At 39.0% G+C, this 284,383-nt stretch overlaps 1 protein-coding gene across 1 annotated transcript; it reads left to right on the top strand.

The window, feature by feature from the left end:
- The first annotated feature begins 51,531 nt into the window (after positions 1-51,531).
- On the top strand, positions 51,532-265,171 carry TRHDE (thyrotropin releasing hormone degrading enzyme). The gene is made up of 19 exons (XM_057429460.1): positions 51,532-52,799; positions 58,344-58,617; positions 89,629-89,755; positions 136,354-136,508; positions 141,500-141,613; positions 155,350-155,487; positions 173,245-173,310; positions 190,931-190,996; positions 192,840-193,027; positions 212,951-213,039; positions 222,097-222,230; positions 222,329-222,384; positions 240,556-240,703; positions 242,944-243,041; positions 243,546-243,653; positions 256,909-257,076; positions 257,631-257,771; positions 262,609-262,690; positions 264,559-265,171. The coding sequence occupies exons 1-19, from the start codon at positions 51,979-51,981 to the stop codon at positions 264,700-264,702; spliced, it is 3,117 nt and encodes a 1,038-aa protein (XP_057285443.1). The 5' UTR covers positions 51,532-51,978; the 3' UTR covers positions 264,703-265,171.
- The last annotated feature ends 19,212 nt before the right edge of the window (positions 265,172-284,383 follow it).

Below are 284,383 nucleotides of genomic sequence, written 5' to 3'. Positions count from 1 at the left end.
AGCTTCAGGGCCAAGCAGAGGGCATGTTGTCAAACCCCAGGTACTGTGGAGTTGTTTTTCACCCTTTAGAAGAGCTAGCCAAAAAGAGGAGCTTCCATGATATGTAATAACCTCCCCATCCTTCTCTTTCTGGGTTTGTTTTCTACATCAGTGTTATCTGAGCTAGAAACATTTTTCTGATTCTGAAATCTGTGCTGAGTGACAAACTCCCAGGACAGGGCATTTCAGCAGAGTGAGACTGATGTTCTTGTCACTTTTACTGCCACCTCCAGCATGAATGGGCAGCGGTGCCAATTTGCCTATGCAGCTGCTGGCGCTTGCTACCAAACAGGACTCTGGGAGGGATCACCAGCAGACTGGCTCCAGCTGAGGGACCACACAGCTTCCAGCATCTCCATCATGGGGCAGGTGTGCCAGCAGTCAGGACAACTGATCTTGGAGGGCTGCCTTGGATTAAGCATTGGTGCATTGACAGGCAGATTTTGGGCTGCAGAGGATGGTATTTTTTGACTAATCCTTGTTTTGACAGCATGTTCAAAGAATGTTCAAGCTCCTCTCAAGATTTCCCACACTCTTAGCTCTCACATTCCCTCTTGCTGGTGCTTCAGATAGGCTCTCCAGTTTCATTTAATATCCAGCCTGCATGTGACCAGAAAAGCTCTCAAAAATAGGTCCTAAAAGTGGACATGGAGAAAGAACAGTTGATTCTTTAATGAACTGACCAGCGCCGAGGCAGTTCCTATGTATTTCATGTTAAGTGGTAGTAGAATACTTCCACAAAGAAGCCCCTAAATCATTCCAAACTGTACTTTCTGTGAATGATTTCAAACATAAAGACTGCCTGCAGTCTGCAGGAGTTTGAACCCAAGATGTGTCAACACAAGTGCCGTGTCCAACTTGGTCATAATGACAGAGAGAGAGAGACCACTGCTAGTCCTGCTGCTAGGCGCTAAGTAATTCCTTGCCAAAAGAGGTATGTTCAGACCCAGCAGGGAAGAGGCAGCTCCACTGTAGAGGCTATCCAATTATGTGGATTTTTCAGGAAACGCTGTAAAAACATCTTCCTTCATGAGCCTGTGCTCAAGCGATGTATCTCTAGTGATAATGTTTTTGTTCTGTGTGGCTTTTAGTGGTGTTTAATGATGTGGCAAGTTTCAAAAACTTGGTGATTGATAGATTAAAATGTTTAGCATAAAGAAGATGTTTTTTGTTTGGTTGGTGTTTCTTTGCTTGATTTTCTTTAGTTTAAAAAGGAAGTATTCAACTAAACCAAAGCCAAGATTTTTTTTCTTTTTCAATATTGAAGAAATACAGACTTTCTTGTTTACACTGGGAATGCTCTTCAATGAAGATAACCCTTGAAGTAATGGTACATATGGAGGCTGGGGCTGGAGCTATTTCCCCTAAGGGAACTGTGAATTAATGTGTGTTCCTCTCTTTTCCTGTTATTTCCTTCTGTTGGTTGTAAAAAAGTATATCCATACCGTAGCTTCAGTCCATGTGGTTTAATATCCTAGGCTTGTTCCCCCTCGGGACATAGTGGAAGTGGGGCGAAGGAGTATATTTAGAAAACGAGGTAGTTTGTCAAGAACTAAAGAGTGTTTTGATCAAAACAAGACCCCTGAAATGCAACAGATTAGGTAGAGAGGATTTCAAATATGTTGTGTAGCAATTCTGCGCTGCTTGTGTTGAGCCCTGTGGTTTCTGGATTCAGAAGCAGAAAAAACAGTCTGCCTTAGCAAGCCACGGTGTTGTAAGAAATGAAGAGTGCCAAATATCCTGTCTCTGCTAATGGCTGCCAGAGGGTCCTAAGGGAGAGAGTAAGAGAAGCTGGGCTAACCCCAAGGGAGCCTTGCCAGTGCCCAGCAGTGCTGGCCCAGCTCCCAGAGGCTCTGTCTCCATGGTGGAGACCACCTCTCCTGCCTGGGGAGACACTGTAGTGGCTTTTGTGTCTCCCATCTCCCACCAGCCCCCTGGTCTCTGTTGTTGAGGAGACCCTGCCCACAAGCTTTTTGTGCCTCCACAAATGTGCTGCTGGGCTTCCTTCCCCCTTGAAGGGCAGCACTGGGGGAGAACCAAACCCCTTTTTTTTTGGCCTGAATTCTACTTTCGTTTATTTCAGAAGAAGTCTTTGCCTTCTTCTATGCTAAATGCCTGTTCCTAGAAAGCACACAGCCACAAAGCTGTTTAATAGACTTCTCTTATTGCTGGGGGGAAGCCATTTACTCATTTTATCTGCTTTTTCCCCTGGGGAAACAGTCCAAAGCCTGAAGCATCATCAGGAGAAGCTAGGGAAATACTGACAGTTCTTGTTTTGCAAACTGTCAAATGAACCCATTTGCCACTGTTGCCGGTAATGTCTTTCATTATGCCTTTAATGAAATTGTATTGACATATTTATTATCTAATAAAATAATAAAAAAAAAAGGCTGGAAAAGCAGTTTTCAGGAGCTGAAATGTTTTAATAATGGTTTTGAAAATTATTTTGATTTTTTTTTTTTTAGTCATAAACTTTGGCAAAAGGATCTGTGAATAATTAAAAACACCTAATGAAATGGTCTCTGGACTGTGCCATCCTCTAAGATGTATTTTCTGCTGCCTTTCCTTTAAATTTGATGCCCTTCATTTTTAACATCTATGGGGATCTGGCTGCAATGTTTTGTATCTTCTTCCCATACAGCCTATTTATCCACTACTATATTTTCCTACTTTCTCAGCACTGGGAAAACAGCACTTTTGACATAAACCATTTTATGATTTATACTTTAAAAGACCCACCTGATCTATTTTAATTATGTCCTCAGTTGTTGAATTCAGAATGAATTAAAGTAGGGACTTCAACATCTGTTTAGAAGTTTTTGGGGATTAGCCAGAAAATTTTGTAACAATTCTGATAAGCATCTGTCAGTTTTTTTGTGCGGCAGTGGGGAGAGCTTCCAGATAGGCTGTCATGTCTGGTGGATCTGGATCTGGACATTTCCTAAACCTGGGATCCAATCTGTTAATTGTGCTCATTTGCTTGAGTGCAGTTCTGGTTGTAGCAGTAGATGATGTGTAATTTTTTCTTCCTATTTTTTTTTCTTCTGTACACTCATAAAATGAGCCTGACTGAGAGCTGTGTGTTTTCACTTCACTTACATGAGTTGACAAATTGCTGTATCCAGCTCAATTAACATCTGAATTTACTTTCATGAGAAAAAAAGGCTTTTGGTTCTATCCCAGAGGTCACAGCAGACTAAGAAAATAAAGGTCATGTTGTATCTTGAATTCAGAATGTACAGATGTTGCATGAAGATAAAAACTGAAACCCAGAAGGGAAAGGAAGACATATTTGCAGCTATACTTACGTATATGTAAATGGTAACTGATGATTTACTATTTTTTTTTCTTTTAATAAAACAATGCCATAAAAATAGGCAAACCAGAAGAAATCAAAATGGACCAATGACTAACAGCACATACTCAATTACCTTTAAATATGAGAGTGGGGGAATATATACTGATTTCGTAAGATATGGCCAGTAAATATATAGACCCTTAGTGGAAAATCTGGCTTTTCAGAACATTAGTTCCTATATCACAGATAAAAATAAGGATAGAAACATCAAAAATAAAGATGAGAAACAATACATATATACCCATGAGGTCTCTGTATAATCCAAATCAGTTGTCTGCAACAGAGTTAAAAAATACTTTATGCATTCAGGGAATACAGCTTTCCATCAGAGAAATAAACTAGATATATCTATTATGTATCAGTGCTGGTCTCATATTTCCTTTCTTTGGGGTTTGCTTTGATTTGATTTCAAAGTAGCTGCGCTTTTCCTTTTGAAACTCACCATCCTTAGCTCAGACATAGGGGAAAGGAACATTTCAGAAGCAGAACTCTTGGCACAATTTTTGCCTGTGTTGTAATTTCATCCTGTTTCATTTTCAGTCTCCTCTGCCTGCTGTGGCTTCTGGCTTGAATTTGGGCTGAGTAACTGCAGAGCTCACTGTGTTCGAGACATGGTGAGTGCAAAGCCAATACATCATTTCATTCTCTGTGGGGTAGTGGGGGGACATTTTGGCAAGGAATACAAGGAATTTGGCCCAGTTTTTCAGCAGGCGTGTGACAGCTTTTGAAGTTTTATGAAGCAGTTGTCTTTTAAAGCTGTTTGTGGCTGTTACAAACATACTGTCTACCTGCCTTTTTGTATTTATTATTGACTAACTTCAGGAGTGTGGCTGCAATGGCTTATGTACTTAGATAAGTCCCATGTTCAGGTATGGGCAGCTTTTCTTTTAGTTTAATTTGATCTTCTGAGAAGCAGTCCCTCTGTGCACTGATGCCTTAGCAGAGCTGTGAACGGAGAGCTGGGTCACTTGTAACCTCATCTATGATCTACCTGCTGCAGACAGGCAAGCAGTGCACACAGTTTTACCTGAGAATTAAGGCTGCCCAAGTACATTTCTTGATAAAACCACAAACCCAAAGTGAAAAGCAGTCTAAATTGAGGCAGCATTCAGGACTCTTTCTAGAAGCACCACTAAACCCTAGCTAAGTGCTGCTGCAGCTCAGTTATACTATCTCACCTTTAGTGTAGCAATACTGTCACTGGGTAGTCAAGAAAGAAAAATGCTCCAATGCACAGATTTAAAACTTACAGTATTTGATAAGATACTGATGCATTGAAACTAACATCACACATTTTGGCATAAAAGAAGAAAACCAAACCAAACTGATAATTTCTGCATATCCTACTTTACCTAAACCTCACATTTCTAACAGGTTTTATTAAAATATGGCACTTTTTTAGAGCAATGGATGATTCAGTGTTAACTGAAACCACATACAAACTCGTAGTGAAATCTCCCCATTCCCTGTTTCTTGTTTATATTCATAATATACACAGCACTTAAGTGACTGTAGTCTCCAGGTATTAGTGGGGGATGTGCTGTTCAGTCGCACAGAGAACTGAAGCTCAAATGGAATAAATGAGTTCCCTAAGGTTACATGTGGTGTTTGCAATAGGAACAGAAATTCACTGAATTTTTTCTGGTAGATTATTAAGTGTGAGACATGTCTTTGCCAGGGCAGAATATGAAAATGTTTGTGGTTTAGCATGTGTGTGTTTGGAGACTGGTTTACAAAACAATAATCCGATCCACTTATGGAAACCATTAAGGATTTTCATAGGACCATTAGAGCACTGGAGCACACTTACAGTCATGTGTCTGCCTTCTGTTCCTCAAAAACAGGAGAAGCAATTCTGCAGCAAACAGGTGTAAGACTTGGCTCCCACATGGTATCTCATCTGAGTCTCAAATAGAGAGCTGCATGACCTTACAGCAACACTCTTACATACTCATTGAAGAATATGTTTTGAACTGTGATATATGCATAGCCTCCATTACAGGTTGAATTTATGTTTTATTTCATAACATGTCTTCTGGTTCTTGTGACACAGAAATACATAAACCAGAGCACAAATATAATTTAGCAGCATGGAGTAGAAGCCCATACAAACTAGAAGCAATTAAGTCAGTTGTCACCTCTGAAAGGTCTAGAATTGATTTGTCTGTCTGAATGCTAAAAGTGTTCTTAGAGCTATTCTAAGGATGATTTTAAATGATGGATATCTAAGCAGAGACCAAACACCAGGGAGACCTTAGAGGAGCCTTTCAATACCTAAAAGGAGTCAACAATAAATCTGTAGAGGGAAATCTGCATTCTATGACATTTTACAAGTGTTTGTAGTGACAGGACAAGGGGGAATGGCTTTAACCTGAAAGAGGGGAGATTTAGATTGAATATTAGGAAGAAGTTCTTTGCACTGAGGGTGGTGAGACATTGGAACAGGTTGGCCAGAGAAGCTGTGGCTGCCCCATCCATGACAGTGTTCAAGGCCAGGCTGGACGGGACTTGGAGCAACCCGCTCTAGTGGAAGGTGTCTCTGCCCACGGCAGGGGGTTGGAACTGGATGATCCTAAAGGTCCTCTCCAACCCAAACCATTCTGTGATTCTATGATATGATTCTGTGATTCATAAACTAGCAGACTTTGTAAAGTATGTGCACAAAATTTTACTCCATGTATAGTGTATTTCTTAGCAATTTGCAGAGGCTGCTCTGTGCCCTTCTCAGAAAACACAGAGGTTTAAACTTAGCTGTTAGCTAAAATTTTAGTGCAAATTTGGAACTGATCTATTCTGATGTCTACTAAATCCATTATTTTTTATTATTTTCTCTAAATAACTAGCGACCTGGTAGCATTACTAGTTCATTTTAATGTCTTAAATGTGTCCCAGGCTATATCAAAGGGCAGTACACTTTCTAATTAATGTGGAACTTCAATGATGACATTCTCCAGCTTTTCACAGAATTGATCATCATGTTGGAGCAAAAAATATCTTTCTCTTGCATGCTATTTAGTTTTTAAAGTTGATAATACACATGAAAATGAAGATTTTTTTTTTCTTGCATGAAAGTAAATAGCAACCATTTGATGAACCACTGAAGCATGTGTAGTAATTAAATCTCACTCTTCAGTCAGTTTGTTTTAAATGGAAATCTTGTGTAGCTCCTTACCAGTGTTTCCTATCTAGCTTTGGCTTTTTAGCAGGTACTAGAGAGTTAGCAACAGAAGCCTGTTTGTTATCTTGATCGTTAAAAGAAGAATTGTACTGCAACACAGTTTAGGAAAGATGGATAACAGTGCGAGGAAACCCAATTTGAATCCATGCCTGGCTGTATAAACTTCACCTTTATTCTTCATTATCCACCTCAGAAGGTGAAGTGTCTTTGTGTTTGTTAAATTGTGCCTCGGTCTTACAATTGCCATCCAGGTTCTGCAGCCATGACATTGCAGCTGTCTGTGAGGCTGAATTCAAAACACCCTCACTCTCACTCAGAAGGCAAATGAAGGGCTTGAGTTAACTGATGGCAATATTTGGAACACGAATTTAACTGGTTGCCTGAGGGTAGAGGGTTCTGTGTTTGCTTATTGATCCTCTGAGCCCCCAGGCTGGGCCACATCTCACTGTGAATGCTAAACTTTGCTATGGATCTCGATACAGCTAATGGAGCTAGACTTCACCACTTCTGACCTTGCCTGGTCCTCCTTGTCAGACTGGACTGGGCGTTCTCCTCTGAAGCGCACCCAGGCCTGTCTTTGTAGAAACCTGTGCTTATTACACAGCTCCTTTTTAACTACCCCTGCTTCAGAGCCCTCATCTTACATTCACAGCCCTAACATTGCAAGTGTGAATTCTCAAATAACAACCAGAAGTTTTCTTTCCTTGAGTACTTGGAATGCTGTGGCATCTGCAAATACTTTCTGCTCTCCCCTGTGAGCCCAGAATAATACTGTAGCATATACAGGTAGGCTCAGGGTAGGAATCACCAGAAGTTCCTATTCAAATTAAGAGCTCTCCACTGGTTTTATTGTTGTATGGAACCTGTAGTTTCTTCTAAAGGAATGCCTGCTCCTCAAGACACGTCTCAAAAATCTCCCTGAGATTTTCTATAATGTGATAAATTGTCTCTAAAATATCTTCACAAGTAAACTTAGTAGAGTATTTCAGTTATGTTCCTGCAGAGAGTGTAGGACCATTCCAGGAAGGGGGTTGCCTGCATCTCTGTCTAATAACTCTTTATCTGTGGTAGAACTTAGCATAGCTATGACAGGATGAATAAATTGCTCTCAGTCACCTACCAGTGGAAATTTCTCTTCACAGCATCACTTTGAAAAGAAAGCAGTTCCCCTAAAATGTTAAATTGATGCTCCAGCTGAGAAAAATAATGGTAACTTTTGGAAGAGAATTTGATTTTTATACTCTCCTGGTCTAATAGCCAGCAGCCATAGGCATCTGCAAATATATCCTGAATACATAATCAGCCTATGCTGAATCCAGCACAACTTTCAAATATCTCTTGTAAATACAACTCCTAAGAAAGGTACCTGCACTACAGCAATTCACAGAAATCACCACATGAACTTAAAGTGCTCTGAAACCCTTTAAAGAGTAGTGCTTTCAAGTAAATGACATGCTCCAGTTTTGTAATCTGTCATGTGGATAAATGCCTCATTTACCATCTGAGAGGGGAACACAGAGCTCTGTTGTTGTAAAAGTTTGATTTTCCATTTCTAGGGACTGGAAAATAGACCACAGATTTGTCCTAGCCTTATGGCAGAATTGACAAATCATTAATTCCATTTATTCTTATGGCAATGAAATTTATCAAACTGAAGTCCATAACCCTCTTCTCATGATCTTGCTTTAATACCTTAATTTTTTTTCCCTTTTTTTTTAAGCACTGATATCTGTAGAATCTAGAGTGGTAGATTATGAAGCCTTCTGCTTTTTCTCACCTGCTGAACTCAATGCACTTTATGTCAAAATTGCAAATACAGCAGGTGTTGTGGAAGGAAAATGTTCGCTAGCCTTCAGATGGATGTGGGAGGAGCAAAGGGCTGCATGCAGCAAAGTAAGCCGGTGAACCTCTCCCCCAGCCTGCAAGCTTCACTGATGCAAAGGCCTTTTGCAGAGTGTCAGCGTAGGAGCAAATTCTCTTTTCTCTTGATTTCAAGAAGAAAACACTCTGTTTCCTGCTTGGGTGAGCTTTCCCCACTCAAGCAGGTTCTGACCCTGGTTGGTGTAAATCAGCAGAGCTGCAGCTGGAGCAGTGATAGTTTATGCCACTGGTGATGCTGGTGGTGAGTGCTCTGTTCTGTGGGGAAGTGTTGTGCTTCCGCAGGATCTCAGCCTCTGAACCCCACAGGGGCGCATGAGAAGAGGAGGGTTGAGGAAGACCCTGATTAAAGTTCAATTTACTGATGCTTTTCACCAATTTATGTCCAAATGTTATTTTACTAATTAATGACTGCTCGTGAAATGCCATGTGTTAGCAATGAATCACTTATTTTTGTTGCACTTCAGTAGTACATGGCTAATGAGCAAGGACAACTCACGTAATTAAAGTCTAAAATAGCCCTGTCAGCAGGACAGAATCAAGTGTTTATATCTTCCTGTGGGGGGTGGACCAAACTATACCACCTTCTCGTGATTTTTTTTCTTTGCTTTTATTAGTATTACAAGAAAAAAAAAAAGAAGATTGAAAAAATATGGGGCAGGAAACACTTTTTCAACTGTGGTAGTGCGAGGAATTGGATTACACGTCAAAAGAACTAAAATCCCTCTAGTTACCTCTATCTGGAATAGAGTTAAAACAAGACTGTCTTAATTATTGCCTCTAATAGGCTTCATCGAGCTCAAAACTAGTTAAGAAATAAATAAAAGGGAGGAACATTCTGGGTGAAACAGTGCAGTTTAGTGCAAAGGTACAGCAAAATCAGTAGTTTGATGCTCCACAGCTGCACATAGCTAGAAAAACTGAGAAACAGAGTCAAGCCCTCTGTGGATGTGCATTCATGCTTCAACTGAAGTACAAATCTTCAACTGAACCAGTAAACCAGTAATTAGCATTTCTCCTGCTTGAGCTGGTCAGTGCTAGCACAACTGGGATCTCATATTTTCATTCACGAGGGGTGAGACTAAGTCTTTGTAGAACATTTTGTCCATCCGTGCATGCTGCATCTCTTTCCCCACAGTGTTATGTATCATGGTCTGAACCACTAACATAGTCTGCTAGTTTTCCTCACAGGAGAGGGAAAAAAAAAGCTGTTTCTGAGAGAGTAAGTAGCTACTATTAGCCAAAGTACCCGGTATTAGCAGTGAAATGCGCTAATAACAATAAGGCAAATTGTTTCCAAGATTCAGTGGGAGCAAAACTGAATCGTATCTCCTCATGATCCTCTCTCATCAGGGATGAATCTGTCTCTTGTGGTCCCGCTTATTCTGATGAGCATCAGAATAAGGGAAAAGAAGGGAAAGGATCTACGTAATCTATATTAAAAAGATAAGACAAAAAAGAAAGATACTATGGAAGGCATAGACAGAGGAACAGACTTTTAGTGCTTTGGATACAAAATGTGTCAATGTTTAGGAGTTTAAGTTTTTAATGAAAAACAGTTTTATGAAGATATTGGCACATTCCTCCCCACAGCAGCCCCCAACATCTCCCTCACAGTCCCTTTTACACACACCTATGTGGACACCAAGGTTTCTGTGAAGGAACAAAAGTTTGACCAACAGTTATAACCTCTCCTGCTGGAAAAGAGTAATAAAAGTGAGTATCCATTTTCCTTAGAACAGGTTCTGAACACTTGCTCAGTGTGAGCAGACCCAATCTTGCTGCTCAGCAGTAAGAACAGCAACAGCTCTCCCATTACTGCTAGCATGACAGATCAACGTTTGTCCACAGTATTGTCTGTAGCAAGCACCAGGTAGACCCTTTGTATTGACCTCATACAGAGGTTTAAAAAAAAATCCCTTGAAATGAGAATCTGTTCTGAAATGACTTCTACAAATTCTCAGAAAGCTTTGTGAGTGCCTGACAGAAACCCTCACGTTGGTGTATAAAACACAGCGGGATTGCCAGCTGTGTGTTTTCACAGGCTTGTTTAGGAAAAACACTCAACTCAGGTTGCATAAGGAAGACCAGAACCTCCTTATGCTTGAAAACACTGCAGCCCTCCCCACCTGGCCTTGCTTGAATGTTAAGCTACTAAGACAGATGTGCAGCCTGGATCTTATCCTCTTTGCTATCGCCCTGTGATCTCCAGTGAAGTCCTGGCAGTGGACAGTTCCCCAGTGATAAGTTAGGGAACAATTCCTCTTGTGCTCTTCCACATTTGTTTAGCTCTTTGGACTCTGTTTAGCTCTTTGGATGCTGTTTGTTAGCATTGACAGGACTGTGAATAATCACCCTCCGTATGAGCGGCGAGACTGTGAGAGAAGACCTTGATGGAATTAATTTAGATATTTTCGGTCTCTTGATGTCCCTTTTGGGTAAGTCAAGGTTCTCTATAACTGCAGAGTGGAGGCAGGGATAAGAGTATGAGTCTGTCGGAGCATCTGCAAAATGGGCACTTCATGTTTTTAAAAGACATGCACTGTTGTGGAACAGAAGTGTAATATATGCCATTAACATTAGTGTCATTGAGCATCCTCTAAATTGCAGATAGGTGGAAAAAATTGATATGAAAATGTAAACAAGAGAAAATGAAAACTGTAATAAGCTCTCTGCATAAGAAGGGTAATCTACAATTAAATATAAAGGCTAAACTGAAACAACGTGAAGGATGAGACATGTTTCCTATTTTTAAGCTAAGACCAGTGCTCTGTGTCTAACCCTCAAAGCTGTGACAAAAACTTAATGGTGTGAGGCATAGATACCATGTCAGACTTCACTCTGCATTCCTGGCTCTGGATGACTTATCAGTTGCAGTCATTCTGTTTGTTATTGATTAAGTTCAAAAGTTATTTTAGTAAGTTAGATTGGCTGTGCTGCATCCCCTTTTGAGCTTAGTTGAAAATGAAAACAAAAGGCCTTTATTGCAGCTGCTGTAAACTAGGGTTCCAGATGTATTCCTTTGCATTTGTGCACTCATAAAATGAAAAAAGGCCGCCTCGATTCTCTGCTGTAGGTGCTCCAACATTCGTTATAAATGTGGTTATAAAAACCGATTACTTCTTAACAAATAACCTGCATGTATTAAAACATAGCCATGGGGATGGGTATGTTCTGGATGGTATTATTACCAAAGAATTCTGCCGTTTTTTTTTTTTCCCCGGCAGTGGGCATATGGGTGGTCTTGGAGGACAACGAGCTATTGGCCACCAAATGATGGGAGAGTGATATATGATGCTGAGAAGGCCCTCTGGAAGTGCCTTCTGGGAGACGGTTCTCAGCAACACAGGTATTTCTTGGAACTGGAGCTGACTACCAGCCAGGCTCTGACTGCTTTGGAAATGTCAGTAACATCAGCCAAAATGAGAGGCCCATGAGAGAAGGAAACAGAACATCTTGCTGAGCTACAACAATAACAAATATGTGACTGAACGTGGCCTACTGCTACCTGCTAGTATAGCTCTCAGAGTTGAGTGGAAAATGCACCCCTTTACACAGCTTCCCTGGTGACACATCCCTACCCTGCTGGGAACTTGGATAGACACATATCTATGGAAAGAAGCTGTTGTGTTTTTTTTTTCCCCAGCTCTGCTGAGACAGATTTCCTGCTCCTCCTATTGTGCCAGAGGAGTGCTGGTCACCTTCTGGTTTATTCCTGTTTCCCTTCTACCCACAGAACATTAGAGTATCCCCTCATTTTATTTTTCTTAATGGCAGGTAGGATGAATGAAAAGTAAACCCAAATAAAGGCAGCCCCAGAGTGTCTGGGTAATTGGATGTCTTCCAATTCAAACTATGCTGGAACACAAAATGCAAACCTGATGTCTGACATGGCTTTTTGTTCTCCAGTCAGCTGATTATGAGGTAAATCCTCCCTCATTTCTTGTACAGAGATGATAAATTGAAGACAAGATGTATTTGGGTGTTGTAGGGGACCAGACATTATTCAAACGCAGGATGCAGAGGATTTTGTCCTTCCAGGTGTCTGGAATTCCCACTGAGCCCTCCTGTCAGAGAGCCCCTGCATGGGTGGGAGATGTGCAGTGTGGATGAGCTGAGAAGGGACGCCAGGAGCATGAGAGATGGTGGGAGTTAGATATCATGAGTGGCTTTCAGTCCTTTCGTCTGTGCTGCAGTGGTACACTTTGTTCTTTCCTCTCAGGATCTTGGGAGTTCTGCTGCAACCTGGCTCCAGCATTGCAATGCTGCACAAAGGAGAAATCTACTTTTTATTCAGGATAGAGATTTAAGCGTTTACATCTAATTCCATGCTGAATGGCTGTTTGGCAGCTCCTCATGCCAAACTTCTGAGTAGCCAGCCCGCAGCAGGCACTCAAGGTGCTTTAACTAAACACTCTGCTCCTGAAGTCATCCTTAACATTTAAGTAATCCAGACAATCCTTCAACTCCCAGTTCAGCTCATTAAGAGGTGTGGGTCCCCGGGAGCAGCGAATACACACAGGATATCTTGTATTGTAGTACTCTTTTTCGTATGCTGATTTTAACAGCTGTCTGAAAAGGAGGTTCAATTATGGTTTGCCTTGGGAGAGGATTTCTTCTGAGCTGCCTTAACCCTCCCAAACCCTGTTTACAGGTCAGCATCTGCCAGGCTTTGATGTTTGCTGGAGGAGGTACAGGCCAAGGGCAAGCCACCATCTCCAGCTTCTACCGGAGGGGCTATGCATCACACAAAGAAGAACCTGTGGGCCTAAGAACGAAAACATCCCACTCAAGAGGCACTCTTAATGCCTAACGGAGTTTTCCACAGCCAGAATTGCTTGCTTTTTTTAAAGTAGGAATTTTAGCTGGTTGAAATGAGGGTACATGATGGGAGAAATTTAGTCTCGATGGAATATTCTTATACACATTTTACTATTACTGTTCACACTGGAGTGTCTCATTGTGTCTCATGAGAACCATCTCTGGACACTTTGGCATACTTTATATTCAATTCAGAAATTAACAGAGTGGTTTTAATTAAGTTTAGATAAACCCAGTATGAATACTGGGATACAAGACAATTATTTTGTTCACAAATCAAGTAGAAAACCAAGCAAGCTGAAGATGACAAAGATAATGCCAAAGAAAATAAAAAGATAAGAGAATGAACACGGCTATCATTCCCTTGAATATAATGAAATGTGTTTTATGACATTTGGCTGTAATCACAATTAGCAATTCTCAGGGCTGCTTGCTTGGCTGTGTGTGCAAATCTGAATGTGTGTGTATGAGAGAGTAATAGCGGCTGTACAAATTAATTTTCTCGTGAAGAGCTGATTGCTCCACCTGTTATGGTCTGTCTACATCCTATATTCCAATCAAGTGTTGCCGATTAGTTCGCAGAATGTAATTGAAGAATGAAAATAGAAAACCAAAATGTCTGATTTATAGACTGAGTTGGTTATGCCCAGTGATTTTTTTTTTTAATGCTGGTTTAAATATTCTCTTATTAAATTGATTAAATAATTAAACGTTGATATAAACATGTCAGATGGTATTGCACATCAATTTTCTACCACTGAGCAGGACTCTCATTTACTTCCTAATGTAGTATTACTGAAGTAAAGTTGATGCTAGTCTTGCATAAGACTGCTAAAGAACACTAAGCAAAGAAGAAAGGGATGAAAATGCCCTCTGCAATCATGTGTCAGTGAAAACCATAGTTAGCAGGGACAGCTCGTGCTGTTTGCATGTACTTTATTCATGTTAAATAAAAAAGCTTTCTTTGCTGGGCTGAGCAGAGCTGAAAGAATAACTGGTTCCAAAGGGAAAAGATTATTTCAATGATTCCCTGTTTTCTTTAAAAGTAGTTTTGTGACAATACTATCACCAAACCACAAGCTGCACTCCTTGTATGTTTATTCAGTTGTAGAACTGAATCTATATTTGAGGAAGCATGAAAAGTTAATACTGCAAGAAATCCCAAGATCAAAACAAAGCTGCAAATCAAAATGTTAGTTATAGATAAAGTAAAAAATGGCTTTTTTTATTTCTTTTTTTATTTTTTTTTTAATACATAAGCTGATAAAATCCAGGTGTACCTGCTGGAAATTAGTACAACAAACTCTTACAAATATTGTTGGCTATAGCCACAGAGAAGGTGATCCAACCGCTGTGTACTGCTCTGCACTCAGGGCTAAAGCACTGCAGGAGCTGTGCTCCCTTTGGAACATCGTGTCTGAGCTCCTTTTCTTTGTATCTGATGACACCTGAACTCCTGCTGCCTAGTTTCTATCTGTATTTTTTATTTACCCTGACTTTCTCGGAGTCTATCTATGCTGTACTAATGGCTGTAGCCTGATTTAATGTTCTCCTGGAGAGTCACAGTCGTCATCTGCATTTAAAAGTTTTTTGAGGGAAGATAAAAATCTGTACTTGCCTTTTTAATGGTGTTCTTTGATGTGATATTTGGTCCACTCTTTATTCTCCATCTGTGTGCCCATAAGAGGGGGTAACAGTTTCTACATTGTGTGAAGATAGGGAGCCCATGAAACCCAGGAATTTCCTTCTGCAGCTCCACTGTCACACCCCACCTTGCACTTTTCTTCTGGCTCAGGAGACCTTACCTTACAATATCCAGAGTATCTTCATTTGCCCTTCAGAAATAGCTGGAGATTTGTCTGGGTAGTGGGCAACATCCCGGATGGATTTTGTTTAATGAATAAGTAACAGTTATGTGCTTTGGACTGGTTGCTGCTTTGTGCCCGGGTCCCTCCAGTGAAATCAATGGATTTCATGCTGTGGAGCAAAAAAAGTATTACTTCCTGCAGCTCCTCTCTGCAGAGGAATCATTCATTTCCACTGTCTACCCAATGTCTAAATACTAATCTGTGTATAAAAATGTTTCAGGAAGGTTGAGGAAGTTACATTCATTTGTACACTGTTATCAAGAATAAAGCTGGCTTGTCAAAGAGAATGGCTCCTTCACTGACACGGGACCCCTCTGAGGAGGAGCAGACATATTTGCACAGAAACAGATACCATGGTCGATGAGTTTTTTGAAACGACTTGAGAGGTTGTGTTGTTGTGCTTTTCTTTGATTTTGGGTTTTGTGTATATTTTATTTAATTTTTAAGAGCATTCTGGATGCAGTGTATGTATTTTGCCCCTAAGACTACTTCTTGTGCTTTTTTGCTTAATGTATTCCATTAATTTAAAAGAAAATCAAGGCAGAGGCTGAAGGTACATTCTCTGTATTTGTCAAACAGCAATTTCCATGAACAGGTTTGCCTTAAGCCTGTTGTATTTAAACATCTCGTTTTAAACATCCACAACTCCATGTTCCAGGAGTCCCAATCTACACCAATCCTCTGCCACAGTGCCCGCTTGCATTTCCTCATTCTTTTTCCTGTTCACCAAGTGTTTTGGGGACTTAACCGTTTAGCGATTTATAACTTGCATGTGAAGGTAGGCATTCCTGCTACTGCAGTGGCAGCTAGATGCCTGGACACCTCCCTCCTCACTTTCATCTTGCAGAGGCCTTTTTGCAACTAGCCATTAATCATGAACTGTCGGACTCATATATATATAAAGATTGGAAACTGCTTAATGTGCATGAGGTCCCCTTTTCAGTTCTGAGCTGAGTGCACACAGTCACTACTTTCTGAATACATATCAGAGAGGATTGCATTAAAGTCCTTTTTTCACTTGCTGGTGAAGAGATTCATTAAGAACTTAAGGTTCAATATGCCTCAAGAAACTTGGGAATTTGACTCACCGAGTCTGAAAGCATGTACTCCAGCTGAAAGGGTGATAAAGGAGATAAAATTGGCATTGCAATTTTGAGGCTAAGGTTCCTACAGATTTATTTAGAAGAATGAGTTAAATAATAGTGTGAACAAAAGCAGAAAGCTTATAAAAGGAACAGGATAAATACTGAAAAATAAAATTATTTTTCAACAGTAAAGAAACTGGAGAAGGCCAACAGATCTTGACGACAAGTCAGCAATGATCACAACAGAAGATGTATTTGGAATGGACATCACCACAATTCAAGTGACTGGCTTTACTCCAGGTCTGTATTTCTAAGTTTTAAAAATGATGTGTCTGAATAGTTCCAATGACTTTTGGGCTGGTGTTTTTTTGGGGGAGGGTTAAAATTGCTGTAACTAAGGACAGATATAATTGGAATTTGGAAGGCGACATTTATCGTTACTAAGCTTTGCTTATATTTACAGTTCTTGAAGAAGTATCAAGGGAGGAAGATTTCAATTTGAAACAAATCTGCAGTGTTGTTAGAGGACATGAGAGAGTAGCACTTCTGAGATGCTCTCTTTCTGTCTTGTGAATACACTTTGGCAATTTTATGTAGTGCATGGAGAGCCAGACAGAAGTGTGTGTACATCTCAGTTCATTCGGCATTATTTCGTCTGAGGATTGTACTTTGGTGTACATTCAATTAAATGCAAAACTGAAAAAGCTTCTAAACCTCATGTCAGTGAACCATAGAGCAAAAGTGCAATTATAAAACTGTAATAAATATTTATGCAGTTAGTACATATTGTAAACTGGGCATATGCATGGAATAACAAAACACTTAATGCCAAAGAATTTTCTGCTTTGCAGATTACTTTAGGCTACCACAGCTCACCTGCTTTGGAAGCAAGATTATTTTCTTTTGTTAAAAATGAACATTTAAAGATTTTCCTGTGCAAGAAGAAGCAGGCACCTCCTTGTATCTGACAACGAAATGTACAAGAAGTTGCATCTGGATGGTGTATCCAGAGTTAATACATTTATGCGCTGTATAATTGTCACTTTTTAGCAAGTGGAACCTCATCTCTTTATATGGACAAAACCTGAGGCTCTTTTGTACTGTTTACTAGGCTTGCCCTGATTCTTCTTCTGTCAAAATAAACTCTGAGATATAAACTCTATTCCCCTGTAGAAAATAAAAGCTCTACAACCTTTTATTTTAATCTCTTTCTTTTCTTTTTCTATTTTTTTGTGAATGGAAATAAAGGAGGTTGAGAGATAAGTCTGGGGGCTATAATTATAGAAATGTATAAATGAAACTGTCAAATAACTCTTTTGAAAACACTTTTTGCCATGTATTTCAGAAAAGGAGCAATTTGTGTGATGCCAACCGTCATTAATTGAAATTTCTGTGCCTTGGCTTTAATAAATTCACTTCAGTTACTTGTTCCTTTAAACTCCTCCATTAAATAGCCTGTGCTTGTTAAGGGAATGGCATGAAGAATATGGTCTGTGTTGAATTCTGCTTAAGTGCTACATCCATCGATGGAAAGAGAAGAGGTGCCTATCCACTTACAGTGCAAATATTTGACCTCCCTTCTGTGGAGAAATGGATGGAGAAAGAAGGCTGGAAAGGGTGACTTGGACATCTATTTCTGGAGGCCTTGGTCATGCCATTCTGTGAATAACCTGATCTCATCCACTTAAGAAACTGAGCATGTGAGTGATTCCCATGTGGCTAAACAAGGATTTTAAGGTAGAAATGTGCTTTTGACTGCAGGATCCAACCGATGAACATACACTGGGTACATGGTAAATGGCGGCTTGGAAGCAGCTGATAACACAATAAAAAAATTCATGAGGATACACATTACTGGCAGGAATCTTTCAGCTGGAGCAGGTTGGGTAAATTTTTCTGGGGGATTGCTCCAGCCCCTTGTCATCACAGGCCAGGATGTGTTTCCATCATGTAGACGGATTGGTGGTCATCTCCCCATGTGCCAAGAAAGTCCCTGATCCTCACCTGTGTACTCTCCTTATGTACGTGTTGCGTTTCCATCCAGATGAGAGAACACCACACAGTCCTGGCAATAGAGCGCAGCACGCAGCTGCCAGCCAGCCTTGGTGTTTTAGTTACATGGTGAAGGTACTTCCTTCTGGCGACATGAGGAACGTGGGGCCATGGTGAAAGAGGGCAGCAGGGCTGGCGAAACAATTCTATATCCCAAGAAAGGGGACAGGATCGGGTCTTGGGCCAGATTGAGCTGTCACAGTAGAAGAGGCCGTTCAAAGGGATTGAAGGTTGCTACCTCCAATGCACAGTGAGGTACCTGTCAGTGGCAGTTTGCCTTTTCAGGGATATTGTTCTGATACTTTAATGCACAGAGAGTGAGAGGGTGTACTGTGATTCTTCCTTGTTTTTCTCAGTATTATTTCAGGTATTATGCTGATACTGAGGTAAACATAGTATAAAAACATCACACATGGAGAACAATAGTGTGCATGTCTTCCAGATTTCTAGCAACATGGTAGTACCCAGGGACTGGTAACTGGGTATAAGTGGGTACAAAAGAATCCAACGACATTATTAATAACATCAAGAATATCTTACAGATCACATTTTTAGGCAGGCACAGGCTACAGTCAAAGAATGATTTGTGTAGAAACAGGTGTTGAAGTATGGTGATAAGTGAGGGTCACACAGGCCTGCAAACAACATATCTCTGCTTAACTAACCTGTTCTCCAGTGGCCTGTCTGAGATCCAGGCTGTTTGAGGAGGCAGCGATCTCCCAGGGGTCAGCACCATTCACCTTTTAGATGTCAGCTGAGTTCCTCAGGCATGCTGTGCTTGCAGAAGCCACAGCCAAGCTGCTGGCACACCCAGCGTGTGCCCATCAGAACAGCTTCTTTTGTGGGCATCTGTACAGTGAGGTCTTGGTGCCTAGTTGCTATCAATTGCTACCAAAATAAAAATGGCAGCAAGACTGTAGTCTAAGGGATCTGCCAAAACAGTGGGGGCCTAGGAGTTACTTCAGCCATACTATCTCCATGGATAACTTGAGGGAATCAGTTCACAGGGGTAGCAGGTCTTCTGATGGGGCTTATAATTGAATACCTGGAGAACATGATCTCTTCTACAAATGTGTAATGAATGTACAATTTTACACTATGTATTAATCGTATAATTTTATGTCACCTTTTTAAGTGCAGGGACAGGTAAACCTATTCATGTAATTTTTAATGCTGTTTCTTTGAAAACCACAACTACTGTTTCAATTCTGTGCCCCGTTATGAGACAGAGTACCTACAGTTTACAGTAGCACATGTCAGAGGGAGGCAAGAGAAGCATTAGTGTTTTATGCCAACCTGATTCAGTAAGTGAACTCAAGTTACCTAAATCACATGACATCCTAGGGTAGCTCATATGTGTTAAGCTAGGGTTACTTTAGGATAAGTATACCTTATTTAGGATAAGGATACCTTACTAGGCTGATAGGCTTAGTCTTAGAGAATTCCTAAAGGAATCTGAAATAATTTCTGTTCCATATAGTGACTGCTGATGTGAATTAGTTATATCTTTATCTTACACTGAAAAATAAAGTGTTTCAGCTTCAGATTTGTCCTCTGTAACTTAGAGAAGATGGCTTAAATGGCAACAGGGTATCTCCCTGAGACAAGGAGCTACCTCAAGAACAACCACTGGTTGATGGAGGCTTCTGATGTGCAGAAGAAATAGCAAATGGGCTCCATGAAGAGAAAAAAACCTACACCACCTATCAACATCTTGTCAAAATTAGGTAGATTAAGAATTCATTTTCTTCAGCTCAATTTTCACGTTTTAACCCTTTCTGTTTGCTTATCTATTAATTCATAAGCAAACACCTTTTCCCCATAGGGCCTTTTCACAGTATCACAGTATGCTAGAGACTGGAAGGGACCCCAAAAGATCATCTAGTCCAATCCCCCTGCCGGAGCAGGAGCACCTAGATAATGTTACACAGGAATGTGTCCAGGCGGGTTTTGAACGTCTCCAGGGAAGGAGACTCCACAACCTCCCTGGGCAGCCTGTTCCAGTGTTCCGTCACCCTCACTGAGAAGAAGTTTCTTCTCAAGTTTAAGTGGAACCTCTTGTGTTCCAGTTTGTACCCATTACCCCTTGTCCTATCATTGTTTGCCACTGCGTAGAGCCTGGCTCCATCCTCGTGACACTCCCCCTTTATATATTTATAGACACTTAACAGGTCACCCCTCAGTCTCCTCTTCTCTAAACTATAGAGACCCAGCTCCCTCAGTCTTTCCTCATAAGGGAGATGCTCCACTCCCTTAATCATCTTAGTTGCCCTGTGCTGGACTCTCTCCAGCAGGTCCCTGAACTCCCTGTCCCTCTTGATCTTCCTTTCTGGCTCCTCAAAAAGGAAAAAAAAAAAAAAAATAAAAATCACACTGTTCGAACTCTCATGTGCCAAATTCATAGGAACCAGTTCAGAGATACTCAAGAGGAACCCACTTAAAGCTCCGTTCTGGAGTTCCAGCGCTGAACTCAAGGTGATAGAAAGACACCACCGTTCTCAGCCTGAATTTGTCTCTTTGATAGTCTGCAAAACTTATTTGACCAAAGAATGGGATTGGCAGCTTTCTCTTTCCTTGAAATTTGGAATTAATGAGAGATTTTGTAAAAAAACCACAAAATATTCTAGGAGCAGGAGTCACACTACTGGCTTTGACTCTGTGCTGAAGGTCCTAAACATCATGAAGACCTCTGAGGCTGCCATGCTCTGCTGTTCTTCCCAGGGCTGCAAGGCACACCTCTGTGGGAAGGAGCAGCAGAACATCCATTCATGGCAACACCTGCTCTTCTGTTAGAGTGGCGCAGTTTCACTATTTCTTTGTCAGCCTTCCCTCAAAACTCTTGGTTTGGCTTTTGCAGCAGGTGTGGACTCAAGTTCCTTCTGGGTGAGGAGGTGCTAAGATGATAAGGATTTGGAGGATCATAACAAGTGGCTTTTTGTCTTTATGTTAGAAGTGAATTTCAGTAGAAGCACCATTTGGCATTTTATTAAGCAGGTGTTGGCGGGTGCCCTCTGTACTTGGCTGCTTCTCTGTGCAGAAATAACTTCGGTGGGAATTTTGCAGTCACAGTTGTCAGGGACAGAGTCTTATTCACCTACTCTTGTACACCTCTGCACTTCAACACTTCCATTTTCTTCTTTTAAACAAATAGAGAGCAGTATTTCAAAGGTTTCTTTCTGGCTGCATTTATCTACTGTACCTTTTGCATCATTTGAGGCTATTTGCAGAAAACACGCTTGCAGCACTTTGGGGAATTGAAGCATGGAAAGAAAGAAAATTGCATGTTTATCTTTATTTGATTTTTTAATTTGAGAAGCAAGGATAAGTTAATTAATTGACAAAGAGGTTTTAGATTTATCCCATTAGCAGTTTGGGCTGGGACTGCTGAGCAGTTAACTAGTTTTGACGTGTCCAGAATCTGAGAAGATTGGGTTTTGTTACATATTGTTTTTTCTCACTTCAGGCTAAGGTACTTTTATATTTGTTCTAATATTTTTGCTGAGTAGTGAGAATGCTAATAGTAGCTAACAGGAAAGGATCTCTGCTTCCAATATCTGATACTGAATGATTACTTTGCTGGGAGAGTAATGAGCTGATTTTATACTACAATTACATAGCTCTGATTCCATATCTTCTCAATAATGGAGGTGTTGCAATTCAGAGTTCTTGGTAGATTCTGGTAAGAGACAGCTAAAGATCAGCATATAAGAATTAATAGTGGTATTGCAGAATGACAATAATTTCAACAACTAATAATTAAATTTTGTCTGGTGATAATTCTTCAGAAATCTAATCAACAAGCACTGACTTTGTTGTGCTAAGTTATGTACCCGAAATTTACGGTCCAAATATCCAAGGCAGCCACATAAGACATTTATACCTAATTCAATGTCCTCTGTGTTTGGAGTAGACATTTAGTTATAGACGGATCACTAAGTGAAAGCATTCGTGAAATGCTGTGAGGGTCCTCCACAGCCAAACTCTTGCTCTAAAACAATTCTCTATATGTCCTTCAATTTCTAATCCCTTTCCACGCCAGCAGTGCATTAGGTATGTGGAAGGAAAACTCAGAAGTATTTTCACATTTCATTCAGATTTCAAGTAATTTAATCAAAACCCTGAAGAGTTACACCCAGACTTAGCTTGGCTTTTTATATTTAGCATAACCTAATACTAGAGCTTTATTTCCTCCTAAACTATCTGACTGAATGCTGCTGTAAATTATGCTGCTTTTAGTGAAGCATTATTTCATCTTGAGCTCATGTTTTATAACTTTCAGAATCAAAAAAGGAAGATATTTTTTCCAGCTCATTTCCAAGATTTACTTAGGTAAGCTTTATGACATGCCTGCAGGATCTGAAACAACAATACTTGTCTTGAGGGACAGATGGACATCAGTGACATTTCATCTTGCCCGGATTGCAAAGGGAATATATTGCATAGTTTAACTCCTCTCTGACACATACATGTTTATGGGGTAAGTCAGGCTGGAAGGGGCATTAAGAGGCCTCTGGCCCAACCCCATGCTCACAGCAGAGTCAACTACAAGGTCAGACGAGGTTGCCCCAGGCTGTACCCGCAGTGTGGGATTCAAAACATCCAGGGGCAGAGACTACACATCCCTTCTGAGCAACTTGGCTCCACTGCTTGGCTGTGCTTATGGGGAAGCATTTCTTCTGTCCAGTCTGAACCTCTGCAGATTCACTTTATGTCTGTTGTCTCTCAGCCTCCACCTCTGCTGGGAAAAGACTTGCTCCATCTCCTTGATAAGCTCCTTGTAGGTACGGGGGGCTTCTGTATGGTCTTCCCAAAGGCATTTCTTCTCCACCTAAACAAGCCACAGTCCCTCAGCCTGTCCTCACAGAGCACGTGCTCCATCCATCCTTGACTATTGTGATGTTCTTTCCCTGGACTCACTCCAGTTTATCAGTGCCTTTCCCATACAGGGGAGCCCTAAACTGGATGCAGTGCTCTAGATGTGGTCTAACAGCTGCTGCTTACAGGGAATAATCACTTTCCTTCATTCTGCTGGCTGTGCTGCTGACACAGCCCAGGACACTGTTGGCCTTCATGGCTGGTGGGATAACTGCTGGCCCACTCTCAGCTAGCTCCCAGGGTCCCCCAATAGACCTGCTCCCCAGCCTGCCTTGTTGCAAGGGTTTCTTCCCCCTGGGGTCACAGCATTGCATTTGTCCTTGTTGAATTTCATAAGGCTCCTGTTGGCTCATTATTGAAACTTGACCTCAGGCAGGCCTGGAAATATAGTGGGAAACAACTGAAAAGATACAATTAAATTGAAAGGTTGCTCTTGAATCATTCAGAACTGAAATTTAAATACATAAATACATTAAAAGGAGGAAGGTGTTCCAGTAAATCCTTGAGATACCTTGAAATATGGAGACAGAGTCTTTCATCAAGTTGTGTATGGTAAGTGTAGTGTAAAATCTGCATCTGTAGCAGCAGAGCCCACAGCCACATAACCAAGAGAAATTCATTAGTTATCACAGTATGGAGCCCCATATCTGCCAGCGGTCAGCTACATAAAGTGAACGTTAGGTGTCTGGCGTGACAGGAGGTGCTGTGTATGCTCTCACACATATATACATATACCCAGCATGTTAGAATAGGGCTGACAAGATGTTGATAGGATGGACCTGCGCATGGTGGGAACATATGCCTAGAAAACCCCCTACTTGTAACAGCAATTCATTAAAATACAGCAAAACAAATGGAGGCAGTTACTTTAGGTCCTGAATATTTACAAAGTTAAAACTTCATTGTTCTTCTCAGTCCCTCAATTAGGCTTTTTTGAGAGTTATTTAGGATTAAGGAAGTACATGAATTTAAGGTGAAATATCTATTCTATTTTTTTATGTAAACAAGCTCTTATTTGATTTTTTCTGTAATTATTCAGTAGTAAGAAAATTAAAGAATATACTCCCTGTCAAAACCCTTTATTAAGTATTTGGCCCAAATGACTTGCTTGTATCATTTTAATGAATACAGAAAAAATTAATGAGCACAAAAATTCATTAATTATAACATGGCAGAAAACCACTGAAATAGACAAGGTGCTTCTTTAACAGACAGCTAATTACACAGACAGCCTATTTCAAAGCCATCTTGCAAATTTATCCAATGTGTGGGCAACAGATTCACCAGTTCATAAAGCCCTCTCAGTGCTTTACATACACTCCTACGTATTTCAGTAGGAGTCACCCTGCTAAGGCTGGCTTATTCTAAAGTAATCTATGTACGCAAAAGACAGATGAATTTACTGCAAAATGTGGATCCTGATTTTAGGGGTCATCTTTTCATAAACACGACTTGATCAGAATTGAAGGCTTTGTGAAAGGAGATATTGCCCGTGAAATAAAGCCAAAAATACTCTGAAAATGGATAGAATTTAAAGCTGCATCGGTGCTACCAGCTACTGCAATCTTCACAAGTGAGGATTAAGTAGTATGTGTGTAGGGATGATGCATTTTAGATCTGCAGAACTTGGGGTTCTCTCTTTTTTCTTTTTTTTTTATTGGAATACAGTTCCTTTCTTCGTCCATTTGTTCCAATAAATAGGCAGCAATCAACTTCTGAACCAGAATCCCCCAAAACAGGCAATATCAAGTGCCTGAAATCTGAAATACTGTTCCCAGCTGCTTAGACAAGACAAATTCTGAAGAAGAAAACTGAGGCAGAGTGTCAGGAAAAAAATCCTGAAGAATGAAGTGATTCAAAGTGCATGTTGTCTTCTTCCAGAAAATGAGAAAGCTGCATTATATTTTTGTCTTTGAATCTTAACTGAGCCAAATACAGTAGTAGGACTGTGCATTGTCCGGAAAATCCGGAGATGTGGTTTAGAAATTAAGGGATTATAATTTTTGTTTAAAAATCCCAAACAGTTGAATTGTTTTATCATTTTGTTTACTTTTTTCCACATGGATGCTAAGATTCTCTGTCAGTGCTGGCACAGACTTGGCTAAACCTGAGAAAGGTTGGAACACTAAGACTGCAGTGGACACCCCTGGGCTGGTGTATGACTGGAACACCTACTGGTGATTTCCATGGGCCAGGTCTTCACATAGTCTAAAGAAGGTTAATTCTGAAGATGAAGTAATCAATGGAGCTATGGTGATTCATACCATCTGTGTATTCGGCTAAATAATCCCCAGGCAGTTACAGTGTGATAAAGGTGTCAGAGCTTTTCCACCATCACTCTCTGTGGGTTGATTTTATATTTGCTGGAAGAAAACAATAACTGAGACATTGATATTTGCTTGACAGATAATACTCATGGCAACAATCTCTCAGGCTTTTACTGTATATGCAGTTATTGAGAACACTGACAGTTTTCCTTCACTTGATGACATAGTAAAATACTACAATTAGTACAAAATGTACTCAGCATTCAATATTTAGTTGCCCAGCGATATTCATTGCTCTTGTGATCAGATTTTAGTGGAGAAGGATCAATTTACTTCTGGGATGTTTGCATATGTTTTTCAATTGATGCTGATTGATTTGAATTATCCAAATACAATGGGATTTCTAGATTTTTGCTTCCCTACAAGGACCACTTGCATATCTTTTGAGGTTTCCCATTAATATGTATAACTTATTGAATAAATTGCTATTTATTTCATCATGGATAGGTTCATTTCCCATGACAAACAAATGCTTGGTCTTTTGTTTCGGCAGTATCTTACTGAAAAGAAACAAAGACTTGTCTCTGCATATTTTGCTGGCTTTAAGATCACAGGAATAGGAAGTAAGGTCAGTTGTCTTGCAGAAGGAGGCTGTACTAGCACCATGACATTCACAGGAACAAGGTTGCCTTTCTAATTTTGTTATAGTCAAGTGCTGTGACAATGCAGTACTACCTAACGGAGTGAATAGCAGGAAGAGGACAATGTTTGTGCCATGGAGACAGAAATGGTAGAAAGAATCCCCAGAGGATCAGTGGGGGAGATAATGACACACAAGACCCTGGCAACTCTCCTCCATTACTGCCTAGCAGAATATTTGGCAGGTTTTGATTGCTTCATTTACTATCAGCCACTTGCCATAAAGCACTAAATTACCACATAAGTCTTTTGATAGATAGCTAGCTATAGAACAAATGCATACAAACCTTTATCAGCATAACCTCGGGGTGCTTGGTGAGGCGCATCCCCATCAGACATTAAACCTGCTGAGGACTCAGCTCTGAGGCTTGACATTTGTATAAATCGTTAAAGCTTCCCAGTATATGTAAGATCCACCCTTACTCAGTGCCCTTGGAGGTCAGAGTGCAATAGGGTGGTTAGGTTCACTTCTGAACTGAAATAGGGAAGGAAGTAAGAAACCTCTGTTTGCTGCAGCTAAATCACTGCTAATTCTGGAACTGCAGAATGACAGAGTGAGGAAGGAAGGGACTTCAGAGGTCATCTCGTCCAAGCCCTGGCTTGAAGCAGGTCCACTGAAATCAGATTGCTGAGGATCTTTTCCAGTCAAATGTCGAGCATCTCTGTTGACAAAGGTGCTATATTGTCTTTAGTTAACCTGGTCCAGTGTTTGACTGTCCTCAGAGTGATTTTTTTCCCCTCCTAATTTCTAATTGGAATTCCCTTTGTTGCAACTTGTCCCCTTTTCTCTCATCCTGTCTTTGGGAAGATTCTGTCTCTGCCTTGTCTGTACACTTGTATTAGGTAGCTGAAGACGGCGAGATTCACCTCTTCTTAAGCACTCTCTTAACATTACATAAATACAGGTCTCAGCCACTCCTTGTACACCACATGCTGCCAATCCATGGAAAAAGAGGGGAAGCACAAGGACTCTTCCTTCCTTCTTCTGTTCCTGGGTTCTCAAATCAGGTATTGGTGCTGGAGAACAGGGATCCCCAGGAAGAGAAGGATTACTTAGGCATCTGTGATCTAAGCAGGTTGCTGGGGCCCATGTTTGTGAACACAAGACATTCAATTACATGCCCAGGATTAATGGGAAACAACCAGTTACAGAGAATTATGTAAATTGAGGTCATTCTGATTTGTGCCAGAGCTTCAGTTGGGAGTCACACAACCTCTTGGAGAAAAGACCTGATTTCTTCAGTGTAAGACTTCTCTGCAGCTCAGCCGATACCTATAAAATGTTGAGCCTGTGACACATTACATGCAGATGCTGTTTATGTTCAGCACAGGTATTTTTAGAGTAGTTTAAAAACAGGTTTAAAAAATATTATCATGGAAGAATACTTCCTTATATTCTTCCACCTGAATGTCCATACTGAGAGGTACAAAGTGTGCACCAAGCAGAAAGAAGGAATGTGCACTGATGGTACAAGGGCTGATTCAATGCACCTCTGACAAGGCTGGATTCAGTGAAGCAGACTGTCTTCACAGATAAATTAGCTGTGCATGCCCATCCACCTGCACAGCAAACCTTTTTTCCAGTCACTGCATGACTGCATTGTCAAATACAGAATATCTGATGATGTAAGATGAGTTCAGCTTCAAAAGTGAGGTTTTGATTCTACCAGGCTCATTCCCATTCCTTAAACTGCCATGAGGTTGGATGGGGTAAGGAGGATGGAGAGGAAATGAAACAGTGGCTCAGTTCTTCTCTGCTTCTTCCCCGCTTCTTCCCCCATCCTGCATGGCTGGGTTTGCAGGATGGGAACTGCACACTCTGTCCCTTAAGATATGTTGGAGTGGCTCCATTCCCTTGGATCTTCCACAGCTGAGTATACACAGATTGGTTAACACTCCTTCCTGGTGCTTACAGGAGCTGGTCCAATGCAGCAGTACCCAGCAGCTTTCTGAGGGCTCATCTACTTGTTAAAATCCAATGAACATTTGAGGGGACATGGCAATTTCTTGTGCCTGTAAATCTGTTGCTCCGTTGCCAACGCGCAGTATGTCACAGAAGCATTTTCAATAGTAGGAAGTAAAGTCTGGTTAATCTCTGTAAAGCCCAGAAATTGTTCTCCAATCATCCCAATTTAATGGGTGATTCTCGTGCAAAGACAGCAATGTCTACAAATTTAAGGTAGCTGTAGATTCAACAGAATACTAACTGAGATATGGGGGCTTTCAAAGCACAATCTAGTGAATCATAAAGATATGCATGTATAAGCAGTTTTTAAATTTGGGTTTGAACATAAAATTTCTGTGCAACATCAACATAACTTTGTCACAATGTTTAGGGGGAGACACTGAGAGCAAAATATTACTCTCTCAGCCAAGTATGTGTCAGAGAGAAATATTAGTGTCTTTTGGTATGGCTGTAGATGCAAACTGGAGCTCAGGAAAAAAAAGCCCACAAAGCAAAACCCCAAACATTTCTAATGTAAGTATTTATTTTAGGCTGATTTTTAATGAAATATTTGACAATCCTGAAATACAAATATCATTATTTACTGCAGGATTTAATTAAAAGATGCCTATTTTTGGAAAAATAATAAAAAAAATCTTTCTTGAAATACCATTGCTACAGTATGGAAACAAATAAGGAAGCACAATTTTGAAGTTCCCATTTATTGTATGTATGCTTTGAAGTGCTATTTATAGGCCAAATTCTAAAACCTGTAAAGGAGATCTCTGCGGATGAGGAGTTTGTACTGTGTGGTAGGAGAAGCAAGTATGATCCACAGGAGACTCCTGTATCTCTTGTTACCCTTTTCTTTTCTCCCATGGGGAAAGGCTGGTTGCTCCACATAGTCCTAAGGGTTTATTTTAAAACCAGCAAGTTTTCCTCTTCTGCCTTACCCTATAACTTGCACTTCACTGTCCACTGAGTTGGAGTCATCCATATGAAGAAATTGGCAAGGTTTGGCCCAAAACAAATGCTGCAATAACCTGACAATATGTAAGTAGGTAAGTGTAACTTGCCCAGTTGTGGGCAGGGGATTTACTGGGGTTCATGGAGCTAAGGGTCAGGATTGAGGTGATCACAGGTCAGAGGATTCCATTAGTGGGATCCGGACCTCCTGGTGGACCCATGTGTTGTGAAGGCAGCCAGAGGAAGGGAGAGTTGTACACATGCTCCCGACACTGGGTGTCCTGAAAGAAGGAAATACATATTTCATTGAATATGGTGGAATTGTTTGCCATTCAGAACAGATGTGGCCCTCTCAGGGATCAAACCTGTTACAGCAATAGCCTGGATGAGTTGTACACTGATGTCCTTAAAGTGAACTGGTGGCCAGAAATGTTTGTTATGCAGAAAACCAGCCAGGGTAGAAAAGAACATGTGTGATATACACCTTCTTCCCTTGAAAATAATGCCACACTGCAGGTGTGCAAAAAGCCAGTGTTTTCAAACTTTCCTGACCAAAGTGCAGGCTGTACGCATGCATGTGGAAAATGTGCAACGCTCCATTGGCTACAGGAGAGTCGGGGCTCTCTGGAAGTCCTCTCCAAGTGAGCTTAATGGATGAATACTACAGGTTTAATCCTCTGCTTCTTCTTCCAGATGTTTTTTTCACAAGTGGCCTCAGTTTCCAGTCAATGCTCTTGCTGAAACCCTGAAGTGAATTTTGAAAGGAGGGTCCTAATCCTGTCTGTATTTGAGCCCAAGGTAATTTATCTGTCCTTGGCTTGCACATGTGCGGCTGTCTGCACCAGTTTAAAAGAGGGTGTAAAAATGCTGCTGACAACTCCCCTTAGGGTTTCCCTTGGAATTCTTAATGGAATAATTAGCAGGCCTCTGGGTAACCTGGGAGGGAACTCCCTGTTCCCTTAGGGGACCCCATTTAATAACTCATGGTCCTTTGGTATTTGCACAGCTCTCACTGTATGATCGACCAGGAGTTAAAATAAGCTGTTAGCTACAAACAGACAAAATCAAACAAAAACAACTTAGCTGGTGTCTAAACAGAGCATCCTGCAGCCAGACCTAGACAAGCAAATAGGGGGTGTTGTTAAGGGAATGTGCTCCCAGATGACCTCCTGGTGTGTTCAGTGGGAATCAGTACCTCCTCCGTGCAATGAAAACCAGGTCATTCATTGAGTGCCTGAAGGTGGATTCAACAACCTCACTGAGGATGAATGTGGTTTGCTTCTGAGGAACTCTTGGTCTTATGTTACGTGTTTCCAAAAGCACACGCTTCTCTCACCCATCCCTAAAAAAAAAAGTAAGAAAACACCTCAACTGCTGTAAATCAAGGAAAATTCATAACTTGCTTGAGGTATAACAGCTGCTGATTTAAGGATCAACATCTTTGGGAGAGCATTGCTGCTAGAAAGATAAAAACACTTCTGACAAAGTTGTGACCATAAAAATTGCAAGGCTTTAGTCAACATCTAGAGAAGATTTGCATCTTCCTAATAATAAATAACAATAATAATAGCTCACATTTATATGGTGCTTCCCAGATCCAAAGTGTTTCACAAACATCAGCTAATTAATCTTACTGAGATGCTTTCCTTTGCAACACAATGATATACAGTCCAATGTATCTCATAAAGAGGGCTGATGATTCATAAAATGCAACATTTTCCTCGCTGTGTGACTATCACTGGCTTTTAAAATGGCAAATATAAAAATCACACACCTTTATGCAGCCTATTCTTCAATTATTGCATCTGTGCAGTGGCCGCTATGGTTAATTTGGGCTGGGAACATGACAGGAATTTGGATCTCCAATTTGATTCTCTGTTGTCTCCATTCTGTTCTCTGGGATTTATGCACATTACAGGGGACTTGTGGTGGTCGTTGTCAAACTGACTGAGGCCCATGGACAAAATGGGCTTCTCCAAGGGGACAGGTCAGAGCAGGCACGAGTTTGGGAGTGAATGACACCAGAGGGGCTACCTTCCTCTCTATAATGTCTTCAGAGGCTATGGAGGAGGAGCAGCATTGGCAGCTATTGTACATACTCTCCAAAGTCCTTCTTACTCTGTTTGAGGAAGGTAAAGGAGACCTGAAAGGATATGAGCCAAGTTTGTGCTCCTCATGTATACTGCTCCTTGTAAGCCCCATCTCACACCAGTCTCTGAAGAAACATGAATCAAGCCCGTGGTGCTGAAAAGGGGTTTTTGCTAGCACAGTTTCTACAACATATGTCCTGACTGACAGTGGATTTGTTTTGTGTGGCAAGATTTTGGTAGCTTCTTCTGTGAGAAGCTGATGGAGCAGAGCTTCCCCTGCAGCCTGTGGTGCAGTCCATGGTGAGGCAGGCTGTGCCTCTGCAGCCCATGGAGGTCCGTGGTGGAGCAGATCTCCACCTGCAGCCCATGGAGGAAACCATGCTGGAGCAGGGGGAAGCCAACTTTGCACCAGACACATATATTAATGACTCTTTATGCTATTATACTGTATTTTATCTTTGAGTTGATAATTACTGCTACAACTATGATAGCACTTCTCATCGTAAGCGCTAAAGTAATTTTGTAGCTGTGGGATTATTTTGTGGGATGGGAACATTGTTTATTACTTTTACTTTCTCTCGAGAAATTCTGAAAACTGCATTTTAGGCCTTCACTCTTATTTATATGAATGCTGCTTTACTCCATATAAGTAATATCAGAAGCATTATAGTGAATGCAAAACTAGTTTACTAAGTCTACAAGGCCCTTTTAAGCTGACAGAGTAGTACAAAGTGTCCTTAAACATTTATGAGAATCGGACTGTTGGGGCTCTTGTTTAGCTCAGATCCGCACTTGGTTTAAATCAATTTGTTGGCTGAAGAAAATGACAGCAGAGGAAACTGAAACCTGTGGAGTTTGCTTTCTCCTCGCAGCCAGGTTTTTTGCATGACAACAAAAGCATGAGCCAAGTTCTCTCTGGTTTGTGCTTTGCCAGCAGGGAAACCACTTAAGTTCAGGCTGAGGTACACTTGTTGCTGGTGATGCATAAAGTCAGACACATGGAACCAGCTTTCCGCTCTGAGATCCATTTTGCAGGATTGCCCATTAGCAGAATATAACTTTTCTTTGGGACTGCAGCAGATTTGAGCAGACAGTTATCAACATGTGAGATGTGAATGTAGAGACTTTTTGGTAGAAGCTCTAAAAAGTTACTTTTTAGGCTAGAAATTGTATTTTAAATAGTGACACATGATGCTTCGGGGACAGGTATGTTTTCCTGATCATACCTTGCTTCTAATAAAATATCTTTTTATATGTCATCACATTGTGTGAAGGACATTTATATCATCACTGAAAGAGTATTGCCATGATCTCATTTACAGAGTAACCCCTGTGCTTTATTTACACATTTGAGAATGATTCTGTTTAGCTATAATTTCCATTTAAGCCTGAAAGTAAATGTTTGAGATATCTGAGCAGGAATTTGTTGTTCAGACTATTCTTTACGTTCAGTACTGACCACAGAGTTCTCTTTACATTATTAAGCTGCACCACATTGTCACCTGGGTGAGGGGAAGACTAATGAAAACTTTGCTAATGAACAGGGATCAGCACTTTTCACTAGCTTTTAATTCATGTAAATGCTAAGGAATTGACATAAATGCATGTGCAACTTCTAAATGATAAGTAGAAAACAGGTAAGGAAAAAGGTAATATATGAATTCAGATTGCCATGAAACTCGTATATAACAGTTAATAGTTCCCTCTTTGCAAATATCTAGGAACACGAATGCTCTGGGTAGATGCTCAGGCTAATCTAATATAAAAAGGATATTAGAATCTACAAAAGACCTTATTGAGAAATAGGTCAGAATGTGGAGTTCGTTAGTAAGGAATTGTGGGGGGCATGGGAGTCCAAATGGCGTTTGTGTTACTTCACAAGGCTCTTTCAGTCATTATTTTTCTTAAAACCATAAGGACTCCTCTGCATTTTACAGTCCAGTGGGTAGAGCCTTCAGTCAAGATGCGCGAAAGACAGGGTTAACCTTTCTCTCTTTTGGAGGTATTGAAAGCCATATCTCCATATGCATGGAGAGAGTATTGTGTTATAATTTATTTTGGGAGATATGGATAGGAATCTTTAGGAAAAAACTGCTTCAGTTAAGCTATCTGCATCACAGTTTTGGGTTTAAGCATGTAGGCTGCACCTAAATTCCCTTTCGGGTATCCAGGCCAGAGTCCCGTGAGCACAGGGATGACAACATTGCTAGGTTGACAGTGGGAGTGTATCTGCAAACCTGTAGTTTTGACTATAGTAGAGTTGGAATCAATGCCTCTTCTGAAAGAGCTGTTGAATAGAAGTAAACTTTGGTCCTGCCATATGGAAAGAAGAAATATAACTGTCTGTGCAAGAGCAGTTTTTGACAAGTAATCGTAATATCCCTCCGCAGCTTCCTCAGATCCTCTTCTCTATTAAAAGTTGTTTTCTATATTTCATACATTTTTCCTTTCATGACTTTCACATAATTTTGATTGAAATTGAGGAAATTACAGAGAAAATTCCAACACAATTCTTAAATATAAACGAAACAGTTTAGCTCCTTTTCATCACCTGTACGTATTTGAATAAATATGTATGTACATCTGTACAACTGAAGAAAATTGAGCAACCTCTCTGTTGGAAGCCCCGTAGAACACCCTTTTCTCTGCATCCACAATCTCAGAGATCTGTAAGGAAGAAGAATGTGTAGATTTAAGCCTTTTGTAAAAGTTTATTCTCCCCAGACATTACCATTATTTATTTGTATTTTGTTTAAATTTCAAATCAAAGGACTTTCTGTATAGCTCTATATAGTCAAGTATAGCTCTTCCAAGCTAAAGCAGACTAGTATTTTACAAGTAACATAGCACTGTGCGGAAAGAATAGAAATAAATAAATCAGCTGATGAACAATTTTCATTCACTTTATACAGTAAAAATCAAATATTGCTGCCATTTTCTAACTGGCATTGAAAACAAATTGAAAAAGTATATAATTTTTTAATCTAACAAAGAAGCAGAGAACTGCCTAATATTCCATAATGCACATTACTTGTGTAATATATGTTACAAAGGGGGAAGGGGGGGAAGAGAATGAAGTAGTGAGATAGTGTAAAGTTGTAAAAGTGGCTTCTCATACCCCAGAATCATGAAAGAGTCATTTGAGAGAATACAGAAGAAAAAAAAATCAGTTAAGATTAAGCAAAGTAAATAGTAGCTCTTTCTATCTTCCTACTCTGCTTTTCAGCCACTGTATCAAGCAAAGGGGGTAGGTGGGTGTGGGTGTTGTAGAAGTCCAATATTGGAACTGGCTCAAAACCTCAGATTTCTGAAATAGTTTATAACACTGAAGTACTATTTTTCAGGGATGTCTGCATAATTACGTACTTTTTTTCTGAAAAGTAAAAGAAACTTACTATCAATTTTCTTCTAGCTCAGGGGGTTGGAGTCACAAAAGCCAGATAAAGAGTAAGTCCCCATACTTTGTCAGTGTATTCAGAGGCACTTGAAGCTTTGTTAGCCCAGGCAAACGAGCAGGGTTGTGCTCCATGGGACTTAATCCCTTTTCCAAATATCTGACCTGGGAGTCAGTCTTGCTGAGGTCAGTTTTGATCTTCACTCCTCACCGACCAGACTAAGCACCAGACCCCGTGAACTACTTGTGTAGTTTGATGGGTTCAGCTGCATTATTCATGCTTGCCTTCCTACAGTCAGACCGAGCCTAAAAAATTAATTTCCAGGGCAACATGACAACTATCAGTTCACAGAAGTCCAATGTGCAAAGTTTTGGACCAACCAAGGCCTGTATCTAGTGGAGTGCCTCAAGGGTCAGTACTGGGACCAGTATTATTTAATATATTCATCAACGATTTAGATGAGGGAATTGAGTGTACTATCAGCAAGTTTGCTGATGACACTAAGCTGGGAGGAGTGGCTGACACGCCAGAAGGCTGTGCTGCCATCCAGAGAGACCTGGACAGGCTGGAGAGTTGGGCAGGGACTCACTTGATGAAATATAACAAGGGAAAGTGTAGAGTCCTGCATCTGGGCAGGAACAACCCCAGGTTCCAGTATAGGTTGGGGAACGACCTGTTAGAGAGCAGTGTAGGGGAGAGGGACCTGGGGGTCCTAGTGGACGACAGGATGACCATGAGCCAACACTGTGCCCTTGTGGCCAAGAAGGCCAATGGCATCCTGGGGTGTATTAGAAGGGCGGTGGTTAGTAGGTCGAGAGAGGTCCTCCTTCCCCTCTACTCTGCCCTGGTGAGACCCCATCTGGAATACTGTGTCCAGTTCTGGGCCCCTCAGTTCAAGAAGGACAGGGAGCTGCTGGAGAGAGTCCAGCACAGGGCAACTAAGATGATTAAGGGAGTGGAGCATCTCCCTTATGAGGAAAGACTGAGGGAGCTGGGTCTCTAGAGAAGAGGAGACTGAGGGGTGACCTTATTAGTGTATATAAATATATAAAGGGGGAGTGTCACGAGGATGGAGCCAGGCTCTACCCAGTGGCAAACAATGATAGGACAAGGGGTAATGGGTACAAACTGGAACACAAGAGGTTCCACTTAAACTTGAGAAGAAACTTCTTCTCAGTGAGGGTGACGGAACACTGGAACAGGCTGCCCAGGGAGGTTGTGGAGTCTGCTTCCCTGGAGACATTCAAAACTGGCCTGGACACATTCCTGTGTAACATTATCTAGGTGTTCCTGCTCCGGCAGGGGTATTGGACTAGATGATCTTTCGAGGTCCCTTCCAATCTCTAGCATACTGTGATACTGTGTAACTAGCTATGCAGAAAGACTTAATTGGTGTCACTTGTCCCTTCCACCATGCAAAGGTGGTTCAGCCCAGTTTCTAGAACTTTGTGCCTCGTTACTATTGAAATCTGTAAGAAGTGCATAATCACTATTCTGGCTTTCAAAACCAGCTCAGTTGAGAAGTTGTCCATCTTAAGGGCTTCAGATAGCCTGTGCCAGAGGATGACTGATGGGCAGCTGACACATCTGGGGTGCTGACAGCTAATGACACACACATTGATGAGAAACCTGCTCACAAAGATGGAGGGTATTTTACGCAAACTAGTTACACGTTAAAAACACTGTCCAGTTTCCTTGGAGTGGTTGATAATCACACATTAATTACCCTTTAGAAAAGACCATTACCAAAGGCTAGTAAGGTTTAACCTTTTTGAGGGGAAAATGCTTGTCCTGTAAAATGTTTTTTGATAGTAAGAATGTAACTGTTTCAGAGAAAAAAAGACATATGCCGTGTTTAGGGGAAAGTAGAGTAACACAGTGTTCAGCTCTTTCAGAGGACCTCAGGAGACACAGGACACAAATTATATTCTAATTCATAGTATCCTAATTGTGTCAGTTTACATGGACAAATAAACAAAGCCTTTTTCATATAGTATACCTGACAAGCATCTATTATAGCATCCTCAAGAAGCAATTTCCAGTGAGCTGTATTTTCATGCATAGTCTTATTAAAAAGATAAGGAAATTGGAGAGTATGCTTGACAGATAAAATTAGAAAATTAATGGAAATGGATAATCCACTCAGCTATTCAGAAAAAGTGTATGAAGGACCAAATACAAAGGCACAGAAGAGGAAATTCTCAATTTCATGAAAAGTGAATAGTTCTACTGGTTTGCTTTCTTTTTCCTTAGTATTATTAACTTACATACATGCATACAGTAGCTCCAAGAAGTCCTAACCAAGACTGGAGCCATTTTATATTAAAACCTTGATATATATTAAATCTGACACAGTCTGTTCTCCCTTCTATTCTACTATAGCTATACTTTCTACCCCAAGTAAGGAGCACACAAATTGTAACTCAATGGTAAATACAATTATCATTGCAAGAATTCTGATTCCTCCATAGAGACCTTCATGGTGTCACGCAATGTAAATCCTTTCCTGGTTTGTGGAAAGTGTGTTTTCACTTTAAACATTCTGCTTTTTCCTGCAGCGGTCTTGGGAAAATGTATGAAATAGTTCATACTTCTGCTCAATTCCTTTTAAATAAAAGATTTAAAGTATATATGAGATGGGTGCACCTGTGCTTAACTTTAAATGTCATTATATGAAGTTCTGTGCATGACTGCTCATTTTAGAGCCACTGGCAAAGCTCAGATTGATTTCGAACTTTTCATCCGCTGTAGGAATGCATATTAACACATGATGGGCAAATTTGAAACATAATATAGTGGTTACTGTGTAAGTGACAAGTCTTACATCAGTTGGAAATGGTGGCCTTCAGGATTATTGTCACAGAATCTGTCTAGAAGGATGCTTTGTTTTCATTGCTTTGAGCATATTCTGCCTGGGAAGATATTTTACAGAATTTCCTTGACTATTTTTTATTAAGCAATAAGCTATTTACAAGAAATTATTTTCAATATTTGGAACTGGGTAAAATACTCTTTTGATTATGATTGTTATATTCAGTTTGGGGAGGTAGTACAAGAAGAAAACAATAAAATAAACTGCAGCCTGTGGTATTCCTTAGATGTGTATTCCACTGTGCCCCTGCTCCTGACACCCAGGCAAGCTCCTGACAATAACGATTCAGGTTCTCATTGTTACTGAGCATCCCCTTCTATTTCTGTAAAAAGCCTTTTGGCTCAGCTGGCTTCTAAACAGGTGTATCCCTTTTTTTCTGTACCTCATTAGGCACCTTGCCAAGGAGAGAAAACCTGATTCAACTTTCCTGTCAAACTGTCCCTTTGAAAGTGAGATCCGGTATTTTGCTGGTGTGTCTGGGCTCAAGTCTAGGAGACAATGGAGCATTCCTGGTTATCCTAGATGTAAAATTCTTAAGCTTTAGTGATGATATTGGAACACAGACCTTTGTTCCTGCATATCTCAGTGAAAAATATGTATTGCATTTCAGATATTGCCAGTAATGGTTGCCAAGATATGACCACAGATCTTTTATGTTTTTTCTAAGGTGGAATTATTCATATGAAAAAAGCTTTTCGGGAGATCCATTCGGATAGTTTTTATTTGGGAAATGTTTCCTTTGCAGTAAAAGGGGTTCCAGCCCATGCAAAAACTGAAAAAAAAACAGGTTCTTCATGGAAATTATATTAATATATTAATTATCAAGATTATATCTGTTGTATTTAGCTGCTATGTGTTTGGACTGGAGCTTTCCCCAGAACTTGCTGGGATGTTCCTGCTCTGGAGAGCCACTGCAGTCCCGGTGTTTTTCTGTGTACACCCCTGGTAATTACATCCTGCAGTGGAATTCCCCACAGCCAACAAAGCTCCTTTTCTTGAGCAACAATGCTCTGTTTTGATTCTGTCAAGGTGGTTTCCCAAGATATTTTAGATTCCTTCTGATTCAATGACTTACCAGTGGACAAAAGGCCATCGCACACTATTTTCAGCCCTTCCAGTATACTTTTGATAGCAGGGGGCCTCGCAACGAATATTCTGAGTTGGAAGTCTCAGACGTCTGAACTAATTGCAAGTTGGTGTGTGGGGAACTTTTCCCCCACAGCTAAACATGCTGAATGTCGAGGCTGAGGCTTATGGAACCAGCTACAAGGTTTAGCTAGACCACCCCATGTGAAATGAATAGCGGTCATGTGGCTAATTCCCTAAGTGGTTTTAATTAGACAACATGGGAGCAAATGTGGACATGATGAGTAGATAATAATAATAATAGTAATAATTAATGATGATGATGATAATAATAATAATAACCACCAGTTTATTCTTGGTTCTTTAGATATTGTTAAATCTCCACTGTATCTGTCATAAGCCACAGATGTGCGTTCAGTACCTCACATAGGATTTCAATAATCACTTCCTAAACCAAAGCTCAGCCTACTTTGCACATTTGATCATAGTTTCAGCCTTTGTTTGTGCTCTCACTTGTCTGTTTTCCACCCAGCCAGCAACCTAACAGTTGGCTCCCCTCAGCCTGGACTCAAACCAGCTTGGTAAACAAGATCTCCAGTTTGTTTTTTTTTTTTTCCATGGGACTCGCATGCTACATGAATGGCAACCAGCTGCCTCCAGTAAAGCTGTGGGGCCTGGCTTGCCGTTCTATACCCCAACCATGTGGTTGTGGTCAACCCCTGGGGCACTGTGTTGGGAAGCAGCCCTTGGGCAGGTGGGGGGTCTCAGCTGGGAGGCAGGAGCTGGCTGTTGTCACTGCCTGGAAGTGGGGCCAAGGCTGGCCGGTCCCAGCTGCGAGGCCTGCCCACATCCACATCCAGGCTCAGCACGATGAATCAGGAAGCTTCCTGGGCCAAACAGGCGGTATGGATATACCCCACTCATCTGAATGCACATGCAGTTTGTGCACTGTAACACCTGCGCTCCTATAGCCTACCCCAGACTTCTGATATACAGACTTAAAACCTAATAATTTAAAGAAAACCAAGGAAAAAATTAATTTCAGGAGCTCTTGATGATGCCAGCTAATGTGACCATCTATCCAGAAAGAGAAGATTATATACACAAGTTACAAAGAATGTTTGCAAACATTATTGTTAATGTGCACACCTTATCAACATACATTGATTTTATACGCATCCTTTAATTTAAATAGCTTTGATTTTCTGTCTGGAAGACAAAAGAGAACATTAATAGCCATCGCTTACTGAATTTACAGAGCTGTACATTAGCTCTTCTAAAATCATCTTGTGTTTGTTATGCTTTAACTATTAATATTTAAAAGAATATTAAGAATGCTGGAAACCCAAGGCAGGTAGACACTATATAAATAAATTGCATATCTGATATTAATTTACCCTGTTACTTCCTATCATCCTGTATAAAATTATGTACTTCTTGCAAAGCTATGAACAACAATCTCTGTGTGCCAGTTTATTACCTGTATAGATATCATTATTCCCCTGTGACAGCAAAGTCAAATTCATGGCATTTTTCATAAACTAGGAAAAATTACCTTTCCAGTGACATATGACACAACCTTCAACTACTAAATGAATCCAAGAAAAATTCTCCTTTGGGAAAAGACCTTGCACATGATTTGTCAGCCTTAAAAATATTTCTTGAGAAGGTTAATTCTGAGAGACTTTACAACTGAGCAGTGTTTTCTGCTTATATTTAAACTGTCCTCTGCTGTGATGCATTTCAGAATCAAAACTACAGGAAAAAGATTTGCTTTGCTGTATTTTAGCTGTACAAAGACTGTTAAGCTCTCATTGTGGGATCTGAGATCTTATTGGGAATCTCATATAAAAATCGCATTTGTAAATGTCATGTCATGATTTTTGGCACTGAGGTGTTCTAGGAGATCGATGTTGCAATGAGGAGTCTGAGGAATGGAGACTAAAACTGAGGTGAAGTGTCTAGCGATTGACAGGGGAGTTAAAACAGGATGAAGTGGTTGAAGCAAAAAGCATCAGCTTTGGGCAAGAGGGGAGGACAAAGGGGTACTCATGAAAAGAGCCCTCCTTCCAAAAATTCTCCCAGGTTCAACCTTCCTTCTGCTGCTCATAAAGATGTGTCTAGAAAGCCCACTGGGACCTGAGTGCTGAGTGCTGGTCCATATGCAGACCAGATGCTACTCCTGCCTTCAGATACTGAGACGAAGTGAGTACACTGCATCAGCCCACAGCTCAGGGAAGGGTTAATGAATGGCTTAATTACCTCCCCTAGCTGAGATCAAGCTGTGGATCCGAAGCAGCTGCTGTAAGAAACGGCTACCTGGGCATTATGGGGCAGCCAGTGGCGAGGCTGCAGGCTACCTTGGAGGCGCTTCAGAGATACAGGCTGACAGGAGTGGTGGAAAAAGCAATATGGAGAGGAAAACTGCAGAACAGAGAGTGAGGAAGCTGCAAGGGAAGAGATAGGAAGGGATGATCTGTTATTGCTTTTTCTAGAGCTGTCAGGAAAAGCATCTCTGGACATTTAAGCTCCCACCTGAATGGGCTGTCCTAGAGTCTCTGAAGTTAGGATAGGGGCTCGTAACTGTGTTTCCAATCCCTTTCATCTATATGGTGTGACTTTGAGCTCTTCATTATCTGTGGTGGTTGGCTCCCTTATTGTTGTATAGGGTGGTAAAACGCGGAGGTGCTTGACTTCATTGCAAGCACGTGCAACAGGCTTCTGCTGCCTTGGTGGGATTCAGCTGTGCAGTACAGCTCAGTGCTGTGCAGAGACCCTGGGGCTACCCCTAGTTCCCTAATGTTAGCACTGCATGGCACCTGCGTGGCACTTGGTCTCACACAGGTGATTTTGCTGAAAAATGTGTTGGAACAGCCTGAACAGCATGGTGCTTAAAGCCACTAAATCCCTTCAGCCCCTCTGGATCACAGCTTTTCCAGGTGACGCTATGCTATATAGATATACAGATACTTACCAGTCAGTGTAACTAAAAATACTGCAAAAGCAAGGCTCTGGTGTTTACTAAAGCAGGGTGACACTGCTAGTCTTTTCTGTCTTGAGGTCTAGGAAAATTAAGTTTGCCATCTGCATGTGCATGGAGTGTTAAAATAGGAATTTCCTGGGATCTGGAAAACTTGCATCTCAAATAAAAGCATGTGAAATTATTTACGTACATAACATTGCAAAAGTAAATTGAGCAGCTTCTTCAGGAAGGGAGGTCCATGAGTAAATGTCTGTCTGAGGAGCAGGGCAGGCAAGATGGTCACAACCCTTCAAGACTGAGCTCTGGACATCCTTACACTTTGACTTGTGGGACCTGGCTAGTTGGGAGCATAGCTGCTGGTGAGATGGTCAGGCTGTTAACCATCTGGGGCTGAGGGGCATTACACTTGATGTGTCTGTTAGGCCTGGTAGAAGCATAGCTTGTGGTGCATATGGTGTCGTTTCTGATGCAGCAGAGGCTACAAACCTCTCATGGAAAATGGAACCTACTTCCCTCCAAAAAACATAAGGACATTCGCATGAGCAATAGTTGCAGTCCTGCGTATCCCATTTTTAATTCCTTCTTTAGAGCATTTCTTTTATGCCATTACACAAACTCTCCCCACTTACATTTCATGAGATGCTTTTGCAGCATTTCAGGATTTCAAGACTGTAAAAAAAAAAAAAAAAAGAAAGAAACAAACCCCCAGAACAACCTAAACAAACCAATATTCAAAAACCAAACCAATATTCAAAACCCAAACCAATATTCAAAGCCTGTTTTTAAGTGTGGCCATTCCTCAGTCCAGTAAGTGCAGTTTTCAAGGAGGCTGAGATGTAAGCACAGGGTGAAAGCTTTCTCACTTGCTGTGTGTCGTTCTTCACTCAACCTTATTGCAACTACTTTTCCCCCCTCCTGTCTTCTCAGTAGAGAAGCATTTGCCCATCAGCGTTTTCCAGTGGGTGGCTCTCCAGCTCACAAGTTTTTGAATGTGATTGTGATCGGTTATGCCAGCCATTGCTATATCAGTATCTCCATGGGGTGAAGCATCCAAACCCCATACAGTCATTACCAGCTCTTTCCCTCAAAAGCTTCTCCATTGTTTGGAGGGATAAAGCTAACAAAGGGGTACAGGAATACAGGGGTTATGGAAGAAGGCTGTGGGTGTACTGGGAAGTCAGCTGCTGAGTTTGTGCAGTCTGGGCTAGTGAGATGTCTGTTGGACCATCTTTCCTACTTTATTCTGTTTGCTTGAGCTCAACTGAGACTCAGAGTTGCTTACCTACTTGGTGTTAGGGCATATATGCAGGGGAATATACTGGGCATTTCATCCTTGGGAAATTTCACTGAACTTCAATGCCTGCTGTGGCATGTGCTTCTTTGCAGCTCCTTAGTCTCTTTCCATCTAAATAATTGCTATATCTGAGCATGGGAAATGGCATTTTCCACTATCAATATTCTCTGTCACTCATTCTGATCATATATCTTGAGGATGAAATCTAATTTCAGTAAAACCCAAGAGTTACCATTAGAAATTACCCCGCTCCTTACCAGCAAGATAACCTGATATAGGACTATCTGATTAAGTTTAAGAGATTTTCAGGGATGACTTTGTAGGTCTGTATTTAGTAAGAGAGAATGCAAAGATGCTGCCTAGCTAAAAACCAGAATTTGTAATCTTAGAATAATTTGTTGCTTTTAATGTGTATACAGAATAAAATGAAGAAGTTTTTTTGGGGGGTTTATAATGTATAAAAACTTCTTTGTCCTAGCTTCCAAAGTTGTAGGCATTAAGACAAATAACAAAAAGTGCTCTTTAAAAATTCGAAGCATTGGAAACATTTTCTCTGCTCCTTTCAAGAAGACAAACGGAACATAATTCCACTGTCCAAAGTTCCTCCCAGTAATGTATGAGGATGTGTTTGTGCAGTTATCTGAGGTTAGGGGACAGCTGAGTTATTAGCACTGTATTAGAGAACATGTACTGTGACTACACTCCAGCCTAGTCTCGATCTGAGTGTCTATTGCAGTACATATGTCCCCTGACACTTAATTTTTTATATACGTTTCTGAATGCTTGTGCTTGATCATCAGCAGAATCTGAAGCTGCTTTGTGCAAATCCACCCTGAATTTTGCAAGCAAGTAAGGTATGATGTTGATTCTGATCATGCATCTTTTCTGAAAGTGGGATTAATGGGAATTTACAATTATCTAGCTCTACTTCTCATGCAAAGCTGTTGCAAAACTAATGGCACTAAGATACAGTCATTTTCCTTGTGGCAAAAATCACATAAGTCAGAGCTTGCCACTTACATTTTCCAAGGTAAGTTTGATGATTATCCTGTAAATGAGCATTGATTTTTTTTCTGTAGATCCCATTACTTTCAACCCCAGAGAGATTGTTCTGTCGTCTTGCATAACTTTTATAAATGTATAGCAAATATTTTCTCTGTACATTTTTGCCTTTTTTTTTCTCTTAAAAAAAGACTCCCTAAAACCCCCAGACCACAAACCCCCCCTCCCCAGGATGCTCTGAACGCCAGATACCGACCATTTTTAGTGCAGCCAGATTTGCGTGCTTCTATAACTGGCTGACCCACAAGGTGGCACTAAAGAGAAAAGTGACAACTTGGCTAATAAGTGAAAACCAAGGGCGAAATACCATATGCTGAATCAATATTATTTTAATTAGGAGCACGCTTCCTTTATTGTCAGTTAAATTTTATTTTGTGAAAAGCCTTAAAGCTATATAGCAGCAAAGATGGTTCATTGCCCCCATCCCACATCAAAAGTTAAGTTTTAAAGACAATGAACAAGACTTAGGTCATCTACTTATCACAGTGCCAGAATCTCAAGGAGGATAATTGTGATCAAAATGTAGTTAATTAATTTTCTTCTCTAAGGAATAAGGAATTGAAATGAACTAAAAGCTGAAATCTTGTCAGTTATTAGTCATGCTGGTAAGAGAAATGACACAAGGAATTATTTACTGAATGAGTTTTCCACTAGAATGTTTTGACTGCTTAATTTTTATGCCTTTTCTATATTACTCTGGTTTTATTGTGTAAACAAATCGTATGAAATAATATGTTTCTGTGATAATGAGTTTTATATGAACAAGGGTTAAATCTTACCACTTAGATGAGTATGAATTCTCACCCAAACCATCTTAATCATGAAACTCCTTTTAAGAACCAACTTACAAGTGAGTGGTCAGATCAACAGCTTTCTAACAAGTAAGCAGCAGCCATGACTGTTATGTAGACTGCTGGCCTGAAGCTTATAACATAATGAAATAAATCGCATCAGAATAATTTCTAGACGTTTATAACCAGAATAACTGTAATATTTTTATTTCTTCTGAGATGTGTACCCATGGGATCAGTACTGTTAAGGGTGATAAGGTGCAGGAGTTTACTTGCAGAGACAAACTTAAACTAGTACCAAGGCATTAAGAAAAGAAAAACATAATCCTTAAAATGATTCTAAAATACTCTTATGGAGGTGAGCAGCATTACACAATACCTGGTAGTGTGCTCTTGGAGCCATGAAATGATCAGATGAATTGGTAATGTATTTTGACGCTAAATGAAATTGCAACCACCCTGGAAATCAAGAGTGACCCACACGTAGCTTGAATGACTGGAATCTAGAATTACTAGGAAGGATATTTTCATGTATTTTAAACATTGGTTAAAGTGCTGCTGATGCATTCAGAATTCCTTTTTTTAATCAATAACTGGTATTCTACAATCAAAGACCCTGTCTGATTGGTTCGCATTATTCAGTGTGTGAGGAAATAAAAGTGTCTATTCCTCAGGATGAGCACTGAGGCAAATGATCCTGCCCATTCAGCTGAACTCCTCTTCCCTTTCATAGTTTATTTCACCCTGCACCCCATTTAGGACTCCCCTTTGACATCTGCTCCATTTTAAAGGCTAGCCCAGAAAAAGCCATGTTTCATCATGTGCCAAAGTGCTTTGCTGGAGTCATTTATAAAACACACACTGACCTTCTTCCTTATCCAGGACATTTGGTTAGTTGGAGATGCCTAAGGTATTTTGATTGGGAAGGTGAAGATCAGTGCATATATCATTAGAATTACTCAGAGTCCACAGAAGGGTACAAGTCGTTGTGGTGGAGCTCACTAAATACATTCATGTACTCACATAGTGTCTACTGGACACAAAAATAAGCCTGAGTCAGGTGATAGTAGAGCATGACAAGTGCTCTTGCATAAGGAGTGACTGTCTAGTTTAGCTGAATTGGGAGACTCTTGATGGAACAGCTATATTTTTTTCCTTGTTAAAAGAAACAGAAGAGTGAAGGATGCTTATACTGCTTTACAAAACACATTAAACTCTGCCTGCAGTGACATCCAGTACCAGAAGTCTGAACACATATTGTAGGGTTAAATGGATGGAGAGATTATCCACAGATGTTTTTAAAAATGTGGTTTAATACAAAATTTAATGATAACAACCCCCTGCCCTGCCCACTACCATGTTCCTTGTATTTTTCAGTAAAAAGGCACAATCTAGGTGTGGAAATGTTGGTATGTAACACAATCTGGAGTTCCCACAAATTCTTCTTCTCCCCCTGAGACTAACTTCTTACTACTAATTGATTTCAATTAGCCAGTTTTAAGTGTAATTATTCACTGAAAGAAACAAACAGCATTATATCTATGCTATGCATCCCACTAATAACAACATGGCATTATTGAACCTGTGGAAGTGAAATGGCTCAAGCTTGGGAAAAAACACCTTCAAGAAGCTGTGTTTAAAAACACTGAGAAAAAAATACATTGTAAAGCAACTGAAACATACTTTAACTAAAACTTGCTAGTGGAGAATGAAGACACTTGTTTTCCTTCTTAAATTGCTGCTGAAATGAGGAAAAAGAAATGAAAGGAAGAAAAAGAAAAATCAGTTTCTGAGTAGACGTGGATCAATATGAAAATAGAAGATCTGGGGAAAACAGTACATCTCAGCTACCTAATTTGGAAATATAAAATATTTAATTCTCATATGAAAGCAGATATTTTTATCCTAAAACTTGAGATAGAAAATGTTGGCTTTTGAGTAAAAAAAGTGTTGATTTAGTATCATAATACTCAGTATTTTTAAAAGGATTGAAATAAAAAGGAAGACAATTCCACAGCAAAGGATGGCAACGGTACGATTTCAAAGTACAGGGTGAATGGTGGTACACAGGGTCCTGGTGGTACATAGGCGACATGCCATAGATGCCTCCTCAGATGTTCCTTCCAACTTGAAAGGTGACCAGAAAGCAAGAGGTGATGATAAGAGAGAAAGGAGAGAGAAGGAGAAGGATCCAGATTACTGGGGAGCCTGTGGCAAAATTCCAGCTTCTTATTAGATAGGACTTTACCCAGAGCATAGAGTGGCAGCATGGCCTTTCCTCTTGTGTCTGTTCCTTTGTAAAAGCAAAAATAAAATTTGTCCAAGCTGCGGCCATATGTAGTCATCTGGCCATCTCTAATTATAAACTAAACATAAATGATGCTTAATGCCACTGGACTCAAGTAGTAAGGCCATTTATACAGATGATGCAAGGCTGAAGAAGCAGAGAATGATGGAAGGAAAGTTCCTTTTTTTGGTATGTTTAAGCCAGCACAAATCACCATGTGTCAGCTTGTTTTACAATCCAGTGTTTTGGCTGTTTCGGCTTTTAATTAGAAAGTCTTTCCCTTAGCATTTTTCTTTGCAGCAATTTTTTAACTAAGCAGCAGGTGTATTCCCCAATGCCATATGTTCAACCTGACATGTTATTGAAAATGTCTTCTGGACAAAAAACAAAACCAAAACAAAACCAACCCCAAAACCACTAAAGGTAGGACTGCTGTCCCAGTCTGTTCCCCGTGGCACACTTGCAAGCCTCAAAAGGACACAATGGCCCCCTGTTAGGAGTGGCACTTCTTTGTGCAAACCTTGCAAAGCCAACAGACTATAGTCTGCTAATTTCCTCTGCTACTCTGGCAACCTGTGGCTTGGAAACAGTTATCTCCCACTTGATCTTTTAAGTAACAGCCACCTGGAAGCTGGATCTGTGAGTTCATAGTACTTTGAGTACCTTATTGATGTTCTTTGACCAACACGTTAGTAGGCTATGAAGTGTAGGTGATTTCAGCACTTAAACAGAAGGGATTAAGAGCCATGTGTATCCTTGACTTTGAACTATGCAAGGTGAACCTGACTATGATCACGGAAATACCTGACTGAGGCTGGAAGGGTCAGTGGAGCACTGACTGATGTGAGGTGATGTGGTCTTTCCTGCCTGTATTTCTGACCTGTATAAATATGTTTCTGGGCTTGGCATAGAAGGACATTTTCTGAGCCCTTTACTGTGTGGGGTTTTCTTGTGTGAGTGGGGTCAGTATGATAAAGTCTGTCTGTAAACCTTTGATATACTCAGATGAATGCAGGATGAATCACTCAGATTAAAAATGAGAAAAAGTTAGGACTTGGAAAGCTGCAATGTGCCTGCCCCCAGTTTGGATGAACTGTACCCAGCTGCATGATATACAATAAGGTTGCTCATTTATAGAGCTTTTCTTCCAAGACTGTAAACCACCAGTGTGAATACTGAGAAGTGTTTGTGTGCAATCTTAACGTAACATAAACCACAGCTTTATGGGGGTCTCTCATCAGCTCTGTGCTGGCCACAGTATAACCCAGTATAGAATTGGAAACTATGCTGTCTGAAGGTTATCCATGTTTTTTCTGATACTTGTCTAGGGAGGGCTATCTCCATAGCAATGCAGTTAAGGTGAGACATGCTCCGGTATTTTGTATGAGTAACTGAAATCCTACCCTATAAGATCATAAAATAAGATTGCATACAAGATGTTGATGGCCTGGGGGAAGTTTTGAACAACTGGGACTCATTACCACGATCTTGTTGAAAAGATAATCCATGATCTGGTGCATTTTCCAACAACCTTTGCAGAAAGACCAAAGGAGCTGCAAGCTTCAGAGGCAATACCCATGAAATACATGTCCACTCTTGTAACTGTGGACAAATGAAAAAAGCCAAGATTTTTTTCCCAGATGTACACAAATTGTTTCTTTGGAGTCTCATGCCTTTGAAATTTCTCATCCAAATGGTTATATATAGCATTCTGTACATAGAACTACTTGCAGAGTGTAGCATTTGAGAACAAATTAAGAAATTAATACCTCCCTTGACCTGTATCTGGTTAAGCTACATTTTAGAAACCCATCATTACTAATATGAAGAAGAGGTTAATCTAGTAATGTGCAGTTTTAGAATGATGGATGAGTCGAGGCACATGAGCTACTTAACACAGTACCTAGGAGCACCTTCTTATCATAAGTCTCCAGACTGACAAGAAGACCAAGGAGGGGTGGAGGGGGGCTGCAAACCTCTCAATGCTTTCTTTGAGTAATGGGACCAAAGTTGGAGGTGAATATAAACAGCCTTGGCTCCCGTCACTCATCCCTTCCTCCAGTATTTCAATGGTGCTATTTCAACTTGGCTTGAAAGGAATTAGCCTCGTGGCTTCTTACTAGCATAAGCCTTAAATCTTTTACATATCCTCTTTGATACTGGCCTTTCAATTTATAGACTAATATTGTCAAAGATGAGTTGTGTGACTGACTTCCTCAGCTGGTTTTGGAAGATCTCAGCCTGGAGAGTTATGTGTTTGTTATTTGTATATCAAGAAGGCTAGCACAATGCTCCTGTGCTGTCAACTCTCTCTTTAAAAGGGAGCCAGATAGCCCAACTGCCTGGCACCACTTTTCTGAGAAGGCTTCACAAAAACCTTAACCTGTGGAACTTCTAACTATTCAATTGCATTTAATTAAAAATGTGATTAAAAAAATAAAAATAATTATAAATGAAACCCAAAGCGTTCCACTGTATTGCAGGTTACTTCTGTTCTTTGCCTGAATACCTCCCTGTGCTGCTGATGGGAACAGACATGAGTTAAAAACCAGTGCAGAAAGTGATAGAGAGAGACACTGCCTATTTTACTAATGTCCATATATTGACAGCATGCATACAAAATCTTAAAATCACTCAGGCACTTCTTTTGTGCCCACTTTTAAAAGGTTTAATGAAACATATAGAAACTGGCATTTTAAACCTGTAGCCTTGGATGTTATTCTACTGTGTCAGTGTGTTTCCTTTTTTTTTTTTTCCAACTCACACAGCAACAGTTTTCTACCTTTCTGCCTCAAATTTCAGTCAACAAATAATGAAGGCTATTTTCAAGAAATAAAATGTTTCTGTTCTTTGGCCTGTTATAACAGGTGGGCAGCCACATAACACAGCAGTAAATATGTGGGAATGCTAGTCATGGAGCAAAATCTTAGTTCTCCTACGATGTGCAAACACAATTAGCAAGTGTATCACCATACTCATAATTAAGCACAGTTAAGGCTACAAGCCTTTGTTAGACTGGGCTGCAAGATAAAAGCAAAGACTCAGTTCCTTCCAGAGAGAGCAGACCTATATATAATCCTTATACGGGATACCTATAAGTAAGTATAAAGACTATACAAGGAAACTGGTAAATTCCTTATAAACTGGTGTTCCCTACACTTAAACTGGTTAGCGTGTCAGTAGATGATCATTCGTATTCTGCAACAGCATGCAAAGTCAGATAACATTTCTAGAAGATGTCGCAGATTCAGGAAGAAGAGAGATCAGACATTTCTTTGGGAAGTAAACCAGCTAATACATCACATTTCATGAAACTGCAGATTAGCTTTGCTTATAAAAGAAGCGTAGGACTCGAGTTGAAATTTTTTTTCTTTTTTCTTCACTGTGGAAAATAAGGCAGTTATTCTGCAAATTGTTATGTACGCATTTATCTTGATGTACAGCATATATTCCTGTAGATTCCATGGGACTGAATGCCATGGATAAACACATCTGTAACTGCTTACAAGATTGGAGCTAAAGAGCTTCAAAGAAGAAAATGAACAGAGATAGTTTTTGAAGTATGCAAGCAAAAGAAGGGGAACAGGGCTGCTTTCAGACACTGATCTAGATCCTCGCTGTGTATGTTAATTCTGTGTTTCTGCAGTCTTTGTGTGCAAAAGTTTGGGGGCAGGTGGAAGAAGTGGGCTCACTCCGCAACCCAGCTTCCCAGACCGGGGTTCGCTCCTACGACTACTCAAGCCACGTGTTGGTGTATTACCTCAGGCAGCATTTAACACGTCCTTAAATCTCTCCAACCGAGAAGCGGGGTCCAGCGTGGGCAGGAGGGAGAGGAGGAGTGAGAAGGCTGCCCTGGGGTCGCGGAGCAACGTCCGGGCCACTACTGAGAGTTTCAGCCAACACTCTAAAATGTTTATTTTTTCTCGGCATATTAATCCTACCGATTTAAGTAGGAGTATTTACCCATCTTCGGCTCCATCTCCACGTTAGTATGACAGCGCTATTGTCGTCCAAACGCGCAATCGGCGATTCTTTATTATAAAGTCTATGTTAATATGACACTGTACCAGCGTTCAGTATTTACGTGGAGAACACGCTCGCGTACCCAGGAACCGGGGGTTCCTGCGCTCGAAGGCTCCGGCCCCGGTCACCCGCCCGGTCCCCGGCTCTCGCCCTTTGCCCGCCCCAGCCGGGACTCCCGCCGCCGCTCAGCGACCTCACCCGGAGCAACCGCGTGTGACACACCGGAGCGGAGCCTCCCTCGCCCCCGCCTCCCGCCCCCGCTCCCCCGGGGCGCCACCGTCACCGCCGGCAGCCGGAGCAGCCGCTGAAGCCGAGGGGCGGCGGGGCTTGCCCGCCTCTCCCCCCTTCCCATCCCATCACTTCCCTTGCATCTCCCCGGTGCTTATATATAGCCGCCACTGCCCGAGCCAACCGGGAGACTGCTCTGTACCTGCAGGAGATAGGAAAGACTAAATAAGAGAGGAGCAGCGGGAAGCGACACTCCGGAGCCAGCCCCGCCAGAAGGAGGAGGACGGGCCCGGCTCAGCGCCGCTCTCCGGTGCCTCCTCTCCGGAGCCGGGCGAGACCCGCGGGGACAGCAGGACCTGCTCGGCGGCGCGGGGCGCGCATGGCTCGGGCGCTGCCGGGGCCGAGCGCGGAGCCCTACCCCGGCCCCAGCGTCTCGGGGCGCTGGGGGAGGAGAGCTCCCTGCGGGCGGCGGCGCTAGAGGGGGGGCCGGGGCGGCAGAGCCCTCCCCCTGGGCGCCGGGGTGCGCTCGGCGGCATGTGCTGAAGTGCCCCGCAGAAGCCACACAAGTTGCCAGCGCGGAGCGGCCCCAGCGGCCGGACAGCGGGGAGCTCCCGCCGGCGGCTCCCGCCCGATCCCGTCCCGTCTCCCCCGCCCGGGGGCCGTTCTCCGGCGGGGCTGCCGGCAGGCAGGCCATGCTGCTCTCCGGGAAGTAAGAGGCAGCGTAGCGGCACGTTCCCCAGCCCGGGCCGAGGGCCCCCTGCCTCGGAGCCTCCCATGCTTTCGGGGCCCCCTCGGGTGGCGGAGGTCCCGTGGGAGACGGGGGCGGCCCTGCCGTGATGGACCTGGAGGAGAAGCGGGAGAAGCGCCCGCCCGTCACCCCCATGATGATAGAGGAGGAAGCCGCCCTGCGGAACGGCAGCCGTGGGCTGCCGCCGGGCTCTTGGGCTGAGGCAGCGGGGCCGAGACCCCGCACTACGGAGCGGCACATCGCTGTGCATAAGCGCCTGGTGCTGGGCTTCGCCGTCTCCATCCTGGCGCTGCTGGCGGTGACCATGATCGCCGTGCTACTCAGCGTCCGCTTCGAGGAGTGCAGCGCCGCTGCCGACGGCCCGCCGCGGGCCAGCGGCAACGGGAGCCTCCCGGGGGCGGCCCGGCAGCCGCCCGGCGCAGGGCAACCCCCTGGCCGGCCGGAGCAGGAGGAGGAGGAGAAGGAAGCGCGGGGCGGGGAAGTGGTGGAGGAAGAGGAGGAGGAGGAGTGGCAGCGGCGGCGGGAGCTGCCGCCCTGGACCCGGCCGCGGCTCCCACGGCACCTGCGGCCGCTGCACTACAACCTGATGCTGAGCGCCTTCATGGAGAACTTCACCTTCAGCGGGGAGGTGAACGTGCAGCTGGAGGTGCTCAATGCCAGCCGGTACATCGTGCTGCACGCGCATCGCATGCACATCGAGGCGGTCCGCGTTGCCGAGGACAAGCTGGCCGGCGGTGTGCGGGTGGACCGTTCCTTCTTCTACCCCCAGACCCAGGTCTTTGTCGTCGTCCTCAACCGCAGCCTGGAGGTGCAGAAAAGTTACAACCTCAAGATCATCTACAACGCCCTCATCGAGAACGAGTTGCTGGGCTTCTTCCGCAGCTCCTACGTCCTCCACGGCGAGAGAAGGTAGCGAAGCGGCAGCGCTGCTTCACCTCAACTCGGGCTGAAGTTGGCGGCCCCCGCCCCTCCGCGGCAGCCCGCGCCGAACTTCGTGCGGGGCGGCGCTAGGACCTGGCGGGCCGCGGCTCCGCCAGGCGGGGGAGGCCGCGGGCTCCGCTCCGCCCGGCACCGGCGGCTCGCCGACCATGCTGAGGGGCGCAGGGCTCGGCCGGCTGCGGGCGGAGGGGGCTTTGGGGTGGGGGGGACGGCCGCCACGGCACTGGGAAGCCAGGCCGGCAGCTGACTGCAGGTCAACCCTCGCCACCATCCGCCGCCTGACTCGCCGGGGGTCCCCTCCGCTGTCCAGCCGCCGCTTGAGGGCTGACGCTGGGGGCGGAGCTGCGGAGGCGCTCGGGGGCCGACAGCCCTTCCCCGCTCTGCTCCACAGGCCGCTGTCGGAAGGGCAGTCAGAGGCGGCTGCCGACGCTCAGGGGCTATGTGGGAGTGGGCGCGGGCAGGCCGGGCCTCAGCGGAGCTCCCTCGGCGGCTTCGGGCTGGGGCTGGCCGTGCGGGCGGCCGCGCCGTGCCGCTCCGGTGTGAGCCGCGGCCGCCGCCAGGTGAGAGCTGAGCTCTCCGTCTGCGCGCCCGCCTCGGGCGGGGATGGCTGCGGTGGTTACCGGCGGTTCGAGAGCTGCCGCGGCGCGGCTTGGAAATGGGGGGTGGTAGCGGGTAAACTTCCCGGGGTGGTAGGAGTAAAGCACTGACCCTGTCAGGGCAACCCCGGAGCGGAGGCGCAGGGTCTGCTGAATAGACGCTGTGTCCTGCTGCCGTGTGTCCTCATGTGACAGAGCCGTGCCGGGCTACAGGTAGCAGCGTGTGGGGGAGCGGAACGTCTCCGCTGTTTTGTCTATTTCATTATTTGAAGAAGAGGTGTTGGGCTGTGATTTCACATCAGGGGAGCACTTGCACGGCACCTGCTGCAGCTGAGTCGCTGCGGATCTACGCCCCGCGACAGGGCAAACCTGGTCACTTTCCACTGTTTTCATGCAGAGCAAGATTCTGTCGTCAGCTATGTTTACTCTCGTGACTCTAGCCACTTGGTCCCTGTCGAGGCCCTTGTTACAGTAGGCAGGGTCACTGCGGAGGCTCCCTTTTAGGCAGTTACAGTCTTTTTTATTTCTGTTCTAACCATAGCCAGTCTTTGCAATGGAAAACAAATACCGGATGGGCTTCTCGGTATAATTTTAGAGTTAGTTTCTTTTTAAGCTGCCCTTTCTTGAAACATCTGTGCTGTGACAGGTTTTCTCTTCTGAATCTTACTGTTTCATACTGTGAATTGAAGCAAATCGTTTATACTTGAAAGAACTGGGCAAAAATAGTAAGAGAGAAAAAGAGCGCTCATCAACTCAATTAAATCAACAGCCCTTGCATTAAAACATATTTTCATTACTGTGATTACTGACAATTTTAAACAGCCAACTGCAAGCAGGATTAAAATGAAGTTTGTGTGATTTGTCATCACGTTGAAATAAAATGGAAATTCAAAAAAACATGGTTGTAGGAAAAGATGTGGATAAAAATCCTTTTATCGCGGAGGTGTAGATGACTGGGGTAGTCAGGAGTTCTTACAGACCTGTATGGAAAATGGGCAAAGCAGAGAATAAAATACGGTTAACAGCAGGAGATATAATTCACTTTACAAACCCAAGAAATTATTTAAGCAGTTATTATTCTTGTGTATTTAGAGTTTGCATAGGAATAATTGAACTGTCAAATAGATGTGGCAGTGACATTTTTCCAAAGTTACTATATTACACTTCAATACCAGTGCCCCAGTTACGATTTAAGAAACAACAGCAAAAGCCTGTTAACTTTTTGAATCATCAGGATAGTTCAAGACACAGGATGGAAGGTGATAATGTTAAAATGTTTTTCCCAGTACTTTTTGTATAACTTTTCGCATACAAGTTGCCTTGTGACACACTTGAATACAGTGATATTGGGAAGAACCTTACCTTGTGTAAGGTAACATTGTACAGGGATCAGAGGGATTTTTTTTTTCTTTACACCAGCTCACTTATATTTCTTTCAGTAAAATGTTTTAAAACTATAATCAATGCTTGGTTATAGTTTCAGGTGTTTGATTCAAGTACTGGTTTTCATTTTCAACTGTCACAGGCTTAACAACTCACTATAGTATAAAGGAAATAATACACATTCTAAACCAGGAACTTCTTTGTTCAGACTGTGCTCTTGCAGTGTAGCAATTTGCATTTTGATTAATAACCCATTTTTAAGGGAATACATATAACCATTTGTAGTTCTTAAGCATGAGCGGCTTCTACTGTAATAGGCAGGCTTCTCTCCTGCTCTGGGAGACCCTAATGTTCAAGCAAGGCTTTAGCTTTTTGACATGTTTATATTCGATTAAAATACAGTAACCTCATTGGAGTAGTGGTTGATATAAAAGGGTCTAAACCATCATTTATCACTTTTGTTATACATGAGGAGTCAATAACTCTGGCTAACTGTGAGGCTTCACAAACTTAGTAATACCTTCGCTTGATTTTTTTCTTTTTCCTAAAGTTGCTTCATTTTCTATGGTCTTCACTGCTGAAAGTCATAAATCAGCCTGAAATGTTGATAGCTGCAGAAAAGTGTTTATTTTCTTACTGAAATCTTTGCTACTTTCACTAAAATGTAAAATGCAAGTGATATGCTACAAATTTACTTTGCATTATGCGCCAGAATTTACTGGCAGTAATCAACAGACATTTAATACAGAGCTACTGTAGAGCACCGTAAGAATATTCACACATTATTTAAATGAACATCAAACTGTGGCATAAATGAAAAGAGAAAGTTTTTACATCACACAGACAAACCAAACAGACATATTCTTCTAACAACTAAGATGTCAAAACAGATAGGTTGTTGAGGAAACACATGTCTTCTGTTAATAGATGAGATGGAATTAAAACACCTGCAAATTACTGCTGTGGGTATACTGAGAAGACAGGCTGAAAGGCTGTCATTCTCAGAAGTACAACTTTTTGTGGTGAAACTTTTGGGAACTGAAGATCAGAATGTCAGTGCCCAGAGAGGTGTGTGGAGAGGTGAATGAAATGCTCATCCTGCTCTTCACTTTTGGCATGCTATAGAAGTTTTGCTTGTTTTTTCCTCCTAACGCAGAAAAATAGATAAACATAGACAGTGGTTGGGTTTTTTTTTTAAACACAGTCTTTGGGAAGCAGTTTCTAACTTTTTCTTTGTTTTGTTTTATGGCGCAACAAGCGAATCAATGTTTGATAGTAATGCACATGTTATAAATATCACCGTTATTGGTAGCTAATGTATTTTTAGTATGAAATATTGACAACCCAGTGTTTGCCCAGTTATGTGTATGTGGCTATATCTGTCTATCTGGGAAAATACAGAAGATGCAGAGTTTACCAGCTTTTATCAGCCTGGTGAAGGGATTGTTTCAATGGCCTAACATGTAACAAATATTAAAAGACTTCTGAGAAAATCTCCAAGAAGTGCGGTGAAAAAAAAGCTTCCTTATTTGGAGAGTGTCAGAATACATACCATATTCCCTAAGTATGCATTTACATGCGTGTTGGAGCTCATTAAAATTGTTAGTTGCAAAGGAAAGTTCATAATACTTACTTTATTAATAAAAGGGCAGTACAGTTTTCTCTCCTCACTTGAAGCTTCTGTTGATGTCTATGGCTGTTTAGAGTGTGCCTAGAATGCAGAATCAGGTCCACTTGAAATAGTTTCATACAAATTAAGTTGCTTTGCTTCATTTAATTGGCTGTTTTGGCTAAGTTGCACAGGTGAAAAATCCACTGATAATGTGAAATTCTGTTGGATTAACATTGGAATACCTGACACCGACTTTTGCCTTGCATTAAGCAACCCGATGCAGAATGAGGATTTTAGTAATCTGTGCTTTATAATGAGACAAGAAAAATGCAGTATGATGAATTCCTTCAGTAATTACTAGCCAAATAAGGCTTTTTACTTAGAGAAAAGACCAATGGTAGCTGTTTCAGTGGTTGAAAAATTTTACATATTAGCCTTATTGAAAGAGGTGATAATTTCACTGGAAAACATATATCTAGTTCTGTCAGGTGTGGATACACTGTAGCAAGATAGAAGTGTAACATTTCAAGAAGTTTCTCTGCTATTTTTATAAGATGAGGCTCCAAAATATGTATAAACCCTGAAAAGTTTTAGGAAAAGTTAATTAGATACTTTATTTTTCTTATGGGCTACCTATGTTTTTTTCTCCCTTGGCATTGGAGAGTATCATATTGCACAGTAGTGCTTATAGACTGATTAATAATAGGTGCCACCATCTTCATTATATTAAATCTATCCACTCATCCTCTTGCCTCGGAGGAATAACAGATAATTAGTCAACCTCTAAAATCCTGATAAATGTTTACCTGGTATCTAAAATTGCATGGTTATTTCCACTGATGGAACATTGGAAAGTGAGAGATGAATCAATACTACACAAAAAGCCTACATATGTGCTCCCTTTGCAGTTATGTACTTGGCTCATAGTCATTTTTTTATCCTGTATGCCTCCAGAAAATATTCTTATTGAACCCCATAATTCAGCCTTCTAAGTGTGGCTTCTTGTTTCTGTAAAAAAGATTATTGCACATGGGTTTTCTCCAAATGTGTATATATAAGTGTCTACCCAGAATGCTTCCTATTCTCTGTCTGGATTAAAATCTCTTTTGTTCTATGGAAAACAGTTAGAGATTTTATTGTCAAACTAAAGCCTTCCCATTCTTTACAGTGGTAAAATAAATGTATTTTCCTTCTTCAGAGGTCCTTTCCTAATTTGACCCATTAACTGAGAACATTGATTTGGTCTCTATAAAATACACGAGAGAAAAAACGCATGTGTAGAACTCTACATGCATTTCTTTTAAAATTCAGTACTTGTTTAATCACTTGCATATATCTGTAAATCTTTAAAGCTCACAGAATGGTTATTTGGACTTCCCCATTAACAGCAGTGTTGTATGGTACTGTGTCTCATTAGGGATGCCCCTATGCACAGCCAGTACATACTTAATCAGCAGTGGAAAACAGTAACCCCCCTGAGTGTATTATGTGACCCTAAGTTCTCGTGCCCAAAGAATGGTGAAGTGTCAGTGTCTTAGGGCAGAGGGAACTCCCCAGAGGCTGTTAAATCCTGGTTTGAACTGAGGACTGTGCTTGCCTTACATCATATCATCGATACTGGCTAACATTTTTTTCACATATCGATGAGCAAAACTGCTAGAACCTGGTTTAATGCAAGGTGAGGGTTTATTTATTTATTTAATGTCAGTGTGGTGTCTGCAAATTTGTAGACCATTACTTTGTATCAATTGTGTTTGCAGTATGGGGAGTAAGAAAGTGATAAAGCAGTGTTCAAGCACTGTATAGTTTGTACAGTTTGTGTTTTTTTTTTCCACAGTAGTCAAGCAGTGTCTTATTTGCTATGTCCATGAATCAAATGTTGTGCACAGTTAGTAATCTCTCTGTTGTTTGCTTCTTTTCTAGGTTTCTTGGTGTTACACAGTTTTCTCCTACTCATGCCAGAAAAGCCTTTCCTTGCTTTGACGAGCCTATCTACAAGGCCACTTTCAAGATCAGCATCAGGCATCAAGCAACTTACTTATCTTTGTCCAACATGCCAGTTGAAACTTCTGTTTTTGAAGAAGATGGATGGGTTACAGATCACTTTTCACAGACCCCTCTCATGTCCACGTATTACCTGGCTTGGGCAGTGTGCAATTTTACGTACCGGGAAACTGTCACCAAGAGTGGAGTAGTTGTAAGTATTTTTAATATTGTATCAAATACATGTCATTATTTTGAAACCCCTCACTTTTTGTAAGGGATCATAACATGAAGTTCTTAAAAGCATTTTCTTGATTAGCATTCCCAAAATTTTAATGATAGTGTGTATTGTTTGGCATCCTTTTGAAGGTGTTTCTAATATTTTTTGTTTGTCTAATGCTTTTTATAACTGATTAGCTTAGTAAGTGTGGTTGTCTGATGAAATGTTAAGCTTCTAAATATGCCATTTCACTTCACTTTAATTTACTTGGGAATTTTTCTCTTATTTTTCCTGCAGCCTTTTCAGTACCAGTGTTCATGAGACTACTTATTAAAAGAAAGCAGTAATACTGGCAGGGTTTCCAGTCCCTTCCTTCAGTATTGACATGTCCCTTAGTGTGCTGTGTGTTAGCTCGGGAAGCTGATAAAGTAATTTCTATCTTAGATCTCCTGCTCAGGAGCAGGACTCTACAACCTGTCAGCTTCCTGTGGAGTCCAGATGGATGGAAGCACTAACTTTCTGGAGCTGTTTTTTCCAAATATGGCATGGTTCCAGAAGTTATGCCATGGAATAAAAAGAGAGAAAGTCCTTTATTTGTGTCAGTCTGGTTTCATTTACAAGTATCAAACTCAGAACTGTATACAAGCCAAAACATACATGAGGAATGCTGTCAGCTTAATAGAATCTTTCACAGTGCTGTCATCTTGATTTTTCAGGTGAACATAGAGAGAAACCCTCCTTCTTAGTTATTGTGACTGACAAAACAGAGCTAGTTCTGGAACCAGAGGGCTAGGCAGCAGTTTAAGCTGTGTACTTCAGCAAAGGGAGTGTTTACTTTGTACTTCTGCAAATGTTCCGTGACTTTGTGCTGTAGTCTTGGGGCATGAGGAAGGACTGCAAACCTCCCTTCCATCAGGTCAGGAAACATCTCCATAACCACTTGTAGGTAGCCTAAGCATTGAGCTGCTGTGGAGGGAGCTGATTCCATGTTCTCTGAGCAAAAGGTATTTCTTGTCTTCCCTGTGCCAGCTTTCAGCTTTGTACAGCTGTATGATCTGGCTGAAAACTGAACTGAAAAAATAAATGAAAATTTGGGAAGGTTTTTGGAGTAATGCCATAGCCCTAGTATGGACTCAAGGCTGCACTGATGGAAGGTGGATGCACGACAGCCCTCTGCATTGGCATCCCTCATTTGTTCCATACTGAAGCGATCAGAAAATGTCTTGTTTTTGTCACTGAACAGCTGGGTAGGACACTGGTGGCCTTTCGCTCCTCTCCATTCACACCATGGCCAGCAGACTACGACACTGCTCTCTGGCTCCATGAAAGAGGAGGGAGGATGGCTAGGAAGTGGTTTTGTGAGGTGCTTTGATCTACTAATGTAAGGATGTGGGAAGTGCTGAGGCCGTGCTTGTGATCCTACTGGTTACCTGTGATGGCTGAAAGACTTAAGTTTCTGGTTTGCCATGGGCAGGGATACCTTTCACCAGACCAGGTTGCTCAAAGCCCCTTCCAACCTGGCCTTGAACACGGCCAGGGATGGGGCAGCCACAGCTTCTGTGGGCAACCTGTGCCATTGCCTCACCATCTTCATAGCAAAGCACTTCTTCCTAATATCTAATCTAAATCTACACTTTTTCAGTTTAAAACTGTTGTTTCTTGTCCTATGAATACACTCCCTGATAAAGAGGAATGTTCACTGGCCTAGTAGAACAGGGTGAGAAATCAAGCCATTTCTTACTTCCTAGCAACCAGTACTGAAACAGACTTCTATCCAGGTAGGATTCATTGAAGGAATTAGTCTTAAGACTGGCCAGGTATTTTTCAGCTTTTGAAAACACTGATTACTTGAGGTTCTCCTTTAACTGTAATAAGATGGAAGTTTTGGGTGTATACTCTATTAGGTAGGTCTCACGTTACTTGTGGTTTAATACTTGTGTAATGCTAACAAGTTTGTCCTACACAATACTAGCCTATTATCTAACTGCAGAATGTCCTAGATTCATCTAGGAACCATTGCAAGCAGTTCAGCTTCCAACAGTCACTGTAAGAAAATATGTGAAACATAGGAGGTGGACTTCAGGACTGTCAATTTGAAAGATACAACCTACTTCCTCTTTAACTCATTTTCTCAGTGTTATTCAGAACTCATATCCTGCAGGCTTTTGTTGCTTGGGTATGTTTGATACCCTGAAGACAGAGGCACAGTCATGTCATATAGAGAGTAAATAATAACTTTCTGATGTTCCCATGTTTGGCAAAACTGTTCTCAAGAGTTCAGATTTAAAAGGAATCTGAAGAGAAAATCCGAATGTTAATTTCTTAGGAATTTTGTGGCTACTAGAATCTGATAGTTATACTTGAATCATTGGTTCAGCATACATAGGACATACACATGTATACTCCTCCAGCTTGACGTTATCGCTACACAGAATTTTGCCAACAATTAAGCAAATTAGCAGGTAATCTTCACAAAGACTATAGACCTATATAGATTGAGATAGTCTCTTCTCCCATAGAATGGTTTGGTTAGTCTAGAGATTTAGCTCTTGGTTTTTGTAATGCCCCTATCACAGAGGTATATTAATGCCCCAAAATACCAAAATAGCTTACACTGAGTTATTGTTTAAGCATATCTTGCTGTTGTTCAGTCTGTTTGTGATCTGATCATCTTTAATCATTGTTCAGTTTTGTTGAAAGAGTATCTTTTAAGGCAAACACTTCGGTTCAGAGCTGTGTTCATTCAGATGAATTGCTGAGGTAATCCATCTTTTTGAGTCTTTTGTATTGCAATACCAGGAGTTCATGGACACTTCTGGGTGAATTTGAAATTATGTGAGTCCTGACACTTGCAATCTTAAACTTCTTGGTTTCCTCTAAAGCCACTTTTCCCCTGAAATCTAGTTGTTCCTATATCCATGGCAATGATAAAAGTAAGTTTGCTTCTAAAATGAATGAATGCTCAGGAAAATTAACCAAACATCCATATTGAAGCATTTTGATAGGCCATTTCTTGAACTGGGGAATCTTTCTTCAGTTAATGCAACCTATGTGGTATTTATTTTCTAGACATGTAGTAGACACCTAAAAGACCAGCTTGCATAGACTTTTATTTTAGTACTTTCATGAACCTGGTTTCGGTTCACAAAACATTTTGGGGTCAAGGGTCTATACTTTCAGATTTTGGCAGTGTGCTAATGATTAAAATCTCACTTCTCTTCCAGTTGGCCAGTCTTACTACAGTGCTATGGTCAAGGGTAGATAAACTCCCTGAAGAACAGAACAAACAGTGAGGTCAAAACCAGATTTGTTCTTCAGAAATGGTTAAGTGTTAGCTGTTCAGTTTATCTCAAAGAATGACATTGACCTCAAAATTAATTTTAACCAAAATGTGAGATTCAAATACAAATCAAGTTATAAATAGAAGCTGGCTTTTGGAAAGCTTAGGTAGCCAATCAAAATAGTAATTTTGATATATCCTATATAATTCTTGCAGACAGGAAGATGTTCTGTATTTCATACACTGAAATTAATTTGGAAAGGGGAATTAAGACAAGCAGTGCTTTTCTAGGACCACAGCTCAGTGGATATGAATCATTAGCATAACTCTTAAGTCCATATGGGTCTGATCAGAATTCCTTCCAAAGCAGGTAATTTAAAGGCGGAGTTGATTTTGTATGCATTGCAGATATATAATATGTTGTTCAGATTCATCTGGGATTACAGGAAATCACTGCCTTTGCCTTTGGGGAGGGGCTTGACATCTGTGGAAAGGACTGTGGTGTACGTAGTCACCTCTGCTGCTGTGGATTGGGAGCAGTGCAGTTCTGCCATGGTGTTGCCTGAGGTAATGGTGTGTTGGGGGAGGAGAGATGTCCTTGTGAGCAGCCTAGCTGATCTTTGTATGGCTCTAGCAGTTGTCAGCTATAGTTGGTGAAAATCATGGGATCTCTGTACTGTCATCTTTGCACAGTCAATAATCCAGAAAACACCACTTACCTTCACGTACTTCCTTGCTTGTACTCATATGCTGCGTTTCCTAATCATACCTCTTATGTATGTTGTCAGTACTTTTTAAAAGCAAAATATTGCTCATTGGATTGTAATGTTGGTCTCATCACCTCTGTGTCTCTTTTCTTCATTGTTTTTTTATCTGTGCTTTCAGTCCACCAGGCCTTTTCCTACTTTATTACTTTATTTTTCCCATCTGTATTTATTTTTTATTGTTCCTCATGTTTAGCTGTACTTCTGTTGTCTAAACCATGTTTTTTGTTCTTTTGTCTGGTGGACATGGAAACTGACTACATCTTGTATGCCTTTTCTCTGTCTCGTAAGTTATTGTAATTCCTTTTTTTCCCCTGCTGATTTATTCTTTTCAGTTAGTACAAGGAGCGAGTGCCTAGGGACAAAGCACAATATATTGCTGTAGATGAACATATTGCTGGAAAGAGGTGTTTCAGGGATATTAATCTTCTACCATTCTTCTCTTTTGCTGTGGACAGGGTGTGGAGATAGGTGTGGAAATAAAATGCCAACTGACGGGTTTAAAGTGTTTGGCTCTTGTCAGGGGGAGTATCTGCTAAAAAGAAAAAAAAAAGTGCATGGAAAGGAGTGGAGTCAGGAGGAATTGTGGGTGCAGGGGTTGGAAGAGCAAGTGCAGGCAGCATCAGAGCAGATGGGAGTGAGCAGCAGTGAAAGGAGGTGGCTATCTGGCTGGGTGGTGGTGAGTGGGAAGAGGAATGACAGCGGAAGGCAGTGCTGAAACAAGAATTTTGTGTGGTTTCACTTTTGCTACTCCTGCTCCTCTTCCAAAGTGATTGCAGCATGTGTTGCAGGACTGGCAGTATGTAGACCTGACCACAGCTTAGTCAGCTCCAAGCTAGGACCTCCACTGCCTGGCTGAATCCTTGTGTGTTACATTTTGAAGAGACCTCTACAACTGGGTATGTCTTGGTTTCAGTTATATTAAACATTACTGTGGAGTCATCAGTGCCAAGTAATTTGTCATGATACAGAAAAAGATCTTGAGGCTAACAAAGATTTTATGAGAAGAGTCATACCACAATAAGGCCAACCTTTATTGCACTGCTGTCGTTTTCTTATTACTTCATCTAAGATGTAATTAGGGATCACAAGCTCCTGGTTTAAGATCTTGATTCAATACTTTACAGTTAAGTCTTATCTTGGCCAATAAGGAGGAGCTGTAATAATCTGGTTAGAAGAAAATATGAGAATTACTGTTTCCGTAGTGTGCTCTGCCTTGCAGAGAGCCTGCATGAACATCCTAGCACTGAATTCCTTTAGGCATGTGTTTGGGAGGCTCACTCAGTTTGGCTCAGCATCACACAAAAAGATAGAGTGGTCTCAGAAATGGGATCTGTGCAGTAATATTCACTTGATTCTGCACAAATGAAAAACAGTTTTTGCCCAGAAAGGGTTAGTGAACAGAATCACATAAGTAGATTTGGGTCAGAATCAATGCATGTCCAAAGACTCATGCTAGTTTAGATCCAGCACCATGGGACCATGGTTTTATACTCATCTTTAAGACAAGATATCTGGAGGTAGTGTGCTTCTAGCAATCTATGAGACGCTTGAGAGCTGGGCTGGGCATTCCCTCATCTGCAGTGATGATCAGTCTGAGGAAATTGAAGAGCTGGCTTTTCATTAGTAGTCTAAAAATAAAATCAGGTTGAGCAACTATTCGGATTAACTTTTTCCCCAGTGGGTTCCATCATTGTTAGTTGCTAGAAAAAACCAAAACATCAGTTCTCTCTAAAATATCTCTGCAGTTATTGTGCAGTTCAGCCTGCAGGGCTTAGAATTTTTTTAACTAAATGTGAAAAATGTAGTCATATTTTTGTGTAATAACAGTAATGACCTCAACACCAGGAATTTTCTGCCAGTTGATGACTATGTGGGTTAAAGGCCTGAAGCTCTTCCTTAGGACCTCTCTTCAGCTGCTAGTTATTAACTGCCAGCAAAGTTTCTCCGTTGGTTATTATTTATTAATCAGTATTGGATCAGTTACACACCAGATAATTCTTTCTGGGTGAGCAAACTTGTTACAGAAGAATGATTTAGCTATCAAAAGTAGAATTAGTTCTCAAAATTAGGTTTTCTTTTTCTGTAGCCTGAATTTAGTCCAGCTCCAGAGTTGACCTTTATTTCATAAGCCCACCTAAACCTGAAAAGTAACTTTTGTTAGCCCATCACTTACCACTGGGAGGCCACATGTGTATCTGATAAACAGATAGCAGCTAATTCAAGCAGCACCTGGCATATTTCTGAAGCCTAGTGTGATGCAAGCTTGTAATGTTTAATCTTTATATGTCCTGGAATGCTGCTCTGATAGTGATGACACCCATTCATTTTTGGTCTTCATTACAAATGTCTCACTCTTGCCCTCCCCAGAATAGCTTTCATCAAACAGTTGAAAATAAAACTCATGTTACAAAGGATGTGTTGGGACATTATTGAGCTGGAAAAGCACACGCACATCTGAACATGTATAGGTGTGTTTGTGCTTTCTTTGGCCTGTATGACATTTTTTTCTGTAGTAACAACAGAAAGGCTGGTTTTACGAGTACCTTTTACTCAGTTTAGTGCTTACTGCTTGTGGTTTAATGCCAGCTGGCAAATAAGCACCATGCAGCCGCTTGGTTACTTCCCTCCCCTGTGGGATGGGGAGGAGAATTGGCAAAATGTAAACCCCATAGATTGAGATGAGAGAGTTTAATAATTGAGATAAAGTAAAATACAATAATAATAATAGGAAAAAGAGAGAGAGGAATAAGCCCCAAGAAAGACAAATGATGCACAATACAACTGCTGACCGCCTGCTGACCAATGCCCAGCCCGTCCCCGAGCAGCAATCGGTGGCTGTAATCCAACTTCCCCCAGTTTATATCTTGAGCATGATGTGCTGTGGTATGGATTATGGCTAGTTTGGGTCAGGTGTCCTGTCTCTGCTCCCTCCTGGCTTCTTGTGCCCCTCCTCAGTGGCAGAGCATGAGAGAGTGAAAAGTCCTTGACTTAGGGTAAGCATTACTTAGCAACAACTAAAACATCAGTGTATTATCAACCCTATTCTCATACTAAATCAAAACCACAGAAGTGTACCAGCTACTAAGGAGAAAATAAACTCTATCGCAGCATAAACCAGGACACTACTGTGGTTTAAGTGAGAAACTAATATGATACATTAGTAGTCCAAAGAAATCATTAGTTTTCCAGATTCATCGTATTAGAATTCGATTACCTATTCTGTTTCAGGTTTGCATATTGAAAATGACTTCTAGTTTATTAATTTTTAAAGACTATAGCTACAAAGTATTCTATGAACAAACAAGTTTATTCCATCTCATAGTGGTTGATGCGACTGCCTAACTACTGGAGCCCGGCATGTAGCCTCATCCCCCTGGCACCCCTCTCGTGCAGTGAGGTGGGTACAGGTGGCAGAGAACCATCTGCGTTGGCTTCTTTCCACTGAATGATAACCCTAGGAGATCCTGCACTGCTCCTGTCTGACAGCTTTCTGGCTGCTGCATGCTGTTGAGACATAGCAAGAGCAGCCAGAGATGAGAACTGAGCCTGTTATCTTCTTATTTGGAACAGCATAATTTGAAAGCAGATTATGTTTCTCTTTGAAGGGTAAATGACCTGAAGTGTATTAAAAGAAAGTTATCCCACAGTGGATTATCCTGAAAAATATTTAGCAGTGTGTTTTGTTTCACAGCATGCTCTGGAGCTGTGTGGCAGTGTGGGACAGAGTGAGAAGACTGATACTTTATTTGAAATTACTGCAGTGGAGGAGGGGAGAAGAAGCAAAAGATGTTTATTAGCATTCACTGGTGGCCCCTCTGGGGGTACCCACACTTCCTTCCCCCTCACCATTCCTTTCCCTGGTGCAGTGGATAGTTTAGTAGTCACAGCAGCTTGGAACCTCAATTAAGAGTTTGTATCCTCAGGACAGTAAGCAGTACCTTAGTTAATAAAGATAAAAGAAGAAGAGAATAAAAGGTGTAGGAGATAAAAGAAGGGAATAAAAGGTAGAGGATGAAGCAGGGAAGTGGATTCCTGTGGATTAATTTCAAAGAAAGAAGTATACCTACTGAATCATTCACATACCACGTATGTATTTCTTGTAGTTCTCCAGGCCTCTGGCTAATTAAATCACAGTCCATGGTTGAACAACAGTTCATCATGCTGTGTTTTGTTTTACTGAGAAGTGTTCCTTTATGTTTAAAATCTGATAATATTGTTTTGGAGTAAGTTCATTGTTACCCTTTAAATGCCATGAGAAAAAAGGGAGGCTGTTTTATACCTAGTGAGAGAGTTTGCTAGGTTTTTGTTGGACCTGAGTAATTCAGATAGAAACCCAGATCTGTATGTGGGAATGTGAATGAGTGATGCAGTGTACTGCTTCATTTAAAGTCACATGGATGAATGCATATGCATTCATAAAATAAATACTTACATTTTTGGCTACCACTGCATCAGAGAAGGCATAAGCTTCCCTCCCTCTTCCCCCACCCCCAGATTAAAGGATTGATTCTCATTTTACTGAAGTTCTGCTAACTGGATTCAGGTGGATTCAGACGGGGAGTGATAACCAAACTTGGTTTTCTTCTCTTCATTAACCTTTGGGTTTTATTCCTTAGCAACTCCATATGTTTTAAATGCATTGAATATGCAGTTCTAGAGTAAGTGAACAGAGCAATCACAAGGAATGTCTGATATATTTCAGTCCGCAATAGTTTTACTATATCAGCTTTCTGTGATAAGTACTGGAAAAGATAGTAGTAGCATTCTGCATGTATTTGGAAGCCTCCTGTCATCTCATGCAAATATTGGTCTATCTACTTGCACTGAAAGTATGCATCTATGATGCATATAAAGTGTATGTTTGCCTTTGTGCATGTATTTAAAAACTTGCTATTCTAGTTCCTATTGGGAAAGAAATGTATTTTTTTCTCTATTCCCATTGTTTCATTTGAAGGAGCGCATAGCATCACTTTGAGGTTTAGTTAGGATTCTTCATGGAACTGTGATTCTTAGTATGATTTATTGTGATCTATTGTTTTACCCACAAGAAGAGTTGTTTCTTTTTTGTGTTTGGTTTAAAAAACCTCTACCATGTTAGGCTTTACTTTCCTTGGAGATGTTTAATGTTTATACTTGAGCCAAACCCATTTGTTCTGAACTGGAAATTCAGGCAGTTAATATGAGCAGTTCTAAAAATTACATTAAAGTCACCCATTGACCCTGATGATCAATTCCTTAAAAAAGGTTTTAAGATGCAGAGGATTAAGAACTGGAGTAGAGTCTATTAAGTTTTTACTTAAAAGTATTGCATCTGTTGTGGACAGGGATAACAATAAGTGCATTAAAGTTAATAGGCCCCAAGACAGGAGAAAGATGAATTCACTGGGAGTATGATATGTTGGTGTAGAAAAAAGAAGTTTGAAACTTTTCTGTGTCTCAGTATCACTTGGCTTGTGATGACCCTCAATGGAACAGTCATTCAGAGTTGCCATTGAAAGTATTGTATAATTTGTCTGCCAATTCGAGTTGCATTACTTCCTGGCAACAGGAAACACATGAGGCAGGCAGAGGAGATACGGTGATAGCTTAGAGTTAAAAACCTAACACAAACCTTTTCTAACCAGTGATGTGGAAAGCATGATGAGGATTGAGAAAGGTAGAAAAGGGATGAAGAAGGCCACCTCTTAGAAAGCTTGGGACTCCATGCTATGAAACAATTTTGAAATGCCTAACTAGCTTGTGAGAGCTGCTTGAGCAGCAGAAAAAGTTCAGCAAAAGCATAATTTAGGTATGGAAATGAAGGTTTGTAATTTGCATGGTTACAATAGGCCATATTATAACATTTGTCTTGACTACAAAATACTTTGATGAATCACACATGACTAGGAATGATTATACTACCAAGAAGTATTGTGAGGATAAAAAGGATCAGTGAATCATAGTGCAGCTGGTAATGTAGAGTTGCCTGGTTTCATAGTTCCGTTATTCAGGGGTTGATGGCTAAGAAGTATCCTGAGTACTGTTTTGTATATACACATGTGCTTGAACAGCATTTAAAGTATTTAAATACATTTAATTATACAGTCTGTTTCCTTATTGAAGTCGCCAGTACAATGATACCTTGTAGTACCTACATGAGGAAATCCAGACAAGAGCAAAACTTATTTCCCTGCAGAATCTTATCTGCTCTAGAAAAGTGCTTCCTCTCAAATGCAGAGGAGATTTACTGATGCTGGTGTGTTTTCATGAAGTTGAACTACTGTAACAATTCCGATAAACATTTACCAGTTGAAGTGCTTTTCCATATTTATTGAGCTCTGTCACCTGAACTTGGACAAGCTCCCCTCTGCCTACCAGCCCTTGACCACAGAATTTCATATCCTTTCCTTTCTCCTTCAGTGGCTGCTTTGTGGAATCTGGTCACTTCACAGTGGCTGTCTTTTCAGGTCCAGAGACTTCTGTGTTTTTCATTCAGCAGACCAAATTCAAATGATGTTGCTGAACCATAGGTTGCAGTTTAGCGTTGAATGTAACACAGTGTAGCTGCTACTGGACAGAGTTGTTCCTCCTGCCCTTGCTTGCACACTTATGCTGTATCATTTCTGCCAAATCTAGTGATCCATGGCTAAACAGTGAGCCTGTTCACTGCAGTAATCCAAAGGGAAGCTAATGAAAAAAACTAATAACCGGTTGACTGAACCATCTTGCCCAGTGTGTGGGTAGTCCATGGATCTAATGGGAAAAGGAGGAAATATATGACTATCCTTTTTAGTGATATTCCATTGTAACTGTGGAGTATGAATAATACAAAATTGTCTGTAAAAGTATTTTGCCACACTCTGACTTGCAGAGGTGTCACTCTGTCACATCCAAGCCGCTCTCATTATTACTCAGGTGAAGATAATGCTAGGTGCTTGGTATGTGTGAATTACAAGTGAGACCCTTCAGAGGGGTGAGATGATTTTACCATTTCTCTATCTGTAATTCACCTTCCTGATTACAAAGAACTCATTATCAGCTATTTCCCAGAGTCAGCTGTGTTGGTCACTGTAGTTGGAGAAAATAAACCCACTAGGAAGAGGTACTGTGCAGGGGACCCACAGCCAGACCTAGCCTTCAAGTTGTATATTAAATTACATTGAAATATTCTTTTTTCAGTCTTGAAAAAAAACCCCAACAAACCAAACCCCCAAAATGCATATTGTAAGAACAGCCACAGCAGAAAATATTTTACTGTGTCCTGTATGGAGACCAGTTTAGAGATGACAACCAGTGGAGTATTACTCTTAGATTCCAGCTATCAGTGACCCTGACCAGGAGTTACACATATGCCACTGGTTTAATAGCCACTAAAGGACCTGCTCTCTGTGAATGTACATTATCCATGTTGGAAGCTGTTGTACTTTACTCTTGTGACAATTGGTGGCAACAGGATTTGTATTTTACTTATGTGTCTAGTTTACTTAAATACTTTTTTTTCCACAGTTTGATTGGCTGCCCTCTTCTTCTGTTGTGACAGTCAGTGACTGGTTGTTCTTCATTCACTTCTTGTGTACCAGTCCTGATTTTATAGATGGCTTAGCTGTCTTTTTTCAGAACTCAAAAGTACTTAATCTCTCCTTGTATGGGATTCGCTTCCCATCTCTTCTTATTCTTATCACTGTTCTCTGTGCCTTTTAAGTTCTACACTGTCTGTGTGAAACACTGAGCAAGAGAGGGGTGATGCCGCAGCTGCCCTCAGTGCTCAAAATTAATGTGCTTGAGTTTGTTTTGGTTTTGGTTCTTTCCTAAATCAGTTGCAACATTGTATTTGCTTATTGAATATCTGCTGAGCACTGAGCTGTTTCCAGAGAACTGTTCACAGTAACTCCAAGAATTCTTCCCTGAGCTATAGCTAATTTAGACTCAATTGCCATGTACATATAGTTATGATTATTTTTTCCTATTTTGTGTTCCTTTGCACTTACCAATGTTGAATTTCATCTGCTGTTTTACCAACTAGCCACTCAGTCTCATGAGATTCACCTGCGTCATTTTGTACATATGACTATTCTGAATAATTCTGTACAGATTGTACACTTTTCTGCTTGACAAGAAAAATAAAATTGTCCACATATTGTCCATGTCAGTTCTGGACACATTCATTATTGCTTGTCTCTGCTGGTGTGGCAGAACTGAGCATGACTAGCAAGAAACTGGCAGTTGCATGTTCTCTTTTGTGACAGGAAATTTTGATGGAACCTTACTGAAAAGTATTGCTGAAAAAGATTCTTTCAATGTGATAATAAATACACCTAAAGAGGTGAACGGAGAATATAAAGGCTATTGCTAGAAATCATAGGTAATTATGGTTCTGGTCACAGAACTTTTCACAGTATGAGAAGTCTAGTAACATTAGCAATTGCAATTCCTATGCTGAAGTTAAAGTTGACCAACATCTTCAATACTTTCAGTGTAGTTTGGTCAGTCAGCTGACCTGATGTAGGTGTATCTGTTATAGTATATTCTGAATCACTCATTATGTTCTGTTAGCTGTTGAATAGACCTCCTTCTTGACTTACAGCAGAGGTACAGATACGTATGCAGACATGTATATCATAGGAACCTTTAGGACCTGAAAGACATCTGAGATGTCTGCTTTGTGAAGCATTACTAATCATAAGCTGTAGTGTTTTGTCTGTAATTGTTACCTTTGTTTCTTGAACAAATCTTAGGAAATTCTGCTATGTTTCAAGAGGAATGTATTGTCTGTCATGGCATTAAATACGTTGGTTTTGTTTTGGTGGAAAACAGGGCTAAGGCAATTTTGATTCAGTACTAACAAAGTAAGAATGGCAAGTTCAGCTGGTAAATTGAAAAAGTCAGTGCTTTGTACATCCCTGGTGAGATGCTAACACACTTAAAAGGTAAGTACTACAACACTGGGAAGATTTTTTTTCTTCTTTATATTTCCATTTTTCCTGAATTTTATGGACTGTTGGTAGTCTACAAATGTAACAAATTGAATGTAAAGAAAAAAAAAGGCAACAAATGTGGTTCTCATATGTCTCATATGTGGAAAACTGTTTTTTGCATTGGTCATTTTATTTTTCATTAAAACTTCCAAGTGCAGTGACATGAAGATAATGTCTCTTCTTAATGGAGATCATATTAGAACCATGAAAGAAATATCATGTCACTGTTTGAAAGTCTGTGTATTCTAGAGAAGAACAGTTACTGAGGTATTTAATTGATCTTTATATAGCTGGACAATGCCCAATATACAGCTTCTTTGGACTCACCAAATGGAAAAAAGCTGGGCCTTCATACCTGAACTTTTTTAAACCTGAGTCTGTCTGTGGTTTTGTACCATTTTCTGCTCATCAGCATTCAGCAACACTGCAGAATAGAGAAAAAATACAGAAGCATAAGAAAAAGATAAAAGGAGACTGGGAGCTGAAAAAAGATAAATGACTTTGCCGTCAGTGCAATGAAAATCAAATCAGTGCTTGGCAATGCACTGTTGCCCAATATGGCTAACCTCAGACAGTATTTTAGGTAAAATACATGCCTTTTGTATTTTATTCGTGTATTCATATAAAGATAAATGACTTTGTTATTAGTTGATTGCAGGGGAAGTAGATGTCCTGATTCTGTAAAGTCATAAGAATGAGCATGACTTATATGTTTAGTGTCTGTTTGGTTATTGGCTTTGCCAGTAAAGGAATTTTGTTGTCATGGTATGGCCTGTTACAACCCCTCTTTGGCTTGTTTGGGCTGGGTATAAAAAGATTCTGCAAGCAGGATACACTCACCTTAAAAGTTTAGAACAATTATTTATTTCATAACACACAGAAGATTTGTAGGAGTGAGCTGCTAGGCTCAGTGTTAGTGTGCCCACCATTGCTCACAATCTTTGCTGTCCTGACAGGCATTGGCTGGGAAGGAGGATTGAGGAGGATTGTCCAGCGTGGTTCCTTTCAGTAGACCCTCAGTGTTGCTCAGCTGCCATTTGCCACCAGCTTTGATGACTCTGATAATGGTGATGACTGGAGGTGATGATTCCTACTGGGGTCAGCTAATCTCTCTCTGTGGTTTTATACCTTTGTGTTGGCATTTTTTTCTTGAATCCCTGAGCTAGCAATGCTGATGTCTCAAATTTCTTAACTTCATGTTTTTGTCTGCCTCCAGACTTCCTCATAGCTCTTAATCAGCAATTACACAGCTAGGCAATACCATAGCTGGGCCTTGGCACGCAGGCAGCCATGAAAAGGCAGCTTTTCACCCTGGGTAGTGAAAGCAGAGTTACCAGAGGGAGTTATAGACCATAGTGGTAGTGTTTCCATGACCAAGTTAATACTGTAATTGAAAGTAGTATAAAAAACAATTGTATCAAACTTACCAATTTCATTTTATCAAAAAGTAATAATAAAAGTACCTTTTCTGTGTTACTTTCAAATAATATTAATGACTCAAATTATTATGCATTGGCATAATGCTGCACTGTTTATGGGAAATGCACAATGGAAACATAATTCATTTTAGAATCTGCCTATACTGAAAGCAAAACACGAAAAGGAATCCACAGCAACTTTGAAAGACTTGTGCAAACTTGCATTTTGTTCCTGATTGGATCTGACAATGTATTTTTAATGAATGTAGTCTTGAACATCTGCAAACTGTTTGCAAGCTGGAATCTTCTTTTCAAATAGCTGACTGTGGAGTCACACACTGTAATCATGGATGCTGTGCCTCCACAGTACCTATTTGCAGTATAATAATATAATAATCATAATAATAGCAATAATGAAATCCCTTCCCTCACAGTTAAAATTCAGTGTTCTGGATAGCATTTCATACCAGTATAATGTGCTGTTTATTATGGCTCATAGATGACTGCAAATGGCCTCCAAACACTTTGTACAGCCGAAAATACACTCATTTTCTAGGTTGTTTCTCTTCAGCTTCTTCATTTTACTAAATCCCAGAATCCACAAATGTACAGGAAACTTCTGAACCAGAGCTCTTTTTGTTTTCCAGTTTAGATTACAATGTAGAAACCTGTTAGGAACCTTGTTTTTGTGTCCACAGAATGAACTCAGGTTGCTGCTAACTCTCTCCTTATGGGAGTTAAATGAGAGAGTTGTTCACAGGGCTATGTTGTTCCATCCATTTCTGTACTCTCTAAATATTTGTGTTGATTGTTGTAGATTTTAAGTCCTTGTATTACATCCATGTGAATGCAGTCCAGTGTACAGCTTACAATACAGTGTACAGTAAGAAAGCTACTGATGTATGAGCTAGCAGGGATAGGTAACAGATGCTAAAGTCAGGTGTAGAGATATCACTAATTTAAAAGAAACTGTATAGTTGTAATCATGCTGTATAATGTGGGAGTAAATGAATTGCAGATCAGCTCTTCAAACATTGCAGCATTCAGTGTAGACAAACCCTCAATCATGTATTTGCTTTCTTGGCTCAGTTTTCTTTTTAAGCTGCAGGACCAAAAGGAAGCAAAATGCTATTAGATCTTTCCCTTGCTGTGCTTAGTGACTTACTTATGTGAGTGAGCTAGTAACTTGATCTACTTCCATAATTCCTGAGCCCTTGGTCACATAGGATTTGGAGTTTGTTCCAAAGTACCAGCTCTTTCTAGTATGGGATGAAGATGTATCAGTTTTTATGGGCTCAAAGGCCACCACATATTAAACTGCCTTTTTTTTTGATTCAGTACTACCCTAGAGCTTTCAGAACACCTATTGCTCAAAAGTCTGAAAAATCCTTAGCCATCTCAGCAGTAATGACAAAGTAAAAATCAGCATTCAAAGAAGAGTTATTTGTCAGGATCTTATGTGGGTGTGCTTTGCAGAGTGTGCAAGTGCATCAGTGAAATGTGCAAGTGTGTCAGTGAAACTTGGGTCAGAGAAGACCGATGGATGCAAGCTTTGCTACTTAGAGGTCCCTGGCATGGTGTCCCAATACAGAAAATGGGAGAGAGGAATGTGGAGAATGATGGCTGTTCAGCTGATTTACAGCTACTGCACAGCTCATATTTGACCCTATTCCTGCGTTGGCTTAAAATGAATGATGCACATCTGTTCTTTTTAGGGAGAGATGAGTAATCCTCAGTGGAGTACAGAGCAAGTACAGCATGGTGATCCCTTAATGGGTGCTGATTTAGCTGCCTCTGGAATGGCGAGTGGGATAGAGCAATGTCAGCAGAGCATCGTGTCCCAGGTCATTTACTGTGCTTCAAGTCAAGGCTTATTAGCTCAGACACGGCTCTGCCTCTGCCATACACGTGTCTCTGAGTGATGCTGGACTGTAACACACAGCAGTGTCAGTGTGCCTGCTAGCTCCTCTGCACCATGCTCTGCTGCCCAGGGGAGCTTGCTCTCTCCTCCTCACAAGCATGGTCCATGCTGCTGAGGAGTGTTGCTCATGTCTTCATGTGCCCTCTCCTCTAGAAGCTTGCTGTTTCCTGAAACTGAGCTCACTGTCTACATGCTTGCACTGATCTTGTGGTTAGTTTGTGGTTTTTTTTTCAAGTAATGAGACCCTTTAATTTTTTTTAGAAAGAAGAACAGAGGGGAAGTACTCTGATATTTTTTTAACATAATCTGTGACTAAGTTTTTTATTTTTATTTTTATTTTTATTTTATGAACAAGCTGGGCAATGATCAAATGCAGCTGTAAAAGTCACAAGGCCTTTCTGTATTTGTCTTTGTAATGCACAGAGGCACTCCGGAACAGCAGCTGGCTGAGAAGTGTTTAAGAGTCCCTGAAGTACAGCAGCTGACTGGAGTACAGAGGCTTGCTGTCTCTCATAGGCTTAATCCTTTGGGCTGCCGATGATGGGATTGATTGGTCCTTGAACCAGGGAACATTTTGGGCTTTCGTTTAAGGAGTCAGTCAGCACTGTGAGGATGTGATCCAGCAGCTATGCTTCTCCCTGGGATTTCTTTCTTGTTCCTTCATCTTTTTTCCCCGCCTTTGCTCTGCTTAATAGGAAATGGCAGCTTGGAAGACCCTCATGGGGAAAGTGTAGTAGATATTTTACAGGTGGTAGCAACAAGCTACTTGAGAGCTTTAGGCAAAACTGGCAGCAGAGTATTAGTCAGTGATATTTATACAAATGTTTCTCTTAGAAGCTTCTGGCAGCAGTTTCCTTCATAGGCTGAAGGGTTTCAGCTTGTTACTAGTTTATACTTTCTCAGCCTAGCTCATTCAGTCCCCTTCTGCGTTTAATAGCCTTCCTTCATCCCCATGTCATTAGTGACAGTTTGCCTCTTAAAGAAATCAAAATTTGAAGCACAGGGATCCCACTCCTCATGGATATTTTGTTGCAAATAATTAGAGTATACAAACTGTACACCAACAGGATCAGACCATTTGTCCTCTTCCATTGTCCAGCCAAAGATAGTCAAACACCAGAAACTTGGGGAAGAAGGATACTTGAGGTTCTGTTCCGATCCGCTAAAGAAAGCTTCCTTACAAAGTCCCTGCTTGATTCTTTCCAGTGTTTATATCCCATGAAAGCTTCCTAAAGGTTTTGCATTTGTTCATGTCACTGCACAAATGCTCTTACTGCCCATACATCGTTGATATTGCCCCTAGTAATTGTTCTTAATGTTTGTTACTCTGCAAGTCCTCTGGTCATAGACACAGTTTATGCTGTGAATACAGGTACTGTGAGAGCTAATAAAGCCTGCCATTTTAAAGGTTTACCTTGCTCTCTGCAGTCGGGATGTGCCTCATGAGACAGAATGCTATCTTAGACTCTAAGAAAGTGTAAAAAAGACTGACTAATGAAGCTGTTATATTGACATGAATGTCAGCTGGAAGCTAAGCAGGGGAAAATTTTCATCAGCTACGAAAAAAGAAGGAAGGACTGTTCAAACAATGCAGTCTGCTCCACTGTCAGCAAAGGAACATATATCTGTGCAGTCGGTTCATTGTGCTAGGAAACAGAAGAAATGATTGTGGCAAAAAATGTTATTGTCTTCCTGTTTCTCTAATTGATAGGCTATTTAAGATGTAAACCTTTAGCTGGAGTTCAGCTTTGCCTTCAGTATGGCCATCATGCTTGCAGCATCTAAAAGTTTGGAAGCCAGGTTTCAGAGATACTTCTTTCCATTTTACCATAATCCGTTGGAGCCCGTTGTTGCTTTGTGCTAGTTAGCTTCTTGGGCGAGGAATTGCCTCGACATTTTTATAAAGACAAAATGCTTTGTAAGAAAACAGGTTTTAATCCTGTTTCTTCTTAGACACAATCCTGTTTTAAATCAACTATTTTAATCTAATGCTGACCAGCACATTGACATGAATGAAGAAGTCAGCTCTTACCAAATTCTTTTATTTTGTGAAACCCTTGTGATAGTCATACAGACCTAGTTTAATCTCAGGTGTTTAGCTGGCTAGCTAGCTGACCTGTCGTGATTTAAGCCCAGCTGGCAAATAAGAACCATGCAGATGCTTGCCCCTCTCCCCTCCATTTCTCTCTCTTGCCCCAGTGTGATGGGGAGGAGAATCAGAAAAACAGGTAAAAAAAACCCTTGGATTAAGATCAGAACAATTTAATAATTGAAATAAAAATAGCATCTTAGCAACAATTAAAACATTGATGTATTATCAACATTATTCTCAGACTAAATCCATAACACAGCACTGTACCAGATACTAGGAAGAAAATTAACTCTATTCAACCTTAAACCAGGACAGTCCAGCTGTGAACCAGATGCAGTGTTTGAGCTGTGGCTAATCAGAAGGTGTTAGCAGATTTGCCTTTTCCATAGGCATGCAGATGATGTTGCTGATTAATTCGCATCTTCCTAATAGGAAATATGTCCTGAGTAGTGGAATTTTAAAGATGAGGAATGTAGTTTGAATTATAATTGTGCAAAAATAGTTTTTCATAATCATAAACATCTGAGCATCTTATATATCGGAAGGGATTTGATTAATAACCCTGCATGTTAAACATTTTATAGTATTTTATTTCAACTTAAATGATTCACATGTTGTTATATTAATGTGTGTTAAAACCAGCATACCTCAGTCTGTTTATCACATTTGTCTAAATTTGTACATGTCAGTGTACTTGAATTTTGCAGCTTCTTCTGTCTTAGGGTGCAAAAAAGCCTCTGTTTGCCAGGTTGGCATTGTTCACATATATATGATCTGCCACTTCTCATCTGTGTCTCTGCTGGCTGCTGGTTAGGTGGTTAATCACTTTGATCCCTGGTTGTAGCCTTGATCTTTCTCAGATGGGAGTCCTGAGGTAGGAATAATGTTCTAATTGATTCAGCCCTTCTATTTTGCTTTCTCTATTTATAATTGTAATTTGTCTTTGGATTTTTTTTGGTTTTTTTTTTTTTTTTTCCCTAATTATCATATTTTACACTGAGATTGGTGTGCTCAGAAGAGGGATTCCTTGGAGCCATGTCTTGGAGATGCTATTGATAGACAACTGCTTCTTCACTAATTTATCTTCTCTGGCTGAAGGGCTCATGCTGCCCATGTTTTTATCAGAGGGTAGTTGTGCAAAACTGTTTGGATACTATTAGCACATTCAGCTTTTTTGTTTTATTTTTTTATTGTTCTGTGGATTTGGTGGGTTTTTAAAAGTATTTAAAATGCCAGTTGAAGGTTGGAAACAAAGCTTTTAATGAAGGTTTTTTTTAGTGGATTTTAGTGTGCATCTATACAAAAAGTTTGATTTCTTGTTTCCCTGTTTCATGGTTTATGGATTTTGCTTTTACTGGCCAAATTGTTTGTTTCTTTGCTCCAAGAAGTTTTTAGCCTGAAGGAACTCTTACTGTTAATATGGTTGCTGTTCTTATTGATTTAACCTGTTTTTGGTTTTGTTATGGATTTTATACCAGTCAGAGCACAAAATTTCCCATGTGCATGTTTTTCTCCCTCCTAAAGGCTAGGTACAGTTTTTCAAAAAGTATGCAGACTTGTCTACGGAATGCTTAGTTTCCTTAGTGCCAGCAAGTTTTAAAGAGTATTTACAAGTTAGCATCTTACACTACTAATCTGCTTACCTTTCAGTTTTTCTATTAAGTTTACATGTTGCTTACAAGATGATACTTTCCTGTGTTCCTTTTGCTAATCACTGCTATGATCATCTATGCATTGAGTAAATCCATCTGAGCTCACAGATAAGCAGTGCTTCCTGGTTTGCTTTTCTTGTGACTGTATTTTGTCATCAGTTCTCTTTATTTACAACCAAGTTTTTTTTTTTCTAATACTTATCAAGTATTTGATATTGCCAATATATGATGGATAAGGTTAAATGTGTATCTACCAGACTATGCTTTCCACTATGGTTATGCTGAATTTATGTGAAACAGGAAAAGTAATAACGTCCTCACAATCACCTTTGTTGGATTGTCATGTACAGTCTGTCTCTGTCTCCTCCCAGTTGTTTTGTTGCGCTCTGAACAAGTACATCACTTTACTTGCTAGCTATTTTGTAGAGGATCACTTTGTTGAAATCTCTCAAAGTAATTACTTTTAAGTGAATAGTAAAATAGCCTTTCCCTTTAAACAAAGCTAAATAGTCTCAGCATGTTAGCCACTGACAAAAGTGGCTGGACCAAGAGGAACCATCCCATTTATTGGAATGAGATGGTTGCTCTTAGACATGAGTGAACATGGGATACTTCAGTTTTCAGAATGTCTTCTGAAGTTGAACAATTTCAGGGATACAGGTCTACAGTTTGGGATATAGTTTAGGTCTAGTTTTTGAAAAATGTATTGCTACTAAGGAGCTTGAAAACAAGACGTATTTATTGAAAATTTGCAATGGAAAAGGTGCTGTTTTCCAGAAGATGTGTTTTAGGAATAGTAATTTGATGATTTGTAATGAAAAGATGATTTATCAATTTGGGGCAGTGAGGAAATTCAGGCTTCATTTCCAGCTCTTTTTCAGGTTTTCTCATTGACATTAAGCCCATATTTCCACATCCTTCATTTCCCCTGTATTTTGTTTTTCTTTGACAGAGAGACCTGACAATAAGTCAACTCTTGCTCCTATTTCTGTAGCCGGCTGAGCACAGGGGACCCTTGTTGTCATATTGACAGCCCCTAGACAATGCCAAAATATAAATCAGCAGTTATAATGGTTACAGGTTATAATTTCAAATTGGATCACTCTTAGGTAACAGCTGTGTGCATGTGACAGCAGTCTAGCTGGGTAAAATCAGTCATGCCATAGGGATGCTGAATATTATAGGTCACTTGTTAGCACTTTCTTAAAACAGAGTTACAGAAGTACAGAATTTTATTATCCAAGAATAGGTGAAATATTATTTATGAATGATGTGCAATGTGAATGCTTTGACTGTAAAATAGCCAATGATAAATACTCTGAATAGGATAATTCTTTTAAATGTCAATCCAATCCCAGCCCAACCAAAGGAAATAGAAACTGGTGTTAACACTTAGGGTACATCTACAGCAGATTTTTCCCGGAGTCAGAGTTTTTATGTGTAATAGGTAAATAATGTTAAATCTATGTGCTTTGTTTCTTAAAGCTATGCTGTTTTTTTCACCTACCACAAAGAACTCCAGTGGGCTTTAACCACTGGGTATCTCAACAATTTAGACACTGAATTCCCCTCGATAGCATAGTTCTTCCTCCTATGCTGAAGTTCTGTAATAACTTGATTTATCTGTATCCAGTCTGTCGTGGTCCTATCTTCCTTCCATAAATGCTTTCTCATGCTGGTACCAGCACCAACCTGATGGGTGTCCAGGCAGCCCAGGTGAGGAAGTTGGGCTGCCTGGACACTACCCACCTGGTTGTCATAGTTTGCCGATTCACCTGGGTGACAGCCTGCTGTGAGATGAGGTGAACTGTAGTGCTAATGTAATTGAAGAGTCAAAGCTGAATGACTGAGTGTGTGCTGGTTGGATCGTGGCTGTCTTAGCTGGCTGAAATGGCTAGGAAATGGTGTCCATAATTACATTTGCTATATATTAGTTGTTAACATGTTCACTTTCTGTCCCTGAGCCATTTCAACAAGATGACAGATTCTGAGTGCTCAAAATTAATCTTAATGGTACTGTGGTCAGTGACATAGCCAGTATTTTATTTAATGCCAGAAGAACATTGGTTGGATTTATATGTGAGTGCAGCTCATTAACTTTCCAAAGTATTTTATGATCTCTTCTCAAGTTAGAAATTAAGGCATGTCTGCATGACAGTTTTGCCTGTGGTGGAATATATTGCTGCACCTTTGGATGGAGCAGTCAACGAACGCTTGCATTTGTTTTTATTCAGATGAGAAATTGAGGAGGCAGCTAGAGACTTTTCCCACGTGGTCATGTTTATTTAGAGGGAAGATGTACAAAATTATTTCTACTCCCCCTCTCCCACCCCAAACTCTGAAAATAATGGCAATCTTTTTGCTTAATATTCCTCATTTCCTCACTGCCAGCTGGAACTCCTTAAGTTTCTTTCACCTCTTTCTCCTTCAGGGTCATGCTACAAGTTTTTATTCAGGAGCATCTGCTATGTCTGTCCGAAGCCTCTTTCAGCTTGTCCTGCCACAATATTCAGGCACCCCTGTGCTTACATTTAGTTTCCTGAGATACTGCTCTACCAGTGCAACTCATTCCGTGACCATGTCTTGCATATAAAACTTATATTTAGTGTCAACTTGTCCTTTTAAGTGGTTTATTAAACCAGTTAAAGCTGTCTTGAACGAGGATGCAAAGATGGTGTTTGTTTACTTTTTTAAAAAGTAACACCCAATCTCCATCAAAACAGTGTTTCCTCAGCAAGTATCAGGTCATTGAATTCTCAGTGTTTCCAGCTAGCTTTAGAAAAAAAATTCCTAAATTTATTAGAAGAGTTTTTATTATAATTATATCCAGAAGAGGCTCAGTGCAGTGCTGGGTGTGACTGCTTAGTTTGGAGAAAAGTTGTCTCCTCATAAAGATGAGCTGTCCCTTTGGTATTCAACAAGCATATTTCATTACCATACAGTCTCTTTTGGGTATTGTCCATGATGAATAATGAATAGGAGATTGAAACAAGGCATTTCTCTGTCATTTCTTTCCATTATCAAGTTTAACTATGTTCACTACAACAGAATTGATATTTCTGTACAGCTACCTCTCTCTTTCCTTCACTCATCAATGTTGTAAAATTTATTGTGTTTGAATGCATGAAACCTGGGGAGTTATCCACACATGAAACAACGCATACACATGCTTAGTGGAACTTGGTGTGTAGCTTGTTTGCATATGTACTGAAGCATTATTTCTTTTGAATTTATCACATTTAAAATTTCATTGCAATGCAGTGCCTTGTTTTCAGAAGTGACCCAGGGAGGTCACAGCCAAAACTGATGTCCCAACGTTTGCCTGCTATATTAAATGTGTAATGTGAAAATATATTTATCTCTGTAACAATAATAAAAGCAATACCTGTGCCTAAAATAGTCAGTGAGCAAAATAACCATAAAAGAGATCTCAGATTATCAAGTAATTTGAAGCTTTTAAGTAGAGAGGCAATGCATGTGTTTTTCAGCTGAGAGTGTCACTTGCTGCAGAAGTATCACAGATCTTGAAATAAAGAGCCTAAGACTTTTCTCCCCTTTAATAAAATTTCTAAGTGGCTGATCTGTTGAAATGTTAGGACCTTCTGAAACATGTAAACACATGTTTGAGGTTAAACACATATTTAAAATTAACCATATGCATAAGTGCTTTCTGAACTGAGGTTTTTAAATCATAATGAGTTTGAGATCCCAGATGTACCAGCGCTGGGCTGCGCCTGTGGGTATAATCACACAGAGGACTGGAGCTAGTTTGGAGGGGCCTCCCGAGAACAGTGCTGCATGTGGAGTCTGCTGACTCTGGGGAAGGGATTAAAGAACAAGCATTATTCCCAGGGTGGCACTGGTAACACCAGTTGATGTGCAGAAACATCTGTTTTGTAATGGAAAAACATTCTGAGCTGCTTTAAAGCATTGACAAAGTTACTTTTAATTCTTCTTGATGTAGGTGGGAGGGAAAACTATCCTTAATTGGGAAGTGGATTCCTGTGTTGATACAAGGTTACCTAATCCATACTTGCCTAGGAAAACAACAAGATTTAAGGTTGGCATCAGACTTTTGTCAATTTCCATACCCCCATTTGCTTCCAGTCTGTTTAAACCTAAGTATGTATAGCAAAATGGTCTAAAGACAGAAAAAAGGTAGAGGAAATCTAGGCAGTAGCAAGATACTTAGATGCTGTCCTTGGAACACTAGCTCCATTTGCTTGGGAAGATCCTGTAATAGTGCCAAAATAAAGAAGAAAGAGTTTCAGCTCTCTTGTGGTCCCACAGGCATGCGTGATGTGACAGCATTCAGGGCTGGGCAAAAGCTGTCCATGAATGGGGTCACCTTTGCAGGTGGTTTTGTGTAGTCACATGTTTGTGTAGTCACTGTCTACAGTATCAGATGGTGTGAACCAAGGGCTTGGATTATAGATGCATTTTCTCCCCTTGTCAGCAAAAAAGCTGGACTTCTTGTACCTGATGCTGTGGTGGAGATATAGCAATGGTTACTGCTGTGTGAACTCTGCATCAGGATGTTTTCAAGATGCAGAGAGCTGTTTTCCTTACAGCACATGAAATATAAATGTAAAATTCAGTCAGTGATCCTGCTTCTGATGATTGGAACTATCAGTGATCATGATGAGAGTATTGCCATTTAAAGGACTATTTTTTTTCCCCTTTTTTTCCTGTGCACCGCCTAACAGAGACTACATTAGTGATCTAAAAACATGGACTGTGGACATGGCAGATCCTGTTAGTGAAGGTTGCCTTGGCAAAAGTGTCCCTAGTGCAGGGGCTGAATTGGTCATGTCTCTTCTGAAAGCATAATTCAAAGCTTCTGTAGTTAACAGGAGTCATTCAATTGAAGTCAGAGGATGTTGTGTCAGGCTGTTAGAGCCCAGTAAGCCATCTGCTCTCACAAGCCTTGCCTTGCTAAAGCAGAGGTGCACTTTATTCCTTTGAGGCAGTATTTCTCATCCAGTTAGCTGTGATTCCCCCCAGGGCATCATGGAAGGTAGTGATGGCAATTGGTGTGGTCTTAAAACATGGAAAAGATGGCTAAACATTTAAAGAACTCAATTTTCTTGCAGAATGAATGCAGACTATTACATAGGACTCTCATGATCAATAAACTTTACTGTTACAATAAATAAAAGAATAAAAATATGTCTTGATATCAAGCAAGGTGATGTTCCCCTACAAAAATGACACCACTCTAAGAACAAAGGTTTCAAAGGGAGTGCGCACATAAAATAGAAGGTGGCATAGAGAATAATGTCTTCAAGAGCAGGCTTCAAATGTAAAAGTGCTTATTTAAATTCTATAGTAACAGGTGGGCTTTGGTGTATGGCACCCTTCAGGCTTGCAAGCCTCTTACTGCAACATCCTGATTTCTGCCAGGCTGTCAGCCTCCTCAGTTCCCTGGGGAAGCAGGATAGCTGGCTTGTGGCACTTCCAGCAAAGGTGATTCGTGTCTTCCTCTAGTGCCAGAGGGAGAACATACTGTGGTTCTCTCTGGTCTTCATCTTTGGTGAATTCCTGCAGAAGAAAAAGGTTTGACAACAGTCTTTTTGGAATAAGACATGTGTAAATAATGGATTTTTACTTTTTATTTCCATGGTAAAAATGATGAATATATTCCATATTCCTCCTACCTGCAAAGCAGAACTGATCAAAGCCTTCAGTTTGACCTGAAATATTTTACAGAATGTAAAAACATGACTGCAGGTTTTTCCTTGCCATTCTTCATCCTTCATATCTTCCCCCTCCCCCTTTCAATTTTAATGGGAAAAAGCCCAAATGAAACAAACAAACAAACAAAAAGAATAATTTTTTCAATATGTCAGAACAGTTCAACTTCTGAACCCATTCCTCTATTATGTGCTGAAATTATCACTAGTCTTTGGTACAGTGAAACATTTTCAGTGAACATACTATTCACCAGAAATTAAGATGTTCATTGTTATTTACAGTCTGTACTTGTCAGTATTCACCCATTGTACCTTGTATATAGTTACTAATTCACATTTTTTTGAAACACTCTGAAGTAATAAGAAAACCTCTTTTTTTCCCTTTTTAAGTGCTTTCTTTTTGATGGATAATTTTTACCTGCTGTAGACAAGAAAATTTTCCTCAGGCACAGCAGTTAATAACCTGACTTTAAATGTGATTTGTTCTAAATCTGTTGCGCATTTCTCAGTGTATATCACAACTGTCGCTCAGTACAGGAAGCAGCTCTTCATTTACTATTACACTCATCTGTTCTGGTGACCTGGTTTTACAAATATTTTTAAATTGCTTTTACTTATTTTATGTAACAAATACTGAAATATTGACAGACTACAGAAGATGCTGTAATATGTGCAAATTCCTTGTGAAAGTACACTTTTTGTGTAGCAAATGCTTTTCACTAACTATAAAGAAGTAAACTATTGGTCACTTACAACAGATAAAGACACGGAATTTACCCTACAACTTTCAGAAATGTTTTAGTATTTTACCTGATAATAGTGCTACAGTCATTCTAAGAACTACTTGAGTTAGGTTACTAATATTTTTAAATTGATCCTTCAGCATGATTTTTCTGTGTTGGTATCTGAGTGTGGCTATTGTATTATCTTGATTTAAAGTTCTAATGAAAACAGCCCAGGGCTTCTGGAAAGAAGTCAAAGGGAAGCTACTCATGTTTTTTCTCGCTTTAGAAAAGAATGAGAAAATATACATCGCAGCAATGTTATTTAGGATCTTTAATAACTTCTTGCTTCTTGTAAACAAAAGTGAAAATGGTTTTTAGCAAAGTGTGTCTGGCCTCCTCTATCAGCAGCTGTGAGGTATAGAATCAAAGAATCAGAATCATAGACTAGTTTGGGTTGGAAAGGACCTTAAGGTCATCTAGTTCCACCCCCCTGCCATGGTCAGGGACACCTTCCACTAGACCAGGTTGCTCAAAGCCTTGTCCAGCCTGGCCTTGAACACTGCCAGGAATGGACATTTACCACTTCTTTGGGCAGTCTCACAGTAAAGAATTTCCTCCTTATATCCAACCTCAATCTCCCCTGTTTAAGTTTGAATCCATTACCTCTTGTCCTGTCATGATGGTTGATAGGAAAACATCATCTTACAAACACTGAAAGGGAGCTCTGGGTTGTAGGGCCTCAGGTACAAACCTAGTTACTCAGACTTGTGGTAGGAAGGAGACCATCAGTCTCGTTCCATTTGAGAGAGAAATGAGAGATTTGGATTTTTTTTTTTTTTTGTCTTGTTAGTCAGAACGTTGCAAATGTGGGTGCAAAGGAATTAAGAAAAAAAAAACATAATTTAGGTTGACTGTGAAATTTTGTCACATAGTTGCTATGACAGTGTCATTACTAATATGGCCTCATAGCATTTTTTCTGGTATCTTTGTCATTTAGATGCAGGGACCTATGCTGAATCAGGTCAACATCAGTATGCTGTGGATATGCCTACTGTCTGAACAGCCCTTACCTTATTAATTCCCAAATGTGGAAGGTGCTTGGTGCAGGCTTTCAGGTGACCACGAGGCTGAATGCCATATTTGAATTTCCTCCTTGCCTCTGCCACCAGAGTTGCTATGAAGTCCTGAGCAAATCGGATAAACTGACAGTCTCATTTAATCATCAGTTGTGTGCTACTAATTTTCTTAATACTCAAACTAAGGCACCTGTGACCAGACTCAAAGCTGTACAAAATGTTCACCACTGCAGTAAGATCCAATGTGAGCAGTGCTTTAAGTGTGTGCAATAAAGCTCTTAAGTATACTTAACATTGAGAGATGTCAAGACAGATACCCAGAATTAGTCTCAGCCTCTCTTTGTTCTCCACTTTCTTACATGAAAATAATAGATTAACCTATTCTTGCAAAGATTATGGAAAAAGAGCTCCTCTAACATTGCAGGGCAGTAGGTGCCGCTGCAGTGAGTGATGAATTACCCACCTGAGCTAGAAACCTATTTATCGTTTGTAGGATAACACATACTGCTTTTATTTTTGTTGAGATCTGACCCCTTACTTAAATTAATACAAAATCAAATTCTTAGTATAGCAAGCAAACAACCCGTGGGAAAGCATATAGCAATTATGCATTATTGTTCAGTCCAACATTGTTATAAGCTACACAGCCTATCTGCCTTTTGAAATGAGAGCAATAAACGAACAGAAGAAAATGCTAAACAAATCTTATGTCTGAATCTTAATTCTGTTTTATTTACTTAAGATCCTCTTTGGAGCAGCATCTGAAAACTTTACAGTCTTTATTACTTAACAGTCAGAATCTTTGTATAAGCTAAGGAAATAATATAGTTCCCATTTTATGGATTTGGAGGTAAGACATGGTCAAGATGAGCCCATAGACATTAAAAGGCATTGGTGTGTGAAAGTTAAGGGCTTCAATTTCAAGCTTAGATAGGTGCCAGTCTTTCAACTTAACACTGGACCAAGTTCCTTACACTGTGAATGACACCTAAGAAGGTGTCATCCAAAACAGCCAGCCAGGTAGCAGGGTGTCACTGACCCCTGCGGTAGCCCTCTGCTATCTAAGAGGGAATTTTCTCAGACCAGTGGTAGGTCTGTGAAGGTGCCTCCATATACTGCATATTCAGTGGTTATTTGGCTCCAGACAGAAGCAGATCCAGCATTTGAGCATGGCTGGCATGCTTCAGCAATGCCAGTTGCCTCAAAACCCTTGAGAGACCTGGGCAAAGGCATGGGTAATTTCTGAACTGTGTTCCAGCTCAGGGGTGACCTTGATGTAAGCCATGGAGCCCTGGCATTCTGGAGCTGTTCTGGGTAGGCAGAAAGGCACCCAGAGAAACTTTACAGGCAAGGTAAAACTATATTCAGCCTTAGGCAGGTGGCAAATTAAACTTTGCAGCAATGCGGTTTTTGAGCTTTGGTGCCTGAGCTCCATCTCAGACACCATTAAATTCCTTTCTGCATTTGCCAGAAGACACACGTTGTAATGCAGCAAGTTGAACCCCTTGTTTTTTCTTATATGTGCCTGTTTTTTTTCTTCCCTTCTGTTGTCCTATTTCTTATTATGGACACATTTGGCCACTGTCAAATTGAATGATTTTTTGCATACTTGGTTGGCTGACTTGTTTTTCCTAATTTGCTGATACAGTCAACTGTGCCAGTAAAGCAATTATGCAAAATTGTGTATAAAGGTTTAATGATACAAAACAGTGTTCATCACAAATCTAATTGTGATTCTTACCATACTTTCATAAACTAAAGGTTTTGAAATGTTTGAATTAGGATCTCTGTGGTTAATATCTACCTTGTTAAAAATATATATTTAGTTTAGCAGGTAAGGGAACATTTAATGTACGTGTCACTGTTTACTTTGGGAGGAAGCAATAAACAAAGTTAGTGACTTGAAGATATTCAGACAATGGTTTATATGCTTTCAGGTGGTGATTATGAGAAGTCTGCTTTATTACATGTCTCATTAGGTTACACTGTTGTCTTTTTTACATTACAGATGATAACTGTGTGGTTGATTATGCACTGAGTCTAATATTACACAAAGATAAAAATATAAAGATGGACATAGTAACAAAGCAGAATAATGTGTCTGCATACTGAAAACAAAGTGCGTTAGAACAGAATTGACTGGTACAGTATGCTGAGATTTGATATCTGGTTTCCACTCGGATAACTGAACTGGTTCAGGAAAAGAGCAGTAAAGCAATACTTGGTAATGCTTCCACTGAAGCTGAAAATCCCATTGGCTTTTCTTGGTCCAGAATAGCGCATTTAGAAATATTTCAAAACTGTTATTTCTCCTTCATGTTTGCATTGATATTTTCTGATTTCTGCCCTGCTGCTTTCCTCAGGATCGTGGCTGGGATTTAATCCTACCACAGAAAGTATTAGCAAGTCAGATATTATTATAGGACTGACATTTAGTAGAGTCTCTTTTGTATCGGGTCATTATGTACTGCAGGGAGAGACCTTCTGCCACAGCCACTAGAGACAACGCACACACTGCTTTCATCAGACAGCTTATCAGGAGGGCTCATAAAAAAAGTGGCTTTCCTTTCTATTCCTTTCTTGGTTGACAGTTCTCAGCTTTATGTCATCCTTGCCCTACGAAAGCATCAAGGACTGTAAGGAGAGGGAATAGTGAATAACCTGGCAGTGCTTTCTGCTGCCTTCTTAATCAAGGTCACACTTGGGTGCTGAATTATGAAGGTGAGTTCTGTTCACTTGGGTGCTCCACGTAGTCAGACGTGTGAGCTGTTTTATACTGAACACAGCAGTCTGTGGGTTGTATAAACAGCTTTAATTTACTGCTTTCTGAAAACAGAGGCCTGAAGCAGTCATGGAGGTTGCAGGAATGTTAATTGTTTGTGTACATGAATGAGCTTATAAATGGTTGTTTTTGCAGTCTTCCATAGCTCATCAAGGGTAACCTTGTCACTGCCAGAGAAAAGAAAAGAGAATGATTTTGTTGTCTCTCCACAGTCTACTAGTACTTTCAGGGCTTGATATAATATGCCTTTAACAAACCGTGAACTTCTCCCCTACTGAGCCACCGCATCCTGCCTACATTCGGTGTAGGCAGAGAACCATTATAACTAATCCACTCTCCCGTCATATCTCTAGCAAACACATGTAAGTGTTTTCTTTGAATATTTATTTTGATGCAAGGAGTGTTAAGTCTTTTATTTGGCAACACAAACAAGTAGGAGACTGTGACTTCTCAACTTTATAACCTTAATTGTGGAAGTTCGGTTTCTCAGCTACGTGCTTTGACAAATGTACATCAATTACATTTGGCTTTAAGAGAATAATCCTGCCGCCTCACAAGAACCTTAGAATAGTTCAACTCTGTAGGTAGAAGAGCTTTAAAATTTAGATGCTGAAATGATCAGTTTTTTGCTTTGTTTTTTAACAGGTACGGTTATATGCAAGGCCTGATGCAATCCGAAGAGGATCAGGGGACTATGCTCTAAATATTACAAGGAGACTCATTGAATTTTATGAAGATTATTTTAAAGTGCCATATTCCCTGCCAAAATTAGGTAAGATTTCAATTAGAACATGTAGTTCACCCATAGGTGGGAGATTAAGTCAGCTTTTTTAAATGGAATTTAAGACCGGAACGTACTAGCTTTTGAGGTAAGGAATGTTTGGGTTAATTTAGAAGGATCAATAAGTCTGGAACTTTTCATCCCTTCCTTGCAGAGGAAGGGATGCCAAATTGTCCTGTCTGCAGCCTTGAACTGAAAGGAGCAGGAAACGGACAGTACTTAAATGTGTTAGGCAGTGGGAAGAGAGCTTGAGCGCTGTCACTGATAAGTGGGTTGTTTTTTTTGTTTGTTTGTTTAATGCAGTTTATTTTGGTCTGTACTTTCATTAGATAGCTATTAGGGAACGTTTGTTCTTTAGTATTTATATCTTGGTGTCTCAGCCTTTGATATGGAGCAGAATTGAAAATATTTGTGGAAACTGGAAACCTGTAACAGTGCAAGGCTGTATTTTTTGTTTTATGCTGGCTTATGGGGTCTTTTAATTCTGATTAATGCATATGCTGACTTCTATCGTTGCTTATTGAAAAAAATCGCTGTGAACTTGTTTTGCTGCTCAAGTGACCAGAATGTAAAAGCTGTCAATTTCTATTATTTTTTAAATAGTTTCTTCTCATCTTCTCTGTCACCACAATCGATTGCTCTCCTACACGCTTGAATACTTTATACTGTATTATTACACCCTCCCTCCTTTGGAACATGTTTGATCAAGATCCAGAAAATCCTATTGCTCAGCAGCAGGAAGAGAGCTTGTATTTGATCAGAAGTGCTAGAGTTGGAACCACAGGTGATCCTCCCAGGAACTCGGGGTCTATTTCATTAAATCCCTTGCCTGCCGAGTAGCTTTATTAGTCTTACAACTAACAGTGTAGGAGATAGACACCGTAATTGATACTGCTAGATCAGGGTGTCGCATGAATTTTTTATAAGTATGTTGTGGCATTTGTTTCTTGTTGTCTTTGAATGATGGTTTACAGGCAGTGTTCTGCTAGGGAAATATGCAGGTGGGTTAAACATGGCATGTGCATCAGGCTTTCTATGTATCCTTCCATGACTGGCTTCAGCTATGTAATGATGATTTCATAAAGGAAGTTAGAGACTTAAAGATGCCAAAAATTTAGAAGAAAAAAAATAATCAAAACCTTTCTGTTGAATATGAAGGATGAGCATCATCCTCAGGTAGTTTACTGAGGATGCCAGGTAGCAGCAGGCAGTAGGGACTTTATCTGCTTCAGAATTATCTTTCACAATTGCAAATTGTGTTATCATTATATCTTTTAAAAATATTGGAAATTAGTATGTTCCAGTTTAGATCTCCTTGTAACAGAACAAGTGGAATAGTCTCAAGTAAAATCGTGTATTTTCATCAAGTATTTGTAGCACAGTTGTTGAGCTAAAATGAAATACTGCTGTAAAACTTTAGCTATTCTGTAGTGATACTGTAGAAAACAGTTTGTGAGGTTTTGTATATACGATGGAAAGGTTAAATTCATTTGATGTAAGTATAACAAGGAAAAATTCATAGCTCTCAGTGATGTAAAGATTTTTGAAAATATTGCTTATGAACTTAAGTGTATTTGTTCCCAGCTCAGGCAGACATTAAGATTGCTACATTTAAGTGTGTTCTAGTGTCTTTAACCCGAAGGAGTTCTGTATTATTACTTTTTTTTTTGCTGGAAAATGGAAGGTTAGGGACCATAGTCTTATGGGTGAATAAAAGGACTAAAAATGAAAACACTGCAGTCTTTTTATGACAGTGATTTTGCACTAGTATTGAAGACTTTTCTAAAGGAGGAGACAAAACAGCATTAGCTACAGCAGGGGAAGGCGTGTGTATCGGGAGGATGTGTTGATACTGAGAACGCAACTGTGCTCTCTGAAGGCTTGTGACTGTCACTTGATACGCTGCTGTCACTGCTGCAAAGGATTGCATACTTCATTTAGGTTTTAAGAAAAGTCAGAATGATTCTGTGGGACATTTTAGGAATTTTTCATTTGATTTATAAATGAAATGTGAAGTATCTTCAGGTTGGAGTGAAAATTGAAGAATGCAGTTTAAAAAGCTTTTTAATGGCAGCTTCAGATTGTAGAAAATGTTCCATTTCAAAAGGAGATGTTTTAAAAAATGGAAAGTCTTGTTTCATGTATTGTCCAGCTCTAATAAGAGTGAACTTAAACAAATGTAATTTGATTGAAAACACAATTTATATTTTCCAAAGTAATTCTGTTATTGAATTACTGATCAGTTTACTATGCAGGTGCTACACAGTTACTATCAGCTACCTGAGCAATATGTTGTTAGTGTCAGTGCTGTATTCTGGGGTGTGTGTAGGGACCTGCAACCTTTGATGAAGCACTTCCATCATGTGTGGTCTTCCATTTGAACTCTATATGGTAGGAATATCTGAGGACAGTTAGGCTTTTTGGATGTATTGCTATATCAGAGGGACCTGTACTCATTTGTTCACTTCTTATGTCATTGAGGTCCCTTTCCAAAGATCCTTGGAATTTGAAACTGGTGCTCTTCATCTAAGTTTGTAATGACTCATCTACTGTTCTCTGTAGGAGCCACTTTCTCCTGATGCTCTTGACTACTAGGCTTTCCCTAGGCTTTTTTACTGTACTTCCATGCAGTCAGATGTCTATGGTTGCTGCTGCCAGCTGTGGGCTTCTCTGACTTCTTGGCAGCCTTTGTTACTATTGGGAGCCATGGACGAGTTGGAGGAACTTTTTTGTCACCCCATGACTAAAATTTTGTAGGTCTTATATGGCCTGTACTGACTTCTGAATGCACTGGAACAGGAGATTTGTTTGCCAGTTGATGTGAATTCTGATAATGAATGGGAATTGGGGATTTTTCTCATTTGAATAACCGGTTTCCACAGTTAAAAGTTCTACTAAGCTTGTAGAGAGGTTTTTTTCCTAATTGTACTCTGAATTAGAACATGCCTGTGTAGGTTTTTAAAGTAATAATTTTTGTATGAATTTCATTTCTGAAAAATAGGGTCTTAACACCCCCCCCCCCCCCCCCCCCCCCCGATTCTTTCCAAGACTATATCATTATAAACACTAGTTAAAATGAGGCTTGGATAAAGCATTGGGATTTATTTAATTCTAAAAAGATACGCAGTAGGTTTTTTAATTGTGTTTCTTTGGCTGTTGAATATAAAATATATTTCTGTATTTGTATCACATGTTTATTTTTAATCCATTTTGCAGCACACACAAAAGAATCCTTTGTATGCATTGAGCTTTTTTTTATGAGGATCTGAAATAATCTCCCTTTAGGGAATGATTAGCTAAGGAGGTACTCTCTACACATGGACAGTTGTGACTCTGAAGTTGTGAATAATTTGGGGTGGAGGATCTGACTGCGTTTTACAACCAAGACTCCAAGTCAGCCCAGTGAGGTTAGCAGGAGACAGGTACAGAGAAAAGAAAAAGATCAGTTACTGCAGCAGGTGGTGATTTGTGAAGTTCTGTGTTAAAAGAGGTTGTAGATGCAAAAAGATTCTAGAGGTCCAAAGAGAGGCGTGGACAAGTACGTGGAGAAAGGCTCTGTGGAAAGAAATGGTATGGTGTGAAAACAGAAGCTGGGAATTACTCAAGAGTGCTAGTCATACTTCCCTGGTCTTCCTCTTTCCTGAACATCTGCCTGTGGCTGTTGTTGGATAGGTTAATACTGAGCTAGGCAGTCTTTTTGTCTGAGCTGGCAGGGTTATCCATATGTTCACAATCTTCCAGTTTCTCAAGTGTTTCTACTAAAGCGCCACAAAGCCTCATTTCCAGACTACTTCAGCTACTGGAATAAGAAACTTTATAGGGCTCCAGTTATGAAAGACTGACAAAACTTCATGTGTGATGCATAAATAAGCCACTTGTGTGAAGAATTTTGGGCCTTGTTTCTTCCCCTTAACAGCATTGCAGTATCACGGCGTTAGCAGGATGTGTTTATTGCTTCTTGTAAAACTGTTTTTACAACTAAATTTGTTTTATACTGAGTACTGTATATACACATCCACATAATCAGCATAACCACTGTGGATTGTGTAAATGAACTTGGTTGTCTCAAGGGTTAGACACACAGTGCCTAACTCAAAGGCACTTCACTTGGATTCATTCAACTTTTGCACTTAACTGGCATATCTAAATTAGTGCTGATTGCCTTAGGTTCCTTATTCCTCAGTGGAGAGATCTTCCTGGAGATAGTTTGAGTCTTATATGGGCAGTCTTCCACTGGAGCTGCACAGGTAAGAGAAAAAAAATGTTTTATTAACCCCTGAGATTAATTTGTCATCTGTGCCATTAAACTTTAACCATATGCAGACCTGGGAAGGAGATGTTTAGTGATGAAAAGCTGTGAATAAGCTTGGAAAGAATTTGGGCTTCTTGGAAGGCTTTCAATTCCCCACTGAAAGTGTCCTGAAAGGTGGAAATATGAAGAGCTGGAGAATCCACTTTGGGACATAGTGTATGTTGCAGAAAGGCTGGGTGAAAGTAAATCTGCTTCTTGTTTTGTCTTGAGGTCAGTGGATATGAGTCAATATTTAATTTATAAATACTGCAATTTGTGTGAGCACTATGGTGTTAAATATATCTTGATGGAGTTACATCTGATATATTTTATGTAGGGCTTTTTTTTTATTCCAGGTATGTTCAGGGTACTAATTACCTGGTTCATGCAAAAATTGTATGGTCCAGTTTTCATTATGCAGCAAAACCACTTTAAAGTTATGAATGCAAAGGCTCAGAAGATGATTTTTGAAGGGATTTAGTGAACATGCTGCACAAAAGAAGACAAGGTTGGACCATTAACATTTGCTCTTTGAGTATTTCTGGAGAACGGGTTTCAGGCTTTAAAGTCACTGAAGAATTTAAACTCTCTTGTAATGTGAAAAATGGATCAGCCATTTAAAGTAAAAGTTCAACAGGGAACTGCTGTGATTTTCAAAGGAAACTGGTGTACCTCTGCTCTGTTCCCTGACTGTTGACAGTGAATATTTTGGTGAGAGATGCTGCTGCTGCCTGTTGCTGTGTGAGCCATTGAAGGCCCAGAATAAAAATGTTTGGATGCTGTTGTAAGGCTGGTCATGTGATTTGCTGTGAGTACTAGTGGTGAACTGTTAATTTTGATTTAATTGCTTTACTATTAGCTTGACTCTTTGACGTGTTCTTAACCTGTTCATTGCAATAGTGACTTCTGCCCTGCTTGATCCTCCATCATCTTCATCAGCATTCTTTTTACTGCTACTGCTTTATTGCTTCTCCTTCAATGTCCTTCCTCCTGTCTCTGCTTCTCCTTCTAGGATGAACCTCCATGTTGTTGGCTGCATTCTTTGCTTTACTTCTGCTGTAAGTTTCACAATTCCTGCCCTCATACTTTGTCTTTCTCCCTACCAAGGTGACCTCTTCCTTCAATAATTACTACTTTTCTGGTCTTGTTATTACAGTAGTTGAAAATGGCTGTCAGCTTGGTTGCCTCTTGATTAAGAGGTCCCCAACCTGAAAATTTCAGAAATGCCAACCTCATCTGACCTCCAGAATGGAAAGGCTTGCAGAATTTTGTAGTGTTCTGATGAACACTACATAGCTGTAGCATCTGTCTGAAGTGTACACGGTCTTTCTGAAAGATGTCCAGTCTCTTCCACTGAGAGAGAATCCATTACAACCCTGCAGAAGAGAAGGAACATTCAACTCTGTAAAGTCTGAAGGAGTTTTTAGTTGTATGGTCTTCTGAATCGAGAAAAAGGAGTGTAGGAAGGGAGATGCTCTGGGACTGGGATATATGACTTCTGGAACGAGGAAGAGTGGGAGAGGAGGCGCTAAGGACTTGATTCATGCTCCTAAACACAATTAACTGGTACTGTTTAAATGCCGTTGTGTATCATGAAAAGCCTTAGCTGCTGCTCCTGCTGGCCTCTGGATGAGATCCTGTTGGGCTAAGGCTGGTCCATACGTGACAGTTCCACATGTTTTTAACAATTCTGAGCATCTCAACTGAGGCTGTCACCCATGTTTACGCATCAGAACAGAAACCTACTGTTTTCTTTGGCCAGCTACTTGAAACAAGCATAATGCCTCTGCACAGGGGACTATTTGTTGATACAGAGCATTCCTGCACGGAATGAACTATGTCACTTTTACCCTGACCTTTGAAGCCTTTGTTTTGAGACTGTTTTTTTTGTTGTTGTTTTTTTTTTTTTTTGGTTTTGGGTTTTTTTTTTTTTGGTTTCTTTTTTCCCTTTTTAAACTTCTGAGTTGTGGGTATTTCAAAACAGCAACTGGTCAGGGCTCCAGGGGGAAAAATTCCAGCTCCAGCCATAGGAAAAAGCAGTGTTTTTTTCTTAGAACAATGCTTTGAAATATGAAAAGGAACTGTGAGTTACTAAACTGAAACAAACTGCATAGGAAATCAGTCCACACTATGATGTTAAGAAGAACACCAATTTGGTGGCCTTCTATGATGGGGCTACAGAACTGATGGACAGGAGCAGAGCAGCTGACATCATCTACCTGGACTTGTGCAAAGTGTTCGACACTGTCCCACATGACATCCTTGTCTCTAAATTGGAGAGACATCAATTTGATGGATGGACCACCCAGTGGATAAAGAACTGGCTGGCTGGCTGCATGCAAAGAGTTGTGGTCAATGGCTCAATGTCCAGCTGGAGACCAGTAGCAAGAGGTGTCCCACAAGGATCGGTGTTGGGACCGGTCTTGTTCAACATCTTTGTCGCTGACACAGACAGTGGGATTGAGTGCGCCCTCAGCAAGTTTGCCGATGACACCAAGCTGTGTGGTTCGGTTGATGCGCTGGAGGGAAGGAATGCCATCCAGAGGGACCTTGACACACTTGTGAGGTGGGCTGATGCCAACTTCATGAAGTTTAACTATGCCAAGTGCAAGGTCCTACACCTGGGTCGGAGCAATCCCAGGCACAGCTACAGGTTGGGCAGAGAAGAGATTCAGAGCAGCCCTGCAGAGAAGGACTTGGGGGTGCTGGTGGGTGAGAAAAAGAACATGAGCCGGCTTCAGTGTGCGCTTGCAGCCCGGAAAGCCAACCGTATCCTGGGCTGCATCAAAAGGAGCCGTGACCAGCAGGTTGAAGGAGGTGATCCTGCCCTTCTACACTGCTCTCCTGAGACCTCACCTGGAGTATTGTGTGCAGTTCTGGTGTCCTCAACATAAAAAGGACATGGAACTGTTAAAACAAGTCCAGAGGAGGACCACGAGGATGATCAGGAGACTGGAGCACCTCCCGTATGAAGATAGGCTGAGAAAGTTGGGGCTGTTCAGCCTGGAGTAGAGGAGGCTGCATCGAGACCTCATAGCAGCCTTCCAGTATCTGAAGGGGACCTATAGGGATGCTGGGGAGGGACTCTTCATTAGGGACTGTAGTGATAGGACAAGGGGTAATGGGTTTAAACGTAAACAGGGGAAGTTTAGGTTGGATATAAGGAGGAAATTCTTTCCTGTTAGGGTGGTGAGGCACTGGAATGGGAGGTTGTGAATGCTCCATCCCTGGCAGTGTTCAAGGCCAGGTTGGGCAGAACCTTGGGTGACATGGTTTAGTGTGAGATGTCCCTGCCCATGGCAGGGGAGCTGGAACTTGATGATCTTAAGGTCCTTTCCAACCCTAACTATTCTACGATATGGTCTAGTGTGTGGTGTCCCTGCCCATGGCAGCAGAGTTGTAGCTAGATATTCGTAAGGTCCTTTCCAACCCTCAGTATTCTATGATTCTGTGATCTTAATGTAATTTCTAACCATAACCATTCTATGATTCTGTGATTCTTGTTAACCAGCACCCCCAAGACCTTTTCCTCATGGCTGCTCTTAATCCAGTCTCTGGCCAGCCTGCATTTGTGCTTGGGATTGCCCCAGCCCAGGTGCAGGACCATAGAATGCATGGTTGGAGCGTAGCCTTAAATGCTGACAATGGTGCTCTGTTTTAAGTTCATAGGACATTTGAGTGAGCCCAGTGCGCAAATTAACTGCTAGTTAAGGCTACCCAGAGGCAGAAGGCTGATAGAGAGCAACCAGTCTTTGTTGGTTTTGTAAACAAGGTTTAAAGGTTCTCAACTTTATAAACACAACAGAAATGCATATTTCATCCTGTATGTGCTACATCTGGGCCGTCAGGAAGGCTGTGCTGCCTTGAACAATCTGAAGAACCTGGAGTTCTTCCAAGCTTCTGAGCCTGATTGCTCCAGCCACACATCAAACTTGTGTCTTGGTGAAACCTGAGCACAGAACAGCCTGTTCTCCCTAACTGCCCTGGTTGCCACAGGAAAGAAACCCACTGGTGTAGTCCAGAAGGGGGTTTTGGTTCAGGCCCCTGACACAGCTGGCCAGGGACCCTGAGAACCAGACCTGCTGCTGAGCCCGATGTCACATTGAGGTTCTTTACTGTGAGGGTGGTGAGGCACTGGAATGGGTTGCCCAGGGAGGTTGTGAATGCTCCACCCCTGGCAGTGTTCAAGGCCAGGTTGGACAGAGCCTTGGGTGACATGGTTTAGTATGAGGTGTCCTTGCCCATGGCAGGGGGGTTGGAACTTGATGATCTTAAGGTCCTTTCCAACCTGAAGTATTTATGATTCTATGAAAAAAGAATGTTTTCCTAGGAATTGCTCTTTCTGTGTTGCTCTAAACTGTTTTAAATGGTAAGCTAGTTAATTCCAGTCATTAATATTGCACAACTCATTATGAGTATTGTAATTGGTTTTGGAAGTTTTTTAAGGCAAACCTGATCTCCCTCTGTTGACTTGGTGCCACAAGTATAATATTGTTTGCAGGAGACAGGAGATGTTTCATACAGGAATAAAGCGTCTTTATGCAGAATAAAGATGAATAGGCCCTGGTGGAAATTATCCTCTTCTGGGTGAAGCGATTTCTTTTCGTTATGTAGTGATTTCCCTCCACTTCTGATTGTAACATGAATAGAATCCAAATCTCCCAAATAATGCAAGTCTTCAGATAGTAGCATTATTGCGAGTAGCAGTTCAGTCAGCCCAAAGGAGAAGGAAGTTGACCAAATCCGACATCATCCTAATGGCTATTAAGCTAAATCATCTTGGCTTTTAAATGAATAATGTAAATGGAATTTTTTCTAAACTGCTTTTCATTTGAGCAGATAGTACCAATGTAGAAGGGGGTGCACTGTTTTTTAGCAATATGTCTACTCAAAGTTATTTACCTTGTGAGATACATTCTTTAGAAATTGATGTATTTTATCACAAGTTAGGAGAAATAATTCTTGGCAGAGGTATCAGTAGAGGTGTCTCTGCTGACTAGAGAGAGAGGAAACTCATCTGGCTAGTTTAAATTTAATCTCTGATATTTAGATGGCTAAAAGATGAGGTGAATCTTTCTATAGGATTTATAAAATTGGGTAAGATCTTTGCCAGGCACAGAAACTCCACAGAAATTATGGAAATCGCTAGGAGACTGTATGAACTTTCACCTGGTACAAGATGGTTAAATACCTAAAAGTGTATGAATCCAAAATAGTTTTTATATAGCCGTGGCTAAAGCAGTTTTCATTATAGCTCCTTTCACTCAGCCTGAGCAGAGCTCTCATCCTTGATTGTCTTCTCCAGGGTTGCTAGTCTTTGTGTTAGCATAAGCATACTGTTCCTGACCAGAAATGTTCACTTATGAATATCAGATATTTGAAGGGTAGTACTGATTTCTGCTGCAAAATAGTATTGTTGGAGCCAGAGTCGTCTTGACCATGTCTGGTTTTTGAATTATATTTTTTAAGAGAGTCTACTGAAGATGTTTAATAACCTGTTAGATATGCCATTTGAGAGGGTTTATCAGAGACTTTGACCAGCAGCTGAAACTTTTTACACCAGCAAATGTAGCTTTGTCTTGAAGAAGCATATGTAGAGAAAAAGCTTTGGCCTTGCCCCCTTTGGGAACTGTGTTTTTTATTGAGGGATAGGGGCATTGTCATTAGAATACTGGGAGAATTACTTTCTGTGCATGGTATGGCACTATGAAGGTTAGCATATGTACATCAGAGCTGCATGGCGGAAAAATAAATATAGGAAGGTTTGGAAGGAAGAGAAATTATATCACTGAGGATACTGTGACAGATTTAGATGGTGTTCATGAAGAGGGGTGTGTGTGAATCCTTGGACAGTGTGTAGGAACATTGGCTTCTGGAAGGATGTGCTAAACTAGAAAATATTTCATTTTAAAACCTGTATCTATAGTGTTTAGTTTGAATTAAAGTAGGTAATGTGATTGGTCTATAGCAATTAACTAGAGTGCCAAAACGGAAGTAATGGCCTCTTATCTCAAAAATGAGGTAAAAACCTGATACTATTTACATCTGAAAGAGTACAGAAGTGTTATACAATCTGATCTAGTATATTGTCTTTTGATGGAAAAGGGAAATGACTGTTGTTGACCTACCAAAACATACAGACCACCTATGCAGTCTTCTACAGCGAGTAATGTGTAAACAGCACCTTCAAGATGGCTGCATATTCACAGACACAGCTAACAGAATAACAGTAACATGCTCCTAATAATGCCATTTGAGTAAACATGGAAGTTTACTAAGGACTTACTTGGCTTTCTGTAATTTTGGTTATGTCTGGTTCATATTCATAATCATATAACAAATTTTAAATAAAGATAATTTAAATTCAGTTCACTAAAGTTCCTGTTTCCATTTAACCCTACAGTTTAAGGTGTGGGAAAAACACAAGGATACTGTGGTGACTTCTGATTTTTCTGTCTTACATGTAAAGCAGAGGCTTTCCTGTTTGAAGAGTGAAGCTTGGTAATATCAAGGTATTGGGCTGATGGGGGAGGAGGGGAAAGAAGTGGCAGATTGGAGTACTGTCCACATCAAATACCAGAATAATTCACTCAGGCTTTTTATTTTTTTATACTTGGCTTTACTTTCAAAGCTAATCTGTAACTTCTGTGACTTCCTCTGAATGGTTGGAATGACAACTTCCATGCAGAAAGACTAAAAGATAAGACCGAGACACTGCTATCATTTTAATGCTGATTTGAACTTTTAAGAATGTATGATTTTAATTGTTTTTCATATTGGTATCATTGCTAAACTGAAATGAGAATGGAAAGCAAGGTTTTGTTTCCCCCTCCCTCTCCTCCCTCCCTGCCCCCCCCGACCCCCCTCATCACTGGAGAAGTGTTCCTGTTAACTTTCCATGTTTTCAGCTTTAGAAAGATTGTGCTTCTTCGGGGTAGTTTGTTATGCTCTCCAGATGGTATTGTGACAAAGTTTGTTTTCTATTGGATGCTGATTTGAGGGCACCAAATACATAACTTTGAGAAAGAGAAGTTTTGCTAGGCAAAACTGATGAGAAAGCATTTTATCCACTGACTCACTTAAACTGACTTGCATTTGCTTTTATTTTCTGACATTTATCCTGAAATACACACACAGACATATATAAATGTTGACCTTATTCATGCTTACTTTAACACCAAGGTCAGGGCAACTCTGTAGTTGTTCCTACCAAGAACAGTCTTCTTTACTGTGGATATTTTGTCCCAGAAAGAAGAAGATAAGGGAAGTACATCCTCTCCTTCCTCCTCCATTCCTTCAATAAATATCTGTACAATTAATCTTCTTATTTCGTAAAAAATCCAAAATATAATACTTGTGCATTACTGATGCAGTGAGAGTTACAAAAAAGTAACCACTTACTGATATTTAATAACCAATTACTGATAATGTCCTAAATATTAGAAATAGTTAAAAGTCTGTATTTAGCTACATAAAATGGGTTTTCCCATCTTACTTCTGTACTGTAAAAAACCCCCATAGATACGGAAGTAAAGAAGATACGTTTTCATATATCATCAAAGAACATGAGGAGTATCTTTCAAGAGATTATGACAGTGTCTTGAAAAAGATTATAGCACATTAAAGTGGGACTTAAATAGGCCAGGGATTTCTGTTCATACAAAATATGTGAAGAAATATAAAACTACAGAGCTGAATGAACCCATCGCTGCTGCCTTGATTCTTCTGGCTTAGTTTTAAACCTTCTACCTGTACTAGCTAGTTTCTGTAAGCTCCTGAAATTCAAAGGGATGTATGTATTCACCCTTTATTGCTTTTGCTAAGGATATTTTAGTTGAAAAGATATCCTAACACAATGAATTATGCTATGTTTGCAGCACCATGCCTGAAGCAACTTCGTTCTTGCATTAAGGAAAACAACGATTTTCAGTATAAAGATGAAAATACTAAGATAGCTGAACAACTTTCATTAAAAGAAGTGACTTGTCACTCTTCATGCTTCCCCACCCCTCCCCAATACTGTCAGTCTTCTTAAAGTAGTATAGGGCCATTAAAAGAATCAATAAAAATGCTGTGGAGAATTCTGTTAGATAGTGCTAAATTTGCTTTCCGTGTTCTCCCTTGCTGTGTATGAATTCTCCTTTTCTTTGCTTCTAATTTATTTAAATGCCATCTGCTTGTGTATTTTGAATGTAGCATTTCCAGATTCAGGATCAGTTCTGTGAAGACTGCTTTTTCCTTCGCTCTTTCTGATTCTTATCGGTAACACTTCTAACATAGCTGTCCTCATGAAGATATATATTTGTCATAGTGATAGCACACTTCCGAAAGTGTATTAAGGTAAACCAACTCCCACTGTTCAACTCAAAAATATGTTCCTTGTCATATGCTACTCCTCACTGAAATTAAACCCAGGCACTATTTTAGCCTAGAGAAGTCAAGTCACTTTGTCTCCTTGCATGCTCAGCTTTGGCATGTTCAGCTTTGGCATGGCTGAGTGTAGTTCTGCTGCTGTCCATTACTGAGCGCTTTAATCAGAGGGTGGGTGGGAAGGAGAGGCAAAGGGAACAATGCACAAGGATGAAAAGAACTTAGAAATGTATTCTGGAGACCCTTGTCCTAAGTTTCTGCAGGTGTTGCTGTCTTGGGTGGCTTAGATAAACCTTCAGAAATTGGTTTACAATAGCTCCCGAGTTTGTGGCTTTGTAACATCCCTCAGTTTTGCAGTGATAGGGGACCTGTCACTGAAGCTGATCATGGCAAGATTGTTCCATATGTATTTTATTTGGGAGGGAGTTTGGTCTGTTACCAACACTAGGACATTAACTACAGATAGATTTCCTTTTAAAGTTATGGTGTAAAAGCCCAGGTATTTTGACAGAACTTTAACTACACATGGCTACGTTTATGATGCGACCCTAAAAGAGTAACAGAACAAAACAGTGGCTGAATTCCTAAAATGAAATTATATGAGACATTTCCATATAAGACAGTTGTTATAATACCTAAACATTTTATAATCACTACTGGCTGTTTACACATAATGTGTTTTGCAAATGGAGAAGCACCACAGTTCTACTCTCCTATTTAGAGAAAAGAATGCTGAGAGGTGAAGACAGGTAGATGTTTTGCTGATCAGACCTATATAAAATGCTCACTTGTCAGAAAAAATTTGAATATATATTGGAACAGAAGTCAGTTGGAGCTTGCATTCTTTCATAATTAAGTATTGATTCAATTTCATGTGAGGGACATACAAGTGGCTTCAATATTTCCTGCTTCAAAATTGGTCTGACAGTTGTTCTTCTTAGGGTGCTAATTCTCATGTGTGGAAATACATAAAATTTCACAGGACTGTCAGCCGTAGCTTAGATATGTAGAAAAATGCATTATATGTCTTTTTGCCACTAATGTAATATGATTTCCTAGGCATCCTTTCTCTGTGTTCTTGAAATGTTTTAAGGTTTGGTTCTGTCCTAAGATAATGGTAGACAATTGAATTTATGACGAAGCATGGCTGTTATTCAGTAGCAAACAGATGCATTAGAAATGCGGTTCTATGCGGCATGCCATCTCTCCAGGTATTTCTGTAGAAACCATTTGAAACAGTTTCCAAGTGATTAAAAGGATCTGAATTGTACAAGCTGTGATTGATAACGGAACGATATAATGTAGCTCTTAATAAAACCTTTCAAAGATAAGAATGTTGTCAGATGACACCAAAGGGTATTCAAGAACCACTAGAAGTCATTCAGAGTAACAATGAACAGACAGCTTTCTGTAATGCTTATATTGCATTTGGGGACAGCTGGATGAAAGTCCAGCCCCAGAAGAATTCACTGTATTTTATCTTTAGCAGACTATTTCTTCTTCAAACAAAAAAGCTTGCTCTTTGTAATCAAAATGCCACTGCTGTGGCAACTCTGATATTTGTGGATATGGAGTATAAAATGGTCAAATCTAAGGACTGAGCTGAGGGATAATTTAATGTTGCAATACTGAAGTGGAAAACTAAAATAGTGCAGGTGAATATAAAGCAATTTTAAACAATAAAGACAAATCTTCCTACATATTGTTCTAGCCTTTCAAAACTTTACATATCTTTGTCTGTGAATGCTCATTTGACATAAATCTATCTTTCCAACTATATGTACATGCGCACGGACACATGCAAACATGTGTATGTATTATCCTGGCTGTATTTTATGTGCATACAACTCTGAGCTTATTAGTTAAGGTTGTAAAAATAGTTATCTGTAGATAAAATTCCAGTCAGCAGGTGCCACAGACTTTTATGGAGTCTCTCACAGGCCATCGTTCCCACCTTTCTACTGTCCTGTGTAATAGGGCCAAGTCTGATCGTGGAACCGAGAAGTGGTTGCAGCACAGGATACTGAGTCTGGGAGCAAGGAGTCTCTCTTCCAAGCATGAGATGAGTTTGGATCTGTGCATAGTTAGAGAACTGGGGCAGTTGCCTGCTTTCAGACCCTTATTTGAGGGTCTCATAGGGAAGGTGGGTCTTGTTTACTTCTTATGAGCTAGACATCCCTTATTTCACAAGTCTCATGACCTTTTTCTAGCTGCACCCTCCACTTGCAGATCCTCACTGCAGTACTCTCTCATCAGACCAAAGAAAGATGAGGCAAGCAGATTCTGTCCTACATGTGGTTTCATAAGACATTAATTTACGTGGTGTAAAGTCATAGAATCATCTCCTTCCTTTTGATTTTTGGGAGGTTGTTTTTAACCACCTCTTTCCAGAGATCTGTTTTTCGGTGTGGTCCCAAAGTTTAGCTGCACTGCTGAAAAGCAGTGAACTGTAATGTGGAGATAGGGTCTGGTGGCTGGGCTATGGGTGAAATCCAGATCTTCTTAAGACAGCTCTCTGTTGCGAGTATTCATGAAGCTATAACCCCGACAAGATAAGGCCAGGTTGGATGGGGCTTTGAGCAACCCAGTCTAGTGGAAGGTGTGGAAGGGGGCTTGGAACTAGATGATTTTTAAGGTTGCTTCCAACCCAAACCATTCTGTGAGTCTATGAGTCTAGTTACAACAAAGTAAAGTTAAGTCTAATTCCAAAGTAACTCTGAAGATTCATATGTAAAGAGTCTAATGTGCGTTGTATCTGTGTTATCAGAATCAGGGATCTTGGCATCAGAAAGCCCCTGGTTGCTGTCTGTTAGCAAAACAAAGGTGGCAGGGTGAACTCACTTTGAAAGAACTCTCATACTCTACCACCAGCGGCTCGTTTCCATTACTCAAGTTGCCTATAAGTAAAAGTTGACAGACACAGAAGCTGTAAAATTGTTTCACTTCAATATTCATATTTAGGAAGAGAACTCTTATAGAGTGGTAATAGGACTAGAGAAAATAGAAATGTCTTTATAGCGAAACTTCTGACTTGAGAAGCAAGCTATTTTATATTTTGGAAGGTAACTCCATGCAGAACCAATATTGTAACAGCATATTCTTTGATCTGTAAGACTGGTGAGCTTCACTGAAACATATTTTAATACTCCTAGCTAGGAATTTGCCTTCACTGCACATCTAAGGTCCAGGCTTTTTGACCTAAGGATTATGAAGAAGTCCAGGTGGTACAGTGTTACTCTTCCTTTGCATGAAGATGGGAAATTCATGATAATACTGGCATTGGTTCATGGTATTAAATACAGAACTGCTCACATGGGTATATTAAAAAGCTTTTTTTATGTCTTCATCTATCGTCATCTTGTCTTCAAATTGCTAAAACCTCATCTCTGATGTAGGCCTTTATAACACTGGATATAGATAGACATGCACATGTGGGCAGGTCTTTTCAGTAAGATGTCTTTTCTCTGCCCTAATACTTTACCATCTAGCTTAAACTGAGCATGCTAGTGAAAAGTATGTGCCAGAAAAAGGTGGTGAGTTTTAATGTGGTGGTGTTCCCTCCATAAGCAAGTTTCTAAGTTTTTGTCAGTGGCTCCTTGTCTCCTGCTCTGATGGAGATGATGCGTTGTGGGATTAATTTCCTTCTTGTCCCATGACTGATGCCTTTCTAGAGGTGTGTGTGGAGTACCCCAATAAAGAAAGGGCGTCTTCATCATCCTTTCACTGAGCTGTTTACAGGGGATACAATCTCAGATGAACAATGTGCTGCATTTCTTTCAGTGTGAATCGGTTGTGGTTTTGATATTATCTATATTGCAGAGTTGCACCTGTAAAGATTCTTTCCTTCTGTCCCTAGCAGAGGTAGTGAATATCAAAAGACACATGCATGCATTAGGTTTTATAATAAAGAAATATTAGAACTTCAGCTTACATTTTTCTTTATGCCGATCATTGAATTTTACTTCAAAATTAAATCTTTATATTTTCTTCTCTTTGCTCTCCTGGGGAGGATTGACTAAACAGACTTGTTGATCAGTGTCATAATTATAGGACTAATTGCCTCTGTCATCCTTTTCTGGTCTTCCTGAGTGTGCCATTTCAGGATGGTAATCAAGCTGTTTTCTCATTTGTACATGATACTTTTCTCTGGTGTATTATACTGAAAGAAAGGATTTATAAAAAGCATCAAGGAGAATTGATGGCACAAGGCCAAAACAAAGGGATCAAGAGCAACAGGAGGTGCAGGATAATCGAGCAAATGACCAACCAGCAGATAGGAAAGATGTATTGTAAAAAAAAAAAAAAAGAAAAAAATACTGATTTATACATGTGTGTTTCTCCTGAATTTTGCTGCTGGTAGGTTGGCTTTTCTGTCTCCAAGGTCACTTGGCTTAGAAAATTCAAGGATGCATTTAGGCAAGGAGTTCTCCCAGCCAGGACTAAGGAATGTAACATACTTCTTTCTATGGTTTGCAGACTCTGTTAACTGGAAGCTGAATCTGAATCCTGTACTTGATTGTTTAAAACTGTCATCTGAGACTCACTCAAAATGTAATAAAGTTTTGATGGATTTTAGCAGCATACAAATATTTGTATTTTTTAAATTTGTTTTCTTTAGCATTTAAAATAGAGAGGAAAAAGGATTTTCTTTTTTTCTTCCTTTATTTATCTCACCCAAAGTTCCACCGTACAAGGTTTGGGATTACGGACTGCTTTGGATTTTATCTTGAGTGTTTGGCTTGCCAGATAGATGGAACAGTTGACTTTGTGGATAATGCTACCTCCTCTATGTTTCTGTGTTAAATGCTGCATCCCTGCCAACATGATTGTGAAGGCAGTATAGTTGTAGAACTCAGCATCATATAAATAAGCCCTTGTTTAACTGGTCTGCTCTCGACTTTATTTTTACGTCCACTGAAGCTGTTTTGACATTGAACTCAGCTCTCCATCTTTAAACCTGAATGTGCAGCTCTTTTCTATTACAGCAATCTTTGCTTGACATCTTCCCTTCATGTTTTTATGCATTGTGATGAACAGTGAGATTGGGAATCCCAGGTGCAGTTAGACTAGAAATTCAGCACGTGGCTGGAGAGCTGCCAGGAACTGGGATGAGTTGCAGATTTGAGAATCAATATGAACTGCCTGACTTTACCTGTGGACTACCAGCTGGTTGCCTGTCTTCCTGCATACTTGATTTATGTTTTAGATGGGACTGCATAAAAATATACACTTTAAAAAGATGATTTCTGGCATGAAGATAGAGTTCTGTCTGCTTGATCTTAAGAAGTTAATGTTCCATTTAAGCCTTGGAATTATCATAAATCTGATTTAGAGAGTTTTCAGTTAAGAGATTTTATTCAATTGGATTAGACTTTATTCACTTCGTTTATGATTCTTTTAAATTTTGATGTAATTAAGAAAAGTTAATTTAGTTAAATTTTTCTTTTATTTGCCATCTAAAGCAAAAATATTACACTATTCTAGAAAATGAGATTGGGGAGCATTCATATTCTGTGTTTACGTAGACACAGCTTTTTAAAACAGAGTTTTGAACAGTTGCATTGCTGAATGTACAATTAAGGTATAGTGTATGATAAGTGCACATGGCTTTATGCTTAAATTTCCCATTACTGTATGCTAAAACTGAGCAAAACCATAACGTATTGAGATCAGAGTACTTTAGCTTTTTTTTTACACTTGTCACCATTGATTAATGTACCACGGTTACTAATAGCACATTTGTGTATTGTGGGTTGTGTCAACTAGGCTGTAATCCCATCAGCTATCATAAATCAAGCTGGGCTAGGCACAATCAGAATTTGTGTGGAGGCTGTCTTGTTGGTAAAATGGTCTTTTAATTCAGTTGGTGATGTTCTGCTTCCAACAAATTCAATTCTTCTTTCGCAATAGGATGAAATAAAGCCAAAGAAATCCTTCACCACATCATGCCTTTAAAATAGTTGTACATTTTGGGAGGTATAAATATGGATGCTTATATTTAATGAAATTCTAGTGTAGTGTAATTTGTGTTTGTATATAAAATCTTCAACATCTAACCCCCCACTAATGCAAAATCGCTTCAAAACAATAAGTGAAGTGATTAAGTCAGCATTGAAGTGCTGTAAAATCTGTCATCACTCACTGTTACCCAACCTAAATTGTATGTATCACATGGAATATAATTTATACTCTTGTATTTTTCTTTTTTTCCAATGAACTTGTGTTGTTGGATGCATAGAATTTATGCTGCATGTTGTCTGTTGGATATATATAGTACAGAATATGAAATGAAAATCTTATATTGCACTAAAAATGTCAGAATAAATTACGTCCCATATATATTTTCATATGGCAATGGGTAAGGCTGGAGAATATCTTTGTAACCAGAAATATTTGACTTTATGAAATATGATGACTATGAGGTTGTAGGTTTTATAAGTTTTTACAGCTTGCAAATTTGATTTATAAAATGATTAACAGCGTTGCTAAAGTGATTTTCTGGAATGGGTAACGTTAGAGTGTAGAGTGGTATCTAAATACATCAAAAACATTCCTGTTGAGTAACAACTGGAAATATAGTCTTGTATCTTATGGTTAAAAATAAGAATTTTTGTTTTTCAAATAGCAGTAGACATTGTTGGAAGAAACGAAGTTTTAAAATGTATTCAGTGGGTTTTGGTTTTTTTTTTTTTTTTTTTAGACCTGTTAACTGGCATACCCTCAATGGACATAGAAAATAGCTGTTTTTTTCAGAGAGAACATAATGGAAAAGAAAGCATTGTAAACTGTAAACATTCAAATGAATAATTTGCCAATGGAGATTCCAGTTCAGAGGCTATTTCAACAAGTCATGTCTTTGAGTTTAAGTACATGATTATTTTTACTCAAACCTAACGTGTTTAAGTACCTCATTGCCCTGAACTTGTAAATACATAGCTGGGAGATGCCAACAGGTGATTTCAACCTGCAGTGGTATTAAATGTACAGAATGTTTGGTAGATAACAGATGTCAATATCAGCGTGCTTACAGGAGAAATGTTTAAAATTCATGTAATAAAATATAAATGAAGAAGTTAAAATAGAGGCAACACATTTATTTACTTGCAAGAGACTTCAAATTTGAGCAAACTGGTGTGCTTACCTTTTTTGGCTTTGATGTGTTGAAGTTTATAATTCATAAGAATGGAAAAAAATGTAGTAATGGTTTGTAATCGGCTTTAGTATGCTTTTGTTGTAAAAATATGATCAGTATTTCCAAGAGATTTTCAAGCAGCTTTTTTCTGATACCTGATTGCAGAATGAACTATTTCTCAAATTTCCTTCAGTAGTTTTTGGAAGAAGAATTTTGTAGAATATTTCAGTTAATGGGAGGTGCTCCAGAGTTTACTTTCACCTGTGTTCAATGGAATTTTTGATACGAATTTTCAGCCCTAAGTAATCTTTTCTTTTCAAATTGTTAGCTGACTCCTGGTTTGCACGTCACGGCAAGTAAACTTTAAATTATTTTAAAGGTTCATGTGCCGTTCATAAAAAGATGATCTGCTAATTGGTGTGTCATACTGTTAGGGATCCAGGAGTAGTAATATTCTTGTTGGTGCATGGTGCAACTGGTTGGGGTCATCTTCTCAGCTAACACCTGCCTGAGGAATCTCTGGGTCTTTTGGACACCAGTTCAACTCAGCATGGCTCTGTACAATGCTCTCTCCATCAGGAATTTCTCATCCTGGAAATACAAATATTAGTAGCTAGAGTAACATAACAGTAAGCTGTGCCATCACCATTTGGGTTTCCTTGAAATTACCAAAGGAAGCCAAATCTGAGGTTACTTAAATGTAGATTCAAGTTAAATAAAAAAATCAGTTTGCTTTCTAGTCTCAGAACTTTTCAGTTATGTTTTTCAATCCATGGTCTCTTTTTGAGTCTGTGAGTCCAGGAAAGCTTCCCTGTTGGGTCCTCTTAGACATTTTCTGTGGGTGTGATTATATTGTACATTGGCTTCAGGAGAAAACTGGCTTACAAAGCAGTTCTGCCCATTACTGCTTGTTCCTGCTTCCCCCACATATGGGCTGTTAAAACTGTTCATTGGGTACTGCTGTAAATCAGCTTGTTGAAATGACACAGGTTAAAATGAGCTGGTAGGAAACATTCCCTGGACATTTTTTTTTTAATGTAAATTTAAATATTTACTTTTTTAAAGATACCTGAAGAAAAATACCCTTTCAGCAAGTAGTTAACCTTTCCCAATGAGTTGCATGTTGATATATTAATATGAGCCAACATCTCATAAAAAATTTTCCAGAATCCCTTATTCAAAATACAAAAGCCATGGACTGAAGTCAGCATTTCTCTAAACCAGATTTATAAACACTGTGTTGTTCTTTGTCAGCCCCTTTTCTAAGAATCAGATTTTTCCTGTGATTTCTTTTTCTTTCTGCCAACAAATGGACTTTTTATTAGCTTTCAAATGTTCTTCTATGCACACTTGCCATTTATATGGAAAAGAGTAAGTATTTGAAACTTCTGTTTCCCTTTGCAAATGAGCCTGAAAGGAGTCATTAGTTTTCAGTGTGTCTGGGACAATGTTAAGGTAGCTGGAGAAGTAAAGGGTCAGTTCGTTATTGTTGCTAGAAAGTTGTTAATCAGCTGAAAAATGTTCTTCCTTTATGTTTTTTCTCTCTTCCTGGGAAATCTTTCTTCAAGTTCATATTGAAAAGATTAGCAGTGAAAAATGTTATTGAGAAGGATAGGCTATAGTCCCTTGAAAAGCTGGTATAGTCCTCTGTACACTGACGGGAAAAATATTATATTCCAAGTAAATTATGTAAAAAGAGAGTCGCTTGCCATTGACTTCTCACTGTCTGAGAAAGCAAATGGTCTTTTCTGTTGTGTTGTGGAGAATTTACATTATTTTGTTAAATGATTTCTAGGATAGAATGAAAGCATCTGGAGGAAATAATCGCAGAGAAAAGCCCAAGGAATAATCTTCAGGTACAGCAAGATAATTAGAGCTTTAGCTATACAGGCTGTTTGAAGTGTGATTCCGTGCCCAGTGGAGTCAATGGGAAAAACCTGAAATGATTTCCACAGACATCGATTCAAAGCTTTGAGCTGGCAGAAGCAGCAAGCCAATTTCTTGCAACTGTGGAAAAAGCTACGCTCTGTATCCATCAAGTAATTTTATAAATTCAGAATTTCTTCACAAGCTCTAATCTATCTTTTAATGCTGGGCTTGGGGCCAAAGAATGTTTTCTGACCTTTGCTGCTTTCTTTCTAGAAAGAAGCTGTTTATATATAGTTACTGATTGTTTCTTTCTGTGTCAGATCAGGGAATAAGATTCTCAAGACAGCAGAGTCTCTGGGCAATAGCTTCATATGTCCTTCTGTGAGAGCGGATTCACCCTCTGGTAGGAAGCTCTGGTAGGTGGGCTTCTTAAACTGGTCAAGTTGTGCATGTGAAGTAGGTCTACTGTGCCTTTGTCCTTTAGGTGGGCTGCTGGGCATTTCAAAATTGAGGTGCCTGTTGGGCTACTCTTAGTGTGGTGAGGCACTGGAATAGGTTGCCCAGGGAGCCTGTGAATGCTCCATCCCTGACAGTGTTCAAGACCAGGCTGGACGAAGCCTTGGGTGAGATGGTTTAGTGTGAGGTGTCCCTGCCCATGGCAGGGGGGTTGGAACTTGATGATCTTAAGGTCCTTCCCAACCCTAACTATTCTGTGATTCTATGATTCTATGATTTTGCTTCTAAATGTTGTTGAAGGCAGAATTGTGGAATGCAGGGAGACCATGTGGAACCTGCAAAAAGCCTCTTCAGACTTCACTGAATCGCAGTTCACTGCAAATCTGACTCCAGATTTAAGTTTGTAGATGGTAGCCACGAGTTTGAATTCCCTTCTGGACTGGAGAAGTGGCTTAAGGGTTTCTGTGTGGGCTATGGAGTACTTATATAGAAATCTGCCTGCAGGACAGACCTTTTCCTTAGTGAGTGCCACTGTCAAATTGTTGTGTGCCAAACAGGCAACAATTTTCTCTCAGCTTTGAGGGAAAGGAACTTAATTTTGCAGTGTTTTTTTTTCTCTATGTTAATTGTGGGAAATGCCAAGTGATGGAAACATTTTTAAATAATATTTCTGTCTTGCTTTCTATGTGTGCTTCCACAGCATACATGTGGTTTATGTATGCTGGTTGATTTATGAATCAGACTCTTGAGAATCAAAGCTGTTACTTTTTGTACTGTATGTTAAATGAAATATGCAGAATGGTCTTTTTGGTGTCAAGTGTCTGAAATGGCTAAGAGTGTCTTCAGTTAACTCTTCTTGGCACACATGTGGTATTGTCATCCTTCAAATAAGTGAGCAAGAAACAAGCATGAGCAGACAGAAAATTATATATCCCTGAGTGCCACTAGGTCTTTTAATTTCCCAAAATTGAGATTTCTTCTAAAATGCTGTTGGGCTACAGCCCCAGAAAAATAACTTGTACACTTGCGATAAATAAATAGACTTATCTTAACAATGGTAAAAATTGGTTTGCTGTGGGACCACCCTGAATAGGAGAAAAAGCAGAGTTTGTTAGGGCCAGACTGAGAGAATGCATCACACAGCTGAGGGTGCAGCCTGGAAAGGGACCTTCTGTGTCATTGCACTCTGTCCTATTTTTGTGTTTGGAAGGTGTATCAGCAACTCATTAAACTCCAACTTAAATAGCCCTAGAGTCTTCTGCTTCTCATATTCCTACCAGAAAATGTTGTGGATTCATAATTTTTATACAAAAGTGGATCTTGTGAAGTCTGAATTCTAGTTGCAGTAACCAATAGGATTCCTCATATCTAGTTACTCAGAGTTCATTGTGGCCTTGAATTTTACACTGCTTTTGGAAGAAAATTAAAACATTAATTTTAAAGCATACCATATAAAACATTATATATAGAGTTTTGGTTTTAATTTCACAGTAAATGCATCCAGACTTGGTAAAGGAATGAGTGAGGTGGCTATGAACACATAGCTTTTTACTACTTCAAGTCATTGGTCTCTAAGGAGTGGGGCAGGAAAGAAAATGTGCAAATAGGAAAGACTGAACCTAGACCTTATGTGGTAGTTCATTGTTTTGAAGTAAAACCTTTTGAATTAGTGCCATACCTTAGGCCTGGAGCAGAAAGAAGAAGCAGAAGTCAGAGAAAAAGGGCTCTTGCTGATCAAGGGAAAGTCTGACAATCTAGGCATAATAACGTGGTAACCTATTTCCTCCTAGGACCAGTAATTACTTAAGAACCTTGAAGACAAAAAATCCAGACGTCCTATTTTTGGCACTTAAATTTAATGTTGCAACTCAGGTCCAGAAGTAACAGTAACTGTATCAGTCTTGCTGTTTCTATTTTGTGGGATGCTAGAATACTGATTTAGGCGTGTATTCTCTAGGTACTATATTATTTCTCCTTTTTAGACTCCATCAGTTCCACATCTTTCCCAAATCCTCTCAGTTTCTTCTTCATGTATTGATAGGGGTCATGTCAAGCTTTACTACAGGCAGTTCTTTCCCAGAACTGAGTCTTAAAAAATCCACACTGTAGCTGGGGAGGCAGATTCATTTGTAAAACCTGGTGCTTCCAGTTTTCATTGAGGCCAGAACCTCTCAGGTATTGTGAAAAAGAAGAGAGTTGGATGAATAAAAGCATTCATTTACAGTAGATTATATCTGAGACTTTGTAAGACATGTAAACCCTTTTGCTTCATCACATAATGCTACTACTGATTGACAGGGATGGAAGGGCAGAAGGGAAAAAGAGGCTAGCAAGTGAAAAAAAGGGGAAGCTTGTGCTGAGGGTGCTGCTCACCATAACGTTTGGGTAAAGTAAGATGCAAGAGTTACATGGTTACTGGAGGGGACGAGGGATTACATTTTTTAATTCTGGGTGGAAAGTCAGTTTAAGATATTCGTCAGGTTATCTGTCCTCCCTTAAAGAAAGGATTAAGATCAGTTCATCCCAAACTTGTTATCATTTCAGGGACTTGTTACCATCATAGCTGCTCTCACTAAAAAGTTGGTGTTGCCTTTTGCATAGGTCACACACATCCTTTGTGTATCTCTATAAAATAAGAGAGATTAATGTGTTTCAGTCAGTGTCAGGCTATGAGTATGGAATGGTTCAGGATCCAGTGGAAGAAGGCTTAAGCCTCATAGGAAATAACTTGTTGAGAGTTCACTCATTGTCAGTTCAGGCAGCTACTGTTTGGGTGTCACCTCACACATTAGCTCTTCCAAAGCAGGACATGGCAAGAAGGTGCGTGGAGATAATAGATTGCTTCCTGTGTGGCTTGAAGTATACAAAGAAAAGGTTTTCAGGCAGAAACTGGGGAAGTGAGAGAAGAAACTGAAATGTGAATAATTCCAATGATAGGTATGGGTTATAGGAGAAAGAATGCATTTTATCATTTGGACTCTTTTCTGGGGGAGGATGAAGGCTACCTGAAGAAATATGGCACATGTGAAAATCACAGTCCTCAGCCAGTACTGGCTTACTAAATAAACCGTGCAGTGTGGGAGAAACTTCTCAAGCTGTTTGAAGTGCAAAGTAGATGTGTGTCTGCTTCTTTCTTCTCTTCATCATTTTATTTATTTATTTTTTTTTTCAACTGTGCAAACTGTTTGGATTTAGAAAATGAGTATGTTTTTTTTCACTTTAACTTGATTAAAATGTGCTTTAAAAATAACTAGCTAACATCAATAATCTCCCTATTACTTGTAATGGTCCTTAAAAATGAGGTACCGGAGTACCCTATCAATTAAGGACCCAGCAAGATAAAGAAATATCCCCAGTTCTGGAACAGAAGCAGAAGTCTTAGGTTCTTGCGGGCTCTAGGGACTTGGTTGCATCAGTTTACATTTCCTAGGCCTGTTTTGCAGAGAAAACAACTTCCCCCTACTCTCCCCCCTAAACTATAAATGGAAGTCTTTTTTCTTTGGCTTACAGATCAACACTGTTGACAAAGTACTCAAGAATTGCCACCGGGTTGTTCGAAGTTGAAAGCTGCTGGCAATTTTGTTTGCTAGGGGATGAAACCGTTTAAGAAAAAAGAAAGAAGAAAGGAAGGGAGAGAGGAAAAAATGGAGGATTTCCTAGAGGTTTGTTGTAAAATGCTATCTCCACGCTTTGCACCTGCTGAGAAATTAGGACTTAAGCTATCCTCAGGTCCCTATCGCTACTTGCTGTCAGTACCTGTTCTGGCAATCTCTGAGCAAACAGAGTGAAACAGCTTTGATTCTTTTTCTTCTCTCCTCCTTCCCATCTGTTGCTTTGCTCTGGATCCTGAGGTGTGCCAGCCTCCTTGTGCTGGGAATGAGATCAAGCAGAGGCTCCTCAGCAAATGCTGCCAGAGTCCGAGGCCCCTATAACTGGCATTATCCACAATGTCCCAGTTAGTAGCCGAAGATCAATGCAAACAGAGCCAGTGACACTCAGAGCCTTTGCACAGGTATGAGTGGGTTGCTGAGAAAAGAAGCGGGGTCCTGCAAGTTTCCTGCAATCTCCTCGTAAGACAGTGAGAGCATTAATATTCTTTGAGGCTGGTACCATTCAGGAATCAGTTTTGGGCGTAAAGGTGTGTAGCTGGTGCTATATAATTTTTTCCAGCATATGCCATGCTAGAACTAATATCTGATAAAGGCACAAATGTATAGAAAAGGCTAGTGTGTGTACACTTCAAAGATAGAAAGAATATTTATTGTTTTTTAGGGTTTAACCCATTTTCCACCAAAGCTGAGAGCAGAACAACAGCCAGGTGTAAGCCAGTTCACGGATTCTGCCTTTCTCAGGATCAGAGCCAGGTATGGGTGACCAGAGAATATGGAGATGTGATGCTTCCTTCATTAGCTGCATGCTCATGATTTTGAAGTGTGATTATGAATACTTCTTGTAACACATGAATTTGAAGGTTTTGTTTCATTCTGAGTGCTGCTTTTGCAGAAATGAAGGTTCCTGTCCTGCTTATAGGAGTTCAGAAAGCTAGTTGGTATGCTAGCTATTTAACGTTTATAAATCTATATGTTACATAACCGCAGCTCTGTAAATTTAGGTGTAACTTTCAGCAGTGAAGACTGATTTTCTTTTGTTACAACATTTCATCCTGACCATTTTTTTATAAACTAGACAAAACCAGTAACATCGTTTTATATTCTCTTGATTCCAGGAGGAGGCTAGCAACACAGAACAGTATATTTCACAACATTGAAATATTTCAGATATGAATTATTCTGAGAGTTACAAATACTTTTCAATTTTAAATTCTAACTCTCCTTCTCCCTTCTTTCTAGTTTCCCCTATACTTATCCAAAACTGATCTGACTTCCAGAGTGCAAAGTATGTTATTGAGGGGGTTCTTCACAGAGAGTTTGTTAAAGGGAAGAGGGAAAAACTGTAAATGAATTCATGCAGAACTATAATTCATCGAATCCTGCAAGGGACATTGCTGTATGTGATGCTCATTGAAAGTGGTAGGAGATTGGTTTAAAACAGGTAAAAGAAAATACTTTTTTACAAAGTCTCTAGTGAAATACAGAAGAGAATTTTTGATTGATTTGCTCCAATAAGAGATCAGAAGGAAGTTGTCACCTTTCTATCAGTTTCTGAAACTAGTACTGTAGTTACTGAAAACTTAATTTTTAATACTTTCAGGGTATGCTAGTGTTTTTTAACAATGTCTTTGCTAGTTTCTGGAGGTTCAAATGGCACTTTTTATGTGTTTATCTCTGACTGTACCTCTGCTTGGTATACTTGTGAAACAAAAAGGAAATGAACAGCTCTTGTAGTTTCCAAAACTGTCATGCTAAAATAAATCATAAGCATAATTTGGGAAACTTGTCAAACTGTAATTAGGATTAGTTTTGTTGAAGACTGTGTTTCAGTGGTTACTAAGCAAAACATAGAACATAATTAATGACACCCACTTCAAGTCACCTTCTATTATATGCCTTTTAATTGTTGATTTATTGATGCAGAATTACAATGACGTGGCAATGCCTGCCAGTTCAGCATATTTGGGTGAGCCATTCAATCACCTCTAACATATTTCCTATGTGGGCTGGCAGCCACAGCGCTGCGTCAGGTGGCTTTGCTGCCAATAGAAGATAGATGTAGCTTGGAACCCTGTAGGAGAATGCCGCTTCTAGGATGTACTACGTTGGTGTTTTTCCTGAGCACTCTTGTTTCATCAACACTAGCTTTGTTTACATACCTATAGAGAACCTTTACATACAGAGTCAAGAAAAAGCACATTGCAAAAGTACAGCTCTTCTAGGCACACTGTATTGCAAGGAAGAATAAAGATCAATGATCCCACTTCAGCCAAGATAACATAAAAACTCCTGCAAATTCAGTAGCCCACTGAAAAAAAAGATGACCTCAACAGATCATTCCTAGGATGTGGCAGGTAATCATAGTCGTATTGTCAACATTGGTATGTAACCTTCAACCTCAAATCTGATCACAGGTATGTCTGTGGTTTTCTGATATCCTGTGCTGGAGGAAGAGGGAGGGATAGAAAATTATCAGACCTGCAAGAAACCAGTTGAAGAAATGAATCTGGTCACCTATTAAAGATGACTACATAATAGTCCTTCAGTTCAGAAGAAAACACAGCATACTTCCCAATTGCTTGTTGCAAAGAAAGCAGGGAAGACAGAGAGGTCTAAATCTTCATTGTACCTGGAAATGTGTTTTCCATAGGAGCCTGGTAAGCTGATCATAGCTCACTGAATAGGCTAGCTCAGAAAAAATACTACTGACCTGTGCCAGTGTGATCTAAGGGAAAGTTCCTGGCATGACAATTGCAATTGTTGTATAAGAAAGGCTGATAAAGCTGTTACATGGGAAAATTCTTTGTGTCTGTAATTATATGCACCCACAATAATTTCAAGGATTGGGGACAAAATTACTTTCTTGTGGAGTCACACAAGGTTTGGTGCTCTCTTCAGTTTTCTGTTTAGTCCCTTTGAGCATCCAAACACAGTAAATTGCAGATACACCAAGGGATGTGAAAGACAGTAATCTGATATAGCCAAAAAGGGAATAAAGGGTTTTGATCAAGTGTGAAGCAGCATTAAAGTACTAGAAGAGGAGAGGGGTTAACAAATGACATGAGCATGGAATAGATACACTGTAATTGACAATGACAATTATGGGAAGGCCAGAATGTCTGGAGGAGTTTGGATTTTCTTCAGGCCAAGTGGGAACATCATTACAGGGGTTCATGTGCCTGGAGATGTGGTCCCTTAAGTGTTATTTCAGCAGTACTATTGTGATCAGATTGAATCATGATATGAGTCAAGACATTCCTATGACTCTGAAAAAACACTTCAAGCAGTGTCTCTAGGAATGACAGCCTTTGTCACAGTGAGAGGGCCTTCTGTTGCATAGACTAATTAGTGAAATTTCATGATAACTTTTATTATCATGAAGGTTCCTTGCCTTTCTTCATTAGTTGTGATTTCTATAATCCATGCTTTTCTGTGTATTATAGATTACATGCAATTAGTTCATTGTGGTTGGACATTTGTTTTCAAATTAAGCTAACCTGTACATTTTTTACACAATTAATATGAAATTATGAGAGAATGTCTGTGAAAAACAGTGAGTATAGAGCACATTAAATACCAAATGGACGAATGTGCTCTTCTAGATCTTAAAGTAATGGTTGAGATTATTATTTTTTTGTCTGATGCTTCTAAAGTTTTACATTAGTTATTTCAGGTGCTGAAGTTTGAAAGGGCAGGTTATAGTATTGTTCTTCAACCCTCTGTCAAGCATATTACTCTATTCACTGATATTTGTGTTTTCACTGCAATGCTAAATATTTACTTGTAAATGAAATAGCAGCTCCTGCCTAGGATATAGCTGTGGCAAGAGACGAAAGTGTCTTTTGAGAAATACGTGTTTCATTTTTTCTTGCTGGCAGGGTAGCTGGTATTATTGAAGTCTGTAGTAATTTGTCTCTGTGGATGACTATCTGGTCATCACTGTTAGACCTGCAAGCTGACACCAAGCTGAACTCCCAGGCAGAGCAAACAGCTAGGAATGTAGTGAGATCATGTATGGTAATGCAAAGTGCAGTACCTTTCATGTCATCTTTGAAGAAGGATGCATTGTACTTCTTTCAAACAGCTATTGAAGCTTTGAAGAAGAAATTGCGGTTGGAATATCCATAACGAACTAGACATAACTTTGGATTTTTATTCCAGATAGCTGGAGGAGTTTCAGCACCTTTGAAGGTATTAAAACCAGCCTTGCTTGTTTAAGCTCTATTTGAAATGCAGACGGGGGAAAAAGAAATAAAAAATCAGTGTTTGCTAAATGAGAGAGGACTAAATTGTCTCTATGTGTAAAATATATTCTTAAGGAGTATCAAAATGATAGCATGAAAAAACAGAACAAACTGTCCTCTTATGGAAATATTATAATGTGTCTTTCATCAAGTAAAGCCTTGAGATAAGAAGAGGGTTCCTCTGCTGATATAATTGCCATTGTTAAAGGTAAATCAGTTGATTTTTAATGCTTGCACCAAGAAAGAATACCCCAGTTCTCTTTTGTTTTTCTTCATCCTCATATATCTCTCATTTGCATTCTCATATGTCAGTGAAGTGCTAGGCTTTGATCTTCCACGTACTTAATAATTTGCTTTAAGCAAGTCCTTAGTCCTTTTGAATCTGATTTACATTTGAACCAACACTGTTGCGCATTGTTCCGGCACTTAAAAAGGACCTGGAATCAGATGAGTTTCAGTCAGACTGAATATATAGTTTGACTTTTAGAGGAAGAAGGTGATGTCTTCAGTGTAAAGGAAAACTTGATTCATAGACTTCAGAGTGAATCCTGCTTACTTTCAGTGCAGATGATTCAATGAGTTGGGATGCTGCCTTACTAAGTTCACCACAGGACTGTGATGGTCCTCTACATGGAATTATCAAGATTTTTAAGAACACTTCCATGGTGCACATTGAATTATCTATGTAGTCTGAACTGTATTGATAGGAGCCAAACCAAGAAGACTTTCTACATTCAAAGACTGTTAGATGCTGATCCTGAAGTTTTTTATTAGTGCCTTTCATTATACTGAAGATCTGGCAGGTTATTCTCTTGCTTCTAATAGGCTTTGCAGTACTTTGTGCATGTTATTCTTACATTTTCCAAGAAAAAAAGCCTGTGTGCTCTTTCATGGTCTTCATCAAGCATTCCTGATGCAGCAAAATCTTTAATTGGGTTCTTTTTCTTTTAAGTGGAATGATCAGAAGTTGTTTTTCTGTAAATAATAATGAGGCAAGATGGTATGGAAAAATTATGATTCTAAAAGACAGAAGTCATCATAAAAAATGAAAACGATATTATTTTAACATGAATTATTCATAAGTTATCAAGTTTAGATGAGGCTTGTGAACCTCACTTTGGTTCTTTAATATAGGTTTAATATAACTTTAAATTTGTCATGCAGGGAATGGAATTCTACTCAGAGAAACTATTCTGATTTCTGTATAACTGAAAAAGTTTTTGTGTTCATTGGGCTAGTAGCACTAGGAGCAGACATTTATCTTCATGACTTTGTAATGCCGTGGTATAACATGGGGCATAGAGAAGATTGTATTTGGACAAGTAGTGCTCTTTTAGGAGAAGAGTGTACTACATCTATTTTGGTCTCTTTGCCAATAAAAGGGCTGGTCAGGAATGTTCTCATCTTCTGTTACCTGGTAGGTGCAATTGGTCATGTTAAATTTCTGTCTGCTTTACATTCAGTTTACTCAAATTTTTTTTTTCTGTGGATTCTTTTGCTACTTCACCTTATTTAACTGCTTTTTTTTTCCTTCAACATCTTTGAGGCTCATGTGGTCTTTGAAATCTCTTTTTGTCACTGCATTTTGTGTATATAGTTTGCAAAATTATATACACAAAGTATTTTAATTTGGGTGAAGTCAAAATCATCTTCACCATGTAAAGCTCTTCCTTCAGTAATGCTCCTGTTTGTATTCATAGTCCCTTTGGCAACACAGTCCCTCAGCTTTTAGGCCCACCCTTACTGGCTGTCTCAGTCAAATTTTTCATTTCTTTGACTTGTTTCTCAGTTTCTCTGTGTTCCTCATCTATTTCAACTGTGTCTCTCAAGCTTCTGGCAATACTTTTCAGCTTTTCCCACTGCATTTCTTGGTGCACTGAGGAAGTATCTTTCAGTTGCATCAGCACTGAATCTTTGCATCTTCAGAAATAATCCAGTCTTTTTTTTAGCTCAAGCTAGTGCTTTTCTGGTGTTCCAAGCTACCTTCTTACTTCTTTGGTCATCACCCTGAAATCTGTGAAATACAAGATATCCGGAGAAGAAGTAGGAATAGCCTCGTTGTTTTTCTGCAGTTCTTATGGTTGTTGATTACAGAAAATATTATATCATTTGGATGTGACAAGAGTTTTGTGTTTACTACAGAGTAGCATTCTAATGAAACATGCATACTAACAAGAAGATATTTTACGAGAAATATGTTACAAAATTCTATTATTTAAGATGTAATTGAAATCAGATTTTTCAAAGTTTAAGTCAGATTTTAAGCATAAAATATTCTCTTTTGAACCCAGATTGTAAGTAGTAGTGGATTTTTGGAGACCTGACTGGTTTGTGTTCTTTTGTGCTGATTTAAATTTGAGGTAATATTCAAACACTTTACTATTCTGCTGAAGTCTTAGTGACAGACTACTAAATTTGGGAAGGCAATTTGCTAAACCCCATAAAAAAAGACTGTTGAAGTGTTGTATCAGTTTTGGGTAGTTACAGCTTCTTGTGCTATTGGAAGAATGAAGTTTTGTTTATGTTGATTTATTTTGTTTAGTTTAGTTCCATGACTTGTTCAACACAGAGTTGAAAAAACAGAAAAGCTGACTCTCTTTTTCCCAATTTATGTTGAATAACTAAACATGAGTGGGTTATATTTACTACTTAAATTAAAAAAGGCAGACTGACTGAAGAAATTTATTTAATTCATAACCTTACAGGTAGCAGCGATATGCAATGCATCAACAGAATGGCTGTGTTACAACTATAAGTGTAGGTAATTTTACATTATAGATTATTAGATGTTGACGCTATTGCTTTATTCATTATAATAGCCTTATACATCTTTATTATCCTGCCTGGCTTGACCTCCCTTCAATCCTGTTTCTTTGTCAAGAGCTGGCCAATGCTGTCTTCAAGTGCCTGTCTTCAAGTGCTGTCTTCAAGTTCCCCAAATGGGAATGGTGGTTTGGGGGACTGTGCTAGAAGAGAGAGGTCATGAGAGGGATGACCATGCTCATAGACTACAGTGACAGCTTGCATTGAAGTTTCTGGCATAGGTGGAGTTCTAGTGGATCAGGTGTAAGCCCTAGGCAAATTAGATTGGAAAACAGTAAAGAGTAAAGAAGAGGGACCTTGGTGCTAACATAGCCATCAGCTGGGAGCACATAGCCTCCAGCATTTATTCATTGAAAAATGCCTTGTAAGCAGCACCTTGCCTGTAAGTTTAAATGTAGAGATATTGTTTTGCGCATCACATAAAATTGAGGAAGGCCTGTCTGCAGGGATATGTCAAGAACTTCCTCTTCTGGCCAGAACATGAATTTAGACTGAGTCCTACCTGTAAAAATCTTGCCTGGGAAGTAGAACCACTTACAGTTAAAATTCCCACTGTCTGGTTTTAATTCTTCAGCTAAAGCATAATGATTACGTAACAGGGGCATTCAGATGACATAAATTCACCAAAATGTTTAACCATGCTCACAGACCAAACTTAGGAAAAGTGTGTAAATAACCTCTGATCTGCTCAAATTTATGAGTTTACCATAAAATACTGGTATTCTGCCTGTGTGGATAAGGTTAATCCATTGTGGTGTCTCAGGAGTGATTGCTTAGGTTTTTTTGATTGCCTAATTACTTTCCTTATTTCTTCATTCTTTTAGGGAGCTGTAGAAAGTGCACTTTTTTTATCCTCAGTAAATACTTGTCTGGAGTGACAGCAATATGCTGCCTTGGCTATTCTAGTCTAAAAACATTGATTACTTCCTGAAAGGTTTCAGTTCTCTGGCAGTCACAGACCATGCTTTCTCTGATAATAACCTTTTTGTTATTGGCATAGACTGTATCTAGCTCTGGGTTTTGTTCCCTGCCTATCTGTCAGTTCATCCACTTGTCTGATTTGCTGAAACTACAGAGATTTGAACTAAGATTCAGACATTTGTAAACACATAAAAAATTCTCCGTTGCGTCTTCTGAATCTCATTGAAACAGGTTATCTGTATTATATTATGGAAATCCCTTCTCTGCTTGAATATTGGCTTCCAAATTTTTGTTTAGAGCCCATGACAATGCTGTCTGATTTTAACCATATAGACCCTAACAATATGCACCCATGAATGCTGAGGGAGCTGGCTGATGTCATTGTGAGGCCACTTCTGATTATCTTTGAAAGGCTAGGGTGATTGCAAGAGGTACCCCAGAACTTGAGGAAAGCAAATGTCACCCCCATTTTCAAGAGGTCAAGAAGGAGGGCCTAGGAAACTACATTTCCACACGCATGAAGGACAAGAAGGTGGCTGGGAGCAGTCAGCATGATTCAGCAAGGGGAAGTCATGCCTGACCAACCTGATGACCTTCTATGATAAAATAACTGGCTTGGTATATGAGGGGAGAGCAGTGGATATTTTCTACCTGGACTTCAGTGACGTCTTTGACCTTGTCTCCTATAAGATCCTCATAGAGAAGCTGATGAAGAACAAGCTAGATGAGCAGATATTAAGGTGGAATGAAAACTGGCTGAATAGCTGAGCTCAGATGGTGATGATTAGTGGTATGAAGTCGAGTTGGAGGCCAGTCACTAGGAGTGTACTTCAAGGGTCAGTGCGAGGTCCAGTCCTGTTCAACATCTTCGTTAATGATGTGGATGGTGGGGTCAGAGTGTACCCTCAGTATATTTGCAGATGATGCAAAACTGGGAGGAGTGGGTGATACACTGGGGTGTTGTGCTGCCATCCAGAGGGACCTCAGCAAGCTGGGGAAGGGGCTACAAGAACCTCATGAAGTCTAACAAAGGGAGGTGCCAAGTCCTGCACCGAGGGAAAAACAACCCCATGCACCAGTATATGCTGGGGGCTGACTAACTGGAAAGCAACTTGTCAGAAAGCAGATCGTGGACATGAAGTTGACCATGAGTCAGCACTGTGCCCTCACAGCAAAGAAGGTAAATGGTGTCCTGGACTTCTAGAAGGGTTGCTAGCAGGTCAAGGGAAGTGATCCTTCTCCTCTGCTCAGCACTGGTGAGGCCACATCTGGAGTGCTGTGTCCAGTTCTGGGCTCTACAGTACAAGAGAGACGTGGCATTCTGGGGAAACTCCAGTGAAGGGCCACGAGGATGACTGAGGGACTGGAGCATGTCTGCTATATGGAGAGGGTAGGAGAGCTGGGACCATTTAGCCTGGGCAACACAGCTCAGAGAGGATCTCATCAATATGTATAAATACCTGAAGGAAATGTGCAAGGAAGATGGCACCAGGCTCTTTTCAGTGGTGCCCAGTAACAGAACAAGAGGCAATGGGCACAAACTGAAACACAGGAGGCTCTTCCTGAACATTAGGAAACACAATTTTTTCAGTGGGCGTGATCAAGGAGTGGCACAGGTTGCAGAGAGATTGTGGAGTCTCCATCCTCGGAGACATTAAAAAGTCAGCTGGACATAGTCCTGAGCAACCAGCTCTGGGTGGCCCTGCTTGAGCAGGGGTGTTGGACAAGATGGCCTCCAGAGATCCCTTTCTACCTCAGTCATTCTGTGATTCTCCTATAGCACTGCACTAATACCACATTAAATGTGTTAAAGAATTTAGTCTTATATTTCCTGTAGTACTCTTTCTGAATTGGCTCTGGAATTACAGTGAGATCTCTTTATCCAGCTCTTTCAGTTGTTGCCTTTTCATGGACTTTTCTGATGTCTGTAAATGGGATTTCTCCATAGTGCTTACAGTCGTCGCTGATGAGAAATCCCTTCATATGGCACAGATTTAGTCACCTAATCTGTTATTCCCAGGAATCTCAGTAACTTTTCTGTTGGTTTGACATGGTGATGCCCTCGTGGTTTGCCTGTGTATCTTTGCACATTAACAGTTCATATTTCCAGTACATCACTTGTGTTGTATGCCCTTCTTTTTGGTGTATTTATTTTAACTTGGCATTTTTTTTAAATCTTTCCGAAGTTGCCCAAAGCTTCTTGCCACTCTCTCCTCCTGTTTTTACCTATGTGAAGTGTTAACGTGTAAAACTTGATATACTCTGTCTGCGCCATCGCAAGATGAACGCGTAACCTTTTCAAATTGCATCTGCCAGAATTTTGCATATTCATTTAACATAGAAATATTTGACATCAGTGGTCCCTCAAAATATCTACCCTCTTAGGCAATAAAAAAATGTTCCAATTTTATATTGGTTCTTCCTTGTCCAAAAGGAAGGGAAGATGTACTTTTTTTCTGTTGACTGACTTCTTATATCCTGCAGTTGTCTTACTCTGCTCTCTGACTTTGAGAGCAGTGTGGCTGCAATGGGGATCACTCACTGCAAGCCCACTGCTATCCCCAAATGGTTCATTACTAGTGTGTGAGTATTACTGGTCTCACTTAGCATTCAGTAATGTGCTGCATACATTTTATTCTATTTAGATCTTTGTATAATGCAGGTAAAGATTGATACAGAATGTAAACTTCAGTGGAAGTCACATCACACACTGAAAAATTCAAATGAATTACCAAAGGGACGAGGAAATATTTTTATCCTCTCATTGAATTCATTGAAGTAAGAAGCTGCTTACCAGCCAGTTTAGTATGGAAGATAACTTTTAGTCTAACAGACAGATATTTCTGTATCTCAGGAAGTGAACAAACACTAGTAAGAAAAATGGACAGACTGTGTCTCAAAAATGGGGGAACAGAATGAGTCAGGATGAAAGATTAAGTCTGTTTAGATCCCTGGAACATTTTGAAGGTGATATTGGTAAAAGCCGTTGTGGTTTAACAAAGGGATACGCAGAGGTGTGAAGATCTATGAGGGAGGGGAGGAGTGTACCTGAAAAGGCTCTGTGAGAAGTTCATCTCTTACAGATGAATTCTCAGACCAAAACTTCTGAGTTAGTTTTCAGGGATAGGGAAAATATGAAACAGAAAGTTTTTTGAGCCATGATTGCCTGCTTGTCAGCGCCAGCTCAATATGGATGAAAGTATGGATCAGTGTAAATACATGAAGCATAGATTTTGCCGGTTTGGTAGTAACTTTCTTAAGCATTTGTTACAGCATTATCTGTTTTGAAAGTTACTGATAAAATTTGTTACTGATTTTAAACCTTAATTTGGCTTAAATAGAATCATAGAATAGAATCATAGAATAGTTAGGGTTGGAAAGGACCTTAAGATCATCTAGTTCCAAACCCCCTGCCATGGGCAGGGACACCTCACACTAAACCATCTCAGCCAGGGCTTTGTCCAACCTGGCCTTGAACACTGCCAGGGATGGAGCAATGTGATTTAAGGGAACTAACAAGGCATTTCTTATACAAATGCATAGCAATACCATACGGTAGGGCATCAGAAAGGTACACAGGAAATACTATTTGGAGTCGGTGTGGCTGTATCATTCTCTGCCCCTCTACTCTGCTCTTGTGAGACCTCACCTGGAGTATTGTGTGCAGTTCTGGTGTCCTCAACATAAAAAGGACATGGAACTGTTAAAACAAGTCCAGAGAAGGGCCACGAGGATGATCAGGGGACTGGAGCATCTCCGATATGAAGACAGGCTGAGGAAGTTGGGGCTGTTCAGCCTGGAGAAGAGAAGGCTGCGTGGAGACCTCATAGCAGCCTTCCAGTATCTGAAGGGGACCTATAGGGATGCTGGGGAGGGACTCTTCATTAGAGACTGTAGTGATAGGACAAGGGGTAACGGGTTCAAACTTAAGCAGGGGAAGTTTAGATTGGATATAATGAGGAAATTCTGTCCTGTAAGGGTGGTGAGGCACTGGAATGGGTTGCCCAGGGAGGTTGTGAATGCTCCATCCTTGGCAGTGTTCAAGGCCAGGTTGGACAGAGCCTTGGGTGACATGGTTTAGTGTGAGGTGTCCCTGCCCATGGCAGGGGAGCTGGAACTTGATGATCTTAAGGTCCTTTCCAACCCTAACTATTCTATGATTCTTTGTCAATATAGCCACGCCATTGGTGGAGGGAGGAGATTTAATCCATTACCTTTCCTGTATTTCTTCCTTCACACTGAAGAGGACTTGTCCAGGCCATCACTGTATGTGCAGCTCCACATGTTCTCTGAGCTCTGCATGATTTTCTGTCCTGGGTTTCTTTACTGTTGGAATACTGGATTTTCAATCTTACTCACTGTGTCAGAGATCTGATTGATCTCTATAAACTTTGTTCTGAACTGGATGACTCCTGTTGTTTGTCAGACTCTGCTTTTAACTTCTTCCTGAAAGTCCCAGTAGTCTGTTATTGAAGTACTTGTCCCAGGTCTGTCAAAATGTTTTCTGTTCTCAGCTCTTGTTTGCCAAACTTCAGTAGTACCACTCAGTTTGTATCAGTTACCAACCTCTTTTTAGTATGGTGCTTATATGTTGCGACTTCAGATTAAAAAAAATAAAATCTTCCTGGAGTTTTTATTTTTATGTGGTTTGCAATATTCTTCTGTTTTTGTAGCACATTTTCATGTTTGGGTTCTACCCTCTGAGTTAATTAAAACTATTAAACACTTCACGTGCATCTGAAACTATAACTGTCAGAAATAAGGCTACTTTCTAATTATTGTCTTTCTCTTCACTGGTGCATACTGCTTCCAGGTGTAGAATGAAGCACCATTTTGGTCTCTTCGTGTCGTTTTCCAAGCTCAGATATTTTTCAGCTCTGATGGAGATTTCAGCTACTCTACTTTTCCATCCTGTTTGTTTCTTTAATTCCTTTTATTTTTTCCCTGCTGATAACCATGTTGGGTTCAGGAATAGCTTTGGGCCCAATGTGTTGAAAAACCACCCTGTTTATTCAGTTACATATTACTGCCTGCCTCTGCATAGCAGGATGTGGGCTGAGTGGAGCATATTGCTAAGCCTTCCTGCACCAGGAAAATGAAGCTTCTTAACAGCTCAGGTCCTGGTGCTTCATTTTACTGTGGGAAATCTGGAGTGCTTGTGTAGGAAAGGATGATATTTCTTCTGTCACAATATTGGACCCTTGCTTTTTAGCTATGATTTTTCACCTGTGATAGGTAACTGGAGAGCACATTGCTGGCAGCCTGTGCCCATGCTGACACAAAATAAAATGAAGGTGTAAATTCACTTAGTTAAGTCTCTCCAGGATACCTAAATGCACCCAGAAGTTCAGCTTTGACTTTCACATTTTGGTCCCTGGTCCATCAGGATGTTTCTGGGAGCCTTTGTAAGGGTGAATGTGGATTCTGTGAAAAGACATAGTTGAAATGGTTGCATCCTCAGGCATGAGTGGGGAGGAGAGAATGTGGGCATGCAAGAGAACAGAATGTGTTTCTCCAGAATTAAGGATGATGGAGTTTTTGTGGTATGTCACAGAAGGTTATTGATTCTTGGTATATTAAATAAACTGATTAATAGATTACTCTTTTTACTATTAACATAGTAAAACTTTATCCTGATCTAATATTACCTAAATTGTTTGCATAAGAACATCAGGTAAGTGTTAGTGCTTATGTTAAATAGTAAGACCTAAAAACAATAACTCAGAAGCTATCCGGGACAGTACATTTGCATTTCTTCATCTTACTCTGGAGGAGAAAAGATAAATGCATGCAGTCCCCACAAAAATATTGCCTTCAGATGTGATGTATATGATTAGCTATATTATAGTTTTATCTCCAGATGGAATATTGGGATACATATTTTTGAGGTACTGGTAATGTGATATAGCTGCCTCTATTCCCAAAATTCATGTTTCTACTTTCAGTACTAAACTGTGCCCATCACCTGTGAATATGATCTCACTTTAAAGCAAACATAAAAGAGGTAAATCTGGGCATATAGAGTTTGTAATAATGGGAACATTCATGTCTTTATTACTGTAATGTAAATCAGTTTTATGTATGCTGGATGAAAAGATTTATTTTGCCTCATTTTTATAACTCTCAAGTAGTACGGATTTCTGGAGTTTTCTGTGTACCTGCCCCTCGGTTTTGCAGTGAAGGGAAGGAATACAGCAGTGGCACTCAATCATTTTCTTTGCAGCAGTATTTATACTGGAAGTGCTCAGTAATCAGTGGCATGTTGTTTTCAGCTGTAGAATCCTCATGCTCTATTAACTGTGGTGGTAGGAAAATGGCTGTTGGCAATTTTCCATCATGTCAATGCTCTTAGTATTTGCGTTAGAAACAGTATTTATGAAGGCAACAAAAGTCTTTATTGTTTTTTGCTCTCTCTAGATCTTTCGGTGTTGAGAGTAGGAATATATTTTTTCTGTTCATCTGTTGCGTATATACTGTAAGGGATGTAACACTGCAAGTTGCAGTACTAGCCTTGTAACTTGGAATAACAAAACCTGAGCTGATTTCAGTCAGTGTCTCAGTTTGTTCCATGTAATCTGTGTTCCAATGTATGTCTAAGAGTTTAGAATACCCATGTTAGGCTGAAAGCTTGGAAAAAGGTTTATAATGATAAGAAAACTTTGTCAAAGATTTTTTTCCTCCTTGTTTATTGCTGTGCAGCATTTAATAATGATCTGTCCAGGTATTATTTAAAAGAAAGGCATTGTTCATGTAGAGATCAATACAACCAAGATGATACATAATTAACCCTCAATGGGCGATTGCATTAATTTTTCATCTTAACATTGATTTATTTGATATACTTTGAAATAACAAAGCAATGATCTATAGATTTGGGTTATGAAAATGGAAAGCGATTTCTTAATATGCATGTCAAATAATATCAACAGGATTCTATTTTATTTTCTTAAAGAGTAAACAGCCATCATCCAGTGTCAAGGCTCAGTTGCTTGGAAAAACAGCAAAGTTTTTCTTTCCACATTACTGCTTATTCTCCCCGTTTAGCCTCCACAGCTTTCTCTCCCACATTCCCCCCCCCCCCCCCCCCCGGATCCTTTAGTATTCACATTGCATTCAGTATCTGCTATTTGTATCAAACACTCTGGAAATCCATCCACTGTTTATGTCAGTTAATGTTAAGTAATACTTTGTACAGCAATAAGAAGCAATAAAAACCCCAGCAATAAACTGCTGTGTGTCAGTGATTTCTCCTCAGGGTCTGCAACAAGCCATTTGATTTGACTGAAATAATGGCAAACACTTCTAGACCTTTGCATTAACTCTGCAGGCTAATATCCATACGGGTTGGTAAGTGTCATGTTTACAGAAGGGTATTGGTGGTGTAGTCCCAGAGGTAAAAAGTGATGGGTGCCAGAGTAAGTATTTAGGTAAAAAGAAGTGTTAGTCAACGATTTCCTTTGGGGCTGTCATCCTGGTTGTTTGCAACTTTTGTGTGTTTCAATACTTTGCAAGTAGTGAGAGAAGAAAGAAGAATACAATTAAGTTGTAGTTTAAATAAAAGTAATAGTTAAAAGCTAATTTAGGGTACCTAGCTCCTCACTGCCAGAAATGAGAGACTGAAATGATTTAGTCTTCTGGAAACATGCGCTTAGTATTTTCTGAAAATCTGGTGTCTCGTAGTGTCTCAAGTTGAGCATTCATATCTATCAGTTATGTTTCTCTCTGTTGTTGCAGTCAGTTGGAGACCTTCCTTGTGGCTGCAGAATGTCCCTGTCTGGGATGTTTGTTTTTTCGTGTGTGTTGTGTTCTGTCCCTCCCCCAAATAACTTTTTAAGGGGATGAAAATCTATACATGGAAAACTTGGTTTTCTGGCATAAGCTTCTCTGTTGTATACTAAGAAAAACAGTGCAGAAAAGAAAGTTTTTCAGTAGTCATTGTAGACATTTCTTATAAGTTCTGTATTCAGTGGTTGTATGTCAGTAGAAATTTTGGCTATTTCTTACAGTAACTGCTGTTTGACTTAATGGTTTTTAACCAGAGCTGTCTCTTTCTGTAGCTGGCTTGTTAAAATCTGCGTAAATCTTTAAACGCTATTGTGTTACAGGAAAGCATCTACTTATTTGTAGTAAAAGAAATGGCTTTGATTAATGAATCTGTGTGGCAGAAATATAAAACCTTTTAGTAAATAATTCTTTTTCTTTGTACAGCAACATTCATTTAGGAAATCGCACAAGACATTTAGAGAGATTTAGTAAAGCTATTGATTGCATTATGCAGCATTAGGAAAGGGCAAAACCTTTTTTTTTTTTTTCATTTGTCAGGAATAAATTAAACTAAACTGATATTAGTTCATACTTTCTCTTAATTTGTAGAAATTATTGTCTGAAAAATAGCATACTTGGTAGCAAGAAATCTACACCTAAAATCTTGAAGAAAGCCTCTCTGAAGAAATGAATTAAAATAACATTGTTGAGAGGCACATAAGTAAATTCAAATAATTTTATAGTGTCATTTTTGTAATAAAACCAGAAATTGTAAGAGGAAAACATGGAGTTCAAGGAGTGAACAGTTTTATCTCTGTGTGCCTCCTGGTTTTATTAAGGAAAATATATGTGTAAAGATGCTTGACAGAAATTTCTTGTTTCTCGCTGTATGTTTTCTTATCAGATGCAGTATTTCAGGGCTCTCAGATTTATTTGGGAGACTTATCATGCACTACACAGAAAATTTGCAAAAATTGTTCACACAGTTAGTTATTCTTTTTTTTTTCCTTTTCTCTAGTAGGTGCTTTTTATCTTCCACCTTGAGCATTAGAAATTTAATACTGACATATGTTCTTCAGGATCTAGCCCTTGGTCACATTTCAACCAGCAGTTAAAACGAATAAAATTGCAGCATGTAATAGTAAATATGTTCATAGGGGTAGAAGTCTGTGTTTATGCACACACTCATATTTAAATGTATAGTAACGATGTGTGTCTGTTGCACCAATATCCCCATCAGACATCAGACTGAAATTGTTAAACGTAGTGGAATCGCAGTGGTAGAAAGAGATGCTTTGATGTTTGTAGAAAAATAGGATGATAAAGGAGGGGGAAGGACCTGAAATTCAGGGTACCCTGCATTAGAGAATTAAATCTTGTTTTGCATTTAATCCTATTCAGTTTTAACTCTGCTGTCATCTAAGGCAAGAGTGGTGTTCCCATTTGTGTGGATTGGGGGATTTAAAACAGTGGGTTTTAAGGGTGCCTAGAAAATACTGTAACTGAATAGTAGAAAATTAAAAACAGTATCATTTGTTCAAATTGCAAAGATACTAAGTGTAACTAACTAACTTAAAAGAGCATCAAATGATGACGTGCTTTGTGACCAACTTAAGTGTTAAATTGCTAATTTCTGTTTTGCACTATGATGATACTTGCTAATAATGTCATAATATTCTGATGTAAGCTTACATAGTTTTGATGTCGTAATTAAGTGTTTGGAAATGAAGCTCTTGAGCTTTGTATGTTTTTTGTAGCTTGAAATGTTTTTCATGAGATTCATGCAGAGATAGATTTAAAAACTTCCAAATGCTATCCTTATATTTGAATAATTGTGCCAGTATAGAATGCTAGTGTGAAGTTCCAACATGTTTTTGTCCTGATGGCTTTTCTGGTGATTTATTTTAGCTGTATAGTTTTTACTTCTTGGTCATGAATTTAGTCTCTGTGAAGGCCAAGAGGTGGAAATCCTCTATTATTCCGGCACTACACAGGACTCTCTGCACTGCTGTATCAGGAAATCTCAAGTAACAGTTTTATGATGTATGAGGATATTATTCTCTGCAAGCAATAACACGCATTTCTATTTCCCCAGCAATATCCACATAATCAAACATTCACAAGTGCTTTACAAAGAATTTAATTAAATAGTGTGCCGAGTAACTGGATGCAGCATGCACACAAGCTGTTATATATTCAGCAATTCACATTTCGCAGTTAGTGCTGAACACTTTTGAGCAGTAATATGTGTGAATGATTTGTCTATCAAAATGTGCATCATCACCCCTCCTTTTATACCTTGCTCCTTAAAAATTGCACTAAAGCCTTAACAGATGTCACCTCCAGGAGCACAGGGTACCTTCCTCAGTGCTCTAATGGTGTGAAATACAAATTCTCATGCTGAGACTTGAACATCAAAAATGTTCAGTGCTCCTCTGAAATCAAATGTTTATGGCTCCCCAGAGAAAGATATAGATTATTGTGTCTTTTACCACAAAACCAGGCATGTTTGGAATTTTATTTAAAGGTAGCAGAAATTTGTGGAGCAATCAAGACCAACCACTGAAGAATTTAAATTCTAAATGAAAAATGAACAGCAAGACTTGGACATTTGGAGTGTAGACGTGGGCAACGAGAAGCAAAAGATTTCTCATTTTGCGATTGTTAGTATGTTTAGAGTCCATTCTGTCAGTCACCGGAGATGAAGTCTCTTCTTTGGCACTGAAATGCAGTGCACCAGACCCTGCACTAGAAAAAGGTAGGAGTGTGTGCATATATTTTAGTACACCTCCTAATTCATTCAGCATGTCACTTGCAAGGATTAGCATTCAGGAAACCAATAGGGTTATCTATTACATTTTGTTTTGTCTGTTTGGAAAAGCCCTTTAAGCATTAGCTGGTACATGAGAGGAATTTCCAGGCTTGCAAAGCAATGGAGATGTATTGGGTGAAAGTGATTTAGAATATCCCACTGTGGTTGTCTACCTGCAAGGCAGTTAGCTGTCCATCAGATTGGCAGGTTTTATTGATATATCAATGCTATAAAGTCTAAACCAACAGGCCAATACCAGTCTATAATTAGCTTGTAAAGGTGTTTAGTGTGAGACCTCACCCTAGTTTCCCAGTTCCACAGAGTTATTCCAGTTTATTACTGGCTGACACAAAATCTGTCCATTATGACTGGTTAGAAAGACCAGAAACTACAAATGAGCACAAAGGACAGAAAAGAAATAAAAGCATTGGGAACTGGTTTTACTTTCATGCTGGTTACATTTCAGTGTCACTTTGCTTATTTGAGGGGAATTGCTGAAAACTTAATCATTGTAAAGAAGAGCAGAGATTCTCTGTATTCTTCTTCTGAAGATGCCTTTTGGATGAAAGTGTAATCACTTTGGGAGAAGTTATGGCTTTTTTTAGAGAGTTGAAAATAGAAGAGATCCCTGTTTAATGTAAGTGAAGATTTCCCATTAACTTCAGTGATGTCTCCCAGTAGCCTTTGTGTCCCTTTTTTCCATCCTTATCCCTTCTTTGTATAGCAGACAGGAGTTTTTATTTTTGCATGTCATTTATAACAAATTGCTGTTATTTTAAAAAAATAGTATATTTTGAGCTTCAGCTGGAGAAGAAAAGGAAAGCATGTAATTCTGAATTTACTGGCATGTTTAGTCTTGAACAATATATTTTGGATTTTTGCTTTATTTCTTTAATTAGGTTCTTGTTCTGGCGTCTGCCTTGATATAAAATATTTATTCTTTACCATTTGTAGTATGTCTCTGCAATTTGGATATTTTCAGTTTACTTGTGTTTGAAAGTAGCTGCTATCCTCTCTCTGTACTTCCACTAGAAGGCTGGTATTTTTATGTTTCTTGCAGCAGGCCCTTTTTAGGAGTGCTGGAATATGTCCAGGTTTTCCATTCCTGATACTTCAGTGGCAACTTCTTATGAATCCTGAAGTAGAGCTCCAGCTGTCAGGTTGCTTTCCAAGCCAATTCCACCACTCAATGTCAGCAAGCCAAAAAAGACAAACTAAATGCTGTGATATAATTTAGAGTATCATTTAGAATATGCTGGTCAGAGTTTTTCTTCTTCAGGTTGGGAAGTCAACCCAGAGGCCTTTCATCCCACCCAGTGAAGTACCACCTAGATGTAACTTGTGTTAACTGTGAATTAAATAGCTTTGGAAGCAGAGGTAGTACAGCCAAATGAGAGGAGTGTGGCAGCCAGGCTAATTAATTACAAAGCCTGACTAATTAGTTTGACTGGAGGGAGCACCATGCTGATGTGACAGCATGGCTTCCAAAATTCTGGCTAATTTGTGCACAGGTTGCACTGGGCTTCTTGTAGACATACAGGTTGTTTCTGGGCTCTTTCAGATATTTTTGCCATGAAGCAGCATTGTGCATTGGTTTATTCCCTATGTCATTTTACTGTAATTTTAGATTTATTTCCAGACTTAGAGTCAATTTTAGTTCTCTCTCACTTTTCTGCAGTAAGATTTTTCTAGCACATGGATAGACATTGTAATATGGTATTGTTCAGTCTCATGCCAATGAGAGACATTTCTCACTGTTTTGGTGTGGTATGGTGTTTTTTTTTACCTGATGGCAATTCTAAACAGTTCACCATCTTTCTGGTTAAGAAACAGTATTTCTTCAGTGTTCCCCTTAATTTCAGTCCTTACATGAAGTTTGATGTGTAAGGTGTTCATAAAGGAGTCACCTTAATGAAAAGATAAAGAATGCTTGTAGTAAGTCTGTATTGCTACAGATGTGATATAGTAAAGATGAGGAGCAGTAGGAAATGCAGAAGTAAATTAACAAGGTATTGTAAATAAGATGGATTCTGTATGGAAAACTTCAATTAGAAAGACTAAGTACTGTGTTACAGCAGTAACAGGGTAAACGTGTGAGCAGATAGTGGCATAAGATAAAAAGTGAATATTTTATTAATATTTCCTAAATAACATTACTTGAGGGCTGAAATCAAGGTTAGGTTTTTTACATGTATGTTATTTAAAATGCTTTTAGTGATCATTTATGGCCTTACTTACAATACTTCAGCATAGTAGTTCCCTCCAGGATTTAACATATATTTTTTTTTATTTGTAGATCTGTTAGCTGTGCCTAAGCATCCATATGCTGCTATGGAGAACTGGGGACTGAGTGTTTTTGTGGAGCAGAGGATACTTCTAGATCCAAGCATTTCTTCTATATCATACCTACTGGACGTCACCATGGTCATTGTACATGAGCTGTGTCATCAGGTATTAAATTGGATATTTGATATTAATGTGAGAAACCATGCATTCCTTTTCAAAACTGAAAATGAATTTGTGTTGTTCACATGGACAGTTGCAACTTTTATTGTAACTGGAGTCCGAATAATATGGAGATCCATAAGACATATCACTAGAGAGCGGAAACTGGGAACTCACAATGGGGATAGAAGAGAAAATTAGCAGCAATGAACAAGTTCCCTGTTTTCTGTATGATTATATTCTGTATGGCGGGGTGAGTTTGTGGTATTGGTATGGAGACTGAACGTGCTGATAACTGCAGACAATGATTTATTGCAGAATTGTAGCAGATTCATGTTGAGTTTCATGTTCATGTCAGAAAAAATTTTGACTGAAATCATCTTCTTTCGTCACATATACACATGCTTCCATGTTCTTTTTCTTTTTTTTTTTTTTCTCAATTTGGTATTGACCCTCTGTTCACTAATGATGGATAATCGAGTCTGTGTACAGAAACTTTTGTATCAATAAGAAAACTTTGTAATAAACATATATTACAATTTATTTTACATTTCTTCCGTCTTCTTATCTCAATCTAAACACATTATGAGTGTTTAGTAGTATTGAGTTAAATGCAAATGTTATTGAAGAAATTTGCTACAGGGACAGGAAACCCTTTGTTGCACTCATAAGAGGCATAATCATAGCCTTCAGGTTAAAATGAATGAAATCCTACTGTGTAATCAGCATGGCTTACATCTGTGACTTTACAGAGTATTCTTTAAAAGGCAATGCAAATTCTTAACACTTTCTGCAAATAAAAAGTACCATATAAAAAGGAGCCTTTGTAATGGAGTTCTGGTAGTTGAACCTGGAAATAATAACGTTTTGTTCATATTCATGTTTCACATAAAATCTGTCGATGAATATGAAGTCCTCAACTACAACATGAGATTTTTTATTGAAGGTTATTGCTGGTTTGTTCTCAGTAGGATCATCTGATTTTGTTATATGCTCTTTATTGTGCGGTACAATAGAGTAGCACACTGTTCAGCTAGAAAAATTATAGTGCCTTAGGAATGAGGTGTGGAAAACACATATTAGGTCATCAGATCTCAGCTCCTGTTGGTATTGGATTCTTCTGTGAGGTGTATTTTGTAGTGCTGGGTTCATTGCTCCTGATTACAGGGTTATGCTGCTTCTCTTAAAACCTTTTGATTAAATCTGATGATCAGTAACTTTTTTCAGCTTAAGTCTTCCTTTTTGTGAAGTCATTTCATTATTTCCAGTTATTCTTTGCACCACTTTAATAATTTACTCTCTTTCCAAAGTAATTTATGGAAGCAATTTTTACATCAGTAAGTTGTTCATTTATTTGATCTTCATTACAACCAACACCTATTTAAATTGTTCTGGGAATATCAGAGGATCATAAAATGGGTAAAAACTATATCTGAATTTATTTTAGGGTAGCAATGTGGTCACAGAGTGCTTTTAAGTGACTTTAAAATTGCAAGTGAGAATGTTTACTTAGTGTCTGTGTTGATATTACTTCCAGTGCTGTTTGCTTAGTTGAAATTATCTTCCTCCATTCATGTTGCTGTTGTTTCTGTTTTGATACCAGGTGAAGATTAAGAATTGTGATTGTTACTTTTAGGTATGACTGTTTAAAATCCGAATTCCCAAACTTGCTGAGTATTAATGCCTGACACAGTGTTCAGGACAGATAGAAAATGAGAGACAGCTTTGCAGAAGTACAAAGAAATTCTGTGGTTGTCAAAATACAGTTAAAAAGCATACAAGAAAGAATTTTATGCCTGATTTCATCACAGGTGACTTTGTCATGCTTGACCTGATATTTGTTTTAGGTACACGTTTTAGGAGGGATACATTAAAATTACATGAGTAGCATTAGTTTAGTCATTTTGTAGGTTGCTAGTCCTTGATCTTTCATTCTGAGTGTTCTTTTAGAACAGTTTATGTATTTAATTAAAAAAACTAATAATCAGAAGGAGGAGTGTTTTGGCATAAAAGCTTCTCCTCCAAGCCCCAACACACAAGTGAGATATTGGTCAAAGCGCACATGTTTCTAGTAGCTTAAGTTGATAGCTTGAAATAGTTGCCATAGTTTATTAAAATAATTCCATTAAGGTAGTAATCAGTTTTATTTGCATAGCATGGATCAGTCCCACCTACAGCCTTTGAAAAAACAAACATTTGAATTTATGCACCATGATTTTTTGTGATAGTTTTCCTACCTGAGAACAGAAGTTGGTGTGACAGATTGAGTTAAAGAGGCATGAAAGCAGAAGGAAAATTAAAAATTTCTAAATCTGTGTTATTTTAATAACTTGTAGAGAAAGCATATAGGAAGGAGTGTTCTTTCAGTGTGTCTGTAAAATAAATGCCTTCTGCAAGTCAAGCTAAGCATGATACCTGAGGGAGATGCAAAATTTGTCTAATTGATACATTTAAATTCATTTTTCTTTTCTAAAATAAAAGAAGTAACAATCTTCATTCCGGGCAAATAGTGTCTATAGCCAACTATACCAATAAATAAATAAACAATTACTTAAATAAATGAAGTGTGTTTTACTCAGTGTTTTCCCTTCAGATATATAACATCTAGAAAGATAATAGCACCTTTCTACTGGAAATTTTGGCTTCATTAATTGCAGAGTCTGGGACTGCTCTGTGTGACATTCATAACTAACTTTGATACTGTTCAATACTAGTTAAGCAAATTCCCTATGTTTTCATATTGGTATCACATGCTGTTATAATGCCTGTAAAACACTTCTTCCTTTTGGTGAATAATTAAATTAATACTTTTAATTGTCTCATTAATAAATATACCCGGAAAACTCATAAAAGACTATAAGAAATTCTCTTTTGTGACATGGTACTTAAAGTTATTAATTCTTTTGAGTTACTGGAAGATGTATTATGAACTTCACAACCTTATTTTCTTAAATCTCTCTCTGAATACTCACATCATACAATGACTATTGCTGGTTTCATATTTGTTCAGCAGTCCTCTTGTAATTCAAGAAATAAACTCTGCTGTGGTGTTCAGTCTGTCATTAGAAATCATTTAATCAACCTGTTATTGTATAAATATAACTGTCATAGTTCTCTGGTGGTATGCTACTCTAACATTTCAAATTGTGTTCATTATCTGTATGATAGTCATTTATAGTTTGTCTATCTGTATTGGTCCTGTAGAGGGTTAATTTATTAATATATTATCTAGTCCTCAACTGGATAATGCTCAGAGAGTGTCCATTAAGCTAGTTTCACTTAATGTATATTACTTTTGTCAACTTCATCTCTTCTCCCTAAATTCTTAACTTGTTTGTCATGCTTCGTTGTCATGCTTCACTTCATTTTGCTGTTCAAATCCTATTTACTGCATATTGTGTGGCAATCTGGTAATCTCAGTTTCTGTAGTCTGTTCTTTGGAGCCCACGCGTTTCCTTTACTATGAATCCTCATTTCAGCATTGATCCTTTCTTGGCCCTATTCTCACTCCACAAAGACATGCACAGGAGCGAGACCTTTCATTCAGGTCCCAGACAAAGCCTATAAGCCAGCCATCACGAAAGCAAACCTCTTACTGGCCAACTCCGCTTTTATTTGTTCCTCACTCTCATTATAGTGTCAGCAGCAGCTCCTGTCCTCTGACATGAGTCTCTCCCTCTGGAATACTTATTTGCTTCTTCTTTTCCATTATTTTCAGAGCTTACCAACTCCATGAAAACTCAAAATTATCTCTGTTGATTATGAATTAATCTAATTTTTAATCTCGTTAATTAAAAACTGGCAGACAATTTTACTGAAATAAAGTTTTGGTATTTGCTTGGCAGAAGGATGCTATAGAGAAGATGAAATATGTTTTCATAACAATATATGTGTTTCTGCTCTTACCACTGGTGTTACGATGACCCAGGTTACACAGAGCCATTAGAGTAATCTAATAGGGCCATCCGTCAGCAGAAAAATTGATAATTTGTGATTGCCTGATTTCCTTTGAATTCTTATCCTCATTCCTCTCCCACTGATCAACCTAGCTCTATCTAAAGTCCATCTTGACACTCATGTGTCCTGTGCCATGGCAGGTTTGTGGCTACTGAGCAGAGTATCTAATGTCCATGTTCTTGACTTGCCCCAGTTTAGGTCCTTCTCCTCTTTTCAGCTGCCTGATCTTCATTTACTGTTGTAAGAGTTTAATTATCCTTGCGATCTCTGTCCTTCTTTTGAAATTAGATGGAAGTCAGTAGGGAAATTCAAGAGTGACATGGGATAATGGGAAAGGCAGTCAGCTCGGGTAGGGTTCCCTTGCATAAACATAGGTGGCCTGTTTTAGATATTGTCTGCCTCTGGTTCCTGTTTGGGAAGGCTGCAGATCTCCTGCAAGTCCTGTATGAAATTTCCTAGGCCTGTGTGGGTATCTTGGGTGCCCTCATTTATGTAGCATCAACTACTTACTTTTATGCGTGTGAGTCCTACCCACAGGGAGATGGCATGGTTGTATAAAACTGTTTTCCTTAGGAAACTGACCAACAGATGGAGCATCATTAGTTTGGGAAATGTAAGAGAAGCTAATGCTAAAATTTAGATCTGGGGTATGGAGATTGTGTTCCCAGTTTTTTAAGATTTGCTCTATACATAGTGAAATTTCCAGGTAATGAATCCAATTACTTGAGTCAGAAGCCTTTTTCTGTCCTCTGTATATGTAAGATCCTTAAACCTAGGTGAGCTTCTACTAGTAGATCTGTGAGTACTCTCCTCAATGATTCTTTTTCCCTGCTTGTTCTTTTCTAATGTTTTACTCCAGTAATTTATGCATCCTGTAAAAGCTTAATTCATCAGTATATGAAATAACAGTTAATGAGTTTCAGTGGGTGATCTCTATTACTGTTTTTATTAAACAGATACATTTAATAGAATGTGTTGTGAGTTAAGGGTATATGCAAATGTGGTTTCCTAAAGGTTATTTATTTGTACTTTGTTTGCAGTGGTTTGGTGACCTTGTGACTCCAGTTTGGTGGGAGGATGTGTGGTTGAAAGAAGGATTTGCTCACTACTTTGAATTTGTTGGGACAGACTACCTCTACCCAGGGTGGAACATGGTAAATCAGTTTTATCTTATTAATTTAGAGACTCTACAGAGAAGTTGCTCTGCTATTATACTCCTGCTTTTATTATAAATGGAGACTGCTGAAAAATACCAGATGATGCATGCAAGTATCAGATGTCCAATGAAGGAAAATCACTAGGTGTGAAATAATTTGACAGCATTTCAGAAATGTAATCTGCAATTTATTACAAAAGAAATAAGGTCATGTCTATCATAACCCAACATTTAACTACTGTCTCTTTGCTCAGAAACATTTTGGATTAAAGCAGTCATGATTTAACATGGACTGTTTTATAAAATATTGAAAATATTGAATTTCATCTGTGAACATGATAAAATTTGATCCATGAAAAATTTGAAAGAAATGTTTGGCTAAAACATACTGAAAACTGAACATATTTTTTTTTGTACAGTATACTGTTCTCCTCTCCTTAAGTTTACTCTTTTTATCTTCCTGCAATATTTGGCCATCTAGCAGTGCATACTAAATTAACATGGGGTAAATAAATTGAGAATCTAGGTTTTGGTATGATTTTCAGCTGTACACAGCTGTGCATGCTTTGTCAACTGGTGTGCAAATACTGGAGCTTTCTGAGGGCAAACTGGTAAAGCCATGCTGAGGCATTCTTTTGGAGTCCTTCAGTTACATCTTACCTAGTCAGGTCCTAAATTATATCAACCACTGTAGTCTAGAAATATGCTTGTAAGAAAAATAAGATATAAAAGACCTCGGGACAAGGAAATTTTGTGTGAGACCATGTTGAAGGTTGCTATCTAGATTTTATTGTCCTTTGGAGAATTTTTTCTGTTTGCTGACGTTTTCTGTTTGCACATTTAATTATGTGGCAAAATATTTGTTATAAATACAGATTGCCTGTTTCGATTAAACTCTTGCATACTAACTTCTGAAATGTTTTTTTCCCATTTCTGGTTGATTTATTGAGTATTCTTGTCCTATTAACTTTTGTGTGCCATGAAATGAAGATGCTAGAATTATGAGTTAAAGCTAATTTTTAAAAACAGTTGCGTACTCTTGCTTTAGGTGTGCTTCTTGTGAAGTTTGAATTCTTTGTAGTATTATAATTTTTTCTTTCAGGTGTCAATATTGTTTATAATTGCATTATGAAAAGGAAAATAAATCTCTATCTGAACTGACATCTGTCTTGCATAGGTAGGCTTGTTGGGTTTATCTGGCTTTGGCAGTATTAAAACTCATTCTTTTCATCTCTATGAAAAACACATCCTGAATTACAATGTAATGATTCTAATTATGAATGCAATGAAATCTGGCAGGCCTTTATGATTTTAGCATAGTGAAATGTCATAGATGACAACGTTTATACACTAAATTTTATCTTCAAATCATCAGTCATTTTTTCTTCACATAATCAGTTTAACAAATCCAGAATAACTTTGCTTTAGAAGTCATTTGGAGATTTCTGTGGAATTAATATAATGTTCACTGTTATGTAAATGACATGCCCATCACATGAAATCCCCATGTCTTAGCAGAATACAGGCAAAACAAATGGGTTAAACAAGGTATGACAGTTAAATTGGGAAATCAGATGTGTGCTGCATAGATTAATATTAACTACACTAATATTGCTGTGCCTGAAAAAGTATTAATCTGTCAATTTTTTCCTTAAATTAAAAACAAGGTAGACATAAACTTTTCGTGTCTTTGGATATCATTGGCCTTTGATATACAAATAGCCATGCTGACATATTTAAATAATTACAAAATTGGTGGCAAGATGGAACACTTGATTAGTTAAACATTTAAACATGCTGCATCCTTTTGCACGCTAGAGAAGGAACCATTACTGTGATGTTTCTGCCATACAGAGATTGTAGGAAGAGGAAGTAAAAGTTGCAGTTACAGAAATTTGGCTTGCTGTATAATTTTGTTGCTGGTATAAAGCACATTTGTTGTTTAGATTATACTGACATTTGTAAGCCTGAAAAAATAAAAAGCATTTATAAAAAGAGAAACTCCTCCAAACAAATTCACCCCCCTCCCCAAAAAATGAAGGGTATAATATGAGCTTTGTAAGTCAGTTGCAAAACAAGACCTACAAACCTTATATTCTGTCATGATGGTTAAACAATATTCCAACATTTGAGATGGTGTTTTGTCAGTGGTAATTCTTACCTGTGTAATAAAAATAAAAGATGCTATGTTGTATGATGCCACAGCTCTCTGAATAAGGAAAACAGAGTAATATGCCAAATCCTCTTTCTAAAGAATTTAGAAAGTTAGGCAGTTAACTTGTTTCTCTTGTAGTTCTGAAATGTTACCCTTGAAAGTTTCCTTGGGAAGCCCATGGACTAAAATGTCAAATTCAGCTCATTGTAACCTTTTTAAGGCTTTTTTTGTCACATTTTATTTTGGATAAGTTTATAAATAGAAGACTGGTAGTCAGTTTCAGAAAAAGGACTTTTATCTGGAAATGTAGCTTGGGCAATATGGATGCATCTGAATCAAATAGATCTACCCACAGCTTCCTACCTAACTTGTTGGATGCCTATAGGCTGCAGGCAGATAAATTTTCAGCATTAAGGCTCTATAAACCCCTTAAATTTTAGCTACTATTTAGCTGATGATGCTTTTCTTTTAGCAGAGCTGAGCATTTTTTTCAGTGTCCATCTTATATAGCATTCACAGGCTTGGTATGGCTGAACTGAGACTCTTGAAGAGCTATCCATTAGGCATGTTCACACCATTATAACTTAAACCAAGAGCACTGAGTTCTGCACAATGATTTTGTCAGAAACCTGTTTTTCTGGCTTTTCTTTCTTCTCTACATTGTTTAGCTTGATTAAACATTTCTTCCTCTTCTGAGATTCTTGTTTTTTATCAGGTTTTCTTAAATTGTTTCATAGGCCTTTTTTTTTTACTCCAGGAAAGATGGATGAATAATAATATTGGCCAAACTGCTGTGGAACGTAACATTTTATTGAGCCTTCCAGCAGATCTAGAATTTCTTGTTTTGTCCAGAAGGTGTTTACATACTTCATCAGACTTGTATAATCTTAATACAAAAGGAAATACAGTCCTTATTAAACCCTTGCCATCATTATGCCCTGGATCCTCCTATTAAAATTTTTGGTGAAGGACCAAATGCAGAGTCATTCTGACGGAGGTGTCTTTTATCTGTTGCAGTATAATATAAGGTACATCAGAACTGTCCTTGAGGAAGGGGACAAAGTTTCGTGGATTTTAAAACAGGAAGGTGAGCTTTCTTTCTGTTTTGAGATCCTACAGGGTTCCACCAGAGGTCTTACTATCTTTTTTACAATTTAAATTACTTCGGATCTGTCATGGTTTAACTCCACTTGGCAACTTAATACCACGCAGCCACTTGCTTACTCCTACCCTCATTCCCTGCTCTGGGTCTGTTTGAGAGGAGACTTGCAAGAAGGTAAAACACATTGGTTGAAATAAGACCAGTTTAATAATGGAAATGAAGTAAAATATAATAATAACAGAAATAGTAATAGGGAAAAAAAGAGAGGAGGAATATATGAGCATGACATGCTGCGGTATGGAATACTTCTTTTGACAGTTTGGGTCAGCCGTCCTGGCTGTGCTCCCTCCCTGCAGCTTGTGCCCCTCTTCACTGGCAGAGCATGGAAAACCGAGAAGTCCTTGTCTTAGGGAAAGCACTACTGAGCAACAACTAAAAAAACATGGGTGCGTTATCAACAATATTCTCATACCAAAGCCAAACCACAGCACCGTACCATCTAGTGGGAAAAAAATCAACTCTATCCCATCTGAAACCAAGACAAGATCAAAGCTAGAAATTCTTATTTCCTGCCCTCAGCTAGAAAATAAGTCCATGAATGTTACTTCTTACCTTTTGAAAGTGAAGCTCCCTTTGATTTTATAGGAAATATATCCCTACTGTACAGTCATTAGACATTTGCCATGGAAATTAATTCACGATTCTTTCCATTCCAGCCTCTTGCCTTGCCTATCCCCCAGACTGATTTTTTTGGAAATTTTTATTCTGAAGTGTCTCAAATTCTTATTCTTAAATCTTTGGAGTTTCAACAGTTGTTTCTGTGTTGTCAGGATAGTTTTAGGAAGAAAGCTGGCTCTGCAAACTGTTCCTCCCATAGATCAGAGAATTTTGCTTGATCATGTGTATTCAGACTAGTCATCTGCATCTGAATTCCCTGGCTGTTGCTATTTTATGACTTAGAAAGAGATGAGGTTTCTGTATTAGAAGCTTACCATGTAACTTTTTGGTTGTCTTTCCATGCCATCAAAAAGCAACAGCAGCTGGATGTGAGTTCTTGAGCTGTAAGATCTTACAAGTGACACAACATAGTCTCATGTCTGTGGAAGCTGCCTCTGCTAGTTTTAGGAGCAGAGAAAAGAGAACGTTAGAGCAGAAAACTACATGCTGGTAGTTTCTACTTCACAGCCCTGTCTTTTCTCATCTACCCTGCTCAATTTCCTGTTTCAGAGGCCCGTTTGTAACTACATATTCCATCTTGCTCTCTGTTTCTTTCATTATCCTGAAGTCCTTTACAGGTGGCTTTGTAAAGGAAGGAATTCAACTGAGGCTGACAGATCCAGGAATTTGTTGACTGACCTTTTGCCTCCGTATATTGTGGTAGAAGAAACCATCATGTTTGTCCTTGAATGTCTCTGGAATTGGGGTAGGTTTTGAGGACTATGACAGCAGGAATTATGAGCATGTAATTTTCCCTTTCATCTATCAAACAAGCGTCAAATACTTTAGTGGTCAGTAGCTGGCTTGATGCTGAGAAAACATTTCACAGAGCCCAGCTGCCTTCTCACTTTTTTTTTATTATATAATAGTTAGCTTTGCTGACAACTTTATTGGCTGGGCCAAGGTGTAGTACACCAGTGATAGCTTTGAATCCTTTGCCTTCCCTATCCACTGGAGCTCTAGGATAAGATCTCCAATTTTCTTGTGTGCTTACTACTTTTATATTTTTCAGCTTACTACTTTTATAATTGCCAGACATTTTCTTAGTATTATACAATTGTGATTAAAGTATTTGGAGTAAAACTTTGTGTCTACATGGAAAAGCATCTTTCATCTTTCTTAAAGCAAACCATGCTTCCTTCACACTGTTAGGTTCCAAAGTCTAGGAGATCGTGCAGTTACTACAGGCAGCTGAAAATTATGATGAGATTGCACATAGTTTCTGTTTGAAAAATACATGCTGCAAGAAATTGCCTATGCCTAAAATTCTAAAGGAAAACCATTTAACTGAACTTCTGTACATTAAGTACTTCGAACATCATGCAATATACTGTCCAAACTCTTGATAAATTACCTCAATTGCCTATCTTTCTCATTGACTCAGTTGGAATAATAAAAGTATGGCTGTTAGATACGTATGTATCTTTAATGTGCTTAGACTCAGATTGCCCCCTAAAGTGATTGTCTGAAGGTGTAAAGTTTTTTTAGGCATTGTTTGACTCATAGAAAACACAGAATATTATTATAAGTTTTGAACTAGCCTTAAGACCTGGGCTTTTTTTGATTTATTTCATTATTATTTTGGCATTTCAGACCTGAGCTGAAGCCTGCTTGATCCTTCTAACCCAACATAAATATCACGCTGGCTCAGCATTGAGAGAGATTCAGCCTCTCATTTTTTAAAACTACTTTCATCTCTTCTTTTTTGGTTAAAAGCTCCCCATGCTGGAATAAAGTAAGCCTTTAATTAATACCACATGGAGTGTTTTTTGCCCCAGTAACTGCTCAGTGAAGTCAGTCCTTGTATGATTTTCTGTTTTAACTCAACTGTGGGGAAAGCTTTCAATGTAAAATTGACTAGAATCTCATGTATAATTGACTTTGGCAGGAAAAAAATAAAACGTAAAGGTAAGCTGCAAGATCTGGTTGCCAATTACTAGTCCTTTTAAAGTACACCAGTTTAGAAATGCTTATAATACATTTATCTTATAACTAGGAAAATAAATCTCCATTTCCGCATGGTCTTCCTTAACACTTTCTTTTTTTATGCTCTGGTAATGTATTTTAATATCCATTTAATAATGGAATTCTTTAAGTAAACTCTTAACACTTAGAGCTCAGACATAAAAGAATATCAATATTTAGGTGAAACATTTATTCAAGAGAGTAAGTTCAAGTTTGGAGAGTGTCAGCATCTCTTCATTCTTCATGTCATTATCTGCTCATCTTCATAGAACAGCTAATATGACACTATGATGAGAGCTTTTGGGTCATGTGAGTTCAAACCTCCTGAGTTTGGGGTTTAGATGAAGCTTTTGTTTCAGAAAGAAACTTCAGTAAACTGGCTGAATTTCAAATGATTGTAAATTAGTAACCACTTTGTCTTCAGTAAAAAAGAGAAGAAAACTTGATGGCAAGTTTAGCCTCAAGGCAAGGACTCAATGCAGGGTAATGCTACTGAAACAAGAACACACACTTCGTCAGGAAGTGTAGTTGGTATGGGATGTTCAACAGCAAAGCTGTAGCTATGTATTTGAGGGCATTCTTACTGAAGGTGTCTGCTTCTCACATTTTCAGCTGTCCTGAATGTGCTGCCACTGTTTATTTTAAAATCATGGTAGTGTGCAGTTACTTGGAACCCAAGCAATTTTTGGTTTGCCTGCAAAGTATCTTTGGTTCCATCAGGACTTAGGTCATTGAATCTCATCACTTTCAGGCTGAAACAGTCTAGGCATGCAAAACCCATCCAGCAAATGTGAGAGCACCCCAAAATTATTCTCATTGAGGGTGACTTCTGGCAGTTGTTGCTGGAAGTTGACTCAGTATACTAACCACATCTCAAAGCTGCTTTCATTTGAATATTATTTACTGTTACTTGAATTGAGATGAATTTCCTCTACAGATTCCCCCTGTGGATTTTGAAGTAGAGGGTAGACTTCATACTTTGCCTAATGTTTTAAAATGCTTTGGAGACAAATGCGTGAGGAGACAATGGATCTGTGTTCATCTGTTTTTTTAATGACTTTATTTCTGTAAAGGCAACTACACACAAAGTGACAAAATATGATCATGGAGAGTGAAACTGGCCTTTTTTTGTGAAGGGCTGGTGGTCAGTATGTGTTGTTTCCTTTTCTAACACTCCCTTTTCTCTACTGCATCCTCCTGTTTTGTAGGCCTACATTTGGCTTAGTGTTGTATAACCAAATTAAAGGTACACCTGGAAAGCAGAGTGGTGAGAAGAAACAGCAGTTGAAGTAGCTGGTGTAATTGCTTAAAAACTCAAAATCTAAGCTGCTTGGCCTCTTAAGCAGGTTGTCAGGAATATCTGATTTGGCACTTTATTAAAAAAAAAATACATATCCAATTCTCTTTCCTGATACTCAAAGCTTTTGGTGTTCCTTGGCTATGAATTCCTAGAGCACCCACATTGCTTTATAACAACAAAAATCATCAGTGAGAAAATTTCTCATACACAGCAACAGAAATTTTGCAAGGACTTTGAAAATACAGAAAAGAGGTTTATGAAGGTAGACACAGAACCATGACATACAGCTGATAATGTAGAATATTCTATGATTCTGTTATGGTGCAGGCCTCCTTCAACAAGCTGCACACATAACTGAAGCACACATACAGAGATATAAATTCAAAAAAAAAAAAAAGAAAAAAAGAAAGGTAATCTGTAAGCTACTTACCAAAAAAAAAAAAATACTGTTGGGAAGAAAGAGAAAGAAATGCTGCCTTCATTTGCAAGTACTCAAGAGACTTCCTGTGCTGTGACAACTTAGATTTTATTAGCATGTAGACAGAATTTGCTTTTGTCCCTCAGTGGATCTTTTGTACCCTTAAGGTATTGTATTGAACTTTAGGTTTCCTCATAGATGGTATTCCTTTGTAGTTTGTTAAGCTTCACCCTGAAATATATTGTAATAGAACTGAACCGGTAGTGTAGATTCTGGTGTTCTTTGATTGCTTTCAAAATTTGGCCCTGTTTTTTTTCCCCTAGAGTGCAGTTTCCCTATAAACCCAGGTACTACATCTTGCAAATGCTTGTTTTGTCAGGCATGAGAGATCACTTATCTCTGTATTCATGATAGTAAAGCTCTATATTTTGGAGAAGATATTTCTGGCAAATTTGTCAGAAAAATCATTTGCAGATTCATTCGCACACCAATATTAAGCTTTATTCATGTAGATTCCTCAGTCTGTAAGCTGTTTGAATAGCTTTCCCAGAACAAAGATGAGGCCTTTAATATTGAGGCCTTTGATCTCTTCTGCCTACTAATTATCAGTTTTGGCTTTCACTGTTCTATTCTTTTTTATTCCACTGTTGGATGTTTTCATTTTTTTTTTTTCTCCATTTTAATTCTTTTCCCTGGTATTTCATATTAATTTTTAGAAATTATGTTTATGTGACTGTGTATACGTTATTGTCATGCTAACTTGAACTCTTACACTGTGCCTTAATATGATATTGTAGAGTCACCAGCAGCAGTCCCTTTCCGTTACGTCATTGTTATCCTGTTATGCACAATACATTTTTAATGGCACCTGAAGGTACAGACTTTTCTGCCAAAAAATGTTATTTCAGGATTCCTTTCTTTACATTTAGAGGTAGAATAGTTAAACAGTGGGCATCCTATTGGAGATGAATGCACCTTTCCATAAACCTTCCTCCCTAGAACAAAGTGAAAATAAACCAGAACCAGAAAGCTTTTTTGTGGGTAGCCAGTTCCTTACTTCTGTTTCTTTTTGCTATGGAATGATTTGCAATATACATCACATTTAAAAATCTCTAGATTATTTCCATAATGTGGAAAAATTGCTGTAAGTGGAACTTTTTCTGACCCATAGTATTTGTGCTTCTCTTACCTGAAGCAGTGAAATTTGGATTTTCACAATGATTAAATGCTGTCTAAGGAGCTGACAGCACAGACAAGGGATAAGTCTTTCAGGACAACCTTGTACCAAATAGAGTAGGTCTTATTGCAAGGATTAAAAGAAGTCTTTCCTATAGAGAGACAAATACTTGAATCTAGTAACCACAGATCTTTGATAATGTAAATGTTTGAAAGGCATGGTTGTCTGATAACAGCTTTTCAGTCCCTGCACCTGAAAGCATTCTCAAGAATAAGAAAGATTATCACAGAAACATGGTGGGATGGCTCCTATGACTGGAGTGTTGGGATGGAAGGTTACAGTCTCTAGAAAAGACAGGCCTGGCAGACGGAGAGGGAGAGTTGCCCTTCATGTTAGGGATAGTCTGGAGAGTATGGAGCTCTGGGGACAGGTGAGCAGTCAACAGAGGTTAAAGGGAGAACAGTGATGGGAGACATTACTGTGGGCACTCAGACCGCCTGATCATATGACAGATAGGAAAAGCCTCACGCTCGCAGGCCCTTGTTCTCATGGGTGACTTCAACCACCCTGACATCTGTTGGAAGGATGGTACGGCCCAGCACAAGCAATCCAGGAGGTTCCTCCATTGTGTGGAAGACAACTTCCTTCTGCAAGTAATAGAGGAGCTGACAAGGAGAGGTGCCATGGTCACCAAGAGGGAAGGGCTCGTTGGAAATGTGATGCTCCAGGGCAGCCTTGGTTGCAGCGATCATGAGATGCTTGAATTTGAGATCCTCAGGACAGTGAGAAGAGCGTGCAGCAAGCTCAGTGCCCTGGACTTCAAAAGAGCAGACTTTGGCCTCTTCAGGTACCTGCTTAGGAAGGTTCCATGGGATATAGCCCTAGAGGGCAGGGGGGCCCAAGACTGTTGGTTGATATTCAAGCATCACCTGCTGCAAGCTCAGGCGTGTTGCATCCCAACCAGAAGGAAGTGCAGCAGGAGGGTCAGGAGACCTCCTTGGATGGATAAAGAGCTCCTGAGGAAAATTCAAATGAAAGAAGAGTCTTATAAAATGTGGAAGCAAGGACAGACGGCCTGGGAAGAGTACAGGGATGTTGTCTGGGAAGCTAGGGACCAGGTTAGGAAAGCTAAGGCCCAGTTAGAATTAAACGTGGCTAGGGATGTTAAGGATAACAGGAAGGGATTCTACAGGTACATAGCAAATAAAAAACAGACTAGGGAGAATGTAGGCCCCCTCAGGAAGCTCTCGGGAGAACTGGCTACACAGGATTTGGAGAAGGCTGGGGTTCTGAATGACTTCTTTGCCTAGGTCTTCACTGGCAAAGGCTCTGACCAAACCACCCAAGTCTTGGAAAGCAGATGCAGGGACTGTGAGAATGAAGACCTTGCGCCCACTGTAGGAGAGGATCTGGTTCGAGACCATCTTAAAAATCTGAACATGCACAAGTCCATGGACAAGGAGTTAAAACTTAAACAGGGGAAGTTTAGATTGGATGTAAGGAGGAAGGGTGCCTCACTGTAAGGGTGGTGAGGCACTGGAATGGGTTGCCCAGGGAAGCTGTCAATTCTCCATCCCAGGTGGTGTTCAAGGCCAGGTTGGACAGAGCCTTGAGTGACATGGTTTAGTGTGAGGTGTCCCTGCGCGTGGCAAGGGGGTTGAACTAGATGATCTTAAGATCCTTTCCAACCCTAATTATTCTATGATTCTAAAAGGGAAAGCAATAAGAAATAACTGGCATGTCTTTTCTTCTCAACGTGGGTCTGGTCCCCCAGACTTCACCTATCCACAGTTCAAGGAGAGTTTGAGGAGAGGAGATGAAGAGATGGAACTCCAAGTGGGCAGTAGGAAGATAAAGAGCATAGGGGCTTCCTGATTGCCTTTAGAGAAAGGCACACATTTGAGTGGAAGCACTTCTGTGCTTATTTCAGGCTAGGTTTCTGCTATTGTCACATCAGCTTCTGTTCAGAGCCCTGGCCCTGTGTTAGCACTGCACAGCATTGTACTTCCAAGCAAAGCCTCAGACTCATCTGAAGCTATCTTTTCCTTTCAGGTGGATCAGTCTTTGGCTTTTTTCTTGCAGTCATACTCCTTCAGAGGATGGTCATTGTTTCATATCTAGCTGCAAACCTGTCACCTACCTTGTTGGCAGCTCGGTGCCCTCATTAAATGCATCCCAAGACTGATTTTTTTTTACAATTTCTGTGCTACATGTTTCTTTAGTCCTGTAAGTATCATGTTAGATCAATTCCACTGTACTGTGTAGAGCAACCTAACAAGAGACTAGAAAGACCCTCCTCCATCAGTATAAGCAAGTTGTTCACGTGTTGGCCTTTCCCCCTTAATGTGTTGTTAGGACTTTAATAGCTTAGTGTTTCTTCAACATAATTACGGTGGTATTTTCTCAACATAAGTTTTAGTTTCTTTCTGCATTTCTGTTTCTTGTTGTCTCTTCAAGCTGCAGGTCCTTGTGTGTATCATAGAATAGTTAGGGTTGGAAAGGACCTTAAGTTCATCCAGTTCCAGTCCCCTGCCATGGGCAGGGACACCTTCCAATAGACCAGGTTGCTCAAGGCCCTGTCCAACCCGGCCTATATTTAAGTCTCCTTTTGAAATCTGCTCTCAGGGGGTTCATCCTAAAGGAAAAAACTGGGAATGTTTTGTTTGTTGTTTTGTTTGTTTTTTTTTGGGGGGGTGGGGTGGTGGTGGTGGTTTGTTTTTGGTTGTTTTTGGTTTTGGTGTGTTTTTTTTTTTTAATCCTTTTATTTCAATAAATGTAGCTCTATAGATTAAAAGACCTATTAATTCCCACTAAAATGCAGGTTTACATGTTTGGAGGTATACTAGCTATTCCAGTTGTATTCCAGTGTAATGGTGTGACATAAATTTTAAGGAAGACTTTTCAGCTATGGTAACTTGAATGAGTAATCATGAATCTAAAATGTTCCTTTTCAGGAGATAACCAAAGAAACAAACAGAAAACCCAAATGTAGCCTGTCCTTTTTATTTTTTTTGGTATTCTTCTTCTGTCTTTGCTTTATGTTTCATATGTGCTGATTTTCTTGATTCCAGGTTCTGTATTTAAAATATTAATTTGTGGTTAAAAATGATCCTTTTAATGAATTAATTCCGAACTAACAATCCAGTCCCACAAGTGTTTGTGAATTGTGATATTCAAACTTGAATTTGGACACAGATCCATAACTCTTGTGTGTTCACACCTGTATGAACAGTCCTTTACACCTGAGCAGTTTTACCCTGAGTAGGACTGTCATAATAATTGTTTCCCTACACCTTTTTTCCCCCCATAAAAAAGGGCAGTTGCTAGCTATATATGCCTGAGAAAATCTGTAAATGAACAATAATACAAACAAGACATTACTTCTCCCTTCACAAACCTTGCTTCATGCAGCCAGCTGAGAACACTAGGAGTGTGGTGGGTAATTGGCTTTTCTGCATCCTGTGTTTTTAATCGCCTGAATATACAATCAGCTCAAGGTACATTTCTTGTGCTCTGATGAATTTTAACATAAAGGTTTATTTCCAGATGGATCAGCACTGGAAGAGTTTTTCAGCTGTCTTCTAAATATAATTTAAATTAATACATTGATACCAAAACCTTGACACCCAAGAAATTAAACATAGAATTTATTATGTAATTGTGTGGTTATTTTATCTGAGGACATCAAGGTGGCTTTTTAAAAAAATGCAGCATTCTCTAGAGTTCCTTTATGTTATGGCATGAGGTTGACAATGATTGAGGAACATTTGGGTTTAGGTAATTTAGATACAGTTCAAGATACGTCATTTCAGGGTAAAAAACCGCATTGAAACCTTCCATAATTTTTAATTCACTCTTCGCATTTATTTCTGACTCAACCAAAACAAGTAAATGAAGCTCTTCTTTCCTGAAACAGTATTTTGGATTAGAGACATCTGTATGAATTCAATATGAGGGAGTATTAAGGCATGTAATTTCTCAGCTGCAGAAGTCCCATCTAGTTGCACTGTAAAATTGAGTGCAGCATAGTTCATAGGCTGTACATGCACATTTAATTAATGTTGCTGCCAGAGTAAATATGCAGCAGTCTTGGCATACCTCTGCAATCTGTGTTTATGGAAGGTATAGAAACAAATTAGTATGTTGGATGTTGTTTGGGTTTGCACCTGACTCTGATGTAGCTGTGACTTTGACTATGTCATTTAACTTCTACATGCAGCTATTGTCCCAGTTGTAAAGAGAGATAATAATGTTTTCCTTCAGGTGGAAGTTACAAAGCTTTTAGAGCACGCAAGCTCTTGAGGAGAAAGGATTTCTGTACCAGAATTATGAAAGACAATGTAGGCACCTGTAACACTGTTTTGGGCTCTGTTCATTGTCCTGTCCCATGCTGACCTGCTGTGTGAACTTGGCACAAAGAGCCAAGTGACTGAAACTTCACTAAATGAAGCAGTAGTAATTGTATTTACCTATCTCTGTCAGAAGTTTTCGTACCCTCAAACCTGCATACCAGCAAGTTTTCATATGCAATCATCTCGACAACTTGTTGCATCCATGTATTTTTGTGATTGAAGACTACACAATTTCACCTCTCTCACCACCCTTCTTAACTGTGAATTAATAGTCATAATCAGAATTGCAGTCTGCACCTACAGATATGCTTTGGTTCATTTAATAGTCTTTAATTTGATTTCAGTGAAGTTTTATTGCAACACCAGTTTTTAAGTCAGAGTCTGTTCCATATTCAAGATTGTAGGAGGTCATGGTGATTTACATTCCAACTAGGTCTGATTTTAGCCAACTGTCACATTAGTCAACTGCCTCTGATAACTGTGCATAATTTCTGTATTGTTGTAAATGTGTATTGGCCTGTGATACTACTACATGCGCTGTATTTCAGGAAAAACAGAGATTTCTGACAGATGTCCTACATGAAGTGATGTTGCTGGATGGTTTGGCCAGTTCACATCCAGTATCCCAGGAGGTGCAGCAAGCCACAGATATTGACAGGGTGTTTGACTGGATTGCCTATAAAAAGGTAAGGCTAATTAAACTTACCTTTCTCTGTGTACAGTTATGTCAGTAGTTATTAGAAGATCATGTTCTGTCTGTAGAACAAATACCAGTTCAAAAACCCCATACACTACAGTGGCTACTATTTGGGAAACTTTAATTTGTGTGGAATCTATTTGCAATATACAACAGTGATTTTTTCCAATTAAATTCAACATATCCAGTGCTACTGAATGTTATAAATAATAGATTTGGGGTTTTTTATTACTATTCGTTTTGTAGTGGTGTCTGAATTGTGTTAGATGCTTTAAAAAGCAGAACGATGTGTAGTCTTTGTCCTTTTGAAACTCTCTAGGAAAAGGATCCAGTGCTGAAGTTAAATGTAAAGTTTTTTCTTTTTTTTCTATGCATGAGAATTCTTCTGTCAGTCAGTGAAAAGTCTGAAGTCATTGTGGAGCAGTGAGAGTGGAGGAACTGCCTTCTGGTGTGGTAAAGGAATTTAAGGTATTAAACTCAGGCAGTTTCAAATTGTGCTTCAATGAACAGAAGGCCTTTTGGCCAACTTTGGGACTGAACAGCTTCTGGGTAGGAGTGAGAGGGCTGCACACTTTCACCTTCTCCATTTTTATGTCTTTGGGTTGTTAGTATATGGCCCAAAAGCTGGTGATTTCAATCTTAACACATGGTTGTTCTCTGCTACATGCTATATGTAATACTATGCCTTAATATCGTGACCAACGTTTGGAGTGTGATGCAGAAGCTGCTCTCTGCAACCTTCTGCTGTGAAGGCTGCACTGGACCTCTCTGCTGATGATTCAGTTACAGGAGTCTTTTGACTATCACCTTTGCATTTGATAATCTTTTCTTCTGCGCTATTAGCTGCCTAACATCATACTGACATACACATATGTAACAAGACAGCAGCAGCACAACACTGACTTGCCTACTGAGCCTCCAGTTTATCCAGTGCTCATTCTGGGCTAAAAAAGATGTGTATCCTCTCTTATAATCATCAGTTATTCCCAGTCAGCAATAACTTGAACTTGATCCTTTTCCATGAAAGGATCTCATTTGCCTTTAAGGATGGGCAAATGAGAGTGTGTGTGTGTGTCCATGTAATAGGTGTAGGATGTAATATGCAAACACAGAATACCTAGGGAAATATTTTAAAATGCTGGAATTGCTCAAAAGCCCAAGTAACATTTTCAAAAATCCCTTAGCTGGCTTTGTAAACATTAATCTTGGTCAATTAAGCTGTAATAGCCGGCAGCTTTTAGCATACTGAAGTATTCTCGTTGTTTAAATGTTTCGGTCATATGTTTGCTGGTGGTAGCTGAACCTCAGTTCAGCTTAGTATGTTTATAGGCTTATCTCACATCAGTATCTCAATATTTACAGCTAATTATGTTTTTATTAATATGATAATAGTAATATCACACAGTAAACTGATACTTTACATTTTTTAAATTATGAATACTTTTCAAACATAAGGAATTTTCATTTACATTGAAATGACAAATAGGGCACTAGCTATTTTAGCTATAGTATTAGCTATAGTATTAGTGATAGCTTTTTTATGCAGGGTATTAGGATCTCTGTTTTTGGTGCAGATTAAAGTACAATCTTAACCCTGTATCCTTCCATTTAAAGGTTTCTTTTTCATTGTAACAGTGGCCGTGGCCAATGGATATGGCAGGATCTCCATTCAGCTTCTCTGATAGCCAACTCTCCCGAAGCCTAGGTGACACTTGAATGTGCTCATAGCAGGGCCTGATTCTGTAAATTTTGAGTCTAGATAGGAGATTCCACCTTGAGGAATGGCAATGGAAGAATTTACTAAACACACCTTCATAGGTGAGGAGATTAAAAGACCCAGTCTTTCACCCATGGAGACTTCCTGTCTGATAATTTGTCTGTCTGCTATTTTCTGTAACCATTCATCCTTTTGTTTTAGATACAAGCAGTGTCTAATAGGAAGAAACTTTCCCAACTGACTTCATAACTGCTCTTTTCACTGTTTCTGTATCTTCCTCCAGACACCTGACACTGTTGTCTACTGAGCATAGATTAGAGCAGATTTAACACATTGTAGATCTTACATTGTTTCATTCCTATGTAGTCTTGTAGGCATGCATGCATGGCGTGCACTTAAAATCAGCTAGGGAAATAAGCTTATTTGTTAGATAGCTAAAACATTTGCCTATCCTTCTAGTTCTCCAGTGGCTGCAAGTATAAATACTGTTTTGAATGGTATTTCAATAAAATCCAAACTGTAAAATTATACTGAAGGCTTTTACCTGGTCAGGCATGTGCCTCAAAGTCCTCCTGACACAATGAGCCCTGCTAGAGGGATGTTGTTGCCAGTGTTTCTGGGATGGCTTTTTGTTTGCTGACTGATTTTGTAAATTGCTGTCAAGTATTAAGTTCTCAGGATATTTTTCTGTTGACTTTAGTATAAACTTTGGATCAGGACCATCATTGATGACTTTTCCACTGTCTTAAAAAAACAGCTTGTTTTCGAACAGTCTAGGACTATGTGCAGTATCTTTTGCCTACATTTTGGTAAGGTTTTATTTCATTCTCTTTTCTTTTCTTTTTCTTTTTTTTATATGTCCATCTTGTGCTCCCTGGGACCTTGGATTGTCGTTGTGATCTCTTTTCTCTCTTCACGGTTCTCTACACGATATTGAAATCATGAAACTTTCTCCCATCTAATTTTTGTTCAGTGAAATGACAGTCATAGAATGTCATTGTCATTTCATTGTCTTTACTGTCATCACTGTGGCATAAATCAATTAGACACCATTAAAGTGCCCATCTCTGCTAGGCACTCAGCTGTCATTTTCAAGATATGCCTTTTTCTATACACTTCAGAGATGATCATTGAAACTATGCTATTTAAATATCTTGGAGCTGAATATATTTTTCATTTCCACTTTCTTGTCCTCGGTGGTTGCACATGTTGAGAAATCTCATGACATAAGCCTCTGAAGAATGGCATTCAGGTAGTCCCACAAGCAGAGTGAAACAGATACTACAGCCCAGCAGCACACAATGTTTTTCCATGTAAGCTGTTGAGGGTAATGTTTGCCTCTTTCAAAAGCATCATACTAGGTAGACATTCTTTAGATAGGAATGTGTCATCCTTCACTAGGGTCACAAATATATAGAGAAAAATAAGAAGTTGTGATAATTTGTTAATAAACAGTAGTGGTAGAGTATTCAAGTCTCTCAATTTACATCAGAGGGGGTAGGTCTTCCTATTGCAGCTGAAAGTGAGAGAGTGTCCTCCCATGATGATGGGAAAAGTGGTTATATCCCAAGTGCAGTAGGAAATACAGCCAGCTGAATACATGAGTGGATCTGAGAATTGTTAAAGCAAAAAGCATGACAGCCTTTCCACACCAGAAATAACTGACAGCAGGAGTCATAGTCCTCAAGAGCTGCATCAACAGAGGAGGAGAGAGTACAGCAAGAATAACTTGAGAAGGAACAATCAGTGAGGAACAACTGGCATTAATAAAATGGAGAAACAAGACAGCTGCATCTCAAAGGGAGCAGCCAGATCCAGAACAGCATGAGAGAGAGAGAGATCCCAGACAGAACTAAAGGAGTCATGGCCCTAGATGAGCAGTCACAGCCAGGTAAGAGAAGGGATGAAAGGGCACCAAGGATACTGTAGAGAGCCAGATAATATCTGAAGTCATTTCAGTCAGCCTGCTGCATGCTTTGAAGTGTGCTGGTTGAAGATTCTGGCAGCAATCACAGCAAGCAAGACCAGCATGATGGAGTGTAACTATAAAAGTACCCCCAGTAGAATATGTCTTGGCAAGTGACAAACAATAATCAAAACAAGGAAGAGGATGACTGGAATAGTTTAGAATATCCCTTCTTTTCTTCCCTGAAGCAAAATTAACCTCAGTAGTGAGATCAGTTACTGGCCCTGGCTTTTTAATGCAGGCAATTCATTATTTCCTAAACATGTATGTGAAATTTCTTTTTCCTTCTTAACTATATGCCACTTCTTTGAAAATGCTTTTCCCTGCTTTCTGTGTTAAGTGATGGAAGGAAAATATATTTCTAATAACAATAATGAGAGACCATGCTTCCTGCGTCCCCTCAAAGGAATGTTCTGTGTTAGGAAATCTGTTCAACTAAAAATTTGCACAAAGAAAATGCTCAGCTTCCCTGTATGTTGCAGTAACAGTTCTGGCAAAGGAGAACACAAGAAATTGAAAGCAGTGGCTTGCTTACCCTTTTGAGTGTAATTCTCTGAAAATTTACAGCATAATATGTTCTGCAAGACTATGGAAGAACAGGAAGGATAACTGCACTCACTGGAAAGTCTCTCTAAGAACCTGGTTCTTTTTACTTCTGTTCTTCACACATTGGGAAGGATATTGGCACTGTAATAACAGAATAAAACAAAAACCCCAAGGCATGTATTCTTCCCAGTAAAACCAAGATTAGTATCAGAGTGAAAGCCACTCAGTTTGTGAGTGCAATTAATTTGTCACAGTGTGCTTCTATGAAGTGACCATAGGAAAAGTGAGAGCAGCTCATTAATAATGAAAGAAATTCTAGATAAATACCTGTAAATAGTAAACCATAGTAAAATAGGTTTTATTTTTAATTATTCAGTTAACTAAATCAATAACATAAGATGGTATCCAGCTACTTAAAAGTCTTACAATACAATACAGGTAGCTTTACAATCAACACCCGTACCATAGTGTAAAGGGAGAGCTCTGTTTTCCCTGACTAATTTAGCTGTGATGTTGCCCGTGAATGCCATCAAATCCTGGGTGAGCATTTTGTGATGCTGGTTTCTGTTCCATGACTTGCAAGTGCAGCAAGTCAGTGCCCAGATTGCAGAAGGTGCTTTCAGGAGCCATTTGTTTGTGATGCATTGTAACAGGGGAAGTATCTTGTAGTAAAAATAATTGCTTTTTATTTAGATAAAAAGATCATAAGTCACTACTGCTTCCAATATGAAAGATGTTGAAAGTCAAAGTTAGTGAAACCTTTAGGTACAAGTTCAGAGCAGCCCCAAGAGTTCTTGACTTGTATGGGAAAGTATGCAGGCTTTCCCACTCTTTCCAGTGGGTGCTATTATGTAAAATTAGGCAGGTGCTTCAAGATATTTAAAATCTTAAGGCATCTAAAGTACCATCCTGATTCAAGATAGTATTTTCTGAAGAAGAAACGTAGAAACCATTATGTGTAGCATATAGAATCATAGAATCATAGAGCAGTTAGGGTTGGAAAGGACCTTAGAGATCATCAAGTTCCAACCCCCCTGACATGGGCAGGGACACCTCACACTAAACCATATCACCCAAGGCTTCATCCAACCTGGCCTTGAACACTGCCAGGGATGGAGCATTCACAACTTCCCTGGGCAACCCATTCCAGTGCCTCACCACCCTAACAGAAAACAATTTCCTCCTTATATCCAATCTAAACTTTCCCTGTTTAAGTTTAAACCCTTTACCCCTTGTCCCATCACTATAGTCCTAATGAAGAGTCCCTCCCCAGCATCCCTATAGGCCCCCTTCAGATACTGGAAGGCTGCTATGAGGTCTCCACGCAGCCTTCTCTTCTCCAGGCTGAACAGCCCCAACTTCCTCAGCCTGTCTTCATACAGGAGGTGCTCCAGTCCCCTGATCATCCTCGTGGTCCTCCTCTGGACTTGTTCCAACAGTTCCATGTCCTTTTTATGTTGAGGACACCAGAACTGCACACAATACTCCAAGTGAGTCTCACGAGAGCACAGTAGAGGGACAGGATCACCTCCTTTGACCTGCTGGTCACGCTCCTTTTGATGCAGCCCAGGATACGGTTGGCTTTCTGGGCTTCAAGCGCACACTGAAGCCAGCTCATGTTCATTTTCTCATCAACCAACCCCAAGTCCTTCTCCGCAGGGCTGCTCTGAATCTCTTCTCTGCCCAACCTGTAGCTGTGCCTGGGATTGCTCCTACCCAGGTGTAGGACCTTGCACTTGGCATGGTTAAACTTCATGAGGTTGGCATCAGCCCACCTCACAAGCGTGTCAAGGTCCCTCTGGATGGCATTCCTTCCCTCCAGCATATCAACTGAACCATACAGTTTGGTGTCATCGGCAAACTTGCTGAGGGTGCACTCAATCCCACTGTCCATGTCAGCGATGAAGATGTTAAACAAGACCGGTCCCAACACCGATCCCTGAGGAACATCATTTGTTACTGGTCTCCTGCTCGACGTTTAGCCATTGACCACAGTTCTTTGTGTGCGGCCATCCAGCCAGTTCTTTATCCACCGAGTGGTCCATCCATCAAAATGATCTCTCCAATTTAGAGACAAGGATGTCATGTGGGACAGTGTCGAACGCTTTGCACAAGTCCAGGTAGATGACATCAACTGCTCTACCCCTGTCCATCAGTTCTGTAGCCCCATCATAGAAGGCCACCAAATTGGTCAGGCAGGATTCCCCTTAGTGAAGCCATGCTGGGTGCCACCAAGCACCTTGTTGTTTTTCATGTGCCTTAGCATGCCTTCCAGGAGAATCTGCTCCAAGATTTTGCCAGGCACAGAGGTGAGACTGACTGGTCTGTAATTCCCCGGGTCATCCATTTTCCCCTTCTTGACAATGGGGGTTATATTTCCCTTTTTCCAGTCTTTGGGAACTTCACCTGACTGCCATGATTTCTCAAATATGATGGCCAGCGGCTTCACAACTTCATTCCCCAGCTCCTTCAGGACCCACGGATGGATCTCATCAGGTCCGATGGACTTGTGTGCGTTCAGATTTTTAAGATGGTCTCGAACCAGATCCTCTCCTACAGTGGGCGCAAGGTCTTCATTCTCACAGTCCCTGCATCTGCCTTCCAAGACTTGGGTGGTTTGGTCAGAGCCTTTGCCAATGAAGACAGAGGCAAAGAAGTCATTCAGAACCTCAGCCTTCTCCAAATCCTGTGTAGCCAGTTCTCCCGAGAGCTTCCTGAGGGGGCCTACATTCTCCCTAGTCTGTTTTTTATTTGCTATGTACCTGTAGAATCCCTTCCTGTTATCCTTAACATCCCTAGCCAAGTTTAATTCTAACTGGGCCTTAGCTTTCCTAACCTGGTCCCTAGCTTCCTGGACAACATCCCTGTACTCTTCCCAGGCCGCCTGTCCTTGCTTCCACATTTTATAAGGCTCTTTTTTCATTTGAATTTTCCTTAGCAAAAAATCTTAAGGCATCTGAAGCACCATCCTGACTCAAGATAGTATTTTCTGAAGAAGAAACATAGAAACCATTATGTGTAATATATAAAGAGCTACACACCTAATGTACCTCAGGAGCATTCCCCACAGTGGGAAGAACTGTATGTGGGTTTGGTTGGAAATAATAAAAATGGAGTACAAATGTTAATTTTATTTTAAGGAAAAGCTTGTTAGACTAGATTGCTCAGTGAGGGTAGAGTAACTGGGAAGGTGCAACCTGTTGCAGTACAGGACTGTCTTCTGCCTGTTCCCTGTTGAAAGGCAGTGGCAAATGGGAGGTCCCAAGGACTCTAGCAAAACCAAAGCAGAAGTTGCAAAGGTGACTGAAGACACTCTCCTCTGCCATCATTTTGCATGCTTCTTTCCCCAACAGGGAGCAGCAAGAATAGAACAGTGCATCTGTGTCTTAGGTGTTTCCATGACTTAAAATAAAGTTTTAATAAAGGTGGATGTACATGGGAATACCAGCACCAGAGTTCCTGAAGTGCACTCACCTTTCTGCTTCTCTGGTTTTACTTTTTAATGATAATTTTTAGCAAAGGGCAAAGCAGAAAGTACCTTTGTAAGCCTTTACAGGCTGTTTTTTTCCCTGAAGGAGTCCAAAACCAAACAATGCCCAAATGAAGGCAAGGCATTTGCTGGCACACAGCCCAGTTCAAATCAGTAAAACAAGAACAAGAATTTTACGTGTTAAAGAAGTAAGTTGGAACAAGTTGCAAGAATTAGAAGTAGAAAATAAACTGGAGATAATGAAATCAAGTAAAAAGAAAAAAATTGACATAAAAACATGATCAATATTTGTATCAAAATATGATCCTGCAGGACTACTATTCAAGAGGGAACTCTCTGGAATAACCTCTGCATCCTGTTGTGTTGTTGTTTTATAAAGGTATGTTTAAGCAGTGGATAATTTCTGAAGCTTAAAAGAGGAAATAAAAGAGAGAAAGTAGAATGGCATTTTTAATTATAGTTAGCTGCAAATCAGACTTGGGAAAATGGATTGAGATTCTTATGTTGTATTTAGTGAACTAAAAAAAAAAGTAATATTAATATTAAACTTTTGTGGAAACAAAGTTGGTCAAACAGACCTGACTTCATTCTTTAATGAGATTGAATATGTGGTTGGTAAAGATAAATTGTGTTGAGACATAGGCTTTTAAAATCTGTGATTTATTATGGCATAATATTCTAGTTAAAAAAGCCCCTAGTGCTATACCATATCTTTAGAGAGCACAGTGGCTGGATTAACAGGTAGCTATCAGTCATACTGATCACCAAGGTAGTCATCAGTGGAGAATCTTCACAAATCCTGAGTTATATTTTACTTAATTTGCTTTTGGATTGCATGTGGAGCTGGTTGGTAAAATGGTGAAGTAACTGTGACTGTGTAAACACTTCTGTAAGTTCTCATCATAAAAGGGAAGATCTTTGTCCATCGCTCCTAATGGAAAACACAGATTTGTGGAGCCAGTTTTATTCTTAGAAGAGATTCTTAATATAACGGATTTTAGGATGTACTAATTTATAACTGTGAGGGTGGTGAGACACTGGAACAGGTTGCCAAAAGAAATGCTGAATGCTCCAACCCTGGCAGTGTTCAAGGCCAGGTTGGACAGAGCCTTGGGTGACATGGTCTAGTGTGAGATGTCCCTGCCCATGGGAGGGGGGTTGGAACTAGATGATCTTACGGTCCTTTCCAACCCTTGTTGGTCCTTTCCAACCCTTGTATGATTCTATGATTCAGTACTTGATGATGGCCTTTCTGTGTAAATAATGTCATCAAGTTCCTGTGTATGTCCATCTTTGAAGATTTCCTCATACAAATAGTTATGGAAAAAGTATTACATGCTTTTGTCCTTGTTAGTGCTGTCAAAACATGTAAAAAAGATTTTTGTGTTGAGGCTAAATAATACTCCTGTTGTTAATGGTGTTCTAATAGCATTTTGTCTGGGCAACTAATAACGTTTTATTATTCAAGGAAAATAATATGACAATATCCACCTGAAGAACATGATTAGTTATGGTCATTTACCCCCAGATTTTATTCTTTGTGTCATAGTCCTAAAATTTACAACAGAATTTCTGGCTAAGACAAATAATTTGCCAAAGCTCATTTTACCATCTGACCATTTTGGTATTATCCCGTCCTAGAACAGCTGTGTTTGTCAGAATAGAAAATGATTATGATTTCCCAGTGAAAATCTCTCCTTGAATATAATGTTGCTTTTTCAGTGGTGTTTTGCCATCAGATAAATGGCCTTACAATCTATAAAAACAACATAAGGTGCCTTTACACATCTTTGATGATTTAGCACAGTTCATTACAGGTTTATAGGCATAGATGCTGATTTTAAAAATACTAGCTCCTCTACACTGTAAGTAAAGTTTTAAAAATAGTGTAAGTTTAATTTGTTTATTAAAATATATCCCAGTTTTATTGCTGAGTATTAGCAACGGGTTAACCTGTGAGTGTGCACTGCTCGATAAGCAAATATCAACTGGAAATTCTGTATTACTTAGAAAGTAAGGAAGACGAATTAAAAGACTGATGTTTATTTTTTTTTAATAGTCTGTACTGTTAAAATCAAATAGGAATACTTACTTTGAGCTCATTTTAATGAATGCAGTCCCTTAGTTTTTAACAATTTATTATCAAGTTCAGGGAAACCACTGAGATCCAAATTCAGCCAAGTACATAGTTGTTTGATTTTATGTGTATAAGCTCTAGTATTTAAGTTGGGTTGCTTGCGTGCTTAAGGATAAGTCACATATTGTCACATTTTGTACTACTGTGCTGCATAGTCTGCATATACCTATCTCCTTCCTTACTTCTTCTTACAGCTTTTATGTGGGTTTTCCAAAGGGAAAGCCTCTAGGAATTCATCTGAACATTTTACATTTATGCCACAGGGAAGAAATCATAGGCACATGTTTACTCATTTAAACAAATGAGTTCTGTTAACCTAATCAAATAAGGAAACATTCACACTCATCAAATTCACATGAATTAAGCTTCATTTTTCTTGTAGTGTTTGGAGGTGCCATTGGAGAATACAGGAAATAGCTAAGCTGGTATATTATGGTGCTCAATTTCTGAAAATGAGAGGGGGATATAGTGCTGGTGACTCATGATACAGTCTAATTAATTCCCTGAAAATAATTTCTCAGTGAGTACTTCTGCAGTTCCCAGAGATGAAATATTCTGCATAGAGGCAGTGGAAGAATTCCAGAGAAGTCTTTGCAGTTATCTCTGCTCTTACAACTCAATAGAAGGACTTTAGCAGAGGTTTCTCAGGAGCCTGCCACAGTACTGTTATAACTGATGGTATGAACAGGGCACTCTTGTTCCGCAATTATCAGAATAAGGCTGCATATCAGGAAAGACAGTTCAGATGACAAAGGTGGGAAGGTAAAATACATCTCAGCATGATCTTCTGCGTGGGAACTTGAGTAATGGTTGGACTTCTTTTTAGGAAAAAAACAAGTGTATGGTCAATAAGTTTGCTTAAGGAAGCACAGTTTAAATGCAACCCCTGGATTTGAAAGTGGTTGTCCATTTTTCAGTTATTCTTGCAAGAGAACTGAAGGATGTCCTTCGTTTTGCTTAACGTCATTCCAGTCGCTCAACAGACATTACAGCCAGATTTCTCCCATTTCTTGTTCCTCTTCTTTAACGTGTGGAGGGTAACAGTACACTTAATTCAGTGCACTACTAGTGTACTGTGTAGTGTAACACAGCATCTCAGTTGACCAAGTTTTTAGATAATTCATTTACGTATCTATAGACTATTCTGTATCTACATTTGAGCAAATTCTGCAGATGTGACTTAGTCAAAACATTTTTTATATTACATTTCTCCAGTATTCAACAGATTTTATTTTAGTTTTAGAATTTTATGTAAGAGTTCTTTTTTAAATGCCACATTTTTTCTACATATTTGATGTACATTGTTCTTTCATTTTAATTCATGCTGTGTTTTTCCCAATAAGCTAAATTTCATGGGGCATCCAGCTGTGGTTGCTTAGTACCAACAAAGAATGATTGTGTTGGAAAACGTGACTTGGATATTATTTTTTGGCTAGTGGCATAATGCGTAAATGTGTATTCTTTGTATGAGTGCTTGGTAATATGCTCTTCTAATATTTGAAATGAACTTAAAATCACAGAATTATCTAAGATTTTGAGAAATAAAGAATAATGTATTAATTCAGAAACTTTGGGCTAAAATGAAATTATACTAAATTACTTAAGATCCCATTTGATTGTTGATACCCTTAGGTTTTTATTTGACAGAGTACTGTAAAATTATGTTCCAGTATTTTTAAGAAAAAAACCAACCTGTATGCTGCTTTTATTACACTTGCAGTTTTAAAAAAAAATCTTTCTTCAGCATGTTTCAAGAAGAAAAGATACATTTCAACCATTACTCAAAACATATTAGCCAAAATTTGGCAGTTTTTGTGTGATCTTAAGTGTTTCTGCTACGGTAGTTCGTGCCTGACTTGGGTGTGTATATACGGCAAGTATGGCTCTGGCTTACTTGATAATAAGTAAGGGGCTATGTCATTGCCAAAGTGTAAAAGGGAGACTCAGATTCTTAAAGATATATCAGAGAAGTGCAATGATTTATTTGTATCAGACTTTCCTGTTGAAGAATGTGTTGATTACCTTGCTCATGTTATTCTTTGTAACAGATAGCTTGCAGGAACGATCAGTTGGAGATAAGTATATGGAAAACACCAACTAAAAGAGCTGAATTAGTAGTTAGGAAGTCTGCAGATCTGAGTGGCATCCACCTGCACCTTTTGAAGGTGACCGTGTATAGAGCTGCACAACTTCTGGCAGTGGGATGTAGACCTTCCTCACAAATGACTACTGTGCCTGACAATTGCTGGGGTAATGTGCAGAAAGTCCTGGGAGCTATAGGCTGATGAGTTTGACGTCCTTCTCCATCAAGGTGGGAATCTCTATGGCAAATAAAGAGTAACATAACTGAGCACATGGATAAATATGTTGGTCTTGCCTGGACGTGCATGCTGCAAAGGGAGATTCTGACTCACTAACCAGCTGGAGTTCTTGCAGGGAGTCAGTACACACAGGATTTAAAAAAAGTCTTTTACAAGGCACCTTGCCTGTAGCTCAGGGTAAATAGTTTAAGGAGGGAATGTTTAATGTGTGGGCAATGTGACAGATACATTAAACAAAAAGAATACTGGTACGTATCAGGTATATATTAGTAGCCATCAACTTTTGTATATTGATTCTCATTTTAAATCGGGAGCTCTTTGTGAAAGAATGGTAACTTTGTGAGTGCCTGTTGTGGTCTGAGCCTTGTTTTAATCAATGAAGATGAAGGTGATTATAAGAAGTTATTATTGATAATAATAGCTCTAATTATAATGTGAATGAAATATAGTGTAATTGAAGTAAAGGATTAAGTAACTCACATTTCCTTTAGCTAAAGAGAAAGGAACCATAATCTTAAATAGCAGGGATACCAGCATACAGAAAAATAACTCTAGGCCTCCTGTCTGTGTCCTATTGTATTTGAAAACCAAACACTACTATTACATATTAATGAAGCCTGATTTTGACTGCTCTAACTGCTGCACAATAAAAGAATGTTAATAAATCATCTGTATCCAGTGTTGGTGGGGGTGTTTTTTATTTTTTTTATTGTTTTGTTTTTAAAGGAGTGAGGAGGCAGAAAAATGGATGGGTGGAGGTTTTGTGGAAAATGGACCTTCTAAATTATTATATTTCTTTTAGAAATTCACTTACATAGTTTTTGCTGATTATCCAATGCTCCTCTCCTAAGCACCTCACTCCTCATTTACACCTTAAATAGCATGGTGGTGTTTTTCCTATCAGGGTACTTCCTGATTTTATATTTTATGTCACAGAAGTGATCATTATGAACTAAATCAAAATAAACAGCTTTCATTGATAAGCAAGGATGGGAAGGTAGACATTCAGTGGAGATATATTGAGGTTTGTGTATATTATTATTACTAGTATTTGGCGTTACATGGGATAAATGGATAGGGGAGTCTGCACAATGCTGTCTCAGACTCTTCAAACTCAGGGAGGTGTTTTTGCACTGTTTGTGTTTTCCCATTTTCTAAGGTTGCTCTGTAAGTTGCAGGATAAAATATCTTCATGGGGATTCATGTCACCTCACTTGGGATATTCACTGTATTGACTGGTGCAATTGACTGGTCTTTTAACCTTCCTGCATCATCAATGAAGATAAACAGGCACTTTTAGGCCGAAATTCATGTGTTCTGTTTTAGATGCATGTCTTTGGATGAGATGAATCAGGATGAGCTGAAATGCTCACTTCTCTCTCCAGTGCCTTTAAAAGGAGTCTAGGCAGCTGGCTCAGCTGTATACAACTGAGTAAGCACCAGATAGATGCAGTGAAGGCATCTTCTCAGTCAGATGAATTTCAATCCTACAGTTAAAATCAACAAAACCCACAAACACAGAAATAAAAAGGAAAATTTCATGTTCTAGGAAAAAATGACAAGTTTTAAGTGTGAAGGAGGACAGAAGAGTTATGATAGGTCAATCTTTTATGGTCTCTTTTCTGTCCCCGACTCCAGTGCATTTACAAGGCACTAGATTATTTCACCTTTGCAAGAGTCATTTGTAGTTTATGGTTTCTGTTTTGTGTTGGTGACATTTTTCTCTCAAGAGCAATTTTTAGAGTCCCGACATAATTTTTGGTCCTTAAAAAATTAATGCTGAAAGAGTTCCCAGCTCATTTCTATCTTTTTATACATGGCTCCTTGCCTCCTAGCTTCTGTATAATTCTCTGTGCTGGCTTACTGATTTTTATATTGTCTCCTTCACTGCAATTGCTTTATCAGTTCATTATTTCAAGTACTTTGCTTTGCTGTTTGCTTGGCATGTGACATGTAGAGTAAACCAAGCTATGATGTATGTTGACATATAAAAAGAATGGTGTCACACCAGTTTTCTGACTCCACGATTCAGAAATTCTTGGGAACTACTTACTAGTACAGAACTTCTGTAGCAGAGTTGAGAATCAATCTTTGTGTGTCCTTTTTGGGCAATGCATTGAATTCTTCTCACCTCACTTTAGATGTCTGCAGTCCAGATATGTATGTATAAGCTAGTCACCCAAGGCTGCTTTTAGAATGAATTACAAGAGATGGGTGCTTTTAGGCTACGGTTCTCCTGATCTATTTGGAGGTCTACTTTAAGATGAGATTCAGTGCTCTCAGAAGTGACTGGTGCTGGCCATTGACTGTAAAGGAAGTCTAAGCAACTGAAGTAATTGTAGCCACAGATGCTACAGATAACTGCATTAAGTCAGATGTATCCCCTTCTGTGTGGCTATATCACAGTACTGTGTTGTACACAGTAGTAATATTTTTGGGGGTTCATATGTAAATCTTTTTATTTTTCCTGTTAAAGAAAATTCCATTTGGTACTTTCTTTTGTAGTAAGCCACTCTCCTTTTGCCAGTTACTGTGCATACCTCTTGCATTTTATCCTGCTGCTTGCAAACCTATTTCCCTTTATCTCCAATCAGAATGCCCAATGTTTGGTCCCTTTCCCATTCCTTCCCAGAGCTGGGAGTGTATTGATTGTTTTTCCTCTTCTTACTGTTTTTCCTGCTTTCAAAGTTCAAGAAAGGTGAAATGAGTGGTTTCTTCCTTTTTTTCCTCTCATCTCTTCTCCCTCCACACCAAGGGCTGCATTTGCTCCTGTTTCTCCTCCCTTCTCCCCCCAGCAGTTTTTTCCTCTTTCTGGTTTCCCCTTTATCTTTATAATCCCTTCCTCAAATAAATCAAGAAGGTGTGGAGAAGATGGCAGAACTGGGAGAAGCATGTTGTTCTGCAAGCTGTAAGTGGGACTTCTGAGTTTCCTGAAGGTCATTAATTGGTAGAAAGTACTTCTAAAGAAGCTGTGAAAAGGGATCAATCCTGAAAGATTTGTCCAGTTTGTGCCTTGGATCTCCTATTCAGTCTTTGCTTGCTTTTTTATTTGGTTGCTGTGTAAAGGCGAGTCATAGTTCCACCCAATGAGTGGTTAAATGTCACCAGTGAGAGGAATTTTATATATACATATATATATATGTATGTATATATATATATATATATATATGTATATATATATATGTATGTATATATATATATATATGAGGAGTATTTTTACATGTATCTAATGTTCTTGGTCTCTGGATAGAAAAAGACTCTATGGGCAAGAGTGTATGAAGGTATATCCTGCTTACTTCTCAAAGAAATCAGTAGAGTTAAGGTGCCTATACAAATATATGTCCATTGCTACTATGTGAAATCTAAACTGTGAGAAAAAAACAAGGGGACCCTGGAATACTAAAAAGTGAGCAGGAAAAGGGTTGTGTGATGAGTGGAAAAATTTTTTGTTGTTAAGGATTTAAGCTGATCCCTTTTATATTTTATATATTTTTTGTTCTGCTACAGATGTTTTGGGTTGTCCTGCCCAAGTTACTTAGAGGATAAATAGAATTTATCCATTTAATTGATGTTTTAATAATCCGTTTATCTTCTTAGACAGGATTATCTCCTCTTTATCTATTTAAGCATCTCAGTACTTTACTTACTCCGTTCCTCCAGTAAAAGCACAGTAATAATGCTTTCTTACCTATGGTCTTGTCTGTTCAGGTAATAATGTACTTTGGTAGTGATTATTTTCTATGCTGCTGTGAGTTCCAGGCATGATTGGTCTCCTGGTACCACCATACCGTATGTACCACCATAAAAACATAACATAATGTTAATAATGCAAACGCAATCTTTTGGTTTATTTACTGTTCACTTCTTATAAGCAACCACAGATATTTCCTCAATCAATGACTTTTTTTTCTGGTTTATTTCTTTTATTGTTTCTTCAGTTTCTTTCCTAACTCTGTATTACTTGCTACTGCCTATGTTAAGAACTTGTGGTGTTTTCTTACAATTTACTAGTAATTTATGAATCTTTTTGGCTTATGTCATTATTTCAAATGTTGGTTATTACAGGTAATCCCTTCGGTACTTCAGAAATAATCACTATACAAAAAAGGAGTGGAACATGTGTAAAATGGTCTAAAAATTGAACAGTGGTTAAATTTCAAAACTGCTCTGAACTTTAAGGGAGGAGGAAAAGGCATAAAATTCTGTTTTGAAAGCTGAAGCCAGACAAATTCAAATTAGTAAAAATGGGAACATTTTCACTGTGAGTAGATATTAGTTGTGACAAGTTATGTAGTGCTGTGAAAAATTTTCCTGTTCTTGAATCTTCCTAAAATAGATGCTATTGTGTAAAGAGAAAGCAATAGATTTTTTGCTGCCTAAATTACTGTTTGACCTTTATTAATGCAGGAAGTCCGATTACATTGTTGTAATAGCCCTTTTGGCTTTAGAACATGTGAGGGTTTCAGTCTGTGAAATGTTAATTTATTTGTTTATTTATTTTCTGATTATTTGCCTAATTGCTTAACTTATGTCTATAGATGAGGTTGTTGAGTTCTAGCATCATGTTTTCTTATGGCCTTTGATTTAATGACTTTAAATCAAAAGGGGCCTCCCTCTTGTGCAGTGATCAGTGCTAAGTATAACACTTGATTAATGGGATTGGAAGGGAGGTTGTCTGGAAATTGGATTGCAAAGTGGGATGTTCTAGCTAAATCATCAAATCAGATCTGCAAAGATATTTCTACTTGAAACAGAGCACTTGTGCAAGAGAAAAACAGACAGCAATTGTGATTCTGAGAGGGAATGAGAAAACACAAAGGGGGTGCCTTAAAAAAAGTTACTCTAGTGCGTACCTATTCATTTCTTGATGTAAGTAGTGGGAATCAGAATCACCTGTAAAACAAAAGAAATCTTTTAGATCTCTCAGCTTTGCCTGAAGGGGATAAGGGATAAATACTGGCATAGGTAGGTAAAGACAAGTTGTTAGACAAGTATTTAACCTCTTTGCATGGATTCTGGGAGATAAGCTGACTATTAATAAGTCAAATAGGTATATCTACATCTTCTTACAAAAATGATCCACTTCCCAATCATTAGATCTTGAAGGCTTTTACAAAGGAAAGTAGTATCACTAAGTCTTGATTTGCAAGAGCATAATGAAAGTAAAAATATTATGAGTAATCACTGTAATAGAATTCAGCATGGACATTATTTTCTGCCCTCATTTGAAACCGTGCAGTACTGCAGCGTGCACAGAAGGGCTGGGGGCAATCAGCTGTGGAGCTGACACATCCGTGCTCCAGCAGCGGAGAGTATGTCTTATGACCTGTGCCTTTTTCAGTATATGGGTCAGGATATTAACAAGATCAGTCTACTTGCTCACTTTTTCTTGTAAGTATTTGCATTTTCTTCTCTGTCTTTCATTCCAGCACAAATAAAGATCATATTACTGACAGTGTTCCAAGATGATAATGTTGGATGGAAATGCCTATTTCAGATTGTTACTGTTGTGTAATATTGACATGCAAAAACGGTAACTTTTTTTTTTTCCTTCTATTATTTCTCACAGGGTGCAGCTCTAATTCGAATGTTGGCTAACTTTATGGGTCACTCTGTGTTTCAAATGGGCTTACAAGTAAGTAAAGGCATTTCTGTCTTTGTGTAGGTGTGCATTTCTAGCAGTTTCTAGCTCTTCCTTTTTTCTTTTAAAACTCTATTTGCATCTATTTTTGGAAATATTTCTTTACTTCAGGACCATCTGAGGCACCAACATGTTCCTGAAGATGGAAGATGCTAAGTATATAACATGCATTTTAGTGCTCCTAGTTTCAGCTATATTTCTGGGTGTATCGAGTAATGGCGCTTTAAGTGGCACATGGTTTTCTGTAAACTGCCATGTGAAAGCCATTTTAGCCATGTAACACCTGCATGAAGGACTAGCTGAGGAAAGAGCTACTTCTCTTCAATTACATATGCGTGCTGCTCTAACAAATAATATCTAACATGATGTCAAGCCAGCTAGAAAATACACAACCCTAAAATTAATGATGCTTTTCAGATAAATATTTTTGCTTTCCCTTTCCCCATAGCAAAATCCTTGAGCTTTTTTTTTTGCCTTAGATAAGCATGGAGTGCTCTCTGCCTTAACGGTGCTTTGAAAACTCACTCTGCCTTTTAAAAAAAGTTTAAAGAGGTAGCATTTCTGTATGAAAAGAAATTCAACATGCTGATTACGAAGCAATAATTCAGCACAAATGAATGTTTTGTAAACTATTTAAAAACAAACAATCCAAAGGATAAAAAACAATGCAACTCCCTCTATTCCATTGAAATCTGCTTGAGTAAATCAAGTTACAGGCAGCTGTGATTGATGAATTATGTATGATGCAGCCTGCTACTTAGAAGTGTCCTTTAAAGTAAATTGATGTTCACCTGAAATACAATTATGCTAAGATGGAAAGAGCAATCAATCTTATCTGTTCTTAGTAAGCTTTTCATTCCGAAATTTAAATAAACTATGTCTAAGATCAGGTCATTTTTTAACAGAGTAATTCTACTTCTAACCAAAATAAATTGGAAGATAAAATATAAAACAAAAGTTAAATAAATGCATTGGTTATGTCAGAGAGATGTGTTCCATGCAGTATTCAATGAAAGGAAAACTTCTGGGAAAATACAGGAGAGTTTACAGGACATTCAGAGTTTGCAGCATAACTTATTCACAGGACCCAGTCGGATCATTTTCTTAGTTGTAACACCAGGTCAGAACATAAGTGAATAAGTTAGTTAATCTTCTTATCCAGATAAGAAATCTTGAGATCAAAAGTTTCCTTCATGAAATTTTGTATATGTCAACATATATCATAACCCTCATCTCATTTAAGCCAATAATACTTCTGTCCTTAGTCCAGCAAACTCCATATTCCAGCAAGAAACTTTTGCCTGCAAAGATCCATTAATGTGGAAATTCAGTAGCACTTTTTCCCCAAAAAAGCATTTCACTCAGAGTTTTAGAAAGGGGAAGTTTTAATGTGTAAATCTCAAACCCATTTTCCTATTTGCTTCTATATTTGCCTGAGAAATAACAGTGTGGAAGTAGTCTTGAAATAAATTGCTGAAAAAGTTCAGATCAAAGAATAAGCCTATGCAAGGGATGAAATAATCATAATTACTGTAAAGTTGTAATGGAGCTTTGTTTTTTTCATTTTAGTGGTTTCCTATTATTTCTGCTTTTCACCAGGTCTCCTCTAAGTAGAAACTCTTCTGTTTACTAATGGAAGTCTATGAAAAATCTAACTGAAAATCTGACTAATGGAGGTCTTGCATCAGTTCAGAAGGAAGATAAGTTTTATAAAAACTGAAATCCAGACAGAGATTTTCCATATGAATGTCTCCAAGTTGAACAAAACAAAAAATAAAGTAAATAAGCTACAAATTATACAATTGGAAATGTCTGTCAATCATTTAATTCTTTGTGGCTTATGGATCCAAGATAGTGCTCCTGCATTATGGAGTTAGGAGCCTAACTTTACTGATGGTAAGGGGAAATGAAGGACTATAATTTACCCTTTCTATCATGCATTGGTTTAGGCTTCTTAGCCCTTTAGCCTTGATACCATCACTTGGGATTTAGCATTATGGTGTCTTGAATCCAGTTTTATCATGAAATTCTAGTGTTCAGCTGAATGTCCTTTCTGAAGGATAGCTGCAAAATCAAGTATTACTACTACTTATAAATCTCTTCAAATAACACATACTCTGAAAGTGCACTTGATGGTTCATTTCTTCTGGATTATTCTGGTGACTTGCTGAGTAACTGAGTTCTTAAGGACCTTTGCTTTATCTTGTTTGCTTTATTTTTCATTAGCCTCCAGTACATAGAACACAACAGTTAATAGAATCATAGAATCCTTTAGGTTCAAAAAGGCCTTTAAGATCATAGAGTCCAACCATTAACCTAGCACTTCTAAGTCTACCTCTAAACCATGTCCCTCAATGCTTCATCTACACATCTTTAAAATATCCACAGGGATGGTGACTTGACCACTTCCTTGAACAGCCTGTTCCAGTGCTTTACAACCCTTTAGGGGACGACATTTTTTCTAATATCCAACCTAAACTTCCCCTGGAATAACTTCAGGCCATTTTCACTTGTTCTGTCACTTACCACTTGGGAGAAAAGACTGACCCCCACTTCATTGCACCCTCCTTTCAGGTAGTTTTAAAGAGTCTGTAGTTCCCTGTGTCCTCTGTCTTACTTGTAAATGGGTGTCACATTTGTTAACTTCCAGTCAGCTGGGACCTTCCTGGTTAGCCAGGACTGCTGATGAATGATTGAATGTGGCTTGGTGAACACTTCTGCCAGCTCACTCAGTACCCTTGGGTGCATCCCATCTAGCCCCACAGACTTGTGTATGTCGAAGTGGTGTAGCAGGTTGTTGACCATTTTCGCTAGGATTATGGGGGCTTTGTTCTGCTCCCCATCCCTGTCTTTCAGCTCAGGGTACCCTGAGAAAAATTGGTCTTACTATTAAAGTCTGAGGCAAAAAGGCATTAAGTACCTCAGCCTTTTCCTCATCATTTGTCATTATGTTTCTCCCTGCATCCAATAAAGGATGGAGATTCTCCTTAGCCCTCCTTTTTTGTTTCTAGACTGTTTCCTCTCTGCTGTGTGTGATTTCCAGTATTAATCTTATTCCAGTTCTTTTTAGTGTATTAGGGATGTCCTTAAGTGTTTCATAGATGATGAAAAAGAGTATTCTTGTAGTCTTATTATACTAGCATAAACCAAAATGAATAGCCCTTTATTTGTGTTTGTGTGTCCAGTGTTTGTGGTTTCATCAGAATCAAGGTATGATTCATCATCTAATTAAGAGCTACAGAATTAGAGCTTTTATATGAGAGAAGCTACAACAAATATACTGACCTGTAGGTTAAGGTATTGAAAAGGTAAGATTTAGAGCAAGAAGTAAATGGGATAGCCACCTTTTTCATTCTTTACCATTTTTTTCTTAATCTAATTACATGCTATCACCTGGCAGGTGGACTTATTTGAAAAGCAGATCAAGAAATCTTCTTATATGTCAAAGAAAACAAGCAATTTTATTAAAAAGAAGGAAAATGTTGATGAAGGAGAGTAGGCCTCTTTGTTAGATATTATTTAACAAGGAATACAAGCTGAAGCAAAGGTACAAAGGTGCACAGTTCATCAAACCATTCTGTTGAGGAGTCTGCAAGGAGCTAGTAGAGGTGGTCAGTTTTAAAGTGTAGATGGCTTTGGAGTGATTCATGTCAGTCAAGAATAACAGGCCTCTTTCGATCATGGCAAATAATACCATGAAAGACCATGTTATTAAAGTGTGGAAGTTCCACAATAAAACTGCAGCCAAGAGACTACCTAGTGAAGGTATGATTTTCTGGAAGCCCTTCAAGGACATATGACAATTTTCAAATAGAAAAGATAGTAACAAAGAGAGAACTTTATCATTGTTTTCACATAGCACTTCATAGACAAAACTAAAAGAGAACGTATTTATAGTAGCTGTAACGAATAATTGAATAATGACAGTAATAGCCACAGCTGGTAATACTTTGCATATGAGAAAGTCACATCTATTATTTTTGTAGAAAATGTCTAATAAAAACCCTTCCTTATCACAGTAGGTGATCTCTTTCTTTTTAAAAGTCCTGATATCTTTCATGATGTGCAAAGTTTCTTATGCTCCAGGGAAATTTGGGAGGTGAACATCACTGAATGCCAGTACTCTTACAAACTGGTGTTGCTTTTCAGTCAAAAAGCCATTAATCAGCTAGTACAGCAATTGCAGTTTGAAGAGGCTAGGTCATCACCACTTGCTCTGATTGTGTTTCTGACCTGCATAGACTAGTAGAGGAAGAAGCTGTAAGTTGGCCTTGTTGTTAAGTCATCACTCAGGGCAGTAATATGCAATATAATACCAGATGCGTGTGAGATATTCATCTGTAGGCTGTTGTTCCTAATATGTGTGCTTGAAATAGATGGTTGCTTACATGACTGGTGTCACTGTATTACATTTCCTGGAGGGTTTTACTGCTTTATGGCAAGGCACTTCTTCAAGTTAACAGTGGGTATTTTTCATATTAAATATGGAAAGGAAAATCAGTGATTTGAAGGTCTGGTACTTAGATGTGTGTAAAGAGTCACCTCTAGCTCTGTAATGAGACATTTCTGCACTGGTTTATTTAAACTTTTCTTATATTTGGTTTGATTATTTTGGAGCTTCATCTCTTGTTACTGTACGTTTGTCAACGTTGCATTTCATTTGCCATGTGGCAGCTCATTGATCACATAGATCTGTATCCTTTTGAACTTCACTTGCTGCTATGTATGTGTTCATCACTCACTCTGATTTAGTGTATCATCAGCAGTTTGAATTAGTTACTGTAGGAATCTCTGCTTGTGTGATAAATTAACTGCTTTTGTACTTTAGGCTTCACATTGTACATTTGGAGGAAGAATTTCCATAGTGCTTTGGATATCGCTGTCTTTTTTGGTGCTGTTGAGTGGCCACTATATTGAAACAAATTGGTCAACCTTTCAGAGGAGACATCTGGGGAAATGTGATGTGCTGGCTGTTAAATACAGCAAGGTTCAGATTTCAATCACTTTTTACTATCATAGAGCTGGCTAGTTAGACTTTCTTTCATCCACACTGCTTAGTATTTCCCGCTTTTCAGACACCTCAGTGCATGCCTGTGTTCTATTTGAATTGTGGCAGTCAATATGAAACCCAATCAGAAACTTTCTGGGTGTAAAATAGAGCTCTAATGTGCCATTTTCCATATTGTTTGTCACTTCTGTCCAAGAATCTAGTAGTACAAGAACTATGTTCATATATTTTGCTGTCTTATCAGTTTGTTTAGCAGTTAGCTCTATGGTATTTAAAATGAGATGTTATTAGAGACTTCTTCATAGAGTTTTCTATAAAAACAACAAAAAAACCCCTATAAAACCAGTAACCTCCCCCCCCCCAAAAAAAAACCCAAACAAACAAAACAAAAACAACCCCCCAAAAAGCCCCAGATACCTTAGGATCAGGCTCAGTGAAGCAGTGAGCTGTGATGCTCTCCCCGGATAAACAGTGCACATGGAACTACCTGAAGTCTTCCTTTGTTCAGTGAAAAGATGTAAATTTTACCACCAGGCAGGAGCATCATTACAGCTGGAGTACCTCTGGTATTACAGCTCGAGCATTTAGTAGATGTTGGGGAAAGTACTTTTCAGTTAATTCTGTACCCATCTCCTCTGGTTTAGAACACAGAGTGTATGACCTTGGTGAACATCAAAGTACCACCATGGGCGTACTGGCTATGACCTGTCCTTAAGTTAGTAGCTACTGATCCCTTTATTTTTTTTTAAACTGTCTTTTGTACTGACAGTTGTCAACAAGATAACTTGAGCATGTTAAAAGCAGGACATAGGAAGTCACAGGAAATCTCACAGGAGCTGACATCACTGTTTTCTACACTGCATGTCATATGAGATTGATAGTCTTTAACCTTTTCTGGCCCCTCAGCATTTCTCATGCTTCTAATTTAAATCACCCTGGATTTTAGATTCACATTTTTAGAACGCATTTAGTTTTATGGACTTTTTCTGTAGCTTTTTCCACTATGACTGAAGTAGGTCAGTAAAATTTTACATAATAAACTTCTAAACTTCTGTAAGTTGCAGTGTCACAATATTTTTTCATTTGAAAGTGTTAAAGATGTACAGCATAGTAAGGGCCAGAGTCGGATATCACTATCAAAAATGGAAGACTTCCCTGTAGATCTAACAGGATTTGAGTATACTATGTGTATAGCAAAATGCTGCTGTTTAAAGAAGAGCTCTTTGAAGATACGTAATTGAAATGTACAGTTGTTGAGAAATGCTAAAATTAATTTTATCTTTGCATTCTTTTCCTTTTTTTTGTATGCCCCTTAACCAGGATTTTCAGTTATGTATTTACCAATGTTTTCTATATAGGACAGTGTCTGATTCAGTTCACAAAGGACCACGCTAACTGAGTTGTCCTTCTGTTAAACAGTTTTGTATACTTTTCAGTTCCTTTGTAGACCCAGTTCCTAACTGCTACATAGAATTTTCTTAAATGCCACCCAGTATGGTATCAAAGTGCGTCAGCAACGGTCAGGAATAGAAGACATGAACCTTGTAGGGAGGGAAGGGTTGGTGCTAGCCTCATTTTATAAATGGAAATCTAGGTCCACAGAAATTTAAGTTAAAATTTACACGACTATGGAGCATGCAGTAGGAGATGCTTTGTGCAGCACATTTCCCTACTATGTGTCTTAGCACTTATGGCTCATAAAAGTTTATGTGTTCGAAGCACAGCTTCCACTGGCTTCTCCATCAGCTCTGAGTGCTCAGTGTGGCTGCAGCTCAGCTTCCAGTGGCACCAAGGTAGGCCTCCAGAAAATGTTGATCATATGCTTAGTGTTGCTTTAAATAAATCAGTGAGAATGGTGCATATTTGGGTGGAAATTAGACCAGTGTGATTAAAATGAAAAGATCCATGAAATTTTGTTATCTGTTTTGAAACCCAAGAAAATGTTCTGTCAAAGTATTTAGGATTATAAACTATTTCAGATATTCAGAACACACTTCAAATCAGGTTCAGTCACAAGAGTCTAGCTCTGCTACATGTCAGACCACAGGGCTGAATGTAATTCACCCGCACTTACAGCCACCACCTGTCATAACCACTGGGGGGTTTTGCCCAATTTGACATAGGTGCTGTGCAGAGAGAGCTTTTTCCTGAAGTGTTGTATTAGCAGAATATTCCTATTTGGTTATAGTAACTCCTTTCCCTCCCTTCTGCTTGGTTTTTTTGTCTCTGGAATGTTTGGATCAGACAGGCTTTTCCCCCAGTTGTTTGGAATTGCCAAGAGAAGGGAGGCACAGGCACTTTGCTTCCTGCTTCAGGGCTCTAACCTCCCTCAAAGCTTGAGCAGCCGTGAGCCCTTGGTACAGGGAGGCAGAGACTCTCTAGCTGCTAAGTCATCTAAAGTTGACCGGAACTAGGAAAAAGCATGTTCCTGAAACAAGATCACTTTCCTTCTGACCTTTAGACCTGTGCTTCAATTGTGTCGGACAGCAAAGCTTTTCAAAGAGTGAAAAGGTAAAATATAGTATTTTTTCATGTTTTCTGTCTGGTTTTGACTGACATTTTAGGTAGGAATTCAGTCTGAGATTGACTTTTTGAAGATAAGGATTTCAGCTCTAACAGTTACATTTTTGCCACATAGGGGGTCCCAGCAGGGAGAGTTACAAGGATTGATGATGGTAGGTGCTGCTGAACCTGGATAGCTGGTGATGTCCCTGGTGCCCACATTTCAGAGTCAGCATTGCCTCAACTAGGAGGAAGTCATGCTGTCCTTCAGCTAGGATCAAGTGTTGTTTTATTGCTTTGTTGCTAACGCTTCTTACAAAACCAAAAACAATTAGTAAGAAAAACACATGATTTACTTCACTTGTTAAGTTTGATTCATTAGAGCAGGATGCCATTTATGACGATGTTACATAATGTTACAATGTTACAGTGCTACGTCAGTCACATTACAGATATTGCGTACATGTTCACTTTCAGTGAGCTTCTTATTTAGTTGCATGTGAAATTCAGTTATGACTATTTTCTCCTACACTTTATTATAGAAATTATTAAAAGGAAGAATGATCGGTATGAATTCTCAGATAGCGTCAGTGGGCTGATTATCTACTTAAGAAAATGTTTTCTTTTGGAATAAAATTATACTGTTTTCCTGATCTCGGTGACAACTGTGCCTCTGTTGCTATGAGCTAGCACAATGGACTTTACAGAGCACTGGAAGTACACATTTTGTGTGCAATTCTACCATCCTCGTGCAATCAAAATTTCCATTAGCCCTTTAGAAGTCAGTGGGGATATTTCCAACACAAAGACTGCAAGATTGAACTTCTACTTAACACTTAATACATGTCAGAAATAAAATAAATCTACTTCTGTTCAGGCCAAGAGAGGACATTGGGAAAAAGCTGAGTCCCTACTGGATGAAGCAGGCTGTCATCAAAACTTTATTCTTCTTCTCTTTCTCCTACTCCTCCTCCCTCATCATCTGACTATTGCTTTCCCTTTCTCTACATACATTTATAGTTCACTTACTGTAGCTAGGTAGACACAATAGCATATAGCCAAATGTAAATGCTAATAGTTTTTAAGGTGCCTTCATTTTGCAAAATTAAATACAGCTTTAGTGACTGTGTTGTCTTTTACGCCATGAGAAAAATCTTCTCAATTGATATGAGCAATAAATAACTTGTAGGTGAAGTTGAAGCTCCACTGTGACTACTTTCATATCTGTTATTCATTGTTACTGTAGGAATGTTGCAGGTCATTATGGACTAGACACGGTGACATGCAATCATACTTAAGTTTTCTCAAGTGGTTTATGGTGACCTTTTCCATAGTAAGTAACATTAATTTCTTTCCAATTCTGAGGCTTCTACAGAAAAAAAGTATTACAAAAAAGTACAGCAGAGATTTTTTGCCTGGTTAGCAATCCCTGGGCATAGTTAAAATTAATGCAGAGGAATGAGCAGCCAACCTGTCACAATTAGCAGGTGCAATCCAAATATCTATAGAAAACATTCCATCATTTTTTGTGTGCATTAAAAATATATTGAGCAATATCTGGGTTTAGGTTCAAAAGTATTATAGAACCACACAAGGCAGAACTAAAATTAATGTACAAATTCAGTCAAATATATGCAGTTCAAAGAGTGCTTTATTTCTGTAAGATTTGTTCTTAGCTCAGTAGTTCACTACCACTACCAAGTAATATGTCAAATACATTTTTCTTTAAAGCTAAGCTTAATATACTAGCAGGTGTCTCACTGCAGAGCAGATATCTTCAGACTCTACTAGGCAATAACTTTGCAATCCCACTGTTTCCGTTAGACTTTGCATGCAAACTGTTTTGCCACCACACTGCAACTGCTGTTGTGTTTCAAAATGGAACTTCTGTCCTCTTCATGCTAATACCTAGTAGGTGAAGGTGAACTTTACATGGGAAATAAACCTCTCCATTTAATAATTCTGATCTTTTAATAAGAATTCCCAGCAAAACAGAATATATTTTAAAGTAGCTGGAAATTTGTCTGAGTACAAATTTTGAATCTTAGATGCCTCATTCACATTGGATTCATTGAGTTGCAATGCAGAAGATGTTTTAATTGCAAAAATTGTGTTTTTTATGGTGGTTTGAGGTTTCATTCTTTTCTCGTGTTGGAATGAAAATGACAGGGCCATATTGATTTCAGTTGGGTTATTTTTATTTTTGCAGCACTGCTCTTTTATCAACAAGAAGCAGGTAAAGCAAAGAAAGCAGACCCATTGACTTAGTGGCGGCTCTTGCCTCTTCCTTTCTCCTACTGGTTTCTCTTATGTCTCAGCATTCTGGATTGTACACTGGATGTTGTTTTGTTTGGGACAGGACACAGGTCCTATCTACATCCTCTAAATGAATGGTACACTTCCAACACCATGGATGACATACTCAACATTGTCCTAATTCTTCTCCCACTGAAATCAATGCTAACAATCCCATTAACCCATATAATGCCAGAAATGTTGGTTCTGCTGATCTGATTATTGAGCATATGGGACTATTATGAATTGCAAAGGAAAAAGGACAAAGTAAAATACTATAATTGTGTGGCTTATTCAGTGCCATTGGCTCTAGAGAAAATTTAGATTTATTTCCATGTATGGTTCCAGTGTCACTCTTCTTGATTAGTAGTTATAGCTTGCTGTTTGCATGTAATGATTTAATTGCAGATATGACATGATGACAGTGGATATTTTCTAGTTGCTCTTGATTGTGAGCATTGTATTTCTGTTGCGTGTAAAAAAATCTAAGTATACCTTTTGAAAATAAAAGGCTGGACTTTCATCTGGTATACGTTGGTGGGATTCCACTGATTTCCTTCCCTAGGATTTTAGGCATTGACTGAGACAGCAGCCCAAAGAAAAGGCGAAACACAGCTGAAGTGAGTACTTGCATGGTGCTTCTGAAATATGTTGCACACCACTCAGGCTTTTTTGTAACTTCTTATTACCTATTTGGGAGTTTGAATCTAGAATTTAGATAAGATGTTTCTGACAGTGAAAATTTTAGATACTGCTTTCCTGTGGTACCACAGTAGAATTATTTGGAACATTAAAAGTGTTACTTGCTCTCAAGAATTTTTAATTGCTTATTGCAGCTAATGGTTAAAATACAGGCTGGATAAATTAGAGATTGAGAAATTGTGATTATATGTGGAGCAGATAAAATAATTCTTATGGGTTATTATTTAAAGAAAAAGACAGAAAAGATTTTGAGAAGATTAAATAAATTAAAAAGCCCACAGTCCTGTTTGCCAGGCCTGAACATCTTACAGGGTCACCACTTTCAAAGAATGAAGAGGCAGATAGAATTACTAATCACTTAAAATATGGAAGCCAATAAATGTCTATCTGGAAGGGATTCAACAGGTAGCTCCTGTGTAGAATTATTAGAAATATGGAGGGAAAAAAAAATGTTATCCTTAGTAGCTATATTCTCTGATTGTTCGAAGTGATGTAAAATTCTAGTTCAGAATTTTATTTTTAATGCCAAGTAAACAAGATTTAAGCTGTGTTTATACAGGGACACACCAAAGTTCAAAGTAGCTGATGGTGTGAATTGTAATTGGATTAGTTAAACCTCATTATAGCCCCATGTGGGAATTTTAAAAGTGAAGTTAATTCTTATTTCATTTACTTAATTCATGCTAGCATTTTCATTGTGACTTGAAGTCACTGAGTTTAGTCTACTTCAGTTTTTAATGACAGTGTCCATACATAAAGTTTAATGAAGTTAACTAGTCTACTTAGCCTATTGTGGAGGAATGATACTCTCAACCATTAGTTGGAAAGAACATTTGGGTATCACTTTTAGAGAAATGGTCTACAAAATAAACTGTTTACCTTAAATGTAATACGTGGGTCATCTTTCTCTTAACTGTATTCTGACATCACCACTGTGTTTCTGTCTGGTCTCTTTTATAATACTTGTGGCATACTTGGACAGGACTTTGGCTTAGGAAATCACCCTTCTGTTTTCCTCAATGCTGCCTCCAGCTGCTTCTTCCCATCCATGCATTGCCACCCAGCACCACTTCATTTGTATCAGTGGAAGAGTTTGAGGTCCTTTTTGGTAACTTGATCAAGGAAGGCAGGGTGTCCTTGGTGCAGAATGAGAGATTTGCATCCCATACAGGTCACTTCAGAGATCTGGTTTGCCAGGTAGCCTCAGAAACAGGGGAATGGGGACAAAGAGGAGCAGAGATTGTGGAAGGTACTTTGGCTGTACTACCAAAATGATTAGCTAAAGGGAGATACAGGAATGCATTTGATGCTGTGTCTGTATATAAAACAGATGTGGTAATTTTAGTACTAGATGGGGATTATCTCTGCTGCAGGCATGGTCTTACACTCCTTATGCGTTTGCTGTTTCAACATAATTTTGATGCTGGTTTTTGTTATTGTAGGTTGAAATGCTTTGTTAGCTTAATTATTGGCTTGTTGACCAGAGAGCGACTTAATTTTTTGTTGGAGGAACACATTTTAATGCAATAGTAGATTAAGGGAAGGAAATCAACATTTTTGATCCTCTGGTAGAACTCACTCATGAAAGTTCGAGTATGTGTAATGACTTTAGAGTATTGTCTAGGTTGGCAGTTTCTGACAAGGCTGGCTGGAAGCAGATTTGGGCACTTTTAGTAAAACTGATGCAGAAGGGGAAGAAGTTGCTTGGCTTACCTCACATGGAAAAAATCTGTTCCCAAGTTTTTCCTTAGCTGGCTTAGCAGTACTGCTTTGATAAGTGGTCTGATCACAGCTGTTCTTTCAATTTGGAGGTAGCTCTGCAGCTTGACTTAGTGGTACAAATTGATTCTGACACAAATAGAGTTAACCTCCATCTAATTTGCCTTATACAATGTTTACCATGATCGCTAAGGTGAATTTACCTACTCCTGTTTTGTACTCTACTGCTTCTCTGACTGCCTGGCCAAGAGGATGGTCACTTCCTTAAGGCTCTTTCTTTCTCAAGGGTTGGCCTGTTTTACAGCTGACAAATACTGCAAACCTAGTTGGCTATTTTAGCTTTTCTATTCAGTAGTTTCACTCACTTAGGGGAATCTTCACTTCTTTGTAGCTTGCTGGTAATGCTTTATCAGTGTTCTCACTACATCTCGTTTGTCACTCACCGTTGCAAACATATGCAGTGCCTTCTTACCTCTGACCCTCACCCAAGATTTTTTCATTTGAATGTTAGGTAACGTCAAGATAATATGTGGTGGAAGCTTTGATGTTAGCAGTGTAAAGGAAAAGGGGAAAAAAGGTGGCATGTTGTAGTCAGTGCGTCTGGTGGCTGGTGCCTGGTTGCTTAAGATTAAGTATACAAATTTCTGGGAAAACAAGCATGCTCAATTTGATAGCCAGAGCCTTAGAGTCTGATTTCCACCTGAACTAAATGTTTTTATTAGTAGGTTTAAATCTTTGATGAGTTGCAACAGTCTTGTGTAAAACTGTTCGACAAGGACGTAGTGTAGGCTGAAGGGACAAGGATGTGAACCAGGAGTAGAAGTGAAATACAAATGAGAGAGGTAGGGCAAGGCTGCTGTTTCCTTATCGCTCAGAAATGAGGGCATTCAGAGCAATGTAGTCACAAGAATTTGATGCCATATTTTACTACTTTTTCCTCACTCATCTTATGTAGTGGGATTTCTCAGTTATCTTTAGGAGAAAAAGTTACTCAGATTAACTGGTTCAGATCTCAGCACCACTTGTATAAGTCGTGAGCTGCTCCTTCTGCCAAGTAATCAACTTCATACAGATGAACTGAGGAAGGAGTTTGGTCTTAGAATTGATGTTTCGGTTCCTGGTTATAGATCTGAAGTCTCTCCTGAAAATAAAATACATGTTTGGAGACTTATTTCCCCTTGTTTAACCTCTGTGCATTTATCAGCCACTACCTTTTATTAGTTGTGAGCGTTATCATGTTTGGACAGTGGGGATAGTTCATTTTTTTGAAACCAAGGGGCTCGGTCTCTAGCAGTACTGAGAGAACTAAGATTGCAAAGGGATAAAAGACTTTTTCCTTCTAAATAATCTCTTAAAAAAATCTAGTACAATAAAAGGCCTGCAAGCTTAATCAATACAGCATTACTAAAAACATCTTTCAAAAGCCTTTAGCACTTCCACTGTATTTCTGCTATTTCTACTATAGATAGTTCAAGCTATCTGCTTCAGTATTCAAGTAATAATATGAAAAGCATTAAGCCTTTTAATTTTTTAGGGGTGGTTAAGATTGCTATTTGACAAAACTTTATATTATAGTCTAAATCTGTTGTTTTTTTTTTCAAGATCTTAGTTTTTTGTTGTGCAGTAATTGGACTTTGCTTTCATGGCAATGACAGATTCTGGCTTTAAAAAAAAAATCTATGTTAAAAATTACTAAAACACATGTCAGAAAAACACACTCATTTTTTTATTATTGTTATTTATAGAGTGGAAGAGATCATACTCTGTTATTCCTTTTGCCAAAGAGTGGCTTCATTTTTTAATGCCAAGATGTTAAGAATATTATTATAAGAGAATTGCTGAAAATGTAAACCGAAATGATCACTTTTGTGTGTGTGTCTGATTATGAGTGACACTGTACCAGGGTCTGTGAACTCTCTTTCTACTTTCTCCATGACAAAGAAAAAATTTAAAGGTGGCATTACAGTGAAGAACAAAGGAAGAGTTGTAGACAGAAAAGCTGTCCTGAGTCTTGGGTTGTTAAAGAGGTTTTCCTGCCATATTTTCTCCTCACACATACTGTAGGGTTATAGCTGAAAGAAAAATGTCTGAAGCATATCTTCATGCTCCAGCATGCTCCAGCTGTTGGAAAAGCTTTTGTAGGTGATAGAATTTCGAGTTTATGATGGGAAGCAGCCCTGAAGCCAAATGATTCTGGGTATCTGTGTTTATGAGAAAGTGGCTTTAAGTCACTTTACCTCCTTTGGAGCTGTGCTCAGTGCAGCTTAGATTCAGGACACTGTGTTTTCAGTGTCATCCTCCTTTTTCGTTCTGTGTCTTGCATCTCTTCTGTTTGCTTTGGTTCTTTTCTATCCGATGTAAAAGCGAAGGGGTGCCTAATTCTCCTTCCCTGGAGAATTACAGTGAATAAGAACATGTCTTCTGCCCCTTTGCAAGCTATTTAAGACTTAGTTATGGGTCCTCAGGAGGAGAAATGGATTGTGTTCCTGCTTGTTCCATCCTTAGAACAGACAAGCAGGGTACGTTGTAGATGTTTGGCTTCTGTTTGAATACTTCATGTGACATATTTGATGCTGGTATGTACAAGCCTTTTCCTTTTTAAGCTGAATGCCTGTCCATGAAAGGTACATCAAGAGGGGCTGATAATTTGGTAAAGAAAGTTAAGGCTGGGTCATGGTAACCCTAGCTAGCTTTGAAGCTTGGATGTTGTTAAGAAAATGTAACTTTGCAGCATATCTGGGAGTGGTAGGGTCATTGGGTCTGGTGATGTTTTCAGTATAAACACAAGCTCTCATATGAAGACATAGACGATACAGATCTGTAGAAGCATGAATGGACTGGGGAGACTGAAGTAGGGAACAGTAATGCACTGTGTCTTTTAATGCCAGAATTAGGGAACAGCAGATGAAATCAGCAGATGAGCAGAGTTTGAAGCAGGTATCTTCACCCACAGATCACTGAAGTGGGAAATACTTTTTTTGAAAGGTGTGCAAATGCTAAGCATTTATTATATAGGTTCAGAAAACAACTGGCCAAACGCATGGAAGGTAACTATTAAATACAAAGATACTAATCTGCTCAGGATTCCTCATGCCATGAAGTGCTGGATAATGGGAGAGCATGCTGGGGAAGTTTCACTGTATGCTTGTCCTATTTTATACTCTTTCTAGGTATCTGCTACTGGTTATTGAAAACAGGATACTGATATATGAGGAAGTTTAATGGGACCTGGTTCAGTAACCTTTAGCTCTTGTAGAAAGTGCACTCAGATTTTGGATTGCCCTTTAGATTTATTATTAGAAACATATTTTGATGCAAACTCTCACTTAGGACTGCTTTTTGTGTAGTATGTGTTTAATAACACTCCTAGTTTGATGCTGTGTATATGCAACTTTCATGAATGATGAAAAAGTGGACAATCGAGTTGTATGGTACCAGGACTGTACTCATCTGTTGAGCATGTTATTGTGTTTTCTTATTTTGTGGTAAATGATAATGGTAAATGATAAAATGATTTTTTGTTTTCCTTTGTGTAATACATATGTAGATTGGAGGGTAATAAATTGTTTAACTGAGCAGTGAACCACATCTAAATTTCCCAGTCTGTGTCTTGAGAGAAAAAAAAAAACCAAAAGGACAGAAGCATTTCATCTCTTTGCAGTCCTTCTGAACACAAAATGTAAAAATAAAATCAGTAAAATTTGATGTCTAATGGTAGATTGGTAAACAGGATTATTGCCTGGATGGAGCAAATCCTCAAGTGTTCCACTCATTTTATTTTGCTGTGTTACAATTCTGAAAGTAGCTCTCAGAAGGACCAATTCGTGTAGCATTTTCTAGTGCTACTTAGAATGCACAAGTGTATTTGTTGTTATTTATTTACCTTGTCCCACTTTTGTTTATTCCTATTTTAGCTTTTTAATTTGCAATTCAACTTCTTCAGCTTTGAAAGCTATTGAATATTTCACTGTGCCTTAAATGATTCCGTATTTTTAGATAAAATGGAAGCACAGTGTGCTGTAGGTGCAGCCTGTATAATATTGTCTTTTTTTCCAAGTTAGTCTCATGACATTGTTAAGACTCTGCACTGCATTTACAGAGTCAGTGTTCTCATTTAGCCTTCCTAGCCTGTGATTAAATGGGAGTTGCTGCTTCTTGTACTATGAGTTGGCTGACAAAAGCTAAATCTGTCACAGGTGCTACAATTTGTGTATCAGAAAATTTGCTTTCCAAATACTAATTATTCCCAAAGTATCTTACTTCACACAAAGCAGAGATAACAGAGTCAGCAGATTTGTCCCACTTTTATCACTGTGCTGTAAATTAGGGTTTGTCTCCAGCCATTGTGTAAAGTGGAGATGGTAGAAATTCAAATGCAGGAGATCCCATTGATTTACAACCTCTGATGTGTTTTTTCACTTAATTCTTCCAATCAAAATGCTTGAAATGTATGTTATTCAAATAATCATTGCTGAATTTCATTTCTGTATTTGAATGAGCTGCTCTCTAGGGACACAGAATGGTGGGAAACTAACAGTGTTGTCTCTACAAAAACTGGAAGCCTTTTGTGCCTGATAGGCCCAGACCCAACCTGGTCATATGATTAAACTATTAATTTTGGAAGTTAATTTAATATGATGATAGCTTATCAGGGATCAACTTTCTGGCTGCTAAGGGATAAGAATGGACCCTCAGTCATAGTAACTGCAGCTGAATAAGTATTCAGTTTATAACCTCTTCAGTCTCTGAGTCACATATGTCATGAAAACACACATATGCACAAGCACAGAGTTGGGTACCTGTCACCCCTCTTCCACCACTCCCTGTTGTGGAGACCCTTTGTGATAACCTGTTACAACCCCAGTTGTCAGAAAGATGTATTTTGACATGGAAGCATCTGGATCTGCCTGCATAAAAGTTTGTAGTTCAATTAGGCTACTGCTCAGTTAAATATTTTGTAGCAAATATATTTGTCACCCGAGTGAGCAAATTTTCGACACTAGATGCAGAATGACCTGCTAAAATAGGAACTGCAACTGTGATTTGGCAGCTTCCCCTTTTATTGCTGAGAATTACCTAGGAAACCCTTCTGAGGTTAGACAAGTAATTTAAATGTATATTCAAAATATTTAGCTTATAGAGTGGCTTATGCAGAAAAGAAAGAGCATTGAATGCCATAAATGAAATTTTTAGCAACAGTCTTTGCATTGTAAACTAGGTTAAGAAACTGTTTATTTACTCTCTTAGGATGAACATAATGTATATTTCTAGATTTTTGACAAATGCAAACATTGATGTGCTTTAACTTCTAATAACAGTGATTCACAGCTCTAGTTGTTTGCCTTGTGTATAATAATACTGATTCGTATTTTTATTTTATTTCCATAGGACTATTTAACCATTCACAAGTATGGCAATGCAGCCAGAAATGATCTCTGGAACACACTGTCAAAGGTAAAAAGCTTTAATCTATTGCACTGAGGGAGAAGCAAGAATTTACCGTGATATTTTTCTTGGTGAGGTTAGGAGTGAATAGCGCATATTGAAATCTTCAGACCCCAAAGCAAATATAAAAATTGATGCAAAGAAATACCATTTGAGTTAACCTAGTGGCAACAATAAAATATGGTTTTTGCAGCATTTCTATTCTTTGTTATGTTAAAATATATTTCGTTGCTTGTGCTATGTCACTGGTGTTCAGTAAAAGATACTTCATGGAATCTGCTATCATTGACTTCAGTAGCAGCATGCTGAGGCTCATAAGCTGGAAAACACATTAAAGTGCTGAGCACTGGCATTTACATCAGGCATGTTTGTGATTTTGTATGGAGTAATGATTTGTGTGAATGACAAAACTGTTAAAGCTTTGAAGTCTGGTGTAAACAGATAACTACTTATTGTAACATTTGGCATGCTGTAGAGACTTACAGTTGTTATGTCCGTGCTCCCTTTGGTTGCTATGCCCGAAGGTCTACGGATCTATTAGGGCAGAGTTTAATTTTCATAAAGTGAGCCAAGCATGCCTAAAATTCTTTCGTACATTTGGGTGGATCTAATTGATTTGTCACAAGATCTGTGGAGAAATTTGTATGCTCTTTTGGAGCAGCAGGTCAAATGACATTAACCGCCTATGTGTGGGCAACTGAACTGAGTCTGTATTGACTCCTAATGAGAGTTGAGACATAAAACAGTCATGCTCTTAAATCTATGTCTTAATTTGAAGTTCAGTGCCACTGCAAAAATATTTCTTGCTTCTCACCTGGTGTCTTCTTCTGCTAAAGCCTTTAGGATAGCTCTGGGTGATGGAACGTCAGAGGGATGAGCATAATATTGAAAAAACAGCAGAAACCACAGCTGAGACTGTATTATGTATAACCACTACAGCTATACTGTATGCTTAAGTCCATTGTTAAGGCTAGTAATTCTGTTTGCCTCATCTGTAAGCACGTTTGTTGCCAGCTGCTTTTTTCCTAATGCACTGCAATTGCAGCTTCAGTTCCAAAGACTTCTTGCTGGGTTCATGTGTTCATGAGAGGTTGCTCAGTCTGTAATCTAGGACTGTTTGGCAGTTAGGGATATTTCCGTCACTGAAGAATAAATGATAGCTGTCAATCTCCTCATACCCAATCTCATCTCCCATGATGCCATAGTTTCTCTTTTTGTTTCAGATGAAAATCTACTTATAAACCAGCATTTTTATTGACATATGGTATCAAATATGAACATATTAATCCTCAATGTGTTGTGACAGGTGCAGTTTATGAAACAGCTGGGGTTACCTTGGTATTCATAGCCTCACTTTGGGCATGAGGGACAATATTTTCAAGTAACTAGTCATTTGATTCTCAGAACAGAAGCTCTGTACTTTAAAAAATCAGGCCCTTTGAATATGCATCATTGTAGGCACCCTGCATCAACTAACACTGAGTCTTTTTTAACTCTGGTTGGTCTAGAATATCCTTTGGAGACAGCCACCCAGTATTTCTGTGGCTCTTGTTAAAACTGTGCAAGGCAGGTTGTTTCTTCTGTTACTGCCTGAATGATGTGGGAAACATGACTTCCTGACTGTCCTCCTCCTGTCTGGCAAGATTGCTCAATGCTTACTCTGAAGATGGACAGAGACTTGGTTAAATCATGTAGAGTGTATGTGTACTGGGTGTAAATGTGTGTATATGTGATGTTCATTTAAAAAACTAATTATGGTCTCTGGGACAAAAAAAAAAAAAAAAAGAAAGAATTTTATATGTTGGATGATGTTATTGCTTCGACATATTGAAACTTTTCTTTTTTCTTGTAGGCTTTAAAAAGAGTTGGAAAATCTGTAAATATCCAACAAGTAATGGATCAGTGGACACTACAGATGGGTTATCCTGTCATCACTATCGTGGGAAATGAAACTACAGACAATGTCATAGTGATCTCTCAAGAGCGTTTTGTTTATGATATTGATGCTAAACCCAAGGATCCTGCTCTTGGAGACAGCAGGTACTTACATTCCTCAATTAATATCTTTCAAGAGGTTGGGGTTGTTTAAGTGCTTCATGCGTGTACTTTTATGAAGACGGCTCTTTAGACACCTCTGAGCTTTGCTTGGTATCAGTAGCATGTGGTGACCCTTCCATTTGAAATGCAGTAAAGATGAGGCTAGTTAGAAGAACTGAAAAAAAGATCATTAGATTAATAGAACAAGATGAGCTTTTAATGTGCCCATTTTCATCCTGACAGTTTCCTCTGTGACTGTCGTACATCTTACATCACACATCTGTTTCCTCTCCTGTTCTTTTGATTTTGTCCATGATGTAATTTGGAATGTGGTTGGAAGGTCTGATACTTCTTTTTAAGTAATTCTTTTAAGTGGACCTCTCCATGTTTATAGATTAAGTATGCAGATGTATCCATGTGTCAGACACGTACCTCACTTGACTACGGAAGCAGTCAAGAGCTGAACTGGACCTCTGAACAAGGCAGGGGATTCCAGCTGTTCCATTTTTGAAGCCAGCTGAACTGGTCCTGTGGGGACCATTGTATTGGCTGAAATCAGCAGACACTTAGGCATCTCTGCCCCTGACCTTTTTCCTGCCTGATGCTATCCTCATCTTACTGTTTAAAGCAGTTTTAGCATCATATTTTAAGGCCAAGAATATAGGACTAATGCTAGAGAATTACAAGATAGCCTTAGAAGTTTCTGTGTTCACCTATTCATGCTCAGCAGGAAAGAGGGCACACTGTCACCATTGAGTACTCTGTGTCTGTCCAGTAGATTTAAATCATCTAAAGGTAAAATTCAATACAAAATTTGATTGACATGTGTGGAGCTCATAGAATATTCCTGTTGAGGAAGGCCTAAGAATATAGTTACATTTATTGGGAAATGTTTAGAATTCATTATCCTTTTTCAGAACATAAATGTTATGGAACTCAAACATGTCACAGAGTAAATAGTTGTTTTTCTGGCTCTATTGGAACATGCTAGCAGGGTACTAAGCATCCGTTTACATTCTGGCCTGAAATGAATTCCTTTGCGAAAAGAGATAAAACAATTGAATGTGAACTGTTTGAAGATTTTGTGACTCACAGAGTCACACGAGAGCGGTTACTCAGAAAAACAGAGATTATTAGTTTTTTGATAGATTAAAACAGAGATGTTAATCCCTTTAATTACTTTAGAGACTTTCTTAAATAGATTTGCTAGGTAGGCAGTATTGATTGTAATACTGCTGCTGTAATTCATGAGTAAAGACTACTAGGTATGTAAATATTTTGTAAGGTGGAATATCAGGGGTGATATGACAAGTTGACTGACTGGATACCAGGTGCCCACCAAAGTCGTTCTATCACTCCCCTACTCAGTTGGACAGGGTAGAGAAAATATAATGAATGGCTGGTGGGTTGAGATAAGGACCGGGAGAGATCACTCACCCAGTTACTGTCACAAGCAGAACAGATTTGACTTGGGCAAACATTAATTTGATTTATTACCAATCAAATCAGAGTAGGGTAATGAGAAAATAAAAAGAAATCTTAAAACACCTTTTCAAACCCCTTCCTTCTTCCCAGGCTTCACTTCACTTCCAATTTTCTCTATCTCCTTCCCCCAGGTGGCACAGGGTGGGGAAGTGGGATTGCAGTCAGTTCATCGCGTTGTCTTTGCTGATCCTTCCCCTATCAGGGGAAGACTCCTCACACTCTTCCCCTGCTCCAGTGTGGGGTTCCTCCAATAGGAGACAGTTCTCCATGAACTTCTCCAGTGTGAGTCTTTCCCACAGGCTGCAGTTCTTCACACTCTGCTCCAGCGTGGGTCCCTTCCATGGGTGCACAGACTGCTCCAGCCTGGGTCCCCTGTGAGGTCACCAGTCCTGTAGCAAACCTGCTCCAGTGTGGGCTCCTATCTCCATGGGGCCACAGGTCCTGCCAGGAGACTGCTACAGTGTGGGCTTCCCTCAGGGTCACAGCCTCCTTTGGGCAACCCCCCACTTTGGCCTGGGGCCCTCCCTGGGCTTCAGGTGAAATCTGCTCCATCATGGACCTCTATGGGCTACAGAGGTGCAGCTGCCTCGCCATGGGCTGCACCACGGGCTGCAGGGGAATCTCTGCTCTGGTCCCTGGAGCATCTCCTGCCCTCATTCTGCACTGATCTGGGTGTCTGCAGAGCTTTTGCATTCACACATTCTCATTGCTCTCTCCAGCTGCAGTTATGCAGGTTTGGGTTTTTTCCCCTTCTTAAATATGTTATCCCAGAGGTGTTACCACCATCACTGATGGGCTCTGCCTTGCCCAGTGGTCTGTGTTGGAGCCAGCAGATATTAGTTCAGTTGGACATGAACGGAGCTTCTGGCAGCTTCTCACAGAAACCAGCTCTGTAGCTCCCCCTGCAACCTTTCCGCACAAACCCAGTACAGATGAGAATTAGACTGTTTTATTTTCACTTGCCATTAATTCAGAATTCAAACTGTATGTTGTGATATGTGGAAAGGTAGTGTTTTCTACACCAGCAGGGCAAGTTATACTGACTTTCATTTGTTTAGAGATTTTGTCACAATTATGATTTTTAAACATTGGAAGACAGATTTAATGCTATAGAAAAACACAGCAAAAGATACCAGCTTGAGCCCTGCCAGGAATTTACTGTTCCAACAAGCAGTAGAGGAGATACATATAATATACATATAATAATAATATAGGAAGGATATATATAATATTACAACATATAGATACATATTATATATATCTCCTTTGGCAAGTCTCTTTCCTGTTCTCTTCCCCCTTTGTTTTAGTCTGTGCTTTCATGTCCTGTTAACCACAAATGGGAAGGAAGCCCCTTGTCCAAGGAAGGCTTTACAGATGGGGTGTTTACTTCAGCCAGTTAGATGATGGAGCTAATTTGCCGCTTCACAGTTGAAGGTATTTGAAAGTCATGTTACATAATTATAAATACCAAAGAACAGGAACTGTATGTATTTAGCAAAGGGTGAAACTTATCTGTGCCATTCACCTTTCAAAAGTCATCTGTGAATTTATATTTAAGTCCTACGGTTTAGTTATAAATTAGTGAATAGAGTGTTATAACAATGACCATACAATTTGTTGGTGCAATGCCTGCAGTCGCATGTGGCCTGGTATGCACTATGGCTCTGTGACAGTAAATGTCCTTTCATACCGCCAAGTTAAGTAGAAGAAGATTGAAATACTGAAAATAATTTTAATCTTTGTGCAAGCAATGACTTAGATTTTTTTTTTCCTGGTGTTTACATATATATATATAAAATTTTTTGGCATTTCTGTTTTTTTATTATTTTTTGTTTTTTTTTTTAATTGGAAAAGTCACTATTACTTCAATTATGGTGAAAGCAGTAGATAGGGAAAAATCACAGTAATGTGAAGTCATTTGATAACTCATGATACATTACCTCGTTTTTTAACATTGCAAGAATTGAAGTTTTTATGACATATTACGAAGGGGACAGTTTTCCTACAAGTACACAAAGGAGGGTGATAACTGAAATGGAAACAGTGGGTTGATGGACATTCAACACTAATGCAGTATTCTGACTGATTCTGCAGGTAGGTCAGGAAGTTGGCAAGGGTTTACTGACAGTCAGTAAGGCCTGATAGCATGGGTAGATGTTGTGGGAGGCACAGAGGTATATGTATACACATATATAATCTCAGCCTGTAGGGTTTGGGAGTGTAACCTATCAGTGGCCTAATTCACAGTCCAGTGAAGTTGGTGCTCATCTCCCCTGTGAGACCCATGAATTAGGCCTTGGACGCATGGCTCCCTGGGGAGCCATAATAGGCACTGTAAATAACGGGGAGGAAATGGTATTTATGCCACATTTAAGGCCATGCTCTTGCAGGGCAAGCAACATTGGCTTCCTTAGGGTAGTTTATCTATGGATTAATCGTGATGATCATTTTAAACCCCGTGAAGAGTAAAGCTGCACAAAACACAGAAAAATGTACAGGTCCAGGCCTTTCCAGGTAGTTTATCATCTAAACAGACAACACAATATGCACTGGCAGGCTCTGGGGAAGGTTCTTAAAGCATCCATCTGCCATATAGTCTTTAGTTATCCAGAGGTGGGGCTGTAGTTTGGCATGGCACAGCAATAAACGTCAGTTCTATTGCCTTCAAAGTGATGAGAAGTTTAAACTTCTGCTTCAGTCCGTCTCTGGGGAAATTTAACTTTGCTTTACTTTAGAGTCATTTCAGGGTAAGTCTTTCAGATGTATCTGCTGTATAAGAAATGTAAATAAAGAGGCAAGTGAATATTTCAGAACAATTCTATGTCTGTGCTTTATGCTACATATTTATGTAGCAATTAACTGTTAAAAATGAAATGTGAACCATTCAGTGGTTTCTCTCTGAAAGCATATAGAGGGATATAGAAGCAGTAAGCAGATATTTCTATGTGATAAGTGGTAAAAGTGAAAACTGTTGATACCTTTGGCAGTGGTTTACTCCTAATCCTGTGTAGTCCATTTGATTGTGTCTTTAATTCTGCTGCAGAAGGGAATGATTACATATAGTTGATTTTCCCACCTTATGTACAGTCAGACTCATTTTCTCTAAAACTGCAGAAAAAAATGTGTTTCAAGGGCCATGCATGTATAAACTGCGATTTGTTTGCATAGAATCAACTGTACAGCATGCCAAGCTCTAACAATTGGCCTGAAATTATAGAGGGTACACAATTTCACTTCTTTGCAAACTGAATACAGATTTTACTTGACACTTGTGCTTCACATGATACATAGTTCTCATTTTATGAGAGAATAAAACTAACATTGACAGGCACTGTTTCTAGGAACTCCATTTCTCAGAAGGGCCAAAATCGTGGGCTTTGATTTTCATGTTGAAGACTGTGGCTCATACAATGTTTCAGTAGCAATTTCAGTTTATCCAAGCAAAATTTTAAAACTCCTGTAATTACTGTGTAATTCATAGTCTTCCCCTGAATAGCAATGCTTTAGTTATGTGTAGTTTCAATCCTGGACTCCCGTATACCCCTGTGAGAGCAGATTATGCCCCTACATTGTGAGGCTGCAGGAGAGGAGGTGATATTCCATCTGACAGGGTTCAGTGAGTTTCCCTGCTGACAGAGAAAATGATGATTTTAAGGCACTAGTCTCATCCATCATTACAGGAATGGCTCACAGATATGACAAGAAATCTTATGAAAAATAATCTGTGGTCTAGACAATAAACTAATCAGTTCTGATGAAATCCATAAACCTTTTATATACTGTATTGAAGAGCAGACCAAAGCTTTGTGGTTATAGGTTTAAGTTTTGCCTTTAAAAAATATGCAGAGCTTGTCTCTTCAAAGGTGGAAAAATAACCTTTCCAATATTATCAAAATAATTAAGTTCGTGTTGTTGAGGTAGTACTCACTTGTATAGTGTTCTTATCATGCATGCAGTTTCCATAACTAATCTTTGCTTATTTATTATAATCTCCTAAAGGGAAATGTCTTGCTAAGCATTGAACACAGCTATCTGTGAGGAAAGAGAAAAAAGGAAGAGGTACAAACCAGGATACGGACAGGGTATTCATACATGCTGTAATGTGGTGATCCTCTGTGCTTTCTTTGTGTGGCTGGACTAGGAAAACTTCAGTCTAATGGTGCAAACCAGGGACATGACCAGCAAAACCAGAGCTGTACAGACCCATGGGTCTAACACCATGTAGTAATTACGACAACTGAAAGGCTTTACAATGGGCAGCAGAGCTACCCAGCAGTCACTCCACTCCAAGATGAATGATTAACTGCAGAATTTATTTCCCTTTAAGTCTCTGAATGTCCTACACAAAGCTCATTTATTCAAGCTCTGTGGAAAAAGGGTTTTGCTTGTCCCTTTCCTGATAATTATTTGAATAGTAAAAGCATTGCTGTGTTTTAGTATTGCCATGTGTATCCTTACTTGTATGGCATTATCACTTGGGCAGTGGTGGGGAACATACTCTGCTTGTCAGCTGAGGGGCTGGTTAAACACAACACAAAATGTGAGGAGCACAAAGCGAATGCTCTTAAGTATCTTTAAGATCTTCTTAGAGCAATTGAGGAATAATGTAGCATATGTAGTATTAATTATGTAATAAAAAGAACCATAATATGGACAAATATTGTTCAATAAGCTGAGGAAAAAGGGCTAACAAAGTGTAAATAGAAGAAGAAGTGCTCATTTACTTCCCTTTCTCTGGGAAATAGCCTCTGATCTTCTATTTTCTCATGTCCTTTGAGTGTTTTCTTGTTATGCCTTTCATCTTTACTATACCTGAAACATTGAGCTTATATCAGCATTTCTACTAGAAACAACTTTTGTGTTGCTGCCTAGGGAGCAGATGTGGTACTCTGGTTCATCTTGACTGACCTGAGTGCCTCTATATCAGCTATAATAACGATGAAGGGAATGGGCTCCAGGAGAGGAAGATACCAGTGTATTAGGCACAGAGAAAATGGAATTATCAAGGAATGAGATTAAAAAGCCAAGAATCCTTAGTGGAGCACAGAACTGTGTGTGAACACAGCTGGATATTGATTTAACTAGTTTTTTTTTGCTGGTCAGGCATGGACTTAAAGTATTTGTTCTCGCAGAAGAGTGAAAAAGTGCAGGGAGCTCCTTCTCTTCGTGTGTACACAGGTTGTTAGTAGAGGACAGCTCTATGACACCAATAGATTTTGTCCTTAAATGTGTCTAGGGTCAGTCCTTAACTCCAGCAGCCTGAGAGAGGACAGTGCAGGGTGTTGATCCTCCAAACAAGCCGGCAAGAAGGGCTGCTTCTGTGAGTGACCTGGAGGAAGCCTGTCTGACCCAGGCACAAGTGGGGGAAGCGCTTTTGATCTGGGGTGCTGGTGTTTGCCAGCCCAATACTTGCACTGCACATTGCTTGCTGCAGTAGGATTTATTTTAGAGGCTGTCTGATTGTTGCATTATTATTAAATCAGAATAGGGAATGCTCTTAAAATTTGTTACTGCACATATCTATGCTGATGTCTCTTAAGCAAGGTTTTGCTGCTAGCAATGAGCTCAGAAATGGCAATTGGAATTTAGCACTTTATTTCCAAAACCATTTCATAGCTTCTATTTGTGAACAAAATCTGGTGCATGGGATATGGGCAGCTTTCCGTGTTAGAACTGTAGAATGCTAAAGCAGACAGAATAGGTGTGGCGGTTTAAACCCATCCATAGGTAACTTTGCCTCATTGCTTCCTGTGCAGTGGCAGCACTTGTATTGTGACAGAAGTTAAGCTGACAGGGAGAAGCTGCTGCTGTATTTTATTACCACTGTAGACTGTGTTACTTTCCTTATATTTGCTAGTACTAAGTCTAGGAACTTGCTAGATACCCAAACTAGTTAATTAACTCACATTAATTAAATCAATTTAATGGTAAGCAACGGAGCATGTACTAGAGGGCAGCACTAATTCAGAGTGGCACTAATTCAGAGTGAGGTGGGGGTTGAAGAATAGAAAGAATCATGGCAGCAGTGCTAGTGCTGGTAGGGAGCTACCTAACATGCAGGAAGAGGGAAAGGGAATGCAGTGTGGCAGGATGCAGACAGGAGCTGTAGTTGAGAGCGTTAAGGTTGTGTAGCTGGAATAGGCAAATACGGAAAAACAGGGGAATGGAGAAGGTGGTTAAGATGGGGATTTTAGTGAAGTAAAGAGCAGATTGTGGAAAGCACAAGCAACATTTGGCAGAGACAAGTATAATGGAAGGGAGGAAGGTGGATCAATGTAATATTTTGTTGGCTTTGTAAAAAACAGATGTAGATTGCTCATTGTAGACCAGAAGATGAAACTACTAACATGCTTCCTTTTTTATCACTTCTTTTTTTTTTTTTTCTTTCTTAAGTTGCCAATAATGGATGTTTTTGTCTTATCTCTCTGTGAGCCTTCATGCTCAGTAGTAGAATCTCAGATTTTATCGAGGAGATACACTGGTGGAGGACTTTTAGGGAAGTTTACTGAGGAAAGAGAAACTATAGTAGGAATTATATTTTCATCTCTCTTAAATTTGCAGTAGTAAAAATTAGAACTGAACATTGGAATATACTGAGAAATGCTTGGCAGTAAGTCTCTGAGAACAAGTTGGAGGAAGGTAGGCATAGCTAAGATGCTATTCATTCCTACTAGTGGGCCTACCTCTTCAGCCCATAAGGCATCCTTCCGCTCTAATGGTGAAATCTCAGATCTGCACTCTGTAGTCAAGCGCCTACGCTCATGGGTAAAGGACAGCACAGAGGTGGGGTTTGCATGATCAACTCCACCTGTGCTATTCTGTAAGGAAGTTTTGTACTGTTGCGAAACTGAGCAGAGGATGCCAGAGAGGTAAGAGCCTTTTTTGAAGGGTAAAGAGGCACTGTTAGAATAGACTTAACACTGCTGAAAACCATCATCTTTCTATCCATCTCCAACTCAGCACCCAAAATTGCTTGTCACTTTTGAAAATGAAGCATTTTGTGGTTTAGTGTGAAAAGGTGATGTTAGGCAGAGAGGAGAAAGCATGTACTGACGAAGAATTTGTAGTATTTGTTCTTTGCCTACACTATTTTTCTAAATTTAGTAAGGTACTCTGCTAGCACTGACACTGAAATGAGTCAGTTTTAGAGAGCCCCATAGTATTTATAGCAGCCTGATTTAGAACTTATTTTGGTATGAAATGTTCAGCTAAAACTACACAGAACTTTGCAGAAGGCTTAGTAATCTGATAATTATAATCAGATAATTATAGTCAGATAATATTTTATGATTATCAGATAATGCAATTTTTTTTTTCTTTACAAATTGGGTAATTTAATTCAAGTTAACCCTTTTAAATTATCTTGTGTCCACCCTTAAAAAAGCAATCAGTCTGAAAGAGAGTGGGGTTCATATAGGATGGCCAAAGGCACACATCTGTTTTCTCATGGAATATGCATGCTGTCAGCTTAAGGCAGTCTCACAGTGCAGAGCCACACATGGGTTTTTTCATGCTAGTGCTGCTGTTACACACTGAAACCTTATCTCTGGAATTTTGTGATTTCATTGCATTTGCATTGTGTTTGACATAAGACTCCTGGAGAATGTAATTTTTTTTTCCCTATTTCAGCTCTAGGACTTATTTATTGCTGAAAATTATTCCAAATATTCTTATAAAATCCATGAAGAATTAGAATTGTGACAGAGTAAAGGAAAACCATGAAGTACATTGCTGTTAAACATGTTAATCACTGTTCTGGTTACAGATGAATTCCAGTGTCAAAGACTGTACTAAAATACATGCCTCTAAAATACATTTCAGCAATCCTCTGTCGGCACTGAAAATGTTTTCCCCTCCATATCTTTGTATTTAGACACTTATACAGAAAAAACCCAAACAACCCGTGATCTATTCTAGAAATACTCTTAGAAGGACTATCAACAATTATTTTAGAATATACCAATATGATTGCTTTTTTTAAATGTGAGTTTCTGAATGAAAGCATACATAATAGACAAATCTGAAAAATTAGCAGCTGTATTGAGGCAGAACTGCAAAAAAGAGGCTTACTATCAGAAGCAAGTCATCTCAGAAGTGCTAGCATCTGTCAGGAGTAGAATATAAACTTCCTAGTCACCCTCTCATGCAATTCTAAGTATTTCTGCAAACTATAAATATTATCAATAGTTTCCTTCATGTATTCAGCTAAGCATGGTTTGTATTCAAAATTATAATAGGCCCACAATTCCAAATACCTTCCAAATCCCCAGGTTTTTCTTCCCTCTGAAATACATATTAGGTATTTTTAGGTATAACTACATGTCCAATCAGCAGCTTTGAAAACCTCAAAGTAGATAAGTATTAGTAATTAAAAAGCAAGACTGCTCTACAGATTGATTTCATCTGTGAAGCATCTATTAAGTTCACTTCTATTAGAAACTTGCAGTACTCCTCAAAAACTAACACATCTGCCGTGGAGCCTATTAAGATCTAACAGGTGGTCAAGCCATTCTCTGCCTGGCAGTACCTATTAGAGCTGACCCCTCTGGGCGGTTTTGGTTGATCAGTTGCTCTGACTGAAAACTTGAATTCTTCCATAGGTAAGGCATTAGTGAGAAAGAAGAAACCGATACAAAAAGCTCTGTTAGGTTTTGACCCTGTTAGATATAGAAGACATGAACATGAAGACCATTAATTTCTGACTCGTGTCTCAGTTACGGTTATCTGTTTAGGCAATTCCATATGTGTATTACATGACATTCTAATTCAGTTATCTCTGGAGTCTTGGATGAAAAAAATAGTCAGATAGAGCTTCCTAAGGACTATGCTGGAGCACTGTCTTTAATTCACAGAGTCCACCAAAAGTCCAAATTCTTACCTTTTGTTTGTAAAGGGACTGGAAATGCCTCTGCCCAGCATAGTCCAGAATGATCAGGGAGTAAATACTTCCACAGTCTTTTGCTTTCAGTCTTTGTCAGTCGTTTTATCACTGTTATTAACTTCTTTGTCCCCTTTTTCCCCTTAGCTTCCTTTTTTTCATTGACCAGTCTGTTAGACTTGGGTGAGGGTAGAACCCCTAAAACCCCAGAATCCCAACCTTAATACCATTTCCTTTCTTCATTTTGCTCAAGCCAGCAAGCACTTGATATGCATCCCACAAGTAATGTGGTGTGGTACACTTCTCCTGCTCTCTTCGTTTCCTCATGGCATAACGTGTTGTAGTCAGAAATTGTCTGTCTGCAGGATTTGTGGAAGTCCTGTCCAATTCAGGCACCAGCAATCTTATTCCAGCAAATAAAACCTAAGTGCTGTCCTTTTCGAATTCAAGTTGGCTAATTCTAACTTCTCACTTGATTAAAAAGTCTGCTGTTTACTTTTTTCATCCCACTTGCACATACGTTCACCAGTGATTATCACCCGTTTCTCGTTGCTTCCACTAAACTTCTTCCTTCTTGCACTAAACTTGTTCTCACTCTGAGAACAAGAATTAAGATCACACTGGGCATATGGAGACAATCAGTAAATGCCTCCGAGCTGTACTCAGTTGATCTCAGTTCCTTCAAATTGTTCTCCTTTATCAATTTTTCATTTTGTATTTATCTTTGCTGCAGAGTTTGTGAAATCTTCCTTTCCTGTCTGCCATCCTCCATGCTGACAGGGTACAAGGAATCCCTTGACACCCTGGCTCAATGTAGGAGGTGTGATACTTGTGAGAGGGGGAATAACATCTTCTGCTGTGTTATGCCTCTGGGTGCAGCCTACAATCACTTTACTGGCATGTATTAAATCTAATGAAATCTCTGTGCTCTTCAGTCTTGTGAGAATGATATTCACAACATGAATATATCATCAACTCCTTATCCATTAAACAGAAATAACACTGTAGAATCACACTTAATAAAACTATGTTATTTCCTGTGATAGTCACATGAGCTTCCCATGGAACCTGAAATATTCTTTTCTGAATGAGATACTATATGTATACTATATGTATAACCTGGGAAAATTTCTGTGATGCTTGTAAATTATTTTTCCAACACAATCTCTTTAGGAAGTGTGGCTTACAAAATTTTCTCTGGTACTGCTGAGTTACAGTTCATGTATAATCTCTTTCTGTAGTAGGGAGCTCTAAAGCTGTTGTGCTGTTCAATAGCTTTCACTTGTTTCCCACTGATCACCTTATGTCCCACTGATCACCTTATGTCTGTTGGTGCTCTCAGCCTAGGAATAAATGTTTCCAGGTATCACAGCAACAAGGCTTGTAATTTCATAGATTAGTTAAATACACTTTCAGGTTTTCTGTTAAGTTACTTTTAAACCTTACACTATGTTAATATTCAAAATTCACTGAAAACAAAGGCCTTCTTGTTGCGTTGTAGTTTAACCCTAGCCAGCAACTAAGCACCACAAAGCCGCTTACTCACCCACCCGTCTGGTGGGAGGGAGGAGAGAATCAGGAGAGTAAGACTGAGAAAACTCATGAGTAAAGACAGTTTTATAAGTAAAGCAAAAGCTGTGCACACAAGCAAAGCAAAACAAGGAATTCATTCACCACTTCCCATCAGCAAGCAGGTGTTCAGCCATCTCCAGGAAAGCAGGGCTCCATCATGACTAACAGTTACTTGCGAAGATAAATCCCATCTCTCCAAACATATCCCACTTCCTCCTCCTTCCCCCAGTTGTATATACTGAGCATGATGCCATATGGTATGGAATATCCCTTTGTTCAGTTGGGGTCAGCTTTCCCGGGTATGTCCCCTCACAACTTCTTATGCACCCCCAGCCTGCTCATGGGTAATGTGAGGAGCAGAAAAGGTCTTGACTTTGTGTGAGCACTGCTCAGCAATAAGTGATAATGCATCCCTCTGTTATCAGCACTGTTTCCCACACAAATCCAAAACACAGCCCCATACAAGCTACTATGAAGGAAACCCAGCCAAAACCAGTACACTTTGCTAACGGAAATTGCAGTTGTGTTGGCAAGGAGAACTGCTATACTGATTTAATGTCCAAACTCCAAACCTCACTATCCTTTAGTGTGTTATCCTTTAGCTCATGTTATCAACTTTCTGTGCCCTTTATTTTCTAATAGGCTTTAAGGTTATAAGCCAGAAACTCTAGTAGCCATGCAGCTAAATGCTTCTTTTACCAGCCAGTATTTGTATATGTCTCTGCAGATCAGCCAAGTATGCAACTGAAGTAAAAATACAAATCTTTAATTCTTAGTTTTCATTTTGTTCTGTAAAGCTTACTTGCTTTCCAAAAGGTCACATTTTCTCACTACTTTGCTTTTGTGTTCTTTTGTCTGTGAAATCCCAATAACATGAATTCATGAGGATGGTATTCCCTTGGTAAGAAATGCCTCTGTCAGCATCGTAACCTAATCAAGGAATCATCACTGTTTGCAAGGGCCACACCAGGAAGGTGTCTCCTCCTCAGACTCAGTGCTGCTCACCCGAGCATATGTCTCTGTGTACATGAAATTTCAGCATTCTCCTTCTGGAGAGCTGAGAATGAGAAACTAATGCCAAAGAGTCCTTGATCCCTGTTTCTCAGCTTCAAAAGCTCTGAATGTACCAGCCTTTTATCTTTAACTGAATAGACAGAGTTGGCATTTTGGATATTAAATTCTGGTGGTTAAAACAAGGAGGCAGGTGTCTTAAACAGTCAGTTTTACTCTTGCCTTTTTTTTTTTAATCCTTCTTGCTTTTAAATTATTTTTATGCCTCACTTTATCTCTGCATTAAGTAGCGTTAATCATATCTTTCAATGATATGAAGCCTTAGATTGTTATGTTCTCAGAACACTTTACAACGATTAGTAAGTGTTGCAGATGAGCAGGAAATGGATTCCCATCCCACAGAAATTTTCAACATATCAAAACATTTTCCTGTACTGAATCAGGACAAAAATCAAAGCAGAATTTTTTGGTAAAATTGGTTTAGTTCATTTAAATTCTGCGATTTCAGTACCTTACATTTCAGTTTCACTCATTTTAACTTCTTCTTTCAATTAACTTGTATTCCCAGCTGAAATTCATTTTGAATCAGCAAACTGGAAGTTTTTATGTAAAACAGTACTGTTTTAAATGCCTGTTTTAAACACTGTACTTGAAAATCTATGCCAGAGCCTTCTCTTTCTTGCAAGAAGCTTGGTTTGAAAGAATTCCCTTTTTCAGTTAGAAATGAACAAGTTTCCTCAGGAAATTGTTTAATTGTGGAAGAGAATGTTGTCAACATCGAGTAGATGGATAGCCCATTTAGTTGCTTGCACAGGTTACTGGTGCCATAGAGGCACCCTCATATAGCTTACTTGACCTTGTGCTGCCACTATATGGGCAGGAGCCCATGGCAGATACTTCAGGTACCCTACAGCAGCTCATTGGACACCGCCTTGCACAACTGAATTTAGCCTAGGAAACTGAGTCACAGAAGACTGATGCTTGAGATTTCACCATTACCAGCCGATGGGTATACAATTTCTGTTTTTTCCATTCTGGGATAATTTTAACAACTCACAATTTCATTTCTCAGCTTAGTAAGCTGTTTGAAGGTATACACAGCTTCTGGTGTTCAGCTTTTCTGAAAGTAGCTCTGTAGATACTTTGCAGTGGGAGGCATTAGGGAAAAAACCAAATCATTTGCCACATTTGACTTGATTGGCTTTGCGTGATGCCATATGGCCTGTGTATCCTCCTCTGTCTCATGTTCTACCTACAATGAAACTGTTCTGTGCTGTTAGCACATTTGAGCAGAGGGCTGTATCTTCTAAGGTCTCTTCCCACCTAAATCTCTCTATGATTTAAGTTCATGATTGCCACTACACTTTAAAATTTTATTATATTAATTATATTATTATGTTATGCTAAGAGGCAGATCACTTAATTTGCTTTTCTACATAGTATTTTAATGTTTCCCCTTATTCTCCTGTCATTAGATGTACTGAAAAAAATAGTATTATTTATCTAAAGTCTGTATGTTGTTCTGTTCTCCTACCTTGTCATGGTCCTTTGATTTCCTAGCTAAGTATATAATCAGACTATTAATAGACATCTTCCGTATCTATATGTATCCAGCCTCTTGTCATTTTAACTGTTCTGTATGTATTTTTGGAGGTCCAGCTTCTTCATTAAAGATTCCTAAAGAAAATAATCTGTACTTGAATAAGATCTCAGTTAAATACACAAAAAGTGAGAAATTAACTGTTGGAGTTCTCATTAGAGGGGGATAGCCCATTAAATTCTTGAGCAGCCTGTGCTCAAGTTTTTCCTATTCAGTCATGTGATAAAGGGCATGGAAGAGTGAGGTGACAGAGTTTTCTGGTAATGTGAGGCTTGTGAGGGAGTTAGAAGAGTAGAAACACATGTTAATTACCAAGATTACAGAAGTATTCCTCAGTTGATGCAGTGATAAAATGACCAATGAAGTTCAGTGCTGTTAATGAGGTGATAAACGTGGGGAAAACAGTCCTATTTTAGATGCCTAGTGGTGGGTTCTGAAGAAACTGTTCTGTCAGGGAAGAGATCATTGAGCTGTGGTAGGTAGTTTTCTGTAAGCATCAGCTCAGTGTTCAGACATAAGCAAGTAAATGAAACAGTAGGGATTAGCAGGAAAGTAACATTAGAAAAAGTATAAAGAGAGTAGAAGAGAAAAGAACTGTGATGCTCTTAATCTGTGGCAGACATGCCTTAAATGCACTGACGCCAAGCCTGGCTTTCTGGATTGGAAAAGAGTATAACAGATATAGAAAAAATACAGAGATGGGCAGTATGAAGGGTGAAGTATAGTTTCTGTATAAAGAACAGCAGGATATATTAGTAATCTTTAACCCAGAGATCTGTAAAAGAAGAAGGATATAGAGAGATGTGATTGTTCACTTCCTCTCCTATACAAAAAGAAGGTAAGCTAAATTCTGCTGTGGTGTTTTAGGTACAGCTGTTCTGTGACTTTATATGAAGCAATCACATTATTTGTATACTATTTATAATGCAACCAAGGATAATAAGCTTCTGAGTATTGAGCAGATACCTCCATTGTTCTGTGAGTAATGAACTAGGAATAGATTAACTTCTATGTTTAGTTTTGAATGCAGGGAAGAAAGGAGAAATGTACTGGAAGAGCATTGTATTCACTGCTGGCAGTGGGTGGAAGCTTGGTGCATCATGGGTACTGGGAAGATGAATCTTGAAAACATATGGGTTTACATCTCAGCAAAAACTTTCAATAATATGAAAAAATAGTTGAAAAGTTGTGCAAAATCTGAAGCTCCAGGAGCCTTGACTTTTCTTTTTTAATGACCATACATCTTTGTTTTTTTTCAGCAGAGGGAATAAAACTTCTACCCTTTTCTGGCTTTTCATAGCTCTTTACACAGAAGGCAATTTATTTTGCCACTGAAAATTCAATATTACTACAACATTACTGTCCATCAGAGGCAGAAGGGTGAGGCATCATGTTTACTTAATACTTTATGACCTCAGAATTCACTCAGGAAGGGATCTCAATTCTTATCTGTTGGAAGTCAAGGCATAAACAAGTACTCATCACAAATACTATCGCTTTCTGTGAGAAAGTATACTAATACGGGCTACATAATCAATACGTAATGCTCAACACAAAAAAAAACTATATAATCCAAGTAGAACATAATTAGCTAGCTTCTAACATTGCATGTACCTTGGCAGATGCAAGATTGTATTACTTCGTTGAACAAGTCCCTTTGACTATTCTTTAAAATGAATGGAGATGCTAACACACTTTGGTATTATGCATTGAGGTGGTGCTACCAAAAAAAAAGCAACAACAAAAAATCACCAATACATTAGGTTTACTTATGCATATTATCCAAATTTAACTATTTCCCATTAATGGTTTCTCACTTATACATCAACGATAAAATGCTTCTTTATACTACCTTAAACAACATCCCCCTTTCCTACCTCTCTTCAAGACTTTAATGACTAAACAATGTTATTTTCAGCACAGGTCATATTTACCATGTCTGTTCCAATTTTATATGTCTCTCCTCATCATCCTTAGAGTTTGTTTCTTAAAGTCCTGAAATAGCCCTTTGTTTCCCTGCAATTAATTGGTCTGCCTTTAGCTCCCTTTTGAGGTGATCATATTTGTATCCAGAGAGACATGTGTGGATCCCTCTGAAGCTCAGCAGCATCTCAAGCAGATTAAACACGCCATTCCATAGCTCCATTTCACCCAGGGGCTGAGTGTTCTACATAAGCAGGCATTCAATTCTGGCAGACATGTTCATGAGGGCAGGAGAACTAAATGGATTGTGTCAAGTCCTGTTGCCCTAGTCACTGGGTCCTCAAGTCTAGGTTATTATTTTCACTGGAACTGGTTTGTCACAGGAGGCAGCTGGAACAGGATGCATTTTTCCCTGCTCAAATGCATACACACTAGTGGTGCTCCTAATGTATAAAGAATAAATAAAGGATCTGCACTACTCCTAGACAGAGCAAGAGGAAAACAGGCAACTGGGTCTCTTTTTTCACCATTTCTCTGTAAAATAGAAGAGTGTGATAGAAAAGTGTAAAAAGAGCTTGCTTCTTCCTGGAGAACACAGTCCATACAGTTCACTCAGAGATGGTTTGTAGGAGAATTCATTTTAAAAAAATTCTTGAAAGGTCAGCCAGATTCGTCCCCCTCACACACAGTTAAAAGTTAGCCACGGATTCTTCTGCAACACTGGCAGAAGTTTCACCAAGAATGAAGAGGACTGGAAAGAGAAAACATATAACTATACAGAGAAAGCAGCAGTAAATTAGGAAAAAAGGGATTCTGGAGATGTCTATTAAAAAGAAATCTGTGACTCACCTGTTAAATCACTTGGCAAATCAATAACCAAGAGGATCATATTTGGTGGTTCTGGAGAGTGCCAAGAGCATCAGGAGATCTCTCACCCTGGGGAGATGAAAATTAAATCTACCAGTACTGATCTTCCACGTGTAAATCCACACATGTTTTCTGAGGATGAGTAGCTTATGTGGCTTCTGTTCCACAGCTACATCACCTTTCAGAGTAGGATCTGTCCTCATTTCAATAGGATTTACCTAGTTGGAGCTAATATAAAATAATACAAGGTAATATAAAATACTTTGCTGGATAGATATTGAATCTACAGATTATCTTCCTATGAAGTTCTTTCCCAAAATAACAGGTGTCCATGTGTATGTTCATACACAAATACTGCTGTATGTGTATATATATTTTTAAATCACAGGTACATGGGCAGCTCTCCATATCTTTTATTTTTCAGTTTAACTTTTTCAGTATGAGTTATCCCAAGAGTCATAAAAATACCATGCAAATGCAGGTTTTATTTTTTTTCAAATGCCAAAGTTCCTAATCTTTCAAATAACATACAATCCTTACTCTTAATTTAGCCTTATTTTTCTTCATAACAGTTTGCCAGCATCTTTTTCATTCTGGAGAATTCTTTAGAACTGGATGTATTTTTAAAGAGGATTCTATCTCCTAGAAGTTTTTTTTAACAGGCTCTAAAACACTGCTAGTTGTCTAGTAAGTGTGTTTGCTAGGATGCACTCTGGTACATCCTTTTGCAGCATCTCCTCAGTGCCCTTGCCTGTCAAACCCAGAAGTTACTGCAGGACACACGCAACACGTTTTCACCTCGTTACTCCAGTTCATACTCCAGAATATTAGTTGCGCCAACAATGAAGCAAACTGTTTTCCAATGACACACTGAAAACTGGAGAAGCTAATGCACCACTAGACTTCCTCTTCTGCTAGCTGTGTTCTGGAGGGGTGGTAATGTCCAGCACATGGAGTCGGCAGACTGATAAAGGCAGTAGCATTTTCAAATGCCATAGCTTAATTATCCAAAAATGTCTGTCAGACCATGTGCTCATGTGGAGTTTGTCTTCAGAACATGAGCAGATTTAGTAATTTTCCCAGTGTGTCATAATTACAACATTCAGAGAACCCAAAATCACATGGGACCTTTTTATTTTCTCCATATGGCAATAAATGTCATATATTCTTTCAGTGTCACTCGTAGCTCTTTCAGCTGTGTCGTTTTCCAAGTATCTCCCCCTCTCTACTGAATCACTGCTGTATAGATAAGTGTTTACTGACACACACAGTGCTGTTCCAAGTGCTGCAAACTTCTTTGTGTACAGGGGCTCTTTGCAAATGGGTGGGGAGCCAGGAGCCAAGTGTGGCAGCAGGGTTGGCAGGACAGGTTTTTTTTTAACCCTATCCCCCCCACCCCGAAGCGAGGCCTTGCAAGCCAGCACTGCAATTGTGGCACATTTGAGTGGTGTATGTAGTTCAGTGGAGAAAGCTTCTGAGTAAGCAGAAAGGAGCAAACTTATCTTTTTAGTACCATAGGCTAATTTTGGTTTTGTGTATTAGTGGGAGAGAAGCTGATGTCGACATCAAGAACTTGCCGACAATCATCCTTGCATTATCTTAACATGATCAATCTGAAATGATATACTTATTTGGCATCAAATTGGTAGCGTAAGGCGTTACCTAAGCTGGGGCTGTTCTCTTGCCATGCTGCCTTGCTTGAATGCACAGACTCCCTAGACAAAGGTACCACTGGTACCATTACTGAGTGCTTCCCCATGACTGGTGTACAAAATCACATGGCAGGCGTGTGAGGAAAATGGTGCTCTTTCACTGGTTGGTGAAATGATACTTTTGAGAGCTCAGGACTAAAGGTGATGATGAAGACACAGAAATTCATCCCTTCCATCTCTCCCCCAAAAGATTGACTTCATACAGTCAATTCCTGTTTCTTGAGATAAGAGTCTTAAGTAGATTATAACCTATAAATTATAAATGGCAAATAATTTGTGATACCCTGTGAGGAAGTTGGGGTCTGATTATACCAGCGTATCTCCAAATCCACATGGAATGTTTTGTCCAGCTTGATACACATAAGTGATAATATATGGTGCAAAGAAGTGGAGTGCCATCCCATTTGTTTTGTTTTTATAAACCAGGAGCTATAAAAGCCCATCATAGCTTTCTAAGAAGTTACTAGAAGAGTATGTTATTTCTAAACTTTGGGGTTCCTATAAATCAAGGCATATTTTACTTGAGTATTCTCTTTTTCTAAATAAATATAAAAGAGTGTTCTGTCTATGGGAAATCATTATTTCCTCCTTTGTGAATCACTTTGTTAAATTAGGAAAGTCTTGCAAAAGAGTCCTATTATGATGATAGTGTGTGAAAAATGTAAAATATAATTTAGGTTTTTTTTAAGATGAATGACTTTTTCATTGTTTTATTGCTAATAGCAAATGCATTTCAAAATCAAAGTAACTTGATAGAATCCACATCTTAACACTGCTACTGAAATTGTGTTTTGATTTCTTTGACATGATCCCTGATTGCTGTGAGAACAATCAGTACAGTATTTTTGTTCTTAGATTCCCCCTCCTTTGTCTTGCAGCTACTTGTGGCAGATTCCATTAACAATTGCAGTAGGAAATACGAGCCACATCTCATCAGAGGCAATTATATGGGTGTCTAACAAATCAGGTAAAAATAAACTTTCCTCCCAGTGGAATCTCATAAAGCATACTTGTGTTTTCCTCAACTGTTTCTTTGAAATTGATCCTAGATAATTGTTTAGTTTCTCTGCACCCAGTTTTAGCTACTTGAAACGAATTACAAAAAAAAGGAGACTTGGGAAGGGAGGGAGGAGGAATGAAGGATGAGTAACAAGGATTTATAATTATCACATAAGTTAGAGAGTATAATGAAAAGCATTTACATAGAAATGTGTACCTAAGTGCTAAGTATTTTGTATTTAGCAGCACATATCAAATCATTGATGAATGCAATTCACTTTATAGATTGGTGAAAGTTAAATGTAATATTTTTATAGCAAAGCATCTGATGAGTATGACCTAGTAAATGCAAAGTATTTAGAATTGTAGCATTTTTAGTGCTAATCCATAGTTGAAACCAGGGCTAAGAAATGTTTGCTGTCATTAAAAAAATTCCTTATTCATCTATCAAAGTATTTCTTCTCTCTATTAGATAACCAGATGCTGGACCTCGAAAGTGCATTACTACTTATTTTCTTCCTCCTCAGTTCCTACATCTCATAATAGTTATTGTCCTGAGGACAGCTAGGTATAGATACCAGTGTTTTTTTTTTCACCTAAAAAAGGAATCCTGTTATAGGTATTTTGTGAAATATTTATCTATTTCCTTGGGAGTTCATGCTACATCAGCTGACAATTTTGGACTAGAATTGAAGAGAGTGAGGAAAGGAATGTGGAAATTTGAATAAAATTATTATAGGGAAGGGAAAAGAAGGATCCATGCATCCCTTTGACACATGGGCTTTGCAAATGCTGCCTCACTTTGCAGACATATACCATGTTGGCCATACTTTTTAATATTAACACCTGCAGAATAGTTCAAAACCTGTGCACTTTCACAATCTGCTGTAATGACCTGCTCTACTTTTGTCCTATAGGTCTTGATTGAACACTCATTGAAGTTAATAGAAACATTCTCACTGACTTCAGAGAGAGTTGATCATCTCATTTCATCTTATCTCATTAGGTTGCACATGCATGCCTCCTTTCCTGTGCTCCCGCCTTGAACATTCAGTGTGTCATGATTATCTGCACAGTTGCATCCTCATTGCCTTTTACTTGCAGAGTGCTGTGGAGAAACAAGTCCATAAAACCGCTACCCACTCCTTTAAGATCTAATGCTCCTATTGGAATGCTTTCAAGAAGTCAACAAATTAATGATGGCCAGTCTGAGCAATGATTTTGGGGTGGCTGCTATACAGAAATTAAAGAGGAACCTTTTGAGTCATCAATTTCCTGTGTAGCGAATCAATGCCATTGTGACCTATTGTCATTATCCTTGTCCTTCCTCATTACTTACTCACTCATTCATTTGCTGTGCCTCATTGAAAATGAGACTGTAAACTTATGACTATAGCAAGGATGTCCTCTTGCTTTTACTTATTGTTTAGCTCAGCTGGAGAATTCTTCAACATAAAAACTCAGTAAGAACATCCCTGGATGTACTCAGTGTGTGATTCACTGTATGTACTGTTATGTGTTGGGGCTGGTATAGATGATTTTGTGATAGTCCTGGTGATTTTCTGCAGCTGGTATGTTTGTTTTATGGGGATGTGGGAGGGATTCTGAGACTGGAAAGGATGACTTCCAAGACTGGTTCTTGTGGATGTGAAGAATCCTGAAGACTTTCTGTTGTGCAGAGGACACAGTTTCACTGTTGTCCCAGTGAATAGTGTGGGAATCTCTGCAAGCTGGAGGTGAAACAAACTACTCCAGAGGATATTTATCAAAGTAGGAGTGGTCACATTGTTCTTATGTGAGTGCAATTGAATGCGGATACACAAATCGAATTTGGAGGAAATGCTGTTCATGAGGGTGGTTTCCATGCCCTCTTTAGGAAGGACCTGGCATTTCCTTCTTGTTGACTAAACTGCTGTACTAAAGAAGCTTCCAGTGTAACCTGAAGAGTGGATAGGAGATGATGTACAGCTGTCTGTTGTCTGTCATGTAGTTCCAGTCACATAACTCATTTAAGCTGCCAGTAATGAAGAGGATCCAAGTTAATAACTACTATTATGATACCGTGACATACCACTTATTTTTTTCAATAAAATTATCCTTATCTCTGTGTTACCTGAGAGAAATGAAACCACAGCAGCTTTGAAATAGCTACATTTATTGCCATGAAGAAATATTCTTCTTTTTGTAGTAGTTTAAATAACAAATTCCTAGGGGAGTACACCCGCTGCTTTGCACTAGAGTTCACCGGGTATAGTGATTTGCTGATGGAAAAGTCTCTTCGTCCATGTACATCCAGAAGGACAAGAGAGAGAATTACTGATTTTTGCATCCTCTTTGCTACTGTGTCTGTGACCTCATCAAAGTACTGTAGAATGCCAGTTGGAATTTTCATGAACAAGGGGTAAGAGGCTGTTGTTCAGTCTTGTAAGAGCCAATCAAATGGGATGCTTGGATTGCTGCTCTCTACTTGTGTTGGCTGTGTCTGGCTACATACTAGAGATAGTGAGACAAGCAACTCACTGATTGTTCAATATGCTGAGCAGGGTTAGCTCAGATGATTGCAGATCATCCCGATTGCTGGCAACAGAGCTTATTCTATCCATTCTTTACACCACCAAGGTGAAGGGATGCTGAAATTACAACTATGCAGTGTCTTTTTGAGGTTTAATTCATTGTCCTTTGCAACAAATCCTGTCGAGAGGACAGTGCCAGGCCTTGGCTACTGTCTGACAAAGTGCATTATCTCCAAGATGTTTCATATTCAGTGTAGCTCTGCACACCTGTTTGGGGAAAGTATGTAGTCATAGTGCTGGAAGGTTTTCATCTTCCAAGTGCTTCTGCGAGTCCCTCTTCTCCTTGCCCAGTGAGCCGTAGCATTCATGTAACCATTTTCCCACTTACCAGTTCATACACTGGCCATCAGATGACCCTTCTACTGGCTCAGTTTTTCAGGGCATGTGAAATGGAGCTGTCTCGTTTCCTGTCACAGTGTTGCACAGATATGTCACCACCACCTTTTTCCCTGTTCACTCCCTGTATCCATGAATGAGACCATTCTGCTTCAGGTGGGTGACATCTATTAAACCTCTGAAAATTAAACCAGTGATGAAGGAGACATCTCGTGATTAGTCTTCCTATCTGTGCTGAGGTCAGAGACATCACAGTAAGATGGCTGCAATGTTCTTCGTGCTACGGTCTTGTAGGTCTGCTGAAGGATAAATGATTTCACTAGCACTGGAAATCATCAGTGTTAACAAAACTTCTGCTCTGTCGTAGTCCATGGCTTGTTTCTGTTTCTTCTAGATAAGTTGCTTCTTTTTGTGGTCTCTGTAGTGATATATGAACACAATGTCCACAGTGTTTTGGGGTCAGCCCAAAATCAATAGTGGGTAAAAAGTCAAGGACCAGGTTTGAATTCAGCCCATCCCCACAAGACAACTGCTTAGCAGGACTTGAGGGAAGATGTTGGCAATTGATGCGGAAGGTGTACTAAGTGTGTAAGCATAGGCTCACCTGTCACATTTCTGCAAATCCAAGAGACGGACTTTAACCTCAAGTGAAGAAGTTTAGCTAGCATCCACATCAAAACAGGTGAGCAAGGCTTTGGACATAGGCATGCTTGCCATTCCCTGGGCGCGACTGTTCTGGCATTCAAGCTCCATGTGGGAAATATGTCCATGCAATTCAGCAAGTGCTGCTGAACAGACTGATGCAGCTTTCCAGTTTGCTTCCCTGCCGTTTCCATTCCCACCTCCTGTATCTTGACTGTCTTCTTGTGCCCCTGGGAAATATTCCTCTGATAGACCTTCCTGCCTCTGGTAAAGTTGCTCTCATTCAGACTCTTAGTGTCTCCGCAGGATTGCCATGAGGTGGGGGAAAGAAAGTTCAACAGGGCAATTGCCTTCCAAACAGCAAGTTCCAACTTACTGTATTACTCCACCTCCTGCTAGAAAATCTGTACTTCAGCTGTAAGCCCCTTGACAGTGGTTCTTCTCCACAAAGTGCTTTGTAGGATACAGCTGCTTCTGAGCTGGGGTTTGCTGGCTGCCACTGGGGAACAGAGAATTAGTGCAGGATTAGAAAAATACCCTTTCTTTTCTTTTTTGAGACAAAGCTGCTGAGCTTGACCTGTGTTGCTTCCAGACTCCACTCTTTTGGCTTTCAAAAGCAGGAGTAAGTAAAATAAATATATAGGTCCTGCTTTATAACTTTAGCCAGCTACAGTGAGGACCAGGGATACAAAATGTGCAATCTGATTTTGACAGAGTAAGGCAGAATCATTCCCATTATCCCAACAGCTGAGCAACGATCCTAAGAGAAGACTGCTCCTTACATTTTGTATCACCATAGACATCAGCAGTTCCATCATATAAGAATGTTAATGGGGGGAAAGGTAGCCTGGGCAAAAAGTATGTGAGACGTATTTACTGGTGTTCTCCATTTATTGTGTTATTCACTACACCAAAGCATTCTTTTTCCAACATGGAGATGTGGCAAGTGAGATAGAAAAAGCTTGGTGGACTTGATGATCTTGAAGGTCTTTTCCAATCTAGTTGATTGTACGAGTCAAACTTTTTCTCCTGGTTTGTCTTCCCCCTGTATGAAAAGCTCTTGCAGTAAGATTTGCAGAACTTAGTTAAAGCCGGTATTCTTTCACAAAATACAGTAACGAAATTCCTCATGGAACATATTTTTTTCATCAGAAGATTTTCACTTGCTGTTCTTGGCATGAAATTGTGCTACTCTTGCGCAATTGTTTTTGCAGGAAAATGGAGCCAGTTGTCCCAGTAGGAAGTCTACCAGCATAAACCAATTTCCTAGTATGCTAAGGGTTGTATAAAATGAAAAGATAAAATAACAGCCGAGAGTCTAACACTTGAAACTGTAGTAGGACTGTGTTTAGCCCACGCTTCTGTCAGCATTGGAGTAGTGTCTTGCAGAGGGATGCCCTTCACCCAGACCTGCCTCACAGGGTGCTCATGTTGCCATGCAGAGGAGCAGGCTTCAATCTTTCCTGCTGGTTTTGATGGAGTTGAAGTTGCTGGAGAGTTGGGAGTGCTCAGAACTTCAAGCCACCTGTTTTTAGCACCAGCTGGAGGGCTGTCTCACACTTCCAGAGCAGGGAAAATTAGAATCAGACCCTAACTGATTTTCTTAGTTCAAAATAAATGTCATAAAATTAACCATTTCCTCTTAAATGTCTCCTATATGTATATGGCAAAACTAGAAGTTTCAGAGCTATGTTCTTTTCTGAGGCAGCCAGACAAAACATGACCATGGAAAACTCTGATGGAAGAAAAGTAAAAAAAAAATCCCTTTAATCTGAAGTACAATTGTATATCTATTGTAGATTGAATTTTAAGAAGCAAACTAAAGCCTTTGAAGACAGATTTCTTCCCGAATGAAATCTTTGTTGTTATTTAGAAAGTCATGATTGGTTTAAGGTAGGGTTTAACATGGAATGACTACATTTTCCGTAACTGTAATACTTTTAACGGGAAACTAATAAATGTGTTTATGGTAAGTGGAGAAATTGCCCAGGTGTATAGAAATTTTCAGTGCTGTAATCACCAAAAGAAAGAATTTCTTTTACACAAGGGTGTGATACTCCACAGACTCAAACATCAAATTCCAGTAAATTATATAGAGCTATGTAAGGCACATGCATCAGGCAGTCCCTTAAAATAACCACCTCCTTGTATGAGCTGGAAAGGCATGAAAGATTCCGGTCGTGTATTTTAGGAGAAGATCAACATGAGTAGTCTTATTGAAAAATAATAGTAAGGGGGTATGGCTGTATTTAAACTGACCACAACAGCAATAATACCATCAAGATTTGAAAAGATACTTTTCTCCATTAAAGTGGTATATGTTGGAGGTGTTGCACAGCCATTACTTGTGAAATAGGTTATTTTGAACTTGTCATATTTGACTGGCAGGTATCATTCAGTATTTCATCATTTCAGAGATCAAAATTTAATAAAAATACTCAAAAAATTTATAACATCCAGTTTTGAAAATTTCCATTTAATGTATTTATTTATACAGCTATTGATTAATGTGAGCTCATAGCCCATTTGATACGCTTTTAGGTATCATAGAGGTACAGGGATTAAGCAGTTACAAGTAGCTGCTTTCAGGGATGGTGGCATTTAAGGTTAGTTTGCAACAGAAAAGCACGGGTGAAAAGCAGTACTACATTAAAGTGGTAGAAGTTTCTACCAGACATAAGCAGCCTGCTCCTGTCCCCACATGGCAGTATGCCCCTCAAGAGCCAGAGAAACTCTACAAGTTGTCATTTCCCCAGAAGTCTCTCCTAGATATAGAAATGGATATTTATGCTGTTGCTTTTAAGTAACCCACTGGGTTGGTAAGTGTCATGGTTTTAAGCCCCGCCAGCAACCCAGAACCATGCAGCCGCTCTCTCACTCCCCCACCTTTCCTCCCCCCACTCCCAGAGGGATGGGGAGGAGAATCAAAAGAATGTAACCCCCATGGGTTGAGGTAAGAACAGTCCAGTAACTAAGGTATAACACAAACCACTGCTGCTACCACCAGTAATAATAATGATAAGGGAAATAACAAGGGAAGAGAATACAACCACTCACCACCTGCCGACCGATACCCAGCCCGATCCCAGCAGTGACCCAGCCCTTCTGGGTAACTGCCCCCAGTTTATATAGTGGACATGACGTGTTGTGGTATGGAATACCTCTTTGGTCAGTTTGGGTCAGGTGTCCTGTCTCTGCTTCCTCTCAACTTCCCCTCCTCCCTGGCAGAGCATGAGACTCACAAAGTCCTTGGTCAGAGTAAACATTACTGAGCAACAACTAAAAACATTGATGTCATCAGCATTGTTCTCAGGCTGAAAGTCAAAAACACAGCACTGCACCAGCTACTAAGAAGGAGAAAAATGACTGCTACTGCTGAACCCAGGACAGTAAGGAACTGAGATAGCTGAGATTTAGGGGTGAGAGATTGTATTCACCTAATTAAATGTAAATTAAATAGGATTGTGTAGATCCAGATTCAGATTCCTTCTCTCCCTGTTTTATGACAGATATTTGATACAAATTGGTTCTAAGAAAGTGCCATTATCACTGTGCTGTAAATTGTTACGGTCTTTTACAGTATTTCTACAGTAATGTTTTTCTTTTATAAGGTTCAGTGATTTACACAGAAACCAGTTTTCAAGTCCATTATAAGTAGGCTGGAGAAACTGTGTGATTCTGACTTCAGATCCAGTGAAAAAAGGATTTAAACAGAGGAGCAATTTCAGTATAGCAGTCTAAGAGAATGTGCTCAAAACTGAGTTATATAGCCCAGTGTTTAACAGACCTCTGTGGCAGGAAGGACACCTGGTGTTAAAACCTTATTCCAAATTGATTGTGTGGCAAAAGTATCTTAAGTGCTTTGACAGTATGAATGCCTGGGAAGCTCACAGAGTTACAGGACTTAATTCTGGTTTACTCAGTCTCATTTCTACAGGATGCATTGGCTCCTAAAGAATGTGTTTGCTTGGCACTTTATCACAGATAACTATACGGATGTAGTCAATATTTTAACTAAAACCAGGGGTCTGTATTTCTTTTTCTTAGTCATTATATAGGATAATTGAATTGAACTGGTGTGAGTCAGTTAGACAAACACTAAAATAGCAATAACAATTGAATAGTCAACAACTGAGTTATTCTGGGGTTAATATTTCTAAGAAGTGTATTTTTTAAGAGAATTTAATGATGTCACAACTATGTAAATGAGGAGATTATTTTCTTTTTTAATCCTTCAGCTTTTTATTTGAATTCATGTGCATGAATCAAATCTATGAATTTAAATTTAAAATATAATTAAGTGTTTTTAGGATTGGGTTCTTGCTGTTCTTATTTTTTGCACTTAAAAATACAATTGTTTGTGGTTTTGCTAGAGGTATTTAGTCATAACAACTTTTATCTGCAGTCCTAGTCATCTATTATTTCCTCAGAAATTACTTTTATATAAGAAAGGCTGAAATAATTTTCTTCAGTAAGTCTAGGTACTAGATACTATGTATGAATTGTGAAGGCTCTATTGTTAACTTTTTTGCCATTAGTTACTTTCACGGAATTCATGCACACCAAACAATTCCTGATGGAATTACTTTTAAAAGAAATATTTTCATCTTTTTATTTTTAAAAATGGATAATACTGTTTCTTTTGTCAACCATATACAAACTACTTATAGTAGAAAATTGTTGCTGAATTTTAAATGAACTCTGGTTCATGATAGATTTTGTCAGAATAATTTATTAGATTGAAGGCTCCTTCCAGAGACAATGAAGCCTGAGGCACCATTCCATGATGATGCTTTCCATAGTGAAAAAATTGTGTGTTGTGAGTTCAGAGCATTTTTGTTGTTGAAATCCCTAGACCTTCAAATAGTTGTGGACTGCCTGGCTGTACAAATACTAAAATAAATTTAGACTTTCAGCCCTAAAGTGATCACTTAAAAAAGAGACGAAAGAGGAAGAACAGGATAGTTGATATAAGGTTAATTGGTCTAGCTCTAAAGGGGAGCATCTCACTGGTTAGTAGCTAGAAGCTGTACAGCTGGAAATACTTTAATTTGAAATCCAGTATAAAGTACATGAAGAAACACTTAAGAATTTATTTATTTTTTAATCACAGGTTTAGTTTTCTCTGTATAGCACATCCATTGAATTACTGGAGTTATGGTTGTAGAAAGCTATTTTAGCATGGTCAGGAACAGGGTACCAGACTTAAAATAGGCACCTCTCATATAAATACTGTTTGCCAGTAAAAAAAACCCTGGGAGTTTTGTGTGGTTGAAAGGCCCCCATAGGAATGTCAGCTGGTGACATCAGCAGTTCTCTACATCAAAACAGATAAATTAAATTAGTAATCCAACATAATGCTTTTGTTAGTCGTTAAATTAATTTTGCTGCCTTCGTGGATATTTACAGAAAGAGAGACTTTAACAAAGAAATTTAAAACCAACTTTCCTTCCCATCTTGTTCTTTGTTTCCAGAACACCACAGAATTCCTGCTTTGGAAGAGGCAAGTTGGTTGCTGGGGAACATCAATCAGACTGGCTACTTTAGAGTTAATTACGATATTAGGAATTGGAGGCTGATAATTAATCAGCTAACAAGGAACCATGAGGTAAGTTCCCCTTCTCATCCCTAAAATCTGTTTTTATAGGTGAGCTTTCACTGTTTCATCACCCTAAATGGTTCGATTTTTGTGCTTGCCCCTCACAGGTTATCTCTGTCAGTAATCGAGCAGGCTTGATCGATGATGCATTCAATCTAGCCAGGTATGTTTTTCTGAAGATAATCTATCCTCAAACACATTGCTGCAATAACTCATGCGATCATTAGCTCAGCACTTGAGTGTGCTTTGAAGTTAAATACGTTTTAAACACACTTTAGTTCTTTTTCCCTCTTGATTTTTTGGTTTCTTTCTTTTTTTTTTTTTTTTTTTTTTGTATGGCACATAAACATGCTCTGTAGCTCATTCACTGCTCTTGATCAATAATTGCTGTAGGGTATTTCCGAGTCTGGAGAGGTATGATCAATTTTGCAGCAAGTTCAATTTAACACTTTTGAGATAAATAATCTCTTTCCTCTTTCTCTAATGAGTGAGGTTTTTTTCTGCTGTTTCTCGCTACTGCCCTGCCTCTCCTCTTTTTTTCTTTATGTGACCCTGCTGGTGTATTTAATTTGTGATGGAAGGCACCTTTAAGCTTCAGTAATTTTTTTCACCCTGATTTGTACTGCTATATCATTTTTCCAGTGTCTTTTTTTTCTTTTTCTGCATGAGACTTTTCATGCAGAATGGTAAATCAGAGTTCCATTGAGCGTTTCTGGAATTTATACAACATTTGTGTTTTACTATGGTCAGAGTTAATGATAACACAGTGCTGGTTAGGTAATGCCTTCTTTATTAATTGAGGCAATGAAATTTTCCCCATTCTGAAATCAGGACATCTGACATGTTAGCAGTGAAAATGTAAAATGAGAGGAAAGTAGCGGAATATTTAAAACTTTTTGATTCTTGGTATCTGGGAACATTGCATCAGTAAAACACTGTGATGTCAAAGGCAGCATGAAGAGAATTCCTTATATTACTGCCTTTTCTGTTTCCTAGTGTATTTATAGCCATATTTGAGCAGGGGCTTTCAAGAATCAGCAGTGTTGAGGTACATTTCACTACAAATGGTCACCAGAGATGTTTGAGATTCAGGTACAGTTTCACACAGAAATTATGGGTCAGTGATGTTCCAGCATCACTGCAGTAAAACACAGTTGTGTGCCCTACCACTTTGTTCCTGCTGCCAGTGCTAGGTTGAATATATGGCATAAACTATTCATTAGCCCTTACTTAACAGTCCAGAGATGTAGTAGGGAAGGAGGCATCATGAGGAGAGAAGGAGTATCCATTTGCTTTTTGCATTGTCCTGCATTCTTGCCATGTGGCATTTTGCCATTGGCAGCAATGAAGGACTAGAAATAGGTCATCACTTAAGATGTCAGTAGACCGTGATTTGTGTACTTTTTGGGCACTAGCACGTTGCAGAGTATTTCAAAATTCTAGACTATTAGAAGAACTACTAATTGTTCAGTAATGTAATAGTCTGTTCCAAATTTGATTTTGGCACCTCAGAGAAGCAGTGTGCAGTTACACAGAATCACTGTGGCACTTCCCATGCACTGAACAGAGACTGATGTGGCTAGACTTCTCTGAAAATCTAGACACTAAAAAAAGCTGTTTCTCAAGTTGAAATTTTAGGTGTGAGTGTTTTTCTTCTGAGTCAGTACTGAGCCAGTGTTCTAGGATGTCTTATTTGTGAAGCACAAAGGCAAGGTCTTGATTAAAGGCCCAATCTGAATTGTCTGGCCAAGTTTTGTCCGCCTAAAAACCACCCACCGATTAGACCAACAATGCATTAGAATCATAGAAGTATAGAATGGCTTGGGTTGGAAGGTACCTTAAAGCTCATGCAGTTCCAACCCCACTGCCATGGGCAGGGACTCTTTTCACTAGCGTGAGTTACCTAAAGCCCCATCCGACCTGATCCAAAGCATTCCCCACTTGCTTTCCAAAGCACCTTTATGGTGACACTGGATCCTGCTGCTTTTTCAGAGATAACTACACCAGAGTGCTATGAAGTATTTCACAAGATTTAAAGTTCTAAAAAACTTGACTTTCTTTTGTTAATGATGGGCTGCAGCAGATTGCAGCTGCATTTGCTACTCATGCACCATAGAAAAAAGTATTTGAGCCATATAGTAACAGTGTACACACATGTGCATAAATATTCTTTGTGAGTAATATTCTTCCAACAGAGCTAAGTAGCTAGATTCCCACTTCTTTAAAATGTCTGCACAGACTGCAGTCAGTAGTATTACCTTGACTACGTGCCTTACAAGCCAGTCTCAGTGGAGGAAAGATCTGCATGTTTACGAACAGTAGTTTCATGCCCTTATTTCAAGAGCAGCAATAAAATATGTAGAACTGGCTAAGCTTGCCTGGTAGGGTATGCTTTTTGTTGATTTTCTTTTACTTTATTCATCTATCATTTTCACTATTAAAAAAAGCCCCAAACAATTATAGTGATGCTGGATAGCTTACTATATGGTACCTATTTAAAAAGAGTTTTTTTATTTCCCCTCTCCCAGACAAACAAAGATCAGGAATAGTCCTAGTCCATGCTCTGTTCCTCTATCATAAGTAGGACTAGAGAGACATTAAAAGACTGTTAGAAGAGGACTGTGTTGGGGTCAGGCTGTGATGGCAGAGCACCTGAACTTCTAGGAGTGTAAAAGCAGATGGAAAAGCTCTTGCTGGGACAACTGATGGAGAACTGCATGTTGGTGCTGCAGGGTGGTTCAGGTGCCCCTGCTTTGTCAGGTGCTCTGACTGGACACATCAGTGTTCCTAATAGAAGCTCCAAGGGCTGTAAAAATCACATGGATCCTTTCAATTTCGTCAAAAAGTTGATGTTCAAAATGCCATCATCAGCCTAAAAACAGCTTAGCTTCCCCCTCTTCACTGCAAGGCGCAGTGTAGAAAGTCATTTCACTTTCTTTTGGAGCAGTACCATGGTTTGGATGTTACCTTCCTCGTAGGTGCAGTGCTGATTCAGTCTCATCTCCAATGTACAGCACATATTTTTCCCTGCCCATATAATGACACGTGATGGGGAGATTAAATACGTATGCTTGTCTCTGACAGTGACATGAGGAAAGGTGAGTAACCTTATTGACCAGGCATAGAAGTAGTAATTGGTAGTTTAGACCTGACTTCTGAGAAAACTGGCTGGTTTTGAGGGTAATTCAGTCCTCAGTTGTGGTCCCTACATGCACTGATGTGTTATCTTCTTGTCTACAAATGTAAACATACACATTTTGAGAGAGAGAACTGTGGAATACATACTTTTATTTTAATCCCTAGCTATTCTTTTCAGTGATAAAATAATGTGAAAATGAAAACATAACAATTCAAATTCATGCTGGCCCTTTTCAAAAGAATTTGTAACATAAACAGTTCTTTTTACGGTACTGAAGAGACTGTATTTCGTCAACGTACCTTGTCCTTAGTAACTTTTGAAGTACTCCCTACTTGTTGAGCAACAGACTTGGTACAGGTAATGCCCGTTCCACATAAGAAGTGGCACTCAGTTTTTCCACTGTCCTAATATGGTATGTCCTAATATTTCTATGTAGTTTTACTGCTAACTGATTTTGTTTGTGGAAAAAGTACAGGTGTTATATTTAATAAAATTTAGTTATATTTAGATCTGGAGAAAGATGAAAACATTGCTCAGATAAATGATTTTGGAGCACATTATTTTTTTTTTAAGGTGTGTTTGATTTCATTCCTCCAAAATGTTTATTATCCTTTTACTGTCCAGCATAATGATCTCTCAAAAATAAACAATGTAAGTGAAGTGATTCCTCCAAGGAATATTTTGAGCTCTATAACTTTAATTTCATAAAGTTTTGCCCATTTTATATGGAAATATATTCCTTCTTCTTCCTTCTTGGTGTATTTTGGTTCCTAAAACTAATCAAGCAGAGTCGAATCAAATAATAATGACAAAAGAAAGCTAAAGCTTGCCCACTGTGTTTGAATTCTTGCAAGCTTGTTTGTTTTTTAGATTTTTAAGCATAATTCTGTTCTCAGCTGCAGTACACACACACACCCTGAGGATCTGGAGAGCTGTATCCTTGGCAGTAACATAGCTTATGGAAATACATGCTCCAAATTCTTGAGCACCTTGGTACTCTCTCCTTCTTGAAGATCCTTTATCTTTTGGGGTTTTTGTGTGAAACGTCAATATAATTTGAAAATACATTGACTGTAGTAAATTATATATGTTGACTGAGAAAGCAAGAGAGACAAATAAAACTGTGGTTCTATTCTGAGCTTAGAGCAGAGGGCAGTTCAGGTAGCTCCAATAAGTAGTGCCACAGGAAGTAACAAAGATCCTGCTGTTTCTTGAGAGTGTGAGTAATGTTGTCAGCTTATCCTGTCTTTCTCTTTCCTTACTATAAGGGGTCAGTTAGTGAGTAGGTTAGGTGGGATATTTACTTAGGTATCCCAAAGGTAGAGTCATAAATCTGAGTTTGTCACCTTGCAGTGCACTGACAATTAATGGAGAGAAGCATGCACCTAACCTCTCAAAGCCATTTAACCACATAGCTTAAGAAAAATTACCCTCCTAATATAACTAGTTTTGTATCATTCCTAGTTCTTCCTTGCTGGGCCCTAAATCTTAATATTCATTTCCCCTCATTAAATTGGTCAATATTATGTAAAATCAATCGGTCTGGTTTGTGTTCATCATTATCCACTGTTGAATCAGATGTGACTATGGATACCTATTTTACTGTCATCTAAAATATTTACTGTTCTTTCCAGTTCTGGAAGAATCCATCAGTTTTGTCTCTTGAAACCCTATGTGTGTTTCATTCTTCTTTGATCCTGCCTGCACCATAGTCAGCTCACCATGTTAAGGTGGCAGGTTCTTGGTTTGCATGCCAGTAGCTCCAGAAACCTGTTTTTTTTATTGATGCTGACAAACTGTATTTCTATACATTAATACCTTGTCTTCTGTGCTGTGGTTGAAGAAATAGTTTTGAAGCTCCTGGATATTCAGATATTGCTGATGGCTCCCTTTCAGGTGGGAAAGGGAACATAGAGGCCTAGTGACAGCACAGTGCATGTCAAGACTACACTGACTACACAGTACAAGACTACACAGATTACACATTAACAAAGGCCAAAGATAAAACTTGACAGTAGTTTCTGTATATTTCTTAGCAGCATTTCTTTGATGTTTATCAGAAGCTTTTTCTTAACTGGATTCATGAGAAAGTGTGAAGCAGTGTTGTTAAATAACTGTTCTTCTTCTTCAGGGATGGATGGCAATGTTGGAGATCTATCCATTTCCTTTCACAGTTTAGGGGGGGGAGTGAGCTATAGAAACTTCAGATGAAGGTGGTTTTTTTTTTAGGCCAGAAAAGCCTGCTCCTTTAGACTTCACAAATACATGGAGCTATGTCAGAAATGAGCAATGACAAAAAAATATACCCTCAGAATTATCTGTGAACTAAGTGACTTCTCTGCTGCAGATGGACTTCCTGAGAGTTCGTCTCTCTCAGAATTTCATTCACTAGGCCAATATCAGGAACCTGGTGCAGGTGTATGATGAGTTATGATGACTGTTTTCAAGCCGTTAATCAGTTCTTCTTGGCTCGCTTCTTTTCAAGCTGTGAGTTCTGCTGACTCTAGAAAAACAAAATCTGAAGGTAAAGGAAAAGGCAGTGCCAACCTACATTTCAATATATACATCCAGATCCTCTCCCTTGACAGCATCCTTAGCAGCTGGTGCATTTGACTCCAAGGTTGATTCCAGAAGTAAAATACTGAACTAAGCTGATGCTTACTCCAGATCACCTTCTCACCAACTTCGAAAGAGAAATTCACTTTAAATGTAAGTCCCAGTTAACCAAGTATAGCCTTTGGGATCTGGAACATCGTATCTTTAGGACTCTTGTTTTATTTTTTTAACCCCAAGAGAACAACAACAACAAAAGAACCCAACAAATCAAAGCCCACCCTCTCCTTATTCCTTAAATTAATTTCTGGGTGTGGAGTATTGCCATCATCTTATCCATTCAACTACCTGAGGCAGTGCCATCCCCCAAAATGATTAGCCGATCTTATTTCTGGAAACTTAATCTTGTAACTAAGCCTCTGCTTTATAAGCTTCCATATAAAATCCAGAGTTATTATTGCTAAATTGGAAGACTGTTCTTTGAAGTTGCTGTTGGAAACTTAACAAAACTAAACTGTGGAGTTGAAGTGATCTTCATTGTTGTTTTTCTTCTCCAGAGATTAAGATTTCATTTACTGTAGCATTTGAAAACTTTCAGCATATCTGGGCTAATTGGTTCCATGTTACACTTGTTTGTATTACTGAAAGTCCTCTTCAGTGTAATGTCAGAAAAAGTCAATGAAGACCATTTAAAATTCTGGGGCTGGATAGTAAATAGGTGACAAAGGTAGAAGTTCTCATCTAGTCCAATTAATGTACTTCAAAATTTTAACAGCCACATCCAGGGTTGTTGACCTTGTTTTGCTGCCGGTATTCATAAACAATCATGTAGGGTCCATTTAAATGAATAAACTGCATTTTAACTCCAGCCTTCATTATTACTTCTGGTCACATTTGATAGTTCAACACAGAGGCAAACAACAGATATGTCAGCAGCTCCCTTAATTAGTGCTTCTGAGTACCACCCAAGGGAGTGAGTATTACATCAATAGTTTGTATCGTGCTTGGTTAATAGTGGTATAGACTTACTATTTTAATAAATGAGGCCTCATCTAAATTATTTCAGCAGATGCCATAGTAACTCTTTCACTGTCAAGCAAATTTTGGTGATGATTCACCAGCAATTGGTTTAGATACGGCTTCCCTAAGAGTTGTTTCATTTCCTTTGGCATAAATGCTTGATCAATGGGGCAGAGCAGCTGCACTTTTTTAGAGAAAATAGAAAGCTACAAATATTTTAATGTAGCCATCATTCATTCCATATGCTGTGTGACAGTCCATATGTTCTGTGATGTCTCAAAGCCTTGATACCTGCTTTATGTGGAGATACACATTTCAGCTAACATTCGCATAGGTTTGTACAGGAAGAATCAAAGCGATTCTTAAGAGTAAGCACACAAAAGTCAGTTCTGCTTTCACAGTATGTATTATATGTGCATCTAATTCTGCTGTGTAGTAAAGAGCAATAAAGCAAATTGCACAGCACATTCCAGGGAAGTGCTGGTGCTGCGAGAACATCCTGGACTGACATCCTGCTCAGAGCCAGAGAAGAAGTAGGAGAAAACTTCAGCACATACAAAAGAGAAATGATAGACCTGAGTTCTCTGCAGAGTGTTTAGTGGAGGGGTAGGTCTTGGTCTAGTATACATCTATCCTGTAGAAGTGGATGATATGGTTAATGTACATCCCCACAAAATTTGCCTACGCTTCAATTATTTTTGGTACTTCTCAATTATTGTAGCAGTACTTGTGTTTTTGTTATTTTTTTTCCTGTATATTACACTAAATTTGTTCTTGGATGAACCAGAATAAACTGTCAGAAAAACATGACTCTGTTTTCAAGGGAGTGAAAGAATTATTTCTAGCTAATGGTAGTTAGCACATTGTCTTTTCACTCCATGGTCTTGGTCTGTTATGGTTCAAGCTGGTCTCTGAAGTCAGCTTGGTATGGATGTATCCATGTTGCAGTGCAGATGCCAGGGAGTGCTGTGTAATGACAGGGGAGGAGAACAGTCTGTGAAATTTGTTGTGGGAACATTATTTAAACCAGGCCCAGGCTGCACTTCAAGAGAACGCTTAACTTAGAGTTTGAGGTTAAACAAGAGGAAGAGAGTGGCATGAGTGGAGCTTGGTAAAGGCTTCTTAGCAACCTTGAGTATTGGAAAGGAGGATGAGAGGTGCAAATATGGCTTCAAAAATCTGTGTGTTGGTGAGGCAGGGAGAAGTCTTTGTCCAGCATCACAACTTATGCCATTCTGTGGGGACCCTATCTTCTCCTACCTGACATACACCTGTTCCCTGTACTTTCCTTGCATTATATGCCCCTTTTTCTTCCCCACAGCTGCCTTGTTGGCCCTTTTCTTCACCTCTCTCACCTGCCCTTTCACAATAAACACTTTTTTTTTGCACCTTATCCCAGAAACACTTTATTTTTTTCCTTCTGAGGGTCTGACAGGACTAGAATGGGGAGCAAAGGACTCTATGGCTTCCTTGGTCAAGGTAGGAGCAACAAACCACCCTGAGAGGCTGGAGGTACTGTTCTAGACACCCTTTCTTTTCCCAATATCAACAAGTATATATGAATAAAAATCAAGAACTAACTTTTCTAGCTAGAAAGGACAATGCTGATGCCTCATCATCATTAACAAAAACATTTGCCACTTCAGGCTACTTACTGCTTTGCCTACTGTTTTCACCTGGCTGCACAGCTGCTTCTCAGAAATGATCTTACTTTTTGGGCTCATCTGATTGCTGTTGGCCAAGATTGTTGTCTAGAGAAGCTCCAGTCTTTGTGAGTGTATGCTCCACCTGCTTGCCAGAATATACTGCCAGGGTGAATGTTTGAATTCAAAGTACAGACTGTACTTCGGAGGTTTTTGGTCTTCAGTTGGTGACTTTATAAAACAGTTTCACTTGATAATGCTGTGTTAGTTTAGCTCCTCCCTATTTACCTAGAAGTGTGTTTTCCTTTACACAGAAGTCAAACAAGTAATGACAGGAAGGACTGTGTTAGGCTGAGGGTCTGTGCAGGGACTAGAGAAACTTGGAATGCTGTTTTTGTTGCACACTTCCTGTAAAATGGAGATAAGAAAATAGGAGAGAGTGTATGAGAATTTCAGAGAATCTTTTATTATAAATATGTTTATAGGGAATTGCTTTTACAGAAAAAATACCTAATTCCATAGCTATTCTGGTAAACAAAATTCAGCTTGTCTTTGTATTTTCAAGAGCAGCTTTCTGTGCTTTCCATATGAAGTTTCTAGCTTTAAAACACATATTTCACTTGGCTAACTGATATGCAAATTATAAACATTAGAACAGGAAAAAAGAGAGAGATGAAAAAGTATTGTGCCCTGCACCTGGGTCAGGGCAATCCCAAGCACAAATACAGGCTGGGTGGAGAATGGATTGAGAGCAGTCCCAAGGAGCAAAACATTGGGGTGTTTTGGTGTTGATGTTGAGAAGCTCAACGTGACTCAGCAATGTGCACTTGCAGACCGGAAAGAAGTCCATATGCTGGACCGCATCAAAAGGAGCTCTACCAGCAGGTCTAAGGAGGTGATTCTGCCTCTCTGCTCTTGTGAGACACCACGTGTAGTACTGTGCCCAGCTCTGAGGCCCGCAACATAACAAGGACGTGGAGCTGTTGGAGTGAGTCCAGAGGAGGGCCACAGAGTTGATCAGAGGGCTGGAGCACTCTCCTGTGAAGACAGGATGAAGAGTTGAGCTTGTTCAGCCTGGAGAAGAGAAAGCTCCAGGGAGACCTTAGAGCAGCCTCCTAGTACCTAAAGGGGGCCTATAAAAAATCTGGACAGGGACTTAGTACAAGCACTTGTAGTGATAGGACAAGGGGTAGTCGCTTTAAACTGGAAGAGGGTAGATTTAGATTAGGTATTAGGAAGAAGTTCTTTAGTGGGAGGGAGGTGAGTCACAGGAACAGGTTGCCCAGAGCAGCTTTGGCTGCCCCATCCCTGGAAGTATTCGAAGGCCAGGCTGGGAGAGGCTTTGGGCAACCTGGTTTAGTGGAAGGTGTCCCTGCTTGTGGCAGGAGTGGAACTAAATGATTTAAGGTTCCTTCCAACCCAAACCATTCCATGATTCTATAATAATAATAAACTAACTCATTTTTGAGTTTGCGCAAACATGCTCTCATAGATATCATTGCTTGTTTGACAACTTAGTGAATAGAAGGACTGTTTCATTGTACCCTTTCCAGCAAGGTAATCAAGAAATAAAATAAATAATACTTTTAATAATTGAGTCATCTGAAATTGACGTCTCTTAGCTCTGGAAATACTTTCAAATTTCTTTAGTTAATTTAAGTGCATGAAGGATATCTCAAAAATCAGGGTTTCATGATGATGAAAAACATGGCATACCTAACTTACTGCAGTCTTAATTTTCAGCAGTAAGATCATTTCTTTTCATCTTACATTACTATTTTTTAATTCCTTTTATTTTATTTTTTTTTTTATATGGGGGAAAAGAGGAAAAGAGAGATACTGAACTCCAGTTTTGTGGAATTTTTGTTGCATTTTTACAAACACAGAAGGTTTTAAGTTGGGGGTTTTTTATGTTTTCAACAAAGGTGATTAATTCAAATATTAGTCTTTGCTTATGTGGCAACTCTAAAACTGTGCAAGATAATTTAAGCTATGTGATGCTCTGATAATTACATTAAATTTGAACTGTACTTTGTAGGATGCTTCAAATGCTCTTATGTGCAGTTGAATGTCACTTGAAGAGTCCTCAAATATTTTGCATGTAAGAAAACATAATAATAGGCAGGCTGCACCTAAAACTGTTATACTCTCTGAATCCTTTGATGTTGGAGAGACTGGATGCTGGTTAAATTCAGTGCTTACAATGAGTGTGTAAGCTGCATTTTGCTGTTGAATTTATCAAAGAGCACACGTGCATTCCTGTCCTGTTTATGTGGAAGTCTGGAGCTGGAACAAATCATAATGCCTCCATCAAGTCAGTCTGGATCTTTTAGAAAAGCAGAGTCCTTACCTGCTCCTAAGTCAGCTCGACCCTGGGAGTGGAAGGTGATGCAGATCATTCTTTGATGCTGGAGATTACAGGGCCTCTTTTTACAGGTTACTTGGTAGTTTTCTATGAAAAAACTTTCTTTTCCTACCTTCCCTTAATGAACATAAATGTGAGTCATCATAAATTTTTAATCTTGACTTCCCAGTCCTGCAGGAGTGGAAGGTGAAATTTGTGACTACAAGAGTTAGTTTCCCTGTTGCATGGGTTGTCTTGCTCAAAGCTTTTTTTTTGTGTGAGGTTTCGACATACCCATTTTTACTCAGCTGTTAAAAAACTGCTGTTTAAGCACTATGGGAAAGAATATCCTGAATATATCAGTGGGGTCACCAGTCCTTGGTAGGTCCAGGAAAAATGAATAGGGTTAGAAAATGCAAAATACAATTAAATGTGAATGTTCGTTGGCACCAGCTTTCTCTGTGAATTAATCTAATCCACATACTTGATTTTAAAGGAAAAGAATGAATCATAGAATAGTTAGGTTTGGAAAGGACCTTAACATTATCAAGTTCCACCCCCCCTGCTATGGACAGGGACACCTCACACTAAACCATGTCACCCAAGGCTCTATCCAACCTGGCCTTGAACACTGCCAGGCATGGAGCATTCACGACTTCCTTGGGCAAGCTATTCCAGTGCCTCACCACTCACACAGTAAAGAATCAATGAATAAGTATCCGAACTTCCTTTATGGGTTAATGATTAAAGTCTAGTTATTCATATATTGCACATGCGCAGAAACAAAACTGAAGCTGATCTGAGTCATACATCTGTGTTCTGAAGAGCTGCATTTTCCCCCTTCAAAATTATCCAGACAAAAAAGCTAGTCAGGTTTCACATATTTCATAAGAAACAGACGATGAGAGTGAGTTTTAAACCAGCAGCAAGTAAATCACCTCATTTTCATTGTTTCAGCATTGCAAACCAGTTTGCTGCCAGCTTGGATTTTCTAATTTTGATTTAAACACATGACTTCTAATGACTTTGTTGGGTGGTGGGACTAGGGGATTTATGGTGCCCTTGTATGTGGGACTCTCATCACTGTACGGCAGCCCTGTCGGTTTTGTGACAGAGTCTGTTTGACTGGTGCTGGATTTATGATAGAAATAATTCAGAACAGAGTAATAATTTTCCCTTGGCAATTACACTACCATTTGGTACTTTGTCCCTAAGGGGAAAATGAATGTGCTGGGATCTGTCCATAAGTTCAGCGCTCAGTGTAAAGAACAAATCAAGGTCAGAATGCAGCTGAATGCACGCTGTTTCATAATATAATCTAGATCTCCTGCTTTTATCTGATTCATTAAAAGCTCATTTAATGTAAAGATCATTTTTGATTGACATGAGATTTTTAGTGGGAATACTTTGTGAGGAGTATTTCATTATCACGTTCAGTACTTTCTTTTTCTTTTCATTGCTTCTTTTCTCTGTAGCCATGGCCATCGTAGCAATTTCTTCAGTGTAAGCAGAATAGCACCTTGCTGAGGGTTGGTGCCTATGATATTATATAATAAGCTGCTTTTGAAAGGTCTTTTTCCACCTCTGCCCTTGTTGTAAAAATGGGATATCACTTTTCACCAGAGTTCATCGTCAGCCTCTTTAGACAAAAGGAAAAAGGAAGCTTATAGAAGGTGGAAGTGAGGGCAGGTGGACTGGGAGGAATACAGGGACATTATCTGGGAAGCTAGGGATCAGGTCAGGAAAGCTAAGGCCCAGTTAGAGTTGAGTCTGGCCAGAGATCTCAAGGATAACATGAAGGGCTTCTGTAAGTATATGGTAAACAAAAGCCAGACTAGGGATAATGTGGGCCCACTCTGGAAGAAAATGGGAGAACTGGCTTCCCTCAATTTGGAGAAGACTGAGGTTCTCAGTGACTTCTTTGCCTCAGTCTTCACCAGGAAGTGCTCTGACTACACCACCCAAGTCTTGGAAGACAAATGAAGGGACTGGGAGAATGAAGACCTTAGGCCCACTGTAGGAGAGAATCAGGCTCAAGATCATCTTAAGAACCTGAATGTGGACAAGTCCATGGGACCATCTGTGGGTCCTGAAGGAACTGGTGAATGAAGTTGCTAAGCCACTGTCCATCACATTTGAAAAATCATGGCAGGTGAAGTTCCTGATGACTGCAAAAGGGAAATATAACCTCCACTATCCAGAAGAGGAAAATGAAAGACCTGGGGAACTACAGACCAGTCACTCTCACCTCTGTGCCAGGCAAAATCTTGGAGCAGATTCTCCTGGAAAGCATGCTAAGGCACATGAAAAACAACAAGGTGCAAAGCACTTGACATCATCTGCCTGGACTTGTGTAAAGCATTCAACGCTGTCCTGCATGGCATCCTTGTCTCTAAATTGGAGAGACATCAATTTGATGGATGGACCACTCAGTGGACAAAGAATTGTCTGGATGGCCACGTGCAAAGAGTTGTGGTCCGTCTCAATGTCCGGCTGGAGACCAGTAATGAGTGGTGTCCCTCAGGGATTGGTGTTGGGACCGGTCTTGTTCAACATCTTTGTCACTGACATGGACAGTGGGATTGAGTGCGCCCTCAGCAAGTTTGCCGATGACACCAAGCTGTGTGGTTCAGTTGATAGGCTGGAGGGAAGGAATGCCATCCAGAGGGTCCTTGACACGCTTGTGAGGTGGGCTGATGCCAACCTCCTGAAGTTTAACCCTGCCAAGTGCAAGGTCCTACACCTGGGTGGGAGCAATCCCAGGCACAGCTACAGGTTGGGCAGAGAAGAGATTCAGAGCAGCCCTGCGGAGAAGGACTTGGGGGTGCTGGTCGGTGAGAAAATGAACATGAGCCGGCTTCAGTGTGCGCTCGCAGCCCAGAAAGCCAACCGTATCCTGGGCTGCATTAAAAGGAGCGTGACCAGCAGGTCAAAGGAGGTGATCCTGCCCCTTTACTCTGCTTTCATGAGACCTCACCTGAAGTATTGTGTGCAGTTCTGGTGTCAACATGAAAAGGACATGGAACTGTTGGAACAAGTCCAGAGGAGGGCCACGAGGATGATCAGGGGACTGGAGCACCTCCTGTATGAAGACAGGCTGAGGAAGTTGGGACTGTTCAGCCTGGAGAAGAGAAGGCTGCGTGGAGACCTCATAGCAGCCTTCCAGTATCTGAAGGGGGCCTACAAAGATGCCAGAGACTCTTCATCAGGGACTGTAGTGATAGGACAAGGGGTAATGAGTTAAACTTAAACAGGGGAAGTTCAGGTTAGATACAAGGAGGAAGTTCCTTACTGTGAGGGTGGTGAGGCACTGGCATATGTTGCCCAAAGTGGTAAATGCTTCATTAATGGCAGTGTTCAAGGTCAGGTTGGACAGAGCCTAGCGCAACATGTGAGGTATCCCTGCCTGTGTTAAGGGGGTTGGAATTAGATGATCTTTAGGTCCTTTCCAACCTTAACTATTCTATGATTCTGTGATTCTATGACATAAATACCTGCTGCACCAGGATGTTTGTCTAGAAGTAATCTGTCTAATAGCTAAAAAGATCTTTTTGCTAGTCTATGTTCCTGTTCTCCTGTTCTCCAGTTCAGTTCAGCAGTCAACTTTGAAATTAGGAGCACAGATAAGACGCATCTCATGTGTTGCCTTGTTTTTAGCACATGCTAAAGTTCTCATGTGAAATGGTGGCTGTGGAATCATTGACACGCTGATAAATTGGTGGGTAAGGACAATTATATAAAAAGTGATAAAATACTGAGGTGTTTCCAATGTGATGGTTTTGGTTAAATTTTGCTTTTGTAGTCATGTCTCAGTATGATGAATGCTGGCTTAGAGATGGCTTGTAGAGGCTCTTTTTAAATCTGGGCTTATTTCTGTGTGACCAGTGATGTAAATAATCTAGAATACAATATACATGGTTCCTGTTTTTTTGTAGTTTATACTTGAAGCTATGTAAACAACCTTTCATTTAGGGCATTAAATTGACCTGTTGGTACTCTTCTGTGAATATTTACATGGCCAAAGACCAGAGTTACAATGTTCTTAATATTATGCCTCTAGGAAAAGGAGTATTGAAATTCTAGTGCTCATTTTATATCCAAAGCTAGAGGCCTATATAAACAAAACTGGACATTTTTTTTTTGCTAGGAGTGCCATTGTTATGAATCTGCTTCGGGTAGGAGAGGGACTAGATGTGTTCTTAAGTTAGCTTCCAGCTTCCAGCTTCCAGTTTTCAATCCAGATGCTGTTGGTGAAGTTTTGTAAACTTCTTAACCTGCACTTGAGAAGTACTTAGCCTGAACATCAATATGCATCTGTCCACTGTTTACGAATTGACACCACTTGATTTGACTATTTTATCTGTTAAAATATTCGCCAAGGCTCTCCCAGACTCCTTTGCAGATTTTTTTCAATTGTAGGTACGTGCTTGCTGAGTTTCTCAGGTGGGTACTGGAGACATAGCTGGAGAAACCTTTTTCAGACCAGACATAAGACTGGACATCACAGTATTTCTGCAGTGTTTGTGTTTGTTATCTGGTTTCAGTATAGCCTATAATCAGTTATTGCCTGAGTGACAGAAAATACTTCAATTTTCCTCGAGATGGGTAAGCTGGAATAGAACCTTGTCTCAGCCCTGGCTCTTGTGTATTTGGACTTTGGCAGGCAATATCTGATAGTAATTTTGCTGGACTTTAAGGATAGAAATATGATTGATGGCTAAAAAGACACAAGAAAAATAAGGATTTCTGCCACTGACCTTCCAGTGACATTGTTGGGAGAGTGATAAATCAAGCTGCATGTGTAGAGTATATACTTAACTAATGTTATACTCTGTAGTGCCTTTGAGTAAATATTTCCAGACAGAGAAATTGTTTTACTTTTTTTTCCTTTGATGGGAAGGTTGCTACCGTGACTTTTATTATTTTTGTAGTAGTAACTGTTAAACATTTCTGTTCTGTTGAACATTTCTGTGGGTCTGTGGTTTTATGCCATTGCTCAGAGAGATACTCAGAACAGACTCATTCTGTGTTCTGTCTTCTTTTCTCATCTTAGTCCTTTCCTGCTCCATAAATGACACAAGTGATTTCATTTAGCAGTTGTCAGCCAGCTGGAGGTGTGTGTTTGTCACAAGTCCTGTGACACTTGTGAGTCTTTGACCATACCTTCCTCCTTTGATTTTCTGGCCAGATCCTGTGTAACCATCTTTGAAAGGTTCTCCTGATGGACAATCCTAGAAATGTGCCAGCACACTTTGGCTGATGAGAGAGTTTGCTACTGTTCAAGAGACAGTACATCTTGCTGGATGCAGTATCCCCTAGGAAAGAGAAGTCTTGAAATTACTCTCAGTGCTGGTCAAGCTTCTAATGTAAAGTTAAAGGATATGACTGTAGTAAAATACAAAGCTTAAGAAACCAAACACTGTGCTTTGTGAAGATGCAGGATACTAGTGCGTAGATCACCACAGTCATGGTGCTTTGGCTATTTTCTGTCTTCTGCTAACCCGATTGTTGTGATAGTCATGGTGACTCCTAGGACAAGTCACACAGGTCCTAGACCTGTGATCTAGGTTCTAGGACTTTTAAATCCATTTTACACTTTCTGGTTTATCTCTTTTATGGTTTAGGGTCAGAGCTTCTCCTTATATCCTATTTTCCAAAATATGAATGCCAAAAATTAGCAACCTTACCAAAATGTTTCCTTTTTTTTTTTTTTGTGAATGAAAATACAGCTTTTTAAGCTGTGGTATAAATTTAATATTTGATGGCATATATACCACATTTTACACAAAAATGTAAACCAGTGAATGTACTCATCTTGACAGAATGGACAGAATGACAGAAACAATAAAATGGCAAATACTCTGGTAGTGCAGTGTATTTGGAATAAGAAGTTCATAAACATGGCTTAGTGGCTGAGGGTGAAAGAATAGGATGGTCATGGTTTTCTGTAGGCATCCATACAACAAAATAGTGTAGAATATAAAGAACAACCTGCAGTGGCAAAGTTGCTGAAACACTTCTGTTTTCTCTGGGGAAGTGCTCCTATCTTAACTGCCACTGTAAGAGGATTTTAGATATGTCTCTGCTCAAGTTCCCTCAGAAGTCCAACCTAGAAGCTGTACTTGAAAAGTATTAAAAACATGTGCTGACAGAGTTTATCATTGATCATAGCACCCGTAACCACTTTCCCTGATCTGAAGTGATGAATTTGTTGCCATTTATATAATAATGTCATTCACAAGGACCTCTCCTTATCCCTGTCCCTGCTCTTGGGACTGATTCAAACATTCCCACAATCTGTTTCTGTGAGAAGGAATAGACCGTTCAGGAAACAACAGTAAAAGTGGGGGACAGGAGGAGAGGAAGGCATAATTGAATGGGCTGAGGAACTTGGAAGTTAGAAGCCGTGACTGATGAGAGTAACAGTTCCTGTTGTGAACAGGATGAGTATCATCAGCTAAGTATCATGATTTTGAAAATGATTAGGAAAGCCAAGAGCTCAGGAATAAGAGATACATCTCTCTGAGTCACTTCTTGCATGTCTTTATTGGGAAGTTAAGCTTAAAAAGAAATAATCTGTTTGGTTTGCAGTGATGATTTCCTTTTTGCACTTAGCATTGAGAGATTTAATTTTGGAAGCATATTCCTAAATGTCCATTAGTGCAGCTATAATAAACATCCTTCTGTTTATTCCTTAAGCAGCATGTCACCTAGAGCTATTCCTCTTGTTCCATATTCCACGCTTTCTCATGTCAATCAAATTATCAGTAACAATAATCACAAATCCCATTGGGAACTAATTGCACATATGCAACTTCAAGCTAGTTTACCTCTTTGCTAATGTTATCTCCAAGATTTTTAACTGCAGTCAATCCTGCTTGCTTCTAGCTCTGTAATTTTGGTTGCACATCTTTACAAACTATTAAGACCTAGAACTCATCCTCATGATACTCTGCTGCTTCAGAAATAAGAAAGCCCTGTAAAATGGAGTAACCTTCTCTTTGGTCTTTTGTGACTGTAAAAAAGTGGGACAAAATTCTGATTGATTTATAAACACCTGAAAAAACATAATTAATGTAGAAAGTGCTGAAACATCCTTAGTCAAAGTGATGTCACTGGATAAGTCATTTCAAAGTGGCTTAAGGTATCTGCAAAGGAGAGAAAAATGACGGGAGGATAACTGAAACTGAAAATGCTTCCTTGCCACTAGTTCTTCCCAATTGCCTATGGCCAGTAGAAATGTTCTCTGAAGCAAAATGTTTCGGGTCGTTGATATTATACAGGCATCTTTGTATCCTACAAATCAGTAGACATCTTCCTTTTGCTTAAAGTAAGTTACTTCATTGTTCATGCCTTTCATAGCCACAGGATTCCACATAAAGTAGGGATAGCTTGTCTAGTTTTCTTTCATGTGTATTCATGCCTTCCTTCATCCATAAGTGTGCTTGCACATGTTGGGAGTGACTGTGAGTTGCTGTTTTTTGTAAGGTTGTCTTTTATGTCATTTTAGTGTAATAAGTTTATAATGTTTTTCTGCCTTTTCTTTTGGAAAAAAAAAAAAAAGAAAAAGTAATTTTTGCCTCATTGGGTATCTTCTGCAAAATCAATTTAACACTAATATCTTTTATTGTGCAGAGCTGGTTATTTGCCTCAGAATATCCCTTTGGAGATTATAAGATACTTTTCAGAGGAGAAGGATTTTCTGCCTTGGCATGCTGCCAGCCGAGCTCTTTATCCTCTAGATAAATTGCTGGACCGAGCAGAAAACTACAACATCTTCAATGTAAGAGATACAACCTTCCTTCCATCTGTCCTTCTGTCCATCCTTGCTTCCTTCCTTCCATCCTTACTTCCTTCTTTCCATCCGTCCTTCCGTCCTTGTTCGTTTCTTCTGTCCCTACTTCCATCTGTCCTTCCATCCACCCTTCCTTCCTTCTGTCCTTCATTTGTTCCATCCATCCTTCTATCCTTCCTTCCTTCTATCCTTTTTCTTTCTCTTACTCCACCTCCTTTCATTGCCAGGAGTTAAGCTATTCCCAGTCATATACTGTAAATGACCTAGGGATATTAGCTTTCTTCTTAATTATTCTTTATTTAAACATAGCAGTTGTCAAGCTTTGGTTCATTTGCATTTGAATAGTGATAACTGTTGTTTGAGGCATATATGATTAGCAGAAGGAAAGGCAATTATCTATCCTATAAAATATTATGTCAAGAAAAGTATTTCACTTAAAAGAGCCAAAGTAATCTGTTTCCAGATTTTCTCTTTTGAGGAGCCCCACAGCGATATTTAGGTTGATGCCCAAGCTCAGCAAGGAAACTAAACGCAAACACAACTCAACAGGATGCATGCAACTGAAGTGAAGATTTGTAGTCATTATTTCATCCAAAAAGCCGTGGTGAATTCCATGCAGTTACCTTAATTAACAAGGATTAGATCTCCATTGAATCAAAAGCCCATTCATAATTGGGTCTGAAGGGACCAGTAACAGCTAGCAGTACATAATTAAGATAGACATGACAAACATTTTAACATTTTACCTGAAACTACACTGAAGCATGTTTTATGAAGTTCACAGGACTTGATTGCAGCCAGTGACACTTAATGAATTCTTGGGCTTTTAATTCATTAGGAATTTTATGTAAGCTATGTATTTTCAAAGGCCAACGTACTGTAATTTTATGTAATTTTGTAAAGCCTTCAAATGGAGAAACTCCCTAAAGCCTGAAATGCTTAAAAGTGCTTTTTGCTTAAACATGGGTTTGCTTGTGAGTCTGTGTACGCACAGACCCACATGCTCAGACAACAGGAAGCAAGAGGTGGCTGCATGTATGTATATGCATATAGAAGTACATACAAGTATATATATACATACACACACATACATAGAGCTACCTGCTGACATGGAAAAGAAATTTTGTAGAACAAATACTACAGATTAATAAAGACACATTGAAATTCTTTATGAACCTCCAGTGTAAGTCTACATGCAAACCAGAGCCTTAATATAAAATGATGTTGAAATAATTTGCATGTTTAGTCTGTTGTTAGCTGTACAGAAAAATTCTTATGAGCCTGCCATTGCTGTATCACTTTTAAACACGGCTGTCTGAAGAAAACACAGTTTTAATAAATAAAACCAGTAAAATTCATGGGTGTGTTGTGTTTTATCACTACTGATGAGAGCTTTGCAAGCAAAGGTGATAGCAGAGGAAATAAAAAGTCTTATTAGTCACAGAATAACGTATCTAGTAGAGAAAGCTGCACTATGAATTTACTTTTGTGTTGACATCATATATACATGCACATGCACCTACAGTAATAAAATATATGCTGTCCTATGTGGGTCTTCATATCTCAGATATCTTTTTCCAGTCAGCAAACTGAATACAATAACTTTTTTTCTTCACAACTTCTCAGAATATGTAAATATGTCTCCTGTGTAAAAACTAAAATTAACTAAAATAAATCTTGGGCATTTTTTTTTTTTTTTTGTTCTTTAAGCATACCAAAACCCTTAACTTAAGGCATAGTGTCATTAAATGCACAAAGCTACTTTGCAGCCACGTTGTTCTGTATTCTGAAGCTAAGTGAATGTACTTCTGCAGTGTTTTTGCTATGGCTATTGAACCAATATTCTTTAAAAAGTGTACATGCACACTGTAGTTGAGATTGGCTATAGAGTAGAAATTAAGCTATTGACACTCTTGCAAATTTTCAGTTGTGTATTGTGAGTTCAAAATAGCATGTAATAAACTTTTAAATTGATGAGGTTTGTAACAATAAATTGTCTTATACTAGGCATCTAATCAAATAGCTGTTCTACAGATTACTTCTCACTATAGCAATGAAAGGATTACAGGCAGACATTGCTTTGCTAAATGCAAATGAAAATCTTTGGAAAATCAGACATTGAGGTTGACAAAAAAAGAAAACCAACCAAAACCTCAATAGTCAGTAGTACTTCAATTTCAAATAAGGAATAAAATTATCATCAAATATGTTTTTCTTTCTTCCCTCAGGAGTATATATTAAGACAAGTTGCATCAATGTATCTCAAGCTTGGATGGCCAACGAATAATTTAAACAAATCGCTTGTTCAAGCATCATACCAACATGAGTACTGTTATATTTCTCTTTTTATTGTGTTTGTTTTTTTTTTTTATATTTTTGTGGGATGTAGTAATAATGCGCTTTCTTAAATTTTGGTGTCATCTTCAGCATGTCATACTTTCTTAGCTCTATTGTCCTTCTGTTTTTCCTTTCTGGGTTAGAGGGAGAGCAGCAACATGCTGTGAGATGAATTCCTCTTTCTTTAGTTTGGAGAACATGATTTCCTAAGCCTTAATTTAATATCTGGCTGAACTGGATGTTTAAGGACTTGGATTTGTGACCACGGAGGTCAGAAAGAATGCATAAGTGTAAATGGGGATTGGTTTTGGTTCACAACCTTTCTTTAGTTGTTGCAGCGGCTGTAGGCATTAAATCGACACTAAAATTTGTGTAGTTGGATTATCTCTGATATGTTGCCCTACTATCAGTTGCTGCCACTGTTACAAAAATTGCTTTTTGTAAACAAACACATTCATTAATGCAGCCTTGTGGCTTTCTTTAATTTGGACAGAGAGTTGCGTCGAGAAGTCATCATGTTGGCCTGTAGCTTCGGTAACAAACACTGTCACCAGCAGGCTGCAACTTTAATCTCGGATTGGATTTCTAGCAATAGGAACCGGTAAGTGGAACTGAAATGTGTATGTCCTGTTTCTCCTACTCAGAGGCAATACAGCTGGCGTGCTTCCTTTCCTGCCTGCTCCCATCTGCAGTGCCCTGTTCTGCAGAGTGGTATGGAAGGAAGCAGAGGTCGCTGGCTGCTATTTAAAAATGTCTGTGGGGCTTCAGAATGAATTATTTGAATTTGCATATGTGAGTGGGGCACCCATGTAGCCTCTGCCCACTCCTTTTAAATTGCTGTCAGATGATTATATGCTAGAAGGCAAGAAGATGAGTTTTAAGGAGGGGTTTAAAAGAAAAAAAATGAATGAACAGCATATTGGCAGACAGCCATGGAGCCTGTGTCAGGGCAAAAGAGCAGAAGGGGACAAGTGATAAAGGAACTGAGAGAAGTTAGAGGAAGAACAATTGAGAAGAAAGAAAAGAAACAAAACGATGTATTTGAGGGAAATGATACGAAGTACTTAAGGGTGAAGACTTGGAAATCAACGTGATTCAGGAACACATGGAAAAGCTAGTGTAAGTTTTCAGAGACAGGATAATATGACAACTGATATGTTGAGCATTAGCAGCAGTGTAGTGGTTTGACAGCAAATACCTAAGTTTGTCTATTCAGACCCAGGTTTATTCAGCTGAGGCAAGGGGACGTGGGCCATGGATGGCATATAGAGTTTATATTTTAAAGGCAAGCATCTAAGAAATGTTAAATTACTGAAAATACAAATATTTAAGTGAGTAGTGATCTATGGACAATAAGGGTGTAGGTTAAGCCCTATTGGTTATGACTTCTTGAGAAAGAATGATGGATTTTCTGATATGTGGAATATGGGTGTAGAAGTATTTGCATAAGTACATGACATGATACTGTGGTTTGAAGGAAAATATTTTACTTTGATGTAACAAAGAGAAAGAGAAGAGAAAAAGTCTTACAATTTTAGTCCAAATCTTGTAATAGCTCTAAAAACATGTAGGATTTTTCGAAGACATGTTAGGCCGATTTAATTGTTTGCAATTAAAGTGTGTCTGTCTGTCTTTGGAATGTTTGAAAATCCTTTACAGGCATACCCAGTTACATAAGTACCTGAGTGTCTTTTAAAACCAGCCATGAACTTGCCATGAACGGAAGTTGCATTTCGATATGAATTTGAAACTTCTGAAAAAATTATCTTGAAACTATGAATATGCACCTTTAAAGATGTGTGTGAGCAGGAGGGTTTTCTTGCGTAAGATGATACCAGTTGTATTTACTATGAAATATATACCCTGGGGTTTTATATGAACTCTTATAATCATCAGCAACAATCACTATGAAACTATTCAATGAGGAGATAAAAGAGAAAGAATCATTGGAAACAATATGCAAAAGTAATTTACTTAGATATTCATTTGCAAAATTAGTTAATCAAACCTAGCACCATCTATTAGCATGCACAGCAGTAGATTATTCAGTGTTAAAAAGCTGACATCCTGCAAAGCTTTCTCCTACTCTGTGTCTTCATCCTTGCAAACAGGATTGAAGAAGGAAGCATCACAGGGGGAAAAAAAAAAAAAAAAGCTTATTGCTTTACTAACAATAACAAGAGAGGAATAAATTTAAGGAGCCATCTGAAGATTCATCTTAGCCTTTCTATGAGGCTATTCTTGGGAGCACAAGATTGTGGTTGCCAGCATATGACGAATATTATGATAAAAGCATCACAGCAGGGCAGAAGAAGAGAACAGGTGCAAAGTTAAAGCAGTACATTTCTCCAAAGGAACTGTACAGTTTTGAAAACGAGCTGCAGTAAATAATGTAATTATAGAATACAGATTGACAGGCAGCCGATAAATAGGGGTACAACTTACAAAGAAGGTGAAGATGTGTTTTTATTTATTTATTAAGATTATTTATTCAACTGCCCACCCCAGAATTTACCAGTTACTATTCTCAGAGCAGTCTGACAAACTGAATGTAACTAACGTATGAGCTGACTCATTTTTTATCTACTTAAATTCAAACAATATTGCAAATGCTACTAGTAGTAGCAGCTTGGTAGGCATAAAATCAGCTTATTTTTTGCAGTAACAACATTTGTAGGGGTTTGTCAATATTCTCTCAAGAACGTTCAGATCCCTGCTGCATCAGAGGTGCCTCGTATCACCTTTGCTCAGTTTAAACCAACTCAGACCAAAACCTGAAAGTAAAGCAGGGGCTGTTTTACCTGCTTTTCCACCAGGAAAATTATGGTGACTCTGCAATCAGGATTCAATTAACATGGTGTTTGAGTCATGCTTCTGCCTCTTTTAGCACTTCAGAGACAATAGCTATTTTAAGTGCAAAAGGCAAGCAGATAAGTACAAGATACATGCAGAGAGCACATCCAACAAGTGCCATTTTGTATTCTTTCTCATCAGTCAAGTGTTTTGCTCAGATTGATGCCTTTAACAGCTATCTGTGAATTTGCTGCAGCCACCTCAGAATCTGTAGGAATATCTCAAAGCTTGCTTTTTTAAAAAGAAAGGGAAACTCATGCTGCCCATCTTTTTCCAAACTTCTCTGACAACTGGTGAGGAAAGCTGGTGACAGGTACAGAAACTATATATATCCTTGCCTGTTCCACTCCTTATCAGCAATGAATCAGGTTGTATCTGCTGAAAACTGCTCTATAAGTTCTTGTAGATAGATGTCTTTTCCTCTTCTGAAACAGAACACAGACATTGTCTCATGCTTTGCAGAAAGCCTAGTCTTGGTGTTTTCCATAGCAGAGCAAGAAAACAGGGCTCCAGAAAGCCCAGAGATATTTTTTATATACAAGTATAATTTGAGTTTGACTACAAGAGTAAAAATAAAGGATAATTTTCAACCTTTCCACCCATCCTGTCACAAAAACCTTAGTCTGGAAGATGGTGTGTTTCGTATGAGTTAACTCACAAGCAGTGCATGATAAGAGGAACACAATTTCTTCAAAGCAGTAGAGGCTATGGAAATAGGCTTCTGTCCCAAGATTCTAATCAATACAAACTTAGGGTAGTATTAAATTAATATGTGGTATTGAACATCACATAAATGCACAGATATTAAATCATGCAAAGAAGGTTTTGATTCCCTGGCAGTTACTGCAGTTAAAGTTTGAATAAGCATTAGAGAGAATGTGCAAGTAATAATACTGTAGGAATGCTAAAATTCATAACTTTTTAGCCACATTTTTAATCTGTGGCTTTTTAGAAGTTATTTTGAAATGTTCTTCCTGTTTTACTTGTAGCATTTAATTATGGATAAAGTGTTGGGTAATAAACAAATACAGTGATATCTAACTGTTTTACCAGCATATGCCTACAGTTGCTGTGCTTTTTAGTAATTATATTTAATCTGGTAGGTCCAGAAATTAATTACCATCTACTTTTCTCGGTAGGGGATTGAAATAATCATAATAATCAGTTACTGTTTGTACTTTGTAATTACATGTTCTTTACTGTGAAAATAATTTGCCACCGTTCTAGTAAAATAATGGTCATTTATAGCACAAAGTCAGAGTTCCTTTTTGTGTTTCCAGCAGTATTTGTAAAAAGCCATTAGATTTTAAAATGTAGGACTTCAGATTTTCTTATGGAATTATTAAAAAAAAACAAACCTATACATGTGATGTGCAGTGTTAGCCTTCACACATGAAATGCTGGTCATCTGAGAGGCTCGAAAGTGTTAATTTCTCAAGTGACTTTGGTGTTGCAGTGCTTCATTTTTCAGATGCCTGGCTCACAGGGCAGACTCAAATGCTTGGAGTTATACTTCTCACAAGGGGATTTGGGAACTTCTTAATGAGTTGGTGGTAACTGCCATGCTGAGTGAAGTGCCTCTTACCAAGAGACTGTGTGAAGCGAGAGTGGGCCCTCTTAGTGTCTAGCACTACAGGCAGAAAGATACCTATATCAAATGAATATGTAAATGGTGATCATAGGGATCCTTGCAAAAGATGCCTTTCAAAAGTGTCACTAAAGCAGGAAAAGGTCTGCTCCTTTTCTTTTCAAATACAGCTGGCGGAGAAGCTGTTCCTCAACCTTCTTTTGAGCAGTAATTCTGAGGCTGTGGTAGAACTTCAGTTTAGTACCTCAGCCCTGCATCTGCCATATGTAGAATACCACCCTGATGACTAATCTGTGAGGTGTTCAGGACAGTATTAAGGCACTGCAACATACTTTCCTCCTCTAGTTGAAGTTCAGCCACTGGAATTTCCTTCCTTATCAGGAGAAATAATACAGTTCTCCAGCCTAAAGGTGAGAGCACTCATATCAGGGAGGGAGGCTTGAGTGCCTAAAATATCATGATTACTTTTTGCATGCGAAGGGCTTTAGGTGGTACTGCTCGCTACCTCTTTTGCGGGGCAAAACATAATGCTAAAGCAGGCAACATAATTCTGAAAAGTTATAGCTAAATAACTCTAGATGTTTGGCTTTACAAGGAGCAAACCGAACATAGCACGCATAGAAGAGGCCATAAAGGAGACATCTGGTTGGACTGGTCTGGGTATTGACATCATATTTTAATCCTTTCAGTTGTTAAAACGGAAGTGATTGCTTCTTTCAGCTGAAAACATGAGATTAGACTTCAATGCATGTTTTACATTTTTTTTAATAACTGAATTTAAGTAATTTTCTTCTTTTAAAATGGTTGATGGCTCCAGAACGTTTTGCTTGGTAATCTGCATTCACTTATGACTTCTTAGTTGATATGAATGCGAACATTTTTACTCTGTTGAGATGTATGCTATTCCTGTATTGGAGCAATGGAAATCCTTGAAACTTCCATGATGATGTTCAGAAGAATGCACACCTAGTAGAAAACATATAAGCATGTTGAAATTTCCCATGTAGTTTGAGAATGTAAGGTTACTGGGATTCAGTCAACAGCGGAATGCTGTACAAGGGAAGCTACTGTTGGCTGAAAATTAAGATGTTTGCTTCTACCTTCATTTAACTGAGCTCATCCCTGTGAAGCTCTTTCATGTGTGAAGAAATACATTATTCACACTTCTTAGATGTAACAGCATTGTGGTTCAGCCTAAAAAATTAACAAAATTGTCATACAATGCCTGCCTGAGCTTGAGAATCAGCCTTGTTAACCCCTTTAACCTTCAATGCATATCTATTCTGAAAGAAGAACATGTTTCTGAGAGGATTAGCATTTTCATACTTTCTGCCTTGGATACACTGAGTAAGCATGTATTTCTGAGGCTGAGAAAGAATATGTGGAGAGCTGCAATCTGGAAACTCCTGACAGGAGACGTCATGACAATGGGTAACATAAGCATGTCTTTGCAAACCTCTCTCTGAGTGCAGGCATAATTTTCTTCCAGCTACTGTTACCATCCATCAGCTACAGGTTGCCACGTACACATTTGTGCTGGCAAAGTGGACTGTGGATATATGCTTGCTTCAGGCAAAGTTAGAGAGGATGGTGTGAACACGAGAACATGTGAAAGAACTGCTTTGATCTGAGACAGCTGATTTTGCCTTCAGCAGAAAAAGGAGTGTTGTGGTGATGCTATTCTTTTTCAGCAGTGAGCAGTGGGAGATGATAGTATTGCATCAGATGCATTTATGTGCTGATGTTTCTTTAAGATGTTAACTGGATCCTTTGGAAGCCCCATAATCACTTCAGCTTGCTCTTATTTTTTTCTTCTTCTGAAATGTAGCCATTACTATTTATTGGTTGCTTTTAAATGGAAACTAATTAAATAATTGCCTAAATACCCCTTGAAAACTTTGAATCATAGAATCAGCTTGATTTGGAAAAGACCTTTAAGATCATCAAGTCCAACCATTACCCCAGGACTGCCAAGTCCACCACTAAACCTCTAACTACGTTTACTAAGTTAGAGAGCCTCATCTACATGGTTTTTGAGCACTTCCAGGGATGGTGATGCCACCACTTCTCAGGGAAGCTTTTCCTGATGCCTAGCTATCCTTTGGTGAAGAAATTTTTCCTAATATCCAATCTAAACCTCCCTTGGAACAGCTTGAGGCCCTTACCTCTGGCCGCATTACTTGCTACTTAGAAGAGAAACGCACAGTAAATGCATTTGATTGATCTGGGTTTCATATCACTTTGGGATGATTTTTAGTTTGATGCAGTTTTACTATTTTTACTGTTATTCTTCTTTCACAAGCGCTCTGATAAGTTTTGTTTACTTGGAATACTGCCTTGCAGATATCATCAATTGAAAAAATAAAAATCCAATATTCTAGTACATCAAATGTGTAGAGTGAGGGTTGCATTCTGGTGTCTGCAAATTTGGTGTCTCTTGTCCTTGCAGTTGTTACGCTGACCTTATGGTTGATAACATCTGCTAACCTTTGATCAACAGATCTAAGCCCACTATGCTATTTGATAAGTAGAGCTAATGTTCAATACTTCTCTAATTTTTTTTCTTTTTTTTTTTTTTTTTTTTTTACAATTGTGGGTCTACATTCAGTCTACATGTTCTATCAGAACAGATAGGAAAACATGGGGTTTCTTTTTTTGCTGTTATTTCTCTTTTTTCAAGGAAAACAGTGCTAAGATGAGTAGATAATATTTGCAGTGGGATTCAACCTGCTGCACTGAATTAGACAGAAGTCAGCATCCATTTTGTGGCCCATGAGTTAATGAAGTTTTCATTTGTCTGTCTGTAAATGAGGAGGAGTACAGACTGCCAGATGATCCTTAATGCAAATCCAGATATTTTGAATATGTTCTGGTCTCTAATCATCCAGATTGTTCTGAGAAGTCTTGGGGTGCTGAGGTTGGACCAGAGATCTCTTCAAAGGGAATATGCAGTGAATTTTCCTGTTCAGTCTGTGGTTTCAAGTCAGAACACATCTGTGTGCTGTTTTGCACTACAGATAAGCCACTTTGGGTTCAGGATATTGGATTATTGCATTCCAGTACTCAGTTACCTCATTTACTCTTTTTAAGTGCATTACTGTGGATATAGGCTTTTCCAGTGACTTCCGATTGACATTTCAAAGACTTTGTCACATAGCTGTGACTGTTAGAAACACTAGTTAATTCTTTATCACTCTTAAGAAAGGTGCAAGTAATGAAGTAAGATGAATTTTATCACATAATTTGGACAAAGACAGTGATAAACAGCAAGCCTATCTTAAGAGTACTAAATCTTCATACTTGTTTGTGTAGAATTTGTATTTCCTCTGCAAGAAACAATGGATTCATGTCCATCCACCTGCCTAAATTGGCAGCATACTTACTTGGATGGACCTTTAATTACTCTATGGAAATACCACCAGAAAAACAAATTGCGCTGCAGGAGTGTAAAGGATACTGTAACACATCCAGAAACTAAACTATCCATAGATCTGAGGGAGTGGTAAATAACAAATTACCAGTCATTAATTGAGATCATTTCAATGAAGTCTGGCTTAGGTGATAGAAAATCAAATGTTTTTCCAAACAAAGCATTTTTTCTTTCCTTTTTCCTCCTCCTTTATTTCTTTCTCCAATGACTCAAGATACATAATCTTGTTGCTTTGTTTTACCTGTGCACAGTAGTGCTACAGTCTTGAAACCACTTATACATGTACTTAAGTTTAACCACTGACATAATATTTGCGGGAATGTGGCCAAGAAGTTAATAATTTTTTTTCAGTTGCTTGGAAAAGGCAATAGCTTTTTACATGGGTTTGATGCCCACCAGCTATTTTTGGAAATCATTAGCAGCAAACATGAGAAAATGAGTTATTCTAATTTTTTTCACACATGAATGTCTGATAAATATAAAACAATAAAATGGATCCCTTCTATGTTATCGATCCCTAGAAGTTTTAATTGCTGAAAAAATTCAGGCATCGCTTTTCATGCATTTTGAAATGTTACTGGAGCTTTGCCAGCGAATGCCAGCCAATGTTGCTGAAGTGAATTAACTAATTAATAGGTTGTTACAACATTTGAGTAGAATCTTGCACTCAAGTCAATAAAACTGTTTAAGAAGGTAGAAAACACTGTTGAGTGCGTGAGTTAATCAAGGAGTTAGTGCTCTGAAAGACCATCTGGGGAGTATGTCTGAAAAGAGGCAGGATTTTGTCTTGTGAAAGATGAAACTGGGCTTTATGGGCAGCAGGTTTAGGTAGCTGACTTCTGTGTAAAATCACAATAAAATTACCCTATATCTAGTGATTATGGATTAGCAGCAATTAATCTGCAGTCCTTAAATCAGATAAATTAATCTCCAATTTTCTCATTCAGGAATGATCTCTCCACAACTTTTTAAAACAATTGACCAGGAAGGACTGTATTTTTGTTGCAAAAACAGTTCAGAAAGGGCAAAACAAGGCATATGACTCAGAGCATTAGCAGTAGCCATCACTTGAGGATTGAGGTGTTCTCTGCCTGCCTCTGTCAGATGCATGCGATACCTGAAGCTTAGAAGCACAGGACCAGGACATGGCACCTGTGCATAGCCTGACACCCTGAAAAGCCACATCCTCCATCAGCATCCCTTGAACTCAGTGTGTGACAGGCACCTGTATGTCAAGCCCATCATAGCTCTGTGCCTTGATTTTCAAAGGGAAATTCTGCCTTTTCTCTTCAGACTGGGTGCTATGGCAGAAGATCCTCTTTTCCTCTGTGTGCACACTGGTGCCAGCAGCATGGTTTCTGGAATTTGGAAAAAGAAAATGGGGGTATAAGCTTTGGGACTGATGTCTTAAGAAAATAAACTTTGTGTGATGCTGTTCCTTATAACAGAATCTGTTACATATTTGCTAACAAAGTACCAATACTTCATTGTTACTACTTATCTGAGTCTTGTAACCTGTTAAACAAGACTATAAATATACTCATCAAGAAATAGGCTGAAGTTAAATGTTAAATAGTTACAAAAATAAAGATGTTTCTGATTAATTTTCTTTGTCAAATAGTAGCCTGAATGGTATTGAAATTTGTCAGTTAATCAAAGAACTGTCTAAACTGTGTGCAATCATGTTTTAAAAAATTAGAACACAATTTGCCCAGAAGATAAATAATTATGGTCCAATTTTATAACTGTATCTTCAATTGTTAGAACATACTTTAAATAGGAGCAAGTATGTAGCAATTAATTATATCTTAGAAGATTATTCTTAGCTCATTGTAGAGCTTTATTATTCACTCTTGAAAAAAAAAATCTCCGTAAAGGCACAGCACGATTTTAATTAATTTTTTCTGACTGTTTAATTTTTAACTTTTTCCCAAAGTGTTTAATTTTTAAACATGAGCTCTGCTAGCTACATATTTCATTCTTACCGTCATATCTCTTAAGCAAGAAAAATAAAGTTAAATAAATTGGATCAGTATTCAAATAAAAGCCATTTAAAGTTATGCTTTCAAAAGTTAATCTTTATTTTTATTCTTCTGAAGTATCCATCAATCATATTAGCTCTTTAAAAATGAGAGCAGCCTTGAAAGCCCAGATGAAGCTTAATATAACAAGGGGATACGTTCTGCAGTGTTACTAGGTGTTATGGCTTACTACCTAAGCCATACTAAAACAGTGGTAATTTTATCCACTTGATTCAGTTAATACAGGGGACAAACATTTGACATGTTGATGTAGTGCCTTGGAACTGCAGTTTTAGAGAAACATTTTCCACGAAGCTATAAAATTAAAAAATCTGTAGACTGGGGAGATTTCACATGTTTAGATAACAATGAAATACTGGCCCATAATCATTGGAGAAAAGGGAAAGCAAAAAAATCCCCATAAATGGAGAAAATTCAATTAGAGAGCTCTCTGTTGAGGCAGTAGTTAAAAAAGAAGTTACTTTTGAGATATTTGCATTTTCATAAAGAATTTTCATTTCCGCAAGAAGAACCCTGCTCTTTACAGTCCTGATTATAGGCCTCTCACAGGAGTAATTTGTACCTTTTCACAGCTGTAAGTTTTGTAGTTTCTGAAGATAAGTCTTTTTAAATCAGTGTTGTTTTGATGTCTTAGTTTGTAGATGATTTTTTTCACATTGTCCTAATGACTTAGCTGATAGATAGAGACCTTCCCTGGAGCAATTGGTTGAATGACATTGAGTAGATCTGTTGACACTGCAAGTATATTATTACCTATGGGCATGGACTCAGTGCTATCATATGTCTTAACTCCTCCTTCCTTCCCAGAGCATTCAAATGATCCTGTGCTTAGTGACTGCACTACTGCTAAAATCACTACGGTTTGCACTTAGAACATAAAAAGGTGAGAATGGGCTGGGAAAGCTTGTTGAATTGAGATGTTTTACTGTAAATTTCCAAGACTGTAAACCTCACAAGTGAGGAATGATGACCTTTCTGGGGTTAGACATCCTCTTCTAGGTACCTCTGCTGCTGACTCTACTAGCCAAACACAAAGTGGCAGTCCTTCCATCTGAAGTAATGGGACAATCGACCAAAAAACATAATTACCTTTTCCAGGTGACTTATAGTTCCCTAAAGTATCTATTGGCTGGATCACCATTCTTGCAGTAAACCAATGTCGTGGTTTAAACCTAGCCAGACAGCTTGTTCACTCACTCCCAGTGAGTGGTGCTGGGCTGGAAGCAATCGAGGCCTCCCCCCCGGGGCTCTCCCCGTCCTCGCTCCCAGAGGGATGGGGAGGAGGATCGAACGAGTGCAACTCCCACGGGTTGAGAAAAGAACAGTCCAGCAACCAATGTACAACACAAATCACCACCGCTACCACCAACGACAACAATGATAAGGGAAAATAACAAGGGAAGAGAATAAGATGCCACCTGCCGAAAAACGAGTCCGACCCAGAAGACCCCATGTCCTTCCGGGTAACTCCCAGTTACCCCCCACCCCGGGCATGACGTGCTGTGGTATGGAATACCTCTTTGGCTAGCCTGGGTCAGGTGCCCTGTCTCTGCTTTTTCCCGGCTTCCCCTCCTCCCTAGCAGAGCATGAGCCTCACAAAGTCCTTGGTCAGGGTAAACATCACTTAGCAACAGCCGAAAACATCGGTATCACCAACACTGTTCCCAGGCTGGAAGTCAAAACACAGCACTGCACCAGCTACCATGAAGGAGAAAAATTGACTGCTACTGCTGAACCCAGGACAACCAAAGATAATATTTCTGCCAGCAAAACTCAGAAGGAACTATGTGTGCTTGTAAAAAACTGATTTAGTGTTCAGGTGTCAAGATACAAAGTCCTTCCTTCATTGAAATAGGGCTTGACTGAGTTCAGTTGTCCTTCATATTCAGATATGGTACATATGATAAGACACATTTGGGGCAACGGGTTGTTTGGTCTGACCGTCAGGATAGCATCCCTTAGTCCTTTTGATTTAGCATATGTTCTTATGGCTGCTGTCAGTGTATTATATCCCAAGTTAAAAGCAAATAAAGAACATAAACTGGTAAGGAAGTTGTGCTTTAAGGACAAAGTATCACAAAATCAAGGCACTATGATAATGAATATCACTTTCAGCTTCTATGCAGTAGAATGTATATACACTGCATATTTATGTAATTGTAATTAATAACTGAAGTTTTGAGAGAGTTGCAGTTATTTAAAAAACTTTAGGCCTCATTCTGAGTTAATGTAAGCTAACACAAAGGCAGCAGCTAAATATCTGCTCCATTAATTTTAGTATGTCTTGATTTCTTGTGTTTAAATATGTAGTCTTAATTTTCTGTAACAGACTCAATTATATGCAGTTTCCTTTGCATGCACTTTTTGAAAGAAAGGTTAAATGGAGGAAAAGTAAACTGTTGATATTCATTAATGTTTGAAATATTGCAACAGGAGCTTAATGGTAAGCTTTCAAGTAAGAAGTACAAATTCCATTACAGTGAAATGGAAATTCAGCACCTAGCACACATGAATAATTCTGTAAATGTCACCCAAACTCACATTTTACTAATGTTAACTCAGTTTTTGGGAATCAAATCTCAGTAGTATGGAAAGGCTGGTGAAAGTGATAACTGCTTTTCTTCAGTGCCAGTGTATGTTTTAACACTGTTTCTTTTGATGGATCTGGTCAGCTCTACAGATTTTGTGGTTTCCTTGCTCTTGGCATAGCAGTCCTATAGGGACCACAGAAGCAGTTGCACAGACCATTCATAAGCCAAAACACTTTGATCCTGAGTAAATCTGAGAATTACTAATTTTTGCAGTGCCAAGCATTTTAGGTCATCTAAACACTGAGAGGAAAAAAACTAAGAAGGTAAGCGGAAGCATCAAGAGGGAGGAGCTGTGCTTAGTTTGGAGATCATACCTGTGTGTCAGTGACATGTAGGGATTGCTTGAGCTGTGTGGTCATAGTTGTAGAATGGGCATGTTCTCACATTGATTTTAGAAGAAAATGGTGCATATGCACATCTTATACTAGATCTGAATTCGGTTTCAAGAAGCTTTCATTTAACTGTAGTCTGAGTTTATATTGCTTAACCAATAATCACAGTTCACAACCATCCTATGACATAGCTGGTTTTGTACTGGTATTAAAGTGCTGAAAAAATTAACAGCTCCTCCTATTTTCTTCACTCTTGAAAACACCATTTTAAAGTAGCATTTTCTCATCACATTCTTCCTTACTTGTATTTTACTGTATGGAGATGGAACACTCTACAGCACAAGCAAGGAGGAGTTTCTATCTGGTCAGCTCCTGTTCTAAAAACAGTACTAGGGACAAGAAGAAGAGATTTGGCTTAGAGCCCAGGAACAAAGTGATAAGATCCCGTGCTAATTTGGAGAGCTTATGTTACCTGTCCTGCAGGTTATGTGGCACGTTATGTGCTGATGAACCAGATGACTATAATTTATAGTCTCTTGACAATGTGACAGTGTTATAAAAAGAATGGCAAGCATGTGTTACCCATTAGAAAGTCCATTAGGATGAGCTGGGAGATTCTGGTGACAGCAGAGATGTAAATGTAATTTTCAAAAGAGAAGAAGATTACTGTTGCACTCTAACATTGGCGTTTCATGAATGTAGTGATCCTCCTTAGATAGAGGAGAGATTTAGGGAGAGAGATTTTAAGGGGAGATTTAAGGGATAAATTCTTTACTGTGGTGGTGAGGCACTGGAACAGGTTGCCCAGAAAATTGTATCTCCTTATTCCTGGAATTGTTCAAGGTCAGTTTGGATGGAGCCTTGGGCAACCTGATTTACTGGGAGGTGTTGGAAGGGTCAGAACTAGACGGTCTTATGATCCTTTTCAACCCAAAACGTTTTAAGAGTCTATGTTTTTAATATCTAGAAGATGTTTATTACCACAATGCTGTTACTAGTTTTGGTGTTGTTTTTTTTTAGAATCCCACTCAATGTGAGAGACATTGTCTACTGTACAGGAGTTTCACTGATGGATGAAGATGTATGGGAGTTCATCTGGATGAAATTTCATTCTACTACAGCAGTGTCTGAGAAGAAAATATTATTAGAAGCCTTAACATGCAGCGATGACAGGAACTTGCTCAATAGGTACAAATGTTATATATATTTCACCTATTGCTAATAATCATGTCAACATTTGTGGATCATCACTTGAGCTTTGGTCTAAATGAAAGAACTTTACTTTTCAAGCACAGGGTTATTGTCTGTTTAAACTGCCTTATGTTTGTGCATTAATACATATGAAAATTGACACATATTATGTCTTTTTGCTTCCAGATATTCCTATATTCATTGAAAATACTTGAAATCCTATTATAATTGCTGTTTTGTTTTGTTTTTTTGGTTAGCATATCCTTTATTTGAATGTTTTGACCAGTCTGATCTTACCAGTTTCATAAAAATACACATATAAAATTCCACTCAGCTTTTTCTGAAATCCTTTTACATCAATATTTTTCTGATTTGCAAATGTGTCCGGTCTTTGAAATCATAGAAATAAACCACTGAGCTCACTTGGGTACTTAAAGAAGGCATTTAGTAATGATTTTGTGGTTTTTTTTTGAGAGTTTTCTGATAGACTGGTTTTAGACTATGTGTTGGTGAAATTAAACAGGGTTTTTTTCCCTTGTTTCTCCCACTAGGCTTTTGAATTTGTCTCTCAACTCAGAAGTTGTCCTGGATCAGGATGCAATTGATGTAATAATCCACGTAGCTCGAAATCCACATGGAAGGGATCTTGCTTGGAAGTTTTTCAGAGAAAAATGGAAAATATTAAATGCAAGGTAAAGATAAAAAGTCTAAATTTATTTGAATTTTCTTATTTTGATGTCATTCATGTAAGTATTTTATATGTATGTGTTCCTGTAAGTCCCTGAGTCTAGTCCATTGTCTTTTAATCCATAGAGATGTATCTAAATATGAAATACATACATATGGGTCATAAATACATTTATTAATGGATTGTTGAACACATCCATATAGATATCTCTTAGCAAATCTGTATATATATCTATTACTGTATTTTGTCTGCACTTACAATAATGAATTCTATCTATATATCAAGTGCTGCAGTTCTACTTTTATGGAAGAAAAGCAGCAGATCCCAGAGGAATTTTGCTGATTTTGAGTTTGATAGGAAAAAAATCTTTGCAAGTGCATTATTTCAACTGTGGGAAAAAAAGGCCAAATACTTTTTGAAACATGTCAGTTTTCAAAAGGATGCTAATATAGTATCATCCCCTTCCCTTCCACTCTGTGTTTCAGGAGAGTTTCAAGTAACAGAGGAGCAACAATTTGAATTAAAATAGATGAGCAGGAAGGAGACATGGTTGTTCCTTATAACTGCTTCCCTTTCTCTTTGAACAAGTGCGACATGCTCCCTACTCAGAAGTGCAAGTCAACATTTTAAAATCCTTTTTGATGAAGATTTTGATATTAATTCAGTGAATGACTGTCGTGGTCCCTTCTTTAGTTCTTTAGGGACTGAGGGTCTGAAAGATTTCACAGCACCTCATCTGATACTGACAGATTAGAAGGGACCACAACTTGGATGAGGTTCAAATTCTTAAAGGCAGGTGTCCAAGAACGCCAGAAACCTATGCCAGGCAACTCCCATGGTGTTGGCAGAAAAAGTATTGGATATTTGTTTAATTATGTGCTTGTGAGGAGACATCTAGTGTATCACAGAATATTTAAAATTGTATATTTAAGATGCTGTACATAAGTGGCCAAATTCTAGTGACGGATGTATAGGTACAAACTTACTATAGGTTTCACAGCATTTGAAGAGTAGTCAAGGTAACTCAGAGACTGTGCAACTTGCCTAAAGATGCAATAAGTCGTTCATGCTCTTTTGGATAATACTTTATTATATAGTGGGATTTTAGAAGTTCAGCTGGCAAAATAGGTTTGAGCTGGAATTGGTTTTGGAAGTTTATATTGTAGGAGTATACTATTGAATCAATTTCCAAAAAGCTTTAAGAGTGCTGGAAAGTTTAAAAATTAAGAATCTTCTCCTCATATGATTATTCCAGGCACTAGACTTTCACACAGAAAGTGGATGGCAGACCCATTGCTATTATGCAACCCAGTGCAGTTAGTTATGAACTGAATAGAAAATAATTTTTCAGGTTACTCCAAGGATTTATGCTGAGCTTAGGCATAAATCTGTCAAAATCTACAAACACATGTCTTTTCTTAGAAAGTACATTCATCTGACAACCTAGCCAACACCTGTGATTTTAGATGTGGTCAAGATTAAGTAGTGTAGACAAATGGACAAGATTTAAAAAACTATGCCACATGTCATTTTTTTTTTTGTGATTTAATTTTAAATAGCTTAACTTCACCTAAAATTTTAATTTAATTTATCTCACTTGTTTGGAATGCATCACTGTGTTATCTGAGTTCCTAACAATCAGAAAAGCCTCATCAAAAACCTATTATTGGGAAAATAACAGAGAGCCTGTCTTTTTGTTCAACCCTGACTTCATGTTACCTACACTCAGTTTGATCTCCAAGCAAAATTCATAACCACCAAAAGGACTGTAGCATTTGCATTTTTCTGAAAGGGACATCCTGTTGAGTTTATATCAGTCACCAAAAAATTCAATTCAGTGGAATGAAACAGTTTATGCACATTGTACATATGTGATATATTTTGAAAATAACTTTGTTTTGTAATTATATATGAAAACTTTTTGAGACTTTGAGAGGGTGAAATTAGTCTAACACCTTGCTGCTTAATGTTCAGTGAAAGAGTGACATGATAGAATGCAAAATTAGGCTTCTAATTTAAGCTTGCTACTACATTTTTATCATGGAATCATATCATATCACAGAATGGTTTTGGTTGGAAGGGACCTTAAAGATCACCTAGTTCCAATGCCCCTGCCGTGGGCAGGGACACCTTCCATTAGACCAGGTTGCTCCAAGCCCTGTCCAACCTGGCCTTGAACACTGCCAGGGATGCGGCAGCCATAACTTCTTTGGGCAACCTGTGCCAGTGCTCACCACCCTCACTGTAAAGAATTTCTTCCTAATGTTCACTCTAAATCTACCCTCTTTCAAGTATAATCTGTCCTAAGGCATCTTTCTTCTATAATTTATTATTTAGTTTTGTTTTAAATTAATGTATTTTACACAAAACATTAATTTAATAATGTGATATCTCAATGGTATTTTCTGTTGAATTTATTATAAAAGATGTTGAAGTTTGAGGTAGTAATGTGAAATAGCTGAGGGTGATTAAATTATAACACTATTTCTTCTGTCTTTAAAACACGACGTAAAAGAGTTACAATTACAACAAGATGTCGTTATCCCTTTATTCTCAAATGCTTAATCATTTGTCAGCATTTGGGAATCTGACAATATTTGTGAAGCCATTTACATCTGCCCAAAGTAAATGGGCTATGCTGCCTCTCACATTGAGTTAGAAGAAGTGCAAACCCTGTATGAACATGAGGTGTTGGAGGTTCAGATTCCCAGAAGTAAAGGAACAAGTGGAGAGCCTGTGACTCCAGGATGTTTCCAAGGAGCTCAGGCACGTAAGGTCCTGGTTCAGCAGGTCTGTTTTCTTCCATGTAAACAATGGGAAGACTGATACTTGCAAGACCAGATAGTTTTTCTATTTATTCTTATGTTTCACACCTGCAAAATAGTAGCTTTGAAGGCGGCTTTTCTAGAATTTTTTCATTAAAGCTTGTTTAGAAATTGCTGTTAGTGGCTGGCTTTTTACCAAGCACATGTAGTGGGTAGTAATCAGCATCAGTATTCATTAAGGTATCATTTTCAGTGGAAGGAATTCTGCTACTTCTTATTTGCACTGTGACTACTAGAGACTGAAAGTAAAATCCCTGCAGCTGTTTTTCTGAGGTCACTTCTGTAAAGTGGATTGGTAACATTGTCAAAAGTCTTCATCAAGAGGAGCTTCCAGTTTTCCAAGCAGTCAATTGTGAGGCTAAGCTGAGACTGTAATAATAAAGGGCTTTGTTAGAAAGTCTAGTCATGCTTAAAGGACCATCCTTCAATGGTACGTTCAATCCATACTTCCCATAGGAAGTGTTTGCCTCTCAATGTCTGTATATGTCAGTATGACTGAATTTTTGGAAAAAGAGATGCACTTGCTAAAATAGCCATGAATAATTTAGTTATTAGTTGTCAGGAAGTAAGATTGTAATACCTGTAACTGTTTCCCCTCACACAAGCTCAAGGTAGCAACCAACACAGTGTACATTTTCCCTAAAACAGAATCTTCTCAAAGAAAACACAGTTCTCTTAACTCTCCCTCTTTCTGTTCCCCTCCCTGGGGCTATCCCTCTCCCTTTCTCTTTCCTTCTCCCTTTTGAAAGGACTGTGGCTTACAGTACCTAAGCATTTAAGGGTAATTAATTTATGATTAATAGAAGCAGTACAAAACCTGTGACGGTGCTAGTTCATTTCACTTTGAATTTTGAATTCCGCCTCTAAATCTTTTTGTAAAAGTAGGTTATGAAGTGAATTGTTCCCCAATAAAAACTTAATTGCAGTGAAGTCTATTGGTATCACTTGCACATGTCTGACAGGTGAGCTGAATTCCCTATCTTAAAACCAGTCATGTTCAGATTAGCTAGATATTGTTTGGATGTATGTACAGCTACATAGATAAGAATAACTATTTGTCAAGTGTCTTTTGCTATGCTGAATGATATCTAATTTGAATGAAAGACTTGCTTTCAGTTTCCAATGGAATTATATTGACTTTGGAAAACAAAACCAACCAAACAAAAAAAAAACCCCAAACTATTCCAACATGAAATGTAAAAATTCAGAAGTCCTGTTAATCTTACAAGTAATGTAGATGCTTCATCTGAAGGGATTGGAAAAAACCTGTAGAAAAGTGAGTGGAACATCAGGATTTAAATGGCCAGTTTCAGAGCAACTACCTGCAGTTTTCTGATTGTTGCAGAATATCCTACACTTTAAATATTCCTTGACCAAGCTTTCAAATTTTAATTCCATGTTGGTTCTTTGAAGATGCTACACCATGGTGCAGGGGATTGTTTTAGCAGTTTTGTTCTCTATCAGTATTATTTATTTTAATTATCAGGTACTGGAAAAAGAAAATTTGATCCAGTTCACTTACCGAGATGATATTTATAATGTAGATGAGGTGAATAAATACAAAGTGCGGAGAAGGCTGCAGCACTTCAAAAAGTCTGTTTTAATGGTACTTCTAGAAAGGCTTCTCAAAATAATTCTCCACAGTTGCTGCTCTGCTCCCTCTTTGGCTGCTGCATTTTGAGCTCCTGAGCATCATTACATGGAAAGCTTTTTCATTAAGCATGAGGTGATGGTGTGGTTTGGTCCTCTCCTCTGAAGCTGTCATTTGTGACTGTGGTTAAGCCAATTCTGCTTAGTAGCATCTGAGTAAAAGTTAAGTACAAATAGCTCAGCCTAGTCTCAGTCCAGGTTTTTAGCATGAAACACTGTAATACCAGTGACTAATTCCAGTAGTATTCCCTGGCATCCCCAGAATCAGTCCCATATCTTCTCCCTTGCTTACAGAAGACAATTTTCTAATTTTCAGGTGGCAGGGCACTTGCACTAACTCTGTGCATCTTCTTTTTGCCCTTACAGGTATGGAGAAGCATTATTTATGAATTCAAAGCTTATCAGTGGGGTCACAGAATTCCTCAATACTGAAGAAGAACTAAGAGAGGTAATTTTTAAATTGCTTTCAGCACATGAGGCTGTATTTGTTGTAAGCTTGAACCAGAGCAGGAGCTATAATGTCTCGGTTGTCTGGAAACTCTGGTTGCTCAGCTGGAGTTGCAGACCCGTGCTACGGCTGGGCAGCATGAGGATGAGGAGCATATTGAAAAGGCATCTGAGTGTGTAGGTGGTGTCAGGAGGTGCAGGCACTTCTCTGTGCATGGCTGGATATGTAGGTTTGAGTTTTTCCTCTTGACTATTGGTTGAGAAACTAAAAATGAGATCTTCCTATTCAGATTATCTTACGCTAATGAAAAATGACTGCTACTGCTGAACTGGGACAGCTGCAGAGGACTGTCCTAGAAAACGCCAGTGTTGAAAGCAGAAACTGCCAGCGCCTATTCTGTTTTTCTTATGTCTGCAATAATTCCATATGAGAAAAACTGTTAAGCCAATATTCTGTGCAAATGACACCAAAATAATTTGTTATAAATGCTAAGTACTTCTTATTTAGATTGCAAAGGTTTCTCATTTTAGCCTAACACCTGCCTTGACTGAGGTAGTTGTGTGGTTGTGTTACACTCCGCTTAGCAGCTGCTCGATGTTACCTCAAATGGATCAAATTATTCTTATGCAGCATAATCACCATTAACAGAAATCTGATTGCACTATATTTTTTGTCCAACCCTTTGCCTGCACTCAAGTCTAGTGGCCTCAGAAACTTAAGGATGAGCCACAGCTAGTTTCCTCAAAGCTATGCAGGTGGGAAGGACAGTGTTGGCCAGATCTGAGTATCTCCCCTGTACCAGGAAGCCTTCTGTACTCTTTGTTTCCACCTCCATGATAGTATTGGTAGGCTGCCTGTTTATACTTTACCTAAAAGAAACTGACATAAAAATTTCAGGATAAAAAGTACAGAGATCAAGTAAATTCGAACCTCCAGGTCCCTCCCATGCTTTTAATGGTGATGGGAATGAGACAGTGGAAGGATTAGCTTTATCAGTTTTGAGTCCATGCACAAAGAGATGTTGTTGGAAGTTAGATTTAAATAAACAAGTTGAATTTGGTGTCACCAGGAAATAAAAGTTAACTAGTTACAAATAAGTGTTTCTAACCCCCCCTAATTTTATACAAGTCAACATAACCAGAACCTACTGTGCAGATAAACCTTGCAATTCTCACTTTAAAAGAACAGTAATTCAAAGCACACCAGTGCTATTAGTGGTAATAATCCAGGTGATAGTGCTATAATTTGCAGATACACAAGAACAGAGCAGGAGCCTTTTCAGTCTGCTGAAAAAAGATCAAAGTTTTCTCATAAGGGAAGGAATCTGTTTCAGGCATTCAAAGATCATCAAATGAGTGCCCACTTGCTATTTTGCCATTCTCCGCACACTGTAACCATCCATTCCTTTTCTAAACAACTGAGCTGTATTATATCATCAAAAGGGTTCTTCAAATCGAAATAAATTTGTTGTGAAGCTTAATAAAACCAAAGGGCATCAGGGATGCCTTCTGTTAAAGAAACTTGCATAGAAACTTGAATTAGAAACATTTCCAGCGCTCCCAGTTTGGTTTCTTATGTAGAAATAAAAGTCTGGAGCAGCTGGGCTGCAGGAGAGAAGGAGGGAATGATATTAATGTGATCTTCACTGGCATGTCAATATCTTCCAGTGGATGTGAAGCAATTGCATCACATCTAATTGACAGTCTGCTGCCTTATTATATTTCCTATTAAGTCTTTCTACATGGTACTGCATTTACTTCAACAGTGACGGTGGAGCTTTGTCCTAAATGCCTGACTTGTTTGTGTGCAGTGGAAATATTTACTTTCTTTAGTTTCTGCAAATTTAACCTGTTAACTTGTATTTCCAGCTAAAGAACTTCATAAAGAGTTACGAAGGAGGAGCTGCTGTCTCTTTCTCTCGTGCCGTGGAAACAGTGGAAGCCAATGTGCGGTGGAAAAAGCTTTACAAAGAAGAACTATTCCAGTGGCTAAGAAAATCCTTGACGCATTAATCTGTCTTTCCAGCCAAGCATTTAACAAGAAGCTCTGCAAGAGGAAACATTTTAGAAGTGTTCAACATTAAAATCATGAAGACAAGATCAGATTGCAGGAATAAGGTTTTTTTTTCCTTTGTTTTCTAATTGTGGGATTTGTTTTTGTTTGTTTTTTTTTTACACTGGGCTTTTGTGAAATTGTCAAGAAGCTTTTCAGAAGAGGAGATCATGAATGCTTGTGAAATCCAGTCCTCAGTGTACAAAACCAAACATGATATTAAGTGGTGCATGTAAATGTTGAAGAAAAACAAACAAAAACCCCTTCAATGACTATTTTGTGCATGCTTGTACCGTCCCTGCCTGTATTCTAGCATGCCTATGTAAAACAGCCACATTTTGTATGTGAGTTCCAGTTACATCAAAGATGGGCATTATACAAAGCACAAAGACTGTCTATGACAATCAGTGTTGCAGTGAACAAAATGAAAACCAGTGAACAAAAGGAAAACAAGAAAAAGGAAATGTAGAAGGCTTCCAACTTGGGGCAGTATGAGATGTAAAGTCAACTTTTCAGCTAGCTGCCAATTAGTCTACCACTCAGTTTGTCTCTTAATAGTTACAAAGATGCCACCAATTGTATCTGCAGTCTTCATATACCCATATTTAAATAAGGAGAATATATACAGAGAGGAGAAAGATAAAAGGGCATGGAGGCAGGGGGAGAGAGAAAACAAGAAGGACATCATCCATACATTACAATTATATGCATTTATTCACTGCTGATCAGTGGAACAGTGTAGTTCTAGCTGTGAACGTATGCAGTGTCGGAGGGTAACTTCAGATTGATTTCACAGAATACATGAACCACCTCTTCTCAACTATTTTAGAAGGCAGTGATATTTACAATGGGTCACCCAACCTGTCCAGTACTAAGTTATGCAGGTGACTGTGCACAAGTATTATAGATAAACTTAAGATTCACATGGAAATTAACAAAAAGGGAAAATATCTTGCATGCAAAGACATTACTCAAGGTTGTCTTGCATGTGGTAGACCAGCCTCTGTATCGATTTATTATGATAGGTAAGATTCTCTATGTGGGCAATACTTTTGAAAATATGGGATGTGGCATTCATGCTAATTTAGAAAAGTGGAATATGGAGAAAGAAAGTGTGTGTGTACATGTAGGAGGTGTTTATTCATATGGGCTAATACCACAAACACTGTTTTCTTTCTGTTTTCTTGTGTTTTACATAGACTGCTGTAGATGAATGATGTTTGTTTCCTTTTTCTCAATCCTTAATCTGAAAGATCAGTGACACAGTGATCATCTGTGTACTACACAGGTAGTACAACTACCTGCACCATTGGTGCTAAGTGTTGAGGATAAAACTGATGGGCAACAAATCCTCTCTCGTCTACACTGTCCACAGTCAGGAGTCAGACTGCAGCAGCTTCAGAGGGTGAATGTAGATGTATAATAATGTTTCTTTATCCCACCCCACCCCATGTGACCACACCATGGCCCTGTACATTGGAAGCATGGCCAGCTGGAGTAGAGGGAAGCCATTTTATCTGGTTGTTTCCTTCACAAGTTATAGAATTTACCAATATGATTTACACTTGCAGTTTCTTGTTCCCAGTAAATTGTGAATTCAAACATTAGTGCAAAAGGAACCAAATCCAAGCATCTTCAGATATTATCAGAGTTGTGTGCAGACAGTATTGTTTTCTGGGCTATCATTCCCATGGCATCCTGCTCTTCAAGAACTGGTAAACACATCCCATACCTAAGTTGTACCTATCTTCAGCCTGTCATTTTGTGTCTTTTACCAAGCAGAGGGTACTATTTGTGGATTGAGTGCATGAAATCCTTGTGTGGCCATGTGCTCCAATGTTTGGTGCTATGTAGCACTGCATGTTAGCTTGACCACATGTAACCAAAAGAAGAGGGAATCCTGTGCTCTTGTACTGTTAATTCTTTGCCTTATAGTAAACCCTAAACCTTTGTGCTATGTTGCAACGCTAGTGAACCTAATGCCCAGAGACATTATGTCCAAGTCAAGTGAAATCCTTCTCCTCCTATGTATTTTACCTACCTCACAGGGGTGTTGTGAGGCTTGACTAATGTTAGCAAAGCACTTGAATATCCTCTAATGAGATACATTTAAAAGTGCAAAGTATTATTTTATGTGGTTGACCAAACTCAACCTCAATGCCAGTATGTAGCGTCACATTTTTAATTTCTACTGGACAATATCACATGCAGATTTGATATAATAAAAAAGTAAGCCAAATATTATTTAATATAACCTTTACCCCGTAACGAAGGCCAAAATTGTGATATCCAAAGAGTGTGCAGAAAACCAAGCCCTCAAATGTGAATTGCTTTGAGGATTTCAGAGAAGAGTGTGCGTAATGATCTGTCACTTCGCAATTTTATTCAAGATTGTCTTTGATGACTTTTCTTTTTTAGCACCACAGATTAAACCACGTACCTCCAGGATGTGCATAAAAGTTTCTGGTCTTTCCATTGATAAAGGGCAGGCTAACAGTATGTTCCAAAGTCAAAAGTTTATTTCAGCCTATATATTCTGCACAGAGCACAGAAGATTCCACTGTTGCTCATTTGAATTGAAGTTCTTGCACATTTAGCTGGTGTTGGATGTAAATTAATGTTTTAGTGGCCTTGAGCAACTGGTCTACCACAGATATCAAGCCCTAAATGTATCTATTATACATACCTATTGATGTACTGCTTATAATTGTTCTAATAATGTTTCAGAATTATTTAGAACACTATTACTGCTACAGTGAAGGTTACGCTGGCCTTTCCATTATAATTTCCTAGTCTTTTATTTTTTTATATTTTGTGTTTTGCTGTTTCACAGTGAATCAGGATTAAATTTAAATGGATTAAATCCAACAAAATTATAGCTGTTTTTTACAATATTCAACTCCTCCCCTGCAACCCCTCCATTTATTTATATGTCTTTAGAAGCTATTTTTAATAAGAAGTTCCACACAGCTGTGTGTTAAAGAATAGTTGATACCTCATGGAAAACTCTAATACAGTCTGCTTAGAAAAATCTATTTATTTTATTGATTTTCTTTCTCCTTTACCAGTCTTTTTCTTCCTTTATCCTTATATAAAAATGGACCCCATTTTTGTAACTTGGATTGTGATTAGGAAGCAAATAACCCAAACTTGTCAGTATTTTCAAATCCGGGGTTTAATTTTGTCCTTTATAATGAGAAGAGATGATGCAAAATGTGGATCCAGTGCGAATGTGACCTCACCCAGGCCTGGTGTGCCATTTTGTAGAGATTTGATGAGATCTGTGTCTCCAATCAGCCTTTGTATGACTCAGGGTCCATTGCAGTTAATTGATACAGCTTACTAAATCATACAGGAAAATATACGAATAGTTATGTTTTTATGCCAGCATAACAATATACCTGTTGCAAAAATACCTATTGTAGTTTTATAACATTTTCCACTTCAAAAATCTCAGTCTATTACTTTGTAGCTGGTGGAATTATTCATGTATCCACTGCTAATAGCTATTAAAATGATGTTAGGTATTAATTGTGACTAGGGCAGAACAATGTAAAAACATTTTTCTGAAATGAAATGTCACTTCTGCTATTACTGGGAGTATTTGGACATTGATTTTGATGAAAAAAACTTCATGTGTCCTCAGGTGCATCCAAATTTGTGACCTTTGATGATCTTTTCAGTTAATATAGCAAGAATTCCAATACTATGCTGGAAACTGAAGATGAATTTTATGTAGCTCTTGGGCTGTTGTGGATATTTCACTGAGCTTTAGAGTGTCAAAAGAAATATCTCCACTGATGCAGAAGGGTGCTTTCACAACAAAGATCCTGAACCATGCAATTAAATCCTTAGTAGTAAAGAATAAAAGATTGCCGTGGTTGAAAATTATATATATATATTAATGTGAAAAATCCTCCGTAGAGCTGATTTTCCCATAAAATGTCAGTAAGTCTCATTATATGGATAGAATAAATTGAAGCCAATATTTGCTGTTGAGGGTGCCTTTGTTCAGATACCTGCATAATAAGGTTTTGGTTTTCCATATGATCATGAATGATTTAAATGAAAACAAACTTTGAGTCAAATGTGCAACTTTCTGTTTGAGGGAAAAGGATGTGGCTTTGAAAACTGTTGGTGTATATAATCAACTTACCACTCCTGTCATGAGTATTCCCTGTATTAGGCTGCCTGTCTTAAGCAGGGTTTATAGACACAGTGTCAGAATCAGCAAGAAGGAATAAAAGGACCATCCTGCTTCTAAGCAGCCTGAATAGAGGCTGTTTTCCCAGTTTTGGATGGGCAATACAAAACCTGCTGGCTGGATCATCCACTGCTGTCACTATCCCACCCAGGTCAGGAAGGCAGTTGAGAGCCACTGAAGTGCAGAGAGGCTCCATCCATATTTCTCTCAGCTAGATAGGAGGAACAGAAGGTCCCTTTGCTGGTTATAGGTTATGGTTCAGAGATTAGTGTCATTGCCTTGTGATAGCAGGAAACAAAGGTCCTGCTAGTGAGTGTGTGTTGCTCAGAAACACCTACATCCCTGAGCTCCGGTCACTCTAATGGGAAGAAGGTGACTAAAATATTTGTAAGAGACATGTGTTATGTCCCTTCTTCAGAAGTAATTTCAAACAGTCAAATATTTAGTTTTTCAGGTATGCATAAGAACACAGACCATCTTTTCCTTTAGGATATTTTTGTTAATATTGAAAATGTGCCATGAATTTCTTGGACATTTTCCTAACAAATGGTTTAGAAGGATGTCAGTGCAAATTGTCTGTGGTAATAATAGTAGTAACAGTAGTTACTGTACTAATACCATCAAAAAAATCAGATGCCCATGCAAACCTGTATGGCACTAGTGACAGTTCCCTCTTTGTATATAAAACTGTAAAATAATTGGCCACTGTGTTTCTCATATGACTGGAAGCTTCTGTCTGTCTTAAAACTAATACTGAAACCCAGTGAAACTGCTCTGACTTGAGCAAAAATCATACAATCATAGAATGGTTAGGGTTGGAAAGGGCCTTAAATCATCTAGTTCCAACCCCCTGCCATGGGCAGGAAGTCCATGCTGACATGAATAATTTAGTTTTTAATGAGAGGGAAAGGGAGAAAGGGATTGCTGTGTGTGAAGATTTTTCACCAAAGTAAAGCTACGTGCCCTAGTTGGAGCAGAATTTTAAAATCACATATATTTTGAAGAATCTGGTTAAACTTTGTTCCACGTTGTGTCCGTGCTGACAGTGGAGAGTAGATTGCCCCCAGAGTATCCCAACATGTTAATACAATTGAAGTCAGATTCTGTAAAAGATGTATGGAACTGGTTCCATTGAGCTGTGTCAAGGAGGATGACCAACATAAGCAAGTGGTGTGAGTCAGACCAAATGTCCTTTCTCAGAAAAAGTGACTATTTGGCTGATTTGTAACTAGTGAATTAAGTGTGACGTTGCCAAACAGTATTTCTAATTGCCTTGCTTATTTTACATGCACCATTTCCTAAGGATGTAAAAGTGGTGTTAGTAGAGAACATAGAAGTGAGCAAAGAGGACTGTGTTGCATCAGGCAGTTGCAAGCCAGGAGGCTTTAGCCACAGTGTACCAATGTTTCCTGGATAGCATCACTTGGGTTTGCCTGATCAAGGATAGCCTTGGTAAAGCAGATAAGGCCAAGAGCCAAGATGCAGTCTCAGTTCTCTGCCATACATTTTGGTCCACTTAATATATTCATTTCTGTAATTTATTAATTACAGAAATATTTATTAATAATCAATATGTAATAACCTGTAGCCAAACTGACGACACTGCAGATCCTCCGGTGAGGTAGATCCATTGAAGTGACTGATGTGACTTGCAGCTGAGGATCTAACCCATTGCTTTCAGAACAGCCCCCAGAACAGCTGGGCTATTGTACAGGTTGTTTTACGTATTTGTATCTAGGTTTCAGTAGCATGTATTGGATAACAAATGTTTTTTTTTTCCATTTGTTTTTTGTTAGAGTAATATTTTGTGACCTGTTCCAATGTGATAGAGCTTTATAACATGTTTGGAGAACTGCGGAATACTTTACTGTGAAGAGTGTGGTTGCTACCCTCTCTTTTTTTTGTGAACAGTAGGTTTCAGCAGAGATGGACTTCCCTGGACTTAGACGCTCTGTGAAAAAAATTCTGACAGTTTCTAATGGAAACATCATTGTAATTAATGTATAACTACCCTGTACAAAGACAGCTTTATTATATGTGTAAATGTAATTTTGCTATGTTGTTTTATGTTTGAGGGACAATAGGCTTTGGTGTGAATGAGACATATAGACATAAAACCAGAGATTGTAGCTCTCTGTCTGATGTTTTACTGAAAGGTGTTCAGTTGCTCTATTTTTGCAGAAGATAAACATATACTAGGACCCTGAAAACTAGTCATCTATTCCACTACACAAACATCAATGGCACAAATGGATCATACTATTGAAAATAAAGGCTCGATAATAAATTGCATTATTTTCCCAAGAGACTTGACATATAAGATCTTTTGACACCTTAAGAACAAAGAAGTCCTGCAGCTATTAATGCTGGTTATAATGAATGAGTCCCTCTATTAATTCTGTCTTGGCCTTAAATTAATTCTGAATACTGTAATTAGAAGAACATATTTTTCCATCACTTCTCAAATCTGTGCTCTTTGGAGTTCAGCTTGTCAAGTAAGAGGTGGAGCTGGCTCAGTTTAGATACAGTTTACCAATGGTATCACACAAAGTAGTGTTTTCAAGATCCGAATGCCATTTTCATTTAAAGGGAAAATTTAAAGGATCATTGCATAATGTCACAGTTCTCTATGTACTATATACACATGCATGTGTATCTTCTAGTTCTGGACATTTTGCTCTGACAAAGCTTTCATTGGTTATTTTTATTTATAGATCCTATTCAAAAGTTTCAACTCAGCAAAACAGTTGGACATAGGCAGATTGTAAGGCTGTGTTGGCCATAACTCAATACATGATTGGCACATAGGCAATCCCACTGATTTCTGTGGGATAAATCACACTCTGCAAATTAATGTATCAAATCATGCAAATGGACTGAGTCTTTCTGGAAAGTTGTTTAGGTTGAAACCTGTTTCTGCACAGGTTTCAAGTGAGGGATGTGGGGATGTGTTCTTTGCTGAGTTTAAAATCACAATTTAACTTTACAGAGAACCAAATGCTCTTCCCTCTTTTCTTTTTTTTATAGAAAAGCATATATTTTGCAAATAGCGGGAAGATACTAACTAATTCTCAGTATCTAAAAATGCCAAATTTAATAAGATTTTTCATTCATTGTTTGAAGCATCCTAGATTTCAGAATAAAAGCAGAATTATTCTAACAATGTTAATTAATGAATATAGAAGTAATCAGCAATTTAAACCATTAGCCAAATAAAATATATGAATTCCTGTTACAGTTTACCAGAACAGTGTTTTTCTATGATATGCCTTTAAAAATGACTCCATAAATATGGGACCACTATGCTTTCAACATAAAGTATTTATTCCATTCTAAAGACTGAGTAAATGGATTTTTTTTTAATAAGAAATTTTATCTTCTGTATTTTAAGCAGAACAAATTTGAATTTTGTCTCTGATAATAAAATTTTGTATAGTAATGTGTAATTCATCACTGTCTTAATTTTCTGACGTGGAGACATGGCTAAGATAGATAATACCCAGCCTTTTGATTATGCTCCCATTTCAGTTGAGATAACAGTTTAATAATGCTGAATAGATACACTGAGGTTTCACAATTAAAAACATGGAAGAAAAGTATTTTTTGATGGAGGGATTTTTTCAAAACACATTCAGGTGCTGGGACTAGTACAAAGCAGAGTTCCACAGTAAATACTGAATTTGGGCTTGGAAGTACTCTTAGGCACTCCAAGACTAACAGGACTGAGACTGGAATAGAAAGCAAAGTCTGTCTTTTGTGCTTCTCTAATTATGTAAATTTTGAATAAGCAAAAAGATCTTTTCATTGGTAGAAGTGATTTCAACTGGAATGCAGTTCAAATGACTTTTTAATAGAGTCCTTGAATTCAGGCTATTATTTTCCTTTTTTGAAGAACAGTTTTCAGTAACAATGAGATGTGAAATATGTGCAATTATTTACCCATTGGATACAGTCATGTTCCCACTGAAGTCAATCGGAGCTTTGACATTGACATCACCGGGAGTAAAAGCCAACCCTGTATTTTTCAAAATATAGCTTTCAATGCCAGAATGTCTTTTTTCTTTAACAATAAAGATGGTTTCTTCTGTACTGCACATCTTAGTCTGCTGAAAAGCCAAAGGGATTTTTTAAGGTCCTGATTCTGCAAAGCACAACAGGCAGTATTGATGCTTTGAGCACAGGTAAGCAGAACTGGGGCCTAAACGAATATGTTTATAGCATCCTACCATTAAGCACTTCACTGCATTATGCTAAAGTTTTGACCATCCAATATGTCAGAGGTATGGAGACATACCTTTTATACCTCTTTTTCCTGAGTTCAGGACTGAAGTTCTGAAGGCCTGAGGCAGTGATCTGGGGGCCAGTACAGAGCTTTCACATGAAGAGCGGATACTGGTATGTAGGATGAACTATGAAAAGCTAGCATGTACTGTCCCTAAAGGGGCCTTGTCCATCTTTTGCACTACACATACCTCTCCAGGAGTGTTGAAATAGCTGAGATGAAGTACATGGCCACCTTGGAAGGAGCCCTGGGAGCATGAGGAGGGAGAAATGGCACTTCCCTCTGAAATCCCAGTGGCATCACATCTCCTAATCAAACATCAGAAAGAACACGCTTGTTTCTTCCCCAGTGTGGCCACTGCAATCAGCAGCACTTCAGTCAGTGGCTGAACTGCTTTCAAGTCAAACATTTTCATACAAGACCAAATGAAGAGCTGTTTATTTGCTCTCAGCTCAGTGTCTTCAGTAAGAGCAGAACTTTAAAGGCACACATTTGCTTTGAAAGCTCCGCAGCTGAGCTGGAGGGAGTAGGAGGGAAAGAACTTAGAGCCTTTGGTTTGTAAATTGACTTAGAAGTATATGCTATCTTAGAAAATCAGCTTTTGCTGACTTCTTCCCTGCTTCCTCTTATTCCTAGTGAAAAATTATCTAGCTTCCTTTAAGCTGCACCTTCAGCATAGAAGCCACCACGCAGAGTCCCACTGCTGTCAGAGTCACTCTGACTCCTGCATGCTGCAAGGACCAGGGCCTTGGGAGCAGAGGGAAATGGTTCAGGGAGCTGGTGATAATCCTGGCTGTTCTAAGAATCAAGCACATACACCACATGTTAGAGAAACAGTACTGAGAAAAAAGTATTTTGATGGCCAAGGCTGTGTTATGGATGGGATGGGAAAATGAGCACAGAGATAGCAGTCAGAAAAATGTAATGAAGGTAAGGCTGAAATGATGTGAAATAATGACGGTGTGCTTGGGAAATTAGAGCCTCATTATGCTGAAAGTCGGTCTTTGAGTTAGCAGCTATATCTACTGCGGCCAAAATCTGATTAAAGTAAACAGAAATTGCTGAATGGTTAAAAGAAGGCACCCTACTAGTGGCTGTTGTTTGCATCATGGAGCTGATGTCAAGCTGCACAAACTCCTCTGTACTGGATCTAGCCCATACTGTCTATGTCCGTGCCAATTTGTCAGCCCATTAGAAGCTGGACTATTTGTGCAAGGCTGAGCGAGAACTGCAGCATCAAGGCCATGGTAAGATTAGATTCTCAGGTACACTTTCTGTGTGTCACCTCCTTCCTTTCTGTTACAGTCCTACTGCTCTTCTTTTCAGGCCACAGCAACTGTAGGAAGATCAGGTAGAGCCTGGATATATTTTGTATGTTTTTTCCTTCATATCACCTTGACTGTTAGCAGTAATCAGAGCTCTGCAATGAAGAAACCAGGGCAGAAAGATCTAAGTGGCCTTGACCTTCCATAGTGGTAGCCTTCCTGATCCTAATCCACCAAAGTTCCTCACTATCTATCTACTAAACTGCTAGGGTCTAAGCAGGAGCACTAGAGCTTAAGCCCTAGTATAGCATTTTTATCTTGCAGTGTATTGAACACAATATTAATTACTCATTGCACTGCTGCAGTATTACTTTCAGCAAGCATCTTTTTGCTTCTTGAACTTACTCAGGATTCACTTTTGTCTGTTATACTTGCCATCATTTTTGACTTGCTCATTGCAGAAGGTTAAGAAAAAGAAAGAGGAGAAAGAGGGGGAGGATAATAAGATGCTATTACATGACATGTTTATTACAGTAATTCATTTCATGTGGCACAGAACTGTTGCCAGTGATAAATGCATGTTCCTGGTACAATTATGAGATGTACCTCAAGATTTTCAACAATAAAGCTGTCAAAAGGTTGCAATAAGCACAAGCAGAAATGTGAATTCATCCCTTAAAAAGATGAAATAGCTCACAAATATGATTTAAATAAATGGTATTATTTTCAGAGATGCACTTTCAGATCCATTAACTATTTATAGTTAATACCAAAAGTGTGTATTGTTTCTACTCTACAATCATGGATGTAACCCATTTTTTTCTCATCCCACTCAGTTGCTTAGCTGATTGACACATTTGAAATACATTTCTGTGGAGGTTAGAGTAAGTGTGTCATAATAGAATTCTTATCACAAAATCAGCATGTATTTCCATATGTATAAGTGGAAACTGGAGCATTTCTGTCCCTTTCTACCCCAAAGCAGGTAAGTTACTCCAAATGAGAATATGTCAGCTTGGAAAGCAGAGGCACTCTGGGGAGGGTGAAGAGGGTCTTTCTCGACTGCTTTCTGAAGATCCATGTGTCTATGAAGGATGAGCAGAGGAAAACCCCAACCCCAAAGAATCTGGAGCAAATAAAAAGCCAAGACACAAGAAAGAATTGGGACTGTGGGTCTGGGAAAAGCTTACAGAGAAGGCACTTTGGACTGAATGCTGAATTAAAAGACTGAAAAAATATGTACATAGGATTATTTCACATCGACACATCCAATATAATGCCAAGCAGTTACAAGAATCTCCAGTGGAACCAGTGTGGTAGGAGAGAGCCCAAGGTTTCGTATTAAAAAGCCTTCACTGGCCAATATCATTAGATTAATGAAAAAACATGCATTTTAAAATGTTTCTCCTGTAGTTACCAACAATGATAAGTTATTTCTGCTTAAGAGAAATACTGTGTGATGGTTACCACTAAATGGTGTAGGTTTGGGAAGAAGTAAAAGATGAAGACTTCTTTAGTGCCTTGTTGTGACTGGTCTAAGACAGTGGGCTGAGAGGCTTAGTTAGGATTTCATGCCATGTGCTATCCAAATGCAAATTTTTCCCTTTAGTTTTAAAACAGTGTAAGCCATAAGATGCACAATGTATACAGAGTGCTTGTACCATATTAAAATATATGAACTGCTTAGGGGAGCTCTTGCTTGAACTGAGATTAGTTCACAGAATTCAGTAGCAGATAAATGGTTGACTCAGGAATTTCTTTGTTCTGTTTAAATCTCCTTATCACTGAGGGTATTTTTCAGAAACTGAAACTTAAGCCTGGGGAAAACAGTAGTATGAATAAAAAACTGAGGACGAAATATCAGGATCATGGTTCATAAAACTGTCTCTGCATCTGTCTTTACATAATTCATCCTTCTTTGACCTTGCCCTTCCCTATACCGAAATTTTGAAGACATGTATAGGGTTTGCATTTTACTATTTTGGTGCGTACAGTATGACACTAAATTAACATGGGCAAATATTTAATTGAGAGAGCTGCATGGAATTTCTATGGAGGCTAAGTGCTCAAAATTACACATACAGTAAATAGGAAAATGAAGGTCATCATAGGTTTAAAATTAGGTGTGCAATTGCAATTACAATTTTAAAAGCATTTCACTTGTGTTCAGCAATCGTAATAGTGTATAAAATGGTGATACACATTTTATGTGCCTAAGTGATTTGTTTAGGCTATAAAAGGACAGAATTCTATGAATTCTTTCCTACATATGTTAAATTGCAGCTTTGGCTAACCACATACAAACCTAACAGGGCATAAAGTTACAAAATTCTAAGTGCACTACATTTGAAAAACTGAAGTAAATAATCAGATTTGCTAACACCAAAGGATTAAGGGAAATACATAATGAGAATTGACTCTACAAAATTCTGCAAGCTAAGTGCAAGCATGTATAGACAAGTGGATAAACTCAGATAAACAGAGTTGACTTACTTCCAGCTGGGTAAGATCAAGTTTGTCTTCCTAATAGGTAAGTATACTTACTTTCACTACATTGTGCTAGCAACTTCTAATTTGTATCAGAGTGGGTGACAGAAAAACTGTATCCACTGTTCTAAAGCACAGCGGGATCGGGACTTCCATGTTTCCTGGTAGTAATGATTCAATTAATGTGCTATCCAGTCCTATTTTAGCAGTGCTAGAGAGATTTGAACAGCTGAGACAAAGCAGTGTAATGCAATTCTTCCAAAGAGCCTCATCCCTACAGTGTGTGTCAGACTTGCCAAGTTTAGATGTTTATTAGATGTCTGCATCTGACCTAGTTATCAAGGATACTTCAGTCAACATGGAGAAAATAAATCACATCACAAAATATGCAATTAATGCAATGAGGTGGATAGAAAAGGTGAATATAATGAATTTCAGTAGTAGGATAATGTACATAGCAAATTTTAAAGGCATACCCTGAAGTGAATGATGAACTTCTTGGAAAAACTGACTACGTTTAATGTAAATTAAACTAGTAATTGAAGCCCAACTCAGAGAATTGGTCAGAAACTGAATGTAAAAAGTAACCATCAAACTAAGGGAGTCTTGGTAGGGTGGGATAATTTTGTTTTTTTTCTTTTTTCACAGGCCTCTGTCACTTGTGTTACTGGGAAGCAACATAACCTAATCAAAATATTTTTGAGGATAGACACTGTACTGACAGATGACAATCTTCTGATAGCAGGAAATAGCTGCAAAGTTGTTTCTTTCTTATATTCTGATTTAAAGCCAGATTTCTTTTTCCCCCCACCACATGAGAGGTATCAGCTTTTGTTCACTTCGTTAGTATTTAGGGTTTGACTGTTTTCTGATGACATTACTCAGGAACAGACCTGGGGCAGTGCTTTTACCTGAAACTAAAGTAGCTCCTGAAGTACTCCAAGGGCAGAGAACAGATGGATTATCTGAGCAAGGCTCTGGTTTTATTCATGAATAATATAAATTCTTCCTGAATCTTTGATGTTATGATAGGGAAGATGTGTGATATAGAAAATCTATTGTATTGTCTGGATCTTTTCAAACTGTAATGTCTTACATCATAAAACCAGAAGCAGTATCTAGCACTATGTAGTGGGAAACATAAGGTGGTGCAATGATTTTCTTTACTGTGATTTCAACTGGCAATAAGTCAATTCATGTGTGTAGCAAAAAAAAAAAAAGTAGGTTTTAGAAATATAAAAATAAAATAACAGAAGTGGTCATGGCCTTGAATAAAAGCATTAGACTGAAATGGATTAACATACCACTATTAAGAGAGAAGTATGGAACACTACAGTACCAAGTCAATGGCCTGGAAATTATGTATAAAGATGAACTAGTCCCTTTGACCAAGCAGGAAGTGGCTGTAGGCTTCACAGCCCCTACACACATTTCAAACTGTTGGTAGAAACATAGTAGGCAAATGGCAGAATAGAAATGGAGGAATAGATTAAAATAACTACCTACTGCTGGGCTTCAGAAAATTGAAGGTGATCAACACATGATGATTATTTGTACTCAGCTAGAGTGTTGCCCTTTAATAAGTCTAACTTTGATCGTTAGGATGCCAAAGAAAGTAGTGTTGGGAAAAAAAGGCATGTCTGGACTTCTGGAGGATAATGAAAGCAACAGCATTAAGTAATGTGAATTTACCAAGTACAGGTCTGGCAAGACAAACCTGATGACTGCTTTTTTGATAGAATAGCTAAGTTATTGGATGAATTCAGAGCAGTAGCTATCATTTATTCAGGTTTTAATATAACATTTGACAGAAGCTTTTAAAATTAATGAAAATTGGCCAGGGAACAAGTATGTTCACATGGGTTGAAGTTGTCTGAAGAACCATGGCAATCTGTACGACTTGGGTGAGGTATCTAATCATTGCCTGGGTTTTAATATGCTCATTAATAATTTCTCAGAAAGGGAGGAAAAAGCAGCCTTTCAATGAAATTTACAGTGTGAGGGACTTGCTAACAACAATAAGGATGGGGAAAATTTACGAGACCCTACCTAAAGAATTTAATATTGGGCAGGAAATAAGATTCACCTCTAAATGCAGGCTAATTCTCCTGGGAAAAACTATTCAAAAACCCAGTTACTCAGTAGAATGGAGAAACCTCAATAGTACCAGTGCAAAATAGTCTAGAGGAGTTAGCAGAGCAAAGCAGGTACAAGTTTGCAATGAGTTATAGCAACAAAATGAGCTAGTACCATTATGGGAACACACTGTAATGCATGTCACTCAGCAAGTAGTTTTAATCTTTGTCTACCAATTTTGGTTTGACTGCAATTGGATAAGGTTTTTCATTCTCAGAAAGAATTTAATAGGAAAGAATTCAAGATGAGAAATAACCTGGGGTTTAGGACAATGGTATTTGATTGCTCTAATTAGATGTCTCAAATTGTTAATAAAATTAAGTCCTTTGCAAAGAGATTATGAAAATAAAAAAGTGTCTATGTATTTATATATACACTGAATAGATATAAGATAATTAAGAAAATCTGAAATTAAAGACCAGTGACTAAGACATTCAGTGACTAACCTAAATGCAGTTAAGAAGAAGTTTCTGTGATTATGTCTGAAGACAACAGGAGTCCAAATAACTATAAGCAGAGTGTTTGCTATGTCATGTTAAATTATTTGGATCATTTGTGTGTTTAATATTTTATGTTTATATGAGCTATGGTAGTATGTGCCTCTAGAAGCAATATGAAGGGGAAGGAAGAGGTGCTGTAGCTTAGCTATCCTGAATTTCCTAGAATGGACAGGTTGAATCCTCCAGTAATGGGATGAAATTAAGAACAGGAACACCAGACCCTGGTGAGCTGTCTGCAAGTACTCTCTCAGTGTTTCCATTGATGCCACAACCTGGAAAACGTTACAAAATGTGAATCAAAACCAACAGTGGGGCAGATTTACTGCCCTGTCACATCCTAAATTTCTCCAGCTGCTGTCAGTTTATGTCTTTAAAAGATGTTTGAAGAACATATCCGCTCACTAGCTAAGAGGCGTGTAGATGGACATCTGCCACAGGAAATGGATTGTACCTACTGGCCGATAGCAGAGTTGCAAAGACCTTGCTATCCTTACTGGGAGTTGCAAGCATGAGGAAAGGGAGGGTTTGGGCTTACTGCCCCACTACCAGGGCCTGTAATCCTTTCATGACAAATCTTAGCACAGTGATTGTCAGAAGGGATGGCTTTGGAGTGAATAATTATTGATAAGAAAATATAAAGCATATAATTTTAATTTATTCCTGTCTTTAGGTTTTTTTTGTGTGATTGCAGCTGTACCTTGAAAAATTCTTATATGACTCTGATTTCTAAAGCTCAGATTCTCCCAGAAACAAATTATAACACTGCTCAGATACATACCCCACTGGTAATTGAAAGCACTTTGGGCATCTTAAAAATGAGATTTTGATGCATAGATAAATCTAACAACACATTACAGTATTGCCCTCTGAAAGTGTGCAAGATATTCTTGGCTTGCTGCATATTACATAACACAGCCATTAAATGCAGATTATCTTTCAAAGGAGAGGCAGAGATTAATGAGTCAAATGAAAATGATGAATTAAATGAGCCCGATCAGACACACTTACAAAATTAGCTAGCAAAGAGTTCTATAGAAACAAGAAATATTAGAGCTAGATTGCTCAAACACAATTTTAAGAAGAGTGGCAATGCATATAAACATACATTATCACATTGCAGTATTCTTATTATATTATTTTTTCCTGTCAGATACCTAATGCAAAGACATTGCAGGCATTACTCTGCAAGCAGTACCTTGGGCAAGAAAAACCAAACTGAGTACTAAGATTCAGGACTGCTGGATTCTGACCCAGCACTGGCTCTTTCTCCAGTGGGGACTGGAGACTCCAGTGGAGCTCCATGCAAATCCAGGAAAGTCTTACCTTGCAGTCAGGCCAGATCAGAGCTATAAATCAAAGCCACTGATTTGCTCTGTGTCTTTAGGCAAATCATTTATCCTAGCAGAATGCAAGTCATTTAGCCTTTGCATAATAATACTTTCTCCCCAAGGGATATTGGGAGGTCTAAGTATTGAAAGATGGGAAAAAGTTCAGAGAGCCTTTGGTAGTTGTCTTGTTTTTACATGCTATAATGGGCAGGAAGTTGGTGACTTGCTATTTGACACTTAATGTTTGCTTCCTGCTCATGTCTGCTAACAGATTTCCTTGTGTGTTAGCAAAGCTGTCACCAATGCAGTTTATCCAGCTGTTACTAATATTGACCCTGAAACAGAAGGTTTGCACCTCCCCAACCTCTTTATGTTCATGTAAAGTGTTCTACAAAAGGAATGCTTTCAGTGCAACAGGGACACAGCTTGTCTTCGGAGCATTTTGTGGGATCCCCAGACTTTCAAGGTACATCTGTCAACACAATGCAAGTACTGTAGTCCCCCGAGCCCAGCTCACAGCCTGACTAGAGGCAGCTGCCTTTCTACCGCCCCTCTGTAATCAGCTCGTCAGCTACACTGTTCAAAGGCAGCTGAACTGCTGGTACTCCTTTCATTTCCTCAGGTACAAACTGCTCTGTTGACCCAGCCTCACAGATTAACACATTTATGTTAAGCAGCAATCCGTGGGTCATTCTGGTTCCAAACTAAAGAAGGTCTTTTGTGCCTGAAATGTTAGGGATTTTCTCCAAATCTATCAGTAGGTTAGATAAAAGATATATTTCTGCCAACCAGCTTTGTGCAGCCTTCATGCACAATCCTGGCTACAATAATAGCACCTCTGAAAAATTTATGAAATGTATATTCAGTGGAGATTGGCAAGATGCCTTGCTGACACTACTTTAATTACCATATCATCTGATAAATGACTGCATAGCTTAGCGAGATTCCTTTGGTGAGGGAGATCAAGACACCGGCTCCACCAGACTGAATACAACCTCTTCACTTAATTTATGTAAATCTCTGAAATCAGTCATATCCCCAGCATATGTTTCTGCAACTCCATCCATCACCGTCATGATGTCTTTATCAGTTGATGCTAATACTGCTGTTTCTAACTTGAAAGCTAAAAGAAGATGTGAAAACTGATGGATAGATGAATAGCTGCTCCCCTGGAGATTTCTTATTCTTGATGGAAATTGGACTGAGAGGTATGTGGTGAGTGAAGTCTACAAGATCCTGCCTGTGTTTGTATTACATTCTCCATCCTTACATTTATAATAATTCAGTATTTAGCCTCAGTGTTCCAAAATATCATAGTAAAAGAGCTGTGATCTATAACACTCAAACCAGAGCTTGAACTGGGAGTAATGTATTTTCTGAAAATGGGCAGTAGGAATCGCTGGAGAAAATGAAATGAATTTAGATGCTTGATCACTGGCAGAGGCTCTGGCCTTGGAGAATGTAACTCTAGCAAGACGGGAACATACAAGATGTATGTGTAGCTGTGCTGACTGCAGCACTGTTTAATTAACTTGTACGATCGACCTTGCTGGATGCCTTTTAATGTGAGGGATTTTCATCGTACTTTACACAGATAGTGAGGATCCTGAGCAATGTCTCTGGATGAGTCAAAGCATCCAAGGCACTGCTGCTGCAATTCACATCTGCTGGCAGAGTGCTGGAAAAGGGGGTTTCAGTTCACAGGTGGGGTGCACTGCGGGGTAGCTCCTGCCCGGTGTCCTCAGAGAGGCACAGGACTACCAGGCTGTGACTGCAGCCAAAATTGAAAAGTGGTTGCTTTAGGTCTGCCTTCCCTGAGGCCTCTGCCATCTCTCTCCTCTCAGCAGCTCCCACCTTCAGGCGATGCCAATGACTGGTGAGCCTTGGCTAGGAGGAGCGCAGAGAGTATTTTTTTGACAGTTTGCTCTCTTGCTCACCCAATTTTTGGCATTGCTGATTCTAGGGTTTATTTGGTCCCTACAGCAGCCTTAGGAAGAGACCAGTGTAATCTGAGGAGATCTCTACCAAATATTTCCATATTTTCCCTTAAGAAAGATGGCGATAAAGAAATCAAATGGCAAAACACCTCTTCCAGACTTCTGGTGCTCTGCTTCAAGCCATAGCGCCTTGACAAAGCTGCAACAATTTCAGTGGTTAGTGATATCATGGGAAGAGCAGGGCTGCCTGATCAGAGAAACACTTCAAAGCACTATTGAAATTATGATAATTCCTTCATTTAAGAACTCTTTCTGGCTTCCTATCAAAGTGTATACTTACACTGTAGCCACACAAGTGTTATTATAGATAGCTTTAAGCTAACTTATGTAGCTTTCACAACAGGACAAATAACCTGATACTTTTCTGCATGCTGTCTCTGAACAGAGAAACATCAGACGCTGCTCACAGGCAGTTCTCACATGATGTTTACATTCTCTATCTCATATTTCTCGTCTAATATAGTCTAACTTCATCCTATGGTCATTTTCAAGTTCTTAATTAATCTTTCTTGCTCCAGAGCCTCCGGGGAAGACTTGTGACCAGAAATTACTCTCCTTGGGGCCTGACATGCAAATGCATCATTTCAATGGATGCTACTTCTTGCTTCAGAGCAAATTCAAAGATATATTCTTTTCAGGGCTAATCTTTGAGGACATTCACTTGCCTTTTGTGAAATGCAAAAAACCCCTGGTCGACATTTTCCTTTTGGAAGATGAACTGAACCTATTGGGTATTTATAGCCTAAGCCCACAAACACCTGGTGAAGGTCATAGGATCAAATCCTAACTTTCCAAAGAACAGTATATGCCATCATTGAGTTATTGCCCTTATAGATAATGGTGATACTGTGACTGCAGTCATTAAAATGTTCCCAGTGACTGGCATTACCAGACAGAACCAATTTTAAAAAAGAACATTATCTTGTGCCTGCAAGATTAATATTTTAAAATATTTAATCATGAGCAACATGCACAACAATTGTCTTTTAAGCAATAATGAAAAAGTAAAAGTTAATATAGTTTTTTTTTCCCTACATTGTAAGCAGGCACATTTAGCAAAGGAAGACTGTCATTTTCTTTCAAATAATTTTGATTGAGACTAATGACTTTCCATCAAACTTCCCTTTTCCTTCCTGTTTTCTTCATATCTCCATACTTTCTGCAGAAAAACTCAGGTTTTAATTATATTCTTCCCAAGAGAAGGACTTTTATGAAAACAAATCTTGAGCCTTGCAACACTTCAGCATTATACTCTTACTTCCTATTTTTAGTATAATTAAACAAGTTGATTTCACAGAGCCTATGGGCACAATTTTATTCTACATTGCAGGTTCTCCAAGGGTACATCCGGTGGAGCCTTATCCACAGGATCCTGTACCCTTTCTTTGACCATATTACTCTGGGACCCTAAGAGAACAGTTTTCATAGGGATTGCTCTCTGC

The sequence above is a fragment of the Pezoporus wallicus genome, unplaced genomic scaffold (assembly GCF_028554395.1).
Source record: "Pezoporus wallicus isolate ANWC-B61680 ecotype Strahan unplaced genomic scaffold, APGP_CSIRO_Pwel_v1 contig_5069, whole genome shotgun sequence".
NCBI lineage: Eukaryota > Metazoa > Chordata > Aves > Psittaciformes > Psittacidae > Pezoporus > Pezoporus wallicus.
The sequence above is the reverse complement of the archived record's forward strand: the minus strand, read 5'-3'. Positions and strand labels throughout refer to the sequence as shown.

Excerpts from the sequence above, each read along its gene's own strand:
- TRHDE (XM_057429460.1), top strand. The coding sequence starts at position 51,979 with ATGGACCTGGAGGAGAAGCGGGAGAAGCGCCCGCCCGTCACCCCCATG. Across the intron at positions 58,618-89,628 it reads TCACCAAGAGTGGAGTAGTT|GTACGGTTATATGCAAGGCC; the intron begins GTAAGTATTTTT and ends GTTTTTTAACAG. Across the intron at positions 257,077-257,630 it reads GACAGGAACTTGCTCAATAG|GCTTTTGAATTTGTCTCTCA; the intron begins GTACAAATGTTA and ends TTCTCCCACTAG.